At 44.8% G+C, this 288,358-nt stretch overlaps 1 protein-coding gene across 3 annotated transcripts; it reads right to left on the bottom strand.

Annotated features, from left to right (window-relative positions):
* Positions 1-22,654: 22,654 nt before the first annotated feature.
* On the bottom strand, positions 22,655-215,957 carry KERA (keratocan). Of its 3 annotated transcripts, none has more exons than XM_086919546.1 (3): positions 215,816-215,957; positions 126,107-126,998; positions 22,655-29,712 (listed from the first exon to the last, which is right to left on the bottom strand). In XM_086919546.1, the coding sequence occupies exons 2-3, from the start codon at positions 126,990-126,992 to the stop codon at positions 29,537-29,539; spliced, it is 1,062 nt and encodes a 353-aa protein (XP_086775672.1). In that variant the 5' UTR covers positions 126,993-126,998; positions 215,816-215,957; the 3' UTR covers positions 22,655-29,536. The 3 variants fall into 3 exon arrangements, with proteins under 3 accessions (XP_086775672.1, XP_086775675.1, XP_086775678.1); XM_086919549.1 differs by lacking the exon at positions 215,816-215,957 and adding an exon at positions 215,590-215,706; XM_086919552.1 differs by lacking the exon at positions 215,816-215,957 and adding an exon at positions 215,062-215,330.
* Positions 215,958-288,358: the final 72,401 nt, after the last annotated feature.

Genomic DNA, 288,358 nt, shown 5'->3' on the forward strand with positions numbered 1-288,358 from the left:
ATTTATTTTTAGACTCTGCATTGGTACCTACATGTTGGTACTTAAATTAAAAAAAAAAAAATACAACAAAAAGAGCAATCAATAAACATACAATATTTGAACATTCTTTCATTCTTTTTTCCTTATATTACGCTCCCCGGACCGCTTCCCGGTGCGCTTACCGGGCGCTCCCCCCGCAAAAAAAAAACGATAATAAAAATTTATTTTTTTTGCCCTGCGGGGCACTTTTAAAGCCCCCTCATCAAACCTAGGGGGTCAGGGAGGATGTACTCTGCCCACTTATGCTCATTTCCCCCTTTGTTTTTGCCACCTCTTGTGTCTCGATCCACCGAGACACAAGATGGCGGCTGCTCCGGACTGTTTAGAATGTTCACAGTCACCGGGGAGCCAATCCGCTTCTCCTCGCGAAGTTCCGTTACGCGTCAGGTACGTGAACCGGGGCGCTAACCGGGACGCTGTCACAGATATATCTGTTTTTTAAAACGTTAATTTCTCAAAATCCACTGGAGCACATATATTGAGACATAGCAAAGGCACGTCGGGCAAACCATATCTACAATTTTGGCAAGTTTCGTATAAATCCATTCAGCCGTTCAAGCTAAAAGTGATTCCAACCGCCCTATGGAAAAAGTGAATGGGAAAAATGTGTTTTGGGACCCCCCTTTTTTCTCGGCCCCCCCTTGACGAAACCCCCCCAAATTTTAAGGGGCTGCTCAGAAACAAAATGTGCCATTTTCCTGAAAATTTCAGCCAATTACATCCACAAACGCCAAAGTTATTCGACATAGCATTTTCAGAAATCCCATAGGAAAAAAATCCTAACTATATATACCTACTGGCGACCGCCAGTAGGTAATATATATATATATATATATATATATTACCCACGATGTCTCCTCCAACAGAAAGAAACAGGCAGCACACGAGGCTTGTGGAGCATCCACCTTTAATCTTTCATCAGACCATGGGCATGACGCGTTTCGGGGGTTTTTCCTTTCTCAAATGCCCCCCTGGTCGAGTTGTGTCTCTTGCTTCCAGTCCCAGAGTAAAGATCTATATATATATATATATATATATATATATATATATATATATATATATATATATAGATATAAAAGTAAATAAAAACATCCAGGCATGTTGCCAGGAACTTGGTTAGTGCCCGTGAATATTAGGTATATATATATATCTATATATATCTATATCTATATATCTATATATATATATCTATATATATATATATATCTACCACTTGGCTCCCTTCCTCTCCGTAAGGCGCTGCTTTTCCCTTGGTCGCGTTACTCCTGCGGTTGAGCCAACCGCTAAAAATTTCAACAGGTTTTCCCCAGTCCTGGGGAAGGATTTGGAGTCGCAGAAAAAACGGACTGTCACTCGCTTGCTTTCATGAGAATTTTGTATTTATTTCATAAATCCATTTGGGGGTTCAAAAGCAAAAAACAACCAACGCGTTTCGACAGCGTCCGCTGTCTTGATCACGGTCAGTTTAGTGACTGGTGCTCACAAGTTTTAAGGATCAAACAACAATACAGGTTACACCCCTTGTGTCACATGGTTCGTTACACGTTAGTTAGCATTCTGGGACTGGTAGTTTTGGCAATACATTGCTTTACAGTTACCAATTTCACAATTTTATCAAGAAAATCATAGGGGGGTGATTATATTTACATAATATGTTGTTGATTATCCAAAACCAAGATTCCGTTTTGAAACAATAGAGGTGCTGCCCTCCGGTGGGCAAGACAATGGTAAATAAACAATTATTTACAGATGTTTCCTATTTGACAGTAAAGCCCTCTGGTGGGCGTTGAAAGGTCTACTGACACTTAGGTTACCAGACATATACATTCATTTTGTGAGCATTATGCAAAAGTGAGAAAACGTGGGGAAATGTAAAGCAAAGGGGAACAATAATGTTAAAATTAAGCATGGAAGGCATGAATGTCTTGGGAAGTAATTTAGTTCATTATCACAGGTGTATGTACAGTTCTTCAGATTGGTTGAGCCCAAACGGTATCATACTTCTGAAACTTAGGATATGCTTTGACTCTTTGCGTCGCAAGAGTTTTTCATTGTGGCCACCCCTTGCTGAGAGGCTCATGGTTTCAACGCCCCAGAAGCGCAATTGTTTCCAGTCTCCGTTGTGATTTGATTCCATGTGCTTGGCAACTGCATTGCCCCTGTCTTTATGCACAGTAGCGCGCACATGCTCCAGAATGCGCTTTTTTAATTCGCAGATGATGCTGCCTATGTACCTTAGCTTACAAGGGCATTCGATCATATATATAGTATATTTACTGTTGCATGTTATGCATTCCTTGATTTGCCAGATCTTGTTGTTTGGCATAGCTATTTCTTGTGTTGGCTTTGCAATTTCGCAGACTTTGCAGTTGTAGCATTTTACGAACCCCTTGGTTTGCAACCAGTTTTTCTTTTTCGTGGTCGGTTGGAAATGACTGTGAATTAATTGGTCCTGGAGGTTTTTAGCCCTTCTATATGTTACCGTGGGGTGTTTACCCATCTTTTTACCTATAACGGGATCCAGCTGCAAAATCTTCCAATTTCTTTTCAGAATTTGGTTTAGTTGGTTGGTTTCTCTACTGTAATTTGTAATGAGTCGGATCGGTTCATCCTCCGTTGGAATTTGGGTTTCTTTTGGTTTTAAGCAATCTGATCTCGTGGTTTGATTGGCTCTTTCCCAACATTGTCTCTTACGGTGTGCTGGTTGTATTGCCTGTTCTTGAAGCGTGTCGCGGAACTTTTGCTTTGTTTTTGCCATTCCTGTTCCTCACTGCAGATTCTTCTTAGTCGAAGGTATTCCCCGTAGGGGATACTAGATATGAGGGATTGCTGGTGGAAGCTTGTAGCTTCTAATGTTGCATTGGTTGCAGTGCTTTTTCGGAGGAGCGTCGTTTCCACATGATTATTTTTTATATACACCTATATATAGGTGCAGCTAAGACTAATCAGGAAGTTCTGCCCACAATATGGATGTAAACCTAAGGTTGTCCTGTGCTACCTTCCAAGCCACCATCTTCCACAATTTCTAATGTTGGCTCCTACTGATCTTAAACAAGGCGGTAAAGTTAGACACTGGTCTATCTCTTTGGTGACCTTTTAGGAACTTTTGCTCCTAATCTGATTATGCAGTCCATTTCAATGTCTATAACAACTGAAGAAGATTAATCTCATTTCAGGTAGTCACAAGAAAAATAAAGATAGGACTGTGGTTCCAATTCACTTCCTCTGTCCCCATACATTTCAAGAGAGTGCATTTCAGAATTGAGAGGTGCAACAAATCGCAAGCATTGAATGTAAAAGTAAAAACGTTTGTTGCTACTGGCTGGTATTTTATTTAGTCACCTATTGTTTCTACAAGTTTACAGATTTTGGACCTAGTTTATGTATAGGCGGGTGGCCTGTTTCTCTGTCAGGGAGATTTAGTAAATTGTTTCCCTGATGGAAGAGCCACCCACCGAATTTAGAAATGACCAACAAGCTGGTAATAATTTTTAAAGATTTGAAACGGCATCATGACAGTTCCTGTCAGTGCTGTTAATAGTTTGATGCAGGGCTCTGTTGACATGACGGAGCACTGCACCAAAATCTTTTTTTTCTTTTCATAAAGAAAATCCAGAAGCAGGGTTTTCTTTTTGAAAATAAAATGCCTCCCAGCGCCCATGAGAATCCTCTCACATTGTGAGGGAGCATTTTAACAGTTGTCACTGCCCCTTATGTCAGGGTTTTCCTGGAGGTGATAGGCAGCGAAAATTGACCTCTAATTCTGCCCATATAATAAGGTGAGCAGAATTAGAGATCGGCCTTTGATTGCCTATACTCCGCTGTGATTAAAATTAAGGCCTGTCCATAATAATTTTGGCGGGTATACCTTTATCTTAGCAGTATGTATCCACGGTAGCCATTGAGATGGAGTACAGATAAGCAGCGACCCTTGACCCCACCAGATAGGTCGCTCCCCCACCACACAGCACCGCCTGTGTGTTCCTGCCCGAGCTGCCACTGCTGAGGAGGTTTAAGGCCCTCCACCACCCGCAGGCTACCACCTGTGCCTCATCCATGGCGGCCAGTGGTAGGCCGTAGGTTTGTTCATCTTCCGCTTTATTGTTTTATTGTATTGCCTGTATTTCATTGTTGTGTCTGTGAATTCTGTTGTTCTGTCTTCCCCGCTGCCTGTTCGTGGTCCATGCCCGTTTTCCTCCCTCTGTTCCCCTCGCTGTCCCCGTGTCTCTCAGCCCGGTTTTTACTTCTGTACCCCTTGCTGCCCCCGTGTCTCTCCCCGGTTTTTACTTCTGTACCCCTCGCTGCCCCCGTGTTTCCGCCCGGTTTTTCCTTCTGTACCCCTCGCTGTCCCTGTTTCTCTCCGTCCACCTTCCCCTTCTGTTCCCCTCACTGCCCCTGTGTCTCTCTGCCCGTTTTTGCCTTCTGTTTCTCACCTGCCCCTGTATTTCTGTACCCTCTTGCCTCTGTGATACTCGTTTTTCCTGTATTGCTGTGCCCTTTTTGCCTTCTGTGCCACAAGTTTTTTCCCTATATTTCTGTGCCCTCTTGCCTTCTGTGACACTAATTTTTCCTGTATTTCTGTGCCCTTTTTGCCTTCTGTGCCACTCGTTATTTTCTTGCCCTCTGTGACACTTGTTTTTCCTGTATTTCTGTGGCCTTTTTGCCTTATGTGCCACTCATTTTTGCCCTGTATTTCTGTGCCCTCTTGCCTCTGTGACACTCATTTTTCCTGTATTTCTGTGCCCTTTTTGCCTTCTGTGCCACTCTTTTTATTCCCTGTATTTCTGTGCCCTCTTGCCTTCTGTGACAATCGTTTGTCCTGTATTTCTGTGCCCTGCTTGCCTTCTGTGCCACTCGTTTTTTCCCTGTATTTCTGTGCCCTCTTGCCTTCTGTGACACTCGTTTTTCCTGTATTTCTGTGCCCTTTTTGCCTTCTGTGCCACTCGTTTTTTCCCTGTATTTTTGTGCCCTCATGCCTCTGTGACACTCATTTTTCCTGTAATTCTGTGCACTTCCTGCCTCTGTGCCACTCGATTTCCCTCGTTTTTTGTACTTCTTTGCCTTCTGTCCCCTTCATCGTCCCTCGCCGCCCCCGCCACTGCGTCCCATGCTGCCCCTTCCCCCTGACTGCCTACTTGCTGCCCTCACCTCCCAGCTGCTCCTCCCTCCCACCTCCCCATATATGCTGGCAGCTGCACGGCTGCGCGGCTTCACTCAGCGGACGCGCCGCTGGCGCGCTGATGGCACCCCTAAGGCAAGCCCATCTGTGCCCATTCACGCCTTGACAGTGCCAAGAGCCAGAACCCCTGTCGCCCGCACCCACCACGACAACCGCGGCAATTATGACGCCAGCAATCAGCATGCTCTCAACTCCAGTCGGACCCACACCTGCTTCAAGGCCTCCCTGAAACGCACACACGGTCCCTTCACCTGCCGGAACTGCAAATACACCAGCCTCAGAGTGGACGAACCACCTCAGATACATACTACTGAACACCCACTCCACACACAAACACGAGCTCTGGGACCTGCTCAACACAGCATCCCTAGACGTCGCCTTCCTGACAGAGACCTGGTTGAACGACTCCTCCGCACCCAACATTGCCATAGCCATCCCAGACAGCTACAAGATCACCTGCAGAGACCGCACCAACGGAGTCGGAGGAGGAATCACCTTCATCCACAAGAACAGCATCAGGGTCTCGACTAGCAGCGACGACGCGCTCAGCTCCGCCTAACACATGAACTTCCAGATCCACACAGACCATAACTTCACCTTCAGAGGCACCCTCATCTACTGACCCCTGGACCCTATCCCCAGTTCAGCGACTCCATCGCCGACTTCATCAGCACGCACACCCTGATCTCCACCGACTACATCCTCCTCTGAGACCTGAACTTTCACCTTGAGAACAACAACAACAACAACTCCACAACCCTGATCGATAACCTCACCAACCTTGGACTGAAGCAGCTCATCACAACGCCCACCCAATCCGCCGGCCACACGCTCAAACCGGTCTCCTCCTCAAGCCCTCACGTCTCCGTCAGCCACACCACGAACTCCTCAGGACCGAGGAGCACTTCATTCACTTTGCCTTCCAGAAACCCACCACACACCACCGCACCCAACAGATCCCCCTCCGCTGCTGGAGCAAAATCACCGAAGACCAACTACATGCAAACCACGCTCTCAGCCCACCCACCGAACCCTCCAACATCAACGACGCTGCACACAGCCTCAGACGCTGGATCGAGGAGTGCGCCAAACACCCTCACCCCGCTGAAGAAACCCCCCCACAAAGACACCAGCAAGAGGGCCAGCCGGTTCACCCCAGAACTCCTTGCCTCCAAGCAAACCTGCCGGAAACTAGAGAAGGAATGGCACAGTGAACATACTCGGTAAAGCCACGCAGCACACAAGGATGCCATCCACAACCACCACCACCTCATCAGGGCGGTCAAGAGGACCTCCTTCAAAGACCGCCTCGACAACAATGCACACAATAGCAAGGAGCTCTTCAACATCATGTAGGAACTTTCCAACCCAGCTCCAACACCAACGACATCCCGCCGTCGCAAGCCCTGTGCGACTCCCTCGCCACCTTCTTCCACCGCAAGACAGCAGACATCCACGACAGCTTCAACACCCAGACAGCCCCAACAGACAAACACACAACAGACCCTCCGCACACCATCGACCACGACCCCCTGCTAGCCTGGGCCAGCGTGAGCGTCGATGACACCATCAAGACCATGAGCACAATCCACTCCGGCTCACGGTCAGACCCATTCCCACACCACGTCTTCAACAGAGCAAGCAGCTCCATCGCACCCCACCTGCACAACGTCATCAATCTCTCCCTCAAAAACAGAACCTTCCCAGAGAGCTGGAAACACGCAGAGATCAACCCCCTACTCAAAAAACCTAAGGCAGACCCAAGAGACCTCAAGAACTTCCTGCCCATCTCTCTCCTCCCCTTCCCGGCCAAGGTCATCAAGAAAATAGTCAACAGACAGCTAACTTGATACCTCAAAGAAAACAGAATCCTGGACCCTTCCCAGTCAGGGTTCCCCAGCAACCACAGCACTGAGACTGCCCTCATTGCCGCTACCGTTGACATCAGGACCCTGCTGGACAATGGTTAGACCACAGCACTCAACCTCCTAGACCTCTCCGCCGCCTTCTACACCGTCTGCAACCGCACTCTACGTGCACGCCTCCATGCCACAGGGATCCGAGACAAGGCTCTGGAATGGACCACCTCCTTCCTCTCCGGCAGAAACCAGAGCGTCCGCCTCCCCCATTCAGTTCCAAAGTCACCGAGATCATCTGCGGCGTACCCCAGGGATCCTCCCTCACCCCGACACTGTTCAACATTTACATGTCCCCGCTCACACACGTCGCCCGACAGCACAACCTCAACATAATCTCTGACGCCGACGACACTCAACTCAACTGATCCTCTCCCTCACCAAGGACCCCATCACCACCAAAGCCAACCTCCACGAAGGAATAAAGGCCATCGCCGACTGGATGAATATCAGCCGTCTGAAGCTAAACTCGGACAGGACAGAAGTCCTTATCCTTGGCTCCAACCATACAGCCTGGGATGACTCCTGGTGGCCGATGGCACTGGGGGCAGCCCTGACACCCACTGACCACACACGCAACCTGGGAATTCTCCTCGACTCAACACTCTCAATGACCAAGCAAGTTAACGCCGTCTCCTCCTCCTGCTTCAACACCCTCTGCATGTTCCGCAAGATCTACAGATGGATCCCGACAAATACAAGAAAGACAGTCACTCAGGCCGTCGTCAGCAGCAGACTCGACTACGGAAATGCCTTCTACGCGGGAGCCCCGAACAAGCTCATCAAACGACTACAACGCATCCAAAATGCCTCGGCACGACTGACCCTCGACGTACCATGACACGGCCACATCACCTCCCACTTGAAAAACTTGCACTGACTCCCCGTCAACAAGAGGATATCCTTCAAGCTCCTCATCCACGCACACAAAGCACTCCACAAGACCGCTCCAGCCTACCTCAACAGACGGCTCTCCTTCTACATCCCCAACCGCCAGCTACGCTCCGCCGCCCTCTCACTCACCACCGTCCTGCGCATCCAAAGAACAACCACCGGCGGGAGATCCTTCTCCCAACTCGCCGCCAAGACATGGAACACACTCCTACTGAGCCTACGACAGACCCAAGACCTGCTGACCTTCAGGAGGATACTCAAGACCTGGCTGTTCGATAAGTAGCCCCCCCCTACCCTCCCCAGCCCCTTGAGACCCTCACAGGTATGTAGTGCTCTTTACAAATGATTGGCTGATTGATTGATTAAACCAAGATTTAAATAGGCCCCTAATAATTGATGCTGAGATTGTCAATACAGCCTGCGTGCAGAAATATTGGTCGCTCTGTGCCTTTAAAAAAGATTTTATCTCTGTATGTTATGACAATGTGTACATTGTTACTTTGAAAAAAATGCATGAGACGTATATTTCATAAGCCCAAATCTTTTTTAATGTGACAGCAAAGAAACGTGTATGTTGAATTTCTTTTTTCTCACACCACATGTAGGTGTAAAGTAGGCATCGTATTTGTATTGGTCGTAAAAGACTACTAGTCATGTACTACATTTCTTCAAACTAATACACCTTTACATTCTACAAGCTAAACGCAGTCTTGCATATACACAATTAAAATATGTTAATTTTTCTAAACAAAATGTTCTACACATATATTGATTGTTAGTCATAAACCTCGGCTAAATGTGAAATCATATGTATGCACACAATCTACGCTACACCATTAATTGAACCTGTAATAGCATTATAAAGCAGCTTGTCTTTCATATATATTCCCCTGCAAAAAACTAAACATAAAATACAGCCTTTTGTGTTATCATGCCCAATTTATAAAATGTTGTACATACATTTGATCAAGGCTAGTAATTAATTAACCCCTTTTTATCAAGATAACATTGAAAATGAAAACATATCAATACGTTTTCTTTTTATGGTAATTCTATTTGGTGAAATAATGTAAATGTTTCAAAAGTTAAGATGCTCCTCAGCAATGTTTAAGGTACCAATGTTCATTTGATGTATGACTGCCCAATAATCAAAGCAATGTTATGAAAAAAAAATATGAAAACATGTATTGAGAACAATCAAAGCAGCCATTTCGAAGGTCGTAGTTGAAATATACATTTTTTTAAGACTGAAGAATCGATAATTTTGGAGGAAATATAAACACTGAAATTTACTGATGGCAGTAATGAAAAATACAACGTTGTTTTTTAAACAGGGAACATTTTCTAAATGTTGTATAGACTATTTGACATGAACCAGCACCGAATCCCCACAACAGAAATGATTCTTGTGCAGAAAGAAAGAACCTTAGAGCTAAGGGTTCTGCCTAAAGAAACATTCTTGTAATTTAATTTAATTTAGTGCCTGCCAAACTAGGAGAAAAGTACTATTTAACATTTCAATTTGAATGCTCTTGTTGTCAAAATGTATACAAGATACTAAACTAAGGGCCTTATTTATAACATTTTGGCCTAGGGCAAAACAGCAAGGCACCTTGCTGCACTGCCCCATTCCATAGTGAAAAGGCTGGAATGGACCGTATCTAAGAAATGTTGTACATTCCAGTCCTTTCGGCCTGAAATGGTGCAGTTTTGGCAGCCCAGCACCAACATAGGCACCCTTCCACCATGGTGCAGCGGTGCCTCCGTTGCATGCATGGTTGTTTTTGTGCAGGAAAGGGCACCTTCCTGCACAACAACAATCCTACCAGGCATTTTCCTCAATCTGAATGCAAATACAAATACTAGAAAAGTCGAGAAGTATTAATCTTCAAAACTGAAATTAACTAATTTGTAAAATTTAGTGGGCCTAAAATGTGGATTTTCCTGAATAATTCATACAAAGTCATAAGGAAGAGTTCGTTTTCATGTACATATTTTTTGGGAAATACCAGTTGTAAAAAACATTGGAACATATGACAGTTAGGAGTATTTTTGGTTCTCCCATTTGAACAAATGCTGCGCCAAAGTAATCACCAACCAGTGCAGCATACACCACGTATAGCTTATCCAATTTGACTTCATCAGAAGCTGAATCATTAAGCCATTCTAAAAATGACCAGAAATCTATTATGCAGTTCATGGTTGGTCTCCCAAAATGGATAGTCTCTCGATTTCGTACCAAGAGGTGCATTGGCTTCCGATAAAAGACAGAATATATTTCAAGATGTCTGGTACAGAAGGTGTCCATGGGCCTGTCCGTGAGTATCTGTGAAGAAGACTTCCGGTTTATGGGTTTATGACACTCTCCACCTACACTTAAAGAGCAAAACAAGAGAACAGAATAATCCAGACATCAAAACCGAAGGCAGTAATTTGTTTTCACTCTAATGCAAAAGTCATTGTGGATGCCTGGTAGCATGAATTTCATCACCATCTCATTAGCCCCACAGGTCTTGATGCCCGCTGGTTTTGTGCATGTTAGAAATATAGATGCGTACATAGCTCACCAATCTTAATGACTGCAGAAATCTAGTACCAATATAAAAAATGGCAAGAAGCATTAGAAAACACTGCATCTAGGATGTTCACATATAAAGTGTATCAGCTGAGTGATAAAAATACCCCTTGTAAAAAGTCTCGGACAAATAACCTAATCAACCTTCATTAAGCAACACACATAAACGCTCACTTTGTTGATTCAAACTGTCTCTCTCCCATTCTGAAATACCTACATGAGCAGATAAGTTCCATCTTAGATTCCTTCCAGTCACAGAAAAATCTAGAGCAGTTTAAATTTCAGGTAAATGGGAAGAATGTGATCTGCTCTGAGTATTATATTTATGTATTAAAGCCATGATATATATTTCATGAACTAGATCACTTTCTGTAATATTGGCATGGTGTATTCATCCTGAGTCAACCTTACTGTACCGTTTCAGAAGTATGACTTAATGAGATCGAATTTACTCCTCTGTAATAAAAGAAAGAACAACACAATATAATGTTGCAGTTCCATCATCTTCACTTACAATTTGTTTCCCTTTTTTGTTTCCATCAAAGGTCTCCCCAACTACACAGGACAGGTATCTGACCATAGGTGGACAAGGATACTAAGTTAAACTCATTCCAAAAGCATACGCGCTACCAATACTCTACTCGTATCTATTTTCAACATCTCAGCAGCATAACAATTCAATATAAGATCAACTAAGGGTGGGATACCTGTCCTGTTTACGGGAGACCTTTATTAGAAACAAAAAAAGGATACACATTTGTTTAATAGAAGTTTAAAAAAAACTGTATATAGGCACAATCACACTGGATAATGATGAAAAGATGTTTTCATGCGGCAATCCTGGGTTTGTTTCTACATAGGAGCAACCTGATTTTAATATATGTCTGCAGAAAAAATCCATTTGTCCTGAAGAAGGAGGGTCTAAGTGTTTGGCACCCACTGAAACACGTCGATGCACAAGTGGAATTAAATCTAGCAGGCTTTGAGACACTGCAGATGTTGGCTATTTGGAAATACTGTAGACCTAATTAGGATGTCGGTCAGAGTTTCCTCCGACCGACATCCCTGGGGTTTCGAGACTCATTGAAGTCTGGTTGGCAGTACGAATCCGCAATTACAATGCAACTGCACAAGTCGAAAAGTCCCATAACCCAATTCCAGCTTGTGAGGCAGTTGGAAACCGGCCGCAGCACAAGCTCCATTGAGAAATGGGAGTCCCTGTAAATCCCTGCACCGCGTGGCAGGCACCATGAGAGATTTACAGGGGGCTCCTCAGTCCCCAACTAGAGGCCGAAGAGAGCAGGCACCCTGCTAGGTGCCCTAAAGTCTCTTTGCAATGACTTTCCATGTTGGACAGCCCAACATGGAAAGTCTGTCAGAAACCGACATGATAATCCCGATGGCGGAATGCTGTCCGCATGGGATTATGTTTCGTTTCTAACTGGCCGACTGGCTCTATGAGCCTGTCAGAAGCCAGCTGGAATGATCACCGGTTTGACTTCTGGCCGCCGTAATCCTAATAGGACTGTCGGAATTCAAATCAAGGGATGTCGGTCGGAAGGAAAGCCTCTGAACTGCGGTCAGAGGCTTTCCAACAGACATTCTAATTAGGCCCTAAGACATATCTGTTTGTCTTATATGTTCACCCTATTTGTGAATATCTGTGATTCATGGTGTATGACTGTTGTTTTTTTTAAAAAAAGGAGATTTGTTTGTTTTTTAATACATTTATTTTACATTTGTTTAATTGCTGCTACAGTTTAAAAACAACCTGGCGCAATTACTTTGTAATGCTTAGATGAATTTTTATAACTGTTTTTATATTGGATGTGACTTATGTTAAATGGAGCACTAAAGATCCTGTCAATTGCGCATAGGTGTGGTCTATAACTTCAGTGGAGTTGGGGGTCGAAACAAAGTGCTATATGAGGTTGAGAAGTCAAGAGGTGTGAGAATTTGAAACAGGTGGTGTATTAGTGGTTGAATCCCAAGGGGAGATTTCTCTTTGAATTAATAGTCTGGTACAGTGCTCTGGATTGAGGGGTCCCTCTCAATTTACATAGTTTTATTGGAATGCAACTATAGTGTTCGACCGAAATTCTTTCACACATACAATACCAGAAAGGGGATGACACAAATTTCCAGAGGTTAAGCCTTCCATGAGGGACAGCTTACAATTCATGAATGTGGCTGCAGGCACTAAGAAGAGCACACATGGTGCAGGGTCTGCTATAAAAAAGGCTGTTGATAATTGTGATAGGATTTGTTTTGGTGTCTGCTGTCCATCACAGGTCTCCATTTCTGCTTTCACAAATCTTTCAAAAGGATTCACAAAGAGACCTCTGCTTCTTTTATATTATTGTGCAGGATCATGCGAATCCTAACACAAGTATATTGAGGTGGAAAATGAGCTCTGGGTTACAAACCAGTTGCTCTGCAAAAGGTCTGAATGCTTTGTGTTCTGGGGCTTAGTACACTAGGCCTATCACCACTTAGCTCTAACAGCAGCACTCTCTTAAAAGGAACTTTAATATTGAAACTAATAGTGGTGGGAAAAAATATATATATTATATATATATTCCTTGACTCTCTTCCACCAACCCCTGCTCCGCTTCACCACGGGTGCCTCTTACCGCACGGTTGAGTGCGTATTATTTTCCAAACACTCAGTCCCCACTTCTCGGACCGTTCCCAATAAAGAGCACTCAAAGTTATTTAGCGCAGTTCACATGCCATATTTATTCATAGCACTGCAGTTTCCAAAGAGGTTTAACAAATGCATTTTGGCGTTGCTGCCTTCGTCATATATATATATATAGAGAGAGAGAGAGAGAGAGAGATTGCGCTTTACCTAGCGCTAGACACTCAGTAAGTCACTCTTATTTACACCTATTTATTGAATGAGTTTGTGGAAATATATATATATATTGTATATAAAATCCTATACCACCGAATAAAGACTATGCTTTGAAATGAGGACGGATATACAAGACTCGTTTTGAGACATAGAATTTGGCAAGTTTTTTGTTGAATAAACTACAGTCTCATTCTCCATGCCGGGGTTGGGTTCAGAAACCTTTTAGTGCAATGTCTATTGAACCTCATACTGGTTTTATCTGAGCCTAATTATAACGTTTGCAGCAAAAAATGGAGAATGACATGCCAAAACAGTCTTAACAATATATTGCGCACAGATTATTTGAAAAATCAGAACGAATAAATTTAAATTTTAAAAGTTAAAATAGTTTGAGACATTATTCTTTTTAATATGAAAATTATGAAATAGTACCCTAAAAGATAAACTATAAACTGAGACTTAAAATATACTGTGCAATTTTTTTGTGTTACATAGTAAGTTTGCTCATAGTTACTTCCTTTCTCCCACTATATTATCTCCAATGTGTATTTAACATCTCTTTATCATCTCCCGCCTCCATGTTCTTTCTGCTTTCCTCACAGACTATGCTATGAATTCCATATACCACAATAACTTCTGAAACAACATGCAAGATATCTACAAAGAAAACGGTGTATATTTATTTTTAGACTCTGCATTGGTACCTACATGTTGGTACTTAAATTAAAAAAAAAAAAATACAACAAAAAGAGCAATCAATAAACATACAATATTTGAACATTCTTTCATTCTTTTTTCCTTATATTACGCTCCCCGGACCGCTTCCCGGTGCGCTTACCGGGCGCTCCCCCCGCAAAAAAAAAACGATAATAAAAATTTATTTTTTTGCCCTGCGGGGCACTTTTAAAGCCCCCTCATCAAACCTAGGGGGTCAGGGAGGATGTACTCTGCCCACTTATGCTCATTTCCCCCTTTGTTTTTGCCACCTCTTGTGTCTCGATCCTACCGAGACACAAGATGGCGGCTGCTCCGGACTGTTTAGAATGTTCACAGTCACCGGGGAGCCAATCCGCTTCTCCTCGCGAAGTTCCGTTACGCGTCAGGTACGTGAACCGGGGCGCTAACCGGGACGCTGTCACAGATATATCTGTTTTTTAAAACGTTAATTTCTCAAAATCCACTGGAGCACATATATTGAGACATAGCAAAGGCACGTCGGGCAAACCATATCTACAATTTTGGCAAGTTTCGTATAAATCCATTCAGCCGTTCAAGCTAAAAGTGATTCCAACCGCCCTATGGAAAAAGTGAATGGGAAAAATGTGTTTTGGGACCCCCCTTTTTTCTCGGCCCCCCCTTGACGAAACCCCCCCAAATTTTAAGGGGCTGCTCAGAAACAAAATGTGCCATTTTCCTGAAAATTTCAGCCAATTACATCCACAAACGCCAAAGTTATTCGACATAGCATTTTCAGAAATCCCATAGGAAAAAAATCCTAACTATATATACCTACTGGCGACCGCCAGTAGGTAATATATATATATATATATATATATATTACCCACGATGTCTCCTCCAACAGAAAGAAACAGGCAGCACACGAGGCTTGTGGAGCATCCACCTTTAATCTTTCATCAGACCATGGGCATGACGCGTTTCGGGGGTCGAGTTGTGTCTCTTGCTTCCAGTCCCAGAGTAAAGATCTATATATATATATATATATATATATATATATATATATATATATATATATAGATATAAAAGTAAATAAAAACATCCAGGCATGTTGCCAGGAACTTGGTTAGTGCCCGTGAATATTAGGTATATATATATATCTATATATATCTATATCTATATATCTATATATATATATCTATATATATATATATATCTACCACTTGGCTCCCTTCCTCTCCGTAAGGCGCTGCTTTTCCCTTGGTCGCGTTACTCCTGCGGTTGAGCCAACCGCTAAAAATTTCAACAGGTTTTCCCCAGTCCTGGGGAAGGATTTGGAGTCGCAGAAAAAACGGACTGTCACTCGCTTGCTTTCATGAGAATTTTGTATTTATTTCATAAATCCATTTGGGGGTTCAAAAGCAAAAAACAACCAACGCGTTTCGACAGCGTCCGCTGTCTTGATCACGGTCAGTTTAGTGACTGGTGCTCACAAGTTTTAAGGATCAAACAACAATACAGGTTACACCCCTTGTGTCACATGGTTCGTTACACGTTAGTTAGCATTCTGGGACTGGTAGTTTTGGCAATACATTGCTTTACAGTTACCAATTTCACAATTTTATCAAGAAAATCATAGGGGGGTGATTATATTTACATAATATGTTGTTGATTATCCAAAACCAAGATTCCGTTTTGAAACAATAGAGGTGCTGCCCTCCGGTGGGCAAGACAATGGTAAATAAACAATTATTTACAGATGTTTCCTATTTGACAGTAAAGCCCTCTGGTGGGCGTTGAAAGGTCTACTGACACTTAGGTTACCAGACATATACATTCATTTTGTGAGCATTATGCAAAAGTGAGAAAACGTGGGGAAATGTAAAGCAAAGGGGAACAATAATGTTAAAATTAAGCATGAAAGGCAGGAATGTCTTGGGAAGTAATTTAGTTCATTATCACAGGTGTATGTACAGTTCTTCAGATTGGTTGAGCCCAAACGGTATCATACTTCTGAAACTTAGGATATGCTTTGACTCTTTGCGTCGCAAGAGTTTTTCATTGTGGCCACCCCTTGCTGAGAGGCTCATGGTTTCAACGCCCCAGAAGCGCAATTGTTTCCAGTCTCCGTTGTGATTTGATTCCATGTGCTTGGCAACTGCATTGCCCCTGTCTTTATGCACAGTAGCGCGCACATGCTCCAGAATGCGCTTTTTTAATTCGCAGATGATGCTGCCTATGTACCTTAGCTTACAAGGGCATTCGATCATATATATAGTATATTTACTGTTGCATGTTATGCATTCCTTGATTTGCCAGATCTTGTTGTTTGGCATAGCTATTTCTTGTGTTGGCTTTGCAATTTCGCAGACTTTGCAGTTGTAGCATTTTACGAACCCCTTGGTTTGCAACCAGTTTTTCTTTTTCGTGGTCGGTTGGAAATGACTGTGAATTAATTGGTCCTGGAGGTTTTTAGCCCTTCTATATGTTACCGTGGGGTGTTTACCCATCTTTTTACCTATAACGGGATCCAGCTGCAAAATCTTCCAATTTCTTTTCAGAATTTGGTTTAGTTGGTTGGTTTCTCTACTGTAATTTGTAATGAGTCGGATCGGTTCATCCTCCGTTGGAATTTGGGTTTCTTTTGGTTTTAAGCAATCTGATCTCGTGGTTTGATTGGCTCTTTCCCAACATTGTCTCTTACGGTGTGCTGGTTGTATTGCCTGTTCTTGAAGCGTGTCGCGGAACTTTTGCTTTGTTTTTGCCATTCCTGTTCCTCACTGCAGATTCTTCTTAGTCGAAGGAATTCCCCGTAGGGGATACTAGATATGAGGGATTGCTGGTGGAAGCTTGTAGCTTCTAATGTTGCATTGGTTGCAGTGCTTTTTCGGAGGAGCGTCGTTTCCACGTGATTATTTTTTATATACACCTATATATAGGTGCAGCTAAGACTAATCAGGAAGTTCTGCCCACAATATGGATGTAAACCTAAGGTTGTCCTGTGCTACCTTCCAAGCCACCATCTTCCACAATTTCTAATGTTGGCTCCTACTGATCTTAAACAAGGCGGTAAAGTTAGACACTGGTCTATCTCTTTGGTGACCTTTTAGGAACTTTTGCTCCTAATCTGATTATGCAGTCCATTTCAATGTCTATAACAACTGAAGAAGATTAATCTCATTTCAGGTAGTCACAAGAAAAATAAAGATAGGACTGTGGTTCCAATTCACTTCCTCTGTCCCCATACATTTCAAGAGAGTGCATTTCAGAATTGAGAGGTGCAACAAATCGCAAGCATTGAATGTAAAAGTAAAAACGTTTGTTGCTACTGGCTGGTATTTTATTTAGTCACCTATTGTTTCTACAAGTTTACAGATTTTGGACCTAGTTTATGTATAGGCGGGTGGCCTGTTTCTCTGTCAGGGAGATTTAGTAAATTGTTTCCCTGATGGAAGAGCCACCCACCGAATTTAGAAATGACCAACAAGCTGGTAATAATTTTTAAAGATTTGAAACGGCATCATGACAGTTCCTGTCAGTGCTGTTAATAGTTTGATGCAGGGCTCTGTTGACATGACGGAGCACTGCACCAAAATCTTTTTTTTCTTTTCATAAAGAAAATCCAGAAGCAGGGTTTTCTTTTTGAAAATAAAATGCCTCCCAGCGCCCATGAGAATCCTCTCACATTGTGAGGGAGCATTTTAACAGTTGTCACTGCCCCTTATGTCAGGGTTTTCCTGGAGGTGATAGGCAGCGAAAATTGACCTCTAATTCTGCCCATATAATAAGGTGAGCAGAATTAGAGATCGGCCTTTGATTGCCTATACTCCGCTGTGATTAAAATTAAGGCCTGTCCATAATAATTTTGGCGGGTATACCTTTATCTTAGCAGTATGTATCCACGGTTGCCATTGAGATGGAGTACAGATAAGCAGCGACCCTTGACCCCACCAGATAGGTCGCTCCCCCACCACACAGCACCGCCTGTGTGTTCCTGCCCGAGCTGCCACTGCTGAGGAGGTTTAAGGCCCTCCACCACCCGCAGGCTACCACCTGTGCCTCATCCATGGCGGCCAGTGGTAGGCCGTAGGTTTGTTCATCTTCCGCTTTATTGTTTTATTGTATTGCCTGTATTTCATTGTTGTGTCTGTGAATTCTGTTGTTCTGTCTTCCCCGCTGCCTGTTCGTGGTCCATGCCCGTTTTCCTCCCTCTGTTCCCCTCGCTGTCCCCGTGTCTCTCAGCCCGGTTTTTACTTCTGTACCCCTTGCTGCCCCCGTGTCTCTCCCCGGTTTTTACTTCTGTACCCCTCGCTGCCCCCGTGTTTCCGCCCGGTTTTTCCTTCTGTACCCCTCGCTGTCCCTGTTTCTCTCCGTCCACCTTCCCCTTCTGTTCCCCTCACTGCCCCTGTGTCTCTCTGCCCGTTTTTGCCTTCTGTTTCTCACCTGCCCCTGTATTTCTGTACCCTCTTGCCTCTGTGATACTCGTTTTTCCTGTATTGCTGTGCCCTTTTTGCCTTCTGTGCCACAAGTTTTTTCCCTATATTTCTGTGCCCTCTTGCCTTCTGTGACACTAATTTTTCCTGTATTTCTGTGCCCTTTTTGCCTTCTGTGCCACTCGTTATTTTCTTGCCCTCTGTGACACTTGTTTTTCCTGTATTTCTGTGGCCTTTTTGCCTTATGTGCCACTCATTTTTGCCCTGTATTTCTGTGCCCTCTTGCCTCTGTGACACTCATTTTTCCTGTATTTCTGTGCCCTTTTTGCCTTCTGTGCCACTCTTTTTATTCCCTGTATTTCTGTGCCCTCTTGCCTTCTGTGACAATCGTTTGTCCTGTATTTCTGTGCCCTGCTTGCCTTCTGTGCCACTCGTTTTTTCCCTGTATTTCTGTGCCCTCTTGCCTTCTGTGACACTCGTTTTTCCTGTATTTCTGTGCCCTTTTTGCCTTCTGTGCCACTCGTTTTTTCCCTGTATTTTTGTGCCCTCATGCCTCTGTGACACTCATTTTTCCTGTAATTCTGTGCACTTCCTGCCTCTGTGCCACTCGATTTCCCTCGTTTTTTGTACTTCTTTGCCTTCTGTCCCCTTCATCGTCCCTCGCCGCCCCCGCCACTGCGTCCCATGCTGCCCCTTCCCCCTGACTGCCTACTTGCTGCCCTCACCTCCCAGCTGCTCCTCCCTCCCACCTCCCCATATATGCTGGCAGCTGCACGGCTGCGCGGCTTCACTCAGCGGACGCGCCGCTGGCGCGCTGATGGCACCCCTAAGGCAAGCCCATCTGTGCCCATTCACGCCTTGACAGTGCCAAGAGCCAGAACCCCTGTCGCCCGCACCCACCACGACAACCGCGGCAATTATGAAGCCAGCAATCAGCATGCTCTCAACTCCAGTCGGACCCACACCTGCTTCAAGGCCTCCCTGAAACGCACACACGGTCCCTTCACCTGCCGGAACTGCAAATACACCAGCCTCAGAGTGGACGAACCACCTCAGATACATACTACTGAACACCCACTCCACACACAAACACGAGCTCTGGGACCTGCTCAACACAGCATCCCTAGACGTCGCCTTCCTGACAGAGACCTGGTTGAACGACTCCTCCGCACCCAACATTGCCATAGCCATCCCAGACAGCTACAAGATCACCTGCAGAGACCGCACCAACGGAGTCGGAGGAGGAATCACCTTCATCCACAAGAACAGCATCAGGGTCTCGACTAGCAGCGACGACGCGCTCAGCTCCGCCTAACACATGAACTTCCAGATCCACACAGACCATAACTTCACCTTCAGAGGCACCCTCATCTACTGACCCCTGGACCCTATCCCCAGTTCAGCGACTCCATCGCCGACTTCATCAGCACGCACACCCTGATCTCCACCGACTACATCCTCCTCTGAGACCTGAACTTTCACCTTGAGAACAACAACAACAACAACTCCACAACCCTGATCGATAACCTCACCAACCTTGGACTGAAGCAGCTCATCACAACGCCCACCCAATCCGCCGGCCACACGCTCAAACCGGTCTCCTCCTCAAGCCCTCACGTCTCCGTCAGCCACACCACGAACTCCTCAGGACCGAGGAGCACTTCATTCACTTTGCCTTCCAGAAACCCACCACACACCACCGCACCCAACAGATCCCCCTCCGCTGCTGGAGCAAAATCACCGAAGACCAACTACATGCAAACCACGCTCTCAGCCCACCCACCGAACCCTCCAACATCAACGACGCTGCACACAGCCTCAGACGCTGGATCGAGGAGTGCGCCAAACACCCTCACCCCGCTGAAGAAACCCCCCCACAAAGACACCAGCAAGAGGGCCAGCCGGTTCACCCCAGAACTCCTTGCCTCCAAGCAAACCTGCCGGAAACTAGAGAAGGAATGGCACAGTGAACATACTCGGTAAAGCCACGCAGCACACAAGGATGCCATCCACAACCACCACCACCTCATCAGGGCGGTCAAGAGGACCTCCTTCAAAGACCGCCTCGACAACAATGCACACAATAGCAAGGAGCTCTTCAACATCATGTAGGAACTTTCCAACCCAGCTCCAACACCAACGACATCCCGCCGTCGCAAGCCCTGTGCGACTCCCTCGCCACCTTCTTCCACCGCAAGACAGCAGACATCCACGACAGCTTCAACACCCAGACAGCCCCAACAGACAAACACACAACAGACCCTCCGCACACCATCGACCACGACCCCCTGCTAGCCTGGGCCAGCGTGAGCGTCGATGACACCATCAAGACCATGAGCACAATCCACTCCGGCTCACGGTCAGACCCATTCCCACACCACGTCTTCAACAGAGCAAGCAGCTCCATCGCACCCCACCTGCACAACGTCAACAATCTCTCCCTCAAAAACAGAACCTTCCCAGAGAGCTGGAAACACGCAGAGATCAACCCCCTACTCAAAAAACCTAAGGCAGACCCAAGAGACCTCAAGAACTTCCTGCCCATCTCTCTCCTCCCCTTCCCGGCCAAGGTCATCAAGAAAATAGTCAACAGACAGCTAACTTGATACCTCAAAGAAAACAGAATCCTGGACCCTTCCCAGTCAGGGTTCCCCAGCAACCACAGCACTGAGACTGCCCTCATTGCCGCTACCGTTGACATCAGGACCCTGCTGGACAATGGTTAGACCACAGCACTCAACCTCCTAGACCTCTCCGCCGCCTTCTACACCGTCTGCAACCGCACTCTACGTGCACGCCTCCATGCCACAGGGATCCGAGACAAGGCTCTGGAATGGACCACCTCCTTCCTCTCCGGCAGAAACCAGAGCGTCCGCCTCCCCCATTCAGTTCCAAAGTCACCGAGATCATCTGCGGCGTACCCCAGGGATCCTCCCTCACCCCGACACTGTTCAACATTTACATGTCCCCGCTCACACACGTCGCCCGACAGCACAACCTCAACATAATCTCTGACGCCGACGACACTCAACTGATCCTCTCCCTCACCAAGGACCCCATCACCACCAAAGCCAACCTCCACGAAGGAATAAAGGCCATCGCCGACTGGATGAATATCAGCCGTCTGAAGCTAAACTCGGACAAGACAGAAGTCCTCATCCTTGGCTCCAACCATACAGCCTGGGATGACTCCTGGTGGCCGATGGCACTGGGGGCAGCCCTGACACCCACTGACCACACACGCAACCTGGGAATTCTCCTCGACTCAACACTCTCAATGACCAAGCAAGTTAACGCCGTCTCCTCCTCCTGCTTCAACACCCTCTGCATGTTCCGCAAGATCTACAGATGGATCCCGACAAATACAAGAAAGACAGTCACTCAGGCCGTCGTCAGCAGCAGACTCGACTACGGAAATGCCTTCTACGCGGGAGCCCCGAACAAGCTCATCAAACGACTACAACGCATCCAAAATGCCTCGGCACGACTGACCCTCGACGTACCATGACACGGCCACATCACCTCCCACTTGAGAAACTTGCACTGACTCCCCGTCAACAAGAGGATATCCTTCAAGCTCCTCATCCACGCACACAAAGCACTCCACAAGACCGCTCCAGCCTACCTCAACAGACGGCTCTCCTTCTACATCCCCAACCGCCAGCTACGCTCCGCCGCCCTCTCACTCACCACCGTCCTGCGCATCCAAAGAACAACCACCGGCGGGAGATCCTTCTCCCAACTCGCCGCCAAGACATGGAACACACTCCTACTGAGCCTACGACAGACCCAAGACCTGCTGACCTTCAGGAGGATACTCAAGACCTGGCTGTTCGATAAGTAGCCCCCCCCTACCCTCCCCAGCCCCTTGAGACCCTCACAGGTATGTAGTGCTCTTTACAAATGATTGGCTGATTGATTGATTAAACCAAGATTTAAATAGGCCCCTAATAATTGATGCTGAGATTGTCAATACAGCCTGCGTGCAGAAATATTGGTCGCTCTGTGCCTTTAAAAAAGATTTTATCTCTGTATGTTATGACAATGTGTACATTGTTACTTTGAAAAAAATGCATGAGACGTATATTTCATAAGCCCAAATCTTTTTTAATGTGACAGCAAAGAAACGTGTATGTTGAATTTCTTTTTTCTCACACCACATGTAGGTGTAAAGTAGGCATCGTATTTGTATTGGTCGTAAAAGACTACTAGTCATGTACTACATTTCTTCAAACTAATACACCTTTACATTCTACAAGCTAAACGCAGTCTTGCATATACACAATTAAAATATGTTAATTTTTCTAAACAAAATGTTCTACACATATATTGATTGTTAGTCATAAACCTCGGCTAAATGTGAAATCATATGTATGCACACAATCTACGCTACACCATTAATTGAACCTGTAATAGCATTATAAAGCAGCTTGTCTTTCATATATATTCCCCTGCAAAAAACTAAACATAAAATACAGCCTTTTGTGTTATCATGCCCAATTTATAAAATGTTGTACATACATTTGATCAAGGCTAGTAATTAATTAACCCCTTTTTATCAAGATAACATTGAAAATGAAAACATATCAATACGTTTTCTTTTTATGGTAATTCTATTTGGTGAAATAATGTAAATGTTTCAAAAGTTAAGATGCTCCTCAGCAATGTTTAAGGTACCAATGTTCATTTGATGTATGACTGCCCAATAATCAAAGCAATGTTATGAAAAAAAAATATGAAAACATGTATTGAGAACAATCAAAGCAGCCATTTCGAAGGTCGTAGTTGAAATATACATTTTTTTAAGACTGAAGAATCGATAATTTTGGAGGAAATATAAACACTGAAATTTACTGATGGCAGTAATGAAAAATACAACGTTGTTTTTTAAACAGGGAACATTTTCTAAATGTTGTATAGACTATTTGACATGAACCAGCACCGAATCCCCACAACAGAAATGATTCTTGTGCAGAAAGAAAGAACCTTAGAGCTAAGGGTTCTGCCTAAAGAAACATTCTTGTAATTTAATTTAATTTAGTGCCTGCCAAACTAGGAGAAAAGTACTATTTAACATTTCAATTTGAATGCTCTTGTTGTCAAAATGTATACAAGATACTAAACTAAGGGCCTTATTTATAACATTTTGGCCTAGGGCAAAACAGCAAGGCACCTTGCTGCACTGCCCCATTCCATAGTGAAAAGGCTGGAATGGACCGTATCTAAGAAATGTTGTACATTCCAGTCCTTTCGGCCTGAAATGGTGCAGTTTTGGCAGCCCAGCACCAACATAGGCACCCTTCCACCATGGTGCAGCGGTGCCTCCGTTGCATGCATGGTTGTTTTTGTGCAGGAAAGGGCACCTTCCTGCACAACAACAATCCTACCAGGCATTTTCCTCAATCTGAATGCAAATACAAATACTAGAAAAGTCGAGAAGTATTAATCTTCAAAACTGAAATTAACTAATTTGTAAAATTTAGTGGGCCTAAAATGTGGATTTTCCTGAATAATTCATACAAAGTCATAAGGAAGAGTTCGTTTTCATGTACATATTTTTTGGGAAATACCAGTTGTAAAAAACATTGGAACATATGACAGTTAGGAGTATTTTTGGTTCTCCCATTTGAACAAATGCTGCGCCAAAGTAATCACCAACCAGTGCAGCATACACCACGTATAGCTTATCCAATTTGACTTCATCAGAAGCTGAATCATTAAGCCATTCTAAAAATGACCAGAAATCTATTATGCAGTTCATGGTTGGTCTCCCAAAATGGATAGTCTCTCGATTTCGTACCAAGAGGTGCATTGGCTTCCGATAAAAGACAGAATATATTTCAAGATGTCTGGTACAGAAGGTGTCCATGGGCCTGTCCGTGAGTATCTGTGAAGAAGACTTCCGGTTTATGGGTTTATGACACTCTCCACCTACACTTAAAGAGCAAAACAAGAGAACAGAATAATCCAGACATCAAAACCGAAGGCAGTAATTTGTTTTCACTCTAATGCAAAAGTCATTGTGGATGCCTGGTAGCATGAATTTCATCACCATCTCATTAGCCCCACAGGTCTTGATGCCCGCTGGTTTTGTGCATGTTAGAAATATAGATGCGTACATAGCTCACCAATCTTAATGACTGCAGAAATCTAGTACCAATATAAAAAATGGCAAGAAGCATTAGAAAACACTGCATCTAGGATGTTCACATATAAAGTGTATCAGCTGAGTGATAAAAATACCCCTTGTAAAAAGTCTCGGACAAATAACCTAATCAACCTTCATTAAGCAACACACATAAACGCTCACTTTGTTGATTCAAACTGTCTCTCTCCCATTCTGAAATACCTACATGAGCAGATAAGTTCCATCTTAGATTCCTTCCAGTCACAGAAAAATCTAGAGCAGTTTAAATTTCAGGTAAATGGGAAGAATGTGATCTGCTCTGAGTATTATATTTATGTATTAAAGCCATGATATATATTTCATGAACTAGATCACTTTCTGTAATATTGGCATGGTGTATTCATCCTGAGTCAACCTTACTGTACCGTTTCAGAAGTATGACTTAATGAGATCGAATTTACTCCTCTGTAATAAAAGAAAGAACAACACAATATAATGTTGCAGTTCCATCATCTTCACTTACAATTTGTTTCCCTTTCTTGTTTCCATCAAAGGTCTCCCCAACTACACAGGACAGGTATCTGACCATAGGTGGACAAGGATACTAAGTTAAACTCATTCCAAAAGCATACGCGCTACCAATACTCTACTCGTATCTATTTTCAACATCTCAGCAGCATAACAATTCAATATAAGATCAACTAAGGGTGGGATACCTGTCCTGTTTACGGGAGACCTTTATTAGAAACAAAAAAAGGATACACATTTGTTTAATAGAAGTTTAAAAAAAACTGTATATAGGCACAATCACACTGGATAATGATGAAAAGATGTTTTCATGCGGCAATCCTGGGTTTGTTTCTACATAGGAGCAACCTGATTTTAATATATGTCTGCAGAAAAAATCCATTTGTCCTGAAGAAGGAGGGTCTAAGTGTTTGGCACCCACTGAAACACGTCGATGCACAAGTGGAATTAAATCTAGCAGGCTTTGAGACACTGCAGATGTTGGCTATTTGGAAATACTGTAGACCTAATTAGGATGTCGGTCAGAGTTTCCTCCGACCGACATCCCTGGGGTTTCGAGACTCATTGAAGTCTGGTTGGCAGTACGAATCCGCAATTACAATGCAACTGCACAAGTCGAAAAGTCCCATAACCCAATTCCAGCTTGTGAGGCAGTTGGAAACCGGCCGCAGCACAAGCTCCATTGAGAAATGGGAGTCCCTGTAAATCCCTGCACCGCGTGGCAGGCACCATGAGAGATTTACAGGGGGCTCCTCAGTCCCCAACTAGAGGCCGAAGAGAGCAGGCACCCTGCTAGGTGCCCTAAAGTCTCTTTGCAATGACTTTCCATGTTGGACAGCCCAACATGGAAAGTCTGTCAGAAACCGACATGATAATCCCGATGGCGGAATGCTGTCCGCATGGGATTATGTTTCGTTTCTAACTGGCCGACTGGCTCTATGAGCCTGTCAGAAGCCAGCTGGAATGATCACCGGTTTGACTTCTGGCCGCCGTAATCCTAATAGGACTGTCGGAATTCAAATCAAGGGATGTCGGTCGGAAGGAAAGCCTCTGAACTGCGGTCAGAGGCTTTCCAACAGACATTCTAATTAGGCCCTAAGACATATCTGTTTGTCTTATATGTTCACCCTATTTGTGAATATCTGTGATTCATGGTGTATGACTGTTGTTTTTTTTAAAAAAAGGAGATTTGTTTGTTTTTTAATACATTTATTTTACATTTGTTTAATTGCTGCTACAGTTTAAAAACAACCTGGCGCAATTACTTTGTAATGCTTAGATGAATTTTTATAACTGTTTTTATATTGGATGTGACTTATGTTAAATGGAGCACTAAAGATCCTGTCAATTGCGCATAGGTGTGGTCTATAACTTCAGTGGAGTTGGGGGTCGAAACAAAGTGCTATATGAGGTTGAGAAGTCAAGAGGTGTGAGAATTTGAAACAGGTGGTGTATTAGTGGTTGAATCCCAAGGGGAGATTTCTCTTTGAATTAATAGTCTGGTACAGTGCTCTGGATTGAGGGGTCCCTCTCAATTTACATAGTTTTATTGGAATGCAACTATAGTGTTCGACCGAAATTCTTTCACACATACAATACCAGAAAGGGGATGACACAAATTTCCAGAGGTTAAGCCTTCCATGAGGGACAGCTTACAATTCATGAATGTGGCTGCAGGCACTAAGAAGAGCACACATGGTGCAGGGTCTGCTATAAAAAAGGCTGTTGATAATTGTGATAGGATTTGTTTTGGTGTCTGCTGTCCATCACAGGTCTCCATTTCTGCTTTCACAAATCTTTCAAAAGGATTCACAAAGAGACCTCTGCTTCTTTTATATTATTGTGCAGGATCATGCAAATCCTAACACAAGTATATTGAGGTGGAAAATGAGCTCTGGGTTACAAACCAGTTGCTCTGCAAAAGGTCTGAATGCTTTGTGTTCTGGGGCTTAGTACACTAGGCCTATCACCACTTAGCTCTAACAGCAGCACTCTCTTAAAAGGAACTTTAATATTGAAACTAATAGTGGTGGGAAAAAATATATATATTATATATATATTCCTTGACTCTCTTCCACCAACCCCTGCTCCGCTTCACCACGGGTGCCTCTTACCGCACGGTTGAGTGCGTATTATTTTCCAAACACTCAGTCCCCACTTCTCGGACCGTTCCCAATAAAGAGCACTCAAAGTTATTTAGCGCAGTTCACATGCCATATTTATTCATAGCACTGCAGTTTCCAAAGAGGTTTAACAAATGCATTTTGGCGTTGCTGCCTTCGTCATATATATATATATAGAGAGAGAGAGAGAGAGAGAGATTGCGCTTTACCTAGCGCTAGACACTCAGTAAGTCACTCTTATTTACACCTATTTATTGAATGAGTTTGTGGAAATATATATATATATTGTATATAAAATCCTATACCACCGAATAAAGACTATGCTTTGAAATGAGGACGGATATACAAGACTCGTTTTGAGACATAGAATTTGGCAAGTTTTTTGTTGAATAAACTACAGTCTCATTCTCCATGCCGGGGTTGGGTTCAGAAACCTTTTAGTGCAATGTCTATTGAACCTCATACTGGTTTTATCTGAGCCTAATTATAACGTTTGCAGCAAAAAATGGAGAATGACATGCCAAAACAGTCTTAACAATATATTGCGCACATATTATCACCCCCTATAACAATGTTTTGGCTACCAATGCCCTCCAAGTATTACCTGGAGATGCATTGCACATATACAAATTATCACTTGCTGGCATTTTCCACAAACCCCATAAATGTGAAAAACAAACAGAGATGTTTTGGTGTGATGTTTCCACTTTGCACTCGTATGAATGAATGAGTGTCAAATGACTTCTGACCTATCATGATGTGAATGAGGGAAGATTCTCGTTTATTTACATTTGTGAACTGTCTTATTCCCAAGAATGATTTTTTTTATTATTCAATTATATTATATAAAATATACAGTTTTTATTATTTTTTTAAATACCCAGATATTTATTTAACAAACAGATATGTTTTCCCTACTTCCAAGATTGTATGGTGAAAAGGAAGTGGTTAGAATTTTCCGTTGAGGTTGAAATTGAGGACAAACCCAGACGTTTCACTATTGTGTGAATTTCATTTGCTCATCACCAGTGATGTATGCTCATCACAAATCCTTTATGCAACTTGTAATTCTCTTTGTCTCTCAGCAGAAACTGGGGTCAGAATTAGCACTTAGGATATTATGCAATGAAATATAAATTCTGTACAACATAGCTTTCTAGCTAGTAAATATCACGACCATCCAAGGCAGCGGTGCTTAACTCACAAAAAAACATTTGTTGATCTTTTAAAGTTTTTGGGGTTTACATTTTTAGGCATGGATTCTGAAGGGGCTAAAGAAGGCTCAACTTTAGTTAATTAGTAAACATCTATGCTTCCACTTTAAGAACTCCTACAGCAATATCCGTCTTGCCAATTCCAAATAAATCACCATTATTTAAGCTAGTAGCATTACACAAGGCACGATTTGGAAATATACATATCTCATTTTCTATATTACATGGTATTCTGCAAATTATCCCACAATTTCGAATCTTGTAATAAACAGTCTAAGTAATTAGATAGCAGAGGGTTTTGTAAAGATATACTGTTATGAGACTTTGGACTAGTACTTAAGAATAGTCAGTTTGAATGAATACTTTTTGACTGAAAGTGATGCTTCCACAGATCTGAATAGGTTGATTTTTACCCTGGTATTCCCTTCTCAGCAGGTGCCTGTAAGAGTTTTGGTAGCAATTTTTCAGAGGTACTTTTTGAAGCTTGTCGTTCATATGCAGGCAAAGACATGCCAGAATTCGAACTACAGTGTAAAAGGTAAAATTATCATAAATGTAGATATAGCTGACTAAACCCGTATTATTTTAGTTTCACTAAATATACATCAGTTAAATGTGGGAAATAATGTAAACTGTAAGAACATATTTAAAGTACAATACTGTATAACAAATTCAAAATTATTGACCAGCTCCTACGTAAAAGTAATACTTTATGAACTCCTATACTTGATAAGCATTTGTACTGAGTTCTACATTGGCACATTTGTTATGACAATGCAGATGAACTTTCATTGCAGAAACACAGATGCTTTATACGTAGCATATCAATTGTGCCAGCCCTAGCTAAAGGGCTACAAAAGTGATAACAGAGAAGAGATATTGGGTAATGCGGACAAGTGTATGAAACACACTTCTTGGCTGTAAAACGCACCAACTAAACTTTTAAAAATGGAAGATCAGGATCGGGAAAATACTTTCAAATAGTAATGACATGTAGGAGTCTGAAGCAAACCAAAAGGTCAATGGGAATTGGAGGCTTGATATCATTTCCATCCAAGCGGAGGTAACGAAGGCGTGGCCCATTGTCGGAGTGTGGATCCCTTCGTTGTTCCAGCTCAGCTGGCGTTGGGCAAATTGTAGAACCATTAACACCTAGAACACAAGCAACATCAGTTTATGTAACTCCATACAGAATAGGAAAAATAAATGCATTTATCCACTGGAAGTATATATTACAAAAATAAAATAAATTTTCATTGTGTTGTTTCTCAATCGCTTCAATGTTTATTTAACCTGAAAATGAATCATGATAGCTATTCATAACATTTTTAGGATGCACATCAGAAACACAGTATCTGTAGGAGTTAGCAAAGACTGTTACAATGTGGTCAAAATTATAATTTGCACTCAATAGATCAACCTGAGATGTCAACATACAAACCTTTGTGAGCCAAAGCGCTGTCTTATGAACTTGGAGTAAAAGCTTAGTTAAATGTCTTTTTATTGTCCATAGCACAGAATAATGCAAATTCCATAATGTTCAATTATTCAAATCTATTGGACGCTTTTAGCATGCCATGGAATTGCATAGTTAAAGATTAGTACTCTTACAAACCATTGTGTTAATGTAAACTGTAGAATTGAATAATATGGCTGACATTGTCATTCAAGCCACAACGTATTAGCATTGGTGGTCTGGCAAGTAAATTATACGTAACATTTACAATTGCAATGTTCTTAAAATATTTGCAAACTTGTTTCGAGGATGGTGGCAAATTGCCTCTAAATCATGTATGTTTTTTTATATTGTACACCATAATTTTGTTAAACTTTAACTAATATGTGTAAACATTCTTTGCAGGGGAAGCATGAAACTAAGCATGGGCGAATTTTGCGAATCTCGCGTTCGCGAATTTTGCGGATTTGCGAACTCGCAATCCGCAAAATCCGCGAATTCCCGCGAATTTGCGCATTTTTTTTTTGTGTTCGCGCGTGTTTCTGCCAGTTCGCGAGGGTTTTTACAATTTCGCAATTTGCGAACTTACCTGTCGGGTCGCAAGTTTTGCGAACTTGTTGTTTCTACGTGTCCAGCCTGTTTGGGACACTCTTCCTAATCACTGCCACTCTCTGTCACCACTGCCACTCTCTGACTACTCATGCCACCCTCTGGCCCACCCATGCCACCCTCTGTTTCATCACCACACCCTCTGGTTGTCCAGTGTACATTATTTTCGGCAAAGCAAAGCACACCTTCCCTGCCTCAAGTGACCTGAATTAATTTGGGGCTGATTAATGTGTCACAGAATATTTTTTTAGCTGGCACCTGCTTCCTTAGTGCTTCCTGATTAGTGATCTTTTGCACTTGCTAAGTGCTTTCATTGTTGCAAAATTAGTTACAACACCTGCCCTGCCCCAACTGACAATAATGAATTAGGGGCTGATTAATGGATTTTAACTTCCAGCCTGGCTCCTGCTTGTCTCCCTTAGCTGTAATTCAGGACCTTTGTGGCATATGTGTAACTATTCTGAGGTTCAGAGCAGGGTCACATAATAGTTGCAACTGGCAACTGAACTCTGGAGGGGCCCCTCAGGAAGCACTACAGGAAATGGCTACTAATGATGAGCCTGAACTTTTGAACCTGGTAAGTAGTTTCAGTTTTGCTAAGATCGTATTTCTGCAATTTAGCACTTACTCGCGGGGTGCGAAGTTGTACTGGCAAGCCGCGAACTCACGCGAACAGTGCGAGCAAGCCATAAAATCCGCTGCTCGCGGATTTGCGGATTTTGCGGGAGATTCGCGGATCTCGCGGATTGCGAATTTACCGAAAATCCGCAAAATCCGCGAGCGAAACGGATTTTCCGCCCATGCTTACATGAAACAGCTATATGTGTGTGGAAGTATGTAGAGCTAAATGTATACAAAAACCCTAAAAGGATACCTGCAGACTATAAAAGAGGGGGCAGAGGCCAAGAAGAAGTTTCATTATGATATCTGTATGCAGATGACGCAGTTTTAATAGGGCGCACATCAAATTAATTACGCCTCCTTGTCGAAGATTTTAATAGTTTTATGAAAAATCTAGACTTACAAGTCAATTTAAAAAATCTTTTTTAAAGAGCAGTGGCCCAGGCAAACGGGCTATATGCCCGATTGCAATAGATGACGGCGGTAAAATCCTTTGTATATTTGGGTTTGGCCTTTGCTGCGAACAGCTCCTGGAGTGAGCACTTAGCTCGCACCAGGAGCAAGTTCTCAAAGGCCAATAACTCGATTTTAAGCATCCCTCGCCCTAAGACGATGGGTGCAGTATTAGCTGTCCAAAGGATTTATAAACATCAGTGTACCCCGGTACTCTGGTATACAGCAGGAGGAGAATAGATTCTGCAGAAAAATACTGAATGTCCCTATTTCCACCTCCAATTACATATCTCATAAAGAGCTCAATATTCATTTTATTTTTGATTTTACCAGGGCTCGCTCAGCACTTTTTTTTGAGGTCTTATATAGCGCTCGACTTACCCTTGGGCATCTCGGCGCTTGGATTGGGAACCCGTCCTGGCCTTTCCCTGTGAGATAACCCGTACTGGGCATCCCCAAGGTGAAAGCCAGGCATCCCGCCGCGGGGGGCGTTGTGGAGATTAAGCAAGCTTAATGCCCAGAGGTGCAGAGTGGGACCCATGATTAGAGTGGGCACCGAAGCGAGAATTATCGAGTCCGTGGACAATTTGGCTCAAGACCCTGCCGCGTCGGGAATTGAACCCTGGTCCCAGGTCTGACCTCTGCTTCAGGGTATGCCTCCTCTAACCAGTGAGCCACACTTCTCCACTTATGTGGATTGCAGTATGGAAGAACGAAGCAGCCACCCTGACCCAGTCAATCATTAAGGATTGCTTAGGTTGTGCTAGGGGCCTAGATATCCTGTGGTTGGGTAGAGTGTTGAGTAGTTTGAGCAGTATAAATATGGAAAGCATTTTTCGGGACCTTCATTTGGTGCTTTAGTCGCAAAAAAGGATTAGCAGAATGCTCTGTACTCCTTATATAAGACCGAGCATGAGGCAGTAGAGGTCAGTAAAACTACTGTGCGTAACTATATGGCCATTGAACATTATAGGCACCCAATCCACATCTATTTGTTACTACCGATGACTCGCTGGGAGACAAGTTTATTGTTCCATTTAAGGGCTGGCACAATTCGTTTTGTACTCTCCTTCCCACTTGGTTATTGTTCTAATTTAAACTCAATCCCGTGTCCATGCAATGGGAGGAGTGAGCAGTCTGTAAAGCATTTTATATTCTCCTGCAAATTTTATATCAAATATTTTAAACAGTTTTTTTGCTATTATTTTAATAAGAGTAGACCAATTAGTTTAGAGGCAGCATTTGATTCCATGTCAACTTTAGATGATGAGGACCTTATTTTTCGCACTTGCACTTTCCTAAAAACGGAAGTAAGGGCACGCAGATCCATGGCTGAAGACTGAGAGTAATGTAAATAGCTTTGTACTATTTGACTGGTTAAAATTTTAATATGTATGTAATGTATTTTTATATTGTGCTTTTATGGGTACTGTGGTACTAAAATAAAGAATGACTGACTGACATTATGATATCAAGGTAGCAGTTTACAGATAGGTTTTTTATATGTGCTGTGCTGTGTTTTGGACTGCATGGGCTGTTACTGAGTATGGATATGATTCTTATACCTTTAGGGATATTATTAGTTATAACCACATAAGGGCATGAATCGGGAATATCGAATTAGGGTCCACCATTTATGAGATTTTGCGGTACATGTCCACAAATTAAAATTTTTCTTAACATTTGTTTTAACATTATTTTCTATGGGGTCTATTTCTAAGTCATTACTCCCATTATTGACCATTGCTGGAGCTGAAGTTATTACAGTCTGAACTGGAGTACAGTTATGTTTGTTTTGAGTCCTTTTGGCTGTGGTAACTTTAGACGTGCAGTTTAGGACTAGGAAGGGACTTACTCATTTGTGAGAGGGTGCATGTCCCTCACTCAAAATGCCTCATCGTTAGAAGTAAATATTCCCCATTTTCTAACAACTTCCCTGTCCCTTTAAATATTTACTACTAAAACATATACCTAAAGGTATGGAGACCTCTGCATAGTAAAGGAAGGAGGAACAGAGTTGAAGATCTTCCCGTACAGGTTTGTAAATAGCATTTTTTAATTTGTCACTAGTACTATTTTGGTACTTCGAACTGCACTACAAAATGCAGTTTGAGAATAGACCGAAATGAGTTCTAGTCAGAACTTGAAACTGAAGGTGATGTGGCTTGAGATGAGCAGTTCCATGAAGGCGCGCATAGGGCAAGCTCGTCTGCGCTCGTCCGCGCCGAGTCCGGGCCCTGGGCCACCCCTCCTGCATCCCAGCCACCATTGCGCAGATGCTACACCCCGGCAACCCTCCATAGATTAAGGCCCTCCGCCAACATTTGCACTTGGCATATCCTTCAAGCCGAGGACCTGCTGTTAACCTGCCCCACTTGCTCTGTTCCTCTCAAGTCTAAACCTTGCTCGGCGCCCATACATGAATTTCACATGTTCCTACTAAATTGCCGCTCCCTGCCCAAGCATAGCGCTGAAATGGCCCTGCTGATAGAGGAACATTCCCCAGATATATTGTTCCTGACGGAAACCTGGCTCACTACTGAGTCCGATCCTGCGATAGTAGAGGCCCTCCCGGCGGGCTTCCAAATCATACGGCAAGACAGACCAAAAGGGAGAGGAGGAGGCCTGGCTATTATCCACAAGGAACAATACCACTGCCGAGTCACCTCTGAGACCATCTCGGACTGCGAGAGTATCGGTTTCAATATCGACCTCTCACCCAATAGCTGTTTTTCGGCACCCTTATCTACCGCCCGCCCGGCCCCACGAAGCAGTTCCATGAAACGCTGCCATCCAGTACCTTCTCTAACTTCACCGTGCTAGGTGACCTGAATTTTCATTTTGACTCCCCCTCTGACCACACAGCTGCCATCTTACTAGAGGATCTAGCAGCTCTACAACTCACCCAACGTGTCACTACCCCTACTCATGCCAAAGGCCACTTACTGGACCCAATTTTCACTAACTGTCCTGACATCACAGTGGACCCAGGCATTCCCCTGCCCTGAACAGACCACCTTTTGATCCCCTTCAAGTGGACCTCGCTTAAAACTCCACCACCCGCCCCCACCACAAGGCTCAGGCGAGCCTGGCCGCGCCTCGAGGTTGACAACTGGTGCATTCAACTTGCCAGCTCACAACCAGAGAAACAGGAGGATCCTGCCCTAGCAAATCAGGCTTATGTCAACTGGATCACTCACACCCTTGACACCACTCTCCCTATGAGCAAGACGATACTGAAGCGGCCCCACAAAACTGCCCCTTGGTATACACAGTCTCTTAGGGACAAGAAGCGTCTCTGTAGAAGGGTGGAAAGACGCTGGCGTTTAGATAACTCAGCAGACAACAAAACCCGCTACCGTGAAACTATTAGTAAGTATAAAACCCAAATAAAAGCAGCCCAGTCCACGTACTTTGCCGACAAAATTCTGCAGGCCAAATCTAAACCCAGAGAGATCTTCCAGATCATTAGAAAATTAACAAACCCATCCCCTGCGTTGCATGTCGAGAAATCTGTTACTCAGTGCAATAACATTGCCGAGTTTTTTTATCGGAAAGTAAACAAGATTTACTCAGCATTTCCCTCCCCAAATATTAACTCATCTAACCAACCCAACATCCCCCCTATCCTCTCCCCTCCCCCCGCTCAGCACAGCCTAACCCAATTTCCCCCACTGAATCTTTCCACCCTTGAATCACTAGCTCTCAGTGTCAAATCAGGTTCGCCGGACGACCCTGCCCCTCCTGACATCTTATTGGCAGCTTCCCGGATCACCCTGCCCGTCATCAGGGAGGTAATAAATACATCCATCTCCTCCAGCACTGTACCAACTGTCTGGAAACAAGCCATGGTCAGGTCGTTAATCAAGAAACCCAATTTGGACCCGTCTGACTTGGCCAACTATCGCCCCATCTCTCTGCTCCCATGGGTGAGCAAGGTCCTTCAGAAATATATTAACCAACAGCTAGTGAACTTTCTGGAAGATCATCACATACTAGACCCCACTCAGACGGGCTTCAGACCAAAACACGGGACTGAGACCGCTCTCCTCATGGTCACTGAGGAAACTAGAAAAATCCTGGATCAAGGAGGATCAGTGGCAGTGATCCTCCTTAATCTAAGTGCGGCATTTGACACGGTCAGTCATGACACCCTACTGAACCGCCTGTCCTGTGCAGGGATTAAGGATAAAGCCTAGGCATGGTTTAAATCCTTTTTGGAGAACAGATCCTTCAGGGTTTTTGATGGCGAATCCGTGTCCTCCAGCAGACCTCTAAAGTGTGGTGTTCCTCAGGGCTCCTCTCTAAGCCCCGCACTTTTCAATCTGTATATGAGACCGCTAGCCAATGTCGTCCGCCCATTTGGAGTTAAGATCATCTCATATGCGGACAACACGCAGCTAGTGGTATCACTGGCGCAGGAGCAAACCGAACTGCGCCAGGCGGGCTTAGAGAATGCCTGGAGGAAGTGAGGAACTGGATGTCGTCATCATCCCTGAAGTTGAACGGTGACAAAACAGAGCTGATGCTCCTAGGACCTTCAAATCTGGTCCTTCCTCCCTCTCTGTGGCCCTCCTGTCTAGCCCCCGCCCCCAACCCCCAAAAATAACATCAAAAGCCTCGGAGTGTGGCTGGACAGTTCCCTATCCTTCAATGTCCAAGCCACAAAACTTTCAGCCACCTGTTTTGGCACCATGAGGGTGCTAAATAAAATATTTCCCCTCCTTCCCATGGAAGCCAAACAGGCAGCCATTCAAGGTCTCATTCAATCACGCCTTGATTTTAATAATGTACTCTACCTTGGCGCCCCAGAATACACCCTACGCAGGCTGCAGATTGTACAGAACTGCGCAGCGCGCCTTCTGCTCAAACTCCCCCGTAGACATTCAGTGAGGGCCGGACTGACTAGCCTTCATTGGCTACCGGTTCGGCAGAGAGTTCTGTTCAAGGCATTATGCATAGCCCATCAAGCCTTCTGGGACATGGGACCCAGCATCACCCGTGACCTGGTTACCCATTATACCCCAAACCGAAGTCTTCGTTCCAGCCAGACTTTCTCGGCAGTGATGCCAAGAATAAAAAGATCTAGATCTGGCGGAAGGACGTTTGCATACAACACGTCCAAGACTTGGAACACTCTGCCACTCCATCTCAGAGCTAACCCTAACCTCACTGTGTTCCGCAAGCAATTAAAGACATTTTTATTCGCATCCGCCTACTAACTGCTGGTCTCCCCTCCTCTGCTCAGTAGGTCCTGGTTATCCTAGCGCTTGGACGCCTCCGGGCAACAATTTGTGCTCTATAAATCTGCAAGTTTACAAGTTTACAAGGAGTTCGGTGATGTCACCCCTTTGGTGAGTGTGTACTAAAATACATTAAGCTGCAGGCAGTGACTATCCCGCCGTTCAAATCCTGCAACGCTATTGTGTGCCATGGGGTGCCTCAGGGCTCAGCAATAAGCTCTATTCTTTTCAACATCTATCTGCGGCCCCTGATTCCTATCACTAAATCTTTTGGAATAAATACGGTCAACTATGTAGATGACACACAATTGGTATTCTCTATGGCAGTTAATCAAGCAGTGTTGTTAGACACGTTCAAAAAGTGCATGTCACAGACCTCCAAATGGCTCAGGACAAATTACTTACAATTTATTGGTGGAAAAACTGAGGTTATACACTGCTCCACGGCTAAAGTGTGGCGGCCTCAGCCATCTGAGTTTAGTTTTTCCCCAACGGATGCACCACTGGTTCCAGTAAAAACGGTTCGTAATCTAGCAGTTTTAATTGACGACAATCTCCAAATGGAGTCACAAGATAACAAGACAATCAGGACCTGCTTCTTCTGGTTGAGAGCCTTGCGACAGATTCTCCCACTTTTACCTGGAGCAACTAGACCTTTAGTAGTGAGAAGTATTATTTTAAGTAGACTGGACTACTGCAACTTGTTATTTTTAGGAGCACCGCAATCAGTGCTACTGAAATTGCAGAGGATCCAGTCTACAGCAGCCAAATTGTCCTTGATTAAGAAGCGTTGGTCTTCATCAAGGGCAGCTCTGAAGGATCTTCATTGGCTGCCTGTTAAGGAGAGAATACTATTTAAATCCCTCTGTACTGTGTTTAAAACAGTTCATGGTCTAGGCCCTATAGCCATGCAGGAACAATTCACCTGGTCTAAGTCTAGGTGAAATCTCCGCTCCTCCAATGCATGCCGGGTAAACTTTGCAAGGTTTAAGAAGTCCAGGTCAGGAGGAAGAGCATTTGGGATAGTGGCATCACGAATGTGGAATACTCTCCCTCTGCATTAGATTAAGCTGTTACTTCCCTTCAGAAAAAGTCTAAAGACGTGGTTCTTCCAGAGGGATGAGTAATTTTGAGCTCCTGGAAACTGTGTACAGGATATCTGTTTTACCTAGTGTTATCAGAGCAAGGTGCAGCGCCGGGATACCCCCAGGGTGACAGCCACGCTATACAAGTTCAAATAGAATACTACAATACAATACTACAATGTGCCTTTAATGGCAATAGTTAAGTAACAAGTTATAAGTATTCCAGTGACCCTCTTTCTTCGATGACATGGCCATTGCCTTTCCTCAAATTATTCCCTTTGTGTGCTGTTTACAAATTAAGCCCTCAAGTAGATATGGCTGGGTCTTTTAAGATAGTATAACAATTGAGGTAATGAATATTGTATCAGTAATCATGTTATTACAACAAATATAATTATTCATTGGGAACAAAATACATAAATGAAATCACTACTTGTTTTTCTGCATTTACAGGTACTTAGTTAGCAACAGCTTTTTGATGATGCTAACAGACATACATGTCCCTGCAGTGAAGTGGTATGACATTTAATGAAACATTTGTGTCAACTTTATTTATAAAAAAAATAAAATCACGTCAAGTGTGCTGCACTTCTAACAATTTTTACACTTCTGACAATGTCTTAATGAATGCATGCGTCGGCCATTTCATAATTAAAAATGCTATTTTAATTAAACAGCTTTTTTAAGTGTGTGAGGTGGTAGAATGTTTCTTATTGCTTGTTAAATTATATGATTATTTTGACTCAAAGACTGGTGGAATTATAACAATGCTTAATGATATAGCCTCACTAGTTATGTTAAGACTAAATGATGCATTTATATCCTTCTAAGACATTGTTTTTGTTAGATTTGTACAGTAAATATAATTGCCATTGGAAGTCTTTGAATAGATATACTTTCATGCACTTCTTCCATACAGAAAGCACTTATTTACGAGCGGTCTAGAGGGGGGAGGGGGCAGCGTCAATGGATGACCCCTTTGCTAATCAGCTGAAAAAAAGCTTCATGCCACACTCTACGCAAAGCTGACGCACGCGTTGGCAGAACACTTACTCTGCTCTTTCTCACGGTACCTTTTACTTTGAAAACCTAATGTGTCGTTAATTTTAAAATCGCCGCAATTTTTTAAACAATCCTAAATCTTAAAACTTACATGCTCTTCTACACCCTTTGACACCCGGCACCCCGCACTCTCCCCGGTCCACCACGGGAATTCTTCCCGATTGATGTAGAGGGAGGCGCGGCACATCAACCACTTCTGGGCTAGAGGGGAGGAAGGTGCAGCATCATTTGACGACCACTTTGCTAATCAGCTGCATAAAAGCTTCATTCCACACGCTACGCGCAGCGGCGCGCCAAAGGCAAGCCCGTCTGTGGCCGCCCGCAGCCAGCCGGGGCCAGGGAACACGACCCCTGCTCGTTTTTCGACTCATGTCAGGAGCTACAGCCCTAACTCTCTACTTAAACTAAGCGGAAAGGCCTCTGCCCCATGCCTTTCTACTTGGAACCCTGCAGATCAATGCACAACCTGCTTACACTGTGGCTTTCAGCTTCATCCTGACCCTCTAATTAAAAACAAACAGCAAAGCATGTACCTCCTGAACTGTAGGTCACTCCCTAAACATACTACAGGAATTTCCTTGCTTTTAGAGGAGCTAAACTCAGATATCTAATTTCTGACAGAGACCTGGCTCCTGATCGTGATCCTGATCGAAACCTGATTGTATCCAGCCTCTACCTCGAGGATATCAAATCTTACATGAAAACCACCTAACGGGTAGATGAGTTGGCTTAGCAGTCATCTACAAAGACTGCTATGGGTGCCGCAGCTCTCCAAATCCAATACCGGACAGCGAAAGTCTCTCCTTTGCCATAGACTTTTCCCCCATTAGCACATTCTCGGGGATGCTTATATATCGCCTACCCGGGACTCTGGGACAATTTCTCAACTCCCTGTCAACCACTATAGCCAAACTAGCATGTAGCCATTCTAATTTTACACTTTTATGGGATTTCAACATCCATTTTGATGATACTACAACAACACTGCCCTAGAAATGGCCACTAGCCTCTCTCTGCTACAATTTAAACAATTAGTGCTAAAACCCACCCACTCTAAAGGTCATCTTCCGGTAACTGTGCAGATCTCGTAGTGGGAACTCCATCCCCTTTCCATGGATGGACCACTTCCTGATTCTCCTTTTCTGGGTTAAGCCACACACCCACTCCTCTACCACTACAGCTACTCGGAGGGAACGCAACTGGTCAAAACTTCCCCGGCCTGAATAGGCAGCGAGTCTTGAAACCTCTAGACCACCCAATAACTCTAACCCCAATCTAGCCAATGAAAACTACAATAGATGGATTTTGAACTCACTAGACTCTGTACTTCCCATAAAACGCACCGAATCCAAGCGTAGTACCAGGACCTCTCCCTGGTATTTCCCTGGTGTACGGGAAATGAAACGCCGCTGCAAAAAACTGGAGAGGAAATGGCGATTGGGCTACTCTTCCTCCAGAAGAACTGCATATAGAGCTGCGATAAAAACCGGCCTTTTTCGAAAATAAGATTAACACAGCTGCCTCCACGCCTAAGGAAATATATTGAATTGCGAAAACTCTCCTTAAGCTCTCAGAAAAACCTCAAAACTCCCTCAACGCACAAACCGTTGTAATAACCTGGCAGAGTTCTTTTTCTAAAAAATACAAACCATTTATACCTCCTTTACCCACACTCAGACTCCCACGCCACCCACCAAACCACATAAGCTGGGGCTCCATCCCCCAGCAACCTTCCCATTCTTGGTTCCACCATGCTATAATCCATCATGCATCAGGTGAAATCCGGCTCCCCTGATGACCCCGCACCCCTGTGTACCCTGCTGCCAGTCCCCGGTCACATTCTACCCACCATCCCTGATTGGTTTAATGCCTCTCAATCCACTGGTACTGTCCCGCTCCCCTGGAAGCGGGCCATGGTTAAAGCCTTCCTTAAAAAATCCAACCTGGATCCAGACAACCCCAGTAATTACAGACCAATTTCCCTACTACCCTGGCTAAGCAAGATCCTTGAGAAACACGTCAACAACGTGTTGATGGAGTTCCTAGAGATCAACCACCTTCTCGACGCCTCCCAGACAGGATTCCGTCCCATGCATGGGACCAAAACCACCCTTGTTGCAGTGACAGAGCAGGCTAGGAAGATCATGGATCAAGGAGGCTCTGCAGCTATCATCCTCCTTGAACTAAGTGCCGCCTTCGACACTGTAAATAATAACATTCTATTGCAACGACTTACCAGCCTAGGAGTCTCAAGAAAAGCATTTGCTTGGTTTGAGTCCTTCCTGTCATATCGCTCCTTCCAGGTCTTTGAGGGCGAAACCACCTTCCCTAGCAACCGCCTTGGCTGCGATGTGCCGCAGGGCTCTTCTCTGAGCCCTACACTTTTCAATATATATATATATATATGAGCCCCCACTATGTCACTATGGAGAAAAATGGAGAAAAATACATTCCCTATAAAAAACACAAAATGTGTGTTTGTTGAGGAGATTGTAATTCCCATCTGTGAGGTTATCTATTCTATACATTTCCGATCCCTGGTGTTTTCCCATCTCCTGATGCGCTACCAAGAAGCAGCAGACCATGGGTCATTACCCCCAGATTTGGACAATGCCACTGTTATTGTAATACCTAAAACAGGCCAACCCTCTGAAGAGTGCTTTTCGTATTGGCCGATCTCCCTTATCAATGCGAATTTCAAAGTAAAAGCAAAGGTCTTGCCTATCCTATTGCCTATCAGATCAATGGGGCTACATGCCACATTGAAGTACCCGCCACTGTATTTGCAGTGTCCAACTAGCTTTATCCCAGGAACCTCCCATCAGAGGTCATAGGGCTCTGTTCCTGGTGGACCTTGACAAGGACTTTGATACTGTGGCATGGGTATTTTTGTAGGTGGTGCTACAGAGGAAAGGCTTTGGGCCCCTTTTTTGAAAACTTGTGGGTCTCCTTTATGCCAGACCGACTGCCCAGGTTCAAGTCAGCAGCAACCTCTTGTCTCCATTTCTGATCTGTAAGATTACCAGTCAGGGCAGTCTCTCTTTCCACTCCTATTCGAGGTGCTGAATGAGCCTCTGGCATGTCGAATTAGATGCAACATTTGATACATGGGTGGTCCTGGGACAGAGGGCAGGAGGAGGTTATAGCCTAATACACAGATGACCTCTTGCTGTTCCTGACATACCCTCTATCATCAGGCCCGCGCTACTTCAGATCCTCTGCCTCTATGAGGCCTTTGTATCAATGAGGCTAAATTCCTGCTGGTGCCTCATTATGGCCCCCACTGTGCTGTCTTTCCTTTAAGCAAAGTTTCATATTTTCTTGCTGCTGCCACAAATAGATTGATGGCTTTTAATGCTGAAAGTCAGATTCTTACCAAGACGAGGTGTACGCCTCTCTTGTCACCCATCCTCACCTCTGTCTGGAAATCTGGAAAGTGTCAGGTTAATCCTTTGGACCAAGCAGAGCAAGAGGGTCTTGCCACCCATCAAACAGTCCACAACAACAACCTACATCGATTTTCCATAAAGTCACATGAAAAGGAAGACAAAAACAACAGTACCTTCTAAAGTCAATACTCACCAGTGATCAAGGTATTTTTTGCCGAAATGCGTCAGGGTTTAAGTTTTCTTGCCTCCAGTCATGTTTGAATAAAAATGCTGGTGGTATATGGACTTTGGCATTTATATATATATATATATATATATACCAAACCACAGAGTGTCCTGATAGAAATGCCACATGAGAAGAGGTCAAAACACAAACCGCTCCCGGAAGCAACATTCAGCCTGCCCCACTCCAGTCTTCGTCATGCCATACACGTTTCGGGCATCGTCCTGCCCTTGATCACTGGCTTCATCATGGACGTACACAGGCTTAGTTCCACGCACCAATTTATTATAAAAGTACAAGTCCTGCCTATGTACGCGTGGCAAAGAGCATTCTGGTCATTGCGGTCCATTGCCTAACATGATGGTGCATTAAACCCAAGTGGGTGCTTTTCGTCACTCCGTGATAAACAATGTCATTGCCCCAATGGGTAGAATTAAGTGAGACCAGCGCTGTAATGTTAGCCAATATATACCAGCAGCTGGGGCTCCCCTCACTCCAGTCACTGTTGGAGTCGCTGAGCAATGCAGATCTGCTTCAACAACATCAGGGCATATCCGCGGCTGGACCAGCCGCTAAGTATTCCATACCACAGAGTGCCCTGATGGAAATGCTACACTAGAGGGGGTTAAAACACAAACCACTGCCGGTAGCAACATTTAGCCTGTCCCATTCCAGCCTCCGTCATGCCATACGTGTTTCGGGCATCGTCCCGCCCTTCATCATTGGCTACATCACGGACATAAACAGGCTTAGTCCCACGCACCAATTCATTATAAAATTACAAGTCTCACCTATGTACGTCCATGATGCAAGGCTACAGGTCGAACGGGTGAACGGAATTACCCCAAATTTGGCAGGGAGAACAGTGTTGGTCTAGAAAGCACGCTTTTGTTTATTTGGTGTAAATCCGTTCAGTCGTTTTTGAGTAATATCGAAATTTACAGATATCGATATATGGGAATTCTGCTATCTGATTGGCTGCGGCGTTACGAGCACGAGCTTGCTGCTTATTGGCTGCGAGCGTTTGCAACTAGGAAGTGTTGGCTGCTATTTTGTGATTCAGTTGAAGCGAGTAAGGGGAAAAAAGGGCAAACAAAGTAGGAAAGAGGAGGAAAGGAGCACTGTAACTTTTGTGGGGTGTTTAGGGTGTGCTATAGAGGGGGTGCAAAGCAAAGTATTCACCCCTACTGGTGTGAAAGTGCTGGGCTATGGAATTTAAGTGAGGTATTGATTAGAGTCTGATACTGGTAAGGTGAGCTGGTGCGGGACTCGGGTATTAAAGCGTGAGCCCAAATTGTGTGTCTTATGCTGTGAAGTCATGTGCCGTGGCTGCTGTACTACACCTATTGAAGTAGTGTCAGCATGTGTTTATACCTACTAAAGCGAACTACTGAGCCCTACTTGTCTGAAAGTCCTGGGTTATGGAAAATATGTGAGGTACTGTCTAGAGTCTCTTGCTGCTATGGTGATCTGCTGCCGGACTCGGGATGAAAGCGTGAATCCAAACTGTGTGTCATTTGCTGTGAAGTCATGTGTTCTAGCCGCTGTGCCACATCTGTCCAAGTAGTGTAAGCATGTAGTCATACCTACTCAGAGGAACTTTTGGTTTCAAGATGATATGGTGCTTAGGGGGTGTTATATCGGGAGTGCAAAGGTAAATTCGCACGTATCAAATGAATTCGGTATTTGTAAAGTGGAAAGCACTGACTCCTACGGGTCTGATGGTGCTGGGGGCGTAAGCTGAAGTGCTGCTGCAGTTAGGGATAAAGCTGATGAACTACTGACCCCTATTGTGAACTTTTAACCTGCACGTCCCGTTAAATGTTCGATAAAATGTTGGAAAACTATATTGTTAGATTAAAAAAAAATGGATGAACTTTTAACCTGCAAGTGTCGAAGAAAGTTCCAGAAAGTGTGGTGATAAAATAGGATGAACTTCTGACCTGTATGTGGCGGGGAATATTAAGTAGCTTTTCGTATTGAAAATTGAAAATTAACCAATGGAGATGTCAATAAAGGAATAAAGTATTCTCATTTGTTCTTTACATGTATTTATGTGTGGAGTGACAGAGAAATTGTGCCATTACTTGTTCCATTCTTGATGAAAGCGGTGCATTACATGTACTGTGTGACAAAGAAAGAATTGTATGTGTGTGTGATATTCGCAATCTGAATACCAACTACAAAGGTGCGGTAGAAGTGAACAAGGTGTGTTATGTGTTCTGTAGTAGTGTTTAAGTATTTGAGGTGATGTTTACAAGTTTGAAAGTATTTTTGATTTCAAAATAAGATAGTGTTAGGGAAGTGTGGTGTTTCATATTGGTTATAAAATATGTATACAGTTTGACCTGTTGTTAAATAAGTACTTTATATATATTTAGGAATTTTTCACTAAGAAGAAGTGTAGTTTGTCATCTTTAAAGGACTGTATGGTTTTGAAAATGAGGTACAGCATTAATTTGAGTTTGCTAATGTATCTGGGTGAGATCAACAAAATGTCTCAAGTTTACAAAATATTTTTTGGTGGAAATAGTGGGGTGGGGGGGGTAGGAGATGTATGTATTATTAAGTTAAAACCGATAAAACAAAACCAAGAACTGTTATGTGGGCAGGTTTTGGTCTCTTTTTTGACACTGAGAGGTAGATTTGAATGTAAGTCGAGGTAGGTTGCTGTACTGTGAGGCCGTCTACAGTGTTTAGAGATTACATGGAGAGGAGATGGAGATAGTAAACGTGATAAGTTCCTTTTATATGTACGCATAGTTTGAATCATTTGATCATATGTTGAGATATAATATGAACATGGTTTCTGGGTTGCATTTGGGTAGAGTTAATAGTTTTAGTAGTTTCTGACTAGTGAATAATAAAAAGGTAGATATACTAAAATATATGGTAGTAAACATATGAATGATTGTCTGTTTTTATAAAATAGAAGTGGTTGGGGAGTGCTTCGTTAGAAGAGATGTTTTATAAATGTGTGAGAGATAAAAAAAGAAATGAAAATATGCGGTATATTTTCTGTATGACTTTGTTGATATTAGTAAAGTACATGTGATTATAAATGATACTATTTGTCAGGCTGTGTCCCTGCACTGGATATACGTAGGTATTGAAGTGGTCCGAGTTTTACCGGTGCTCAGCTTCACTATCCCTTTAGAGACACTCGTCAATTATTTCATTCCATTTAATGTTTTTCATGTAGATATACTAAAGGGACAGTATATCAAAAGAGTGGGAATTGCAACTTTGTTTACTCTCCCCATCCCCTGCTATACACTTGACCGAGTGTTTAAACGACTTTAGTAACATATAGATGTCTAGCTAGTAAAGATGGTGTAGTTCCAGTGAGCTCATTTATAAACCGTGCTATGGGATGGTTTATGTTATACCCATCAATTTGCATGTTTGAATACTTTTTGCTGAAAAGTGTTTCAGCAGACACCTGTTAAAATGAACCCCATCTATGGGTATAGTGGCGCTACTGGGAATGATGGGAGTGGGGGAGGTGGGTATGTTGGTGATTAAAACACAGAATTATGCTGATTATAACACGGACATTTGTAACGTGGACAAGTGTAGCTAGTAAAGGTAATGTAGTGCCACTGGGCCTATTTATAAACCGTGCTATGGGGTGGTGTATGCTTTACCCGTCAATTTGCATGTTTGAATACTTTTTGGTGATATGTGTTCTGGCAGACACCTGTTAAAATCTACCCTGTGTATGGATATAGTGGCGCTACTAGGAATGGTGGGGGTTTCTGTTTGTACGGTTAAGCAAGGGTGGGGGTGGGTGTGGGGGAGGTGGTAATGTTGGTGATGAAAACACAAAAATTTAGTAACGTGCAGATGTTGTGGTACTAAAGGAGATGTAGTACCACTGGGAGCACTTATAAAGCGACCTATTGCATGGTACCCGCAAATTTGCAAGTTTTGATACGCTTAGCTGATGAGCGTTCCGGCAGACAGTTGTTGAAATTAGGTTCCTGTATTGCTATAGTGGCTGTGCTAGGTTTGCTGGGGCTCTTTCTTTGATTTTTTAAGGTTAAGGAAGGATGGGAAGAGGGTGGTGTAGTGGTAGTGAGCCCATTTATGAATCGCTTTATGGTATGGTATAATTTTTTTCTGGCAAATAGCTACACAAATCACACAACATTTCTGTGGAAAACAAATCTTCCTGCTGATGGACACTCTTGCACTGTGGTAGAAGGCTGCCAGTGTTGATGGCAAATTATGAAACTTAGTGCCATTGTAGATTTGCTACTATGGTATACTCAGGGTTTGAAGTGGGAAAAAATTAACTGGGGGTGCTCTAAAAGGGAGGCTAACCTCAGAGGGGTGTGGGCTATGAAAGTAGGGGCGTTGTCTAAATCAAGATAAGTAGCACTGTGTACTTTAGAAAATCCCCTCCTATTATCCTACGTTCAGAAAAAAATGATTCAAAGGATTTCCCTTCCTTGTACAAAGTGGCTCACCTAGCATTATGCCTCCAGTTCTCAGTAGTGAGCAAAATGAGCAAGCGTACATTGATGTACATGCTGTCACTGCAGTGCAATAAAAAAACAATTGACTATGTATGTTAGGGCCGAAAATAGAGCTGATACAGACCCGTTTGGAGGCTCCATAAAAATAACTGCTGGGCCTCAGATCCGGCCCGAATAAAAGCCCAGCATCCATCCATCCTAAGCACTGAGTCATCCAACCATCTTTTATTTGATGCATACATTCCTACTTATGTACATACATACATCTGTTCCTGCACTTATCTTAAGGATCTATGAGCTCAGTCGCCTGTGGTAAGCACTGTGCCATCCATGCAGCCATACGCCTACATATCCATAAATAAATCTGTCCCAGAACCAATCCCATCAGCCCACCAGTCTATCCGAAGTACTGGTCCATGCATTCATTTATCCTTCCATCCATACATTGATATATCCATCCATCTACCTATCCATTCATCCATCTGGCCATGCATCCACTCGCCCTTTATTCAACTATCCGTCCTTTTTTCCGTGCACCCTCCACTCCAATCATAAATACAGCATATTATATTCATCCACCCAGCCACTTAAGGGGTCTAAAAGGCTGGCGATAAGCATTGACAGGCAGATGTTTCTTATAAAGAACAACAAAGCTTTGCATTGCTCTTTGTGGAGCATAGTTCACCACCCTTCTCTGGTGTGTTTTAAACAAAAGTTCGTCTAGCAAAAGAAATGTAAAGGAACTTTTCAGTGTAAGACGTTAATTTAGAAACATAACGTTGTGTCCAGTTGTATATAGGAACACTACTTTAAAGTGGCCGAGACTCACAGATAGTGAATACCTGTACTTTTCACATTTGAGAGAGTATACCAGAGAGCTCATTTGGGGTGGTGAGAACCTGCGGTTCTATATTTCCATGTGAAACACAGTATAGGAGTATAATAGGAATTGCAAAGCTTTTATCTTCATATTAAAGAGGGGGGGTGAGAACTAAGTGAGCCAGGCAAAGCGTGTGTTTTCGTAGCACTAAAACAAGAGACTGTGTAAAGTCAGAGCAAGGTCGTGCTGGAGTTGCCTACTTGTGGTTGTCTGCAGAGGCACAACCAGAGGGAAATTTAGGGGGAGCCTGTCATCAGTGATGTCATTTGAGATGTCATCAGTGATGTCATCAGTGATGTCACTGACCATGTCATGAATGATGCAATATGTGATATCATCAGCAGTGGATTGCGGGTGCGCGAAATATAGTTAGTACAACTAACTATATAGGAGCAATTTCAATGGTTTTTTAAATGCTAATTCCTAACTGTATAAGGCCTGAAACCTATGTTTTTTTAAGTGAATTTGCAAGGTTTTTTAAATGCTAATTCCTAACTATATAAGGCCTGAAACCTATGGTTTTTTAAGTGAATTTGCAAGGTTTTTTAAATGCTAATTCCTAACTATATAAGGCTTGAAACCTATGTTTTTTTTAGTGAATTTGCAAGGTTTTTTAAATGCTAATTCCTAACTATATCAGGCGTGAAACCTATATTTTTTTTTAATAAATTTCAAAGGTTTTGTAAATGCTAATTCTATTAGCGGATAACGTTTATATATGTTATTATCCTTCTGGGACCACCTGAGAAGCCATCTTGTTTCTCAGGAGAAGTGAGGCACAAGAGAGCACAAAACAAGAGTGGAAAACGTGAAAAGGGGGCAGGGTTGAGACCCATTGACCCCCTAGCCCTTCTCAGGGGGTCCCAGAAGGACCACCAAGTTCAAAAACACATTTTTTTAAATGCAGGGTATGCGCACGTTACGTGTACGGTACGCGTACGGTGTGCTTACCCCGCGATTTCTTTGAATATGGTTTTTTTTTGCCCTTGGGGGTCCTTTTGGGACCCCTGAGAAGGGCTAGGGGGTTGGGGGGTCTCTACCCTGCCTCCTTTTCGTGTTTTCCACTCTTCTTTTGGGCTCTCTTGTGCCTCAGTTCTCCTGAAAAACAATATGGTGGCCAACACTTCCTGGTTTGGACAGTTTGGAATGTTGACAATCGACTGCCAGCCAATCAGAAACTCGCTCATGCACGTAAGGGTATGCGCACGTACGTGTACGGTATGGGTACGGTGCACGTACGGTGAGCGCATATAGATATATAATTTGCTCAGACTCAATTTTCTCAACAACTACTGGAGGGATTTTCACCAAATATAGAAAAGGCACTACTGCATACCTGTTCCTACCATTTTGCCAAGTTTGGTGTAATTCCGTTCAGCCGTTCGGGCTGTAGCCGTGTCTAAAGGTCCCATAGAAAATGCCATTTGGAAAATTTCAAATTACATTTTCTCAAGACCTACTGGAGGTATTTTCACCAAACATAGCAAAGGCACATCTGCATACCAGGCCCTACCATTTTGCCAAGTTTGGTGTAATTCCATTCAGCCATTCAGGCTGTAGCCGTGTCTAAAGGTCCCTATCGAAATTAACATGGGGAAAACACGTTTTGGGACCCCCTTTTGGCCCCCGCTTGACGAATCCCCCTGAAACTTTCAGGGAAGGAGCGGAGCGGAGCGAAACAATTTTAAGGAAAATTACACGCAGATTCCTCAATCGGCGCCAAAGTTATTCCCAATAGAATGTTGAGCGCATATAGATATATAATTTGCTCAAATTAAATTTTCTCAACAACTACTGGAGAGATTTTGCACCAAATATAGAATAGGCACTACTGCATACCTGTCCCTACCATTTTGCCAAGTTTGGTGTAATTCCGTTCAGCCGTTCGGGCTGTAGCTGTGTCTAAAGGTCCAGTAGAAAATGCCATTTGAAAAATTTCAAATTCAATTTTATCAAGAACTACTGGAGGGATTTTCACCAAATATAGCAATGGCACATCTGCATACCAGGCCCTACCATTTTGCCAAGTTTGGTGTAATTCCATTCAGCCGTTCGGGCTATAGCCGTGTCTAAAGGTCCCTATGGAAATTAACATGGGGAAAACACGTTTTGGGACTCCCCTTTTTTCTCAGCCCCCGCTTGACGAATCCCCCCGAAACTTTCAGGGAAGGAGCGGAGCGGAGCGAAGCAATTTTAAGGACAATTACACGCAGATTCCTAAATCGGCGCTAAAGTTATTCCCAATAGAACGTTGGGGATTTCCTACGGTAACTAGGTCCTAACTATATATATCTACTGGCGACCGCCAGTAGGTAATACATGTATGTATATATATATATATATATATATATATATATATATATATATATATATATATATATATATATATATATATATATATATATATATATATATATATATATATACATATATATATATATATATATATATATATATATATATATATGTATATATATATAAATATATATAGATATATATATACATATACATAAATATATATATCTTCACTGCTGATGATGTCACATATTACATCACTCAGACATTGTCGGTAACATCACTGATGACATCTCAAATGACATCACTGATGACATCACTGATGGCATCATCCAGTGAATGTGGTTTGTTTCGATATTTAAATAAGTGTTATATATATAGTATGATCAATTGTTTGCATAAGTGAGTAGAATGACTGCATAAGTGAATAGGATGTGTGCTGGTGTTTAATGTCAATGTAGGTGTATAAGTATATTTAACTAGCAGCCCGCCCCGACGTTGTCCGGGTATGAATTGCTGCCGGCCAGTAGTATATTGTTTCGTAGGATTTCATTTTGATAGCATTTCTTATCTGTGACTGGCCTGTGAAAAGCTCCGATTCACAGTGCACTGCTGATGCACTTAAGAGTGCGCATTCAGTAGTGTGTGAACTCGAGTTTCCCTGCTTTATTTTCCTTGCAATATTATATAGCGCAAACTCGACAATATGGCATGAGCACAATTTACATTACAGAAGAACACATTGATTTGTGGTAGGCACGGGGAGACAAAGTGATTTGCCTGGAATCACAGGATGTTGAGCTGATGCTGAGATTCTAACGTAGCTCCCCATCTCTAAAGTTCGCAATTCTAGAACTTGTGGTGGGAGGTCTGTCTAAAAGTGTATGTCGGTGTTGGGCATCAATGAGAGAGACCTGTGCATTTTTCCAATTGGTGGTGAAAAAATAAGAGTATGTTGCTGGAGATGTGGGCCGCCGTGCCACCAATGTACTTACGGGGGAGGGTAAACATCCATTATTCCGCAAATTTCTTTCCGCATACCATCACTCTGCATACTTTCATTACGAAAGTACCATGACTCCGCAATGCCATTATAACGCATGGCATTACATTTTATATGCTTTTACCAAGCATACATTTACAACAAAATTCGTTGTAAATGCATGAATGGTAAAAGCATGTTTTTTAAAAATGTTTGGATAAGGCAAGTATGGGTATAGGGGTATATGTTTTGGGGTACTGAGGTATATGTTTTCGGGTGTTTGGGTATTTTAATGGTTCAGATATAGTTTTGGGTTATGGGGTACAGGGGTATTTTTAGGGTTCAGGGCTAGGTTTGGGTTTTGGGGTATAGGGGTATTTTTAGGGTTCAGGGGTAGGTTTGGGTTTTGGGGTACAGGGGTAGTTTAAGGGATCAGGGCTAGGTTTGGGTTTTGGGATACAGGGGTATTTTAGGGTTCTGGGCTAGTTTTGGGTTTTGGGGTACAGGGGTATTTTTAGGGTTCAGGTGTAGGTTTGGGTTTTGGGGTACAGGGGTATTTTAAGGGTTATGGGCTAGGTTTGGGTTTTGGGGTACAGGGGTATTTTAGGGTTCAGGGGTAGGATTGGGTTTTGGGGTACAGGGGTCTTTTTAGGGTTCAGAGGTATGTTTGTGTTTTGAGGTACAGCGGTATTTATTGGGTTCAGGGCTAGGTTTTGGTTTTGGGGCACAGGGGTATTTTTAGGGTTTAGGGATAGGTTTGGGTTTTGGGGTACAAGGTAGATTTATAGGGTTAAGATGGGTTAGTGTTTAAGGGTGTTGGGGTATTTTATAGAGTAAGGGTGGGTTATGATTATAGGGTGCAGGGGTATTTAAAGTAGGGATGGGCGGAATTGGCGCAAACTTGGTACAATAAATCCACAATATTTCGTTCCGTCAGATTTCCAATTATTAAAACAGAAACCTCATATATTCAAGGTAAAATAACAAGTATTTCTACATGCTAAAATGCATAAATTCATTTCACAAAAGTGAAATTAGCTTCCAGCAAGCAGTGAGAGAGGTGATGATTTTGAGATCAAGCCCCTGCAAACCATTATGGGATGAGATTAGCAGTGGGAAGTGAATATTATAGTATCCAAATAATTCTAGAAAGAGCTGCAGTTCACCTTGTTCTCCCCAGTTGTCCCCAAGAGGCAAATGCAATAGCATTTAAAATATTATACATCAAGCTGCAGTTCACCTCATGGTCCCTAGATGTCCCTGATGAGGCAAATGCAATAGCATTTAAAATATTACACATCAAGCTGCAGTTCACCTCGCCGTCCCTAGATGTCCCTGATGAGGCAAATGCAATAGCATTAAAAATATTATACATCAAGCTGCAGTTCACCTCGTCATCCCAAGATGTCCCTGATGAGTAAAATTCAAAAACATTGAAACCCTTTCATGAATGCTAAAAATTATGCTAAGCTTCTCCCATAATGCTTTGCAGGGCCCTTTAGTTGTATTTTTGCCCATAACTGTGCTTGGGGTGGTTCTAAGAGAATGGGACCTCCACTGAATTACTATTTGGAGCAGGAATGTATAGAACCTGGGAAGAAAAAACAACACTCGTGACAGAATGCCCCCAGCGATTGTCACGCCCCCAGCACACACCCACAGCACAATGAAGACACGCCCACAAGGGACTACTTTGCTGGCACGGTTCTTTTACATTTTAAATGTATATGGTGGGCGTCTGCATAGCCTATGTCCTTCTGCTGCAACTGCCCTTTCCAACGCTGTATTGGGTGTTGTGATTGGTGCTGTGGTTCCCGAGTTTACCTGGCCAAAAGGTGCAAGTTCTCTCTTTATAATAGTAGTATAGATAGTGTGCTATTGATCTTTGTCAGCATGTATGAGTGAATCAATAGGTAAATTATTAGATGTGTGTAGATCTAGGAATCACTGTGTGGGTTTTTAGAAACTTGTATTGGTGTGGCAATGGATTCAAATATGGTACTCTGTATTTTACAGTGAGTGATGAAAGGTTATACTAGTGTATGATGAGGTGTATCTGATTGTCATGTGGATTATGTCATCAGTGATGTCATCAGTGATGTAATTTGAGATGCCATCAGTGATGTAATCAGCGATGCCACTGACCATGTCATGTGTGACATGATCAGCAGTGGATTACGGGCGGGAGAGTTATAGTTAGCAGTTAACTATAACACCCCTAAAACCTATGGTTTTTTCAGTGAATTTCTAAGGTTTTTTAAATGCTAATTCCTAACTATAACATATCTGAAACCTATAGTTTTTTCAGTGAACTTCAAAGGTTTTTTAAATGCTAAATCCTAACTATAACATGTCTGAAACCTATGTTTTTTTAAGTGAATTTCAAAGGTTTTGTAAATGACAATTTTTAAATGTATTAATTGTTATATTTAAATATGGTATTTTTTAAATTACATTATAATTACATTATACATTACATTACAAAATATACTTTGTCAGAATAAATTACTTCAGTTTAAATACTTTGTAAATAGGCAATAGACTTGTAAGTACAGTAGTTACAGGTGTTGCAATGGACAATACAATTTCAAACACAATGCAACATTGAGCTCAATGGGAATTTCTAGTTAAATGCAAATAGTTACTTTATGGATTACTTTTCTAACCACAGGACAGTGGTACCGCGATGAGTTCCAGGTTTGTTCCCTCGTACGCCTGCCACTTTATGGGGTGGTACGAGAGGGTGCATGCCTGGGCCCGATGTGCCTCCCCCTGGACCAATTACATCGTGTTCTGGGGGAGGTACATCGATGATGTGATTTTCCTCTGGTCGGGTACTACTGAAGATCTCGATAACTATTTCTTGTACCTCAATGACAACGCTTATAATGTTAAGTTTACCATGTCACACCATAAAAGCAACATCAACTTTTTAGATATTACATTCTATGTACAGAATGGTAGGGTTCAAAGTAAACTCTACCGCAAGGAAACTTCATGCAATTCAGTGCTGCATGCGTCTAGTGCGCATGCTAGTTCAGTCATCAAAAATATTTCTTTTGGGGAACTCACAAGGGTACGTAGGACTTGCAGTGAACAAAACACATTAAGGGAAAATGTAGATGAGACCAAACTAAGATTCCTTAAACGCGGTTACGACCAAAAAATCTTAGACAGAGCAGTATCCAGGATTGTGTCACTGGACAGGGACTCAACCCTTAAGAACAGGATTGAAAGAACCGAATTGGACAAAGGTTCAAGCAAAGTGAGATTTGTCACTCAGTATACGTCACACAGTTATAAAATATTCAATGTGTTTCATAGGAATTGGCATTTGCTAACCGGAATTGGGGGCATCAAAAATCATATAGGTGAGAAGCCATCGGTCACCTATAGGAGGGGTGTTTTTTTACTTGTGGGATGCGCATTGTTTGTGAAATGGGTAGGAACAAGACCACTATTTTCTTGTATAATGGTGACCGTAAGTTTAGGATAACTCATTTTTGTAACTGTAACACTGCCTTTACAGTTTATGTCTTCGGTTGCCCATGTGGTCGTATATATGTTGGCAGCAGCATACGACCTTTGAAATTGAGAATACAAGAACACCGCCGGGCAATCATTAATAGGGACATAAGACATCCACTAACGGAACATTACAATTTTGAACATGCCAATGATGACACCTTTTGGTTTCATGCAATTTAACACATTCCCTATAACAAGAGAGGTGGAAATAGGGAGTTAGCCTTAAGGAGGGAGGATGCTAAATGGATTTGTCGCCTTCGGCGATTAATCAAGGACAGAATTCTGACAATGAAATGCACCACTTCCAATAATTTATTCCCTGCTTTAGCATTTGGTATCATTGACTGTTTGAAGTTTTGTGATCTAGTCTCCCTAGCATGGTTCAACCCTATATTTTGACGCAATGTAACATTCTTGCTGATTGCACTTTTTAGAAATATGTGTGATGATGATAAGTACACTTTGTTTCTGACTATTGTATAATATTCTATTTCGCTTAGAAGCTCCTCCCGTCTTGCATGATCAACACTTTTTTAGTCTAATCAAGAAATTCCTGTGTATATATATAGATTTTGCTTTAGTGTATGGAACTGGACTTTTTTATTTTGTTTCCTTCTTTTTTGTTTCCTTCTTCAAACCCCTTCACCTGTTTAATTTGTTTCTACTATAGACATCAGTCTATTCATTTAGTCACTTGTGTGCCAGTGATAGCACATTTCACATTGGGCCTCAGTGGCATATGTTTTTTGTAGACTTATGCAACTTACCTGGTTCTCGAATACTACTAGGTTACTTATGAAATGTGGGCAATACATGTATTACATCTCCCGTAATGGTCATCAAATGAGGGCTCATTCCGGCATCGCTCTCTGGCATTTTTGACTGTACTTTATCACTCACTGTCGACTTTAAATGGCTCAGTTAACCTTTCCGGTTGGCTGGCCTTATTCGTCTTAATATTTAAGCCTGAAACTTAGAGGCGTTAATATGCGATTTTCTATTTTGACTCTTTGTCCTCCTACACAATTATTCTAATTGTGCCGGTGTGTTGATTCTAGTTATCTATGTTACATTTTTTAAATAACTTTGGAAAGACCATACCCGTATTGATGTATTGACTATATGGCTTTGGGTGTATTTTCCCTTGGCCTTTTAGTGAATTTCGGTCAGCTTATCATGGCCGCCGTATCGACGACTCTTACTATGTCTCTTATCGCGTATAAACATCAGGTGATTAGATCACGTGATCAGCCCGGCAGGTTTAAAAAGCCAGCCCTGTTTTTATTACTTCGTTTGTTAAAATCTGCCGGGGGTCGTCGCGCCCGTATGACTTAGTTAAGGTAAGCGCTGCCTAGGAGGGTTATATTAGGAAGCCAGACTTGTCTGGTTTCGCTTCTAACATTCTAATTGACTTTTTTGGTTTTATATCTAATTACCGAGATTCGTGATGTATGATCTAAAGTAGGACCTCTTGAATGTTAACATGACTCTGTGTAGGGGGAGAGGGGGCTTAGGGGCCCCATATTTGCAGATAATTTTTGCGGATAATTTATGTCTGCACTCTCCTGTTCAATGATGTCGGTGGGTATATGTCGGGCAGAGACGGGTTCACGTATGCGTCTCCAGCCATGTAAATTAAGCGAGCATTCTGGGGTTTCCTCATGGACTCTTAATTAAAAGACCCCTTAGACTTTTCATTTGCATTTTTGTGTTTAGGTACAGTGCACATACACTAGATGTGCTGACAATGTGTGTGACAAGATGGTATATAACAATTTACCAATTTTAATTTTGTTGCAGTACGTGTGCGATAGCAGCTTATCACGGCCCCTCTCGGTTTCACTAGGTGAGGATGTAGGAGTCTTTCATTTATTGCATATTGCTCGGAACGCTGGTCTTACAAATGTTCAGATTTCACTATTGTTGGGATTTCGGTTTATCAGGCTTCTCCTGAGTATAGCCTTTTACTGTTGTTTTTTGTCATGCTCATTGGGACTTGCAATGAGTTCAATATCTCTCTTTTTCTTTCAGTACTTGTACCATTACAGTGGTGCAACACTTTCTTCATTTTTACTGCATTGATAGAGGAAAAACATCTATTAAATCTGGTGAGAATCATATGTATTCCTCTTGGCCATTATTTTTTGGTTCTCTGATTGTTTATGACATTAGTTGTCTCCCCCCCCCTTTTTCTTTCCTTTTCATTTTACCTCATAACTTCACCCTTCCCTCCCCATTATTTCAATATGTTGTTTCTTCATGCACCCAATGTCCCTGACCTCTGGGGTGAAAAAATTAGATCTACAACTAATTAAGTTGCAACTCATCTGCTATTGTTGGTGTTATAGGTCTCCCTTACTTAAGGTCGCTAGTGCTCATGAAGTTTCTATGCTACTATATATGTATATGTGGTTCTGTTGTTTGAAGTGCCATCCTTTATGTTCCTAGGTCCTGTATAACTTGTTTTTAATTATGTATTTATTGTGATGTATTTTTTATATGTTAGTATGTGTTATTAATGTATATGTATATTTCACGTTGTTTTCAGCCCTGAGCGAAACGCATTGGCTGTCCTGTGCACTTTGAAAAAACGAAAATAAAAATAAAAATATATTTTTGCACAATTCTGGCCTCTTGCGATTCACTTTACGACTGGTGCTGCCTCCACGCTTTTAAAATTTTCTATCTGGGATTCCAGTGGGACCGAACCACAGCAGGTCTTGGAGGTTGGACAGCACAATAAAAGTGAACATTTTATGGAACTTTGGAAATTTGAGGTGCTTGCCGTTTGATCCGCTGTGGAGATTCTCTCTTTTTCTATAATTACATTATATATTACATTACAAAATATACTTTGTCAGAATAAATTACATTAGTTAAAATACTTTGCAAATGACAAGCGTGGAGAATCACGACGCGCGCACTTAGGACCCGGCCTCTCCGGACCCCGCCCTGCTCCTGGTCTCTGGTGATTGGTCGGGCGGACGGCCCAATCGGCGTACGACCGACCCATTTCCGCTCTGGCGATATCGCGTGACCCGAGGGTCAGGGGATGGAGACTTTGGGCCTATTTAGGATCATCTCCCTGTGTCTGGGGTCTCTGTTCCCGCTATCACTCCTAGATTCCTGACTGCACGCCGGCTCCTGGCCATTCTCGAGACCCAGGCCGGCTTTCCGAAATTCTAGAAGCAGAAGGATTGAGCATCGTTTGTGTAGCCAGGTAAGGGGTTGAGTGCCTCGGGGGGCCTCGTGGGCAGTCGTGAGTCACGGTGGGTGCAGGGAAGGGATTGGAGTGTCGCTGCCTTGCGGGGCTTACGGCTGTGTGCGAGGGTCTTCTTGGTGCGGGCTCCTGCCGGGCGGCGAAAACGGTGCTTAGGAGTGTGGGAACAGGAAACGCAGGGCGTGTTAGGTGCTAGAGCGAGGCAGTGCGGAGCGCGCAAGTGTTAGCATGGCGCCAAAAAAGGGTGGTCAAAAGCGAAAGGACTCTGAACCTGAGCTAGCACAGATCATGAAATTGCTGCTAAAAAAGTTGAGCAAGGAGACCCCCGATAGTGGGGACGAGAGTGATTCTTCCCGGGGGGAGCAGCCAGAAGTAGTTGAGCGGCCGCGCAGGGGTGCGCGACCGAAGGCTGCTGTCCGCCATTGAAGAAGAAGGCCAAGGCGCAGCCAAAAAGGAAAGGGTCGAAGGGTAGGCCTAGCCCTGCCGGGGGGAAACAGGACGAGGGATCAGTAGGTCCCGTCCCCACTCCTCCTTTAGATGCAGAGCGGGTCCCTCCTTCCGATCTTGAACCGGGTGTGGTCACACCAGTAGACCCAGTGGGGTCAGTCTTGTCCGAGATTAGGGAGGCGCTGAGGGCGTTGGCTCTGGGGGGCGCAGTACCATTAGTCACGGTCCCTCCGGCACCACTCCCACCGCAGCCGGTGGCCGCAGTGGCAGCCGATGGCGACCCGTTGGGTAGCTTGCTGGCGTCAGTTTCCACTCTAGTGGGCCAATTATCAGCCCCTGAAAAGGTATTAGAGAGAGGGAGCGCTGGGGCGGCAGCACCGTGGGTGCCCCCGCAGGTCACAGAACAGGGCGCATTGCAAGATGTTCAGAGGCAGTTGGCGCTGTTACTCGAGTCGCGCAAAGTATTGCCCAGCGTAGCGATTGGAGCACAGCCCCCCGCGACAGCGATAGCGGTGCCACCAACAGGAGGTAAGCCTGGTGACACCACGCTAAGGAGCAGCGAGGTGGGAACTAGTTAAGGGAACGTGTTGTCTCAGTCAGGGATGTTGGCTACGCATGTGAGCACGGAAATGCGAGAGAAGATTTGGAGAGGTGCCTACGTAGATATATTCTCCCTTATCAGGCCGAAGAGGCGAGAGGAGGATTTCAAAGACAGGGATGGGAAAGATCACTCCTTCTGAGATCGGAGACCCAGGATAGAGGAGACTATAACCAACTGGTTGTTCGGCTTTCACGTCTATGTTACGGTGTTGTTGGAAAAAAGGCCAGAGTTGGAGATTCCGCTGGTGTTTTATACTAACAAGATTGTTAAGGCGCATGCCACTCAAGGCGGTTCTGCCTGGCTGACATACGATAGGGAGTTTTGCTGGGCGAAGGAAGAAAACCCCTCCATTTGCTGGGATCAGGTTGAGGTCAATGCTTGGTTAGAGAGCATAAGCAATAGGGAACACCCGGCTAGGCAGCCCTTTTGGACTTCCCAGGGAGGGCCGGGCGAGAAGAAAGGTACATGCTGGTCATTCAATGGTAAGGGGTGCACATGGCCCCCTGGGCAATGCAAGTTCAAGCATGCCTGCGCTTACTGCGGTCACCAGTCCCATCCTGAATCTAAATGCAATAAGAAAGCCAAAGAACGGGGGGGCAACGCCCCTAAGGATATCAAGCCTCCCCAAGTCTAATCTGACTACTCCTGTCGACATTGAGAAACTAATTTTTTGGCTGGGTAGGTATCCGGATAGGGCAGCTGCCAGGATGTTGTTTGAAGGATTTTCCAGCGGTTTTCGTATACCAGCATCACATGTCCCTCCTATTACTCAGTGTAGGAACCAAGTTTCAGCAAGAACCCATCCCGCAGTAGTGGCCACAAAGGTAGAGAAAGAGCGGGCTTTAGGCCGAGTAGCTGGTTTGTTCCCGGACCCTCCCTGGGAGAACTTTGTCTGCTCCCCTTTAGGAGTGGTGCCCAAAAAAGAGCCGGGTCAGTTCAGAATGATCCATAACTTATCCGCACCAAAAGGTGCATCGGTAAACGACGCCATTGACCCGGCGGAGTGCTCAGTGAAGTACTCATCCTTTGATGCGGCTGTTCAGAAAGTGAGGGAGCTAGGCCGATGGGCGTTGCTGGCAAAAATCGATATTGAGTCAGCGTTCCGCTTGTTACCGGTACACCCTGAGGATTACCATTTGTTAGGCTTTCAGGTCCAACAGCAATTTTACTACGACAGATGTATGCCTATGGGTTGTGCGGTCTCCTGCAAATACTTTGAGACCTTTAGCTCCATGCTGCAATGGGTGTTTTCGCAAAAGTCAGGATGTACGGATGTGGTGCATTACTTAGACGATTTCATGGTAATGAGCCCGCATCGTCGGATGCCTGCGCATTGGCCCTAAGCCAGCTGGTGGCGATGTTAAAGGAATTTGGGGTGCCGCTGGCACTGAGCAAGACAGTCGGCCCTGACACGTGCATGTCCTTCCTAGGCATTGAAATTGACACAGTGGCGGGTGAATGTAGGTTGCCAATGGATAAGGTAAAGGCCTTTTCCCTAGCTATTGAGGTAGCATTGGCGTGTAAAAAGGTGACATTGCACCAGTTACAAGTGCTTGTGGGGCAGTTGAACTTTGCTTTGCGGATCATTCCCATGGGACGCCCTTTCTCGAGGTCTATAGCCAGAGCGATGGTGGGTCTTACCCAGAAGCATCACCGGGTGAGGTTGAAAGCAGGGGTGAAGGAGGACCTCAAGGTGTGGCGGGATTTCCTGGCAGATTTCAACGGGCGGGTAGTGTGGCCCGCGCCACCGGTGTCCAGTAAGGAGTTAGGATTATACACTGATTCAGCTGGTAGTGTTGGTTTTGGGGCAATCCTGGGCCCTGCCTGGTGTGGGGCGGTCTGGCCAGCGGAGTGGCACGTAGCAGGCTTGACTAAGAACTTAGCCTTTTTAGAGCTCTTTCCCATCTAGGTGGCAGTTACGGTGTGGGCAGAGCGCTTCAGGGACAGGGTCGTGACCTTCTGGTCGGATAACATGGCAGTGGTTCAGGTTATCAATCGGCAAGGGGCGACCTGCCCGCACTTGTTGAGGTTGCTGAAGTTGTTGGTGTTGGCATGCTTGAAATTGAATTTGACTTTTAAAGCTGCGCATATACCTGGTGTGGATAATCATGCTGCTGACGCTTTGTCTCGTTCCAAGTTGCAGGACTTCCGAAGGTTCCACCCGCAGGCGGAAGAGCGCATGACGACGTTCCCTACGTCACTGTGGAAAATTGGAGCCCCGCTTTAGCGGGGCTGGTAGGTGCCACTCTGAGTGATCGCACCAAACGCGCATATCAGTCGCAGTTTAATGTTTACAAAGCATTTGTTGAAAAATCGGGTGGGGAGAGGGTCTTCTCAACTGAAACGATGTACGCCTTTTTACAGGTTCTGCGGGATCAGGGCAAAACAGTGTCCTACGCTAGGGCTTCCCTGGCGGCGATAGGCTTCTTTGCAAAATTGGCGGGGGAGCGGGACCCTGGGGCTTCATTCTTGATCAGGAAGGCCTTAGCGGGATGGGCCCGATTAGACGGGACACGGCGGGACTGTCGTAGGCAATTGGATCTCCCGACCTTGGTTGATATTTTGGGGGTACTGCCTGTTGTTTGCTTGTCTCCATTCGAGGGAATCATGCTGGGGGCGGCCTTCTGCCTGGCCTTTTAGGGGGCCTTCCGCCTGGGTGAGATTGTGGGGGCTTCCAGAGTAGATCACGGGGGGGCCTGCAGCTCAAGGATATCTCCATCTCCCCGGGGGCCTAGTGGTGCGGTTGAGACGGTCCAAAACAGACCAAACAGGGAAGGGGGCCAACATTCATTTGCGGCCTGCCCCAGGGATAGCTGCCTGCCCCGTATCCCGTATGCAGGCGTACCTAGCCCGACGCCCTGCAGGGGGGGATCGGCTCTTTTCGTCCACGAAAACGGGGATTGCCTGTCTCAAAACCAATTTAAGGCAGTCTTTGGGTTGGCCCTGGGGAACCTGGGATTGGGAGCAGCGGGCTATTCTTCTCATTCCTTTAGGATTGGCGCTGCAACTTTAGCGGCTGGGGCGGGTCTGCCTCCCACCATGGTGAAAGGTGTAGGTCGCTGGACCTCTGATTGTTACAAACGATATGTAAGGCCTGAATTATTGTGATGCATATGTGTGCAGTGTCTAACGGTTCCATCTCTCTCCTTTTTGATTAGTATGCCCGCATCCGTGGTATGGGTAATCGGGCACTCTTCCGTGCGCCGCGCGGCGGTGGGCTTGCAGCGAAGAGAGGTGGTGAAACCGGCCGCATTGGGCGAGACCGAATTCGTATGGCATGGGTTGGAGGGATGCGGATCCGACACTTGAGGCGGATCGTCGAGGAGCTCAGGGCACGAGAGCATAAATCGCCGGATTGGATTATCCTGCAATTGGGAGGCAACGACATGGTCGACAGGGGGCGCTTGGCAGTCAAGGAAGCCCTACTAGCAGAGTTTGCCTGGCTGGGACATGTGTTCCCATCAACGAAACTAGTCTGGTCTGGCAAGATATCGCGCAGGGCATGGGGCCCAGGAGTGCGTCCAAGATCTTTGAACGTCTCGGTGAGGCGATTGAACGGCGAACTAGCAAGGTTGTGCTCAGTGAAGGGCCGCTTGCGCTACCTCCAGCACCGGATGATTTCCGGAGAAGCAATGTACCACCAGGATGGGGTGCATTTGTCGGATTATGGAACTGATACGTTTATCCAAGAACTCTGGTCATTTATTCTGAACGCAGGTGGGGAGGGTGTCAGACCTGTGGGCCTTGACCACCCTTGTGGCGGAGAAGAGACCTGCGATCAGTAAATAGTGGCTAAACAAGATGGATGGGAGCCCGCGTGCCGGGCTCTATTGGCCAGCTCTGAGGGGGGATATGGCAAGCTCTCCACTAGGAGGAAGTGACCACCGGCTGGGGAGGCTAGGGCGACAGATTTCGAGCCTCCCGGGTGACTCCGGGCAGCCTGGTGGTCGAGAGGTGGGCCCCGGTAATGGCGGACAAGGATAGAAGGGCGGGACCCACCACTCTAAGGGGCAGGTGCACGGCACTTGGCGTAGGATACCCAGTTGCGAGATGCGAACCAGATGGTGTTCCTCCCTTAGGGTTGGGAAGGTGATGGAGCTGATAAGCTCATGGAGCTGATATGTTCACCGAGCTGATATGTTCATAAATGTAGTTATGATATAACTTGTGATTTTGATATGCATGTTATTGCTTGTCATGTTTATACAATGTGTGAATAAACATGGCCTTTTTAACCCCACCTGAATCTCTGGTGATTTCAAATGTGGGGTCTTGCATGTCTAGGGTTGATGGGCGGCGGGGGCATATCTGGAGGGTATGGGTCCTATAGGCAATATACTTTTAAGTACAGTAGATACAGTTGTTGCAATGGACAATACAATTTCAAACACAATGCAACATTGAGCTCAATGATAATTTCTAGTTAAATGCAATTAGTTATTTTATGGATTACTTTTCTAACCACAGGACAGGATCCTATATTCAGTCCTGGAACATCTCCTGTAAACAGTTTAGTAAAAGCGTTTTGGTTACGGTAGTGATTTTAAAGGAATATTATTGTATTTTAAAAGTTGACAGAAACTTTTTCACATAGACTCACCAATGTTATCCTATGGGAGGAAATTCACTTAGCAGGTAAGTAGTGTTATCGTTAATTTTTCTTACTCAGTGGTGGATCCTGGATCCAGCACTGGTGTCTCTCCTGTAAACAGTTGAAAGCATGCGTTTAAGTTATACAGGCGATTTTTAAGGAATATTTGTAGTTTGTGAAAATCAACACTTTGAAACTTTTCTGATGAAAACCAGACAATGGTAAGTACCGTTAGAATTACTTTTCAGGGTCAGTGCTGGGCTAAAAGATGCAGCACTGAGGTCTCTCCTGATAACAGGTGAGTAAATCAGAATTCGTAGTTTGGCTGATTTTAGAGGAATTTTTTAAAGTTCCAAAACTCCACGCAGAAGAATTTACAAGTGAAACCAGTCAAAGTTAACCCATGGAAGGAAGTTCAAGTTACTGGTAAGTACGGTTAGAATTACATTTCAGGATCAGTACTGGGCTCAAAGATGCAGCACTGAGGTCTCTCCTGATAGCAGGTGAGTAAATTAGCATTTGTAGTTCGACTAATTTTAGTGGAATATTTGTACGTTTAAAAAATCGACACTTAGAAAACCTTTTCAGTAAAAAGCAGGCAATGATATCCTATGGAAGGAAATTCAAGTTACTGGTAAGAACAGTTAGAATTACTTTTCAGGATCAGTACTGGGCTCAAAGATGCAGCACTGCGGTCTCTACTGATAACAGGTGAGTAAATGGGAATTCGTAGTTCCGCTGATTTAGAGGAATATTTTAAAGTTTCAAAACTCTACACTTAGAAGAATTTCCAAGTGAAATTAGCCAATATATGCCTATGGAAGAAAATTCAAGTTATTGGTAAGTACCGTTAGAATTACTTTTCAGGATCAGTACTAGGCTCAAAGATGCAGCACTGAGGTCTCCCCTGATAACAGGTGAATAAATCGGAATTCGTACTCGGCTGATTTTACTTTGGTCCAGTATATATAGAGCCACTTTCCTACACCATCCCCTCTCTTCACCACTGTGCAAACACGCCCTGTGGCGCGTTTTAAGTTGGGGAAATAATTCCCCTTGAATCCTGAGGGTCTCTAGAGTTCAAGTAGGCCACTAGGTACATCCAGTAAGCGCCACAGAGCTGCGTAGCAGAGAGATGTAAAAAGGGGCACGGCCTAGACCACCTCTCTGCACCACAGCACAGTGGCGCTTACTGGAAGCACCTGGTGGGCTACTTGGCCCCCAGGGTACCTCAGGATGGAAGAGGAATGTTTTCCCCAACTTAAAACACGCCACAGAGCGTGTTTGCACACGTCACATCTGGCTCTGTCCCGTCCCTTCACTACAAAATGCGCCCTGTGGCTATTTTAAATTGGAAAAATTAGTCCCCTTGAATCCTGAGGGTCCCTAGGGTCAGACTAGCCCACTAGGTACTTCCAATAGGTGCCACAGAGCTGTGTTGCAGAAAGGTGTAAAAAGGGGCATGGTCTCTGAACACCTGTCTGCAACGCAGCTCTCTGGCGCACACTGGAGATACCTGTTGGGCTATTTTGCCCTCAGGGACCCTCAGTATTGAAAGAGAATTAATTCCCCAACTTAAAATGCGCCACAGGGCGCGTTTGCACAATGGTGAAGGAAGGGGGCGTAGCTTGAGGTGACATGTGCGCAAACATGCCCTGTGCTGCGTTATAGGTTAGAGAATTAAATCCTCCTCAATCCTGTGGGTCCCTGGGGGCCAACGAGCCCACCAGGTACCTCCAGTATGCCCTAGAGGGCTGCGTTGCAGAGAAGTGTTCAGAGGTCAGACCCCTTTTTACAGCACTCTTCAACGTAGCTCCATGGCGCTTACTGGATGGACCTGGTGGGTTAGTTGGCCCCCAGGGACTCTCAGGATTGATGAGGAATTAATTCCCCAACCTAAACCGCACCACAGGGTGTGTTTGCACATTTGTGAACTCAGGCCCCGCCGCCTCCCGTTACCACTATGCAACCGCGCCCCGTGGCGCATTTTAAGTTGGGGGATTAACTCCACTTGAATCCTGAGGGTCCCTGTGGTGCAACTAGCCCACCAGCTACCTCCACTAAGAGCCACAGAGCTGCATTTTAGAGATAGGTGTAAAAAGGGGCATGGCCTCAGAACACCTCTCTGCAACGCAGCCCCCTGGCGCCTACTGGAGGCTCCTGGTGGGCTAGTTGGCCCCCGGGACACCTAGTATTCAAGGGGAATTCGGTCCCCATCTGCAAACGTGCCAGGGGGTGTGTTTGCAGGGGGCTGCAAGGAGTGGGCGTGGCCTCTGGCACGATGCCGGTCTTTTATTTTAATCGTTTTTTTAACGAGGGGGGCTGTATGGCCCCACTTCTTTTTTTTATTTATTGGCCCTGGGGACCCCATCCGTCAGGGCCTGCCCCCTATTTTCTGCGTGCTGAAATGAGGGGGAGTGGCGATGCCAGTATTTCTTTTCTTTTAAGAAGGGGGCTGCTTAGCCCCCCTTCTTTTTCTCATTTTTGGGCCCTGGGCACGCAATCTCCCAGGGCTTGCCCCCTAATTAAAAAAAATATATAAAAAAATTGGGAACGGGCCGAGTGGCCCCCCTCCTGAGGCCTTAATCAGCCCCGGGGACCCCATCCCCCTGGGGCATGGCCCTTTTTTAATATAATTTTTGGGGAGGGGGGCTGCCTTGCCCCCCTTCTTATGGCCCCAGGGACCCCATCCCCCGGGGCTGACCTTTTTTGTTTATTTTTATTTATCTAATTAGTGGAGGGGTGCTGTGTCGCCCCCCTCCCGGGCCACAAGTAGCCCCGGGGACCCCGGGGCTGGACCACTCCGTTGGGAACCGTGGGGGGGTCCCCAATCAACCCCACGGTCCTGCCGGCTCCCCGCCTTCTGCGGGAGCCGGCATTGCTTGTCCACACGGACAGCTTCTAAGATGCAGCTACCCCTGTGGAAAAGCAATTCATGACATGGTCAGTGACATCACTAATGACATCTCAAATTACAACACAGATGACATCATCCTTGTGATAGAGTGGCAGACCACCTCTCACCCTAATATAGCCTTTGATACACACACTCAAAAATCGAAACTAACATTTTCAAAACAATAGACATACCAAAATCACTTACAACACACCTGTTCAGTAATTCCAAGATCTACACATATCCACTCATTTACCAACAGTCCTATACAGTCACTCATACATGTACTCACTCATCATATGTACTCAAACACCTATACATCCTGTTACACAGTGACACTCATCCATAGAGTTACTCACACACATAGTCACACATGCATCAAACATCAAATTGCATATACGGTTATACACACACACCACCACACTTACAGCTACAGAAATTTACACATGCTTACTCTCTTAAGCATTCACTTATAGAAACACATACTAATTTATACAGGAATGCTTCCAATCTCTCACTCTCACATGTACTTACTTATACACACCAATACTCACATATACTAGTTTAAAACATATGTAGTTACGCAGAAAGACAGTATTGAGACAGTCATTCACTCACTAACACACCCATACACACTCCACCCATACAGTCCTGCACACATGCTGTCTTCAACTCATACAGTGAGTTACTCATTCATGCATCTATGCACTATGTAATATCCCCCATCGAACCATACAGACACTCAGACACTCATACTGGTACTCAAAATACCAACGAATAACCTATATAGACACTAATGTAGCCAAGACCAACCCATGCAGCCACTTAGACACAAAGGGGGTCATTAGTCCACCCGCCATCTTATCAGTCTTTGGGACCGCCCACCATAAGGGCGGGGTCCCAAGGGGGGCATTAGGATGTGCCCGCCACTGTGGCGGGCGCATCCTGCATGTTTAGCATTGTGGCGGGCGAGGCTCTCAGCACCGCCCGCCACAATGCTAAACATACACGAATGCATTTGCATTAACAAAGCGGCAGGCACCGCGCGGTGCCTGCCGCTTGGTTACTGCAAATGCAGGGGGGACCCACATACCCCCCCTGCGCACCCCCACCTCTCCTTCACTCCGGGGGCCCACAGGGGCCCCCGAAGTGAAGACCGCACGGAAAGGCATCTATCCTGGGCCATCCTAATATGGCTGGCGTTGTAAATAGACACCACCACCATATTAGACCTTTTCCGCCCCGGTCGCAACGCGACTGGGGGGCAAAAGTAGTGGACGGTCTTTTAGTCCGCCGCGGTCACCCCCGCCATACTAATAGGGCTGGGGCATTTAGCTGAGGAAGGCAGACGGATTGCCCCCGCCAGGCCGGCTGTGGATACCACCAGCCTGGCGTGGGCAATCCGCCCGCCATCCTAATGACCCCCTAAGTGAGAGACTGATACAGATATTTACATATTTAAACATTACTCGCTAGCCCATGTATTCACAAGGAAACACTTAATCAGTCAGTTATACAATCAATTTTTCACAAAAAATGTATCCATTTAGACACTAATATACCCATTTATTCTTCCATTGACCTTGAGATATACATATATAAAACATATTTAATTTTCAGAAAAAGACATCACTGGATGATGTCATCAGTGATATCATCAGTGATGTCATTTGAGATGTCATCAGTGATGTCATGAGTGATGTCACTGACCATGTCATGAGTGATGTAATATGTGACGTCATCAGCAGTGCATTGCGGGCGCACGAGTTATAGTTAGCTGAACTAACTATAATGGGGAAATTTCAATGATTTTGTACGAGTGAAATGTCCAACTAACTATAACACCCTGAAACCTATGTTTTTTTTGGTGAATTTCTAAGGGTTTTTTAAATGCTAATTCCTAACTATAATGTGCCTGAAACCTATGTTTTGTTCAGTGAAAATATACACTGATGGGGGGGATTCTATTCAGCCACCGCCTAACAACACTCACCCAAGCCTACAGCATTCTGGGAGCTGTAGTTTTGGCAGAACTACAGTGGGTTGGCATACATGTGACCTGAAGGTCAACGGACTTCCACCAATGGCAGTGACTCTGGACAGTGATAAGTGGGGGTGGAGCTAACCTCGGCAACACAGCAAGCATCTGAGGAAGGCCTTAACGGCCGAAATGCATTATGCACACGCTGTACATCTTTTAATTAAAGATCCTCCAACGGTATCCCCTGAGTGGCCTCTACCTGTTCTTTACGGAGTGGGAATTCGTTTGATGTTTTCGCGCCGGCCAGAGGCGCGTGGGAGGTCCCGTTCCTTCAAGGGGCCGGAGCTTCACTGGTACCAGCTGCGTGCAGCCTTCGTTTGCTTCAAGTTATTGAAACAGACTCCAGCCCGCCTCAAAGTAAATGCCTCAACCTTGGCCTCTGTGTGATGCAGCTTGTCAGCGACATGGAGACGGGTTCACTGTAACTCCGTTTCGAGGTCCAGGAAACGGCACACGCACAACGAGGATGGAACGTCGAAGGGGACCAGAGGAGGACCGGCGATTAATCCCTTTGCCAAAGACTCATGATTTTACACCCCGCACCGTCCCAGCTCAATGCCCCACACTGATGGGGGGGATTCTATTCAGCCACCGCCTAACAACACTCACCCAAGCCTACAGCATTCTGGGAGCTGTAGTTTTGGCAGAACTACAGTGGGTTGGCATACATGTGACCTGAAGGTCAACGGACTTCCACCAATGGCAGTGACTATGGACAGTGATAAGTGGGGGTGGAGCTAACCTCAGCAACACAGCAAGCATCTGAGGAAGGCCTTAACGGCCGAAATGCATTATGCACACGCTGTACATCTTTTAATTAAAGATCCTCCAACGGTATCCCCTGAGTGGCCTCTACCTGTTCTTTACGGAGTGGGAATTCGTTTGATGTTTTCGCGCCGGCCAGAGGCGCGTGGGAGGTCCCGTTCCTTCAAGGGGCCGGAGCTTCACTGGTACCAGCTGCGTGCAGCCTTCGTTTGCTTCAAGTTATTGAAACAGACTCCAGCCCGCCTCGAAGTAAATGCCTCAACCTTGGCCTCTGTGTGATGCGGCTTGTCAGCGACATGGAGACGGGTTCACTGTAACTCCGTTTCGAGGTCCAGGAAACGGCACACGCACAACGAGGATGGAACGTCGAAGGGGACCAGAGGAGGACCGGCGATTAATCCCTTTGCCAAAGACTCATGATTTTACACCCGCACCGTCCCAGCTCAATGCCCCACACTGATGGGGGGGATTCTATTCAGCCACCGCCTAACAACACTCACCCAAGCCTACAGCATTCTGGGAGCTGTAGTTTTGGCAGAACTACAGTGGGTTGGCATACATGTGACCTGAAGGTCAACGGACTTCCACCAATGGCAGTGACTCTGGACAGTGATAAGTGGGGGTGGAGCTAACCTCGGCAACACAGCAAGCATCTGAGGAAGGCCTTAACGGCCGAAATGCATTATGCACACGCTGTACATCTTTTAATTAAAGATCCTCCAACGGTATCCCCTGAGTGGCCTCTACCTGTTCTTTACGGAGTGGGAATTCGTTTGATGTTTTCGCGCCGGCCAGAGGCGCGTGGGAGGTCCCGTTCCTTCAAGGGGCCGGAGCTTCACTGGTACCAGCTGCGTGCAGCCTTCGTTTGCTTCAAGTTATTGAAACAGACTCCAGCCTGCCTCGAAGTAAATGCCTCAACCTTGGCCTCTGTGTGATGCAGCTTGTCAGCGACATGGAGACGGGTTCACTGTAACTCCGTTTCGAGGTCCAGGAAACGGCACACGCACAACGAGGATGGAACGTCGAAGGGGACCAGAGGAGGACCGGTGATTAATCCCTTTGCCAAAGACTCATGATTTTACACCCCGCACCGTCCCAGCTCAATGCCCCACACTGATGGGGGGGATTCTATTCAGCCACCGCCTAACAACACTCACCCAAGCCTACAGCATTCTGGGAGCTGTAGTTTTGGCAGAACTACAGTGGGTTGGCATACATGTGACCTGAAGGTCAACGGACTTCCACCAATGGCAGTGACTCTGGACAGTGATAAGTGGGGGTGGAGCTAACCTCGGCAACACAGCAAGCATCTGAGGAAGGCCTTAACGGCCGAAATGCATTATGCACACGCTGTACATCTTTTAATTAAAGATCCTCCAACGGTATCCCCTGAGTGGCCTCTACCTGTTCTTTACGGAGTGGGAATTCGTTTGATGTTTTCGCGCCGGCCAGAGGCGCGTGGGAGGTCCCGTTCCTTCAAGGGGCCGGAGCTTCACTGGTACCAGCTGCGTGCAGCCTTCGTTTGCTTCAAGTTATTGAAACAGACTCCAGCCCGCCTCGAAGTAAATGCCTCAACCTTGGCCTCTGTGTGATGCAGCTTGTCAGCGACATGGAGACGGGTTCACTGTAACTCCGTTTCGAGGTCCAGGAAACGGCACACGCACAACGAGGATGGAACGTCGAAGGGGACCAGAGGAGGACCGGCGATTAATCCCTTTGCCAAAGACTCATGATTTTACACCCCGCACCATCCCAGCTCAATGCCCCACACTGATGGGGGGGATTCTATTCAGCCACCGCCTAACAACACTCACCCAAGCCTACAGCATTCTGGGAGCTGTAGTTTTGGCAGAACTACAGTGGGTTGGCATACATGTGACCTGAAGGTCAACGGACTTCCACCAATGGCAGTGACTCTGGACAGTGATAAGTGGGGGTGGAGCTAACCTCGGCAACACAGCAAGCATCTGAGGAAGGCCTTAACGGCCGAAATGCATTATGCACACGCTGTACATCTTTTAATTAAAGATCCTCCAACGGTATCCCCTGAGTGGCCTCTACCTGTTCTTTACGGAGTGGGAATTCGTTTGATGTTTTCGCGCCGGCCAGAGGCGCGTGGGAGGTCCCGTTCCTTCAAGGGGCCGGAGCTTCACTGGTACCAGCTGCGTGCAGCCTTCGTTTGCTTCAAGTTATTGAAACAGACTCCAGCCCGCCTCGAAGTAAATGCCTCAACCTTGGCCTCTGTGTGATGCAGCTTGTCAGCGACATGGAGACGGGTTCACTGTAACTCCGTTTCGAGGTCCAGGAAACGGCACACGCACAACGAAGATGGAACGTCGAAGGGGACCAGAGGAGGACCGGCGATTAATCCCTTTGCCAAAGACTCATGATTTTACACCCCGCACCGGCCCAGCTCAATGCCCCACACTGATGGGGGGGATTCTATTCAGCCACCGCCTAACAACACTCACCCAAGCCTACAGCATTCTGGGAGCTGTAGTTTTGGCAGAACTACAGTGGGTTGGCATACATGTGACCTGAAGGTCAACGGACTTCCACCAATGGCAGTGACTCTGGACAGTGATAAGTGGGGGTGGAGCTAACCTCGGCAACACAGCAAGCATCTGAGGAAGGCCTTAACGGCCGAAATGCATTATGCACATGCTGTACATCTTTTAATTAAAGATCCTCCAACGGTATCCCCTGAGTGGCCTCTACCTGTTCTTTACGGAGTGGGAATTCGTTTTATATATATATATATATATATATATATATATATATATATATATATATATATATATATATATATATATATATATATATATATATATATATATATATATATATATATATATATATATATATATATATATATATATATGCAAAAAGTTACTCTGTCGTTGAGCTGCACTCGCAGGGCGGTTCCCAGCTGCAGAGATATAAGCGCTTCTAGCCTGAACACAGTCCTTGTTACTGAATGCCTAAGCGTTTTGGGCTGGCGCCCTTCATCATGGGCTGGAGACTAAAGAAGGCGGCAAACAGACGACCAGTGCATCCCCTTGCTTTTATTCATTAACAGCGTACAGGTGAGTATTTCGTTATGATCTCCGGGACCGGTAGTCCAAATTATAAACCCCCAGTGGGTCACCACCTTTTTCAGTCTTAAAAAGTACAGTTCTTCAAAGGAAACAACCGTCTTGCTGAAATGCGCTTATTCGTGACACAGCGTCACCCTGCTTAACACATTGCTGCCTCAGTGGACAATCGTGGACCCCCTCAGGTATGGGGATGGTGCAAGCTCATGAAAGCTATTGGCGGTCGCCAGTAGATAGTTATAGTTCAGACCATGTTTCCATAGGAAAAGCATTTTTTGACCTTGCTCATATCTTTTGCGCCGGTTGACAAATCTCCACAAACTTTTGCACACAAAGTGCCCCGGTGATTCTTGAAAAGAAGTTTCAGGGCGATCCATCAAACAAGACCTGAGAAGAAGAGGGGGTTTAAAAGAAGTGTTTTTTCTAAGTTAATTCCCATACAGACTTTAGTCACATCTACAGCCCTAACTGCTGAACGGATTTACACCAAATTTAGCAGAAAGGTAGCTCTTGGTCGATAGAGAATGCTTTTTTTTAGCTGGTGTATATCCAAAAACTAATTTGTATATATAGCGACGCAAATCCTCCAAGAATCTTACAGTCCCCGTGCTGAAATCTGAGTGGTCCACATCCTGGGGCTTTTAAAAAAAAAGGAACAGGAGGGGCACCTGGGCCCCCCTACTGTGGCTCATTCTGCCCCAGGGACCACCATCTCCCCGGGGCTTTATTGATTGAAAAGGAGAAGAGTGACCAGGCCACCCTCCATGTGCTCTCTAAGCCCCAGGGACCACCTCCCCGCTGGGGATAAATAAACATTGATGAGGGATGCTTTGCCCCTGAGCCTCAGGGACCACCACCTCCCTGGGGCTACAAACACCTGATGGGGGCACATGGACACCCCCAAGACCTACGCCACATAGGTCCCTGGGTACTACCACCTCCTCGGGGTGGACCCTAAAAAGTAAAGGAGGGGAGAAATATTTGGCCATGGGGCAAAGGCTGGCTCCAGCTATGTCCCCGGGTGCCAGGTGACATAGCTGATTGCTTTCGCTTGGGGGGAGCTAACAGCTCTGATATGCGGGCAGGGAAAGAGCTAAAACAGAGTCCTCGTGCACAGAGGGAGCCGCCTTTCCAGCAGCCTCCTCTGTGCAGAAGGCGGGGAGCTGGATGGGTCTGTAGGGGCCTTGGGCTTCACCCACGGTCCTAGGGGAAAGAGAAGAAAGTGTAAAAATAAAGGGCAGAAACAAGCAGAAATAGGCAGAATAAAGGTCAGAAATGCGCAGAAAGATGCAGAATAAAGGTCAGAATCGAGCAGAATAAAAGTCAGCAATGAGCATAAAGAGACAACATAAAGGTCAGCAACAAGCAGACAGAGGCAAAATTTAGGTGAAAAACGAGCAGAAAGAAACAGATTAAAGATTAGAAACAAGCTGAAAGAGGCAAAATAGTTGCCTAGAAACGAGCAGCAAGAGGAAAACAAAAGTTGAGAAATGTGCAGAAAGAGGCATAATAATGGTGAGAAACGAGCAGAAAGAGGCAAAATAAAGGTGAGCAATGAGCCGAAAGAGGGAAAACAGAGGGCAGAAAAATTTGCAGGAAAGCCAAAACACAGCAGAAAAATGAGCAGGAAAGGCAAAACGAAGGGTGCAAAAACAAGCAGTAAAAGGCTACACTGAGCAGAAGAGGGAAAAACAGAGAGCACTCACACACTCACACACCCATTCACACACCCACTCAGACACTCTCACACCCACTCACAGACCCACTCATAGATTGACACACCTACTCACAGACTTCCTGAAACACTGATGTTCGTAGCTGCATTTAGGAAATAAAATTAGAAAGCCTACACAATTCACTTCGAAAACAGGGATGTTATAGTTTGGAAATTGTATTAAAAGACTTAGAAATTCATTGAAAAAACAAAGGTTACAGTAACCTTATAGTTAGGCTCAGGTTTCACTCGTACAAAACCATTGAAATTTGGCAGTTATATTTAGCTGAGCTAGTTATAACTTACGATCCGCAATACATTGCTTATAACCTCCCATATTACATGACTCATGACATGCTAAAATCACTGGTTTAAAAACTAAGATTTTCCAGAAGATTTGTGACTTCAGTGAACAGATACCACATGCCAACCCCTCACCCTGAAAATGTTTCCAGATTGTGTGCAGTTCACCTTTATGAGCAGATCAATATCTTAGCCACATGGTCAAGGTCATGACTTTTACAACCAATGGCTGTTAGAGAGGAACACAATACATTGTGAAGAGTATATAATTTTGGTAATTCACAGCAGGCGAGGGCCGTGCAGGTAACAGCATGAAGAGGTTGGGCAGGGTGGGGAGGATATGATGATGAGGGAATATTAATTAAATACCATCCCGCCTTACTGCTCTTACCTGCATGGGCCGCTCCTGATTCACAGGATTTCGAAAGTATGCCTACTATTATGTTAATAGATTGCCCTGCCTTCATGTCTGATAAAGTTAGATGGGCCACAAAAATGTGTTGTTCTAAAAATTGAGCTGTGGTTCCATAAGGTTTAGGAAACATTGCTCTAGACAGGCACACTTATGTCAACCTCTTTGAAAAGGTTTTGAATTTGTTTGTGTACCAGGTGCTGTGCAATCCCAGCCTTGGTGCGGCATTTGTTCAAAATGTTGAGGGCCACCAGTGCTAGACCAACCTTGACAGGAGCACATTTTCAATCATTTCCAGGGTGGAGAACGACTTAAAAGGGGTATGTTAATTGCCATATTTGTATGGATTTGTTATTAGTTCTCCTGCTAATGCGGACAACAACTCCATTGGCCAAAACCCCACTTTTACTTCCAAACTTGCTAATGCATCAATTCCTTCACACTTAGGTTCACCTTATAAACATAACATTCCATCTATGATGTTTCTATATGAATCAGAATTTGCAATTTACTTTAATAAAGTGACGCTTTTGCGCCTCCAAGTGAAACAGAGCTAAGAAAAATATGTTTTGAAACTGGCCCTTACTAAGACACTCTACCAGTCTACATATTTACTTTAGAGGTTAAGGACCTGTCCAGCCAGCTCACTAAATTAAGGGGCTTATTTATGAGAGGCTTGCACTGCCGGAGTGTCACTTTTTCAACCATACCTATAAAGCCTCTCAAAGCCACTTTGCGTGGCTTTGCATGTCCCCTTCGTTATGGAGTAAGACAAAGCACTGCAAGTCACTGCATTGCCTTGCACTGGGCCAGGGAGGCGTCAATGTGAGTTGCGTTGGGTTTTCTCATGCAACATCCATGGATTTTGAAGCTGCCCCAGATTTGCTTAAACACATAAACCTGGGGCATTGCCAAAACATTACGCCTCCCCAAAGCAGGCATAACAATGAGCAATATCTTTATTTCTCCTTGTTCTAACTTTCCATGTGTGCTGCATTGTGCAGCACACATGGAAGGAGGAAAATGCCTCTCTGGGTTGTTTTTATGCAGGAAGGTGCCCCTTCTTGCACAAAACAATCTTGCATGCAATGCAGGCACCCTACATTGGCTCTAAGAAGCAAATTGTGCACCGTTACAAGGCGAAAGGACAGGAATGTTTTCATAAATATGGTGCATTCCTGCTCATTAACTTTGGCGTAGGGCAGTCCAGCAAGAATACTTGTGTCAATGCCGTATGCCAATTCCCCATAAATGAGGCCCATAATCTGGTAATATTTACGTCAATTTCAAAGAATGACTACATCAGCTGCACACACAATGGTGCTTATTTGCAAGAAGTATATTTTGTTTATAGGTGCTAAAATAAACCATCATAAGCATTTAGTTTCAGAAGTCCCTATCAACCGTATTTAAGTGTTCTCATGTAAACTTTCTGTCCTACAGTGCATTTGTAATCCCTATTTTTGCATGGTAGTTCAATCTTGGAAGCTTCTTGAATTCGACATACTGAAGCATCATACAGTCAGAAAGTGAAATATTTTACTATTTCCTTCAGATCTTCGCTGTGTCAAATCATATATAGTGATTGATGTGTAGTGCTTACGCGGTCTTTGTTGAGTTCAAGGTAAGTACTGCGTGTTGACATGCCTCTAGGCTTTCCAAATTCCATGTCACCTGCTTTCAAGACATGACAGGATTTTGTCGACAGGGGGATGGGGGTGTGAAGGACAACAGAGCAGTGGTGGTATCTGTCTGCAGATCTATGGGCATGAAATACCTCTTTTCATGTTTGCTACTCAACTGAGCTTTAATATCTCTCATAATTCTCGTTTTACCTCTGTAGACACTGACAGGGTTGACGTTTTACAATTTATTGAAGCTTCATAACACCACACAGCTGAATTGCACTATAGTAAATTCTTTCATGACATTCAAAATTGTTCGAATTAATCTATTTCATGCATGGTGGGTCGTTTATGCGATATATGTTGTAATTGCCTTTTCGTTTAAAACACCGGAACTCAAATAAATCATCCTTTAGCTCACATACTAGACCTTCAATATGCTATCACCGTTCAACGATCTGGAAAATCATACCCCAGACATCACCTTTCTTTCATTAAAGTGTTTACAATTGTGCAGAAATTGGGGGAAGTCGTTTACCTGGTTATCTGCAGAACTCGTAATCAAGTTGCTGCAATATTAGGGTGGGTTGAGGTTCCGGGCCCAGAAGTGAAGAATATCAATCAATACCAATATCAAGGCTACCATGTGTTTATTTCTCATATTTTCTCACTAGGTTTAAACTGGTGGTAATGTATCGATCAATTACCACAATGAACCAGGGTAATATCACCACTGATTAAGATTTGTGGAGCAATGTGCACTATTGGATACTGCTGTTTTACTGCTGTTCTCAATTTGAAATAGCAGTCTTCTACATATATCGAGTGCACATTCCGGTCCATCGCCACGATGGACCTTTAGCTGGGTGCACGTGGTGCAATCTGGGACTGTGTTCTCAATTTTTTTTTAAATGTGTTAACCTCCTCCCCAGATGCACCCTCGGTGACACACGGACTGAATGCCTCATGTGTGTTGCAAAATTAGGGGCATATTGACGAGAGGAGTTGCGTTGCTCTTGCACCACGCAGTGTGGTGCAAGAGTGACGCAAGTCCAAAATCCAATATATTAAGCCATGCAAGGCAACCTTGTGTGGCCCTAAGTGGTTTCATGAATTAGGAGTAACTCAATGCAGCGCAAACAGCTGAATTGCGCTACTCTGCCATGGGAAGACGTTCCAATGGCATTGCGTGGGTGTACCCATGCAACTTCTATGGATTGCGATGCATTCCCAGATTTACCAAAAGGGGTAGACCTAGGAATGTGCCAAAAAGATACCCCTTCTCAGGGGAGGTGTAATGATGAGAATATCTTTATTTCTCCTTGGAATTTCCTCTTTCTATATGTGCTGCACAGAGGAATATTCCTCAGGGATTGTTTTTGTGCAGTAAGGTGACCCTTCATGCACCAAAAAATTCCTCCATGCAACGCAGGCACCCTTGAAACCATGGTGCATGGGTACCTGCCTTGGCGCTAGACAGCTAAAACGGCACCAGTGCAGGTACAAAGGCAGGAATGCACCATTTTCTTTTAACTATGGTGCATTCCTGCCCCTTCCCGGTCATGCAGCACAGCAAGGTAACTTGCTACACTGCGCTGCATGACTTTCTAGAAAACATGCCCCTTAGTCCGCCTCCTGACAGCTTGTTTGCCTTTGTGCTTACTCATTATAAGGCACAGACACAAGGGGGCATATTTACCAGTGCATGGCACCACTGGAGCGTACGTTTTGTCGGATGCTCGGGTGGTGCAGTGCACTGTTCCATATTTACAAGGCGGCACCAAGCCACTTATCATGGCTTAAAGCTGCCTTGTAAATATGGCCCTTCTCGAAGCATTTTTCTGCGGAAAAGGGGCGTGCAATGGGTGTTGCTTTGGGTATTCCCACGCAACACCCAAAACGCCATTAATGATTGATTGTGTGCAGAAAGGGGGCCCTTCCTGCACAAATGCAATCATCCCTGCAATGCACGCACCCTTGACTTGCCTGCGCTAGGCAGCTTTTTTTGTGCCGGTGCAGGTGAGAGCATAGTGGGGCACCATATTCTTGTTAATATGGTGCATTTTTGTGCTTTTCAAATAACACAGCTAAATTGCTTGCAGTGGTGTGTCACTTCATTATAAATATCCCTCAAGGTTCCCTCAAGCACCATTGGTATCATGCTAGCACAAAAGGTGCACTGACACAATCAACAGTATTAGAAGGGTCTATCCAATTGTCTGTATTACCAAAGTGCTCCGGGTTATAAAAAGTGGGTGTAAGCATCTGTTGTGTAATACAGCCCCTGGCATCAGAAATAATAGCTTCTCCACTAACTTCAGACTATTGCGCAAAGAAAATAAAGCATCTAGAGTACAAACACATGGCTAAGAAATGTATTAAAAAGATTGGCACATAAATTGAAAAGAGCTTCTCCAAAGCTTTTTTAAATTATATTGTTGGCTTCGTTTTACTTTCCTTGTATTATTTGGAGTGCCAGCCCATACCAGCCATTGTTGTTTTTGCTTACATTTTAATTAAATACAGCGCAAATGCTGTTTGCTGGTTTTTAAATTCTCTTCATTATATTGTCCCCCCCCCCCCCGTCTGGGGCCTGGAGAGACAAGGCCTGAACGCACAATCAACCCTTTTTGGCCATCTTGAATCAAGGATCTAGTTGCACTTTGCTCCCAGTGCAGTCTGGCAGTGCTTTACCAAACCTTTTGTAAATAGTATTCTTAGCCTCATGTTTCTTTCAGTGTATTGTTTGGGGAGCCTGGTCCTACTGGCCACTGTTATCTGTTTGAGCTTAACAGGTTAAGTAATATATTGCAGAGGCTGTTCGTTGTTATTTTAAATCTCTTTATGTTATTAGTTTCACATTGTATTTGCGTTTGTATTTTTTTCCCAGTAGCAGCCTTGCAGCAAAGAAGAATGGTGGGTTCTTGTTTTCGTCTCTAGGAAGTAGTCGTTCACTTTGCCAGCACCTTGCTCCTACGTTTTGTTTCTGGACAGACTTCCTTCTTCAACCATCTTGAATTACAGACTATTTTCTCCCCCTACTGGTGTAGACATGGAAGTGGATGTGAGCAGAGAGCACACTGATGACACACTAAATGCAAACCCATTTTCACCTATCACACCTTAACTGATACTAGGGCCAAAGATGCAGCATGCTCTTTACTTAGTCCCTCATCAGTAAACAGAGAGTACCTACTTTCTCTTTGCTTCACTCTTCCTTGTAATGCTATGCCAGACCACCTTAGTACGCTACCTCCTCACTGCGTCTTCCTTATCACTCACACTGCATCCTCTCCTATTTTATTTGAGCCCATCAGTTATCCTCCCTGTCTTCACATTTTTCCTGTACCCTTCTAAGTACATACTCTCTGGTCAAACACACCCATGAAATCACAATCTCATTGCTACCCTGATTTAGATTACATGTTTGTCACTGAGGTGTGGTAGAAGGATCACTCAGTTCTGGTCTACTTACCACCATACTTGCACACCATATTGTCTTCTATCACCACCCCAGTCACTCTGGAAGTGAGAAGCAGTTATATTTAACTTCTTCATTGATTACCTCTTCCTCCCTTCCTAATTGCCAAGATGCTGAATACATTCTCCTTAAAATCAACTTGAGTGCCACTTGCTGCATTGAAACCTTTCATCTTCATCGCCCCTGGCCCCTTAACTTACTTTGGGCCAGATGTATGAAGCTCAAATGGGTTCGCAAATGCCAAAATTCACGGAATTTCGGCGTTTGCGAACTCATTTGAGCAAAATGGTATGTATGTAGCACATTTCAGTGCAAAATAAGGAATCGCAAATTTGCGATTCCTTATTTTGCGATTGCATGTAAGGAATCGCAACATTTGCGATTCCTTAAATGCAATGTATGATGCAAAAAAAATTGCTAATTGTCCCTAAGGAATCGCAAATTGCCACCAACTTCAAGTTGGTGGTAATTTGCGAATTTCTTGAAAAATGCCCATTTTTGCATTTTTCAAAGTGCCATGTGATGCACATACATGCCGTTAGGGCATGTATGTGCACCACATGTGCATCCATGCCTATTTCAGGGGTGCAACAGGGTGTCCTTTGGACACCCTTGCAGCCTTGAAATTATTCTCAATTTGCGAATCGCAAATTGAGAATAATTTCACATTCATTCCTATGGGCCTCTTGGCCCATAGAAATGAATGGGAAATTATTCCTTGATTGCGATTAGCAATTTGCTAATCGCAATTAAGGAATTTTAAGAAATCGCTAAAAAATAGCGAATTTCTACATACATACCATTTTGCAATTCTCAAATAGCGATTCCTTAAATATCGCTATTTGAGAATCGCAAAAGTGTATCTTGATACATCTGGCCCTTTCTGTCTTTTTTATTTGCAAAATATTTACTCCCTATCTTTAAAATCTGGCAAAGTAATAGTACTTGAGATCTTTAATGCCTTGATGGATGACCTCACTTGTACCACTGCTCAGGAACCTGACTCCTCCTGCCTGACCTTGGATCTGCACAAGTTAGTATGGAATTTTACTCATTCAGCTGCTCAGATTCTAGTTCCTATTTTTACACACCCCAATCTTGCTAAATTCAATTCTATTCTTGTGCTTTTTTAGCACAACGACTGTGGGAGACTTTTAAACATTTTTGTTTTGTCTTCCAACAAAGTGGAAACCCCTGATCTCCACAGCTAAACAGTTCGTTGCTCTAAGCTCCATCTTTGTTAATTTGCCAACATCCTTAATGCTTCTGTTCCCAACGTTAGTGCTAATGTCAATCTCTGTTCTAAATCCTTTGACAACTGAATTACATCTACTCTTGACTTATTTGCACCTAAGAAACCTTGCAAATTGCACAGCAATAGCTATCTGCCCCTTAGTTGACCAATGGCCTTGCTACTGCTAAATAATCCTGTAAACGTTTTGAGCACCATTGGAGTTCCACTTACTCTGATCAATACAGAATAAGTAAGTGTTTGACACCTATAAATAGTTGCTTAAACAGGCTTGTACTACCTACTACCAGAGGCCACCTTGAGGCATCAAAGCTAAGGAAGTTTATACCATTGTCGATAGTCTTTCCCATTCTTCAATCTGTAATTTGCTATTGTGCGCTCTCAAAAACTTTGCAAAGATCTCTAGATTGTTTTCATGACACAATTAGGGCCATTGCCCAATACTTCTCTTCTACTCCCTTTTTTATTTTGTACTCAGGAATTCAGTCCTTATCTCCTCACGATCCCGTTTAGATCCTTACCCTGCATATATATTTAAATTCCCCATCCTTCCCATCTCCTCTGAGCAGATACCCATTTGCTGTGCTTCTTTAGCATCAAGAGAAGTTCCTTCTGAGTGGAAAATGGAAAGGGGCGACCACTCGGTCCCCCCGAACGTATGGCAGAGTGCCTCGATCCCCCCGGGAAGCCATTTTGGGCGGGAGGCGCGTCTCGGCTGGTATGCCCGAAGCGGCGTAGCCGGGGCGCGCTTTTTCCCGCCCTAGAGTGGGCTGGCCTAGACACTGACGCGGCTGGCCACGCCCTCGGGGCAGGCAGGGGCGGGTTTACGCCCGCCCTGAAGATGGATAAAAAGGGACGCAAGACCAGAAGACATCCTCTTGTTCCTGTGCTCTGAAGCTGCACCCCCTCGCTGCACGTGAGCTCGAGACGGAACGAAGAGCCAATTTTGAGCGTTTTAATCGTTCTTGTTTGTTTTACAGTTACTTTGTTGGAGAATGTCGAAGAAGGTGGGAAAGCGCATGACTACTGACCAGATGCTGCGCGTTCTCATGAAGGAGATGTCCGAGCTAAAGAAGCGGGTGGACAAGAATGAGGAAGGGGGTCCAAAACGTCCTTTGGCGGGAGCAGCCCCGGGAGGGAAAAACAAGAGGCCCAGGAGGGGGGCAGCGGGTGAAGACATCCCGGGTCCCAGTGCCCCGCTCGAGGCTCCAACTCCCGTGCCGAAGGAGGGGAATCCAATTCCCGTTGTGGTCACCCCCGTGTCCGAGGATGATATGCCGCCCGAGCTGGCGGAACAATTGGCAGCGTGGTTGGGTAAAGGTAACGAGGGCGCCACGGCTGTCGATGCGCAGGCGCTGATAAAGCAATTGCGTGAGAAACGGGAAGCAGCCAAGGTGCCCGTGCCGGCTGCAGTAGGGGACAAGACACCAGGGACGATTGCGACCGCAGAGGCAGCGTCAGGTGCAGGTAAGCGGCCATTGCCGATCGCGAGGGATGAGTCAACACCCTCTCGGAGAGAAAAGTTGGGGCAACATGTTCCTTTGGCAATTAAGGAAAAGATTTGGGCGGGGGAGTATGTGAACATTTTCTCACTGCTTGTTGATCATTATGAAGTAGAGCATGTGAAGAGTCAGAAGGATCTCATGCATCCGAGTGTTTGGCGCGCAAAAATGGCCGCCTTTAAAGTGAATGAGAATATCGCCAATTGGGGCAATGCTTGGGGAATCTTTACATCAATCTTGGGGGAACGTAGACCTGAGTTGCTTTCCGAGTTCCCAATCTATCAATCACGAATCATGGGGTACTCGACATCGCACCAGGGTAATCATTGGTTTTGTTACGATAATCTGTTCAGAAAGGAAAAGGAGCATAATAACAGTTTAACCTGGGATTGTTATGATTCCTTGACTTGGGATAAAATGAAGGAGTCAGGAATGTTGAAAATGCCGTTGGTGGGAAGTAATGTTGGCGAATCCTCCCGGCAATATGCGGGGACGCCCTTTCGATCAGGTACGGGTGCCGACGATTACTCGAAACCTGCCGGCAATACCGGGAAAAAGGGTTTCTGCTTTAATTACAACAGAGGTAAATGTACTAGACCCCAGGGATCGTGTAAATTCAAACATGAATGTAGTGGTTGTGGGTCGTCCCATCCTGAGTCCTTGTGCAGAGCCAAAACGGGTGATAACGGGGGGAGAGGAGGTGCCAAACAGGTCTAATATAGTCCGAGGGGCGCCTCTACCTACCCCAATTGATACCCTGGCGATGATTCCCTGGCTCAGTGAATACCCGGATCGTACTTCTGCTGGGGTGCTGCGGAACGGTTTTTCGTATGGTTTCCGCATCCCGGTAGGGGACTTTCAGGGTATGGAAAAGTGTAAAAATCAACTTTCCGTCCTGCAGCATACGACCGTAGTACAGGATAAGATCCGGAAAGAGGTGACTCGAGGTCGGGTCGCCGGCCCGTTTAGTTTACCCCCGGTCCAGAATTTTGTTTGTTCTCCCTTAGGGGTAGTCCCCAAGAAAGACCCCGGTGAGTTCCGACTGATTCATAATTTATCAGCTCCACGAGGTCTTTCCGTAAATGATGCAATCGATCCAGAAGTGTGTTCGGTGCGGTACGCATCCTTCGATGAGGCCGTAGCCATTTTAAATCGCCTGGGGCCCGGGGCGCTGATGGCGAAGTCAGATATCGAGTCAGCGTTTCGATTGCTCCCGGTACACCCAGACGACCAGCGTCTCCTAGGATTCATGTTTCAGGGTTGTTATTACATGGATAGGTGTATGCCAATGGGGTGCTCTATATCCTGTGCTTATTTCGAGAAATTCAGTAGTTTTCTACAATGGGTCTTCACAAAGAAAACAGGTTTCCAAGATGTAATGCACTACCTTGATGATTTTCTGTTTCTTGGGGCAGCCGGGGATCTTGAATGTGGCCGGGCCTTGGCCGAATTTTGTGTGTTAATGAAACAGTTCGGTGTGCCATTGGCGCCGGGTAAAACAGTGGGTCCTACGACTTGCCTCGAGTTTCTGGGGATCGAGTTGGACTCCATTGAAGGGTGTTTCCGTTTGCCAGCTGAGAAAGTGTTGAAGTTCAGGGCTGCGCTGCAAGTGTGTATAAATGCTTCAAAAGTTACGCTGCAACAATTACAGCAGTTGGTGGGACAGTTGAATTTTGCCCTGAGGGTAATACCAATGGCCCGCCCCTTTTCCCGTTCAATTGCCCAAGCGATGGTCGGCCTTAAAGAGTGCCATCATCGCACGAGGCTATCGGCCGAGATCCGCCAGGACATGCATATCTGGTTAGCATTTCTGGCGGACTTCAATGGTAGAATCGTCTGGAATGAACCAGCCGTGTCTTCTGAAGAGCTGGGGCTGTGGACAGATTCAGCAGGAAGCATAGGTTTTGGCGCCATTTTCGGCACGAAATGGTCGGCACAAAGATGGCCGACATGGTGGCATGAGAATGGTCTGACGAGTAATATTGCTTTCCTGGAACTGTTTCCCATCTTGGTGGCCTTGAGAACATGGCCCGATGGGTTCAAAGATCACTCTGTCATATTTTGGTCTGACAATATGACCGTGGTCGATTGCATCAATAGTCAGGCAGCACGTTGTAAACTGATTTTGAGACTGCTTAAGGAAATTGTTTTACTATGTATGCAATTGAACGTGCTATTCAGAGCAAAACATGTTCCGGGGGTGATGAATCAGGCGGCTGACGCACTGTCTCGTTTTCAAATGCAGGCTTTTTCGGGTTTCCTCCCCTCAGCGGACCCAGAGCCGGCACCCTTTCCCGAAGCTCTCTGGTCTCTCGGTGCCCTGAACTTCGTCACCTCGTGGGAGAGAGTCTAGCACCAAGGACGAGGAAGGCATACGAAGGGGCGTTTCGGGCCTATTTAGCCTTCTTGGGGAATGATAGAGAGCGACTTTGGGGTCACGAGGAATGGGTAGTGAATTTCCTGATGTCCTTACGTAAGGCTGGGAAATCGGTGGCTACGGCCCAGAGGCATCGTGCTGCCATTTCCTTTGTTGCCAGAGCACACGCTATCCAGGACCCAACAGCGTCTTTCGTTGTACAGAAAGCGCTGCGTGGGTGGCAACGCCTTGAGGGTCGCAGAGTAGATGAAAGGCGCCCGATAGGTTTGGATAGATTGTCCCAGTTGTTGGCCACACTCCCGGCCACATGTTCATCTCAGTTTGAGGCGGTGCTGTTCCGAGCCGCTTTCACGCTAGCATTTCACGGAGCAATGCGGGTAAGCGAACTAGTGGCAAGGAACAAACTGGATATGGCAGGGGGTTTGTGCCAGGAACACGTTCAGATCAGGGGAGAAACAATGACTGTCTCCTTTGTAAAATCCAAGACTGATCAAGATGGGATGGGTGACTGCGTCATCATACACAGGATTCCTGGGTCCTCCATATGTCCGGTAAAGTGTTTAGAGGATTACCTAGCACGAAGGGTGGCATCATGGGGGGGGACTTTGTTAAGACACGCTGACGCCACCCCACTGACGAAATTTCAGTTTCAGCGGGTGCTTGCGATGTCAATTGCCGCTGCGGGCTTGAACCCGGGCGAATTTGGGACCCATTCCTTTCGGATAGGGGCTGCTACGGAAGCTACAGCCAGGGGTCTTAATGTTGAGCAAGTGAAACGAGTGGGGCGTTGGTCCTCCAATTGTTACAAAAGATACGTGCGGTTGCACATGTTGTGAAGCTGTAATAATGTACTCACGCTTCTTGTTTTTGTTTACTTTTTCAGTTACGCAAGCCTACGAGGCGGGGCGGACTATGCAGTCGACCCTACACCGGGCCAGCGGTCTGACATCACCGGCTGTGAAAAAGGAGGTGTGGGTCGTGGGCCACTCATACGTGAGGCGTGCCGCAGACGTATTCAAAGCAGGTGACATGATTCACGTAGCTGGGGAATACGGGTACAGGATGTCCTTCTACGGAAGGGGCGGTCTCTGTATTGACCAGTTTCAAACATTTTTCGAGGGTTTGTTAGGGCGGACAAGGTCACCGCCATCTATAGTTATAGTGCATGTTGGGGGTAATGATTTAGTCACCATCGGTAGACGACTACTCCTGGAGGCAATGCTTTCCACCGTAAGTTGGTTGGCGAGGAGAGTTCCGGGGTGCACGATTGCATGGTCCCATTTGATTCCACGAAAGGTGTGGCGGGGGGCTATCTCTATTCCTGCTTTGAACCATTCTGTTAGAAAGCTTAACAATAAAGTGAGTAGGTTGTTCCGTTCCCGGACATTGCATTCTATTTCTCATAGCTGTATTAATGATGACAGTATGTATTTGGGGGATGGTGTGCATTTGTCTTGGGTGGGGAATGAGTTACTCTTAGGTGACTTCTTAGCATGGTTGAAATCGTTGAAGCATGACCTTTAGGTAGGAGTTGTGTGGGGGGTCCGGATAGCCGGTCAACTATCCGGCCTGTGGCGGTAAGGTCATGATCGGTGAGCACTAATTGGAAGATCCCTATGAGTGGGCGTCACCCAACACGGATGGGAGCGCTCGGGGGAGGTGGCCTTTGGCCCCTCAACGGGGAGGCGGTCCCTTCTAAGGATGGGTCGCCGAAAGAAGAGGAAAGGCGGTCAAGGCCCCTTCCTGTGTAGGAGGGGTTACAGCCCCCTCCTGGGGAATTTCCCGGGGCCAGTGACATCTGCGACGGCAGATGCGGTAAGTTGTGTGGGGTTGGGGGGAGGTCTACGATACCTTCTAGATACCTCACACGAGTCTTCGAACGACCTTTAACTGGCGTCGAGGTGATAAGTGCCCCCGTCAAGTCAAGGGAAATTGGTAGTAGTTGCACTTGAGTACGCCTCAGTGCTGTCGCCCCTCCAAGTGGGGGGGGTATGTCTGGTTAGGGATCTTGACACCGGTTACGACCTTGCCGTTGGCCCTTAAACGTTAGGATGTACAATTTCAATATTTCAAGTAAATGTTTTGTAGGATGTTAGTTCGGCTAGGAGAACCTCTGTATTAGAGAATCTGTTAAGGTTAGCCAAACATCGCAATGTGGTATGAAATTGTACATTAATGTTTAAATGTTTTTAATTTTTGTTTTAATAAATACGGCCGGGAGGGTCACTCCCTCCCACTTCCAAAAACTTCAAGAACCGTTTCCAGTTTCCCTTCTTTGGGGATTGTGTTGAGAGGGGGTGGCGGGTATCTCAGCCATATGGAAAGGGGCGACCACTCGGTCCCCCCGAACGTATGGCAGAGTGCCTCGATCCCCCCGGGAAGCCATTTTGGGCGGGAGGCGCGTCTCGGCTGGTATGCCCGAAGCGGCGTAGCCGGGGCGCGCTTTTTCCCGCCCTAGAGTGGGCTGGCCTAGACACTGACGCGGCTGGCCACGCCCTCGGGGCAGGCAGGGGCGGGTTTACGCCCGCCCTGAAGATGGATAAAAAGGGACGCAAGACCAGAAGACATCCTCTTGTTCCTGTGCTCTGAAGCTGCACCCCCTCGCTGCACGTGAGCTCGAGACGGAACGAAGAGCCAATTTTGACCCACCCACCAGCCCCTGAGGACAGCTAGTTGTTTTAATAAATTTGATCAATGATTCTATTTCGTTTTCAGGTTATTGTAGTGTTGTGTTGACATTGAATGTGTAATAAAGATTGGTCTAATTTTACAAGTTTGTGATTAAAGAACTTCGGTTGTAAGGTCCATTTATAAACAGGTTTTTTTTCGGTCATAGTGGCCAATGTAGTTTCGTTAGTTATCATTTGTCGTATTTATTTTTGGTCGGGCGGTAAGGTCATGATCGGTGAGCACTAATTGGAAGATCCCTATGAGTGGGCGTCACCCAACACGGATGGGAGCGCTCGGGGGAGGTGGCCTTTGGCCCCTCAACGGGGAGGCGGTCCCTTCTAAGGATGGGTCGCCGAAAGAAGAGGAAAGGCGGTCAAGGCCCCTTCCTGTGTAGGAGGGGTTACAGCCCCCTCCTGGGGAATTTCCCGGGGCCAGTGACATCTGCGACGGCAGATGCGGTAAGTTGTGTGGGGTTGGGGGGAGGTCTACGATACCTTCTAGATACCTCACACGAGTCTTCGAACGACCTTTAACTGGCGTCGAGGTGATAAGTGCCCCCGTCAAGTCAAGGGAAATTGGTAGTAGTTGCACTTGAGTACGCCTCAGTGCTGTCGCCCCTCCAAGTGGGGGGGGTATGTCTGGTTAGGGATCTTGACACCGGTTACGACCTTGCCGTTGGCCCTTAAACGTTAGGATGTACAATTTCAATATTTCAAGTAAATGTTTTGTAGGATGTTAGTTCGGCTAGGAGAACCTCTGTATTAGAGAATCTGTTAAGGTTAGCCAAACATCGCAATGTGGTATGAAATTGTACATTAATGTTTAAATGTTTTTAATTTTTGTTTTAATAAATACGGCCGGGAGGGTCACTCCCTCCCACTTCCAAAAACTTCAAGAACCGTTTCCAGTTTCCCTTCTTTGGGGATTGTGTTGAGAGGGGGTGGCGGGTATCTCAGCCATATGACTTTAGACATACCCCTACTAAAACAAGGTCCTGGTGCATCTGAACTCACTGGTCAATTATCGACTCATGTTTCTGACTCCATTTAATACCAAAATGACAGAATTCAATAGCCATTCTTCAACTATCTGCACATGTTGAAGTAAATAATATTTTTCTCCCTCACCAATCAAGCTTTTGACCTAGCTTTAGTACTGAAACTGTTCTTGCCATCAATGATATCTGTAAAAATAACAATTGATTACAGAATACTGAACAATACCAATCATTCACTCCAGTACAGAGATCTGGGCCTAAATCCATAGTTGTTTTGCTCCCCATGCCATTTCAGTATAAACCCAGCCTTATGCAAATAAGTCTTGACCCTGCTTAACATGGGAACAGTCCAGTCTGAACTACCAGGCCAGGTCCACCGTAGACCAGAAACAAGCATCCTGGTACCGGTTTCGGGGTAGCAGTCCTCATCAGCCAGGCTAGCTTGACTCGGGAGGCATGGAGAGCACGGGACTCACATCTGGGCATACACGTCCCACTCGGGGTAACAAACGCAAAACGTACAATCGATGGACAGAATGCTGAACAATATCAAACATTCACCCAAGTACAGACATCTGGGCCTAAATCTGACACTGATGGCGAAGCTGCACTCATTTCGTTAGATTTAGCCGCAGCTTTCAGTATGTCGCTCCACTACATTTTCTTCAATCATCTTGCTCACATTGGCATCAAAGTCCTTGCCCTTCAATGGCATTCCTTGTTCTTAACAGAGCACTTAAAGGTAGTTATCTGCCCCCATTCCAATCTGCATTGAAGTGCAATCCTGGTAGTCTTCCCTAGGGCTCTTCTTTGATCCCTGCACTCTTTAATATTACTGATGCTCCACTGAGTGTTTTCATTCACCCTTACAGTTGAGTTTTCAGACATACACAAATGATCCACGTTAAATTTTTTTGTCTCAATGGTCGACAAAACATTCTTCAGTCTCAGTCAAAAGAATGTATGTAAATTGAATCCCACTGTAACGACTCTAATACATTGCACCTCTAAACAGACAAGAAAGAAGTCTGCATCTTTCGCAGCTGCACTGTCTTATCCCGTGCTTGTTGGTGTGAAGGCTATGCTCTGCCCCAACCCCTTCTAACTTGGTACTTAATCTTGTTGTCTTTCTTGGCACTCACTTTTTATTTGCACTCCATATTGACAAGCTCTTTATTACCTGCTTCTTCCTCCTTACAAATATCTGGAAGATTCTACCTCTTCTTCCTAAACATTACCACAAAACTAAGTTCGGGCTCTGATGTTATCACACCTGGCCTATTGTAATGTACTTCTCCTGAGTCTCCAAGCGTGTAACTCCTGAACAATGTTGCAACCTTCCTGATTCCAGGGATCAATTGCTGTTAGAAATTGGGTTGTTGATTAACTGGGGTGTAAACAGTTCCTTGCAGGATGAACCACAAAAAGTCACAAAGTTAACCTGTGCTTAGCCCTGGGTAGCTTGGCACCAAAAAGCTGTCAGCCTTAACTTAGTGGCAATGTGTAATGTATTTATGCAGCACACAAACAGTAATAAAGTGAAAGCACAATGTAAGAAAAATCCCAATGTGAAAAAAATCCCAACCCAATTTAGGCAAATAGAATCAATTGTAATAAATTATTTAACACCAAAACAACAAAAATGCAATCAGTAGAACCGGAGTTATGAATTTTTTAAGTTTTTTGTAAACACTAGCTGCTAATAGATCAAAGCTCCAACCGCAGATATCTAATAATCGGAGGCCAAGTCAAAGTCCTAAAAATATGGCAGACCACGATGGAGCACAGTTCGGATACAAAATATGGATTGGCCAACTCAGAGCTGAACATTTGACTAAGAAAAATTCTTGAGAAAATGAAAGTAAAGTTTAGTGGAGCAAGGCTTCAGAAGGTGGCTGATGAGGGTACGTTGTCCCCGGAAATCCTTGAGTCAAACACTTACAGATATCTACGTTGGACTAAGTTAAGTCAGCGATGCAGCAAGCGTAAGGTAAGTCATTTTATTTATTTATTTATTTTACATTCCCCATCCCGCCGTTTGCCACTACGCTTACCTGCACGGGCCACTACTACTCCTTAGCATTGTTATGTTAAAGCCACTGACAGAACGATTAATGTGAGAAATCATCAGAGTGTATGGTAAGCAGTTAAAATGATAACGTCCAACATATAGTACCAGTGCTAGCGGTGAAGCTAAAAGATTTGAGTATAGTTGTTCGGAATAGAAATATTGGGCTAAGTAAAATGAAGTGATGCATGCCAAATAAAATGATGTGAAGCAAGAGTGGCCAAAGTGTATATATACAACCTCAGTTAGCCTTGGGAAGAGCCACTGATGAACTGGAAACCGGAGGGCAGAAGATGGTGAATCTAAATGGCAGATGAACAATGTATACTTGTTACATCATCGTTACATTATAGTTTTCACAGATAATATAACCTCGAAACTCAGGTTAGTCAGTGTCATTAATTTAGGTGGTTAGCTTGAGAAGGGCATCACAAGACCAAATTTTTTCAGTGAGTTCACATATTCAGGATGCTCTATCAGTAGGGAAATCTAGGGAAATGCTTTTTCTTGATAAATGACTTTATGTATGCTGCTGAGCTCTGGGGAAACTCTTCAGCACTAGTTACCAGTTGACCACTAATGTTGGTATATCAAAGGAACCAGTCTCTACCAAGCCATAACAGGGGGCTGCGGAAGAGATCCACCGTTAAGATTTTGGCCTAAAATGTCCCCAATGGGGTTCATACATTTAAACATACTGTACAATGGAACACAACCATAGTTGCTTGTTTATCAGTCTATGACATAATGAGGTGCAATCTTTTCAGAAATGATGCTGAGATTATTACTAAAGCAGCAGATAAGTGTAGCACTATTGTTCTGTTATAAACAATAGATTATATACAGGAGTGCTTGATTATCGATATAACACTAAACTTCAAGTAGAAATCAAGGGACCTGTTGAAGAAGCCGTCATTAGATCATGGCTAGCAGAAGAAGCTGAATTCTGACATCCTACCTCCCCGAGTACTCCTTCCTTCCATAACCTCCCAAAATCTCCTCTGGGGAGACCTATTATTTTTCATTGGTTGTATTTTTGAATCTCTCTCTCAATTTACAGACTGGTTTCAGAGGCCACCAGCATGATGGCTGCCCTAGTACCTTAAAGAAACCCAGTATGTACTCAATCTACTTTGGAATCTTGAATTTTACTTTGATAAACATCACTCAATAGGACGTAATGTCATCCTTATACTCATTCACTCTACAGGACGAGCCACTGAGTAACATAAAGGCCTTCCTACGTTCCTTATCTCATTAACTTTTTGATTAAAGGTGCCTCACTCACAATGAATGAGAATTTTGTCATGAATGAAAACCAGCTTTAGCTACAAACACTGGACTTTAAAGTGCAGTATCTTTGCCCCCAGTTTGACGAATCTCTACATGCACCAGTTTGAGGTGTCTTGCATCTACTCAGACCTCAACTCTTACCTTCACTGGAATAAACTTTGGAAACATTGCATCAATGGCATTCCAATCATATGAGAAGAAGACACCCACACCATCCTGGAGTTTGTCCAGTGCTTCAATTCTTGTAATTCACATCCAGTTTAGCAAAGAAAGACTTCCCTTCTTAGACATTTTCTTCTCTGAGAGAGGTTGGTTAGACACAATACTATATAGGACGTCCACACATCAGAAGTCACTTTTACATTAAATTTTCCAACCCAAAGTCCTTGAGCATAATGTTATTTTTAAACGATCCCTCTTACTCAGGAGAAATTGTTCCACGTTCCAGGCCTTTAATGCTCAGGCTACAATGATTATCCTCCAACCCCGGCTGGTTCCAATCGACCCCATGGGCCACTCCTAAGATCATAGGACATTACCCTTTCAGTAATTGTGTTGTTTACGAATTCACAGAGCACAAAAAACGATTTGAACTGGGTTTGATCACAGCATGGGAACTTGGCCAGCTCTCTAATTGCAGTTGCTACAGAATGATGTATTGGAATGACTACAAGTAAGGTCAAAACCCATCGCATGGAAAATAAGAGCGATATAACATTAAAATGTTCTACAACTATAAGGATGGCAGAGTTTCTACACTTTGGCCACCATAATTAAATTCTAAAGTGTATAATTATTGAGAGGCTAGGATACTTGTCTCATTCTCATGACCTAAATCACTAAAATCCCTAAAAAAGAACAGTGGTGGGTGTTCAGATGAGATGCATGTATTAAGAGCCTTAACTACGACATTCCTTAGGTTTCCTTAATGAATAAATGAAATACTGTTTTCCTGCTCCCAAGACTTACTCCCTGTTGTCATCATGTTCGTTACTACTGTGCTCACCTATCTTTAGCTTCTTGTACTTTACATTAAACAACCTCTGTCTGAGCGTTTATGGTTTGCCGCATTACTTACAATGCCCAGACTACAAACATAAGATTACTTTTTGGTAATTTCTCCATAATGTCCTAAATGCAACACCATTTTTTCCTGTGAGACTTCTTGTTCATGTTATTTAGTTAGATGCAGTCCAAATAGACAAAACGGTGGCATTTGAAGTGATGTTTTGCTTTTTATTTGACATTTCTGTCCCTTGTGTACACTCCGAGCTTTGATACTGCACTGCATTTCCCATGAGAACAGCTCCCTCCGCTGATTATCTTAAATTTTACCCTAAACTGCTCTCGCCAGAGAACTCATGGTCTGGACAGTTTTTTCATAAACCCCTTTTCAAACTATTCTGAGTGCCTTTTATTAATGTCTTGGCCATATTGCTTAATAGGCACTATTTCTTTTTATGACACTCTGTTTATCGGCTGAACTGTTAGGTGCACCACTAGTGTATACTGCTCCGAAAGTCGGCATTAGATCTCTTTTTCTTCTACTCGGTATTCCCTTCCAAAAAATGTATGTGGAACTGCATGTATGAAAGGACTATAATGCCCATAATCGCTATGCACTCTGGCGCTCTGGTGCTCTGCACCCATTGACAGGGGTGCATGTGAGAGCCAGAACTGAACCCTCAGGGCAGCAGTGGCGTGGCAGACAAAGGAAGGTCAATTTTATATATTCTAACTCAAGCCCTAGAATATTTGAGACAGAGCAACTTTGCCCCAAATACTCCAGGAGGGCTATTAGCTATACTAACTGCAGTCCTGGAGTATTGTGGGGAAACTTGTAAATTCTTCAAGTATATTAACCCCTTCCATGCTGGTGACGAACCCCAGCCGTCATGCACTACGGTGCTCGTGTGCTGATGACGGCTGGGGTTCGTCATGGCCCGCCCCTGTTCGTTTGTTTACCGCACGGGGGCGGAAACCGGCCAGCAGGGAAGGGGTTAAGGAAGAGTTGAAAAGTTGCAATTCTGAATTTTAGAAAGTGATACCCTGAGGGTGCAGCTCACGGTAAAACGTTAGGAATCCCATTTAGCATCTCGGCACACAGCTCCGAAAACAGAGGTATACCTCTCTCACTAAGGTTACAACAGTTCTAAGCACTCTTATATTCCTCTACAACCAGGTGCGGCCACTACATTCTCTCTAGGTCTTGTCATTACATACTGTTATTGGATGGAAAACTGTATCTGCCCATCTCTACTTTTTTTTTTACAACAAACTTGGGGTTGCTTGACTTTTGTCAACTCTTTATAACACCACCTTACATGGAACCTACTCTATTTTCAATCAATCAATAAATTAGTCTGCATTTGCAAAGCACATCATTGTCACCCCTAAGGATTTTTGGGTGAGGAGGGTGCCAAGTCTCTGTAAAAAATCTGGGTCTTGAGTTTCTTTCTGAAGTCTGCCAGGGAGGGTGCTGATTGAAGGTGGAGGGGCATGCTGTTCCAGGTCTTGACAGCGATGTAAGAGAAGGAGAGGCTCCCGCTGCGTTGGATGCAGGGGGTGTGCAAGAGAGAGGAAGGCATGTGTTTTGTGGGCAGATGAAAGTTCAGTCGGTGGTAGATGTAGGATGGTCCTTGGTCGTGAAGATCTTAGTAGGCATGTCTGAGGGTCTTGAAATAGCATCTTTCTGGGTGTTGAGCTAGTGAAGGTTTCTGAGTTGAGGGGTGATGATCATGTGAGCCCATTTGGGAAGGTCCAGGATGTGTCTGGCTGCAGAGTTCTGTATGGTCTGGAGTCTTCTGAGGATCTGGTGGATATTACAGCATAGAGCGTGTCGCCATATTCTAGGTGGCTGGGAATGAAGACCTGCATGGCTGTCTTTCTGGTGTTGTTTGGGATACAACTGAAGATTCTGTGGAGCATGTAGACGGTGTGGAGGCAGGAGGAAGCCACTATGTTAAATTGCCATTTCATGGACAGTTGGCTGTCTAGGATGATGTGAGGTTGCTTGCATAGTCTGTTGGTGTGAGTGTTGGTCTGAGTTCTGCTGGCCACCAGCTGTGGTCCAAAATGGAAATGTTCTTCCTGAAGATCAGTACTTCTGTTTTGTCGGAGTTGAGTTTGAGGCAGTTGACTCTCATCCATTTGCCGATGTTGGTCATGGGATTGCAGATGGTGGTTTTGGCTTTGGAGTGATCCTCAGTGAGTGAGAGGATGAGTTGAGTATCATCTACGTAGGCAATTATGTTGAGTCCATGGCATCTGATGGCATCTGTGAAATGGGTCATGTAGATGTTGAACAGGGTGGGACTGAGGGATGATCCTTGTGGTACATGGCATATGATGTCCTTGGTTGCAGAGGTGAAGGGAGACTGTTGGATTATTATTATTAAGGGTAGCTTATAAAGCGCATGGTTACGCCAAAGCGTGTCCCCGCGCTGCAACTGAAGAACTCTGACCGAGGTGGAGACCAGTGATCCGTTATCTGACGAAAAGGTGTGTTTTTAGGTTCTTGCGGAAGCTGGATTCGGAAGGATCCAGACGGAGATGGAGAGGGAGGGAATTCCAGCTTTTTGCTGCCAGATAGCGGAAGGAGCGTCCGCCCATACGGGCTCTTTTGACCCTAGGAACCTTAAGTAGGCCCTCATATGAGGAGCGCAGCTCGCGTGCAGGTGTATACCTTGTCACTAAGTTCTGGAGTGGAATAGGGGATTTCTTAGCCAGGATGCGGTGGCATGTACAGAGGGCTTTGAATTCCACTCTGCTTCTTACTGGCAACCAGTGGAGGGTTTTGAGAGCGGCTTTGGTGTCTGAACGTTTAGGGATTTTTAGGATGAGACGGGCTGCCGCGTTCTGTATTACCTGAAGGCGATTCATGGCTTTGCAGGTGGTACCCAGGTAAAGTAGGTTGCCGTAGTCTAGGCCTGATGTCACAAGGGCGTGTACCAGTGTTTTCCGTGCTGACATAGGAAGGAGGTCAAGAACCTTCCTTATGGTTTTTAGGATACCAAAACAGACGCCTGCAACTCGGTCTATTTGGGGTCCAAAAGATAGGTCAGCGTCGAGCCATACGCCTAGGTTTTTTACTCCCTGGCGTGGTATGGGAGCTTCATCCAGACATGGAGGCCACCACGCCGATGACCAAACAGATGGGTTCCCCCCCACAACGAGCACCTCGGTCTTGTTGCCGTTTAGCTTAAGGCAGTTGGTGGACATCCAGGCTGCAAGTTCTTGCATGCAGTTCCTGAAACTGTCCATCGCAAGACCGGGTGCACGCGATAGGGAGATAGCCAGCTGCGTGTCATCGGCGTATGACACGATGCTCAATCCGTGACTCACGGCAATTGAAGCCACTGGAGAGACATAGAGATTAAACAAGGTTGGGCTCAGGGACGAACCCTGAGGGACGCCCTGGCCCAAACCTATGTCTCTCGAGTAGTGGTCGCCCTGGCGAACCTGGAAGCTTCTCCCTGTCAGGAAGGATTGTAACCATTGGAGTGCAGCTTCGGATATACCTCCGTTGTTCAGACACTGTAGCAAGTTGTCGTGCGCCACAGTGTCGAACGCTGCACTCAGGTCCAGTAGGATGAGGGCCATGGTGTGTCCCTCATCTACCCCCTGCCGTAGGGTCTCAACTGCAGTGAGCAGTGCGGACTCTGTAGAGTGGCGGGGGCGGAATCCGAATTGGGTGTCGTGCAATAAGGCAGCCTTTTCCACGAAGTCCATTAGTTGTTTATTGACCGTTTTTCAGCCACTTTGGCTCGGTAGGGCAGGAGTGAAATTGGGCGGAGATTGTCAAGTTTCTCAAAACTGATGGTAGGTTTCTTCCTGAGGGGCAGAACAACCGCCTTTTTCCACTCCCTAGGTACTGTCTTGGTGGTAAAAGATACATCGAGTACATGTCTAATGTATGGTTCTAGTACCCTTAGACTATCCGTCATGCGTTTGGGTGTGGTAGGGTCTCTCGGAGAGCCCGACTTCACCGACCTGCAGATTTTTAGAAGATCTTCTGTGGGAGGGGTAGTAAAGTTGGTAAGTCTAGGTTTATCTCCCCACTCCCTTGGGCTTTCAACGAAGTCTGCCCCGGTTTTGGACTGCGTAGGGAATGCTGAGTAGATCTTTGTTATTTTATCTGAGAAAAAATCTGCAATTTTGTCACACAATTCTGGCGAACAGTCATCGGGGGCAATAGCTGGGTTTCCGCTTGAAAGAGTTTTGTAGAGAGAAAACAGCTCTTTCGTCGAGTTACCAGCCTCACTGATCCTAATCGTAAAGTATGCTGTCTTTGTCTTTCTGATTAGTCCATGGTAGGTTCGTCTCTCGGTTAGATAATTCTTTCTGGTTTCTTCAGAGAGAGTCTTGCGCCATTCTCTTTCGGTTCTTTTCAGTGCGGTTTTCTGAACTCTTAGTTCAGCGTTGAACCACGGGGCAGTTTTGTTTATGCGTCCCCCAGATTTGGTTTTTAGCAAAGGGGCTGTGCAGTCTAGTGCCTGATTAATGCGTGTGCAGAGGTTAGCATTTGCTGTGTCAGCATCCTTCCCTCCTGGGCTTCCTCCTTTCGTCAATTCTGCACAGAATTTGGACTGAGAGAATGTAGCCCATTTCCGTTTGAGGTGGTACATAGCTGGTGGCTGTGGGGGTCTGCTTCCAGGGATTCGTATGGAAAAAGGGACCAAATAGTGGTCCGACCATGGGATGGGAATAGGGGTCATAGCTTCAGCTTCCCCCCAGTTGACAAATATCGGGTCCAGCAGATGACCCTGTTGATGGGTAGGGCCTCTAACAATTTGGGTGAGTTGGAGGGCTTTCAGTGCCTGGCCAAAATTCTTACTGACGTGGTCTGAGGGGTTATCAAGATGAAGATTGAGATCCCCGAGTACCAGAAACTTGTCAGTGCACTGTATGGTTTCCATGATTCCTTCAACCAAACTCTCCTCGAACCTGGCTATGGGGCCTGGGGGTCTGTAAATTAGTATGCCCTTTAGCGTGTAGTTATTATTCACTTTGATAGTGAAGCTCCCTGCTTCACTGTCCAGGATGGGAGAGCTATCTAGCTGGCATCGTAGGTTTTCACGGGCTATAATTGCGATTCCGCCTCCTCTGCCTGTGGGTCTATCCAGTCTATGTATTGTATACCCTCCTGGAATTGCCTCAAGGGCGTAGGGTGTAGACTCATTGTCTAACCATGTCTCTGTTAGAAACACAAGATCCCACTGGCTCTCAGTAATTAGATCAAATAGGTCTAGCCTGTGTTTCCTCAGTGAGCGTACGTTAAGCAGTCCGCATTGTATGGTATAGTTCGTGTTGGTTGTTTTCTTACCATGATCGAATGAGAAGTGACAGTGTTCGCAACCCATATCGTTTTCCACGCATAGGCTATGTTTGCAGGAATCGTCGATTTTGTGGCAAGCGTTCAGTAGATCCTGCTTGCTCCACCGTATGTGACCATCTGTAGGATGCTCTGTCTATATCCTGTAAGGAAGGAGGCAATCCACATGAGGGCGTTTTGCTGTATGATGATGTTGTTGAGTCTGTCAACGAGTGTGTGGTAGGAGACAGTGTTGAATGCAGCATGGAGGTCGAAGAGGATCAGGGCCACAGGTGCTCCACTGTTGAGGAGAGTTCTGATGTCTTCTGTGGCAGCGATCAGCATGGAATCCTCATTGCGAGGCATTGAGGAGGTGGTTGTGTTTTAGGTATTCGGTGAGCTGTCGGTTGATGGCCTTCTTGAGGACTTTAGCTGGGTAGGGAAGCAGGGAGATTGGTAGGTTTAATTGCCTATAGTTAGCTTTCACAGGTCTGTTCAAGCACTGACTGTCTAGCTGAGTTAAGGCACAATCCTAACGGGAAGTGAGTAAGCATTGCCCCTTTTTTCCTTGTTTGTTGTGAGATACAAGGATTGTTCGATGAACAAGCAGTACTCACTCGTTTCTATCACTGTGTAGAAAAGTTTTATATAGCGCTGGCTAGACCCGGAGGTATCAGTGCGCTTTACATGAGGAAGAGCATTGTTTCAGAGCATAGTTACCAGTTACATAGTTACAAATTACACAGTTTCAGAGCATAGTTACAAATTGCTGGAGCGTAGTTACATGCGTTAGAAACATACACGTAAGGGAAAAAGAAGCCAAGGGGAGAGATTTAAGGGACAGGATAGGAGCAGGGGAGGAAGACAAAGAATGAAGGAGGGAAAGTGGTGGAGGAGGGTGAAAGAAACATAACCGGGAGAGGGCAAAAAAACGTGGAAATGGTGTCATTCCCACACCTCTGCTGTGTGTGGCTCCCTTTACGCAGTGGATTCTCTCAGAGGGGTCTCTGAGACTCCAGGGCATAAATACTGTACCCCTCCCCAATAAGGGGAGAGGGAGTGCTTTGGAAAGGGGCGCCATTCCCACACCTTTGCTGTGCGTGGCTCCCTTGACGCTGTTGAATCTCTCTCAGGGGGTCTCTGAGACTCTAGGGTATAAATGCTGGATCCCTCCCCAACAAGGGGAGAAGGAGTGCTTTGGTAAATGGCACACACCATGGTGGTAACTTTAGAGATAATGGTGTATTGCTTGGTAAAACAGTTTTAGAATCCGCCCATGGAGCATAGTCAGAGGTCAATCAGAAGATTCCATCCTTGTGGGGGAAGGTTATTTTATTGTGTGCTCTAAGTTGATTCCGCCTCCAACACCAGATCACATAGAGGACTTTGTGTCAAGGTTAAAACACAAGGGTGGTGGCCATCTTGAGGACATAATTTCTCCTGCATCTGGGCTTCAGAGGTAAATGTTGTGCACTGCAAGCATTAACTCTCAGAGTTACAGGTCACAATTTCCCACTTTGACTTCTTGTGCCTTTGGACGTTATCCTCTAGCAGCTGACATTGAACCAGTTATTGCACCAAATGACCAAACACCAAAATCAGCTAGAAATATTCTCCAGTCTGTGCTTGTTAAACTTATTCAAGTGTGTTGTGTTTATAAGTTTTATCACTCATCCCTGTAGTTAGCTGAAAATCCTTCCCACAACACTTCCAAATCCTCTACAAAGGTATGGTTTCTCCCTCCCCTGTTTTCCTGTGTAGAGGTCTCTGGGTGGGTTCCCTGAGGTGGAGCTCTGACCTTATTTTGCTTTGCCCTAAGTACCTTAAGTGGTGGCATCTACAATGCAGCGAAGGCATTTCTGATACCATATTTTCTATGTGCAGAAGCTGAATGCTGACAGAGTTAGAAACAACAAGAATATACAGCATCGCAAGAAGGTGAGAACTGTTAATGAAGCCACAGTCAAGTTATTTACTATTGCTCTAGCCCAGGTTTCATGGTGAGTATTCACTTCTATTTTCACACAGGAGGTGGTATGAGGAGTTCCCAAATAAAGTCACGTACCTTTACTGAAGGATGTATTGCATTACTTTGAGTAATTTATCTTTGTCAGGTTCTACACCCACTCATGGCTCATCCCCTTGTTTCTTGTTGTCATCGGCATATTTCTTCCAGCAATTTTGTTCTCTTTGCTGACAACTCTCAAATTATTGCAAACTTCAAAGAGGGTGATATTAGAGCAACAACAGATCTACAGGATTGCTTATTGTAAGTACAACATTGGATGAAGTCCAGTTATCCTAAATTGGATGAATTGAAGATGGAGGTTTTGGGTTCTTCGAGGCCCATTGCACAAGCTCTGTGCAGCCTATGCGACCCCTCCCCCCCAGCCCCCAGTTTGGACATTCTACATCAATGGGACAAGTAGAGAATCTGGCATTAAAATGGATACAGCATAAACCCTATCAGAATAAGTGGCAGCTGTGGCTAAGACCTGCTTGTTTCAAATACACTATATTAAGCGAGTATTATATTTATTCACACCAACTCGAAAGATTATAATTTTAAATGACGTCATAACATCTTGTTTGCACTACTGTAACTTCAATTGGTCCAAAAATGTTCTGCACAGCTTTCCAAACTCTCCCATTTTGGCCAAATTGCACAGGTTGACTGGAAGGAAAATAATTACATAAAAGTCATTGTGTCTGCTGCCCAACGCAATTCACTCACCTAGCTACACCCCCTCGCCCCCTTAGATCTTGTTTTGCATTAGAGCTCCTTACTCATAACCTGAGATCAGCTGGTCATCTCGTTTTGCGTTATAATGCTTTACTCGTAACCTGAGATCAGCTGGTCATCTGAACATTGTAATAAATAAGTTTCACTAATAGGCAGTAGGTGAAAGGATTTTTTTAGGCATTGCCGTTCAAAATTTAGAACAAACTCCCAGATGTACTCAAAAAGAAAAGGCAATCTTAGTTTCAGGAAGAAACTTAAGAACTGGCATTTTCATTATGGATAGCTATAGTTGGAAACACGTTGATGTCCTGTTATTAACACTTTGACACCCGTTGGGTAGCAGTTAGCTCTTACAAAACAAGTAAAAACATAAACATATTCAATCTTGTGTTTGATTGTTATTTTAGTATTTATCTTCTGTATTACTTTTGTTTTAAGATACACTTTTTAAGCTTTCATTACTTTTTCTATTAGGTGCTTGATTATTCTTGCCTTCATTTTGCTGTTTCATGAAGCCTTGTTGGAGACTCATATTTTATTTTACTAGCTTTGGCTAGTCTCACTTATCTGACTCCCTTGGCTTATGTGGAGTCTACATAGTGATATCTGTTGCCCTGAATGCTGTATTGCCATGGGAGGGAGCACCCTTGCTGTATCCACGTGAGGATTACTTCGCCATCCATAAATCCTTACTCCACTGCCTTAAAGAGTTGTATTTGGTGTATTGTAAGACTCTTCCCAGTTAGGCTCAAGTCACCCAATGGTACAAGAAGGCTTGTAGGTCAGACAGAATTGCATTGATGGCTGTTATAAAAGTTTGGGACTAGAGACCTAATTCACAAAGCCAGGGTTATGTATAAGGCCCCAATAGCCAAGGCTGAGAAAGATCACAGCTGCTTCTGGAAAGTGGCCAATAGAGCCCAGCCCTTCGCGCCACACTGTCTAGCAAAATATGCTGGGTCGACCATTTTTCAGGCCTCTATAAGTACGAGCAGGGGAGAATGCGACAAACAACTCGTTAGTGAAGGGGCCTCCAGTATGCCCTGCTAGAGGAGTTCTCGGTGCAGTACTCTTGTCAAGTTAGCCAGGTGGCATGGCTGGTTCAGCTAATGAGTAGAGGACAAGCTCGCTAACATCCCCACCCTTAGATTGATGTCATCTAGTCTGTTTGCCAATACTTTCACCGCCATCATTGCAAGTGAAGTGGACCTTGCTAATGATAGGTTTACCACTGGGAAAGCCCCATGGCTGAACAAGTTTCCAGGTGAATATCGAGAAGGAGATCTGGCCCCCCTATTTTACCCTGTAGTATACCATATAAAAGGGCTCAAGATCCTTTCTATCTATTTATCGGCCAATCAGCCTTATTGATAGCTCGCAGAAGCTCTTCAGAAGAATCCTGTTGAGCAGACTACAAGATTGAAAGGAGGACACAGCAGTGCTGATGCCCCTGTGGGATGGGTTTAGAGTGGGGCCAGCACAATTAAACAAGTACTCCAATTACAGGTATTGCTTTGGAAATGTGTCCCTTTGGGTGGGTGTCATCTCTACAACATTTGTGTCAACCTCTGGTCAGCCTTTGATCTTGTCTCAACGGAGGCCTGTGGAAAGTATTGACTGAACTGGGGGTCCCGAAACAGCTAGTTGACATCTTCAGCCGGCTTCATCTAAAGAATTACACCCAAGCCAGATGTGGTCCTCTTGGGCGTTCACAGATCCCATTGCAGTGTCCAGGGGTGTTAGGCAGGGGTACATCTTAGCATCAACCCTGTTCCTGTTATTTATTAATGACCTGGTGGTGCACTTGGAGCAATGTATTGATGATGCCCGATCCCTGGCCAAGAGGAAGGTGCCTGCACTGCTGTTTGAGCATGACATGCTGCTGGTCTTGAAGTCCCTTATGGGCACTTAGTAAAACAAAGTACATGGTCATGAATCCCTGCCAATCGACTCGAGCACCCCAAACCCTTAATTGTATTCCTCTGGAGAGGGTTCCAACATTTGATTAACTAGGCTTCACCACTTTGGTTGGTCCCCCGCAATCCAGATGTACAAACCTAGGCTGGAGCACTATTCAGGTGGTATCCTGAGGGCCCTCCAGGGATCAAGCTTTTGTCCCATATGCCCTGCGCTGCAAATATATAGCTTGGAAGCTCTGGGAGTTGTTTATATGGAGGGAAACTCTTGGGGCATGAGAACCTTAGCAATCTGGAGCTGGTAGAGAATCTTTTTCTGCAAGTCCCTATTAATCTAGTTCCCAGCACACCACTCGTCCGCCTCAGTTTAGACCTTGGTCTCGGATCGCTCCCTCACAGAGTGAGAATCAGACCACTGTTGTACTGGAAGAAAATCAGGGCCTCTGAGGCATTGGTGCCCTTTTGCTTGGGCCTTGACGAAATCTTCAAGAACCCGGGGGCATGTGGGATTCTATGGTTGGGCTATATCAAATGCTAACAGAAATTGGTTGTGTGAAGTTTTGGGATAATCATGAGTCTGCATGCAATGTCTCCAAGCTTGCACTCAAGAGAATGTACTTGAACTTTGTGGATGGAGGGCTCCACAGATCTGGGAGGGCGGGTACCCTGAGTGTAGCTTTTTTGAAATTCAAGGATTTTTACTGCTTGGAAGCCTACATGGGTCTCATTAAGCCCCCGTTCGCCAGGTTTCTATTCATCAAATTTTGGATTTGGACATTGCCACTCTGCACTTTTACTGCAAAGTGGTGTCACCGCTTTCCCGAAGCCGATATGAATTGACCATTTTGTCCTGAAGCCAGGGAATCTATTGATCATGTACTATTCTTCTGTCCGCAATATCATGCCTATAGGAGGGCATGGATCTTGACCTGGTGTCGCAACTTGGGCGTTCAGGACTTCAGAATTATTTTAAGGATACTTAAATCTAATTCCTCCCAACTGTTTGCTTTCGCTGTCTCCCACTTCTTACTCTCAATGTGGAGATGTTGACTGAAAAGTACTGCCCTTGGTACCCCTACCCTCCAAACCTAAGGGAATTGTTTTTAACCCATTGTATGCCTCCTCTACAGCTGCTTTTGTATGTACCTTGCCTGGTTTTAAATATGGACTCATTATTAGCACTATCAATCAATCAATCAATCAATCAATCAAAGACATTTATAGAGCGCACTACTTACCCGGAGGGTCTCAAGGCTATGAAGGAAGTTAAACTGTTTTTAACTTTGTATTGCATTTGTATGTTTGTTTTATCCTTGTCTTTTTTGTCCTACTTTTATTCATTTTAGACCAACACTAGTGTGGATTTTAAAGGTCTTATTGTATACATATACTGTATCGCATGTGCTTTTCTGGAAATCGCCGAAGTAACGTTTTTGCTTGCTTGCATTGTGGTATCTATATCCTTTATTTTCCATCCAATCATCAGTAGACTCAGTTGTTATGGCTCTAACTGTTAAAAAAGAAAGAAATAGACCACACGCAGGATCTTTTAGCAGCAATGTAAAACTTAAGTCCAGACTCTTACCGATGAGATCACAGCCTTGTTTAAGGCAGTTGCTAAATGTTATTATATCTCTTCAAATTCATCATTAATTGGGTTTGGGAACAAAAAGTTTGATGGGAATTCTAGGAACCAATTCCTAAATTCCTTCATTCTGCAATTTGGAATTTTGACTAACAATTACTAACAACAGGGCAAAGTGGAGCAGTAGTATATTCGTAGCAATCTTTGAGGTAATGCATTGACTTGGGCATCTCCCTTGGTTACTGGCATTATTGCCATGCTGGGTTGTTATCTCACCATTTATTCGCTTCTAAGTCCATGTTTGATTAACACAATCAGTTTTATGCTATTGAGGAAGCCTTACTCAATTTTCATTGAGAGACTATGCAACCATGTTCCCCAAGATGGACTTGGCCTGCAGCTGGCATTAGATTATGCAATTCATTCTTTTAAGAAAGGGCTTGCATGGTGAGATAAAGATTGAGCTAGGAAGGTTAGCATGCTCTGATACTTTTCAACAGTTAATTGGTATACCTCTGCAAATTGATTATCTATTACAACAATGAAAGGCGGAACTTACGCAATACACTGTCTCTTGCCTATGTGTCCCTTATTTTGCATCTGCCTCCTATTTCCTCCATGAAAGAGTCAAAGGAACTTATGAATTTTGGAACAGGTTGTGATTCCCTTTTCTTGGATGAAATAAATCCATGCAGAACTCATGGGCACTGCATCTACTTTTATAAAAGAGGGTCACCAGCTGAGTCTTCAAAATAGAAAGGAGAGAGTGGGTGCATCTGTTTCTTTCCTCTCTTTACATAATTACAATCAAAGTTGGACAACTACTTCTCTGTTTAAAGTTGTGTTGTCGGGAGTGTGGCCAGGATGGTGACCGAGTGAGACGCCCTTTCCCATCTCTCCGCCGCCACCGATTCATGCCACCATACACCGCACCAATGCCCTGGTACAGCTATCTCCGGGATAATAGAGGATCAGGGACCAACGTGCTGGGCTTTTGCCCATAAAATATACCCAGGCGAGAGCCAGGACAGCCTTACTGGCTGTGCATCAGTATCCCGAAGTCAGAGTCCGCTCCTAGGGGAGAGGCCCAGGCTGAAAGGGACCTGCACCCTGGGGCTATAGTTCCAGGGCTCTGTGTACCTTTAGTGGGGGAGGCATGAATTGGCCGGGCACCACCCTTCGCTATGTGGCTGAAATGAATGACCCACCACAAAAGCCATGCAACGAAATTGAATCAGTGCTCCCCCACCTCGACAGATCTAGTTTTGCCTATGGACTCCCCATTGTGTGTGTACACCAGATTTAACACACAGGGGGAGGCCTAAAATGAGGGTGGCACTTGGCGGGGGACCCAGCTTTGGACCTGCCTGACCACAACTCTATGTGCAGTGCCCCCGACCCCCGGATAGAGGGGCGGGAGTTGCTACTGCTCTGGTACCCCTCAACCCCCACAAACAGCTGGACTCCCCGCGGCCATAAACATATCAAGCTCTAAGCATGCCAAAAGCTTACACATTCTATGGCCTTGAGGGATGCCTGCGTAGTTAATCCAGAATGGCAGTTTTAAAGTGCTATTTTGACCTGACAAAATAATCCTTTTGGGTTGAATCCATCACCGTTCTTTAGCTCACTGTGCCACCCAGTTCAGGCCTAGCTATATGCAAATCAGTCTTGACCCTGTGCCTCATGGGAACAATCCAGCCCGAACTGCCAAGCAAGGTTTTCCCTGGACCGGAAACAAGCATCCTGGGACTGATTTTAGGGTAACACCCCTCATCAGCCAGGCTAGCTTGAATCCAGTGGGAAGGTGAGCAAGAGACCGACGTCTGGGCATACCCTGCTAACTTAGGGCAAACAAAGAAAACACAAGGGGATGATGGGCAGAGCACTCAAACTTTACAGACAGGTTGGCAAAGTGAGCTAAAGGACGAGGGTGGATTCAACCCAGATCTGTGACTGGGGGTGAGTGTCTGAAAAGTTTAACATTTTTCATCTTTTCAGCTTATGACTGCAACCTAACCTGCTCAGCCCCCAGTGGTTGCTGGGTGGGGCTGAGCTTGATTACTTTCAACAGCTGGGCCGCGCACTCGCGGCCAGCCAGCCCTTGGTGTTGGAGGTCCCCCACCAATGTGGGCAGTGTGGGGCCCTCCCCTCCCTGTTGCAGACATACCAGAGGCATTGTTGCAGGATTGTTGGGACAGGGTGGCCCCTCAACGGAGGTCCCCAATTCCCTGAGAGAATTCGGCCCATTCCAGGTATGTGTTGAGGGCACTGCAGATGTGGATTGAGCAAGGCGACCGGAGAAGGTCTCTCATGTGGTTTCGAAGTGTGTTTGGGGACAGTAGACCGCCCGTGCCAGCCTAAGGCAGAGAGCCATTAAATCACATTATTGCCCCTAATAGGAGGGTAGGTTTTCCTGCACTCTCCATTTCTTTCACCTGTGGCTGCCCGACAGTACTGCAATCACTGTTGAAGGTGGGAAAGTGGATCTGTAACCTGCGCTTGGGGGGCAACCTTATTGTAGAGGGTGTTGCATCTCATATTCATGGTGAGATGTTGGTTTATGTCCTGCACTGCCAGGATAACGAGTAACATAGATGGTGACTGTATATTATGCACAGCAAACAAATTGCTTTTAATAACGTGTGCCATATATCAATATTTACCCTATTGCACTATCTATACTGTTATGACAAGTGCCTAGTGACACAGTGATTTATGTGATTATGGCCTAAAGTGTTTAAGGGTATTTTATATCACCTTGTGTGGAGACTCTTTTTGTGATGTGTCTAGTGTGTCACTGGTGTGTGTGTGTGTTGCGCAAATATTTTACACATTGCTTCATGGATAAGCCTGACTGTTATTCCAAGTTACCAAGGGGGTTAGCAGGGGTTAGCTTATGTGTGTAACCCCCTTACTCAACTAGAGTGGTGGGTTCGGCCAGGGTTATGTGCATACCATAGCCAACCGGAAACCCCATTTCTAACAGTGTCCACTATACAAAGGCAGGCACCATGTATAAACAGTGGACCGTCAGAGCCACTCATCAGAACTCTCCTGGACCTGTGGGGGCAACAGAAGAAGGACTGCCCTGCTGCCAAAGGACTGCACTGCTGTTTGAAAGACTCCCCTGCTGCCAAAGGACTGCCTTGCTGTTTGAATGACTGCCTTGCTGTATGAAAAGGAAGAATGGGCCTGCTTGCCTTCATCCCAGGTTCACCAGAGTAAATCCAAGGGTCAGTTGGCTGACTTTCTGTGTGAGCTACAGGAACACAAACACCTTCAGAAGCCTCCCTACAACTACCTAACTAACCTACTACAACTGGACCTCCCTGAGTCTTGCTGGCCTCTGCTGGAGTAAGTACTAATCGTCAAGCCATGCCTCCCCAGGTCTGGGACATTTGGCTGGCAGCAGAGCTTACTCTTTATAAATAAGGGGCACAAATCCTGAAGGTTGGGCTCATGATAACTGTGAGCCCACTTGCTCAAGCCAAAGGTCAGACACTCCTGATAACCAAAAATGCGAAGATCTGGTGAATCTTGCTCTTGGCACGACAATGAAAGTCAGCGGGGATGAGCAATGCTTGTCTTGCGGTTTGCTCTACAGTGTTGACTGTTCACGCTGCTCAGCCTCCTCCTCATGGGCCTCCTCTAATGCAAATACAACTCTTCGCATTGAATTAACTTTTCAGTCAGACTATACTGATCTCTGTATTTGACCCGTGCTTCATCATGGTTGGCATGCATTCGGGACTTTTCTCCACATTAGAGTGACCAGATGACTGTGAGTGGAACTCTTTGCTTTTAGGCGCTGTTTTAACTGAAAACTTTAAAACTGGATATCTCTGGTTTTACTTTGTTCTGGTATGATTTCATTTATCAAAATTTACTCTATCTTTCTAGTTTGGTTTGGTATTTTTCTTGTGTTGTGTTTTCACTTTATTACTGTTTGTGTGCTGCATAAATACTTTACACATTGCCTTTAAGTTAGGCTGGACTGCTTTTGTGTCAAGCTACCAGAGGGTTAAATAAGTGATTTTTGTGGTTGACCTTGACAAGGATTGTGGTTGCTGCTTGAGTGTGTATTCCACTCCCCCCAATTAATAACTTAATAACTCAACTTTTACAGCAGATCTTCGCACAAGTCCTAAATTAGTTTCATTTTCCTAAAAGCAATACTAACTGAAATGTTCTTTTCACATAAATTGCACATCTATGATGTATAATTCTAAAAAAAGTACATCTTTTTAGAACTGTTAAAGTACTCCGCCGAATATTATGCTTTAGTGAAATCCATTTGATGTTAGGAGAAATGATTAAATACAATAAACTAACTTTGTCGCCCCCTGAAACGCTCTCCAAAGTGAGCGAGAAGGAATTCTTCTTGACGTAGCTCGTTCCCTGAAATCCAGAAATCGCCCCCCTCCACGCAACCCCCAGTGGGCCCTGACAAACAGAGCCCCTCATCCCTTTCAATATACTACCTTAATACCCGCTCCCTTGTCAAGCATCAGCTTGATATCTTCATCCTCTTGGCCAATGACAAACCTGACATCCTTCTTCTGACAGAAATCTGGCTGGCACTTGATTCTTCCCCTGACATGCTGGCGGCATTACACTCTGACTCCTACATTATCCATGACAACCCCTGCCTGGCAAACCAGGGAGGGGGGGGGCTGCAGCCATCATCAACTCTAAACTACAATGTACTGCCTTGACCTGTCTATGCCTCCCAGAGGCGGAGAACATAGTTATTAAACTGGAATCTGCCTCCGACACTCTCATCTGTGTGTTACTCTATAGGCCCACGCACCAGATGCCTCTATTTGCCCTATCGCTAAGTGAACAGATTGCTAACCTTGTCATCAACCATGCCAAAATCCTTCTCATGGGCGACATTAACTACTGGTATAATGACCCTCACGAAGGACCACAGGCTGAACTGACCGATCTCCTCACTAACCTGAACTTCACCCAAAAGTTTTCCTCACCCACTCATCTAAAAGGGCACATTCTGAACCAAGTCTGGACGAACTTCCTGATAACACTTGCACCCACAACTCTCCCCTGTATATGGTCTGACCACCATTTATTAAAATTTACGTTAGGTAACCTCACCTTTGAGAAATCCCCACAGTCGCTGGTGGGTTGGCTAGGAAATGGAACTCCACAGACAAAAAGGAATTTCTCGACACCTTGGTTAGCATAGCCCTGACACCTGACCTCAATATCAATATAGCTGAAGCAAATCTCTCAGGCTGGCTACTCACAACTAGCGATATGCATGCACCCCTTAAAAAAGTTAAATTGGCCCGTCGCGCCGACGCCCAGATATGGTTATTCACTGGAACCGAAATCTCAAAAACTGGCCCTGCGCCAACTGGAAAGGCAGTGGCGACAGAATTACTCTTCTGACAAGAAACTATTGTACACTATAGCACAGAAAGAATATATTGAGGCCATCCTCTCGACCAAAGCTGCCCACTTCTCCTCATGTATCCTTAATTCTAATAAGAGTTTCAAATAATTTTTGCAATCTTGAACTAGTTGTCCAACCCAGACAAAATCCTTCCCCAGGCCACTCCTACCCAAGATCTGTGCGACTCACTGAACAACTATTTTATTGAAAAGATCACTACCATTAAAGCTAGCATCTCTAAACCCCCCCACCATGACCTTCTCTGTTATGTGCAGCAACAACTGCATGCTTAGCTGTTTCCGAACCATCAGCACAGAGACCTTTCAGGACCTTCTGGCTAAAGTCAAATCAGGAGCCCCTACAGACTGCTGCCCAGCTCACATACTTAAAGACTGCCTCTCAACATTCCCCGGCCCAGCCCTTGCCTTGCTGAACGAGTCCCTTTCATCTGAGCACGTTCCAACAGCATTTAAAAAAGCCATTGTGGTTCTTCTACTGAAAAAATCTGAAGCTGACCATATGAATTTGTCTAACTACCGCCCCATCTCCCTGCTCCCATTTTTGACGAAAGTACTAGAAACCTATGTAGCAAAATGCCTGTCCAACTTCTTGGAAGAATCAAAATACCTCGACTCTCACCAGGCGGGCTTCCGCCCACACACTCCACAGAATCTGTGACATTAGCTGTCCTGGATACTCTCTGTAATAACGTTGACAGAAGCTCCCCTCAGGCACTAGAACTACTGGGTCTTTCCGCCGCCTTTGAGATGGTTGACCACACTATATTGGCAGACCGTCTCAGGCAAGCTGGCATCCAGGTCACAGCCACTAGATGGCTTAGCTCGGTCCTGGAGGACCTGTCCCAGGCTGTTTGCTCAGGCCACTTCACTGTCCCAAAAAGAAGAACTGCGAGTGGTGTTCCGCAAGGCTCCTCACTCTCCCGCCACCTGTTCAATCTCTACAACCTTACCCTGATTCAGTCCCTCAAAGACAGAAAGGTGACTGTCTTCAATTATGCGGACAAGCTGCAACCGGTTTTCACGGTCGACAATTCACACAGCTCAGTCACCGAATTTCAGGCAACCATGCTGCACTTTCAACTATTGATGGATCACGACCACCTTAAGCTAATTCCTGGCAAGACACAGCTAGTCGTCACAAGAGACAGCCATAACTTCTGGGACCCACACTATTGGCCGACAGAGCTAGGACCTCCGCCCATTCCCTCCTCCTCGGCTAAAACACTCGGTTTCACTCTAAAAAGGGATCTTACACTCAAAACCCAGGTTGGGTCTGTTATATCTAAATGCTTCTTTTAACTGCGAAAGATACGGAAGATCCGAGTTTACTCACGTAGAAAGCCCTGACCCAGGTTGTAATAACCACCGTTCTGGACTATGCAAACTCTGTTTACCTGGAAATGCCACTCTACCTGTTCAAACGGCTGCAGATAGTCTAGAATCAGGCAGCCAGAATGATTCTTCAACAACCTAGGTGGCAAACGGCGCACCTCGAATGAGGAAATTGCACTGGCTCCCCATCCCTCAACGCTGCGTATTTAAACTGGTTTCTTGATCTTCAAATCCTTGCATAGTCAAAATCCCAAATTCATAAACAACCTGATAATCAGGTACACCCCCTCTCACAATCTGCGACCAGCCCACCTCCTGCTCCTCTCTAACCCCACATTCAAGCGGAAACATTTGGGAGGCTGCAGATTAGCAACCCTCGCCACTAGACTGTGGTACTCCTTCACCCTGGAGATCCGGTCATGCACTGACCTTTTGAAATTCAGGAGGTCACTCAAAACGTGGTTATTAGCACAAGCCTGCAACTGGCTCCTCCTCAAGCAACGGACAAGGCCTACTACAGCGCCATGAAACCAATCAGTGTACATGCGCTCTACAAATTATTCTTAACATTAACATTACTGCTGCACCCCCATTGAAGATGAAGCATATTGTAATCCCAAGGATGTGCTCCATGACACCCCAGTTCCTTCAGCCCTGGGCACGAAAGTTCGCAATGGGTGTAAAACTATCAGCGAGATCACAAAATCATGCAATTTTCTATCATCCATATGCACAGGAAGTGACATCAATTCCTGCCTTCACCCTACTTCAGTAAATTCTTCAAGCTGTTCCATCATCTGGACATTACGTGATAATGGCAGATGCAAACAAGGGCCTGTTAGGGACAGATAGGGTATTGGGAAAGAACCCCTGTTCCAGTGAAACTAAGAAAGTAAGGTGAGATCATGTGCATCACATAGTACCCCGTATTGCCAGTCCTCAAAATCACACATAGATGTACACAATACAGAAACTCACATAGCATTCACACAAAACATGCACACAGCCTCGTACACTTCCCGCTATCTACCATGCACACTCAAACTACCCTCATCCCTTATTCTCTGCACACTCCGAGCAGCATTGCCGGAGATATGGAGGTCTAAACCTGACGAGTTGGGTAATTGATAGGCTGGACCAGGTCTCTCAATGAAACACGCTTTTGGATTAGTGCACTAAGGATTAATTGCTGATTCTCCAAGCCTGTGAGCTGCAGATTTTGCATGAGCGCCTGAGCCGCCAAATACTTGAATTATCCTTGGATGCTTGCAGTATATTTCTTACATTTTGGGACAAATTTGAATACTTTTTATCTAATGGACAGTGCAATCCATTGATACAGTCTACAAAGGCATACACAACAGTTTATTGTCCTGAAGAAGACCCCATTGTGATTTTTATGAAAAACACACATTAGTAGGGGTCAAAACGGCGACATTCAAGAACTAGCATGTTTTCAGCCCAGCAAGATCTATATAATTGAAGTAATCTTGCTAGGGTTTTTTGTGATTGCCAGTAATATAATGAAATAGATGTTTCATGTTGATGTTTTGTCTCTTTGTAAATATTTGTGGAGTATTTTGATGTGTATTGTCACAATATGTCACCAATTCATGTCACTATTGTAAATATTTATGTGTATTTTGTTGTGTATGTTGCATATTGTCATTTAGTTATTTTGTCTAACCTACTAATTGTTCAAATACAAAAAAGATGTGTTGAATCAAAATTGTTGCTTTTTCAGTCGTGTGCTGCTAACACATATGTTGTAAATCCCATCTGTAAAGGAGAACAGAAAATTCATCTCTCATTCAACCAACCACCTGCTGGACTTGCCTATTCCTCACTCCTCAGAAAAGCACAATGCCATCAACCACTTCTTAACTGAAAACATTCAGAAGATCTCACAGCATGTTGATGTCATCAAGCCTGCTTCAATTCATACACCCCTTTCCATATAATCTTGCAACGGTAAGCCTTCAAAGCCTTATCTCTCCCAGATCTGGCTGACATACTCAACTCTCACAAAATAACTACTAATGAAGTTAATATTTTACCATTTTCCTCCATCAAAGCTCTCTCTGGGGACACTCTTTTGTACCTGATTGCCATAATGAATGCTTCCCCACTCAAGGCATCTTCCCAGAAGTTCTTAAACAGGCCAGATCCTCCCACTCTTAAAGAAACCTTCAGTAGTACCCTGATGATCTTGCCAAATAATATCCCATTACTAACCTACCATTCATTGGCAAGATCATTGAAACAACAGTATGTATTCTGCTTCAAGATCACAGTAATGCTAACCATCTGCTTCATGACTCCCAATCTGGCTTCAGCTCACACTGTAGCATGGAGACTACTGCCTTATATGTGGTCCTCTTGATCACAGATGAACATGAACCCTGTCTTCTAATATTGATGGACCTCTCAGCTGCCTTCATCACTGTTGACATTTCAACCCTCATATGCACCATGGATTCTCAAATTATATATATATTTTTTTAATTAAGTTTTGTACAGCGCGAACTTGACCCGAATCGAGTATCAGAGCGCTTTACATAGCACCATTTGCGTTACATGAGAACACATTCACTTTTTTGTTAGACACTGGGAGATTATTTGATTTGCCCAGAATCACAGGATGATCAGCGTCATTGCTGAGACTCTAACCTAGTTCCCCAGATTCGAGGACGACCGCCCTAGCCATTAGTCCAACTCCTCTCACTTAGTCGGCAATGTCCCACACAGGTTCTCCTCCTACGTTTCCAAGCAAGACCAGTTTTTCCACATTGGCAATTCCAGGTTACAAAATATCCATATCACTTGTGGAGTCCCCCAAGGCTTAATACTGTCATATTTCATCTTCCTACCTTTACACAGAGCTACTTGGTGGTCTACTCACAGATAACAAACATCTTGACGATTTTCTAGTGTACCGATGATATGCGACTCTACTTGTAAGTTTCATGTTATATGCTCAAACTCTGCTTGCGCATCATCAAGACCTGGATGGCTAATTGCCTAGAGCAATAAGCAAGCTATAGTACAAAACTGGCTCCCCAATGAATCATGGCTTTGAACCCAAACTTTCACCGAATGCCAAGTCATTTGAATTCCCCCTAGACACAAACCACACTCTCAGGGAGACATTGCCAAAAACACAAAGACAACATGGCTGTATTCTCTTCCGAAGAAAATCAAACCATTTCTTCCAGAAAGTGGTTTCAGAACTGTGGTTCAAGCCCACATTCTCTTGCATCTGAATGGTGGTAATGCCCTTCTCTGTGACCTCCAAGGTGCTGCACTTAGGACCATTCTACATGCTGCAGCACATCTCAATTCACGTCTACAGGGATCACAGCCCCTATGCTGAGTGGCCCAAAAAGCGATTGAACCAGCATCTATGGCTTCATGCTCCTAAGTCCCTAACAACCCATCCTCTCCTTTAGGCCGGCCTTCCATTTTGGCAACTAGCAAAATGAAACCAGCCTCTTCGCCGACTTCTAACAGAACCGCCTCGATTGTGCAACAAATGACCTACAGAACTAGAGACTCTCGGCCATTGGCAAGGCTAGTCCTGCTACTATGCTAAAAATGCACTGGTGCGATTCACCTCTGATTAGCATTGTGTTTTTAGAGAGGGTGTTGATTCTAAGTAGAGAAGCAGAAGAAGACAGAAGCAGGTGCACCAAACCACAATTCAGACTTGACTCCCAGAGAGTTTTGACAGTGCACATGAAATGTCTGCCCAATCAAATCCTGTATAAATCAGATCCTGTATTCACATCCACCAATATGGGGGCTGAAGGACTCTTGAAAGCTCTTTCTTACATTGATCACATAAAGGCTGGTGACAGCTCCACTGTCACCTACACCTACTCATTCTGTAAGCAAAGTCCTTCAGCCTGCCCTTTTAATCTTTCCACTTTTATTTTCCTAATGATAACGCTTTATTTTTGCCCACGCTCGCCATTCACCAAGGAAAGTCTAATAATGTGCAAAACATGTTTAGTAAACAGATATCTGAGGCAGTTGAGTGGATTGTGACACATTGGTTTCAATGTACAAGCCATCTGACTTTTTATGCCTGGTTCACCACATAAACTGTATTCTCACATTAATATCTAATAATCTAGGGGAATCCACTGACGACAACAAATTCATGTTACTCTACTATCCAACTTTACCAATAGTAAAAACACAGTACCTTCCCACTACTGAGTAAGCAGGACAGGAAGAAGTTACATTGTTGCCATTTTGGGAAGACAAATTACTATTCAGGGAAATTGAGGAAGGCTAGGAAATTGTATAAAGTATGTATTGTAGGAAATGTAGTATTGTTTTAAGGCCATGTAAAATCCAGTGTACTGTATTGCTTCCCTCCTCCTGATTATTTGAATTAAGGGATATCATTTTCACACATGCTCATCTAAATTTCTACTGACCTATTGAGGCAACCGCATTTGGCAAATCATGGAAAATTTCCCTATCTGCATGTAAGTTCACCAGAGATTTCTGCACCAGCGGTGGTTCCCCAAAAGAGGATTTTCCACCTAAGTCTTGATTATGAGTTTGGTGGTGAAGAGCCCGAATCATGCACATGGGTAAATACAGATTCTGTATTGTTCAGTAAACAAAATGTGCCTAAAACACTGATTATGTGGGTTTATTGTGTACTGTGGAATTGTTATTTACTGCATGCGCTAAATACCGAAAGTGTGTTATTTAGCTCATGTATTAAATGCCCCACCCGATATATAGCACTTGCACAAAATATAAGGAAGTTGCTATTGTCAGACACTGAAAGTTTTCCAGAGTGAAAAAATGAATCCCTACAGAATAGAAACAGTCAGAGCAACACACAAAAGCACCTTAGAACTGCCCAAGAGTACAAATCTTTCTAGTGCGGGAGTGTGCAGGCATTCATTTTGTGTGGGCAAAGCATCTTGAAACAAGAAAAACAAAACCCGCTGCAATCCTCTGATCACTCAGTCATCACAAACAGACACCCGCCAAAGTTTTCCATCATGAACCGAGGCAGATAAAGGAAGTACAAGTTTACCAAACCTGAGCTGGAGATACTGGCCAAGGAAGTGTTAAGACACCATGGCCATCTAATGTGCCATCTCATGCTGAAGATGCCATCATAAATAAACAAAAAATGATGTCTGTGGAAGGAGATAATGGACAAAACTAATGATGAATCAACACATCCACAAGATATTGAAAACATTGAAAGCAGGTTCAAACCCTTGACATTCTAGGTACCCAAGTGAGTTGCCAAGCACAAGAACTAAAGCATGGAAACTGGTGGTAGTTCCCCACCTCAGCTCTACTGCAAGCTGTAGGAAGAAACAATTATGACCATCCTTAAGATGTCTGGTGTCGAAGATATGAAAGCAGGCCTCCAGTTTGGAGAAATCTATGGTAAGAGACATGAGAATTGTAATGGAAGTATGAGATTATAAGAAATTTACTTGGGGGAGAATCAACATCATTGTAAAGAGTGACTGATATAATTATTTACAAATAGTCACATTGATCCCAATATGTGATTGTATTAGGGTCTAAGAACTCTCTAATGGCGCTGTTGAAATATATTAAGATTGGACTACAACAATCATAATTAATTTTATTCTTGATGATAAAGGGTTGATTTGGGTGCTGAATACCCAGTAACCACAGTGTGACAAATGCTGGTTCTTTTCAGGATCATGACGTTGGGGATTTGTCCAGAGCACCTAACACAGCAGTTCAGTATACACTGATTCATATCTCACAGCATTTGCACATAAATAGTGTGGTTCAAGTTACAATTTTTCAGTACACTTGTTCCTGTCCACGAGTGGCCACCAGGTGTACATGATTGCAGTCAATTGGCACTAGTCAAGTCAAGTCAAGTCATAGAATTTATATAGTGCACTACATACCCAGAGGGTTTCAAGGCGCTTAGGAAGGGGAGGAGGATTACTTGTCAAATATCCACGTTTTAAGTTGCTTTCTGAATGCTAGGTGGTTCTGGGTAAGGCGAAGGTAAGCGGGGAGTGAGTTCCATGTTTTAGCAGCCAGGTAAGAAAAGGATCTGCCTCCCATGGTGGTCTTGTTGATGCGAGGTACAGTGGCGAGGGCTTGGCTGGAAGAACGTAGTTGGCGGGAGGGGGTGTAGAAGGACAGTCGTGAGTTGAGGCATTCTGGACCGATGTCGTAGAGTGATTTGTGTGCGTGGGTAAGCAGTCGGAAAGTGATCCTCTTGTTGACGGGTAGCCAGTGGAGGTCTTTAAGGTGACCAGAGATGTGTTCGTTGCGTGGGATGTCTAATATGAGTCTGGCTGAGGCGTTTTGGATTCGTTGGAGTTTCTTCTGGAGTTTTGCGGTAGTACCTGCGGATGTCAGGAAATCCTGCTACAATAGAGTATTTGCTTTCCTGGCATTAACTGTGTGAGTATCCAAGGGGAACTGTATATGCTGCTCATTCTCTGTCTGCAAAGTATCCATCACTTAGCAGAGTGTTTTGTTAAAGGTTGACTGAGAAATGCAATGCACCATCCTACCGTTTGATGTGGGTGCCTGTTAAAAGGAATTCTGGTGCTGCTTGCATTTTCAGCAGGGGAGAATAGGATTAGCAGTGGATCCCTGTGTTGGGCTCCAGGGTACATATTTTGATATGGTGCCCGTCCTTTCAACCTCAAGCTGACTCCCGCTGATGGGTTCCAGCTTCACTCAGTCAATCCTGGCTCTCATTCTGTGCCGCTCATAGGCTTCCGCAGGAGGGGACATGGAGGGGCGCTTGCCCTCCCCTGGGGCACCCCTCCTAGCCCCCCTGCCAGGGCCGGCTCTAGGGTGGTGTGACCAGTGCCATCCCACCGGGTGCTGGCTTCCTGGGGGCGTCATGTTTACAACTTAATTATGATTTTAAAAGCACCTGCTGCACGTTCCTTTCCTCTTGCAATTACAGGGCCTCACAAAAATGTCAAGATAACTCCTGTGATTAATGTTCTTCCTGGCCAGAGATCAGAGTTTTGTGTAGTTGATCTTTTTGACATGTGAAAGTAGTAGGGTTAATATGTCTGCTGCAAAGAACGTATACCAAGTAGATTAAAGAGTGCATTTAATGAAAATAGATCAGCATGTTACTGCTTTTAAAAGAGCCATATTTTTCTTACTTTAATTTATAACTTAAAGTCCTAATATAGAATAGTGAGGTATTAACTTTCATCATAGAAGTGCATACACTCTGCTAAGTATAGAACATTGATTAATGTTGCAAAAGGGGTTAATTTGGGTAGAAATGGAGTTTTATTATTAAAGAAAACTCCTAACTATGCTGTTTCTTTTTCGACTCTGAGTTTGTGCTTCTCCACACCAAGCACTCCTAAACTATACTGCCTACGAGTATGGATGACATGTGACTCCTACACTTTTAGGGGCATATAATCAACGGCAGGCGATAATTATGGCTGGCTGTGTGTAGCGTTCAAAAAATGAATGCCTCATTTCGCCGGATTCTATCGCCTGGTGAGCGCACGACGTGACGGAAAGAATCGAATTCGCCGGAATTCCAGCGATAGGAAACCGCATTAGGGAAAAACTAATCTATAATGGGAGACGTAGACTCAGCATTACAGTCCATCTCCCAATATAGATATGGCTTAGTAAGGAAAATAGCAGGCATTACAATTCAGCGAAAAACACGGTTAGCGCTGATTATAATATCGCTATGTGTGTTAGCGATACACTTGAAAATAGAGAGAATCAGGGTTAGTGATGATATCCCATGTTGTTTCACGGGACACGCCTCCCTTGCATCTCATTAGTGTTTCAATGCAATGCGATGTTGAAACCAGCGCTAATCCCATTGAACACGCGTTAGCGTGCTCTTGTAAATAAAGCAATATTTTTACTGTTGCATTTCGTCCGAAAACGGACGCAAACGTAGCGATACAAATATCGCTAGGCCTTGATCATATGCCCCTTTGTCCTTTGACTTATGTAACATTTCCTATACACTGATTTACACAAGTATTATTGATTGTCTGTGTAATGTGTGTGTGAGATGCAAAGGGCTCTGACATACTTTAATGGTATGAGTAGCGCTATATAACGAATTCAATGCATCTGAGAGAGAGTGGTTATGGAGTCTTGGTCACTGTTAACGGGTGCTAGTGAGAGAATCCGTGGTGGAGGGGATCATTGGGGGCGCCAACTAACATTGTCGCACTGGGTGCCACCAGCGCTAAAGCTGGCCCTGCCCTCTGCGGACGCCCATGCCACTATGCATTACACATGGTGCTCCAGCCACGGTTCCTCTCCAGCTCGCACTCTCTGTTCTGTTCTGAAACTCCTCTGCGTTTCAGGGCTCAGTAGGACAAGTCGCGGGCTTCATTTTCCTGCACCACCCCTTTGGCACTCTCTTCTAGGTGAACTCCTGTGCATCTCATTGCACGTCACATCTAGACAACACCTGGCGACTCTGCTCTTCTCTAGTACCCTCTGCCCCCCTCTCCCTTCCATCTTATAATTTAGTCAGAAGCGCCAGGAGACCTCAGACTTTATAGCGCGCTCTGACACCATAACAAGATTGAGGCAAAGTCTTTTCAAATAATTATTGGATTATAGTGGGGAGGAAGGAAGATGAGAAAGCAAGTGGAGGGGGCAGAGGGGGTTCTGGGTGAGGGAGAGCAGCTTCAGAGAAGTGAGACCTGTGTTCTGACTCCGCCAGTGAAGACAGCAGGTCTAAAGGAGAAAGAACCAGGCCAGACAGAGTAGGTCCAGGCAGTGTGCACGGAGGCAGGCTCGGTGGGCCCGGAAGAGGGACAGGGCAGGCAGAACAGCTCCAGGGAAGGGTGAGCAGAACCGGACCAGGGCTAGCCGATCCGGATCAGCAGATCCTCCCTGAGCAGGGAGATGGTGCGATACACAATCAGAATGTACTGTTCAGCTTTTGTGGTGCCAGGGGGTAGCTTGAGAGTTCAGGGTGGGTGTGGGTTTTAAGGTGCTAGGGAGCAATTTTAAGGTTCACGTGGGTTAGGGATTAGGGTGCCAGGTGGATCATTTTAAGGTTCATGGTGGGTACGAGTTTTGGGGTACCAGGGGGGGGGGGGGTAATTTTAGGGTTCAGGGCGGGTACGAGTTTTGGGGTGCAAGGGGTGACATTTTTGGGTTCAAGGCGGGTATGGGTGTTGGGGTGCCAGGGGGACAATTTTAGGGGTCAAGACAGTATGGGATATGAGGTGCCAGGGGTTAATTTTGGGTCAGTGGATATGAGTTTTGGGGTGCCAGGGGGACAATTTTAAGGGTCAGGGTGGGTATGGGTTATGGGTGCCAGGGGGGGTAATTTTAGGGTTCAGGGCAGGTATGAATTTTGGGGGGCAGGGGTAATGTTAAGGTTCAGGGTGGGTATGGGTTTTGGGGTGTTAGGGGTAATTTTAGGGTTCAGGGTAGGTATGGGTTTTGGGGTGCCAGGGGCGTTATTTTAGGATTCAGGGAGGGTATTAGTTTTGGTGGGGTGGGGTGGGGTAATTTTAGGGTTCAGGGTGGGTATAGGTTTTGAGGTGCTAGGGGGTAATTTTAGGGACCAGGGCAGGTATGGATTTTGGGGTGCCACAAAAAAAGAGATGACTGTGGCACAACAACCGTATGGTGTATGAGATCATATGCGGCCTGCTTCCTGCCCCCCATGGCTCCTCCTGCGCCCCAGTGTTTCTTGTGCCCCACCTGGAACACATCATGTCGGAGCATGGTGATGACGTTAACATTTTACCCCCCCCCCTCCCCGCCCCCAGGAAAAATTTCTGCGGACGCCCATGATGTGCCATTTGAGGCCATTGGTGGCCTAGTTTCCATCCTCACACTGCAGGGCTTGTTTTAGCAGAAGATGGATTTGGCACAGCATGATGTAATGGCCCAGCAGTGCTGCCTCCATGGTGATGGAATGTGTGCAGGTCTGATTTCATTGTTTTCAGCTCAAAGTCTGCGTGTACAGTATGTTTTTCAGATTATTGTGTTGGCCTACAGCGTTTATTTAATTCCATACACGTTAAGGATTTTTTACCAACTGCTTTTGACTAAAAGAATTTTATGATGGCATTTTCCACGATTTTGTGTGACCCCCTCATGCTTGTAATTTACCATTCCACCTCACTCATAATCAGGGCCTACAAATTAGAGCATTTTCCTTTACCAACACATTCTAAATCTAGCCGGAAGTTCTGTAGGACCACGCAGCCTGAGCTTCCCGTTTCCAAATTTGCAATTTATTTGGTACTAAAGATCTGCACAATTTATAGAATACTGTTTACCAGTAAGTCGCGCTTTAATAAAGCTCACCACCAAGCATAATGTATTCGCCTTCTGTATTGGACTTTTCAACGCCTAGAAATGCAGTTTATCTGGTGCTCCTGCTGACGAGCAGCTGACATAAACTACAGTGAACGAATGCTTTGTACGATACACCAAGTGCATGTTTCGTCCTCATGATTCGATTTATCTTGTTTATTTAAATTACCACATTCAAAGTTCATTTTCAATGTTCCACAGGCAACAGTCTAAAATTTTGGAATGTGTTTATTCAAAAAATTCGTTTTCTCCGATCAGCCTTTGTGTGGGGAAAGTCAAACAAGGAAAATATGGATAAAGGAAATAAAAAAAAATGCACTATATAGTGTGCTATTTTTAATTTCAATAGTTGCTTGGAATGCAAAAACACTTATTGAGCAAAGCTTTCTCATTTTTTTCCGAGTTTTGGAATGTATTTACTGCCTTTATTGTTAAGATAGATCCAGAGATAAATGGGTGTAAATGTTTCATTTTAATAACTATTGCTGGAAGGCAAGAGATCAAATTGCAGTTCAGTACAACAGATATGCGTTCTGGATTAGTTTTAAGATGACCTTGGGATCAAGGAGCAATAAGCAATGGAATGTAGTTATATTTGTCTAAAAGACAGGGACTGGCATTAAAGCCTGTCTCATTAATCAATGACAGCTAGGAGGGACATAGACAGTCTGGGGAAATCAGCAGGGCAGCAAAGCAGCGAAAAATAGTTTATAAATAAACTAGAGTAAATTTATGAGCAAACACTACCTTTTTTTTTTTACATATTTTTATTTTCATCAAAGAGGGCATATTTATACAATAAACATAAATGGGACGTTTTGTAGTTAATACATCAAGCAAAAAAAGAGAAAGAGAAAATGCAAAAAAAAGAAACCCTTGAAATCATAATAAGAAATGCGGGGGGGTTAAAGGAGACACATCTTATTTCATATTAAACAAATGTTAGCTATATTATTCCATTCAAAGCCAGTGGTCCCCATAGCACTTCTAACTTAACTAACGAGCGCATACCCCTTGCCTTTGCCAAGGCTGCCTCTAAGCCATAGGTATCTCTAACGATCGCCCACCAATACTCTGCCATAGGTGGTGCACCAAAGACCCATACCCTGGCGATGGCCAACATAGCAGCAGCCATTAAGATTGAAAAAAGGCATGCTACTGCTGGATTATCATACTTGTATCCCAACATAATTTCAAGATCCGTGAGTGGATGATCCAATCTTAATTTAGAGTGAAGTATTTGTTCAATACCCCCTCAATTCTGGGCATTCAATTAACATATGTTTCAAATTAGCAGCATATAGCCCACATTTAGGGCAATTTACCGTGTCCCCCATCTTTTTTCCCTGGGCCCATTTAGCTATTCTAGCCGGGGTTTAAAAAACATGCACGTAATACGTAGTTGCTGGAGTTGCAAACTAACAGAGTGAACCGAATCCTTAACATAACCTAAAACATGTTTAATCATTCTAGGCAAAACCATTATCCCCAATGTTTGACTCCAGCGTTCCGCTAGTTCCTCACTGCCTTCTGGTCTAAAACTTCCCCCATATATACAATCCCATACAATTGAATGTATTATTTCTTTTGCCTCCAAATTGGAGACCAGATATTGTCTGATCTGCAGGTATTAACTCCTTGGACGGTCATGACGAGCTCAGCTCGTCATGATGTACACCTCCATACACTCATGACGAGCTGAGCTCGTCATGAACAATGGGAATCAAGAAAAGTCAGCATCCTGGAGGATTACCTTTAGCATTCATGTGGTTAAAAAAGAAAATGGGCCGGACGTTTATCAGCTAAGCGTAAATTTTCAAATGATTTGATTACTCTGTCACTGTACATAGTGTGGCTCAATGATTAGAGCATTATAGTCAACAGTTGGTCCTAGACATTGATTCGAACATGCAACACAGTTCCTATAATAATATGTTTCGAATGATTTCTTTTTGGTCACCTTTGGATTAAATCACTATGGTTGATGTAAAACAGAACATGATAGATATAGTAGCCCAGAATGTCAATTAGTACATGATAAACACACCTGAAACAAATAAGTCTCAATAAAGTCCAAGAAACTTTCTTATTTAATATACATTTTGAAAATAGCAATTATAAAATACAATTATTTACAAAAAAAGGGGTTCTAATATCAATGAAGTGCACAGAAAAGAGTGAGAGTAAGTGCTCATGTGATTGATCAAGAGGATCAATGAAAAAGAGTGAAAATGATTTATGTACAAGAATGAGCCTGCCCTAACTTTAATTGCTCGCAAAAAATGTAATTCTTTCTCGCTGGCACGTGATTTAGAAGTCCTCCATATTCCTTGATTTGCAACACTAGCAAGAGGATTGGAAGGGGGGGCGGGACAGGAAAATGTAGGTGCAGGCTCCAAAGGAAATTGTCGACGTTTCGACCCAAAAAAAGAAAACCGGGTAACTGAGTTCCTCAAGGACGGGACTTCATCAGGATGGGGCGAGGGAGAAGGGGGGGGGCGAAGGGTTACTCAATGTGCACGTAGGTTAAAATAACCACAATGTCAGTGGGCACCCATAAATGGTGTGCCACTTGTGCGATGTTAATCCGCACCCAAATTTTTATTTTTCACTGTGCCGAGTTTAGCACCACGAGTTGTATCACGATGGCGTTCCGCCGTTAGTGTAGGTTTTTTATTGCTCAAGTCGATGAAACTACGGAGGAACAAATCTTCTCCTATTTTCACAGCCGATAGCTCCGTACTTCCTCTCTGTAAACGCGTGACTTGATTTTTACAATTGTTTTTAATATGTACATTGTTTGTGCTAGCTTACAGCAAGACATCTTTTTAATGACTTTTTAAGATCATACAAAAATAAATACTTTTCTTATGGGAAATAATTTCTGACTATATGTTGACTTTCTGGTGTTGTGAGTATTGACCCAATGAATGATGTGGAGTGTTGTTGATTATTGAGAAATACTGTATGACAAGAGAATATCCCAAAGGGAATTTTTCATAGACTGAAGTGCTTTTTGGAGAAATGATAAGAAGGAAGCTACCTGGGCCAGATATAGGTATCCAAATACCGGTCGGTAATGGCCGAAAATACCGATTTTCGGCCGTTACCGACCAGTTTTTGGATACTGAGAGGTAGGGCATCTCAAAATACAGATTCGGTAATTTTACCGAATCAGTAAAATTACCGATTCGGTAAAATTACCGAATCGGTAAAAATACAGAATCTGTATTTTGAGATGTAGGTGGCACTGTAAACAGTGCCACAGGACTTTAAGGATCCGTTATTTACCACCACTATTAGTTGGTGGTAAATAACGAATACCTGTGTATATGTAAATCTGTGCATGTACACCTGTGCCATGTGGCACACATACATGCCCTTAGGCCCTAATCAGGGGTGCAACAGGGTGTCAAAGTGACACCCAGTCACCCTTGAATTATTCGGTATTTACCGAATCGGTAATTACCAATTCGGTATTTTATACCGAATAATTACCTACATTGGATTTACCGATTCATAAATACCAAATCGGTAAAATTCAGTATTTATGAACCGGTAAATCCTAATTACCTACATCTAGCCCCTAGTGACCACCTTGCGCATTGTTTCTGTATGTTTATTTAATTATGTACAAGTTTCGGTCTCAGCTTGAGCAAGTTTCATTTATGCAAAAAGAAACTGTAGCTAGGTGTTAATGCAGCTCAGCCCATCTCTCAATGAGCACCCAAACTCACACAATCAGAACACTCTTCAGCACGCATTCCATCTTGCAGGCAGCCTACTCATACATGTTAGCTTTTAGCCAATGTACCCACCTATACAGAACACCAATGACCAATGGGAGGAAGTTACAAATAAATTTGCATTAACATTTTGAAAACATTATTACCCAGGTGTGATTTTCTTTCACTTTGTTAAAAGAAATCCCTTTATAAGGTGAAAATAAACAAGAATTGACAAAGCCAATAGGTCTAGCCTATGCATGATCTTAACTTTCTCAATGCTTTTCAGCATGTTACAATGCAGCATCGCTGCTTTACAGCATGGCTTACAGTTTTTCTTTTAAAAAAATGTTATGATGCAACAAAATGCCCCACAAGCAATAATGCATGAGCTGTCTCAGATGAGAGCTAAAACACGCCATGGTGAATTACTGAGCGCACATTTCACTATACATTTTTCCAGTTTGTATTAGCGGATGTTATGTTGTAAGATTTACTTACTTATTATTTTGTTGTGATCAAGATAAAGGTGCTCGAGGTGAGCATTGATTGGAGGAACAGTAGTTAGCTGGTTGTAGGATAGCTGCAAGTCAAGAAGGGAGGAAACATTGAACACATTTTCAGGTATCCCAGCATCAGACAGCTTGTTATAGTTCAATCTAATGAAAGCCACTTTTGGAACTGAGTTAAAGTAGTTCTTGGGTATTTCCTCAATTAAATTGTTGTCAAGAAACAACTGCATTGTGTTGCTTGGGAGGCTGGGTGGCATTTTCTTGAGGGAATTCTTGGCTACATTGAGCTGCATAAGATTCGTCAGTCCTTGAAAAGTGCCACTTTCGAACGCACTGTCTGACAGCTTGTTATGTTGCAGATCCAACATAGTAAGGTTTTCTAAATTACTGAACACTCCTTCCGGTATCAGGGAAATCTTATTTCGAGCCAGGCGTAACTGCTCTAAGCTTGATGGCAAAGGAGCTGGCACCTCTTCCAGCTTATTATCTTCCAGAAGCAAAAAAAGAAGATTATTCATACTTCGGAGCACATTTTTTTCTATCCCTCGATTAGTTATATTATTTTTGTTTAGGTTTATCCATTTTATGCCAGTGGCATTAGCAAATGATTTCTTAGAAATCGTTTCGATCTGGTTGTTTTGCAGATATAGGTACCATATTCTTGATGGAATTGTTGGAATTTCTTTCAGTCCTTTATTGTCACAGTAGAGAGCGCGCGGGAAACTGTAGGGACAGACACATTTGCTGGGACACTCATTGGACATCATTGAAAAGGCCTGAACATCCAGGTCATCATAGTATTGCATTTGAATTTCAGTCCATAAGAAAGAGCTCATGAATAACACCAGGAAGCTCGGAATCATTCTCGCATCCATATTTATCTATAAAGAGAAAAAAAACATCATGTTTACATATGTCGATATTTCTAACAAGAATCTTAGGTCCAGATGTATCTAAGGGTTTAACCCATTTTGTGTCATGGGGAAAATGTGTTCTTACATTTGGGCCTTGGATCCTGTATTGAATACACTTAATTGACTGCCTGTTCAATAGTGAATCAATTTTAAATTTCTCTTTAAAGTTAACAAAGCCTACAGTTGGTACATGCACCCCATCTACGAATCTAGCTTCAGCAGCATTACATAGGATTATCCATCAGGCATTCAAACTAAAATATGGCCTTACCTGTTGAATGCTTTGAAACTGGCCATGAGGGCAGAACCTACAAATCTATACTTCAGGAAACTCCTAAAGACTAAGGGTCTGATTTAGACGTTGACAGAAGGGGTACTCATCACAAACACAGAGAATATCCTCTCCACCACATTACAAGTGCTGTACGCTATAATACAGTTTGGATGTGCCAGACAGGGCAACCACAACGTTGGTTTTACAGTATCCCATTGGTCAAACCTTCAATAAGGCCCAAACTGAGTCAGACTGGCTATTCACGTCATTACACCAACATATTGGTGAGCGCGACTGGAGAATATCAGATATGGGCATTTTCTGCAGATGTTTGGACTCCTGCTACATCTGATTTGTAATTCGTCCTGTAAAGATCTCTGAAGCAATGATTAAGCTACACAGAGTACCAGGTAAAATACCAAATAAATAAATGCTTAAAAAAGCTCTCACATTTGTCAGAAAAACAGTAATTTGTGCACGTTTCATTTTTTTTCTAAATAAGAGAAGATTTGCTATGACATTTGACAACCTTATATCACACATAAGTATACTTTTTGATTATTTGCTGTTAGAAGTATCCAGTTACGATAATCATCAGGCAGAGAGAAAGTAAATACTTCAGATGAGGTTTATTCAAAGAAATTCCTTAAAGTTTATTCGTAGGTTACAATTAGAATGAATCCAACGGTAAACTCTCGTACCTCCTAACCTTGCACATATAATCAAAACATAACATGTTTACTCAGAGCGAGACAGTCACGAGCCGTGGCAAGAATGTCACACTTGTGACAGCCACGCTACATGCATACGACACACCTTCCCCCCTTTAAAAAAAATAATGAAAAAAACTAAAATAAAAAAACCAATATGGCCGGGATGCCCGCCACCCCCTCCCAACACCAATTCCCAATGGGAGAAGACAGACACAGGTTTGAACTTTTGGAAGGCGGGGGGGAGTTACCCCCCCCGGCCGTATTTATTAAAATATGAAACAAAATTTAAAACATTAAATAAAAGTTTCATGAATTATGTACAATTTTACTTTTATTACATTTCGATGAAGACATGTTCTTTGGCTAACCTTAACAGATCTCTAAATCAAAAGTTTCCTAGCCGAGTCTAGCATCCTGAAAATGCATACATTCTAAATTAAAATTGTACATCCTAGCATTAAGGGCCAACGGCAAGGTCTTAACCGGTGTCAGATCCCTACTACCAAAATCCCGCCCTCACGGTGTTAGTGGCGCATGCGCAGAGGACTTTACCCTCATTGACAACTGTAACTTCCCTTCTCGTGGGGGCCCCCTTTCACTCGACGCCATCTTAAAGGTCGTCCGAGTTCCCGTGTAAGGTATCTGTAGGAAGGACAGCGTGGACTCCCCCCCATCCCCACACTCTCTTCTGCCGTCGCGGATATCCGGCCCCCGGGAAATTCGTAGGAGGGGCATCTAGCCGCCTCCCCCCTGGGAGGGGCCTATGGCCGTCTCCCCCTAGGCGACCCATCCTTAGTGGGTGCCGCCTCCCCGTGGAAGGGGCCAATGGCCGCCTCCCCCCGGGCGCTCCCATCCATTCTGGGTGGCGCCCCCCTCTAGGGACCTTGAAATTACTGCTCACCGATCATGACCTTACCGCCGACCAAAAAATAAATACGACAGTTGTTTTACCTACTAAGGGAAGAAAAATTCTGACATAGCCTAGATGAGTCATCAACTTTACCTTTCTACAAAGGGAAAAATTGTCCTAAAAGCAGAAGCCACATCATTATATGAAACATTCTCTTACTTCTCTACAAAGGAAAAAAGTCCTATACATTTCTTTCTAATCGAACTTTATTTAAACAAACATTGCCATAGGGGCTGGTGGGTGGGTCAAAATTGCCGCTTGTTCCGTAGAGGGCTCACGAGCAACGAGTTGGTGCAGCCTTCAGAGCACAGGAACAAGAGGACGCTTCTTCGGATTCCCGCTCTATTTATCCGTCTGCGGGAGGGCGTGGACCCTCCTCAGGTACGCCTACTGGGCGTGGTCTTCCGTGCGGGTGTCTAGGACAACCCCTCCTGGGCGGGAAAGGGCGCGCCCCGGCTACGCCGCCGAGCCACACCCCCACCCAAAATGGTTTCCCGGGGGGATCGGGGCACCCATCCATACGTTCGGGGGGACCGAGTGGTCGCCCCTTTCCAGTTACTTCATTACAAAATCCTTGAACCTCACAGGAGGACGATGAACTCACACACTCCTGGTTGGTAAACTGTCATGGTTAAAGAAAGGAAAGTCATGGTTTACTGGATCATTACTGTGTCCAACATCTGGAAATACATTGCTGCTGGAATCTTCTCATGGGTTTACAACACCTTTAAACAAAGAAATTCTATTTAGATTCCAGACACTGCCACCCTCGACTCTGACAGCAATTCTGAAAACTTCAATGACTCTTTTGGGGAATGACCAAACAGGAAACCCTTGGCAACACCCTCTTTTTTATGCAAATTAGATCACCAATCACAATTCTTTGTCTACTTGCAGTACTTGGTTTTCTTTCCAAGACTTGTTTCATTTTTTTTGTAAGCTTCAACCCTATGTTGAACTAATTCATAATCTACGTTATTGAACTTTTTATCTTCACCTAAATTTTTGTTTAACCACCAAGGAGCTAGTTTCGTACTTGGTTTATGTCCTCTTAGAAGTTCAAATGGGCTGACTAAAGTAACAGAATTTGGCGAAGTTCTGTATGCCAACAACATGGATTGCAAAGCAATCCACCAGTTCAGACCACCTTTAATAGATAATTGGATAGCTTCCTTCACCACGTGGTGAAAACGCTCAACTTGGTCATTGGCCTCAGGATGGAAAACAGCTATTCGCCTATGGGTAATTCCTCACTTCTCAAAAAACATTCCATTTCCTTACTAACAAATTTTGGTCCGTTGTCTGACAATTTCTGGGGAATGCCTTCTCTACAAAAGATATCATCAAGAAATTCTATGACATTTTGTGAAGTAACCTCCCTAACCATCTTGACTTCTGGCCATTTCGAATAGTAGTCAATAAGAACAATACCAAAACTTTCATGTTTTGGTAAAACATGAAATGGACCAATAATGTCCAAAACCAGTTTCTGCCATGGACCAGAAGGAAAATCCACAGGATGAGGCTCAGGATGCAAAACAACAGCCGAGTTTTCACTGAGCATTTTGCACATGTGCGCACGAAATGCTCAACACATACATCAATACTAGGCCACCAAAAACATCTCTCTAATGCGTCTCCTGGTGAAAGAAAAGCCTAAATGTCCTTTATTGGCAATTTCCACAATAGATTTCTCAGAGAAAAAGGAGGAATCATTTTGTCACCTCTCATAACTAAACCGTTCTCAAATGCCAACTCATCATGAACTTTAAAATAACTCATCATATCACCTGATAGTTTTCTTTGTTCAGGCCATCCTTGTACTATGTGCTTTTTGACCTTATTTAATTCAACGTCTTTTTCCATTTTTAGAAGCCAAACATCTTCATGAAGATTAGTTTGTACGCCATGCAATAAATTAACATCATGCGTAGTGAACGCTACTTCACAGTCATACTCATGACTCTCTTCCTCACTTGCTACAGGTAATCTGGACATGCAATCTGCATGCACATTGGCCTTCCCTCTACACACTCTATCTGGTACTGGAAAGATTGCAACCTGGAAGATAACCTAGCAAGGCATGCAGACATAGAACGTCCTCCACCTGGCCACATCGCGAGTGTTAGAAAGTATCTGCTTACGATAATCATCAAGCAGAGAGAAAGTAAATACTTCAGATGAGGTTTATTCAAAGAAAGTCCTTGTGGTTCATTCGTAGGTTACAAGTAGAATGAATCCAACGGTAAACTCTCATACCTTCCAACCTTCCACATATAATCAAAACATAACATGTTTACGCAGAGCGAGACATTCACGAGATGTTACAAGAATGCCATGCTTGTGACAGCCATGCTCCATGCACACCACATTTGCTGTATGCCTAATTGCTGTGTGCAGTCATTCCTGAAAACACACCAATTGTGGTTTGTTATAATGTATGTAAACAGGCTGCTCAGCAATTGTTGCCACGGGGATTGAAATTATGTGTTAGATAATGGAATTGATAATATGGAAATCAATGCGTTCATCGATAAAAATGAAATCTCATCCGTATTAAAAGAATCGTCTATTCTGAACTCCACATCTACCTCAACTCATAAATATGTAGTCCAACAGTCCCTGACACCTAGGCCTGGGATTTCTGATTGATGGGACACAGGTGGGAGGGTGTGTAGCTGACAGGCATACACTGAAGCAGGATACACTTGATCAATCCCACAGATAAGTTCAGCGACATTATCATGGTCAGGGGAGATTGCCCCAATAAAGCACATATGGCCGGGGGGAATATACGCACTCTGAAAAACACCATAAAGTAAGATGCCACATGAATTAGGAACATATAGCCAATCAGGCCCTAGCACAGGTAGTGATACCTTGCTCCCCATGCAGGACATCTGGACACGTTCACCACTGGCCACACTGTGTCCACACGAGGTCGAGACCCACCTGTAGTTCACAACTGACCATTAATTTATGGCTCCAAAGGCAGCAACCAACATTCCTCACAATATATGCTACTCCGGAAACTTTTATGACCTGTTGTGATTTTGAATATGAGAAGTACATCTACCAAATGCAAATTGAGACAGTCCTCAGGGGAAACATCCATTACGACGCAGTCATTACATCGCACTACTTGTACAATTCAACTGTTACATCGCAACTGCCTTTACATCGCATGCCATTACAACCCATGCCATTATAATGCACGTCACTACAACGCAGGCAGTTACAACGGATACCCCTACATTGCAGTCCGTTACAATGCATTATAAGGTAAGTAATAGAGAATTTTGAGTTTTAGGGTGGGTATGAGTTTTGGGGTAAATGGGAATAGTATTTTTTACCGCTACACTATCCAACAATTTCCCTACTGTTGCACTCACTGGAGTGTGATTAGTAATCTTTACCCCTACACTATCCAACACTTACCCTACTTTTACCCTAAAAGTATTATGCATTGTAATGGTATGCGTTGTAAAGAAATACATTTTAATGAAATGCGTTGTAATGGTAGGTTTTAAAAATGCGTTGTAAAATCATACAATGTAATGGAAGTTGCAATGTAAAAACTGAGTTGTAAAAGCTTGCATTGTAATTTTTTGTGTTGTAACTTCATATATTCGTCCTCAGATCTCTTGCCTGTAACTGTTCTCCCAGCTGTAATGTTTAATTGAACAAACTGTTCCGGTTTTGCCAAACGCCTCTTGTCTTCTATTTTTTTTAAGGATTTCAAACTCAAGTAATATTATCTTCACTCCGTGGTGGTGGCAGTTACAGATGAGCAGGTGAGGGAGCTCCATGTACATGGCTGGGTAGTAAATAAACTTAATTTCCACCTCAAATGGGGAAACAGCATTTACAATGTGGTATTAGCCATGCATGCCATTTCCACGGAAGAGTAACAAAACTTGCATTAACGACACATATGCCTTGACCACCATATGCATGGTAAAGGCAGTTAGCTGTCTAGCATTGCAGCAAGTGGGCGGAGACTTCCTACTGTCAAAAGATAGAATGGCGGCTTGGTGAATACTTTTTCAACCTTTTTGTTTAGGTTTCAGGGCGGGGGAAGGGAAAGGGGCAGTTTTTGGGATCAGGGCAGGGGGAGCTGGTGAGTCGCGTTAGTTATTACGGCAGGGGCCTGGTTAAGGGCTCAGGGCAGGGGCAATGGGCAGCTTTTAGGGCTGGGGGCAAGTGTAGTTTTTAGAGCAAGGGCCGGGTTTTAGGGTTCAAGCCATGGGGTAGGGGTAGTTTTCAGTGCTGGGGGAGTTTCAAAGTGCTCAGGGAGGAGGGGTTGAAGTTGGGGTAGTTTTTTAGGGTGGGGGCTGGGTTTAATGCTCAAAGGGGAGACTGGGGTAGTTTTAGAACTGGGGCGCGTAAATTTCAGGGATGAGGTTGGGTTTTAGGGCTCAGGGAGGTCGGGCTGGGGTGTGATATTTAGTACGAATGTACCTTTAACAATCATGCCTTTCCAGCGAAATTCATTGTAAAGGCATGCATGTTAAAGTCATGTGTGGTAAAGAAATCTGTGGGTAAGATGCATTCGTTGTTGGGACCGCATTGTTGAGGCATGCATGGTTTAGCCATGCATTCTTCTGTCATACAACCCCTCACACCATCTCAGGAGTTTACTTCAATTGGGTGACGAGGATGGGATACGGGGAGACCAGCTACATAGGTGCTGTACCCAGTTAAGAATAATTTCCTATGATGATGCTTCCAGGAGTTTAAAGAGCCAGTCGGCAACGGCAGTACATCTTGTCCCAGCTTTCACTGGGCAGCTGCTTGGCATTTTCACCGTATATACTTACGGTGTGGGTGCCTGCAGCCAAAATGACGTCAGGAGTTGGCACAAAGCGAACTGGCATTACAGGCAGCGCTGAGGAGAACTGCATTTTTTACAGATCACTCTGAGAGTGAAGCATGGACAATTTAGAGTGCACTGTGAGAAAGTGCATTTCTTTACAGCAACTGTTGCGGGACACTAAGTAAGGTATCATTAAAGGGACACTTTAGGGGACCAAGGGCCCGATGTAGGTCGGTCGGTAACTGCCGAAAATCGGTATTTGCGGCCGTTACCGATCAGTAAATAGGTGATAGGCATGTAGGGGGCATTATTTTACCGAATCCTTAAAATTACCGATTCGGTAATTTTACTGATTCGGTAAAATAAAAAATCGGTAAATTTACCGATTCTGAGCCACCTATATGTAGGTGGGACTCTTCAGAGTCCCAGGAGCCTTACCGAATCTGTATTTTACCATCAAATCCAATTTGATGGTAAAATACCGATTCCGGTGTGCAGGCACATGTGTGCATGCACACCTATGCCATGTGACAGGCAGACCTGCCCTTAGGGCATGTATGCCTGCCACATGGCACCCGAGCCTGTTTTGGGGTGCCAGAGGGTGTCAAAGTGACACCCCCTGCACCCTTGTGAAAATCGGTATTTACCGATTCGGCATGGGCATGGGCATTACCGATTAGGGGGCAGATTTATGAGGCGCTTGCGCCTCCTTGCGCCGCAATTGCGTCACTTAATGTGACACAACGGCGGCGCAAACAATGCGCCCTATTTACAACGTGACGCATCTAGGCGCATGTTAACTGGCGCATCCCTGGGGATGCGTCAGTTAACATAAATCTGCCCCTCAGTATTTACCGAATCGGTAAATACCGAAATCATCCGATTCGATATTCCAGCACATTTGGAATACCTACATGTCGACACTATAGATGTACCGATTTTCAATTACCGAATCGGTACAATTTGGTAATTTAAAATCGGTAAATCTATTCTACCTACATCTAGCCCCAAGAGACGTGTTGCATCCGGGAACTGCATATTGGATGGATCTTAGTTTTCCTGACGACCGGTTCAGTAACAATACAGACAAAGGACCAAACATTGTGTAAACAGTGAAAAGGGACCAACATTTTCTACATCTGCATTATCCATAAAGAAGCGTTTTAATAACTTGATCTAGAGTGAATGACACGTTTTACAGTGCGTATCCCTCTGGCATTTTTTGGGTTTTCCATTTAAGGATGAACACTCAATCATTTACAAAGAGTAGCTCTACCTCCAATGTTCCTGGCAGAAGCGGGTACACCTCCAATTGAATGTAAGGAGTGGATTGGATATTTTGAAAACTATGTAGAAGCCATCGATAGGTTGAATATATGAGTATCATGGAAAAGAGCATTTTGGTGAATGCATTGGGAAAAGAAGGTCAACACCATTTCAAGTGTCTCCCTGGAGCTACAGGAGCAGAAAATGAAGACATTGCAGATCCTTATGTGGAAGCAAAAAAAAGACTGAAGGTGTATTTTGGAAAACAAGGGAACATAACTATGCAACAATCAATGAGCAGCATGTCTACATACATTATAACGTTTCTCCTTGATAGTGGAGACCAATCACTGAGTAGCAAGGGCTCACTTTGTGATTTTAATTTCAGTTCTCTTATGGTTGGTGCCACGGGTTATTGTTGTGGTGTATAGACATGAGACATGTTATAATGTATGTATACATGTTTCTCAGTGATAGTTGCCACAGATATTGGAATTATGTGTGAGGTAATGGAATCTACACGCAGCGGGGTGACAGTCACAGATGAGCAGTAGAGGGAGCAGCGTGTACTTGTCTGGCTAGGAAATAAACCTAATTTCCTCCTCACAGCGTCTCAGATCACAAAACAGATGTGTTATACAGTGAAATGCTGAGGTGCACACAATCGTTCGGTTGCTCGTATTAACAAGTGTTATTCGAGAATAGCGTAGAAGTTACACACGCTTAGGATATTAAGATCAAGTTACGTTCCAAGGAAGCCATGTGTTTTTATTTTTCATTCCTGCATAAGGGCGGCATGTGGAGCATATTTCTTCCCTCTTCATAAATCCGAGCAAGAGCTTTATGCAACTGGGTTCTAGGGCATGAGAGGGAGAGCCTAGGGGAGGCTTCGTGGCATCACTATGGGATTACCCACCAACAGTGGGAGCTCAAACGACGAGCACCGCTGAAGACATTTGCTCAAATTGCTGTGCATCTGAAAGTGGCTATTTATGTGGTAAACTCACCCTGTACCTTAAGTAGCTGATCACTAGCCAATCAATTGCATGCATTTCCTAGCAATGGTGCATTAGTAACTGAAGATGGAAATTGGTCAGCCTGCAATCAGAATGATCTGTGTCAACTGCCTTGGCAATCTATTGTATCTGAGTTAAATCGCATAAACAAATGAAATCCTGTCGGAATTTCTGACTCTTTCTTGCGCCTCTTTTCATGTTTTCGTTTTTTTCCTTTCTTTCTTCCCTACCATTCTCCCTCGTTGCATTGCAAGTTGCATCATTATCGTGGTCACACTCATTATTCAATCTGATGCAAAAATAGGACACTACTAAATTTAGGATGCTCAGAATACGAACTCAGACATGTGTTTAGTGCCAAGTGGCTGTATTTTGTTTTGTTCCAAACATCCATGTTAGGAAGGCTCCACAGGGAAGGACAAATATTGCATTAGAGTATTCATGTCTCAACTGTTAGAAGTACCCAAGCACAAGAAGTAGCTGCTTTTCGGAGGTACAGGAATACAGTAAGAGAACAAGTGCACTTTACTAGGTACCCACTAGTAAGACAAATATGCCAATCATGGATAGCCAATTACAATAACAATTTACACAGGGAGCACTTGAACTTTGGCACTGAATAGCAGTGGCAAAGTGCCCAAAGCATCTAAACCAGCAAAAACAAAATCCAGCACAGTGTCAAAAATACAGGAGGCAGAGGCAAAAAGTCAGGGGAAATCACACCAAGGATGCCAGGTCTAACATGTGTCCTCTTCAGCTGAAAAGTGGGGAGAGCTATCCACCCTCTTGGGAGTTCTCATAACTAAGGCAGGAGTACCTGGACAGAGCATCAGCATTGGCGTGTTTTGTACCAGGGCGGTATTTCACAGTAAAGTCTTCTTCAGCACCCAGACAGATACAGAAGTCAGTAGTTTTCTGGCAGACCTGGCAGCCTGTCAACTAACTCAATTAGTTGCAGGTCCCACCCATACCGCAGGCCACTTTCCTGACCCTGTTTTTTTCCAACCTCCTCTCCCTTACTGTGAATACACCTAGCCCGATATGCTGGACTGACCATTTTATGATCTCTGTGTCCCTTCTAACCTCTGAAACCTTGCACAGAGCCGCTCAGAAGTCTTGCCAAAAACTTAATCTTGAGCAATTTCACGCCTTGCTTGCCCTAGAAACTCCTAAACTGCCTAATGATCCAGATGTGGCATATAAAACACTTTGTGACTGGATTGTTCAAGCTTTGGACTCTCTTTTTTTCGGCCACATGGTCAAAATGCCACAATTCCAGCCCCATCCTTGGTTTTCTGGCCACATTGCGTACAACCTGCAAAAAACTGGAGCGGGATTTGAGGATGGATTACGATCTGGCAGCTAAGAGTATCAGTCCTCCATTAAGAGCTACCATCGGGCCATACAATCTGAGGGGGCTGCCTACTATGCTAATGAAATTAAGTCCAGCAGCAACCCTGCCAATTGTATTTTTAAAATATTCAACGATCTTAAACTAAGGAAAATCCTAGCGTCGTCCATAATTGCATCTAACCAACACTGTGAGGAACTTGCTACTACTTTTTTTGTTATGAAAGTAGAAACCATCTATAGATCTTTCCCATTGGGCTTTGCCCACCCTAGTCCTATACACACCCCCTACTACCCATATTCTCACGGCCTTTCCCTCGTTTTCTCAGGATGAGCTCCGTCTGCTATGCAACAAAGTTAAATCTGGCTCTCCTGCAGACCCTCTTAAGCCTAACTAGTTCATGAACTCACTGCCTGTGCTCTTGGCACCTCTGTGCCAGGTGGTTATTACCTCGCTCTCCACCGCTGTGGTCCCTAGTCCGTGGAAACAGGCTATGGTGGTCCTCCTTCCTAAAAAACCTTCACTGGATCCAGCCAAATTGGAAAACTTCCTTTCGATTTCTCTTCTATCTTGGGCGGCTAAGATTACAGAGGCACATATTAATTCCACTCTAACGGCCTTTCTGGACAGTCATAGTATCCTGGATCTCATGCAGAACGGTTTCCGCCCAGGTCATAGCACTGAGACTGCTCTCCTTGTTGTGTCCGAACATCTACGGACCGTCCTGGATGCTGAGAACACCGCGGCACTGATTATGTTGGATCTCAGTGCTGCATTTGATACAGTCTCCCACCAGATTCTGCTACAGCGTCTGGAATAGGCCGGTATCATTGGTTCAGCTCTAGAGTGGTTTAGATCTTCCCTCTCTGAGAGAACATTTCAAGTGACCGCTCTGCCTTTTTTCTCTTGTGTCCATTCTATCGGACATGGTGTGCCGCAGGGCTCTGCTTTGAGTCCTGTACTGATCAATCTGTATGTTCAACCTTTGGCTGTGGTGGCCAGGGATTGGGGTCTCTCCATTGTCTCCTACACTGATGACACGCAGTTGGTGGTGGCCCTCTCCGGCAACACTATTCGCTATGCACCCAAGTTTAAGAACAGTTTGGCGGCAGTCGCAGAGTGGATGACCTCCAACTGCCTCCAGCTCAACACCAACAAATCTGACATGTTGCTGGTGGGGAGTGACCCCGATCTCTGGAGTACTGGTGGCCGATAGTGTTGGGTGCACACCAACCCCTAGGCTGGTGGTGAAAAATCTAGGGGTGTGGATGGACTCGACCCTCAGTTTGTTTTCAGGATCACACCAAGAAAGTAGCTGGCATGTGTTTTGGCCTACTTCGGGGATTGAAACCCCTGTTGGGGTATTTTGACCCGCCCCCCCAACAAACAATTGTCCAAGCGGGTATCTTGTCAAGGCTGGACTACGCCAGTTCACTCTACTTGGGGGCTAATAAGGCTGAAGTTACACGTCTGCAAAGAGTCCAAAATGCGGCAGCCAGAGCCCTACTTCGGCTCCCTAGAAGCTGCCCGACAACCGGCGCCATTCGACGGTTACATTTGCTACCTATGGCCAAGCATATCGAGTTCAAGGCCCTTAGCTTGGCCTTTAAAATTCTGAAGACCTCCTCCCCGGGGATCTTGGCCAATCTGTTAGTGCCTTATCACCTCTGCCCCCCTTGTACTCTGCGGGGCAATGCATGGTCACCGTTTCTTGGGTGAAACGTATACGTGCCAGTGGATGGTCGTTTCACGGCCTAGCGACTAAAATTTGGAACTCTATTTCTTCCCAGATTCGCTGTTTGGACAACTATCTGATGTTTGGGAAGGCTATCAAAACCTATCTCTTCCCCCCGGCTTAGGTCTTTGCCTCTGTGTCTTGCTGCTTGCAGCGCAGGGATGCCTCTTTGCTGAGGCAGCTGTTGTGCTATATAAGGTGGGTTAACATAACATAACATAACCACAGCAAAAGCTTCCCTTTCAATTGCACTCCACCTCTGTTCCCTGTGAAGTAGTCTCCTACTAATGAAAGCTACGGGTTGGTCCAAGCCCTCGGCATTCAATTGTGAGAGTACTGCTCCCACCCCATGCTCTTAAGCATCTGTCTCCCTTGAAGTCAGTTCTGTCAAGGGGGCAACAATGGTGCCATACCACTTGACAAACCCTTTGTAATACCCGGTGAGACCTAGGAAGGCTCTCATCTCTTCCTGAGTCTTGGGGGCTCCCAAGCCAGAATGGAATCAATCTTTGCTTGTAGGGGCGCCACCTGGCCTCTCCCTACTTGGTGTCTCAAGTACACCACAGATCCCTGCCCTATCTGGCACCTTTATAGTGAAGCCTGTGCTTTGCAGAACTTCAACACTTCACAGAGGTGTTGCAGATGTTCCTCCCAAGTGGAACTGAACACAGCAATGTCATCTAGGTAAGTGGAACTGAATTCATCCATCCCGGACAGTACTCGGTTGACCAGTCTCTGGAAGGTGGCAGGGGCGTTTTTGAACCCAAATGGCATAACACAGAACTGGAAGTGCCCTTCAGGTGTTGAAAACGCTGTCCTCTCTTTGTCCCACTCTTAAATCAAACGTACTGTGGTACTGGGCAGCGTCCAACCGATCCACTAGCTCATCAGCTCTGTGGATAGGGTGTGCATCAGTCTTGGTGACCGTATTGAGCCCACGTTGGTCCACACAAAACCGGAGTTCTGGGGTGGCACCGGGTGCAGCAGCTTTTGGTACTAAGACCACTGGACTAGCCCAGGGGCTGCTGGAGGGCTCAATTACCCCTAGTGCCAACATCTTGGAAACCTCTTCCTTGATGCTAGCTCTGACCTTGTCAGCTACTCTGTAAAATTTCTGTTTCAAAGGCAGACTGTCCTGAGTGTCCACATCATGGACGCACCAACTGGTGACTCCTGGTGTCAGGGAGAACCGGGAGGGGAACTGACCCAACACATGGCGACAGTCCCTCTGCTGTTATGGGGTCAGGGTAGGTGAGAGGTTCGCCCGATCCACTGACCCATCCTGCTCCTTTGCTGACAGGAGGTCATGAAGAGGGTCACTCTCCTCTACCATCCCATCATCTGTAGCAAGGAGCATTGTCACATCAGGCCTCTCAAAGTGTGACTTGAAGCGGTTCACATGTAGAACCCTCAAAGGGTTCCTGGGAGACTGAAAGTCAACCAGATAGGTTGTTTCGCTCTTGCGCTCCACCACCTCATATGTACCAGTCCACTTGTCAATGAGCGCACAGGGCTCCACTGGTGCCATCACCCACACCTTCTGCCCAGGTTGAAATTTGACCAGAGTGTCATTTTGGTCATACCATCTTTTAATTTCTTCCTGGCTAGCTTCCAGTTTTGCCTGAGCGAGTTTCCTGAAGCGTTCAGTCTGGTTCCTGAAGGCCAGAACATAGCTGAACACAACCTATGGGTCTTATCAGGGGACATTTCCCTACCCTCTTTCACCAGACTCAGAGATCCTCTCATAGGTTGACCGTACAGGAGATCAAAGGGACTGAATCCTAAGGACTTCTGGGGTACCTCCCTGTAGGCAAACAACAGACATGTCAAAAAGGCATCACACTTCCGTCTGATGGGTTCCGCAAGGCCCCTGATCATACCTTTCAGGGTTTGGTTGAACCTCTAAACCAGCCCATTCCCTTGAGGATGGTAAGGAGTGGTGAACTTGTAAGTTACCCAAACCCAACGGGGATGATGGACGGAGTGTTGAACAATGCAAGCATTCACCCCCAGTCAACTGATCTGGCTTTAATTCATCATCATTCATTAGCTCACTCGGCCACCCCAGTTCAGACATGGCCATATGCAAATCAGTCTACCCTGTGCCTCATGGGAACAGTCCATCCCGAACTGCCAAGCCATGTCTTCCCTGGACCACAAACAAGCATCCTGGGACCGCTTTCTGGCTAATCAGCCATCATCTGCCAGGCTAGCTTGAATCCAGTGGCAACGTGAGCAAGGGACCCACGTCTGGGCATACCCTGCTAACTTAGGGCGAATAAAGCAAAACCAAAGGGGATGATGGACAGAGTGTTGAACAATGCAAGACCTCACACCCAGTCAACTGATCTGGGTTTAATCCATCATCATTCTTTAGAATCAGACTCTACTGTGCTCCTGAGGCGGAAGCCGGGAGATACACTGTATACTGTTTAATTTTACTTGTTCAGAACTTGTGTAATTTTGTTTTATTCGCCGTATTTTAATCCTGCTCACCCGCAGTATCCTGCACCCAGCACAGCCCGCAGACACCTTTCATCCAGCCGAGATAGGCGCTGAGGTAGAAGGAGACTAAGGCGCTGAATTGAAGAGCGGCCATCTTAGGGGAGTAAATTGACAGCGCTCTAGCGCTCCAGGTGACAGTATAAAGGCAGGGAGTTGTGGGGCATCGCGGGACTCTACTGTCTCCTGAGGCAGAAGCCGGGAGATACACTGTATTCTGTTTAATTTTACTTGTTCAGTACTTCTGTAATTTTGTTTTATTCGCCGTATTTTAATCCAGCTCACCCGTAGTATCCTGCACCCAGCACACCCCGCAGACACCTTTCACCCAGCCGAGATAGGCGCAGAGGTAGAAGGAGACTAAGGCGCTGAATTGAATAGCGGCCATCTTAGGGGAGTAAATTGACAGCGCTCTAGCGCTCCAGGCGACAGTATAAAGGCAGGGAGTTGTGGGGCATCGCGAGACTCTACTGTGCTCCTGAAGCAGAAGCCAGGAGATACACTGTAGTCTGTTTAATTTTACTTGTTCAGTACTTCTGTAATTTTGTTCTGTTCGCCATATTTTAATCCTGCTCACCCGCAGTATCCTGCACCCTGCACACCCCACAGACACCTTTCACCATGCCGAGATAGGCGCTGAGGTAGAAGGAGACTAAGGCGCTGAATTGAAGAGCGGCCATCTTAGGGGAGTAAATTGACAGCGCTCTAGCGCTCCAGGCGACAGTATAAAGGCAGACGGATATGCCTCCGTGCAGCGGACGCGATCAGCGGGCGCACCTCTGTCGCGCCGAAGCCAAGCCAAAGTCTAGCCCGTCTGCGCCCGTCCGCACTGAGGACGGGCCAAGGGCAGGATACACTGCTCAGGCAACTTCCAATATCCAAATGCCCAGAGACCTTATAGTGTCACTGAACAAGCAGCCCAATCTTTGTCACAAGGCTCTCAATGTAGATACCTGGATAGGTCCCATCTGCTGTTATGGCTGTAAACAGATACTAGAACCATATCAAAGACCTAAGGGGAAAAGGGTATCGAAGATTATAATCGGAGGACTTATAAACGCGAGATCTATATGTAAAAATGCACTACAAGTTCATGACTTAATAGTAGAGAGGGAACTGGACTGTCTGTTCATTACCGAGACATGGTTAAGAGAATGGTCCAATCCCGACAATCCCAGGCTTTTTAATCCAAAGGTTGGATAGACCAGTGCATCGTGGCGGAGGCCTGGCGATTATTTATCAAGATTCTTTAACATGCACAATCACTGAACTAGCGGATAGTAAGGGAGCAGAAATCATTTGTTTCTGCCTCCAGGCCCATGACTCCTTCACTTTCGCTGGGGCTCTAGTATATCGCCCACCGGGTCAGCCAACTCAGTTTTTGGAAAGCATTGGGGAATTACTGAGCAATCTGACACTCAAGTTCTCAAATTTCACATTATTGGGAGACATGAATCTTCACTTGGATGATACCACTGATCCAAGTGTAATCTGCTTTAGAGATATTATAAATGTCCTCGGGCTAACCCTTCGAACTTTAGACCCCACCCACAAGGCGGGCCACATATTGGACTGTATCAGCTCCAACTTAGATGCGATTAAAGTAGAGCCCCCCCTGACACAAATCTGGTCAGATCATAAATTCATTGCGTTCAGCTTTGTAGCTAATAGCAGCGTGGTAATAAAAAAGGATGCACAAAGCAGTGGGAAGAACACACCTTGTTGCAGTAAAATCATAGAACACCCTGATTTTAAAGGAGAGTAAACCCATCCTGACAGGGAATACTATCATAGACAATCAGCGGCTTGGGGAATGAATCCCTTAGGTTCAGATCCTAAACCCCGCCCTAAGAGGAAATCTGCGCCCTGGTTCTTGACGACCTTAAAAGAAGCACGAGGTGAAGTTAGAACACTCGAACGCAGATGGCGGCGTAATTATGATAGCAAAGAACATGATGTGTATAAGACAGCCAGGAGGCATTATCATGTTCTTATTAAACGTGCTAAGGCAGATTTCTATCCAGCTGCTATTGAATCTACAAAAAACAAGCAGAAGGAAATTTTTAGAATTGTTAATATCTTCAGAAACCCCAAATTTCTGAATTTCTGACACAGGAAATTCCACCATCCCAGACTCTGTGCGACTCCTTACCCTACTATTTTGAGAAAAAAATACAGAATCTTACTAAAGATTTTTCTCCTTATGAGCCAGCTGATTCGGATGAAACTATCAAGGCCGGTACAAATATGGCCTGCTTGAGGGCCTTTATCCTGATTAGTTTGGAGGATACTCGTCAAGCTATATCCTTAATTAGGTCAGGTTCTCCTTTCGACCCATTTCCCCCTGTGTTGTTAAAAGCCATGATAGAGGAGGCAAACCCTGTTATAAATTAGATTATTAATTCGTCACTCCTATCAGCCGAGATTCCATCACAATGGAAACTCGCAGCTGTAAAACCGCTCCAGAAGAAGCAAATACAAGACTCCACTACTCTGTCCAACCTGCACCCTATATCACTCCTTCCAGTACTTTGCAAACTGGCGGAAACATTTGTAAACAGGCAGCTCACTGCATTCTTGGAAGGGAACAACATATTTAATATGAATCAAGCAGGCTTTAGAGCCCAGCATTCCACTGAGTCGGCCCTTTTGTTTACAACTGAAACTATACGAGCCGATATGGATCAGGGCAAGAAGGCTGTCCTGATCCTTTTAGATTTATCCGCAGTCTTTGATACGGTGTCCCATGCTATCCTTTTAGATCGCCTGGCTAAAGCTGGCATAGCAGGAACCGTATTGGATTGGCTTAAGAACTTTCTGACGCAGAGACGTCAAATAACCACTTTAGGACATTTCTGTTCAGGAGAAAAGGTATTGAAGACAGTGGTTCCCACAGGGCTCAAGCTTGAGATCAACGCTCTTCAATCTTTATATGGCCCCCCTGATCAAGCTAATCTCCTCCTTTGACATCAGCACGATTGCATATGCCGATGATACACAGCTGGTCCTAGTCCTTGATAAGGATATGGTGAAAGCAGAACAAAACCTTAAAAACTGTCTATCAGCGACATTTGCATGGATGAAAGATAACCACCTGAAGTGTAATTCCGGTAAAACGGAAATTCTACCTTTCGGACTTAATAATTCATTCTCCCATCAGAAATGGTGGCCAGAAGATGCGGAAGCCCCTCCAAGCATAATTACGGCAGCACAAAACTTATGGATCACGTTTGATCATACCCTATCATTTAAACTGGAAGCAGGAGTGGTAGCAGGCACCTGTTTTAACATCATAAAGGGCCTGAGGACATTTTTCGATCCGCTTCCCCTGGCAGCCAGGCGCACGGTGACGGTAGCGTTGATTACATCAAGACTGGACTACTGTAACAGCTTGTATGCAGGGTTGAACAAAGCGGCCCTTCACAGGCTTTAGATGGTCCAGCATGCTACCGCCCGCCTGGTACTTAGATGGCCCAGGAAGTCTTCTACCACGGCTTCCTTAGATGCCCATCATTGGCTTCCCATTCACAAACTCATTTTGTTTAAGGTCCTAATTATTACTTTTAGGGCCTTTCATATGCAGGGCCCGATATACATCCGGAAAATCTTTGCACGATACCATCCCTCCCGAAACCTTGGATCCGCCACTGCCAATCTACTTATTGGTCCTAAATTTAGACTCTCCTCGAAGGGAGGTAAATCCCTGGCAGTGATTGGCGCTAGGGTATGGAACAAACTCCCCTATCATTTGCGGCAGATTACATCAGAACAAGCTTTTAGGAAATCCCTCAAGACCTGGATATACTGTCTCTCGGATCCAGCTTGCAAAGCATTAGTGTGAAGATCATTACCTCGGTGGACAGTACAGCTGCGGGCCATCTTGCAGCTGGTTTGAGCCAATGCGCCAAGATGCTCCTTGGAGTGATAGTGCGCTATACAAATATCACGTCACATCACATCACAGCTCACTCCGCTACCCCAGTTCAGACATGGCCATATGCAAATCAGTCTGACCCTGTGCCTCATGGGAACAGTCTAGCCCAAACTGCCAAGCCATGTCTTCCCTGGACTAGAAACAAGCATCCTGGGACTGGTTTCTGGCTAATCAGCCAGGCTAGCTTGAATCTAGTGGCAAAGTGGACAAGGGACCCACGTCTGGGCATACCCTGCCAACTTAGGGCGAACAAAGCAAAACCAGAGGGGATGATGGACGGAGTGTTGAACAATGCAAGCACTCCCCCCGAGTCAACTGATCTGGGTTTCATCCATCATCATTCTTTAGCTCACTTCGCCACCCCAGTTCAGACATGGCCATATGCAAATCAGTCTGACCCTGTGCCTCATCGGAACAGTCCAGCCCGAACTACCATGCCATGTCTTTCCTGGACCAGAAACAAGCATCCTGGGACCGGTTTTTGGCTATTCAGCAGTCATCAGCCAGGCTAGCTTGAATCCAGTGGCAAAGTGAGCAAGGGACCCACGTCTGGGCATACACTGCCAACTTAGGGTGAACAAAGCAGAACCAAAGGGGATGATGGACGGAGTGTTGAACAATGCAAGCACTCACCCCCAGTCAACTGATCTGGGTTTAATCCATCATCATTCTTTAGCTCACTCCGCCACCCCAGTTCAGACATGGCCATGTGCAAATCAGTCTAACCCTGTGCCTCATGGGAACAGTCCAGCCTGAACTCCAAGCCATGTCTTCCCTGGACCAGAAACAAGCATCTTGGGACCGGTTTCTGGCTATTCAGCAGTCATCAGCCAGGCTAGCTTGAATCCAGTGGCAAAGTGAGCAAGGGACCCACGCCTGGGCATACCCTGCCAACTTAGGGCAAACAAAGCAAAAACAAAGGGGATGATGGACGGAGTGTTGAACAATGCAAGACCTCACCCCCAGTCAACTGATCTGGGTTTAATCCATCATCATTCTTTATCTCACTCCGCCACCCCAGTTCAGAAATGGCCATATTCAAATCAGTCTGACCCTGTGCCTCATCAAAACAGTCCAGCCCGAACTGCCAAGCCATGTCTTCCCTGGACCGGAAACAAGCATCCTGGGACTGGTTTCTGGGGAATCAGCCATCATCAGCCAGGCCAGCTTGAATCCAGAGGCAAAGTGAGCAAGGGACCCACGTCTGGGCATACCCTGCCAACTTAGGGCGAACAAAGCAAAACCAGAGGGAATGATAGACGGAGTGTTGAACAATGTAAGCACTCACCACCAGTCAACTGATCTGGGTTTAATCCATCATCATTCTTTAGCTCACTCCGCCACCCAAGTTCAGACATGGCCATATGCAAATCAGTCTGACCCTGTGCCTCATCGGATCAGTCCAACCCGAACTGACAAGCCATGTCTTCCCTGGACTGGAAACAAGCATCCTGGACCGGATTCTGGCTAATCAGCCATCATCAGCCAGGCTAGCTTGAATCCAGTGGCAAAGTGAGCAAGGGACCCACCCTGGGCATACCCTGCCAACTTAGGGCAAGCAAAGCAAAACCAAAGGAGATGATGGACGGAGTGTTGAACAATGCAAGCACTCACCCTCAGTCAACTGATCTGGGTTTAATCCATCATCATTCTTTAGCTCACTCCACCACCTGACTTCAGACATGGCTATATGCAAATCAGTCTGACCCTGTGACTCATGGGAACAGTCCAGCCCGAACTGCCAAGACCTCTATTCCCTGGACTGGAAACAAGCATCCTGGGACCGGTTTCTGGCTAATCAGCGGTCATCAACTAGGCTAGCTTGAATCCAGTGGCAAAGTGAGCAAGGGACCCACGTCTGGGCATACCCTGCCAACTTAGGGCGAACAAAGCAAAACCAAAGGGGATGATGGGCTGAGTGCTTTGTTCGCCCTAAGTTGGCAGGGTATGCCAAGACGTAGGTCCCATGCTCACTTTGCCACATGACGCGCATTGATGGTTACCTGTAATAGGGTAATTCCCAGAGACATATTTCTGACACCAAGGATTGGGTTCAGAACTCTTAGCTCTAACCAGGAAGTTGCTCAGATTCTTATTTTTTTTAAATGCAAACAACGATTTTGGCAATTTTTGTTCAGTGTTGTCAATGTTAAGAAAATGCATTGCGAGTTGACAATCTGTCTCACTTTGTGATTGAAATTAGAATGTTTAGTAACCCACACAAGTTTGTCATTTCTTTCAGTGTGTTTGGGGCTGAACATGGTGTCACAATCAGAGTATTTAGCTCATTTTAGAGAGTCTTTGATAAGTCGGGTGGGCTCCCCCTTCTTGAGAAGTTTCTCTTTTAAGATCTCAGCTTGTTTTAAGAAATCAGCCAAGTTGGTTGAGTTATTCCAAATACGGAGAAACTGACTGAATGGTATGCCATCTTTTTGGCAATTTGGTTGGAAGCTACGGTATTTCTGGCAGTGGGTTTCGTGAACAAAGAGACTATTAGGTATGAATCTTGATGTTCGATCCAGAAGTCCAAGAATTCCATAACTAATTTCATCGAGCAACTCAATGTCCACAAATTGCTTTCTCAAGTGAAAGTCTTTTATTCTTGGTAAATTTCAATTTGCATCTTCATTGAAATTATCCTTCAAATACATCTCCAAACCACGTACAGCCAACACGTGTTTCGTCTGGTCTCAATCGACCATCGACTTCATCAGGGCTGCAACCCAAACAAAACATGATATCTATTACAATCTTATTTCTTCACTTAGACTCTAGTGTAAAAGGAATTAGGTTTACATTAAGTGTTTCTTTGGGAAACATCCCACTGACACAAATGTGCTCAAAAGTAAAAAGAGGAAAAAATAGTAGTGTGATTTTTACCAAGTCATAGCGAGAATCACCAAAGTGTAATATTAGTTTATAGGTGGAATAGGTAGCCTTCACCTTTATGATTGGTACTCATTCAGTAGATGGATTAGTATACATTATAGTTCACGGCCTTGTTATAGGATTTCATACCTATATTCCTCAGCGATGCTTAACTCTAAATTCCAATCAAATCTCCAAACTATCAGGGTTCTTAAAATATTGCAATCTACAAGAATAGCATGTTGTTATTATTTTTGTAAGGGAGTAGTTAGGTTTACTCTGAGTTAGTGTTGCAGGAGTGGACCATGAACTTGAGGTTGGGGTCCGCTGAGTTGATCCAAATGGTAAATTAATTTAATGTCTCCTGGTCACCCTTCCAAATGAAGAAGATGTCATCTATAAATCGTGACCAGGCCCGGACATTTTCAAAGAAATGGGCCATCTCACTATAGATGTTACAGGCCTCAAAATGTCCCATATATAGAAAAGCAATGCATGGGGCGCAGGCCGTGCACATGCTTACCTCTGGATCTGTTGGTAGTAGGAGTCGTTGAATTCAAAAAAGTTTTCTCAGAGTACAACTACCAGACACTGGAGGATAAAGGAGAAGTTGGATATAGAGAGATCAGCTTCAAGTATTTCTTCCAAAACCTTTCTTGCCTCAACTTCGGAGATTTTGGTATACAAGGACCACAAGTCCATAGTGACCAATAGTTCACTCTTGATGTTGTAAGGGAGGTTCTCAATCTTGGATATGAAATCACCAGTATCCTTGATAAAGGAAGTAAGGTTGCTTACCAGGGGTTTGAGGAACCGGTGGATGTATTTTGACAAAGGTTCTGTGACTTCTCCAATTGTGGAGACGTTGGGTCTAAGAGGCGGATTTACCACATCTTTGTGGGTCTTAGGGACCCCATATATGATGGGCATGCGGGTGCAAGATGGAGTTAGAAATTCTGCCTCCTTGGTGCAGATGTCCCCATTTTCCACAGCAGTCTCCACCAGACAAAGGATTTTGTGTTTTAATTTGGGTGCAGGATTAATAACATTCTTTTTATAATGTTCTGAGTCTCCAAGTAGGGCATTCATCTTTTCCACATAGTTGGTAGTGTCAAAGATGAATATATAGCCTCCCTTATCACAGGGTTTATTGGTAAGGTTCCTGTTAGTTTTGAGGGTTATCAGGGCGGTGTTTTCTTCTCTTGAGATTTTAGGTTGAGTTTTGGGTACGTTCCTGATAGATTTCTGCATTTTAGTTATTACGGCCTTTTCGAAGATTTCTACTTTGCTACCTAGCATATCAAGTCCTGGCGTAAAATCAGAAGGAGGTGTCAAGCCGGATTGGTTGTTTTCGAATTCATTAGAGGGTCTGTTCATAAAGAATTTCTTTAGTCTTATTCTCTGAAAGAACTGATGTAAGCCTTTCATAAGTTTGAATTTGTCAAGGTTTATAGTCAGTATAAAGGACAAGCCACTAGATATCAGGGCCTCCTCATTGGGGTCCATGGTATCAGAGGACAGTTTGGACACCTGAATGGTTTTTAGGTCCTCCAATATTGTTGGTTGCAGGTTTGGATGTACTTTTGTGCTTCCTGGTCTTGGTAGAAGCCCCTCTACTGATGGGTCTGAAATCTTGGGCGAAAGTTGCCCTGTTGGTTCCCTAAAAAACGGTTCCGTGCAGGGGTCTCTCAAAATGGTCCTGAGGTTGTAGCTACTTGGGGTTGTAGTGAGAAGGACCCTAACTGTCAGAATCTGTAGTGTCTGAAAAAGTCATAACATGTCTGTTGCCACAGTTAGAGGTGGATCCACTAGTAGTGGGCTCACTGTTGTAGTTGTATAATTTCGAGTTCCCGTTGTGAGAACGGTGCCCACCTGGAGGAGTCTTTGGACCTGGATCCATCCTGTAAGGTATGGTTACCCCTTTTAAACGTGTGTGCAATTTGTTTGTCAGCTTTTTGGGGTCCATATTGCTCACACTACTGGGCATCTTGATATGGCTCCTCCTCCTTTAATATTCCTGGCCTGCATGGTGGCTAGCATATGCCCCTTCAGTTTTTATCTATTGAATTGCGGGAAAACATCCTAACAGCCGGGTTTTTTGGGGTATCATAAACAAGCTTAACCAAGGGGCAAAACTCCAACAAGAAGCTGGGGTCGGAGCAGAAACCTGGATCAGACACGTGCAAAATCTATACAGCTACAAAGATACAGGTCATGTTAAAGATTCAGGGGCGGCGAAGGTTAACATGGAGCAACCAAAAGGAGTTATGAACAGGGAATGTAGGGAACCCGAGCAGGAACTTCCTCAGAAGGGGCCTACAGACCTAGTTGACCTAACCACCAAAAACAAATTGAGGTAAATAATTTCAAGATTAAAGTCCGAGGGTGCAGCAGGACCAAACGGGCTGCCGAATGCGATCTTCAAGTACGACCCGGACCTGTGGGCAGAGACCCTAACGCCCCTGTTCAACCAAATTTACAACCAAGCAGAATTACCAGCCTCCTGGAAAGGAAGCATTATACACCCAATTTTTAAGCATGGCGATCACCGCAACCCCTCAAATTTTAGACTGATATCACTAATAGACGTAGAGGCCAAACTCTACGGCTCCTGCATCCTATCCAAATTACAAGCCTGGATATCAGAAATAAAGATTATGCCAAAATTCCAAACAGGATTCAGGCAAGGAATGGGAACAACAACCAACCTAACTTGCCTGTCTATCCTAACGGACCAAGCAATAGCAAAGGGCAACAGATTGTATGCATGTTTCATAGACATCAAGTCCGCATTCGATCGGGTGAACAGAGAGCGCTTGTGGAGCAAATTAGAGAGCTGGGGGATGCCATACCAACTTTTAAGTGCCGTCAAAGCCCTACACCACTGTACTTGGGTAAGAGTGAAGCTGGGAAATGGTGGCAGTACAACCAGCAGCATCCAAACGCACCAAGGCCTAAAGCAAGGCTGCGTATTGGCCCCCACCCTTTTTAAGCTTTTTCTCTCCGACCTAACAAATGCGATCGAATCTGCAGACAGCCATCCACCATCATTGGCAAATAATCCAATACATTACCTACAATATGCGGATGATATTGTATTATTGAGCAAGACTCCAATCGGCTTACAAAGAGCCATTAATAAATTAACCTTGTATTTAGAACGGGAAAGCTTAGAACTCAACAAGGAGAAAACCAAAGTGGTCCGCCTAGTTGAGCGGCAAAATCTAAAGTACAAATGGATGGCCCAAGGGGCACAAGTGAAAGAACAAAAGCACTATAAGTACTTGGGAATTACAATAACAAGAGGAGCAAACAACAAGGACCACAAAACAGCACTAAAAGCAAAAGCACAATCTTTAATCTTTGCGTATCGCTCCCTGAAAGAAAAAATGGATTGCCCTAACCATAACCATCTTTTCAAAGCGATGGCAGCGAAGATTATGCCTACTTTATCTTACGGCCTAGTCACGTGGTGTGGCAAGGAGGTGGAACTTTTAAATGATTTACAGATCAAAATTTATAAAGCGGTTTTCAACCTGCCAAAATCCGCCTCAGCCTCTCAAGTAAGGCTAGAATTTGGTTTGCAAAACCAGAAGTTCCGGAGCATGAGCGGTTTCGTGAAATTCTGTTGCAAACTTAGATCTGCAGACCCAGATACATTGGACTGGCTAATCTGGGAGGAAATTAAAAAACGGGGGGAATCTGAATCTGTGAACAATTGGGGAAAGTATCTGACACTCTGCGTGGAAAAGTTAGAACTGGAAGCTGTCTGGAAATCTGGGACCGGTAAGGCAAGTCTAAAAAAATTAGTTAACTCGATAGCAAAATGGAAATCCTTTTTGGAAGACAAAGAGTTATTGTCAAAACGTCGGCATGCTTGGACCATCATGAACTCTTTTACAACCCCAAAAATAAACTCATATTTGACATCCCACTTCAGTGGTCATCTAAAAAAAGGCTTTTATAGATTATCGGATGGGGATGCATGTTACAAAGGATTTACTACCGGCGTAGAAAGCAACACACCAGACGACCCAATGTCGCCTTTGCGGGTATAAAAACGAAACCCTTGTCCACCTTTTCTGTATATGTCCGGCCCTGACAAGCCAGAGACGACTGTTATTGAAATCCATCTTCAATGTGTTAAACATTCGATCTTGCAGACACGCAGTCACAAGCTGGCTCGGAGGTACCTCCATAATTCTGGCATGCCGTGGAGTTAAATTCTTGGCAGAAGCAAGAAAACTTTTAGAACTAACAGAACAGGAGGACTCCCAGTTGGCGGGCAAAAAGGGTAATTCCAACCCTCGGATTTCATGAACGCTGCCACAAACAAAACAGAGGCCAAGAGACAATCATTTTAGCATTTTAATAATAAAATTGTACTGTTATTTATTATGCGAATTTTGTAACAATTTTAACAAATTATGCAAATAAAACCTTTTGAACTATTTTTGAACAGTTTTTATCTGGAGAATGCGTTCCTCTTGTTTCGCCGCATGTACCCATGATTTATTTACCAAGTGGTGCTTAGTTCCATTATTTGCGGTTTTACCTTATTGCTACCCTTCCTTGTTTTAGCTTTGCAGCGCCGTACTTAATAGAAGTCTGGTTCGCTCTAATTACTGTAAATTGTAAGGATCCTTTTAGTAGATCCTCCGCCTTAGCACGCCATAAATTTGGGTAACTGGAGGTCCTTGGCAGTTCGGTCTGGACTGTTCCCATGAGGCACAGGGTCAAGACTGATTTGCATATGGCCATGTCTGAACTGGGGTGGCTTGGTGAGCAAAATAACTATGGATTAAACACAGATCTGTGACTGGGGGTGAATGTTTTGTCATTATGCAACATTCCGTCCATCATATTGTGTGTTTTGTTGTTCAACCTATGTGGGAAGGGTATGCCCAGACGTGGGTCCCGTGCTCACTACGCCACTGCAGTCAAGCTATCCCGGCTGATGAAGGCTGATAGCCAGAAACCAGTCCTAGGATGCTTGATTCCGGTCCAGGGAAGACATGGCTTGACAGTTCGGTCTGGACTGTTCCCATGAGGCACAGTATCAAGACTGATTTGCATATGGCCATGTCTGAACTGGGGTGGCTTGGTGAGCAAAATAACGATGGATTAAACCCAGATCTGTGAGTGGGGGTGAATGTTTTACCGTTGTGCAACATTCCGTCCATCATCTTGTGTGTTTTGCGGTCCTTGATATACCTCATGTTTTAATCTCCATAGGGCTGGGGTACTTCTCGTTATTGTATCTCTCATAGCATACCTTACTTTTGCTACCTATTTATGTGCCAAATTGTTTGGTGCCATTTGCTTATTGTTAGGCCTCATCAGCGGATGCCTGCCTCAGTTCATTTTTATCCTATTTTCACTTTTTTCTTCAGCCCCCACTTCTTCAGCTACTGACCCTGGGGCATTGATATCCAGTTCTGTATTGTTTTCAAGATGTCCCCCACGGGGAGGTTTTGATAATCTGAAAATTCATCTAGGTCCTTCATCCTTTGGGTATGCTGGTAATATCATGTGCCTCCTCAGTCATCCTTTTGCACGCTGGCTTTCCTCTTTTTCACTTCACACTTTAATATACTTATGGTTTTTTTTTCTATGTAACGCTCACCTCTGTATCAGTCTTGAACTTTACACAGCTATTTACTGCGGTGGTGTCCCACCCCTGTTGGGATTTATGTTTCAGATTTATTAACAGTATGTCCTTATTGAGGTCATCTTCAGTCTAAGTATTTTACCTCACCTTTCCTTCATTTTTGATTCTTTAGTGTGCGTCTTCTATTGCTCTTCCTGGTGCTTTGTTCTTTAATAAGCTATCCTTGTGTCTTAGTCCGTTTGATGGGTAACCTTCAGCTATCCTTTGAGAATATATAGGGTTGTTTTATTAAATAAAGTTTTGCACCCTTATTTCTCCTGAGTTTATATATTTTATATATGCCTATGTTTATATCATAGATTTGTCTTTGTAGGCTTTTCTCCTTTTGACGTGCACACAACATTGTCGCCCTGATAAAGGTGCAACCCTGATTCTGGGTCTGACACCGAAACGCTCGTCGGTGCTGGAGTTATCTTACTCTCCTTTTCTGTGATCATTTGTTTGGAGAAGCAATCTATATATGGACTGTACTATTGTTGTACTATGAAGATTAACAAACCTTGGAGTTCTTGTATCAACATACCCTGTTTGATGCTCCCTTGCTGACATTATCTTTGTGTTTGTTCCATAAGAGTTAAAACGGCACATATTTATGTATTATTTACATGATGGAATGTGTGAGTATGTATGAGTCAGTGTTTGCTTGTCTGTTTGAAAGAGTGTGCGGGTGTAGCTTATGATGTTTGCAACTATTGTAAGTTATTTTGTCTGATATGTCTTTTTCACTATGTTAAAAAAATATTTAATAAAAATGTGATATTCCCTATTCAAATGTTTACATGATTTCTATGTGAAGGGTTCCCATCTGGGACTGTCTTTGTACATATCAGTGACGTTTTGCACGAATAAAGATATTTTTTGCAGAGTTATTCGCTTTTGTTCTCCAAGGGTTAGAGGGGAGCCTTACACTTTCCTTCACTTTTGCCACTTCCCTGGCAAGTCTGGCAAGTCCAACAATGTGTACTGACGCGCTTCCTGACTTGGGGCCAGTAAAAGTGGGTGAAAAGACTCTGATAGGTATAGTCACACTCCAAATGTCATGCAAGAGGCAAGTCATGAGCCAGACCCACTATGAAGGTCAAGAAGCGCTGGGATACCACCAGCATACAGGCTGTACCGGGCTCAGCGACCTTACACTCACTATAGAGAAATCCTTATTCACAGTAAATGAGATGTGTTCTGGCCACGCCACCTGCTGCCTGGTTTGCAGCCTGTTGCCGCATACTAACAAGAGAAGGCCATTCTATCTGCACCTTGCAGAACTCCTCCCTGGAGGGACCTCCTTCCTGCTGCCAATGGGTCATGCTCGGGCAGGTCTCCCAGTTTGGCTACCTGTTTCCCTGTAGGTTCCAGGGCATCTCCCTGAACTGTGGGAACGGCTGGGGCTGGTTTCCCATGCGCTCTGCCCCTTCACTTCCTGGCAGGCACCCGGGCCACTGTTAAGGGCTCCAGGTCCTCTTGATTACCCCTACTGGTTGCCATTGGCTATGTAGTCACACAGGCCCACTCAGGCAGTCCCAATGAGGGCTAAAAGTTAGATTTCCCCTACACAAGAAGTATCAGACATATATATTGTGTTAGCATGATGTATCTATATATCCTCTATGCTTAAATATGCACACTGCAGAACCTCTATTTGCTTTAGTTAGTAGAAAAAGGTTTATTCTGTCCGTTTGTTCTATACTAATAACGTAGACCGAGGAACCGTACAGACGCCATCTTTTCCCTGCTTGTGTCAGGCCCTGAGCTGTGATCAAGTGTGCTCTGCATTAGTTGTAGGTTCCCAGCCCATTACTGAGAGCAGCTGAAGGTAAACTGTTCTTACTCTGTCCTGGGACTCAAGATCGCATCTGGCTTTGGGTGTGATAAGCGCATTCATGGAGGCGCCGTGCCTATACTGCCGGGCACCAGGACGAAAGGGAGTCACCCCTCATGACCTTCCTAGTAATAACTTAGTAAAGCTTTGAACCAATCATGTGTGCCATATATGGTGCTTCCTAGGAGCCCAAGAGCCAAGTGGTGCTTTTCCATTTACAGTGACTTCACGTGATGTACTGAAAGTATATATGTGCGGTTTTGAATGTAAGCCAGCAGTCTTCTCCGCACACCTGATGGGTGAGGGTTGGAGAGGCTCCTCTATAGAATATTTTGCATAATGAACAATTGAACTTTCTTCACTGCCAACTGACTGGTTATTTGGTAATTGGTATTGGGGCTATTGGTAGGTATAGCTCCTTATGTTATTTTTATGGTACGTCAGTTGGCGACTCTGGTGGGACCCCGCGTTAGGGTCGTCCTCCCGTAATCGGTTAGAAAAGGACAAAAAGGTCGAGTGGGTGGACTGACCGGAAATTCTTTTTTTTTTGTCCTCATAAATGTCACCAGAAATATCAACTCTAGATGGGCTTTCTCCAGGCCACTAGCACAAACCAACTGTTCCTGCCCTGGAGTCTGTGGATAGCCAACGGAGGTCACCCAGAGGTAGGTCGTTTCCTAATCCAACTCCCGATCACGATGTAGCTTGCCTCTTTGGGAGGACAGGACCACTAAACCTCTGGCATAATCATTGGACTCATTGAGTATTATCTCTCAGACCATGCATTAAGTGAAGACCAGATCTTGATAGCACTTTCCCCGCCACACAACATGTCTAAACGACTAAAAGCCATGATGTTTCTTAAACAGTCTACGAATCTGGGGGGGTTTACGGACTTCCACTCCCTACAAATCTCCCTCCTAGCAATAACAATAACGTAGAAACTGAACTGTGAGGTACTATTTCTAATGTCATAGTCCTGGGGAAGACCGAACAGGATCAATCTAGGACTGCAAGTGATTGGTGCTAACACAACCTCCTCTAGGTACCCACACACCTGTCTCCAGTAGCTAGTGATTTCAGGGCAGTCAACAAACATATGCCTGTCATCTGCAGCTGGAAAACTGCATCTTGGACAAAAATATACTTCTGCTGAGATCTTAGAAAGTTTTGCTGGAGTCCAATAGACCCTATATAAAGTGAACAGGTGGTTTCTTCTGAGGTTAGATGGTTTTATAATTTTTTGAGAAAGTGTAAAAGAGTCTGTCCAAACCTTCAGTATCTCCCCAGGGTCCGGGACAGGGGAATTGTCCCATAGCTTGATGGTTTCGTCTCCTAGATTGCCTTTTGCTCCCACCAATGTGTTGTACCATTGTGCAACCTCCCCCTTCCTTCCTCTCCCCGTGCTTATAGATTCCAAAATTGGGATCTCCTCTTCGTTACCCCAACACTGCCTCCTCACCAGGAAAACAACTGATAGAATTTAAATCTTGTGATGGAGCCCTCTGTTAGGTTTGATAGGGATTCCCAACTTAATAGTACCGAACTGTTACCCAATTCCCCATTTCATAAGACCTGCTGTTCTCAGTGGGAGGGCCAACCGATCTAATAAGCAGTCTGGTGTACCTGGGGAATCCCATATTGGGGCCTGAGAGTGATAGTAGGGAATATCCAGAATTCTACGTATTGATTGCCAAATATTAAGTGCTGTCCGTAGGAGCTTCAGACGAACCTTTTTAAAAAACTTCTGATCTCCAAATTTGTAGAGAAAGAAATCTAAGCCATGTGGCAAGTCTGATAGCATAGTCTGAAAAAGTCTACCATGAGAAGAGGAGTCCAACTTATTTGCCAGAAGTCTGAAGTTTTTGAACTGAAATGCATGACAATAAAAAAGTAGATCAGGGAGAGCCAGCCCGCCCAATTTTAGTCCCCTTCTCAATTTCCTCCAAGCTACCCTTGGGGACTTAGTGGCCCAGATAAAAGAACCAATCCTCCCTTGATGGTTGGAGATATCCTTTTTATTAAAGTTTAAGGGGATGGAATTGAATAAGAAGGTTATTTTTGGCAAAATTATCATCTTGACTAGGTTCACTCTACCATAGATGTTAAGAGGTAGAGAGTTCCATCTAGTCAAGAACTTCCTTACTTCCTTTACCACCGTTTGCCAGCTAGTTTTCAAGACTTCCTCTAGGTTATGAGTAAGGTAGATTCCCAGGTATCTGATTTAAGTTTAGCTTCTGGTATCGGGGTTGAGTTATTCCAGCTCATTATGTATGTTTTGTCTTTATTAATTCTGTACCCCGACACTGTGCCAAAATCTTCAGCCAATTCAAATAGCCTGGGGATAGCCTCAACGGGGTTAGACGTGTAGAGGAGAAGGTCATCGGCATATAATGTCATCTTAAGCACCAAGTCTCCCATTTTAAACGGTGTGATTACTGGATCAGATCTCAAGGAGCAGACAAAAGGCTCGATATAAATATCGAAGAGGAGGGGAGACAGGGGACAACCCTGCCTCGTTCCCCTTGAGATGTTCAACCATTCAGTCAAACTACCATTGACCAATACTTTGGCCCGGGGACCCCTGTATAGTGTCCCAATCCCATTGATAAATATATCTGGGAAGGGAACCCAAACTTTGCCATAGTCTTCCTTAAGAATAACCAGTTAACTTGATCGAATGCTTTTGCTGCGTCAATCGCCACAATAGCAAGTGGCAGCCCTCTCTCTGTTGCTATGTCTATTGCTCCTATGACTTGGAACGTAAGTTCGTTTAGTTGACGCCCTGGTATAAACCCCCTCTGGTCAGGGTGGATTATGGACTTAATTATTTTCGCCAGTCTAGATGTAAATATGCCGGAGTAGACTGACCGGAAATTCTGACTTACTCCACTCTCGCGATCAGGGAGCCCCAGCTGCTAGTGACCCTTCGTCCGATTCCTTCAGGCGTACCCCGGGAGCTGACTGCGTTGGTCTTCAGGAGTTGGCAGTGGAGAATACGCAATTGCACCTGTGTGCACCAGGTAAGTGAACTGAATTTGGTGTTTTTGGAACGCGCTGTTGAGCGGCGCTTTGAAGCAGTTAACTGTATTAGATTTGGTGGTCGGTGTACTACAGAGGACTTTGGAGGTCTGACGGAGCAGCATTGTGGCTGCACGGGTAGATGCTCCACGGACTTGTTAAGTGAATAATAGAGACTTTGATCAGACGCCCTGATGTGGCACGTGTGGTCCGAACCCGGCCGGACTGCTCTCGGAAGGACCCGTGGTTGTACCTGGGTAGTGTCGGGACACATCTGAAGCAATGCTAAGGCAGCAGGCTTAGTCAGAATAGTCCTGAGGGTGAACCAGGAAGGCTTCGGGATGGTCTGTAGGATGGTCTGTGGTTGATACCTGTCCGACGGTCTCTTGGTAGTCTTTGGACTGCTTGATTTTGGTATCTGTTGATCTGGAATCTGAATTGGTTAAGTTCTCCATGAAAGGGAGCTGACGCGCTCCGTTCCCTTGTTTGGAAAAAGACATGTTGTTTTGAAAATTCTTTCTTGGTGTATCTATGTATGTATTGTTCTGTCCACGTTTTGATCTTGAGAGTGAATGGAAATGTTGAGAATGTATGAAAATGGCCATGTTTGAAAGACTGTTTTTCTAAACGAGATTTAACTGTCAATAATAAGAATGCCGTGCTTTAGCAAATTTGTTTTGGATGTTGTTGTCGCCGAAAAGGCACACGTTTGGATGAAAGTCAGACTGCCCCGCCTGAGGGCAGCCCAAGTTATGATATGTATGTAAAACATGGTATTTCACCTATTCTGTTTAATGCGCTATGGCATAAATATACCAAAGACAATGTGGAACTACAATGGCCCTTAACCGGGTCCTTTGATGAGAAAAAGATACATTTCTTACAAGATCGAATATTTTCCAAACAAATTCGGCAGGCTATGTTTGATTCTTTAAATATGTGGCAGAAAGAAGCAAAGCGTAGACGCATCAGGGAGGAGAAGTTATGTAAAATGAAAGAAGGTCAGACGATTACACAGAAGGCTGTAGCTTATGATAAAGCTCAAACTGAGAAGGGAATTGATTGTACAGATAGACAATTCAGATTACAAGTGGATAAAAGCTACGTAACTAGGACTGAGCCAGAGGATGAGATAGAGGATTTATTGGACGCGCGTCCACCTCCCCCTTATGCTCCACAACATATATAACCTGCGGTCCCTTTAACTCCTGCTTTGGATTCAACTGCTTCTGCTCCTCTCCTGTACTTAACCACTAAAGATGTGCATGAACCTCTACCTTAGACTGATGAGTGTCAGAAAGCCTTTGACTCTTTAAAATTTGCGCTTTGCTCGGCACCCATCTTGGGTACTCCTGACTAATGTAAACCTTTTGTGCTTTATGTACACAAGGTGGACGGTTGCTCCCTTTCTGTGTTAACACAAGGATGTGGTGGTATGCAAAGATCTTGTGCCTACTTTTCGGCGGTTTTGGATAACGTCGCCAGAGCGCTTCCTAGCTGTTTAAGGGCAACTGCTGCAGTCGCGGTGGCCAGTCAAAAGGGCTCGTTGTGAACACTGATCTCACAGTGATGGTACCGCAAGCTGTGGATACATTATTGAACAAAACGAAGACCCAGCACCTTACGAGTGCGCGTCTTACTGTATACAAATTGACTTTGTTTGCTCCCCATATTACAATTAACCCATGTGCCACTCTGAATCCACCATGTTACTACCCCTCCCTTCGAACGAGAAAAGCAATGATGTACATGGTTGTATATTTCAGACAGAGGAAGAGACCAAGGGGCGGGTAGATCTCACAGACATTACTCTATCTGACCTCCATGGGGAATTGTATGTGGATGGCTCTTGTTTCAATTTACCAGATGGCACGAAATAATGCTGCATATGCGATAACTACTCTTCACACTGTAGTTGAGGCTTCTCGAGTACCCTATCAGTCAGCACAGGCAGCTGAGGTAGTGGCATTGCTCCGGGCCTGTGAGTTAAGTGAAGGTTTGAGAGTAAATATTTACACAGATAGCAAATACGCCTTCGGCGTGGCTCATAGCTTTGGCCGACTGTGGGTGGAGAGGGGTTTTCTCACTTCCCATGGTCAGAGAATACAACATGGCCCTTTGATCCTATGATTACTGACCACATTGACATTACCAGAAAAGGTGGCTGTAGTTAAATGCAGCGCACATAAGACAGTGGTGGATGCTGTAGCTGAAGATAATGCTTTTGCCGATCAGATAGCTAAAGAAACTGTCAAATCTAAAATGTCCTCAATGTTCGTGACTACTTCTGCTAGGTGGGTGACTGAGACAGAAATGTTTGATAACACTATGGAAAGTGTCCGAGAGATACAGAAGGAAACTACGTCTGCTAAACCGGCTCACTTGGAAAAGGAAGTGGGGAGATTAGATGAAAACGATTGCTGGGTTGATTTAACCGAGAAACAGAGATGGTTGTTGCCCAATGCATTAGTGAATGCTGTAGTGACCATGGCACATGGCTCAGCACACATTGGGGCAAAGGGCATTTGTGCACTTTTGGACCCTGTGTGGAATAATTCTAATATCCCAAGGACTGCTGCTCATCTAGTTCAATACTGCATGGTTTGTTTACGACATAATCCTGGAGGAAAGGAACCTGTTCTCAGCGGGAATTTTGCACCACCATCTTTGCCATCTGAGGTGCTCCAAATAGATTATATCCAGCTGGAGCACGTAAATAATTTGAAATATGTTCTGGTCGTGGTGTGCGCCTTCAGTAAATGGGTGGAGGCCTACCCGACTAAAGAAAACACTGCTCTGGCAACAGCAAAGGCTCTGATAAAGGAGTACTTCCCACGCTATGGATTGCCTTGGGTGATCTGGAGTGATAACGGGGGGTTCTTTAATGCAGATCTTATCAGTCATGTTTGTAATGGGTTGCAAATTAAGCAGAAATTCCATGCGGCTCGACACCCTCAGTCTGCTGGACTGGTCGAGAAGTATAATGGAATACTGAAATTAAAGCTGGCAAAAATTCAAGACAGTACTGGGTTAAAGTGGCACGATGCCTTACCATTAGCATTGATGTCAATACGGGTTACCCCACATTCTCAATCTGGCTTGTCACCTTATGAAGTTATCTTTGGGCACCAGGCCAACGTTTAGGGTGTCCCAAGACCCAGAACATTTCTTGATATTGAATATCCTATGATGACGTATGCTTTGACTAAAGATCTTCGTTCCATTCATCAACAGGTTCAGCAGTGTTGCAGCCCCTACCGGAGGATCCTGGACATCGTTTGGAGCCAGGACAGTGTGGGTCTTGGTCCGCAACTATCAGCGGAAATCCAGCTTGGACCCTTGTTGGTCCGAGCCTCATCAGATTCTACTGGCCACGCAGACGGCGGTGAAGGTGAACGTCAAGAGACATTGGATCCACATGTCTCATGTCAAGAAATTCCCCCTCCCGCTTCCTTAAGATCAGCGAAACCAGGAAGGAATTTGACCCAAGAGAGTGAACGAGCCCCTTGCTTTCACTCTTTTTCTGATGCCCGGGAAGTTGGAGAAGGGCAAGGAGAAGGAGCACCAGGCTTGGAAGGGGTCTTGTCATCTGCACCAGTGGTTGCCTCAGATTCTGTTGCCCCCTGCAGTTGAGAGAAAGGCTTGTGACAATCTGTGGCCCAGAAAACGACACAGTACCCCAGGTGAAGATGGTAGGAGATAGGGAAAGACTCGAGTAATAGGGTTTGTCAGAAACATTTCTGGGGTACTGAGCGAGACACTGGACTGAACACGTTCAGAGCCTGGAACATTTTGTTTGCTCTGTTCAGAAAGAAAGACTGAATCTCCTGTTTGAAAGAAGCCCAGATTGTGATTTCTTCAAGGGTTGTGTGAGAACATAACTCCAACGTGAAAGCCTGCTTTGGTTTTTCTTTGTGATGAACGAAAGGAGCCTGCCTGTGAGGCTCTAGGCGGACACAGGAAAGAAGCACGCTCTGGCAGGTTGGACTGCATTGCCCGAGTTTATTTTTGGACTCTTAGCTAACTGGAGAAGTGTGGCTCAATGGTAAGAGCGGCAGACCCTGATGCAGAGGTATGGTCCGGGACCAGGGTTCAATTCCCCGCCTCGGCGGGTCTTGGGCTCAAAAATTCCACGGACCTGATAATTCTCGCCTCTGTGCCTATTCCAATCATGGAGTCCCACTCTGCAACTCTGGGCAATAGCTTGTTTAATCTCCACAGCGGCCCCCACAACGCTAAGGATGCCTGGCCTCCACCTTGGGGGTGCCCAGGACTGGACGCCTCACAGGGAAAGCCAGGATGGGTTCCACAGCGGTATTCATACAAGCGCCTTGAAACCCTTGCGGGAGAGTAGTGCGCTGTACAAGTATCAATTTACATGTACCCTATTGCCCGTTTAGTTCCCGAGGAGGAACGTCCTCTTGCACCACACTATCACCCTGTATATATGCCTGTCTTTTTGAGTTGGACACAGCGTGTTAAAGTTGCATTTGTGGTCACAATAGGGATTTTGTTAATTATATTAATGAGTGTGTTTATATATTTAGAATGTTGTCATCCTATGCATACTGTTTTAGGAACTACTGCCCCGCCTCCGGAACATATATTCTACACCTTGGCCCAGCATAAGGAAAGGCACCGTCAGACTAATACGAAAAATGTTTTGTCGAAATGCTACATCAAACACACAGTGCTACGAATACTACGAACTGTTGGGTTTGCGGCCTTTTACCCTCTGTTATGCACAAGCATGATTTATTCTTCTCATTGCCCCTGTCCTATTTAGGAAGTTGTGAAGCTTGGTTTAAGTTGCTCTCCATGATGAACATGCATTATACTGTAGATACTCAAAGATATTCAGAGAAAGACTATGAGATGATTTTTGCATATATAGAAATTCATCAAGGTTTTGACCCAAAAGGAAATGACGGGGAGGGGTTTTTAGATCCAAATGCATGTATGAATTTGTATATGGAACATGAAAACGTCACCTGGTTAAAAAACGAAATTCTGGATTTTGAAGAATTCAGTTTCACCCAGTATTTCCAACAATTTAAGGAAATAAATGTTACAGATGATAGAGCAATTCCAATGCCTATATTAAACAGTACTTCTGCATTTTGTGTTCAGGGAGCAGGGTACATATTGGTAGGAGAAAGTCGATGCAATTATACGTATCGGTTACGTACTTTCAGTAGCCCTCCATTTTGACTCCCCCAAATGTATATTTTGTCTGTGGAGAAAATGCTTATACCTGGCTTCCCTGCGGCTGGACTGGCCACTGTTATTTGTCTTTCTTGTACCCTCCAGTTTATATAGCCCCTTCTAATTATCTTAATAAACGGAGTCTGCCCCCCTTCAGGAATAAGAGAGAGATAGATACCACCGACATAGACCAAACAGATACCCCTGAGCAGCACTTTATTGATATTGTAAAGGGAGTATTTCCTATTTGGAGACCCATCATCATTAGTAAGGAAGTACAGCGTCTGTCCAGAGTAGTCGAAAGGGTGATCAATACTACCGCAGGTATATTGACCAATTTGACTGTAGAGCTGCACGCGACGAGACTCGTCTCGCTTCAGAATCGATTGGTTTTAGATGTCATTCTGGCTAACCGAGGAGGAGCATGCCGCGTGATCGTCAATTCCTGTTGTGTCTATATCCCTGACTCTGCCCCCTCTGTTCATTTGGGCATTCAAAAGTTACATCGCTTGGCCTCTGAAGTATGCGCAGAAACTGATACCTGGTCCCTATCTGGTTGGTTTTGGGGACTATTGTCCACCTAGGGATGGAAAATGTTGATGGTACTGGCAGGTAAAGCCGGTATCATACTCACCTGTTGCCTTTGTATACAATGTGGGTCTGCATGCTGCTCTTATTGTGCTACTAAACTCACCACTGGTAACTACAGCAGTGGTAAAAGCCCAATTAGTTCAGCTGGAAATAAAGGATATGATGCAGATTGACGAAGGGATCTTTGAGGGATCTTTGAAGACTGAAACCATTTTAAGTTAGCTACATCATGCTAAAAGGGCCGTTCTGAGGGATAAAAGTTAGATTTCCCCTACACGAGAAGTATCAGACATATATATTGTGTTAGCATGATGTATCTATAAATACTCTATACATAAATATGCACACTGCATAACCTCTATTTGCTTTAGTTAGTAGGAAAAGGTTTATTCTGTCTGTTTGTTTTAAACTAATAAAGTAGGCAGAGAAACCGTACAGACGCCATCTTTTCCCTGCTTGTGTCAGACCCGAACTGTGATCAAGTGTGCTCTGCATTAGTTGTCAGTTCCCAGTCCATTTGAATTTCTGAGAGCAGCTGAAGGTAAACTGTTCTCCCTTTGTCCTGGGACTCAAAGTCGCATCTGGCTTTCGGTGCGATAAGCGCATTCCTGGAGATGCCGTGCCTATACTCTTGGGCACCAGGATTAAAGGGAGTCACCCCTCCTGACCTTCCCAGTAATAACTTAGTAAAGCTTTGAACCAATCCTGTGTGCCATATATGGTCCTTCCTACGGGTCCAAGAGCCAAGTGGTGTTTTTTCATTTGCGGTGACTTCACATGACGAACTGAAAGTATATATGTGCGGTTCTGAATGTAAGCCAGCAGTCTTCTCCGTGCACCAGATGAGTATTTTTCATAATAAACTATTGAACTTTCTTCACTGCCAACTATTTGGCAACTGGTATTGGGGCGTCACCAACATCTCCAAATGAGCCTGGCGTTCCACCTCCTCCCATGGGGAACCCTCCAGTTCATTTCCAAGCAGACAGTCTACAGGCATGGATGGACTAACAATGACCTTCAAGGAACCTGAGACACCCCCACTCAAAGGGAACTAGTGCTGCCTTGCATAGGCTCACAGAGTTGTCTGCTGAAACTACAGGGTGAAGTGTATTGGGCATAACCTCTTCCTCAGACACCCATTGACACCTGACAGATGTCACACTGGCTCTTGTGTCTCTCAGAGCCTCCACCCTCCTCCTATTGATGGTCCCCCAGTGCCTGTACTTTTTAGTGTTCTCAGGCAGGTAGGACTACTGGACCAACTTTCTGTCTCCTAAGGAGGCAAGGGTCATCACTGCTTGCTCCTCCACTTCACTGGAAACTAATTCCTCCCCCAACGCTACACTCACTAAACCCGGTGTCTGAGCACCAGTGGGTGCTTGGAATTTCTTGGGGCACTTAGGGGCAATGTGGCCCTACTCACCACACGAGTAACAGATGTGGGGACCCCGTTGGTCACACCTGCCCTTAGGGGGGTGTGACGTCTTAGGCTGGGGGGGCTGGGACTCCTTTCCCTCTGAACTGTTTTGGGGCCCTTGAGAGAACTTATTTGGGTTACCTTTGTCCCCCCCACTCTTCTGCTGGGAACCCTGCACAACCTCTGCTGTGGGACACACAATCCCCTTGTGGACCCTGGTGCTAGTCCAGCGGTCCGCCTCCTTAGCAAGTTCACAGGGATTAGTTAGCTTACTGTCAAAAAGATGCTGGTGCAGATCTGGAACACACAGACTACTCAAGTGCTCCCAACTAATTAAATGGCACAACCCCTGATAATCAGTTACTTTGCTGCCCTTCATCCAACCTTCCAGTGCATGTGTGTACAACCTCACACATTCAATCCAAGTGTCTGAATCATACTTCTTGAAATTCCTGAACTTCACTTTGTACTGTTCTGGGGTAAGCCCATACTTGAGGCAGAAGGCCTCCTTCATATTGGCGTAGGTCAGGGTACCCGCCTTCTCTATGGGTGGTCTGACATCCCTTCCAGAAGCCTCAAAGTGTTTCCATAGGCCCACCCCCAGTTCTTCTCAGGCACCTCATTCATCTTCAATGCAAGCTCATATGACTCACACCATGACTAGATATCATCCCCCTTCTGGAAATTCTGTACTAAATCCTTGGGTATATACACCTTACCCCATGCATTGGCTGTGCGTTGCCACCATTTGAACTGGACTCCAGTTGCTTGGCCTTGATGTCCAGTTCTCTCATGCTCAACTCATGAGCCAAAAGCAATTTCCTCTCTTCCATTTTGGCCTTGAGACTCAGAACTTCCAAAGCTTGCTCTCTTATTCTTTGGTTCTCTTCCCACTCCTCTGGGGGAATACTTCCAGCGGAATGTACGCTGCCAGCCCCTGAGGCTCCTCTTGGCACAGGTAAATCCTATTACCTGAACCCATCCCCTTGTGCATCCTCATCCTCCGCCACCTCTGCATTCTCTCTCTCCTCAGCTTCATTAGTCTCCCACCAAGCTTTTAAAGCCTTCTGTAGCTCCTCCTTCTTAGAGCTAATCCTCATGGGACATCCCAACTCCTTGCAAAATTGCTTGAGTTGATATACTCTGTAGGAAGACAAATCCACAATGCAAAACTCCAATTCTCCCTCCTCACTGGCTGCTTTACCATTTAGAGACATGATGCGTGGATGACTGAGGGATCAGATAAACAAAAAGAACCAAAACTAAACCACAATATGTGGGCTGCATATTGGTCCGCACTAGTCCGGTGATGTACACCAATCACTGTGGTTCAAGTACAAATGCAAGTTCAAGTCCTTCCAGCTGACCACCAATGTTAGAACTGGGGGTCTCTAGTTGGCAGAGGTAGGTACCTTTGTCCAAATAGGGACCCTTGTTTCTAGTAAGGGTAAGGGGGATAGACACTCTAGATAACCCCTGCTCACCACGTTGGTAGCTTGGCACAAGCAGACAGGTTTATCCCAAAGGCAATGTGGAAAGAATTTGTACCAGCACTCACAGTAACACAGTAAAAACACCACCAATGGCCACCACTCCAGTTTAGAAAAATAAAATATCTTTATCTAAACTAAACAAGACCAAAACGACAAAAATCCAGCATACAGATACTCAGTAGAATGTCTTTAAAAAGGGTTGTTGCAAAAATAAACTTGTAGATTGTAAATGCAACACTTTTCCCTCAAAGTACCTTAGATGCGTAACGCAGAACAAACAAAAGGGTCGCAGAGAAGGGGATGTGTCGATTCTTCCTGCTCTCCAGTTGCGATGCGACAAGATGGCGCTTTGATGCGTTGCGACGATCCGGTGCAATGCAATAAAATGGCATCTTTGGTGCGATGCATCAACGTGGATGTGATGCGTGCTCGCCCGACGGCCGTGCTTCGAAATCAGTGGTTTCTTGAGCTGTGGCAGTCCCTGCGACACACTTCTCTGGTGATGCAATGGCGATCGTTGGCACGGTAACACGCTTCCTTAGTGATTAAACGGTCTGGTGACACGTTCTCTGGTGATGTGACGGCGAACAGCGGCAGCGTCGATATGCTTCCTCGGTGATGCGATAGCGGCTGCTGCTTCTCCCTCGTTGCGTCGCGCTTCCAGCTTCCAGCAGCAAAGACCTCACACACAGTTACTGGCATCTCAGGGCAGGTCAGAACTTCCAGCAAGGAAGTCAGGGAAGCTCGGGGTGAAGTCCTTTTGTGCCTGGGACTTCAAAAACAGGAGGCTAGCACTTCTCAGGCTCTTGGGGACTTCTCTTCAGATGTGCACAACACACAGCAAAGTCCTTCTTCAAGCAGGGTACACAGCACACAACAAAGTCCCTTGATCCTCTCCTCAGCAGAAACAGCAAACTGCAGGCCATCCCCAGACACACAGCAAGGATAGTACTTCTCCTCAATCTCTTCTCCTGTCCTCTTTGGCAACAGGTTCCTCTTGATCACAAAGTAGTCTACAATTCAGGGGTTTCAGCTCTCATATTTATACCCCAAAAAGTATTTATTCTCTATGTGTGAGGGGTCCTGGATCCAGTCCAAACCAGTACTGGGTGCACTCTGCCAGTGCAACACTTCTTCCTTTGTCAGTGTGGGCCAGGGTCATCAGACGCACCATTGGAGGTGGAGCCAGCATTGTGGAAGGCAGGCACAGCCCTATTTAGGTCCAGGTGCTACTCCTCCCACCACTCCAAATACATATAGGTATGTCCAGCCTAGTGCTGACTCACCCAGACTCCTGGAGCCATCCCAGCCCATGTCACTCTCAAAATAAACAGTCAGAGAGGCCAAGAGAGTGTCCCTCTGGGCCCGCATCCCACCCCAGGTGATGATCCACATTACTTGGGGGAGGGCGACCCCACTCTCCTCTCCTGCCGCAGCGGCTTGGCCTCACTCCTGAACCATATCACCATGGGCAAGGCGCGCTCGGGATGGTAGTTCAGCTCCTGCGGGGCAGCCGGTCCAGGCTGCCAACTTTCAGCACAAACTCCTTCTACAAAGCCTTTCACACGACACTGGTTCTACCTCACGTTGCCGTCGAGCGTCCGATCACTGGGCCCTCCTCTCCAGCGCTGTTAGGACTTCTTCGTTCCCTGGTGCTCATTACTCCCCAGTACTCCTCACCAGCACCTTCGGTGGCACCTTTAACACGCACCCCCAGCTCGTCCAAGACTCACTCTGTCTCCTGGTGCACACGGCCTTCCGGCGCACTCCACTAACACCCAGGTCGCAACACGACACGCACACAGCTTGTCTGGGTCTCACCTCTCCACCACACGCCGATCCGCATGTCAGAGATGATGAATGATACATTACCAGGTGGCCTCCACTGACGTGCCTACCCGGCCCCCGTGGAAGAATATATCGCTTTGCGGAGCCCCTATCTCTGTAGTGGGTCCCGTCGACCGCCCATAGGTCGGTATCTGTGGTAAGACAATTAAAGGGTGTGAGTCACATTGTAAATTTACCCCCTTACCCTTGCCTATAGTCACATTGTACATTTACCCACTTACCCTTGCCTATAGGCAGTAACCAGTCGCCAGTAACCAGAAGCACATCTACTACTTTTTAACCTGCACCGTAAATGGTGCTGCCTGTTGAGACATGACTGATGTATGATATATATATATACATATGTGTGTTGTTTGTCCTATATCCAACTACAGGTACAATAAGGGAGGAATTTAAAACTTGCAAATCATATGCTGACCCGAAACCCTGAAGAAATCACGGGTAAAGTAAAATACAGTTATGAAACATGTCGGTTGACTTTTAATAGCGTGAGCTAACAGCACAGAATAAAGATATAGTTGCCAGTTTGCTTTGCTCTTTTTAAAGGGTGATTTATCTGTATTCCATTCTAGTAGGGATATGGGAACATCACAATGGGTTATATAACACGTGTAACACATGATGGTTGTTTGGTTTGATTGCACAATCTTTTTCTCCCATTTTATTTTCAGGTTGACAGTAGCTAATGATGAGAAGTGAGGAATCAGGCAAGTACCAGCCTGTCAGAATCCTCCCCCTGGTGTTGCTTCCGTGAGGCACTGTCAACCTTCCCTCCCCTTTTTTCACAGTTGGATGATAGAGGGAATAGGGGCATAGTCGGTGGGCCACGCAGACACACATATATAGGTGAATAGCACCGCTCTAGATTGTAACAAAGTGCAATTCACACAGACAGAAGACATATGTAGACCCTCTGTTTGATTAAAATAAAATATAAACAAAAAACTTCCTTTAGCCATAGAGCGCACAAGGGGTAGGCCATCATTGTTGATTGTGTATTTCCCCCCCAGGGTCATCAACCTCTCTTTGACACTGGGGGCCTGGATCTTTAATCACTCAGAGGGAGATGGGTTTATTGTTTAATGGCTCTGAACCAGGTCTCTTCACCTCACAAAGCCTCTCCTTCTCCCTGTTCCAGGTGCAGGGCAGCCTGGCGCCGTCTCCACCCCTCCCCTGGGGCACGACCTCCCTCAGCCTTTCTCACCTCTCCCAGCTCCAGGCAGGCAATTCACATTCTGCTGAGACATGCAAAAAGGTTTAAAGCACAAACTTGGCTATTTTTTCAAACAGCGGTTTCTGGACACACAGCAACCAAACCATCTACCCAAAAAGATGCATTATGATGCTGTGAGTTCAGACATACCAAACATCACTGTTCCATTTCCAATTCTTGGGAAACTAGGCTAACAATACTACACCCAGGCTTCCCCATTATGTCCTATGGGCAGGATGGCCTTTCACAAGGGAAAATGAAATTAAGTATTTTCCACTGTCAGGGCCTAGCACCCACACTGGCACAGGTCCTGCCTTTTACTTACACTGCACCCTGACTAGGGGTTACCCAGGAAGTCCTACAGGGGTGCCCCAAGTGTATGCAAAAGGGAAAGTAAGGCCTGACAAGTGGTAGCACTTTTCAGGACAACATGCTAATTTAGCATAATGCGCGCAGGCCCTACACTGAAGACCTGTGTTCCCTCTCAGCGCATTTCTTTAGTACTAGCTCTGGCACACACAGTGCACATCACTTAGGGATCTTGCTATAAGGCAAACATACCAATCAGAGACAACCAAACATCACTACACAATGTATACAGGTATCATCTGTACTTGCACACTGATTAGCAGTGGCAATTACCTACAGCATCTATCTTCACAGCTCTCTGTCAGGAATGCAAAAGGTTTAAGTGAACTTTAGCTAACAAGGCCCAGTCCAACAATCTCTCACCTGGGTGTGCATTGATCCAGGGAATGACAAAAAGCAGAGGCAGCCAGGGGGTGGGTCTGTGGACTTGGCGGCCCATACTTCAGAGAGGGATGGAGCTCTACTACTGTTGTCAGTTTATAACCACTTCTCCTTTGCAAGGTGTGTGATGTTCCATCCATCTTCTTGGCAGCTGTGGTCGCGCATACTGCACGTGGAAAAGGAGGATGCAGGGGGTGCAGGTGCCCATATTCAAGCAGCTACTCTAGTTCTCTTATCATCTGGGCGAGGAGGCCAGGGGCTGCACAATGGCACCTTGTGACAGCCATCATCCGTGGTTGTACTGTGTAATGGGGCTCACCTGGATACCATCATGGGTTTGGAGAGCCGAGCAAAACAGGACATACCATGAAGCTGGGTGGCACAGAGTACTGAAGAAGGCCTCAGGCGCTGGTCCTCTATACCTCTCTATGTATGAGGGGAAGTACAGAGCCTGGGGGCCTAGCTGACATATGCCCAGTGTATAACAAACGAAAAGCAGCAGAAAGAGGGAGACACCAGTGCTAGCTTGTCTGTTGCACCGTTTATTGTAGCAGACTCAAGCACACGATGGAAGGATGCATTTTCACCACAGACAGCATGCTCCTGTGCTGCTGGACCACTGACTTATAAATCAATAAGGTAGGTTCTTTTGGTGCTTCTGGCAGGGCACCATGTCGTGCTTGGCAAAATATGTTGTTTTTCCAGCTACAAATGAATGTCTGGCTGCTTTCAGTGCATTTAAATTGCACAACGTTTCTTCAGCTCCTGCGTGTGTAGTATGACAAAGCATTATTTTTGTAGGTGCGTGTGTGTGGGTGTGTCGGTATAAGACAAGCAAGTGGCCTTATGTGTAGCTGCTTGTTGTACCCATCACCAGGCAAAATCATAAAATGAGGGCATCCGTGAAATGTCCTGGGTTTATGCAAATTATGATGGGCAGCCCATCCCGCCAATGCTTGAAGAGGGCTCACCAAAACCAGGCGATGACTGCCGCGGGCGACCAACAAATGCCCCATGCTGTGAATATGTCAAACAGGATGTGTGTGCATGGTGTATGGTTGTGTTGTGTTGTGGGGTTATGTAGTTAAAAAACAGTTCATAACGCTGTCTGTATCTAGACCCAAAGCGTCTGTGGTGCGGCTACATTTTACTGCATAGTATTTAACAAGATGCATATTTTTCAAATAAGCAACAACTAGTTATGTTTTCATTCATCTGAGTGCTAGAGAGCGAGTATATAATTAAAAAGATTTATCTTGTACTATTCCCGCTGTAAAAAATAAAAATAAAAATAAGATCGCAAAACAAAGAGAAACGGGATACTTTGTTGTTTTAACCTATATAATCCCGTTGCACCCAGGTGTGGCTAGGCAGGTCCTGACAGCTACAACATGGAGCCCTGCGGTTGAGATTTCATTCCCTGACAAATGCAGTGAGCAGAGGTCTGATTGCGAGCTGGGGTCGGGTCGCAAGATGAGAATTTCTTGTGAGAAAAGTAAAGGAGACAGAACAAATGTGCTTTGTTTATGAAAATTACATAATTTAAGAGGAACTGTGCAGGGGTCTAGAATCTTTGATAATAGATTTGATACAGGTGGCATTGGCGGAGATTACAGCATGCGTCTTTTTCATTAATGCAAAACAATTTACAGAATCATTCTAACGACCTCTCTTTTTAAGTGAAATTATTTAGGTGTTACTCGTTAAGCGAGTACATATTTTTACCTGGACTGCTTCAGAATGTTCTGCTTTTTTGTACATCTGTGCTCCTCCTACAAATAGAGCAGGGGAGAGAGAGAGGAGCAGGAGGAAGGCAAAAAAGACAGAGACTGGGAGAGAACAAAGAAGAATTCGGCGAAGGAGAGGACCGGCGGGTGTGATTTGGGATGTTTATTAGTACTATCAGCACCCGAACCTGGGAATCGAGGCTTGTACTTCATGAGGCTATTTTGTGAATATTTTTTATAGGAGATGGTTTAGCAATGCATAACAGTAAGTATCATCATTTATTCCCGGGAAGTAAAATAGCATATTTTATTATACCTCATTAATTAAGGATTTGATATATGGTACAGTAATGGGGAAAATACGTTTTTGGAAATATCAATATATTTTTTACAAGTAGTAATTCATCGAGAACGTAAGGAAACACGGGAACGTGTAAATATAACATCTTGGAGTATCAGAAAGAGAAATAACGAGAGAAGACCGCTAATTCTGAATATCCAGGCTTTAGCGGCCCACTGTGTTATCACCTCGCTAATACATCCTGAAGCACATAGGGGCAGATTTACAAGCCCCTTGCGCCACTTTTGCGTCAATTTTCCCATGTTAAAATTGACGCAAAAGTGGCGCAAGGCACTTGTAAATCTTCCCCAACGTATTTAGTTGAAGCTGAGAGACCTAAAATTAGATGGCAGGTCTGGATCACATGCGTCAAACAGGGCAGTAATGCACCTATTACTATCTATAGTTAAACTCATGCATTACCAGCTACAAGTGTGCATACTTGCTTTTATGAACACAGGGCCCCATGGATCAACCTAAAAACTAGTCGCAAACGGGCAGATACGCAGAATCTGCCCCTTTGCGACCGGTATTTTTGCATTTGGGATATATCATCTTATGTAACATTTTCTATACACTGATTTACACACATATGATTCATTGTTTCTGTATTTGTGTGTGATGTAAAGTGCTATGGCAACTACACTAGTATGAGAGGCGCTATAAAACAAATGAAATACATGTGGGAGAGGGGCTATGGAGGGATGAGGGGCACTGTTGGAGGATAATAGTGAGCAAATCACTGAAGAGCCCCAACAAAGATTGTTGAATCGTAGTGAACTCTAAGGTCATCATTTAATTTACTTTTAAAGTTGAATCCAATTGAACATATAATTAAAAATGTGTTGTAGAATGCACCACTTTACCCATATTTTCTTGTGCGCAGAAGTCCGTAAGCCTTCTTTGTAGTGGTTAGGCTTGCACGCTGCACTCATTACGCACCATACAGGGGCTGGTCTGATACAATTTGCCAGGGCTGCTTTTGGTTCCCAGTCCGACCCTGCTCAAGGAATGAGTAATAAAGCTTTCCTCTGACACACCCTTGGAAGGTTCCAAAGCAGGATCATATTCCACCTGGGCTTCAGGATTGCAAGCTTACACCGCACATTGGAACAATTACTGCATATGTATCAACAGTGCAAAATCCCCTTGCATGTGTAAAGAACAAGAACCACATCAGCGTCAGAAGTGCGCGTTTCAATTAAATACACACAACATGAACACTATGGCCATCAGCAGTGGATAATTCTCTTGTACATAGATAGGTACCATAGGGGCATTGGTAGTGCCAGCTTCCATCAGACACACCAAGTATGTACCACATGGGTATCTGAAGTGCAAGCTACCTATACATGCAGAGAAGAGGTACTACATGAGCATCAGTAGGGCAGGTGTCACACAAAGAACATTCATCACTTCAGAATCAGGAATGGGAGCTTCCACTGCACACACAGGAAAGATACTACATGTGAATCAGCAGGCCAAGCTTCCCCTGAACATGCAATGAACAGGAGTCATATGAATAGCAGCAGTTCAAACTTCAGTTACCCACACACATAATAGCTCAACATATCCATCAGTTTCAGACCAGTTAACACTTAGGTATCTTGAGTTCTAGGACCCCTCATGCACCTAACAACTACCACAAGCTTCTTTCCCCCACACAGAAAGGAGGTATTGTATGAGCATCATCAGGGCATTCTTTGCTCGCCCACAGAACAGGCACCACATACACATCATTAATGCAAGCTTCTTTGCAAGCGCAGTACAGGAACCTCAAGTTCAATGACAATGCAAGCTATCATGCACACACGGAACACATATTTATCTGTAGTACAATATTTCTTTGACAACAAATAAATCGGAATGACATGGGCATCAGGCATGCAAACGTCTACATGCACATACACCAAATAGATACCACATGAGAACCACCCATGCAAGCTGCCCTCTCACAAGTAAAATGTAGCACATTTGCATTAATAATGCAAGCTTCACTTGCACTCAAAAGACGTAAGATATGCATAGTAGGAGTACAATCTTCCGTCAGACAGAGCAGTTATCGCCTAGATATTAGAAACAACAGCAGTAGTTCAAGCTTCCTCCTGATATATTACAGTACACACACAACGGCATTATGGAGATAGCTGGAATAGAGGTTTTCCTCACACAGAACAGGCAGAACATGAGCCTCAAGAATATAAACTTCATTCACACACACAAAATAGGTACCATGTGGACATCAGCAGTGCAAGCTACCCTTGTATAGGCAGCAATGGTGTCAGCTTCCCTAGCATACAAACCAAGAATGGTACATGTATCAATACTGCAAATGTGCCCTGCTTATCAAACTGGCACAACGCCGGCAACATCAGTTAAAGATCCTACAGACAAGCATACCGTTATTGTTGCTACTCCCTCTGCACTGGTCCATTTTCTTCTACTAGGCTACTTAGCCCATCTGTTTTTTCAGTTAAGTCCTCCAGCTGCCCTTGGGCGAGTTGCACCTCATTCCTATGTACCCTCCAAATGTGATAGCTTCCATGCTATTCACCAAATGGCCCTGAGGTGCTGCATCTCCTGTGTGGCCTCCTGCACCAGCATCATCTGGCTCTCCAGGTCATACACTGCAGCCACAACTGCTATTGCAGCCACCTTTTTGTACCAGAAGATAATGGAAATCCAGTGTACTACAATGTGATCTAAAAATGAGGGCACATATTCCCAATGATTTCGAATTTCATTTAAAAATGCTCTTACATAGCTGGTCAATTAACACCCAATCACCTCACCTCAGCCCTGCTCAAGGCAATGTAAATGACAGGGAAACAAACTGCATCCCTCAACAGTGGTGTGTATGGAAACCATAAATATCCAACCCCATCGGGAGGTGTGAAATGTTTCGAGGCCATGAGCAACCAAGTCCAGTCCCCAATTTGTGGTGGGTGTTAAGCTCATGGGCTACTAAGAGCAATCCCCAAGGTCTAGTACACATGGAACCTGTGAGCCCCAGAGCTGCCCTTCCAAGGTGAGGTTGGTATGGATCCCTTCAACAATTGATCTGCACCCTTGAAGTTTGGCGCCCATGCTGAACAAAGCTTTAACCCAAATTATGGTGAGGCGGCAGCCCATGGGCAACCAAGCTCATTGCTTTTCGTGGTGGTTGGTGGACCTCTTGGCAGCCCAGTCCAGAAAAAATGTGGGGACAACCCAGGCCATGAGAGGGGTTGAGCACTTGAATACATCAGCTTACATGTGTAGCCAGGAGCAGCACAGGCCAGAGAGTGGTGAGTGAGGAGCCCAAGCAAAGGCCAGTCTGTCCCCAAAAGCAGAAAGTGAGGAAGAGTTGGAATAGAGTGGGGTAGCAGGAATGGAGAGGATGGTCCTGAAAAGGATGCATTAACTGGTCAGTGTATGATATTGTGAGCACTGTATGATAGCAGTAATAGATTGTTGAAGTGTACTCGAAATGTAACATGTCTTGGTGAAAGGTAGGCGGGAGTTTCACTCCATTGTCAGGCTATGTGTTTGCCTGTTTGCCATGTGCCCTAAAGAGTCATTCATCTAATGACTTGGACATTAGAATGTAATACATGTCAGTAGAAACATAAAGGAAAATACAAGGGTCTCACATGCTCACCCTGGACAGTGGAAATCAGCAGTCACTCTCAAGGCAGAAACAGAGGCTGGATGGTTACCAGGGGAACCACCTGCGTCTTGGAAGGAAAAGACTCTCATGTGGTTCTCAGGTTATGGAGTGTTTTGGTTGCTAGGGACGTCAAAGGTTGTTTCTTCAATACTATTAGACGAATAACACACTGGCTTTCCTAGCAACAACCTCACATTGTAGTGGTTGGCAGCAGCAACATCTGTAAAAGTGTTCAGAGGGGCTCTGAAGTGCATGGATGGAAATAAGCTGCACAATATATTTTGAATTTACACCACGAACTAAAATAAATTGAACAGTGTTTAGATACAAAGTGTACACTGCAGTTTATGACAGTGAAGAGCACTTTTAATAAGGCCATTGTTTGTAGGCTTATGAGGTCATTTAGAAAGTGGGACACAGCCCCCTTGGCAACCATAATGGAGAAGGACCATCTGGCCTTTTGAAGGATTGCCAACTGCCTGGAAGACTTCTCTGCAGTGTCAAGGGAGCCACCACTGTTGTATTACTTACCGGTAATCTTCATGACTCCGGTTCCCGTTGTCCTCTTCACCTTTCATAACTAATGAGATAGTCCCATCTCGCACAAAGAAAAAAGAACGAAGGAATGCTGGACCTACACCTCCCCCTCCCTCTGGGAGTACATAACCGTACAGGTCCCAGCATTCCTCCTGACAATACCAAGCCCAGATGAAGGCCGGCAAGTCAGGGAGGGAGGGAAGCCATGAAGGGGACGAGGACAACAGGACCCAGAGTAATGAAGATTACCGGTAAGTAATAGGCCACTCACTGGAGCTTAGAACTGCTGCTGATCTTTTGTACCTTATTCTGCTGTGCAAGAAAATCTCTTTCACCGTTTACAACCTGTGCTGGCTGTTTGGAGCTGACGCTTATTGTTCACCGTATCGTGGCGCTGCCTCCCCCTGACTCGCTGGTGTGAGCGTGAGCTGCACTCGGCACGCTCTGCCTGTCGCTCCCAGCTGGAGTCAGAGGGGTTGAGGCCAGGGTGCATACAGCGAGTGCACCTAGCCTGGGGGACTGCGAGGACCAGAAACCTTAGCGGAGATCAGCTGGTTCCTCTTCCCCCAGGTGAACCGCCCACGGACACGCCCCCAACGAGCTGGTTATAGCTTCGTGACACCCGCTTCGCGGGCGCCACTCACTGGAGCTTAGAACTGCTGCTGATCTTTTGTACCTTATTCTGCTGTGCAAGAAAATCTCTTTCACCGTTTATAACCTGTGCTGGCTGTTTGGAGCTGACGCTTATTGTTCACCGTATCGTGGCGCTGCCTCCCCCTGACTCGCTGGTGTGAGCGTGAGCTGCACTCGGCACGCTCTGCCTGTCGCTCCCAGCTGGAGTCAGAGGGGTTGAGGCCAGGGTGCATACAGCGAGTGCACCTAGCCTGGGGGACTGCGAGGACCAGAAACCTTAGCGGAGATCAGCTGGTTCCTCTTCCCCCAGGTGAACCGCCCACGGACACGCCCCCAACGAGCTGGTTATAGCTTCGTGACACCCGCTTCGCGGGCGCCACTCACTGGAGCTTAGAACTGCTGCTGATCTTTTGTACCTTATTCTGCTGTGCAAGAAAATCTCTTTCACCGTTTACAACCTGTGCTGGCTGTTTGGAGCTGACGCTTATTGTTCACCGTATCGTGGCGCTGCCTCCTCCTGACTCGCTGGTGTGAGCGTGAGCTGCACTCGGCACGCTCTGCCTGTCGCTCCCAGCTGGAGTCAGAGGGGTTGAGGCCAGGGTGCATACAGCGAGTGCACCTAGCCTGGGGGACTGCGAGGACCAGAAACCTTAGCGGAGATCAGCTGGTTCCTCTTCCCCCAGGCGAACCGCCCACGGACACGCCCCCAACGACCTGGTTATAGCTTCGTGACACCCGCTTCGCGGGCGCCACTCACTGGAGCTTAGAACTGCTGCTGATCTTTTGTATCTTATTCTGCTGTGCAAGAAAATCTCTTTCACCGTTTACAACCTGTGCTGGCTGTTTGGAGCTGACGCTTATTGTTCACCGTATCGTGGCGCTGCCTCCCCCTGACTCGCTGGTGTGAGCGTGAGCTGCACTCGGCACGCTCTGCCTGTCGCTCCCAGCTGGAGTCAGAGGGGTTGAGGCCAGGGTGCATACAGCGAGTGCACCTAGCCTGGGGGACTGCGAGGACCAGAAACCTTAGCGGAGATCAGCTGGTTCCTCTTCCCCCAGGCGAACCGCCCACGGACACGCCCCCAACGAGCTGGTTATAGCTTCGTTACACCCGCTTCGCGGGCGCCACTCACTGGAGCTTAGAACTGCTGCTGATCTTTTGTACCTTATTCTGCTGTGCAAGAAAATCTCTTTCACCGTTTACAACCTGTGCTGGCTGTTTGGAGCTGACGCTTATTGTTCACCGTATCGTGGCGCTGCCTCCTCCTGACTCGCTGGTGTGAGCGTGAGCTGCACTCGGCACGCTCTGCCTGTCGCTCCCAGCTGGAGTCAGAGGGGTTGAGGCCAGGGTGCATACAGCGAGTGCACCTAGCCTGGGGGACTGCGAGGACCAGAAACCTTAGCGGAGATCAGCTGGTTCCTCTTCCCCCAGGCGAACCGCCCACGGACACGCCCCCAACGAGCTGGTTATAGCTTCGTGACACCCGCTTCGCGGGCGCCACTCACTGGAGCTTAGAACTGCTGCTGATCTTTTGTACCTTATTCTGCCGTGCAAGAAAATCTCTTTCACCGTTTACAACCTGTGCTGGCTGTTTGGAGCTGACGCTTATTGTTCACCGTATCGTGGCGCTGCCTCCCCCTGACTCGCTGGTGTGAGCGTGAGCTGCACTCGGCACGCTCTGCCTGTCGCTCCCAGCTGGAGTCAGAGGGGTTGAGGCCAGGGTGCATACAGCGAGTGCACCTAGCCTGGGGGACTGCGAGGACCAAAAACCTTAGCGGAGATCAGCTGGTTCCTCTTCCCCCTGGCGAACCGCCCACGGACACGCCCCCAACGAGCTGGTTATAGCTTCGTGGCACCCGCTTCGCGGGCGCCACTCACTGGAGCTTAGAACTGCTGCTGATCTTTTGTACCTTATTCTGCTGTGCAAGAAAATCTCTTTCACCGTTTACAACCTGTGCTGGCTGTTTGGAGCTGACGCTTATTGTTCACCGTATCGTGGCGCTGCCTCCCCCTGACTCGCTGGTGTGAGCGTGAGCTGCACTCGGCACGCTCTGCCTGTCGCTCCCAGCTGGAGTCAGAGGGGTTGAGGCCAGGGTGCATACAGCGAGTGCACCTAGCCTGGGGGACTGCGAGGACCAGAAACCTTAGCGGAGATCAGCTGGTTCCTCTTCCCCCAGGCGAACCGCCCACGGACACGCCCCCAACGAGCTGGTTATAGCTTCGTGACACCCGCTTCGCGGGCGCCACTCACTGGAGCTTAGAACTGCTGCTGATCTTTTGTACCTTATTCTGCTGTGCAAGAAAATCTCTTTCACCGTTTACAACCTGTGCTGGCTGTTTGGAGCTGACGCTTATTGTTCACCGTATCGTGGCGCTGCCTCCCCCTGACTCGCTGGTGTGAGCGTGAGCTGCACTCGGCACGCTCTGCCTGTCGCTCCCAGCTGGAGTCAGAGGGGTTGAGGCCAGGGTGCATACAGCGAGTGCACCTAGCCTGGGGGACTGCGAGGACCAGAAACCTTAGCGGAGATCAGCTGGTTCCTCTTCCCCCAGGCGAACCGCCCACGGACACGCCCCCAACGAGCTGGTTATAGCTTCGTGACACCCGCTTCGCGGGCGCCACTCACTGGAGCTTAGAACTGCTGCTAATCTTTTGTACCTTATTCTGCTGTGCAAGAAAATCTCTTTCACCGTTTACAACCTGTGCTGGCTGTTTGGAGCTGACGCTTATTGTTCACCGTATCGTGGCGCTGCCTCCTCCTGACTCGCTGGTGTGAGCGTGAGCTGCACTCGGCACGCTCTGCCTGTCGCTCCCAGCTGGAGTCAGAGGGGTTGAGGCCAGGGTGCATACAGCGAGTGCACCTAGCCTGGGGGACTGCGAGGACCAGAAACCTTAGCGGAGATCAGCTGGTTCCTCTTCCCCCAGGCGAACCGCCCACGGACACGCCCCCAACGAGCTGGTTATAGCTTCGTGACACCCGCTTCGCGGGCGCCACTCACTGGAGCTTAGAACTGCTGCTGATCTTTTGTACCTTATTCTGCCGTGCAAGAAAATCTCTTTCACCGTTTACAACCTGTGCTGGCTGTTTGGAGCTGACGCTTATTGTTCACCGTATCGTGGTGCTGCCTCCCCCTGACTCGCTGGTGTGAGCGTGAGCTGCACTCGGCACGCTCTGCCTGTCGCTCCCAGCTGGAGTCAGAGGGGTTGAGGCCAGGGTGCATACAGCGAGTGCACCTAGCCTGGGGGACTGCGAGGACCAGAAACCTTAGCGGAGATCAGCTGGTTCCTCTTCCCCCTGGCGAACCGCCCACGGACACGCCCCCAACGAGCTGGTTATAGCTTCGTGACACCCGCTTCGCGGGCGCCACTCACTGGAGCTTAGAACTGCTGCTGATCTTTTGTACCTTATTCTGCTGTGCAAGAAAATCTCTTTCACCGTTTACAACCTGTGCTGGCTGTTTGGAGCTGACGCTTATTGTTCACCGTATCGTGGCGCTGCCTCCCCCTGACTCGCTGGTGTGAGCGTGAGCTGCACTCGGCACGCTCTGCCTGTCGCTCCCAGCTGGAGTCAGAGGGGTTGAGGCCAGGGTGCATACAGCGAGTGCACCTAGCCTGGGGGACTGCGAGGACCAGAAACCTTAGCGGAGATCAGCTGGTTCCTCTTCCCCCAGGCGAACCGCCCACGGACACGCCCCCAACGAGCTGGTTATAGCTTCGTGACACCCGCTTCGCGGGCGCCACTCACTGGAGCTTAGAACTGCTGCTGATCTTTTGTACCTTATTCTGCTGTGCAAGAAAATCTCTTTCACCGTTTACAACCTGTGCTGGCTGTTTGGAGCTGACGCTTATTGTTCACCGTATCGTGGCGCTGCCTCCCCCTGACTCGCTGGTGTGAGCGTGAGCTGCACTCGGCACGCTCTGCCTGTCGCTCCCAGCTGGAGTCAGAGGGGTTGAGGCCAGGGTGCATACAGCGAGTGCACCTAGCTTGGGGGACTGCGAGGACCAGAAACCTTAGCGGAGATCAGCTGGTTCCTCTTCCCCCAGGCGAACCGCCCACGGACACGCCCCCAACGAGCTGGTTATAGCTTCGTGACACCCGCTTCGCGGGCGCCACTCACTGGAGCTTAGAACTGCTGCTAATCTTTTGTACCTTATTCTGCTGTGCAAGAAAATCTCTTTCACCGTTTACAACCTGTGCTGGCTGTTTGGAGCTGACGCTTATTGTTCACCGTATCGTGGCGCTGCCTCCTCCTGACTCGCTGGTGTGAGCGTGAGCTGCACTCGGCACGCTCTGCCTGTCGCTCCCAGCTGGAGTCAGAGGGGTTGAGGCCAGGGTGCATACAGCGAGTGCACCTAGCCTGGGGGACTGCGAGGACCAGAAACCTTAGCGGAGATCAGCTGGTTCCTCTTCCCCCAGGCGAACCGCCCACGGACACGCCCCCAACGAGCTGGTTATAGCTTCGTGACACCCGCTTCGCGGGCGCCACTCACTGGAGCTTAGAACTGCTGCTGATCTTTTGTACCTTATTCTGCCGTGCAAGAAAATCTCTTTCACCGTTTACAACCTGTGCTGGCTGTTTGGAGCTGACGCTTATTGTTCACCGTATCGTGGCGCTGCCTCCCCCTGACTCGCTGGTGTGAGCGTGAGCTGCACTCGGCACGCTCTGCCTGTCGCTCCCAGCTGGAGTCAGAGGGGTTGAGGCCAGGGTGCATACAGCGAGTGCACCTAGCCTGGGGGACTGCGAGGACCAGAAACCTTAGCGGAGATCAGCTGGTTCCTCTTCCCCCTGGCGAACCGCCCACGGACACTCCCCCAACGAGCTGGTTATAGCTTCGTGACACCCGCTTCGCGGGCGCCACTCACTGGAGCTTAGAACTGCTGCTGATCTTTTGTACCTTATTCTGCTGTGCAAGAAAATCTCTTTCACCGTTTACAACCTGTGCTGGCTGTTTGGAGCTGACGCTTATTGTTCACCGTATCGTGGCGCTGCCTCCCCCTGACTCGCTGGTGTGAGCGTGAGCTGCACTCGGCACGCTCTGCCTGTCGCTCCCAGCTGGAGTCAGAGGGGTTGAGGCCAGGGTGCATACAGCGAGTGCACCTAGCCTGGGGGACTGCGAGGACCAGAAACCTTAGCGGAGATCAGCTGGTTCCTCTTCCCCCAGGCGAACCGCCCACGGACACGCCCCCAACGAGCTGGTTATAGCTTCGTGACACCCGCTTCGCGGGCGCCACTCACTGGAGCTTAGAACTGCTGCTGATCTTTTGTACCTTATTCTGCTGTGCAAGAAAATCTCTTTCACCGTTTACAACCTGTGCTGGCTGTTTGGAGCTGACGCTTATTGTTCACCGTATCGTGGCGCTGCCTCCCCCTGACTCGCTGGTGTGAGCGTGAGCTGCACTCGGCACGCTCTGCCTGTCGCTCCCAGCTGGAGTCAGAGGGGTTGAGGCCAGGGTGCATACAGCGAGTGCACCTAGCCTGGGGGACTGCGAGGACCAGAAACCTTAGCGGAGATCAGCTGGTTCCTCTTCCCCCAGGCGAACCGCCCACGGACACGCCCCCAACGAAACGTATAAAAATAACATCTCGCTCCCCGCAACGCGGGACGCGCGCGGGACCAAGCGCGGAGATAAGCCCGGGCAAAGGGCGGGCCGTCTGTGGCCGTCCGGGGACGTCTGAGGACGGGCCGGGCCCCCCCCCTTTCATCCCGACTATTACTACAGAGAACACCGCACTCGGTAAGTCAACTTGCAGCTTACATCAGAGCTTACATCGGTGTTATTGTCTGAGAACCCATAACCCACAACAATCTAAAGTATATAGGTAAATAAATGGGCTTCAAAAAATTACGTTCCCGTACGATATTTATGAAAAGAATGGGGGCAGAAAATGCTGTTCGGAAATCTACCGACAAGGCAATTAAACCTGGTCGGATAACGTTAACACCGGCAATTAGCACATACTTTACTACACTTACAGCTAAAGACACTCAAGAATTGAATACATCTGCCAGAGAAACCTCTCCCAACGTTTCCGTAATCTTAAGGGAATTAGAAAGCACTCCAACGATACCTAACCAACAATCAAAACTGTGTCTTCTGGCCACCGATCTAAGTAGTAAATCACCTTGCACTCCAGTTGATTTACTAAACCCTCAACAAGAACAGACTACTCTAAAAACTTCTACTCCTATCAAAAATGGAGGGAGTTCAGCGCTATTTGTCAACTCAAATGTCAATAAATCAGTTCTAGGACTGCAAAACTTGGAACATGCAACAAGCCAGAACAATAAGGATAAAACATCTCTTCCAATCACCTTAATCGATCTCTCATCCGATCCTTTCAATATCAACTTCAAAACAAATAATAACATTATTAACACGACATCACCCATATCAAAAGCCCTGTTTTCACTGCAAGAGATTCTAGAATCTGTCCTCTCTTTTCTGGGAAATATTCTTGATAATTCTGATCAAACCCTGGACGTTCAAATAGGGATACTAAAACATCTAGTTAATAAGAAAAAGAAAAAAGACCTCCTCTTAGTAGAGGCAAACAATTTACCAACGAAAACAAAATCTGAGCAAAATGATATATCGAAAGAACATAATAATGAACAGAAGAAAAGTACACGTGATTTCGGTACCCAAACTTTTAAGACTCAAACACAACAAAAACAAAAGATGGAACATCCAAATGATTCAACAACATACTCCTTAAAAAAACTTTTCAAAGAAAAACATCAGCAAAAAATTAACAATTTCCCAATATTCAAAAAAAGAAGCGAAACAACTACACTGGTAAATAATTCTGTATCAGATAACCAGGAAATACACACGTCTAATATATCAGTACAAGATAACGGAAAACCTACAGATAAAAAGAATCTGGAAAGTAACATAGAAGGAAGGAAAAAAAGGAGAAAAAAACCAATAAGGAGGATTCAAAAAAAGAAAGCTCCCAAACTAAAATTTCGACAGTCAGCTATAAAACAAAACCTTGAAGAGGAAAAAGTTGGAAAAATAATAGCATCTGAAAGTATTGCAAAATCAGCAACTAGGAAAAACCTTGAAGAGAAGTCGCCACAACTAGACCCAAGAGCGCAAGAATTTGTCTCTTTCAGACTTCTAGAGGAACCAACTCAAATTAATAATAATAAAATCATGGAACATCTAGACAGGAACAAACAAAGAGAAAAAGAGTCTTCTCCTAAAATTATACAATTCGAAGAACTTTTTCCTAGTGACTCATCCCCACTCAACAGAAGAAGGATAATACATCTACTACGCCATATTAAGCCTCTACAATCACTGAGTAGTAACGAACTTGATTTAGTAACTTTTCCCATTAAAGACAACACTAAATTAGCAAGGGTAACATTTTGGTCGTCTGTTATCCCAGAAATCATCCTGAATGATAAGGAGATACTATACAAACAAGGCTATGATGTTGTGGAAAGAAAAGAATCAATGGTCAGTACAGTTCCAATTGGGTATGATGCCCAAATCAGTGCACTCTCCAATTCATACAGGAAACAATTTCCAAGAGATTATGAAGCGTTGGAAGACCAAGCAATCATGCACTCAGATACTTATTCTGTAGGGCAAGAAAAACTAAAAATTCTGGTGAACAAAGGTCAACGGGCCATTTGGTATCAAGCTCCTAAGATACCTGTGAACGATAATAGCACATAATCTTGGGCTTGGGTTTCAGAGACTCTAAATAGCAACAAACCCAAGAGATCTCAACAACAATCTGTTTAGCACTGGCATAAAAATAACCTCCTGGAACATCGCAGGTGGAATTAAGAACAAACTGTCCACGGCCACCAGAAATCGGCCGGATATCTTGATTTTACAAGAAACATGGGCAACCGAACCTATCACTGTTCAAAACTATTATGTTTACGAAATTCCAGCAATAAACACTCATCGAGGTCATGCTAAAGGCGGTTTAGCTATTCTATTAAGTGAAGAATATCTGTGGGCCCAGGAACTATTAGATACCAACTTAGAAAACCTACAGTGCATCAAAATCTCCGCTAAAACATACAGTACAGCTCACCCTAAAACAATTCTCCTCTTTAATGTATACGCTCCTCCAGGTAAAAAGCATGATATAATACTCTTAAATATCATGGAAAGGATTGAGAGCATAACAGAAAACCATCTTCACTCATCCTTTTTAATTGTCGGCGACTTCAATAGTAAAATTTCTAATTTTGAAATTAATAAATGGGCAAAACAACACTCAGAAGAAGGTCTGGACATCATATCTCCACAATTCCCGGAGGGCATACTGACTGACAAAAGAGGGAAACTGTTATTATTATCAACACTGACAAACATCAATGGAGTAATATTGAATGGAAGCATGGAAGGGGATATCCCTGCAAATTACACCAGACGGGGAAATGGGACTTCATCTATAATTGATTATATAATCACAAGTAATGATTTGCTAGAAACAGTCTCATATCTGCTCAACCAGTTCTGTCAAGAAAGCGATCATACCCTAATGCACCTGACAACAGATTGGGTACCTAAATCTTCTGCAGCCTGTCACATAATATATCAAAAAAGCAATGTAGTGGTGAACAATGAAAAGAGACGCATATTCTGGAACTCTCATACCATCGACAAAATTACATCTCTGATTGATCATTCACAACTCTTAACGAGAATATTCTCAGAAAATCCCATCGAAAATGTTGAATCCATTATAAAAGAGTTCAGATCTCTTATCCTTAATATGACAGCAAAGGATTCAGCTGGCAACAGTAAGAATAAAGATAAAAATAAGCGCACCTTTAAGAACTCTGAAGTAAAGAAAAAATTAAACAAATACATACGCGCCCAATATATGAATCCCACTCCAGAAATAAAAAAGGAAATAAATAAAACCAAAAATCAATTAAGACGCGAGAATCTGAGACATAAAAAAACCTTACAAGATCGTAACTGGGTAGATATCCAGATAGCGGCAAACAAGAACGACCAGCGCAAATATTGGTACCTAATAGGAAAACTTACTGGATCCAAAAAGAAATTACAATCAATACCGGTCCCTCCGGATGCCTGGGAAAGTTTTCTGACAGACCTTTACAGACCAAACTTAATAGTTCCATCGGAAAGCAGTGGGGTCTACAATAAAGAAAAAGTTAAACTTCCACTAAATAAAATCACCGCAACATCTGTCGAACTAAACATACGTAAAGCAAGATCAACAGGAGCGTCTGGCCCTGATCAGATTCCGATCAAAGCACTAAAAATCGCCCCAAAGGAATGGAGTCAGTTGCTACATCCCCTTTTCAATTATATCTTAGATACTGGCCAAGTTCCAAAATCATGGCAGGGAAGTATAATCATCCCGATCCATAAAAAGGGAAGCAAAACCCGGGCAAGCAATTTCCGTCAAATAGCACTTATGGACTCCGTGGGCAAGGTATTTGCAGCAGAAATCTTACATCGTCTAAAAGAATGGGCCTTCACGACTGGCCAGATACCGATGTTTCAAGCAGGTTTCAGACCTAAACATTCGGTAACTGACAACATCGCAGTTATCCAAACCATCATCGACAAATATATAACACAAAAAAGTCAGGTTGTATACGCTGCCTTCATAGATTATTCTACAGCATTTGACCGGGTAGACCGACCAACATTGTGGGAAAAATTGAGGAAACTTGGCATAAACGAACAACTACTACAGTCTATAATTAGCTTACACACCAATACTTGGTGTCAAGTTCAAATGGGGGGAGAAAGAGGTTACACGGAAAGAATTAAAACTGAAAACGGACTAAAGCAAGGGTGCCTCCTAGCCCCAATATTATTCTCCCTCTACCTAAGCGACCTGTGCCATTACCTGCAATTGGGCTCCAACCTACCTCCAAAAATTGCTGATAAAAAAATAATTGCTTTACTGTATGCTGACGACATAGTGTTGTTGGATCTTACCCCCTTTGGACTACAAACGTCACTTGACATTCTGCACAAATACTCTAAAGAAAACTATCTAGTCCCAAACATTCAAAAAACAAAAGTGCTGGCCTTCTCGGGGAGGAAACAAAGCGCAAAATATACCTGGAGATTAGGAGGGGAAAAAATAGAAGAAGTTAAGGACTATCCCTACCTCGGCAGGATCCTTTCAAAAAACTTATCTAACACCACGCAACTGAATAATTTGTCAAGGAAATCAGATATACATGTCGCGGCCCTCCTGAGACTCTATAGCGCAACAGGGAATAGACATTTTTCCTCTCTGATAAACCTCTATAAAGTAAAAATATCTCCTGTACTTTCTTACGCGACGGAGTACATTCCCATAAAACAATGGGCTTTTATGGATCGAAAAGAGGGGAAGATTTTAAGAAAAATTATGAAACTGTCAGATGCAGTTCCTGTCCAAGCACTGAGACTGGAACTATCAGTGACAAGTTCCTATGCAGTAGCAATTGCAAATGTAATAAGGTGGGCCTACAACTTATTGCACGCAAAAGAGAACACACTAAGGTCACTGTTGAAAAAAGAAACCTTTGAGTCTGATGCTAAAAAGCAAGTCTTCAGAGAGAACATGGCTGAAGCATTTCGTGTAGCAAATATTACCGTTGAAATGCTGCTAAATTGGTCACCAGCACAACTAAAACTGTTCTTAAAATGCTTCTCCCCAAAGCTCAGCTACGAAGTGGACTCTCGACACTGCACCAAATTACCTACCTATAAACCATTTGTTGATTCCTTAGAATTTAAACAAAGTCGGCCTTATATTGGGCTAACCTTAACACATGGTGCAAGGAGAACAATTGCTATGCTTCGACTGGGCATCCTTCCCTTACTTTCATTTACCTCAAGATGGTCCCCGGGGGAATCTGCTTTATGTACATTGTGCGCTGGGGGTGATCAGACTCTGGAACACGTTCTATTTGTATGTTCGAACCAGATCGTAATTTCTGCCCGCACTAGATTTTTAGCACCAATATATTGCTCATGTAGAATCACGACAGTGAGAGAACTTATCGCTCTTTGCAAGCAACCTCCGAATGAATTTGTTTGTTTTAACTTGTATAAATTTCTAAAATCGTTTTTATCACTGTATTGATAATATTGAATCTCTTTTTATATGTAACTTGTATATTATATTTTGTGGTCCTCTGTTGAGTACCAGTACAAATAAACTTTTTGACTTTGACTTTGACTTTGGTAAGTAATAGGACATTACCCCCAGGTCCCTCTGGTCCTTGTCCCCTTCATAACTAATGAGAATACCCAAGCAGCAACTGGCCTTCAACAACAATAAATCACCAGAACCAACCCAAATGGAAAAAGGTCAGGGATTTATTGAACAACAGACGCAAAGAAATTCAGGAGCACCCAGCATTCAGTAAACCCAAACCAAAATTAACATAATCCCCCAACAAATTCTGAAGATGATAATGCCGAATAAAGATATTAGAGGACACCCAAGTGGCCGCCCAACTGATCTCAGGAAGAGGAACACCACCAACCTCAGCCCAGGAAGCAGCCATCCCATGGGTAGACCTCCCCTGAACCCCCGCAGGAGGAGGAGACCCAGAAAGAGAATAAGCCAAAGCAAAGACCTGCTTCAGCCAGCGACCAATGGAGGCAGAAGAAGCCTCCCCCCCACGAGAAGAAACCCCAAAGGAAACAAAAAGGGAGTCAGACTTCCGAAAACCTGCAGTGCGGTCCAAGGAGACACGCAACGTCCTGCACACATCCAAAGTCCAAGGAGAATCCCCCGGAGAGTCCAGGTCAGACCCCAAGGCAGGCAACACCAACTCCTGAGAATGATGAAACTGGGAGAAAACCTTCAGAACAAAGGCAGAATCTAAACAGAGAACCACCCCATCCTCTGAAAAGGACAAAAAAGGTTCCCGGGCCATCAAGGTCCCCAATTCCCCCAGGCGATGGGCAGACGTGATAGCCACGGGAAAGACCACCTTGAGAGTCACAAACTTAACATCCACCTCAGACAGAGGCTCAAACGGAGGGGACACCAGTGCACGAAGAACCAAAGGCAGATCCCACAAAGGAAAGGAAGGGCGCACCACCGGACGAGAAAAACTCAGAAGAAGATGCGAAGCTAGAAATCCTTGACATCAGACAAATTCCACCAAGGGGAATGGAAATCCCGAACAGCAGCCCACTGAGCAAGCAAAGTGGAAACAGCCAAACCCTTCTCAAAACCCTCCCAAGGGAATTGCAGCACCACTTGCAGAGGGCACACCAAAGGGGATAAATTCAGAGCCAAACACTAACGACGAAAATTACCCCAATGACGGTCATAAGACTTGAGAGTAGACGGGAGACGGGACCCCTAAAGAGCCACCGCTAAATGCTCAGGGAAACCCCGCAGACGGCAACCTTGCCTCTCAACATCCACACCGACAGACGCAACCTCAGAAGAGACAGCGATGGAGCAGACTGCAGGGGGGAAGGAGAAAGAGGAAGAAACAAGTTACCCCGAACAGCCAACAACTGCAGAGTCTGAAAGCAAGACCTCCGCAGCCAAAATGGAACCACAACAATCACCACCTGATCCTCCCGACACAGGCGTGCCAAAAACCGGGGAATCAGAGCCAGAGGAAGGAAAGCATAGAGGAGCCTGGACGGACAAGGAACGGTCAGGGCATCCACTCCCCACCAACCCTCCTGAGGATCACGGGAGCAGATTCGGGGCAGCTGGGCATTGATCCGGGAAGCAAAGAGGTCAAGAAATGGAAGACCAAACCTCCTGCACACAAGCCGAAAAGCCACCGGAGTCAGAGACATCTCCAGAGAGGCGGCGAAACAACGGCTGAGGGCATCCGCCGCCCCGTTGTCCACACCCCGAATGTGAACCGCGACAGAGACAACAGATGACCCTCCACCCAACAGAACAGGGGGATCACTGCGTTCAGGGAGGAGGAGCGGACACCCCCTGATGCCAGCCCTCATCGCCAAATGGGAACCAGAATACACCCTTTTGAGGGAGGAATCAACCTTCTTGTCAACAGGATCCTTCATCACTGCATCCTCCGCCAAGGAAGTGCGACCCACCAGACTGGCCACAAAGGAGTCAATAGGTATGGAGTCCGGCAGTTCCGTAGCCATATCCTACAAAGGGTAAAGTTCTGAAACTGGCGTAACAAGGGACCACCAGAGGTGCTTGGAGCCTCATCAACCGGAAACCCCATGTTCGATTTGACACGCTTCAGCAGCCCAGCCAACATGTCCTCATCAACAGACTTCCCTTTGTGTTCAGAGTCCCCCAACCACTCAGATTTGCCATCAGAGGAACTAGAAGAAACCGGACCAGTGCCTTTTGACCGAGCACCATCACCTCCCATCTCACAAAGAGTCTCCCTTATGAGACGCTTAAGCCTGGCATCACTGCACTCCCTGCAACGCCAAGACCTGGCTGGGCATTGAGCCAGGAAGCAAAGAGGTCGAGAAATGGAAGACCAAACCTCCTGCACACAAGCCAAAAAGCCACCAGAGTCAGAGACAACTCCAGAGAGGCGGGGAAACAATGGCTGAGGGCATCCGCCGCCCCGTTGTCCACACCCTGAATGTGAACCGCCGACAGAGAGAACAGATGACCCTCCGCGCAACAGAACTGGGGGATCACCGCGTTCAGGGAGGAAGAGCGGACACCCCTCTGATGATTGAGGTAGGCAACCGTCACCGTGTTGTCTGACCTCACCACAACAAGGCGATCGAGCAATTGAACCCAAAAACCCATCACCGCCCGGTGCACTGCTGACAGTTCCTTCCAATTGGATGAACAATGACTCTCCAGAAGGGACATACGACCCTGAAGGGACAGGGAACCCAAGGTCGCACCCCACCCTAAAGAACTGGCATCCGTAGTCAGGACCACTGGAGAGGACAGCAGCAGAGGTAGCCCCTGCAACAAATGGGCCGACACTGTCCACCATAGAAGGGCAGGGAGGACCGAAGGGGACACAGGAAGAAGACAATCCAGGTTGCGAGACACAGGATCCCAATGAGACAGAAGGTACTACCAGAGAAGACGGAGGTGAAAATTAGCCCAGGTCACAGTAAACACCGTCGCCACCATGAGCCCCAGAAGTCTCAACCAGAGGCGAACCGGAAAGGAACACCCTGCCAAGAACCACCGAGCCAGAGACAACAACATCAATACCCGAGGCACGGGCAGGAACACCCTGCCGAGATCGATCCGAAACCGGGCTCCGATGAAAACCAACTCCTGGGAGGGAGACCACTGACACTTGGGGAGATTCAGAAGAAACCCATGATCAATCAATCAATCAATCACGGCATTTGTAAAGCGCGCTACTCACCCGGAAGGGTCTCAAGGCGCTGGGGGAGAGGGGTATGTTACTGCTCGAACAGGCAGGTCTTGAGCTGCTTCCTGAAGGAGAGATGGTCTTGGGTTCGCCGAAGGTGGGTGGGGAGGGAGTTCCAAGTCTTGACTGCTAGGTAGGAGAAGGATCTTCCTCCGGCGGTGGCTCTGAGAATGCGTGGTACGGTGGTGAGGGCGTGGCTGGTCGATCGTAGCTGGCGGGTGGGCGTGTAGAAGGTCATGCGGTCGTTGAGGTACTTGGGGCCCATGTCGTGGAGAGCCTTGTGTGCGTGGGTGAGGAGTCTGAACGTGATTCTCTTGCTGACGGGGAGCCAGTGCAGGTCTCTCAGGTGTCCGGTGATGTGGCTTTGTCTGGGGATGTCCAGGATGAGTCGTGCGGAGGCGTTCTGGATGCGTTGGAGTCTTTTTTGAAGTTTGGCTGTGGTTCAGGCATAGAGGGTGTTCCCGTAGTCCAGTCGGCTGGTGACGAGTGCCTGGGTAACGGTTTTCCTGGTTTCTGTGGGGATCCATCTGAAGATCTTGCAGAGCATGCGCAGGGTGTTGAAGCATGATGAGGAAACAGCGTTGACTTGTCTAGTCACCGAGAGGGAGGAGTCCAGGATGAATTCCAGGTTGTGTGCTTGGTCCGTTGGCTTGGGAGCGGTGCCCAGGGCAGGGGGCCACCTGGAGTCATGATCCCTCAACACAGAACATACCACCCCTTGAGCCTCCAACAACAGGGAAAGAGATGGAGCATGGATCAACCAGTTGTCGAGGTAAGGGTACACCAGGAGACCCCGAAGATGCAAAACAGCCACCACCGGTGCCACCACCTTGGTAAATACTAGAGGAGAAGACATCAGGCCGAATGGCAGGACCTGAAACTGAAAGTGACGCCCCTGAACACGAAACCTCAGGAAGCGACGGGACAGGGGATGAATCGGGACATGAAAGTACGCGTCCTGAAGATCAAGGGTGCACATGAAATGGCCTGGAATCACCAACGGGATCACCCTCTGAAGAGTCTCCATATGAAAAGGCAGATGAACCACCCAAGTGTTCAGGGTTTTCAAATCCAGAACCAGGCAGAACCCCCCTGTCACCTTGGGAATCAGGAAAATCCGAGAGTAATACCCCAGCCCCACCTCCAGAGGAGGAACCTCCTGAATTGCACCCTTCCTGAGAAGAGCATCGATCCCCAGAGACAGCTCGGACCATTTGGACAGACAGGACGACCAAGGAGTTGTACGTATCCCCGAGTCCGGAGGAGGACTGGAGAACTCTATGATATGACCCTTGCGAATGATGTCCAACACCCAAGTGTCTGAACAAGACCGCAGCCATGCCGGCAGGAAGAAGCGCAGCCGGCCTCCTACCAATGATCCGGTATCCCCAGCCATATCATCAGGAACGCGGCTTGGGAGGGGGGGACTTAGCCTTCCTATCCCGGTCATGCCTGGAACAAAACCTCTCCCGACCCCCAGAAAACTGTCCACAAGAGGAAGGATGAAAAAAGGGTTTAGTCCTAGAGGAAACAGAAACAGGAGAGGCCTGCTTAAAGGAATAAGAATGCTTCTTCTCCTTAAACAATTTATGTATTTATCCTCCAACTCCCCCTCAAACATCATTGTCCCCTTGAAAGGCAGATGCAAAGCGCAAGCCTTCTGGGCAGAGTCAGTATTCCAGTCCCGCAAGACAAGATTGCGACGGCCAGCCACACATGCCCCACTGGAAAGGGCAGAGGCTCGCACCATATCGAAGGACACATCCGAGAGGAACTCCACTTGTCTCTCAATATGCTCCGGAAGACTGGAACAGTCAGTAGAGTCATCCATTGACTGGTAAAGGGACTTGAGATCCGAAAGCAAGGACTGAGAAACATAAGTCCCATAGATGCCAGCCCTGAACGCCAAATGGGAACATGAATACACATTTTTGAGGGAGGAATCAACCTTCTTGTCAACAGGATCCTTCATCACCGCATCCTCCGCCAAGGAAGTGCGACCCACCAGACTGGCCACCAAGGAGTCAATAGGTATGGAGCCTGGCAGTTCCGTAGCCCTATCCTACAAAGGGTAAAGTTCTGAAACTGGCGTAATAAGGGACCACCAGACGTGCTTGGAGCCTCATTATCCGGAAACCCCATGTTCGATTTGACATGCTTCAGCAGCTCAGCCAACATGTCCTTATCAACTTACTTCCCTTTGTGTTCAGAGTCCCCCAACCACTCAGATTTGCCATTAGAGGAACCAGAAGACACCGAACCAGTGCCTTTTGACTGAGCACCATCACCTCCCATCTCACAAAGAGTCTCCCTTATGAGACACTTAAGCCTGGCATCACAGCACTCCCTGCAACGCCAAGACCTGGCAGGAGAAGGGGGGGAGGATGAGGATTCAGAGGAAGATGTGCACTCCCAATGGCGGCTCTTCCGCGTATGCTTCCCCATGTCGACAGAGCCACAGCATCTCAGCCAACAAGGAAACCAAGAGCCCACCAGGAACAGACCGAGTACCAAAGAAGCGAGGAAAGTACCAGCGCCGTCTACAAGCACAGAAAACAACACACAGGCAGGAGAAATGAGGCCACAGACGCTATGCGGTACTCACCCCCGCTGGCTCCTAAATCCTCCAAAGCAAAGATGCCCACCACGTAACGCCTGACGTCCGCCGCACCTCCGATCCAGGAAGACAGGCAACATGACCCAGAAGGCGGAACCACGGCAAACCGCCTTCCACCGGCCGCACACCGCCGAGCCCCCCTCGGCAAGGCCCGGCAAGCTAGGAGGGGCGGCCAGAAGACCCCAGCAACACCATGCAGCAACGGGGCCCGAATCACACCCCCCAATCCCGGCAGGGGGGGGTGAGGACACTGAAGACTCAAGGACACTAGCCCAGCAGTATCCACATGAGCATACCAGCAAAGATAGGAGCGTCATCGCTCCTGCAACATTATCAAATCGTAGGTTAGAGACAGAAAATGAACAGGAGGAATGCTGGGACCTGTACGCTTATCTACTCCCAGAGGGAGGGGGAGGTGAAGGTCCAGCATTCCTTCGTTCTTTTTTCTGTGTGCGAGATGGGACTATCTCATTAGTTATGAAGGGGACGAGGACTAGAGGGACCTGGGGGTAATGGGACAACTCCTTTGACTGTACTAAAGGTTTACCAAATGGATGCCATGTTTAAAACACCCACTTCTACAAACATTAGTATATTGTGAAAATAAGCCCTCAAAGCAGGTGTCAATACAAAATGTGGATGGATCAATGCTCAGGAAGATTTCTCCCTGCGTGTGGAGGTCATTCTATGTTTTTCCTCTCTTTTTTCTATGCCTCACATGGTAGACACAGGCAGAAACCATTATTGACAGTCAACCCACCTTCAATAAGGCGGGCTGACTGTCACTGTGACTTGGGGGTCATTTGAAAGACTTATCACAGGTTAGAACTTAAGACAGGCGTACCCAACAGAGGCTCAGCTGGTGTAAACCTGGTGCTTTCCCCTACACTGACTAGAGCAGGGAAATCATACCTTTCGCAGGTGCAGCATCAGCCACTTTTTCGGCAAATGCCTAACATCTCCCTAAATCTAAATCAACCTTTTAGTATTAGAACAGATATATGCACAACACATACTTTCTGTTATTTTTAGTTGTAAAACCCTTACTCTTCAGGAGACTGGGAAAACACAATTACACTTTATTTTAAACAACAATAACTATTTCACATATCTCTATGAAACTATGCTGTTATTCCTTTTTAGGACAGACCTTTTAAAAGAGTGTAATTTTATGTTTCATCTTACATACAGTGAAGTATCAGAACATACAATGTGAGATCATATGAGATTCATACAACAAAGCGTGACAGAAGCATTCTTTTAAAATTATGGGCCAAAATCACAACGTTTTTACTGGTAGTAGGATCTAATTTCCAAAGTGCAAAGTTTTAGACCGGACATCCTTCGTGTGATCTCCCTTCAAAATCTTTGCCTTCACCCCTCCTGTTTTCTGAAATGTGTCTTTTTTTAGTTGTTAGGAATCTGTGGACTTTATCACTGCTGACCACTGCTAATGTGTTTTTGCTCTCCTTAAAACATCGTAAAATTGGCCTACAGCTGAATGGCACATTTAATTTACTTGTGGTACTGCATGGAAATTAAACTACTACTAGTGGGCCTGCAGCACTCATTGTGGCTCCACTTCAGTTACACTTTAAAACATGTCTTAGACTTGCCATTGCAGCCTGTAGGGCAGTTGAAAACTACAGATCTGACCTGGCAAATAAATCTTTTGCCAGGCCTAAACCTTCCTTTTTAATACATATAGGTTACCCCTAAGCTAGTCCCTAAAAAGCCAATGAGGCATGGTGCCTTGTAATGAAAGCTAGGACATGTGTATTTTGTTTGACCAGCAGCACTGCCCCTCCTGCCTGGCTCAGAGCCAGCAAATGAAAAATAAAATGATGTTCGAGCATAGTTTTATTTCCTCTTCCAGGCGCTCCTCTCTCCCCCGCGTGTTCCCCCTTCCGCTTTGCCTCCAGCCCCCCACCGGCTGTTTTTTTGTGGTGGCCACCACTGTTTTTAACATGTCTTGGTACTGAAAAACTCCGAAATTCATTTTTCACTACTGTAAGGCCCCCCACTCACATAGCATTACATTGTGTTACCATATTACATTCAAGAAGTGGTAGCATTTGATTAGGAGCAGGTAAAAATTTCATATTTTTCTCAAATGAATTGTAATTTAAAATCCTCTTAAATGGCAAAGTTGGATTTTAAGTCACAATGCTGAAAAGGTCCCTTTTAGAAAGTTGAGATAGACTAGGGCCTGGCTGTCCTAGACAAATTGTGCACAACCACTGACACTCAACCTTGAGTGTGTTCACAATATACTACAATTGTTATGCAATGTTAATCAGTTTTTGAAACAGTAATCAATATAAACACAAAAATATCGGTGAATCCAAATCCAACTTCTATTCCATCCGCTGTCGTTCAATGCTTCTTTTTATTCTAAAGCAAAATCCATAAATGTTGTGCAACTTCAATGTTCATAGTGCTTTCTTGTCAAACATGAAGAAGACCATTCCCAATGCATTTCGGGTGTGTCATGCACCCTTCTTCAGGGCAAATCTACAACAAACATATACATGATGATTACATAGATTTAGCTTCTCAATTATATACAATAGCTATACCGGCCTCTCATTATCCAGAAGAGAAAAAACAGAATACAAAATAAGTAAGTAAAACTGTACCTAATGTTACTAAAGAAAAGAGCTAGTTTTATACATAATGCATTTAGTTGGTGAAACCATCCAAGTGGTATAGTTAGAGATGAACCTTTAATCTCCATGTGAGTAAGTCAGAGGGGATAGAAGTAACCACGCCACCTTTTCAGTGAGCCGAGTGGCTGCAAGTGCCAGTGTGATTAGTATTGGATTTATCCGGCCCTATTATAGTGTGAACCACATTAGTTAAATGCTCACTAATTATAATGCTATGTTGTATACCTCCGCGTATCTCAAAATTTCAAACATCGCCCACTGGTTTCTAATGGTGTCCAAACCGGCAAATATAATGCCACTCCAGAAAATGTCCCTTGTACGTTCTGAAATGTAAGAAACCAAATAACTCTATCCGCATTTCTGTGATAAAGAGAAATAGGTCTCCTGCCTTCCGTAAAAAATTGTATGTTCTCACCTGCCTCTTGAGTGTCAGTAGTATACGACAGTCAATGCTTCCAAACAAAGTGAAAATGCTGTAAATGTGAACTCCTAGGTCCAACCTGCCCAAAAATGTAAACGAAAATTGTGCTCAGTAATGTAACATTTTATTGTTGGAATAACGTATACCCCAAGACACCGCAGTGACCCTACAGAGCGGATCTCAACTTCCATCCAACCAACTGTATATTCATTATGTAAACAGCTAAGAACAACAATCAATCCCGTGGCTTGCCTGTGCAGGTAAAAAAGCGAATTCAAATACCGATGACCCCATCTTTTAGTTAGTTGGCATTTTCTTGTCTAAATATTTGAAGCCTGTGTCCTGGGTCACATTACTAAGTGTAGTTTTCGTGGGGGGTGTTTCTCCGTAGTTTTATATAGCGCAAAGTTGACCCGAAGGTATCGGGTATCAGAGCACCAGTTGCGTTACACAAGGACACATTCATCTTTTTTGTGGGCAGATTAAGTAATTTGCCCAGAATCACAGGATGTTGAGCGTCATTGCCGAGGCTCGAACCCGGTTCCCCAGATTAGGGATTGACTGCTCTAGCTGTTAGGCTACATCCTCTCCCCAAGTTAGCAATTGGCCTTTGTGTATTACTCCCAGACAGTGAGGGAAAGGGGGCCAGATGTTGGTAGTATGGGCAATCCTGCCAAAATGGAGGAGCTGAGCTGTTTCCTGCCTCACTTACATTTTAGTGGGGCTGATACAGGATAACTAAGCTTTTGTCACCCCAGACATCTTGGACTTTGGGCAGGATAACGAAAGCAATTGCAGAACAAGATATGAGAGAGTTCTAGAAGTTTCTTTCACTTCAATACTGGCACCAGGTGTAAATATTGGACCCGCAGACCAAGTCTTCAGTGCACACCTAGACCTGTGGACACTACTGAAGGAGAACTGCTCTGCTGCTTTAGGCCTACCTTCTGTCTGAGAAGAAAGAAGGGACCTACTCCTTTCATACCAGGCAAAATGGCTCCAAGGGTTAAGGAGGCAAGTTATTGAAACCGCCAGATAAGACGAAGACGTGGTTGGCAAATAAAAGTGGTTGGCAAATAAAGAAATGGCAGAGGACTTCAAAATGGCGGTGCTTTAAACACGCTGTGTCGGGTGTCTCCCTGCACTACCCGTGCAGCAAAATGTCCATTAGCAGTGCCAGGCAATAGGTCGTCAAAGCAACGTCATAGATGTAGCCACGAGCATTCGGCACGTCTTCAAAAAACAGGTAATTCGCGCGCTGACAATAGCTTGTGCGATGTTACGTTTAAATGTAAACGTGGCGATAGAGAAACACTGCAAGCACCAAGTCTCAGCGTAGGCCAAGAATCAAAGTTGAAATTAATCTCACCTGACACCCCTCATTGTGGTACTGAATTTGAGAGAGCGTAATTCCCTGTAGTTCATCAATGAAACCCAGCTCCCCATGGTGTGAAATCTCAATGTGTAAAACGTCCACAGCAAACTGTCCAATCTTGTGCAGAACCAAGTGCAAAGTTGTGTGCTCCTGTAGCAAACGCTTGTAACACATGAAATCACCATGTAGACACATCAGAGGCAGTGCACAAATGTTATAGATGTGGCCACAAACACATCCTTTCCGCAGATTCAGATAGAGAAGTCTATTTAAAAATATATGTGCACCTTCATGCGTAACTCTGTGGAAGTTCCAGTATGTAGGGACGAGTGGTCCAGTGCCTTCAGGTCTCAGACACACACAAGCAAAGTCAGACAGTCTTTACCTTGTAAAAATGTAAATGCAAGTCATACTGTGCACTGCAACCTTGAAGTAAAAGAAAAGGCTTACTGTGTGTGAAAGCTTACTCTGCGCGTCGTACATGAAGTCTCTTGTTGAAGTTGACTCTGGAGACGGGGTAAAGCACGTTTGTGTGGGGTCTGTCCGGTGTGATGGACACCGGTGGAACTGCACACTGCGCTGTCCTTGTGCTTGTTTCTTTTGTTTCCATTGCAAAATATTCTTAGGTTGAATTTCTCTTGTGGCTTCCTGTGACTCATTTGTGTGGCTTTTTGTTCCTGTTCTTTTCACTTGTTGTCTCCTGGTAGTTAAATCTTCTTCGCAAAACATTGTAGAGGTTGTTTTGAGGAAATTTAAGTCCACTATTACAACTGTAGAGTGTGGGGACGTCTTTACTTCGTCGCCAAAAATAAGTGTAGTAATTTGGACAACGCTGGTGTGATGAAGTCAATGTAGGTTTATTACAATGGCAGATAAACAAGTATAAATCTTCAACAACAGGTATATATCAGTAGTCCTAAATATCCATCAACAGTCCCACCGGGAGCAGCCTGCTAGCTGCTCATGCCCCATCCATCCAACTGTCATTCTTCTCCAGTCAACCAAGCATTCCACACATAGCCCACACACTAAATGTTCCACTCAGAACACTCACACAGGCTGAGCAGCTACGAGCATGTTATCATAAGAGACAGATAGTAACAGAGAATACTACAGTGGCTGACCTCCTTTTCTGGGCTACAGGGACATAACAATCTCCAGAGGTCTCCCTGCAACTGCCCATCTGACTTGCTGCATAGGACCTGCCTACACCGGCAACTGAACCTGCCTGAGCCCTGCTGGCCTCTGCTGAAGTGAGTTCCCAATCCCCAAGAGATGCCCCTGCAGGTCTGGACCCTTAGGTGCCATCAGATGGGCTCCTCCTGTGATGAAAAGAAAAAATCCTGAAGTTTAGAGCTCTTCGTGACTTTGAATGGCCCGTTAACGCAGAGACCATGCCTCTCGATCAGCATCACAAGTTTTGCAGCTTGCTCTGCAGCCCATGGTGAACCTCGAGCAATGACTGTCTGAGACACCCAACAGGATATTTGGGCTACAGCAATGACCATACGTGAGGCCCAGTCTGCTCTTTGCACCACAGTGCAAACCTCAACTCTCTCCTAGCTCCTTGTGGAATCCTTCCACTTTGAACTGGACTTTTCATGTAGGAGTTTGAGATAGTAACTTTTTCAGCAGGACTGACCCAGTGTCTGTATCGGCCCGACCTGAACTTGTGACTTTCCTCTGGTCTAGCATGACCAGATAACTGCAACCGGCGCTTTGTGCTTTTAGGAAAAATACTTGCTTTTTTAAATAAATTGCATATCTCCAGTTCTACTAATGAATTATTGTCCTTTTGGTCTCAAATTATGGACTTCATTTTACTACATATTTTCTTTAATTGGTGTCAGATTTTTCATGTATGGTGTTTTCACTTTATTACTGTTTATGTGCTGTACCATACCTGTGAGTCAAGGAGGTCAAGGCGGGATACAGTGGAAAGAACGTAACAGTGGGTCTTTGGCAGGGGAGGCATATATCTTAATATAACAATCTCCTTTTCTCAATTACCTTCCTTATCAATTCCCAATTAGAGTGTATTCACTATCTCCCTTTCAATATCGCCCTGTTCTAGTGTCAGTGTAATTGTCACTCTGATGTGTTTTTTCATTTTCCAATATGGGTATGTTCTTGTCCCAGAGATGCATGTCTTGCTGCCCCTAAGACTCTATTACTCATTGTACTCCTGTGCAATACAATTGGTTTTCTTGTCTAAAGGCTAGACGCTCCCACATTTTCATATCTTCTTTAACCACTGTATATTGATTTACAATCCTAATGTGAGTATATTTTCTGCTGTGTGATTGCTCTAATGCCCCAGTGAAAGTTCTCCATGTTTCATTGGAATTTCTGTGCCAGGATCACTTCTCAATGCAAGTGTCTCACTTTTCCAATTGCCATACAAGTTAGCAAGGTTCTGTTGCAAGTTCTAAGGCTCTGTCTCAATGCAATTATCTCCCTTTTCCAATTGCTATACAAGTTAGCTGGGGTCAGTTTGTGTGCTGTATACATACTTTACACCTTTCCTCTAAGTTAAGCCTGACTGCTTTTATGCCAAGCTACTAGAGGGTTAAGCACAGGTTAATTTAGTGACTTTTGTGGAGCACCGTGACAGAGATTGTGGTTTTTGCTTTAAAGGATGCTCACTCCCCTCAACCAAAAACCAAATTTATTACATGAATCAAATTTGAAATATTTATTATTTTCAGATATTTTCCTTAACATTATATTATATTTTGAACAGTTTTAGGTTAATTCAACATTATTTGGTAAGGAGTTTTATTTTAAGTCTTTATCTCCATTATGGGGGGTGTTGCCTTACCAGCAGTTGGTCATGTGTGTGCTGGACTTCATCTCTGAGCTGGAGTATTTAACTACAGTTTTGTGTCTCATTTTGACTGTAGTAACTTTAGAAGTGTAGTTTGTGAATAGCAATAAGATTACTCTTTTGTGGGTGGGCATATCTCTCCCTAAACCCCTCCTTTTGCTCCCCTCATTTCATCCTAAACTCCACCAATTTTCGAGTAAGTGTGCATCATTTTTCAACCACTCCCCTTGGTTCTGAAATATTTATTTCTAAGTAGCAAACCTATATGTGTCAGGAGGTTCCCTCAGCAAATATAGTGGAGGTGGATATTGTCACTTCTAGGTTTGTGAATAACATTTTGTAGTACTGTAGTAGTACTATTGGAGAACATCTAAACATACTACTAAATGCAGTTTTTGAATTGGCCCCTCAGCTTTTTGATGGAGGGTGGAAGTAGCTTCCAGACCTGAATCTAGATGAAGCACATGGTGGTTTGTGTCAATCCAGAAATTTCTGATTGTCAGGTTGTAGGCAATAGGCTAGTTTATACCAAGCAGTATGATAGACAAATAGTCAGAGGACTAGTCCTGTTTTAAATAGAGATCCATCCAGCTTGATGGTGACAGAATGAGGTGGGAATTTGCCTAGGGAGATTGTGAAGAACTGTTGTGGTGAAGCATAGGCCATATCCATTGTAGCAAGAGAGTTTTCTTCAAAAGAATATTGAGGTAACCAAGTTTACTGACTACAATGAATTTTATCAGCACATTGACTTTATGGTTGCAGATTGAAGAGCACATCTTTCGGACATTTGAAGAATGACAACAAGCTGCCCTAGGAGTGGCAGTGAGGAATGAAAGGCCATGTGCTTCATAGGACAAAAGAAAACATTGATATTTCTGGCTAAGGGAACAATAGCCATGGTGTTAGAAAGGGAGTGGATTAGATATGATAAACAGTCAAGTGCATTAGATGAAATATTGTACAAGATCTCTATCTTTGATGAGTTTAGCACGAAAGATTATCATGTCATACCTACTACAGACTCTGACACGTGTGAATCGAAAAATGTATGAAAAATAGTGAAAGGGGAAACAATTTTACATCATCAGCATAACATTCGTAGAAGAATTCAAATGAATTGTTTAAAACAGGACCTGTGTTCTGACTATTTTTTCTACTATATTGCCAAACACAATCTTTATATTCTTGAGAGAGCGGAAGAAACTATCTAACCATGTTTAGGTTATGCCTCCGCTGTAGTTTGCCCTCATTTATTTTACATGCTGGTTTCTTACTTATTTTTAGAGCCAGTGTTAGTGGGTCCTTGACCCATCTATCAGTGTGATTTCCTGCCAATGTATTCTTCTGTTTCTTGCCCTAATGTTGGTAGTGTATTTTCTGTCCTGGTTTAATACACTCTCTTTACTTCAGCTTGTGTTCTCTGAGACCAGCTTAACAAATCTACCTCCCCCTTTGTTGGCATTCAAGAGGTTCAAGAGGAAGGCTAAGAGGAGTGAGTCCTGCAACTGTGTTTTGGAAGGGATGGCAGGGAAAAGATAGATGTAGATAGGATACAGCAAAAAGTTTCATAATGAAGGTTGCTGCTAGGAAGTGAGTAAATCATCAAGCGTCATGTGACCCTCCACTAGCCAAGCCCCAAATTCCCTTTCTGATTATCTTGATCCATTGGGAGAAATGGAGGCTAGAAAGGATGTGGAATGGCTACCATACCCTATGAGTCAAGGAGGTCAAGGTGGGATACAGTGGAAAGAACGCAACAGTGGGTGTTTGGCAGGGGAGGAATATTTCTTAATACAAGAATCTCCTGATCTCAATTACCTTCCTTATCAATTCCCAATTAAAGTGTATTCACTGTCTTCCTTTCAATGTCTCCCTGTTCTAGTGTCAGTGTAATTGCTACTCTGATGTGTTTTTTGGGAAATACCCATTCTCTTAGAGATGTATGTCTCCCTGCCCCTAAGACCCTATTACCCACTGTACTCCTGTGCAATACAATGGGTTTTCTTGTCCTAAGGCTAGAGGTTCCCACATTTTCATGTCTTCTTTAACCACTGTATATTGATGTACAGTCCCAATGTGAGTTTATTTTCTGCTGTGTGATTGCTCTAATGCCCCAGTGAAAGTTCTCCATGTTTCATTAGAATTCCTGTGCTAGGGTCACTTCTCAATGCAAGTGTCTCACTTTTCCAATTGCCGTACAAATTAGCTAGGTTTTGTTGCAAGTGCTAAGGCTCTGTCTCAATGCAAGTATCTGCCTTTTCCAATTACTATACAAGTTAGCTGGGGTCAGTGTGAAGGATAGTAATGTACTGATGTTGATCTCTTATTGTAAAGCATCCTCTGAGCGAATACCCATGCATTCCTCTGCCAGTACATTGCCTTTTTCCAATGATGTGATCTGCCTTCCTAGTGCAGATGTACTTCTTGCCTCAAAGTGGTTATTTCGTTCCAAATCTAACCTTCTTCCTGCCCTAGTGTTTTCTCTCTTCAAGTTAAATTGTAGTCCCTGTTTAATAAAAAAGGAATGATATCCTGGTGGCATCCCTTTGTACATGAAATCATGCCCCAGAATGTATATCTTCATTCCAGCAATAGTGTATTGAATGTCTCAGTGTACATGTCTGTAGCAAATCTGCTTTTTTGCATGGTCCCTAATGTATGGACCCTATTGTTGCAGTCATTAGAGCTCTGTGTACATTGTCACCACTCCTAACCATGATAAAGTGCCAGTACCTTCCCTCTAAAACACATTGGTATACACTCAAACTCTGTAATTAGCCTATTTAACTTCCATTTCAGTCTATTGTAAATGATGCCCGATGCACACCTATGGTTTGGAAAGATAAATAGCATATGTGGGCTGCAGTGTATATTTCCAACACCCACATATTTGACAAAAATATGCTTTTGCCAGGATCACCAATTTGAGCAGGCTAGGCTACAGTTTTATTGCACTGCAGTGATACAAAAGCTGGTAAAATGCCTTGGCCACATAGTAAAAGTCAGTTTACATATATTCCTAATTCAGTCCTAAAGTGGGCCTTTTAAGCCCACAGGACAGTCTGTGAATATATACAAGGCAACTATATTTTGGAGTTAGTGTTCCCTCAAAATTAAATAAAACCCAACGTCTATTTCAGTGTGTAGGCCTGACCAGATTCTTTTCCTAATAGGCCTAGGTAGAAATACCATCTTTATTTTCTACCTCTGGTTAGAAATAAGCTAGAAGAAGTTTCCTCCAAAGTTATTTCCTTCTTAGTTTTAAAAGTCTATCTTAATCTTGAAATCATATTTCTGCTAATTTAGGCAGCAAATTAAAATGGCAAAACTGTACATTAAGCTGCCTGATGCACACCTAGGTTTAAAACCTGTTCTGGGAGAGTTAACAACGTTGGTTCAGTGAGCAATGGTCTGTCTCTTGGCCCAGGACAAACCGACAGGTATTGAATGTGGACCACTTAGGTGGTATTAGCTATCTGGGAGTGGGCAAGAGCAGTTGGCACAACAAAGGACAGTTGTGGCACTAACTCATGCATTACCTCTTTTGACTTGAACATGTCAAGTATTCCCTCTTTTCACTAGGTCATGCCACAGACTGATTCTCCAATTCTTCCACGGGAACCCCTAGACAATCAGGCTCCAGTCATAGTAAGAAGGAAACATGTTTTTGACCTTGTGTCAGTCAGGAGAGAGGCCAGGAAGCCAAAGACAGCCTTGCCCGGTGGCGGCTGGTCTGCCATTTTGAAACAGGACCATGGGTTATATATAGTAAGGCAAACTGGAAATGCTGCACACCAGGGTAGGGGACGGTGAGAAAATAGTTAGGATTGGGTGGTAGATTTTGTCCAAACTCTCTCTGGATAAATATGACATCCCAACCACCACTTCCTGATAATATTCCTGGTTCTGGAAATACTCCACGTGAGGACGAAGGCCTTGCTAGAAGAAGAATCCTGACTTCAGGCTCCTTACTCCTGACTTGTGATTCCTTCTGGAAGAACACTCACACGAGGACTCCTGAATTTTGCTGGCACCCAGGAACTGGAAACTGCTCTCCATGTATCAAGTGATTAGCCTCTTGTTTAACAGCATCAGGGACAGAAAAAGCAGAAGGTTTCCTGACTCAAGGAGGGCCCCGGAAGGCTAATGAGGACTAGACACTGCAGGAGACATAGCTAGTCAGGGCAGTTCCCAATAGCCTGCCCTTAGTTGTGAGGGGCTACAATATTGACCAGGAGAAGATTTAGCTTTCCCAGCAGCTTGAATCTCCATCCAGTGATGGCTACCCTGTCTACCATAGTATAAATGACATTGAACATAATGCACATGTAATAATGCAGATAGGCTATCCTTTACCTTGGTGAAGAAGGAACCTGCCAGACAAATTTTTATTAATTCCAATTAGGCTCACAGTTTGAAGGTATAACCTGCACGGTATATTCAAACTCTGCACTATCACAGTCAATCTGAAACTGCCTCTAAGACCCAATCTGCTGTGAACTGTTGTTATTCCTGTGGGCTTGAGTCTTTCTAGGTGCTTTTTGTCTTAAAACCTTAGAAAACTGAGTCTCAGGTTCCCCTAAGTCTATACTGATGATTTTAGGATTGTGGGGTTGTTGTGCTCATTGTTCTTTAACCTGGTTTTCAAATTTTAATTGGGATTTTTATTGTTTTGTGTTCTTTACTTTAAAATTATTGGTATCGCTTGAAGACACCATGCACTTCTCTGGGGATTGCTTCTCCATTTCAGTGTATTCCTTGTCAGTCTTCCTACCCCAATTTCAGTGTCCTCCTATCTCAGTTTATGGGTCACCTTTTACCTGTGTCTATATGTGACAGTGTCTTAGTTATCATGATGTTTATTTAAGGCTGGAGATTTGTTCCTCTTGTGTCAGTGCTTCTCAGGCCCCCAGCTCAGTGTAACTGTGATCTAGTCCCAGCATTATTTTCCATGTGTGTGAGTGTACGCATGTGCATATGTGTGTGTGTAGATTTGTGTGTGTGCCCTAATTCCAGAATCAGTATATTGCTTACAAGACTTAGTGGGAGGTTCAATTTCCAACATACTCAGCAGAGGTGAGGTGACATTGTTTACCCTCCGATTTCTCCCTGTCACAATGTGTGACTCTACAACCCATGGCAGGGGTGCTTTCAGTCTCAAGCGGAATCTAATTAAGTGTATTTCTGGTCTCAGTGTATGCTTACTTATACCTCACTATAAATATTTGTTTGCAGCTGCCCTTTTCCCAGCATCTTTTCACTTTTATTTTATTGTTTATTGTCTCTCAGTGAGTCAATGTTGCTTTCAATTGTTTTGTTATGTACATGTGAATGAAGCTGCTGGTGCAGCTATCAATGAGTCTAATAGTATACAACGCATGCCCCACAGTGCTGGCAATGTATGAGGGGAATATTGAGACAATGTAAGTGACATAATCTAACAAATAATCTGCTTCCTGTCATCTTGCTTAAGGTCCCTCCAAACATTTACTAATAAACTATTCCTATTGCCCAGCATTGATGTAGGAAAGTAGGATCTGATTTTATGGTTACCCATCCACCTTTAGCTTGATGCTATGCTGTTTCTGACTAGTCTGACTGGCATCCTGCTAATCAAGACCCCAGTCTCTCAGCTTTCTCCCCTAAATTGATATGGTAAGTACTGAGGTACATCCCTGATTGGATACTGAGGTACCCTTATAAATCTCTAGACTATGGTACTAAGGTAACCATGGCATAGGTACCCCAGAGGTACCCCATAGGCTGAAGCATGTATTATGCCACCTATGGGAGACCATTCAAACTATCACTACAGGCCTGCCATTGCAGCCTATGAAAGCTGGTACTAGCACCACTTCCAAAAGATATAGGTTTCCCTATATCTAAGGTCTCTGCAGTTAACACCTATAAATCACCCCTACAGCAGTCCTTATTAATCCTGAAGGCTGGGGGCTTGGTTCTAAGTGTGAGGGTGCCCCTGCATGAGCAGGACACCCCTGCAGCCTTCGGAGTCCATTCTCCTGAGTTTTAAGTGAGACAGCCATATAACATATAGAGGGCCACCGCGTCATTACGTGATGAGCATCTCAAAACTAGCTGTAACAAACCCTGTCGTGTTTGGTAAACGGTGTGGGAGGTATGAGCCCAACCACTGTAAAGGCCCTCTGTTAGGCCCTCAGTGCGCCCAGTACCAGTCTTCTAGACCCTGACAGCACAACATAGCTGCTGCCAACCAGAGACACGATTCTGCCCTACTGCTGCTGAGCCAAGCTCGAGCAGGGGAAGGCAGAACAATAGGGAGCCTGTCACAGGGAGATGTGACCATCTCCATCAACAGGGTTTAGTGTATTGGGGCAGAGTGGGAATGCTTGCCAGCGCCATATAGTCTGCGTGCACGGCACATTTGGTGCCCTTCATGCATAGTCAAGTTCAAACCAGTTCAGGGAGCCATTGGCTCTCGCTCTGATGCGAAACTGAACAAAGGACGGGAGAGTATCCTCCCCATTGTCCAGCCCATTCTTAGGGAGGGACCCTTGATTCATCCCAACCCTTTCCTTAGGGTACTTAAGGGCTTACCTGAGGGTGGGTTCCTAGATTCCTCATGAGACATGATTAAATTCAGACACCACTTCAACTTTGACCGTCAGGGCTCTCTGGGTCCTCTTGTGACTCCAGTGCCTCTGGTCTGTGGGTCCTGTCGAGTGTCACATTTTAATTCTTTGAGCTCCTCTGATTGCTTGGAGCCTACCCTGACTCCCCTGCTTCTGGTGAGTCTCCTGGACCTTTCTGGTCCTGACATTGCACCTTCTTCAATTTCTTTGTTGGTTGCAGTTGCCAAGGCTTGTTGGTGCTCCCGCCGGACACTGACCCATCAACTCTTGACACCAGATGTGGGACAGCTTGTGTATGGCTCCTGGTCTTCCACAGCATCCCCTGGTCCACACAGCTGGAGTTTCAAGGTCACCACCAGCACTCCTACAGCACCTGACATCGGTGGCCATTTGTAATCCATGCCTCCTGGTCACTCCTGAGTGGCATAGGCTCCGTACCCTCTCCTTGCCGGTTCTTCACATCTTGAATCCACCTTTGGGTTCCATCGGACACTTTCACCTACCCCAGCAGTGGCATCTTCCTGAAGTCCTCCAATGGGTTCAACTGCAGTTTCAAACACCGCTTCACACCTATGCACCCAGCTTCCCTGATGCAGGTAACCTGGTTCCTAGGGTATCTATGGGTTGGGTAGCTCTCTATCCTCTTGTTCTCTACAGTGTTTTATCGGGGTCCACTTGGAAGGGGTGTCTTTCTTAAAAAATTGCAACTGTGACTTACACATTGATTTGAACGGAGAATGCGATTGTGTTCCTACACTGCACACGACCTCCGTGGGGCTCCTAGATACTCACCTTGGGTGGTTCCTTGGGTCCCCATCACTTTTTCATCCTCTGACTATTGTCATTCCTCATGTCGTGGTTCGTATACCAATATTTTAGTTTAATGGTTTGGTCTCCCCCTGGGGACACTGTGTATTCTGTGCTTCTAACCTGTTTCTATTACAACGTATTGTGTACATTGTGTATATATCCGGCTAGGAGAAGTCTGTATATGTTAGTGAATGCGTATCTTATAATAAATACATAGTTTTATAAATACGCTGTGTGGTTCTTTTTCACTTAAGCATACCTATATTATTATGTTCTGTTAAAACAAGCTGCATTACACTCCTTCTGGACTAAGCCTGAAGGCTGTTCTCCACAGCTACCACTTAGGGAGTTTTCTAAGATTGTCTAAGACCACTAAAATCATCATAAGGGTTCTCTGGATCTGTGCAAGGTGTCTACTTACATATGTGTACATCATATACTGAGGCAACCTTTCTCAATTGCCTAAACGAAGCACACCACTTCACTTTAACTTCAAATTGCATACCATGAGCAGGAGAGAGCCTTCCCCTCTGGCATCTACCATAATTCTGCAACTTATGGAGCCCACAAGGCACTAAATGCTGAACGGATAAGTGTAAGTTAGTTTTGTGATCAAGTCAAGATGTTTATGGGAAGAACAAATCGTTACTTTGTGCATAAATACAGATGAGGAATGCAGTATGATTGTAAATTATAATGTATGGTCAACTATTGGTGTCATGACAGCTTTTGTGCTCATGGTTTATGGCTATCTATTAATCTGTCTTTGGGTTATGTAGTGAATTATGTGGTATTATGCCATTTTCCCCAGGCACTTGAATTCCAATTAAATCTCAAAGCAGATATAAATCATCATGTTTTAGTGGAATGCTGTAAAAATAAAACGGGTACAAAAAGAGACCCTGTGACTTTTCCTGCTGCTCTTATCTTTAAGTACATAGCTGTATTAATTACTTTGTAGTGCAATTTAACTTAGTGATCATCAGTATATTCATTGTGAAGCCAAAATGATGGCAGGAGCCCATGACTGTCTCTATTCTCAGTGCTGAAGTGCATAACATGTAATACCTGACTTGCCTTATGTCATAAGACAAAACAACTACCGGCTTTAAAAATCTATATCAAAGTACTGTAACCATGAAATGAGTCAGAGATGGAGATTTGGGGGGTTCTGGTGATATCTTAAACCGTCAGGCCAAAGGCCACCCAATTTGTAAATGGCACCAAAAAGCTGCTCAGTTGAGGTTGACATTTTCAACTCTACTCCAACCTTTTTTATAACACGAACATCTCAAAGTCTATTGAACAGATTAACACAAAACCATGACAAGCATGCTATCCGAGGAAAGTTCTACTTTTCTGACATTTTATATTGAATCAGTTCAGAGTTTTCTTGCTGTTCCAATTGCAAAACATGGCAGGTGGCATGAGGTATGGTTTGCTTTGTGCATTGCATTCCATAGTTTGCAAATGTCAGGGCTTTTCAGGTTTGAGCTCACTGAAGCATAGTTAATATGTAGCCGTATTTTCAGTAAATATGTATATTTTCAGATGATAAATCATGTGTCACCATGAGGCCATGGTGACATCCCTGAATGTCGGGCACTTCATTAGGTTCTCATGGAAGTGAGACTCCAAGGTAAATCACAGAGAGTTTAAAAAGAGAATTTTAATCATTCATCAATCGATTTTTTAAAGTTCATCAATCGGTTTTTTCACAGTAAATGCATCCAAAGGAAATTATCTCAATGCTCCAATGCATTTCGGGCTAAGGCAAGCCCTTCATCGGGGAGCCTCTAGTGCCCTGAAGCGTACGTCTGACCCCTCCTCTGGTTCACCTTCCACAATGTACACCGCGGACAGCAGCATCAGGGATGTCACCATGGCCTCATGGTGACACATGATTTATTGTTAAATAGACGTGTTAAGGACGGACACGTTACCTGTTGGGAGCACCCAATCCTTTAAATAACATTGAAGAACTCTATATTCCTATAACTTTGTGTTAACTAGCTGTGCGCTTCCTACTCTTGAACATTCTGTATTTTCAGATGATGCCATTGGAAATAAATGTGACCCATTAATACATGTCATTCAGACCACTACTGTACTAAAACATAGATTCTAAGACTTGTTACTAGAAAATAAAGTTTGAGTCAGTTAAAATCATGACCTGCTTGATTCTATGCCACACACATACACACAAATTCACACTCGTGCTCAAGCTACCATTTTAATTTTCATGCACACCCTGTCTCCCAGTAGGCCCTCCACATAACCCCAAAGCACTGAAAATACCCATCAAATATTTAAAACGACTTTTTGCTAAAAGTCTCCAGATTGTGAGCCATAGTAAGTAAATCAATATGAGACTAGCCTATTACACATAGGATGGCCTATAAGACTTCTTGACAACTACATACGTTGATTTGAATCCCAGACCTATACATATAAAAAAAATTACAAGTAAAAAGACGGGAGTATTGAGAACAAGGCATAACCAAAGGCAATGTGATCAATACCTGCTGTGAACTTTGCATGGTCCCCAAGCCATCTTTAAGAAGTACTCAGGACAATGGTCCTGTGTAAAGGGCAGGACCACACTCTTGGTTATTCCACATAGACTATTTCCACAGTTTAAACTCTGCAATGATCATGGGAACCGCATGCTCTTTGAAATATGGTGGAAACCTTAGGTAGGCTCCCTGTGTGCACGTAGCATGGCCAAAGGTCAAGCGTGTGGGCAGTTCCTGTTGGTATGGCCTTGGCAGGCAAAGCCCAGCTTACTTTGAAATGACGGGGGTTCCTCTTATGTGTATACAACAAAAAAAGCTCAATGAGGTGGAAGCCAAAAACTAGCTTTATAATGGATTTATCCATATGCCTAGTACCTCTATGAGTAAAATGCATTAGGACTTATTAGCAAACAGTCCATTCTAAGGTATGACATCACTTATTGAATTTATTTTGAAGAGTGATGGAAAAGCATCTGTTATTCTGTAGCAATCACAGACAATACCTGGTCTGCGACATGTAATGTTGAATATCTCTAGGTCAAATGAGGATCAGAGACATACTATCAATGAGCTTTCAAGTACCTTTAGTAAAGATTGCTTCTTGAATGATTTGTGCCATAACATTTGCGCTGATTCCAAGTTATATCTCCTCTGGCTGTCAATCTATCTATATCTGTCTGTTCTCAGTGTGCCTGCCAGTGTGTCCACCATCTTTCTTATTTGGTTAACTAGTGCTCCATCTCTTCGACTGCTCATCCAAACACGAATTAATCCAAATATCTATCTTTCTTCAGGCCTTTCTGTTTGTCTGCCTATATATTTCCCTCATATATGCTTAAATGTAGACCAGCAGTTCTTTACATTTTGACTTCTGTGGAACCCCACTAAATCATTACTGCAATAGGGAGACCCTCGCTGAGCCATTGTTGAAAGCTGAGCCCCTGGACCTAAGCAGTTTCTATGATTTGAACTTCAAAACAACGTACAAAAAGAAAGACAGAAGTATACACCAAACAAATGCAAACATATTGAAATATTTAGTTTCATTCACATTCAAATATAGGCAAGGTTTTCACATTTTAAATGTTGCCTATTTATTGCTTTATTAGTATTAATTATTTAATTTTATACGACTGTTGTTGCCCCCCTGAGTAGGCCTCCTGGAACCCCGGGGGTCCTCGGTCCACAGGTTAAGAACGATTGATCTAAACTATGGAGGTAGAGGGGCAGAAACAGCAACTAATTCCCTGTGAAATGTCTACTACTTATTTTAAATGTGGCAAAAAGACCAGCCGCTCCTCAAAGAGTGGTGAGTGTATAAGATATGTTTCAAGCCGTGGTATGCCCAAGGAATGTATGTTTTGCCAGAGAGTTCAATTATATTAAAACCTTGTCAACATTCCTATAAATGCTGCTAGCTTCTTACAGGCCAGTAGCCATTCAATTCTATCTCCGTATTGCATAAGGGTGTTCTCTTACACCACCATTGTAAATATATGATAATAGCAAATCGATTCAGATCACAGTGCAATACAATCATATTGTCAAAATCAGCATAATTTATTGTTCGTAGCAAAATATTAAACAGATCAGAAGTTATGTATGATTTTCTTTACAAATAATTTTTTAACCATTCTAATTTTTATTTTTTGCAAAACTTACCATGTAGAAACACCTTTAGCTACTACTACATGAGTGCATGTTTGTGTCAAATAGACAAAGGTGCAACTGTTTTGTCTTACTGAAAAGTAAAGCATGACTTTGAGCTTAACAGAAACGATGACAATTTGGAAAACATGAACCCTCTTGGTGAACATAGAATTTTTAGAGATAGCATGTGCCTTAGCAAAATTGTAAAAAAATATGTCTGGGCTAACACTGCAATGATTTCAGTTTTAGTTGGGGTCATTTTTAATGAATTATTTTAACCGTTTTGTGAGGTGTATGATATGTAATGCCAATTAATTAGGACAATTTAACAAGAATATGATCGATGTTATTTGAGGTGCATATGAGTTTCTCGTGATTATTATACCGTGGCTGCCGCCAAACACCAATGTAAATAAACCAAGCTTTTTCCAGAGAGCGCTGCCTTTGACTATATCAAGATGACATGTATAGGAAGCAGTCTGGGAGACAATCTATCAATGGATACACCAACTCTGTAAAAATGCTTTAGGTGCAAATGTGAATAAAATTAAGTACACTTAATATGCTCCTTTAGCTGCTGAGTGTCGAATTCACTAGGTAAACGATTTTCTGTGCTAACTTCAACAAAGACGACACAACTCAGGCTGCGCCTAATAGTATGTTAGAAAACAATGCCTAGTATAACACCATTGTCACTTTTGAAGTCGAACAATAATATCCCATGTCTACAAATATAATCAGGGCAAGAAATAATGTATTTTATTATCAAAATTATCAATATGGTTCAAACCTATAAATATCTTGAAACAAAAATGTGCTAGCAATGTGCAATTCTTAGAAGTGGTTCATACAATGGCAGCGAGAATTCTGTGTGGATTTGCATCTGGTACTGCAATAAACCTTACCTGGCTTTGGACACACAGGGGATGCTTTCTCCAAACTCCCTGCCAAATTACATCAAAGTAAAGGGTGAACAGAGCCAAGTGTCAGATCCTGGCACTGGAATCAATATGTCTGGTCCCTAGTGTTACACACCAAAGCAGCTCCTCCTGCCCGATCATTAGCGCTGCATTTATGGTCCTAGTCACAGTGCACCTCCAACAGAAATTCACGATTTACACTCACAAGCATGAAAGAAAGTCTGACTTTCTGCCAATATTTCTGTTTATGGAGTAAAGCTGAGTATATTAACCCGGCAAGTGCTCACTCGTTTACTGCCTAGTTCTCTTATACTCTATTGCAGGCAAGCTGTCAATTAAATATGTCAATCTCGAACATCTGAAAACATCTGTGTCTGGGGCACATCTGGATCTATACACAGGAGAAGAACATGACAGGTAATGGGAAGTCTTCGATAGAAATAGCATTAAACAATTTCCGGCATCAGCAGTCAAAATAACAAAAGTGAAAATAAAAAAAAAAAAACAATATACCTTGTTTTCCAGGAAAGCAAGCACTGGCTTTAGAGGTTATCTTCTGCCTGTTAGGAGCTCACCTAATGTGGAAAACCTTGGCTGCAGGCTGAATGTTTTTATGCGTGCCTCTGAAACATTTACGCTCATAAAGAGAAAACTGCCCCCAGCGCCCTTCTTTCACGCTCCCTTGATAGTAGATATAACGCTTGGCTGCAAACATTCAGCTCTTTCCCATAAAGCTTACCTGGCTTTGTGTGCACCCTTTCTTCTTTCCTGCGACCGATGCAATTTCTCTGTAACTGTTTACCCAGGCTCCTTATCTTGTTTAAGGAATACAGCGTCATATATATGCACCGGTGACTACATAAGTTAACCCTTAGAACAGCGAAGGACAGCTCATTACCAAAGCAGCAGAAAGCAGAGGATGTTTCTCGCGTTAACATGAAGTTGTTCCTTAAGGGCACGTTCCATCAAAGTGAATTTCATGTGTAAAATGTACCTAGGTGGAGTGTAATTAAGGTAACTGGCAAAAAAAATGAAATGCTTTGTTTTTCGGCTAGAGAAATGTGACTTTTTGCTAAACTATAAACGCTAACTTTCGGCAAAAACCCTTCTCCAAAATGTTGACCTTAGAAAACAAACGAAAAAAAAGTAAAGCCATCTGCGTTTACGGAAATCTTTTATTTGATTTCAATGACAAACAGATGTAAAAATGTGACTTAAAAGGAGTACCCATCTTTTGATTATTGAAAAAGAGATAGAGAAGTAGATTGCTTGTTGGTAGACATATTTTAGAAAAGAACCTGATCATTCCACTTTTGTTTTTGGAAGAATACGTTATCAAGCTTGGATGAACATATTGAATGTAGATGTTTCTGTAACTAGTCACTTACAACTTTGAGCAAGTTAATGGCCACTTATGAATGATCACTAAAAATTCACAATTTATCAAACTTCTGCAAAAATTGGTGATTTTCCAAAGTTTAGAAATGTTTAATGTTAAATAGTACATTGCATGTGATAGCCATGTAACAGTTATTGGCAAGAACAAGAGGCCAGATGTAGTACAGTTTTTAGCAGTCGCTACAGAGAATCGGGCCATTAACAACTGCTAAAATGGCTTCTGGCATGTACTAACCCTATTTTGCGAGTCAGTAACCTATTATCGTCTCCCAAAATAGGGTTTGCGAGTCACTATTAGGAAGGGACATGCTAATTGTGCTAGCGAGTCGGTAACCTATTATCGTCTCCCAAAAAGGGTTTGAGAGTCACTATGAGGAAGAGGCGTGTTACAAGGGCATGTATGACTGTTTTACAACCGAAATGCGGTCATTAAATATTCATACATTACCAGCTCTGTGAAGGAGGTGCTAACTCATTCACAACCGGGAAGGGGTCCCTTTTGTGAATGTGGACGCCTAACATTTTTAAGAGCAGGCAATAGTCCCCCAAAATATAAAAAGAAAACTTTTCATTTTTCTTTTTTAAATGCATCCAGTTTTCCTTTAAGGTAAACGGGCTGCATAAAAAAAATGCTTTATTTAAAAAAGCAATCACAGACATGGTGGTCTGCTGACCCAAGAGGGCCACCATCCCTGTGATTGCAAGCTGTTCCCAATGGGTCACAAATTGTGACCTGCTTCATGAATGTTAACGAGGCAGGTCATTTGCATCTCCACTGGGAATCGCTAAATGTTAATCGCCAAAAATCACAATTAGCGACTCGCAAAATTAAACGGTCGTACATCTGGTCCATGGTATTTACAAGGGGTGTGCAACATTGTAAAATTCTTCTTTTGCTAATTTCCTGTTGTGGAAAAATCAGTCAACACATACGTATCTGCATTTGTAGACACCTCCTTTACTATTCTCAGACAGGGTTCAGGAGTGCACACCTGACTGAATGCGCACTGCTTGGAGTCACTGTGGACTGTATCAAGGCACTACTGCCCACCTGATATTTCTTGATATTTCTGTGGTGTTTAACAGCATTTCTACTTCCAATCTCCTCAAACCTTTTCATGAATCTGACATTTGCCTGGATGCCCAAAAAAAGGACTCATCTTTTCTCTCAGACAGATCCCAAATTGTCTGGTTGCCTCCTTTTCAATCTGCCAAGACTCATGTTGAATCTGGGCCTCCTCAGGATTCCTCTGGCAGAATTTATCAGATCTTTCAGATTTGAAATTGTCTCCTATGCGGATGACATCCAGATGATAATTTCCATCTCTAAAAACATCCTAGACACCAGTTGTCATCTGGATGACTCCCTTAACCTTATTAGCTATAAATCACATGTGGTCTTACTTGTTAAATCTTTATACTATTGGCCTAATGGCAAGTGGCCTAGTGATCTTGGAGACATTCTGCAGCCAATCATGTCCACCAGAAACGTAGGCATCATATTCAACAACCACCTTACTATGGCGGATCAGGTCATCTCAGTGTCTACCTCCTGTTTTCTTAAAGATCATTTTAGAAATGGGGGTCTCGAGTTGGCAGAGGTAGGTACCTTAGTCCAAATAGGGACCCTTCTTCCGAGTCAGGATAAGGGAGTTACACTCCTAAAATAACCCCTGCTCATCTCCTTGGTAGCTTGGCACGAGCAGTCAGGCTTATCTTAGAGGCAGTGTGTAAAGTATTTGCACATAACCAACAGTAACACATTGCAAGCACTACAAAAGGACATCACCAGTTTAGAAAACTATCCAATATTTTCATATACTTAAGACACGACCAAAAAACATAAAAATCCACAATATAGTATTAAGAAATCTTCAGTTATCACAATAACCTTGAAAAACAGTTCGTTGAAGTCGATAGCTCCCACTGGGGCTATCACGGCGTCGTGAACAAACAAATCCAAACAGTTCTGGCTGACCGCAGTATCGCAGGTCAGTTACGGTGTTGGGAAGACCTGCAAAAAAGCACCTTCAGAAATGCAGGGCATAGACAACCTCTCATTGGCTTCCGATGGCGCCGGCATCAGTAGACCAAGGCTGCGGTGCGGGAGGAGGGCGGTGCGTCGTGTACCCTTACGAGCGATGCCTTTGAACCATGGTGCAAGCAGTGGCGTCACTTTTGCAGTGGAGTGTCGTCGTCGGGATACCAAGGCGTCGTGGTGAAGTGAGGCGGTGTGGAGTACGGTGCCCACAGGTCACGGTGCGAGCAGCGGCTCGGTGTTGCATAAGCAGGCGTCGTCGGTGAGACCAGGGTTGCGGTGAGGCGGTGCGGCATTGCGGCGGTGCGCTCTGCCCTCTGTGGTGCCTTCAGGACAGGGAGTTGGTAGCGGCATCGTAGACAGCGTTGGGTTGCTTTTTCTTCTGTTGCAGCACAAAGCACACAGATCACAGTGTTGAGAACAGAAGAACTTGTAGTCTTTGCTGTTCCTGAGACTTCTTGAACAGGGGGCAAGCTCTACCTCAAGCCCTTGGAGAAACTCAGAAAAACAGATGGCAGGAAGTTCAGTCATTCTTTTCACTGTCCAAGACAGAAGCAGTCACTGCAGGCAAACACAGCTTCTTCTTGGCAGTCTTCTTGGTCCAAAAGAGTTCTAAAGTTCAGGGGATTAGGCTCCACTTTTTATAGCCCAAAATCCTTTGTTGTCTCAGGCAGAGAGTGTCTGTGCGCAGCCAGAACAAGTTCTGCCCACTCTGGTGTGTCTTCCTGGCAGGGGGTGGAGACAGCATTGTTAGAGGCAGACCAGGCCCATTCAGATGCAAGGAAATCTCCTCCCCCTACTCTAAATGCAGCCCAGGTCTATTCAGCCCTTTCCTGACCCACCCAGACAAGAGCGACTCCTGCTCCCCAGCCTCTGTCATCCAAAACCCAGACAGTCAATCCACAAACCCAGCAGAGGCCTGCTGGATGGCTGAGCACGAAAATACCTGCTGTCTAAAAGTGGTATTTTTAAACACAGAATGTAAAAATCACCTTCACTAAAAGATGCATCTTTAGATTCTGAGTTCAGGCATACTAAAATGTATTTTCCTACCTAGTTCCCAGGGTCAGGTATGTTTATAAGATGTTATAAACAAACTCCCCGTTCTGTCCTATGGGGTACAGGTAGCCTTGCAATAGTGAAAAAAACTTAGCAGTAATTCACTATCAGGACACACCACACACACCAGCACATGTCCTACATTTCATACACTCTCTTCCTGCCCACAGGGGCCCCTTGGGCCTACCGTAGGGGTGGCTGACATGTATTAAAAGGGAAGGTTAGGGCCTGGCAAGTGGGTGCCCTTGCAAAGCCAACATGGCAGTACCAGACTGCACACACACTCTGCAATGGCAGGCCAGAGTTACATTTACAGGCTGTTTGTGTGGGTGGCACAATCCAGTGCTGAAGCCCACTAACAGAATTAGATTTTTTAGGCCCTGGCACACTGATTGCACTTTACTAGGGACTGACACATAATTCAAATAGGCCAATCATGGAAACACCAATCCATAACACATTTTACCAAAGGAGCACTTGCACTTTACCACTGATGAGCAGTGAGAAAAGTGTGAAGAAACTAAGCCAGCACAAACAGAGTCAAAACCTCGAGGTCAGAGAGCAAAAACTCAGGGGAAACAGGCAAAAAGATGCTAAGTCTAACAAATGTCCCATCCAGCTGAAGGTAGGGAGAACTACCCAACCTCCTGGAAGTTCTCTTCACTAAGGCAGAAGAACCTGGACAGACCTTCTGCTTTGTTGTGTTCTGTGCCAGTACGGTGTTCCACCGTAAAATCCATTCCCTGTAGGGAGATGGACCACCTCTGTTCCCTGGGGAGTATTCTCCTGCTAAGGAAGACTACAGACTGATATAGGCCCTCTTCATTCAGTTGTGAGAGCACTGCTCCCACACCATGCTCTGAAGCGTCAGTCTGTACGACAACTTCCTTGAAGAAGCCTAGTGCCTTGAGCACAGGCGCCATGCACATGGCGGCCTTCAGGGCATCAAAAGCCTTCAGGCAGGACTCAGTCCAGATCACCTTCTTGGGCTGCATCCTGGAAGTCAGCTCTGTTCAGGGGGCAACAATGGTGCTATACCCCTTAACAAACCTCCTGTAGTACACAGTGAGGCCTAAAAAAGGCTCTCACCTCTGTCTGGGTCTTGGGGGCTCCCAAGCCAGAATGGTGTCAATCTTGGCACCAATCATGGCACCACCTCGCTGCTTCCTACCTGGTGTCCCAACTACACCTCAGATCCCTGCCGATCTGGCACTTACTGGCCTTTATGGTGAGGCCTGCCCTCTGCAGCACCCTCAACACTTTCCCAAGGTGCTGAATGTGTTCTTCCCAGCTGGAACTTAACACTGCAAGGTCATCCAGGTAGGTGGCACTGAAATACTCCAGTCCAGCCAACACCTGGTTGACCAACCTCTGGAAGGTGGCAGGGGCATTCTTCAACCCAAAGGGCATCACCCAGAACTGATAATGTCCTTCTGGTGTTGAGAATGCTGACCTCTTCTGGCCCCATCCGTTAAGGCAATCTGCCAGTACCCAGACGTTAAATCAAATGTTCCGAGGAACTTGGCAGCTCCCAACTGATCAATGAGCTAATCAGCTCTGGTGATGGGGTGCGCGTCAGTCCTGGTGACAGCACTGAGCCCATGGTAGTCCACAAAAAACCACAGTTCTGAAGTGGTACTGGGTGCAGCAGCCTCGAGGACCAAGACCACTGGACTAGCCCAAGAACTGTGAAGGGCTTGATCACCCCTAACAGCAACATTTTAGAGACCTTCTCTTTGATGCTGGCCCTGACCTGGTCAGTCAACCTGTAAATTTTGTGCTTCACAGGAGGGCTGTCACCAGTGTCCATGTCATGGGTACACCAGTGAGTAACACCTGGGGTCAGAGAGAACAGTGGGGCAAACTGTCCCAACAACTGGTGACATTCGCTCTTCTGCTCTGGGATCAGTATAGGTAAGAGGATCACGCCTTCCACTGACCCATCGTTTTCCTTGGTAGACAGGAGGTTAGGGAGAGGTTCACTCTCCTCTTCCACCCCATCATCTGTTGCCAAGAGCATGCTAAATTGGGACCTCTTGAAATGGGCTTTGAGTAAGTTCACATGCAGGACCCTCAAGAGGTTCCTTGGAGTCCACAAATCCAGCAGGTTGGTGACATCACTTTTGCACTCCACCACCTCAAATGGCCCAGTCCTATAGTCCTGCAAGGCACAAGGTTTTACCTGGGACCATGACCCACAATTTTTGCCGAGGTTGAAATTTGACCAGAGTGGCATTCTGGCTATACCACTACTTCATTTCTTCCTGGCTTGCTTCTAGGTTTGCCTGAGCGAGTTTCCTAAAGCAGGCAGTGTGGTTTCAGAAGGCATGCATGTAACTAAACACATTCTGGTGAGATTTCCTGGGAGCTGCCTCCCAGCATTCCTTTACTAAACGCAGAGGTCCTCTCACAGGGTGACCATACAGAATCTCAAGGGGACTAAACCCAAGAGACGTCTGTGGCACCTTCCTGTATGCAAAGAGAAAGCATAGCAAGAGGACATCCCACTTACACCTCATGGGTTCTGTTAGACCCTTAATCATGCCCTTCAAGGTCTGGTTGCATCTCTACACCAGACTGTTACCTTGTGGGTGGTAAGGGGTGGTGAACTTGTAGGTTACACCACACTCCTTCCACAGGGATTTCATATACTTGGATATGAAATTGGTTTCCCTTTCGGAAACCACCTCTCTGGGTAACTCTATGCAGGAATAGATACCCATTAACGCTCGGCCTACCATTGGCGCCATCGTTGGCCTGAGAGGGATTGCCTTCGGGTACCGGGTGGCATGGTCTACCAAGACCAGGAGGTACCTGTTGCCCATTGCTGTCTTGGGATCCAGTGGCCCCACAATGTCCATCCCTACCCTTTCAAAGGGTGTTCCAACAAATGGAAAAGGTTGGAGCAGAGCTTTGACCTTCCTCCCACTCTTACCACTTGCCTGCCTTGTCCATCTGACTGCCTTTGTATTTGGGGCCTGAAGAAGTGGGTGACAAGCCTGTCAAAGGTCTTGTCCTGCCCCAAATGTCCTGCCACAGGCACGTCATGAGCCAGACACAGTAGAAAGGTCCTGAAGCGCTCGGGTACCACCACCACACAGGCTGAACCAGGCTCAGCGACCTTAGGCTCACTATACAGGAGACCATTCTCCCAGTAGATCCAATGTGATCCAGACTGATCACCAGCTGCCTGGTCTACAGCCTGCCGCCGCAGACCCTCCAGAGAGGGCACTCTTTCTGCTCCCTGCAGAATATCTCCCTTGTGGGACCTCCTTCTTGATGCCAATGGTTCAGCTCAGAGATGTTTCCCAGTTCAGCTACCTGCTCCCCTGTAGGTACCGGGGCATGCCCCCGAAGGTCCAACTCCCCCGTTCCGTGGAACTTCAGGGGCTGTTTTCCTGTGCCCCTTGCCCTTTCTCTTGGCAGGGGCTTGGGCCACTTTTTCAGGCTCTAAGTCCTTCTGATCACCCTTTCTGTCTGCCATTGACTGAGTAGACATGCATGCCCACTCTAACAACCCAAGCATTTCCAAGTGAAACCTGACCAAAACATCCTTCCATAAGGACTGCTCCAGTTCGTTACGTAGCACACAAACTACAGGCATGGTAGGGCTCACAACCACCCTCAGGGGACCTGAGACCCACCTCCCCATTCAAAGGGAACCTGTGCCACCATACACTAGCGCTCTAAGTTGTCCACAGCAATTACTTGGTGGAATACCCCTGGGACTACCTGCTCCTCAGAGACCAGGTGAACACGGACTGAGGTAACACTGGCTCCAGTATCTCTGAGAGCCTCTACCCTTTCCCATTGAAGGTCACCCAGGTGCTATATTTCTTTGTGTTAGGGGCACCTGGTTTCCTGGGACCCTCTCCCTGTACCCTAGTGAGATGAGGGTCATTTTTTGCGGGATCCCCACCATATTGTGGGTACACCTCCTCCCCAAGAGCTACACTACCCAACACCTTGGACTGCCCACCGGTGAGTGGCTGTGCCCCCTTGTGGCACTTGGGGTCCCCCTTTATGTGAACCTGGTTACATGCAAAACACTTGTGGGGACCAGTCTCTGCAGGCTTTCCTGAATAGACCAATGCTTTCTTGTCTCCTGGGGGATGGGAACCATTACACTGGGTATTAGTTTGGGGCCCTTTAGAGAACTACTGCGTTTTACCCTTGTCCCCCCACTCTTCTGCTGGAGACCCTGCCCACCTTTAGCTAAGTCTCCCCCAAACACGTTCTTGTGGACCCTGGTACTCACCCAGCAGTCTGCCTCCATAGCAAGCTTCCTGGGGCCAGTCAGCTTACTATCAACTAGGTGCTGGCATAGACTTCCAAAAGGTAGACTAGACAAGTGCTTCCATGCAATCAAACTGTAGAGCCCCTGAAAATCTGTCACATTACTGCCCATCACCCAGCCAACCAGTGAACTGCAAAATGAATCTACACACTCCAACCAAGTGTTGGCATCAGACTTCTTACTGAACCTGAATTGATCCCTGTACCTTTCAGGTGAAAGACCATACTTCTTGAGAAGGGCACCCTTCATGTCAGCATAGGTGAGGTTATACCCCTTACCCAAAGCTATTAAAGTATCCCTTGCTTCTTCTGGAAAGAGAGGCAACAATCCTGCTCCCCAATTATTCTCAGGGACCTTATTCATGTGTATCGCTGCCTCATAACCCTGAATCCACCTTTGTATGTCAATCTCCTTCTTGGATTTCTTGCCTACATTCTTAGGGATGTGTACACTTCTGTCTGCTTGTCCTGACGGGTTGCTGCCACCATATGAGCTGCTCCTACTCATCTGATGTAGCTCCTTTATCCTGATATCATGATCTAACATCATCCTTTTCTCCTCAATGGCTAACTTAAGCTTCTCTAGTTCTACTGCAACTCTCCTTGCTTCCCGCCTGTCCTCCAGCTTCTCTGGGGACAAACTGCTGCTGCCTGTTTTAGAGGGTGCCCCCCTCCGACTAGCACATCCACCCTTGGAATAGGCTCCTCTGCCTCCAAGCCAAGATCCCCAGACTGCTCACTAGCATGTCTGGCCGCTACCCAGGCCCTCAGGGCCTTTTGTAGCTCCTCTTTTCTGGTGAACCCCCTGATTTGGACTTTGAGGTTCTTGCAGATAGCCTTCAACTCCTTAACATTGGTTCAGGGTTCGAATAGGTAATGGCTTGCGGCTATCAAGAAGAATCAATACATCAAAGGGCCTCAAGTAAGGATGTTTTTAGCACCATATTTATTTAATTAATTTGTATCTGACCTAATGGAAATACTAGACAATGAGTTGGCTTAGTCACTGAAATTGGCAGATAAATACATTTCAAATCTATTATATGCCTGTTAGATCTGGGGGTCTCTAGTTGGCAATGGTTATCACCTTTGTCCATATAGGGACCCTTTCTTCTGAGTCAGGATAAGGGGATTACACTCCTTAATAACCCCTGCTCACCCCCTTGGTAGCTTGGCAGGAGCAGACAGGCTTATCTCAGAGGCAGTGTGATTAAGCATTTGTGATTATACACAGTAATACAGTGATAACACTACAGATGGACACAACACAGGTTTTATACAAATAAGAATTCTTTATATAGACTTAAACACAAGACCACAAATGACAAAAATCCACAATACTACACTTAAGATTGCTTAAAAGATGATTCAAGTTGCTTAGTTCAAGTTGATGATAAATGCGGCAAAGTTCTCAACAAAGTACCTGGATGCATGAAGCAAGGTAACAAAAGGCTCACAAAAGGGGAGGTGCGTCGGTTCTTTGATCCGGGGAAGATGATGCGTTGTGCCTCAATGCTCTTGCAGAGTAGGGGATGCATCGTGATTATTACCAGTATGGAGGTGATGCGTAGATTCTCGGCCTGCGGGCCCGTTGCGGTGCGCAAGATGGCGCCTTGATGCGATGCGACGATCCAGTTGCGATGTGAGAAGATTGCGCCCTTGATGCGGCAGTGCGATGATGATGCGATGACGCCCTGGCAGCCTTGCGGCGACTCTGTACTGTGGAGCCACGACAGGCCCTGCGACGCGCTTCTCCGGTGATGCGATGACGGCTCTCTCGATGCGTCGTGCTTCTTCGGCGATGCGACAGCAGGAAGCTTCGATGGACACACGCTTCCAGGGAGATGCGGCGAAGGTTCGCTTCTCCGGCGTTGCGACGATGTCAGCTGCGGCGGCGACACGCTTCTTCTCGATGCGTCGCGCTTCCAGCTCCCAGCGGCACGCAAGTGACTGGAGTCAGAATTCCCAGCAAGGAAATTCAGGAGGGAGCTGGAGGTGAAGTCCTTTGGCCCTGAGACTTCAGTAGGAGGCAAGCACTGTTCAAGCCCTTGGAGAATATTCTGTAGATAAATGAAAGTCTTTAAAAGTTCCTTCTCCTTTCCCTTGGCAATGAAGCAACCACTGAAGGCCAACCCAGCAAACAGCACACTGGGAGAGGGGCAGTCCTAACTCCTGCAGCTTCCTTGGTTCTTCTCCTTGGCAGAAAGGTTTCTTGTTCCAGAAGTGATCTAAAGTCTGTGGGACTCGGTGCCAATATTTATACCCCCAAATCCTTTGTTCTCTGAAGGCAGAGAGGCCTCTGCCTAGTTCAAACCAGTTCCTGAGCACTGTGTTTACAGGACTCTTCACTTCCTTTCACTGTGCAGGGCAGAAACATCAGACGCCCCACAGGAGGTGGAACAAACGCAGGGGAGGGAAGATACAGCTCTGGAGCACTCTGTTGACATGATTCCCCTTCTCTTTTCACAGTGCAGGGCAGAGAAATCAGAGATGCCACAGGAGGTGGAGCCAGCATTGTGGAGGGAAGGCCTAACTCTATTCAGGTCCCAGATACACTCTCCCCCTTCCATCTGGATTTAAATTTCCCTATTTACCACTGGGTTATCCCAGACTGTCTCCTGGAATTTCCCCAGCCCTGTCACACACAAACCCAGACAAGGAATACACAAGTCAGCTGAGGCGGGCTCAAATGATTAGGCAAGCAAATACCTACTTTCTAAAAGTGGTATTTGCAACCACAGGATATTAAAATAAAGTTTACTACAGATGTATTTTATTATTCTAAGTTCAGGCATTCTAAATTCAAATTTCTACCATGTTCCCTGAGTCAGTTAGGATTGTAGGAATGTAACAATCTTAACTACCCATTCTGGCCTATGAGAACAGGTAGCCTTCAATAGTAAAAAACGAAAATGGCTGTAATTCAATATTAGGATATGCTACACACATCAGAGCATGTCCTACCTTAAACTTACAATGCACCCTGCCCTTTGGCCTAATATAGGGGTTGCTAATATGAAGCAAAGGGAAGGTTTAGGGACTGGCAAGGGGGTGCCCCTGGCCAAGTCAACATGGTAGTCACAGACTACACACAGACCTTGCAATGGCAGGCCTGAGACACACTTTGCAAGCTGCTTCTGTGGGTGGCACAAACAGTGCTGCAAGCCCACCAGCAGCATCTTATCTAGAAGCCCTGGACACACATGGTACACTCTAATAGGGGCTGACAGTAAATCAAATAAGCCAATCATGGCATTCAATCAGTATGAATTTAACATAGGGAGCACTTGCACTGTGGCACTGATTAGCAGTGGCACAGTGCCCAAAGCATAAATTCAGCAAAAACATATCAAAACAGATGAGGCAATCCGTCAAAAAATGAAAGGGAGAATCACACCAATGATGTCAGGTCTAACAATGCCAATGATGTTGTTTTGCTCAGTCAAACAAAGATAGGTTTGCAGCAACTTATAAACAAAATATCAAAATGGTCAATTAAGAGCAAGATGGTAATAAATGAAACAAAAACAAAAGTAATGGAAGTTAACAACAGTGTATCAATCCACAGTAAATATAAATGATATTTGTAAAATCGTCAGCTAGAACAAGTGAAAGCTTGTAAATACCTTGGTGTACTATTTGATGACAAGGGCACATTTTTACAACATAAAACAGAGCTGACAAAAATAAGTTATTCCTTATTTATGGCCTTTCAAGTTCTTCCTTATTTATGGCCTTTCTATCATTACATAGCTCCTGGGTGGGCCAACCTTTCTTCCACTACTAAAGGTTATAAAACCAAAACTGCTGCCCAGCCTTACCTATGGAAGTGAAGTTCGCTGCGGTATGGACTCTATGCAATTAAATATTAATGCCTTAACCAAAAAATGTTAATATGTGATTCAACTTCCGTCTAATGCATCACTGGCACAGATTTGATTGGGATTTGGATTCTGCAACCAGTAGATTGCAAGGATGGTTCAGTATATAAAGGTATGGAAATAAATAAAAATCAACCCTTTTAATTTGATGAGTTGTCTACTCTGGCAAGAAATGCAACGGTACCAAACCACCCATTTTTATAAATATCTTCAAACATTACTGAAAGAGTTATCAGTACACTAGATTTGGGAAATTACCCTAACACTACTATTTAAAAAAAATAAAAAAACATAATAGAACAACAAAACACCTATCCCTTCTGAAAGATAAAGAGTTATTAACTAAGCGAACACATGCTTGGATGATAGTGAATGAATATGCGATCCTTAAAACTCAGCCATATCTAGAAATACCTTGGACAGTACTAACAAAAATATATTTTTTAAAGCAAGATTTGGCTACCTTCCAGGACTAATGCATCCAATGCCATGGCTGAGACCAACCATGCCGACTCACTGCAGATTATGCAACACAATGGGTAGAAAATATCATACATTTGGTTTGAATATTTACATTAACGAAGGAAGTAAGAATGAGATATTTAAAAAATTGTTTTATTGATAGAGGTGTACGATCATATAGACAAGCCCTGGTAGTTTGTTTTACGCCTAAAGATATAATAATGAATGCACATTTTACCAAATCTTTGATTCTAGTGAAAAAGAAATTAGAGTCACTGATTTGAGCATAGAAAACTTGAAAGTTACTAATAGCTAGAATATAATTCTGAAATGCATATGTGAATTTGCACATAAGTAATGAATTTATTAACTGTAATTTATTCCCATTTTAAGATTTGCCTTGTTGACTTGCAAAAATAATTAACTAAATTAGTGCATATGATGTATTCTCTAGTATTCGCAGTGGATACTTGCTTGTCCATGGTTTAAGATGGATCTTGGATTTATAGTTATGTTTTAATATGGCTGTTTATTGATGATTTTCTATTTGTAAGATTTTAATTAATCATTCAATAACGTTATAATTTTTTTATTTATTCGTTCCTTAACATTGTACGTCTCTAACCTCTCCTCCTCAAAGGCCACTTCCAAAGATGCAACAGATGATGCAATTGATTCAGGCATGTTGTACTAGAAAGTTCATTTTCAAGACCAATGGAAAGGCAAAAATAGACCCCAAAAAATAGTTTGTGATATATAATGTCTGCAATTGGTAGTAGTGCACACCAATCACTGTAAGTAAAGTGCAAACGCAAGTTTTATCCCAACGCTGCCAACAATGTTGGAAATGGGGGTCTCTAGTTGTCAGAGGTAGGTACCTTTGGGTTAGCAACTGAGTTAAGGGTTTTAGTATATAGGAAGTCTTGGCGCTCAGCAAATTTATGTTTGTGTTGTCTGGGTAAACTAGTGAGTATGGTGCTGACCAGGAAGGGGAGTCCCTTGTAACCCCTCAATGAGTGTATGGGAGACCCTACAGCAAAACAGTATAGCTAGATCCTGTACACACATACATAATAAAACAGGTAGATACAAGTGTTAAGGTAAGCAATATGTACAGAGTTCTTGAGTGATGCTGTTTATTCTTTATTCTGATGAAAAACGCAACCAGCCGACACGTGGAAACCCTAATAAACATAACCAAAACTTAGGTGATTGAAGTGAGCATGTGAAAGTTGTGCATCCTTATATAGGTGTTATCAAGTGACAGTCAGAGTAAATATTCTACATCAATTTCAGTTTAACAATACCAAGACATAATAATATTTAAAAAAAGACTGGTAGTATGGCGCAAGTTAAAAGAGGTGGTACAACTAAAAGTGGCTATATGGTGAAGCTCAAACAGAAAGGTTTTCATAAGAAAAGCTCAAATGAAGAGAGAAAGGGGAGAACTAAAAGGAGGGTAGCGGGATTAAGTAAAAAAATCCATGGGGCATATTACCAAGCAATAGCGATAATTATCGCTATTGCTTGGTTAGAGACAAAAATTTACCGCAGCGCTGCGGCGATTTTTACCGCAAATAAACCTTGGTATTACCAAGGTTTAACGCAAATGCGGTAAAAATCGCCGCAAATCATGAATATCGCTGAAAAGTCAGCGATATTCATGCATTAGCGAGCTAATGCTCTTAGCCATGTTATCCACCTCCCATTGGATAACATGGCTAAGAACTGCTCAGGGCAGGTGTTAGCTTTTGGAGATATTCCTGCTTAGCGCGAATATCTCCAAAAGTTGGTAATAGGAGATAGCGATGTTAGCGACTGTTTTCAGTCTCTAACAACTTGGCACGCCCACTTTGCATCTCATTAGTGATAAATATCACTGACATGCAAAGTGGGGCCCAAGATGGTCTCTATCTCCTACTAGCTGTTGCTAACTGGTGTTAGCAACAGCTAGGTAATAGGGAGATAATTTTATCTCCGCTTTCTTGGCTTTTAAAGCCAAAAAAGAGGAGATAAACCCCCTTGATAATATGCCCCCATGTTCGCCGTGAGCATATAAGGGACAAAATACAGTTCATACAGGTACCTGTAGAGAGTTGCATGAACTCAGTGAAGTTTAAAGTAGTAAAGGGGCAAAACAAACATGTACTGGTGTAAGTCATTAAAATTATATGGAAAGGGGGCATACCAATCAAGACAACATGGTTGGGTATAGTCAGTACAGATTCGTACCCCACAGCTGGTGATAATTCCAATCTGGCTGGGCACAAATATGGAAAGTAGGAATTCAAGACGGCAAAATTTGAGGTGTCTATAGTAATAGTAAAGAAAATACCAGTTACAACGGGGATCATAATACAGTGTTGTAGTGGGCAAATACAACTAAGAAACACAATGAAAAGCACTACCTGCAAGAATTCTTGGTAGTGTATCATATTCTGTGGACAAATGAGGAGGGATAGAATTAGGATGGTGCTGAGAAAAAAATAGATAAAGAGTAAAGGGCAGATCTGTTTGAAACAATAATTGGTTGCTTCTCACTGGAAAGACGGTGATAATTCCAACCCGGCAGTTCTCAGACATAATCAGTGGTGAAATGCGAGTCTCATGTGGTGATCTATGGGGAAGGAAAATGGTGCCTGTAACTAGCTTACCAGACTCAAGGTCTGGGATAGACTGTTTAGACCAACCTGGCTGGTGGAAACTATGCCAAAGTCTCACCTTAGATTAAATGTTCCAATCGAAAGGGGCCGCGGGTAGGGGATGAAAAGAGTCTAACTGAATATCAATCTGAAATTGAGTTTATGCAAAGTTGCGTCAGAGAGCAACTTACTATAATCATAGGGAGTAAATGTCTACCGGCGTAGGAAGTATAGGTCAAAATGATGCTGAAGTTGGGGCAGAACACGTGTGTGTGTTCCTAATGTCTTCCTGAAATAAAGACAAAACAAAAGAAACCCATATCTGGGTTAGTAGCCGGAGTCAGCCCCCATAAAATAGGCCACAAATATAAAATCCATAACTATGGTGGCATGCCTGGCTTACACAGCAGTCGTCACACTTACTTGAGCAGAAATAAATAGTGCTTCTTGGCGTCACCAAATCTGTTGTCGGTGTGTATTAAGTTCAAAAACCAAAAGTGATTAAATAGCCACTTCTCTTGAAAACAATTAGACCGCAATACTGTACAATGCTCGAAACCGGAAGTAATTAAATAGTCACTTTCCTTGGAGACAACTTAAATACAATACTGAAGTGATGGGTATTCAAGCAAAGTGTATACTGGCGCAAGAGTTCACACGGGAAAGTAATCTAATTGAAATTGAGTGGTGCAGAAAGACACACAACACGGTCCAACCCTACGGGGACTACGAATCTGGTGGTGCAGTTGATGTTGGATCTAATCTCATATGGTCTGTTATCATGGCTATGGAATGTCTTGGTTTGGTGTTTCGCCCATTTGCAAACACCACAGAAACCACATTTGTGGAAAACAACAGTATGTGGAGTTAGCCATGACTGTGTACTGTGTGATGTTGGTACAGTGGGACTTAACCTGGTACGTAATGTATTGCCCCGTCTGAAGGTGATTTGTGGGCGTTTGGTTATGAAACCCGTTAAGAAACCATCTGTCTGTAAGATGCCCCAATGCTTATTGAGACTTTTTCTGAGGGTGTGGCTAAGATCATTGAAGTCTGTGATCATGTGAACCATTTGGTTCTCAGTGGGTGTTTTGTTCTTGGGTGTTTTGTTCTTGGGTTGTAAGGTATCCTCTCGCTTAACGTGGGAAATTCTATTTTCTGCTTGTTTAAGGTTTTGAGTGGAATAAACTCTCTTCTCAAATCTATGTTTTGTGTCTCTTACACCAACAGGATGTGAGATATCCTGTAGCAATACATGCAGCTATGTGCCCTACGCAAGGCCCACGTAAGGGCTTCTTATTTTTTGGAATTGAAACAATTGACCCTAGTCTACGCGGGGTAGTAGAGAATTAAGACTTAGGAGAACAGAGGCTACCTGGATCATGCATCTTCGCCCAGTGGAACATGGCCTAAATTGGGATTCAGAGATGCAATACTTCCTGGAACAATGACTCGCTTGCTTTGTCTGCTTGGTGAATACCTACATAGACACGTATTCTCGTGCTGACTGCATTTAGCTTCACTCTGTTGATAAAGGCACACTTCAACCTTAATACAATACTTTGAATAGGAGTGTGTGTGGCCCAAGATTTTATGTGATGATCATTCAAGTATTTAACATGTAACATTGGAAGCTGTGTTTCTTTTTATGTATGAAACCTCGAAACGATGAATGTGCCATTTTTAATGTATGGCGGTCCATGTCGCAAGGTGTGTCGCAAGAATGAAGCAACTCCAGCAATGCATGGGGTAGGCCTGTGCCTATGGCACTGCATCATCCTTACGCCTGCCATGAGGCAAGTATAAGGCTTTGATGCAGTGGCGTCCTAGAAGTGTCACAGTGAAATCTCATAGATTTCACAGTGACACTTCTACAAGACTTTTTTGTGCAGGAATGCCCACTTCATACAATATACCTGATGCAGGTATAATGTAGCGCAGGGCTTTATAAAGTGATGCATTTGCTTAGATGATTCACTTTGTAAATGAGCACAATGTGGCACAATGTTTACCCCATTGCTACATCACGAATAAGGATGCAATAGCGGTGCAAGAGTGTTGCAAGCAAAAATTGCGCGGACCAAAACCCCGGAACGGCAGGTGCAAACAGATAAGTGTAGATTTACTATTTTTAACTCCACATCTATGTACCTTGAAGATATATATATCAAGGTACATAGATGTGGAGCTTTGCTTATCTATAGATACTTACCTTCACTGGGTCCGATTCGCAAAGGTAAACTGAGATAAAAGTCTAACTTTATGACTTTTAGTATTTACAAAGGTCTTTTGTCTGAGTTTAGATTACATTTTGGTCTTAAGTCTGAGACCAAAACTTACTTGTCGTAAATGCCCTTTGTGATTACCGAAAGTTAGACTTGTGTTTCAGTTAACCTTTGTGAATTGGGCCCACAGTATTTTTGTTTTTGATATTCTTGGCATGATATTTTATTGCAAGATATTTCTGTTTCTGCCATTCTATGTAAACCCCATACCACTTGTACCTGGTGTGGAATGGCGTGTCTGTGTCCTGGCTGTCAGATTTAGTTGTGTTTTTTAGCTGTGGCTTCCAGCCAGCAAGTGCAGACCCATACAAATGATTTCCATGGGCTTTTGGAATCCTTGGTATTTGATTAGTGTTTGACGAAGATCCTCTTTAAAATTTTTGTTTATAACATCACAAAGATGCACATGTATGTTTAAATCGTATTTGCCATGTGTGTATGCTCATTCAGTCAAACTATATTGTATCGTAAGCATATGATGAATACCAATGTGACATGTCCTGCAATCCATTATTATAATGCTTTTTAACAAATGCCCATCTTCATCTATTAAGCATCAGTGTCAGTGCCTTCAAATGACACTGTATTGTACCTGCTAAATCTCCAATATTGTGCCTTTGCAACCAAATAACACCTGCATGTTAAATCCTTTGCATTCAGCAATTGTACGTTTTTTTTAGTGAATGTTTAATTTCACCCACAAATCAGACTGGACCCAAACAGGTTGAACTGTAGGTACATGATGAAGTTTTAGTGCTGCATGATTTGTGTCCTGTTAATGTCAAGCATTTGAATAATTGTACAGCTGTCTTAATTACTCCCACACCAAAAGTAATCAGCACCCCACTAGCTCACACTCACACTCACACAAACCAACCACCTGCTCACACACACCAAACACCATCCACACAATACATCACACTTGAATGCATACTCCTCAACACCCACTTGCTCACCAAAAAGGCCAAGAAGATATGGGACATATAGCACGACCATGATATGGACCTTCTTTTCCTCACTGAAAAATGGCTAATCCCAACCTCTGCACAGGACCGCAATACAGCAACCACTGCCGGCTTCAATATTGCCTGGCAAGACCATCAGCACAAGCCCACAGGTTGAGATGCCATCATATCTAAAGATCAGCTGTACCACGTACATGGACAGCCCCACCAGCTACATAGTATGTCTCACATTCAAGACACTACTTCACAGTCACTTCTTAGTGGACGAAACCCTTGTAACAGACCATCATGACCATGTACCAGTTCTGTCAGTGACCTCACAGATTTCAATGCGTCCCTCATCATCAGCTTGCACCTTCATCCTCTTCAGAGACTTTAACTTTTACCTATAATCCCTCATTGACCCAAACAGCCCTTCTGGAAAATATCAGAAACCTTGCCCTCACCCAGCATGTTGCCCAACACCCATCAAGCATTTATTAGCCCTTATTTCTCCCCAATCAGCAACATCGCAGTCGACAAGCTAGTAACTATTGTAGTGTAGTTCCTATATTCCCAATAGGCTCTGCGCATTGGAATAATATATCCTATAGATGTGACATAGGACTTATGTCTACTAGGTCTCTATCAAGTATATTAGACTTAATTGTGAGTGCCAGCTAGCTCAGAGGTCACTGGAAACCTCTTGAGGTCACAAGAAGGGATTTAGTTTCTGACAACCGCATAAACAAGACAACTTTATTTCCCCAAGATAAAACTGATCTTCAGAGTCGTGGAAACAATAGTAGATATTTCACTCAGTCAATCGTGCATGCTTCGTTTCACCAGAAGTGCAGAGCAGTAGAGACACGGGTGTTTTCAATAAAAGGATTTATTGAACAGTATTCTTTCTCAAGCATAAGAAATGAACTGCTACAATCGTAAAACTGGTTGCAAAATATAATACATACAGTAAAAAGAGTAGGATAAAACAATACTGTAAGAGCATTGTATGGTTCCAAAACCATAGATAAATACATACAGAAATATTAGAGGCTAAAGGTACTTAACTGGTGCTTCTAAAATACGCCTACCCCAATGTACCTAAGCTAAGCTTAGTACAAGGGAAGAAGTAAGTGAGGTGTAGCATAGATGTAGTATTCTTTCCCAAGAATCTGTCCAAGATTTCTCTTAGGGTATAATCAGCTCCGTACCTTGATTTGGAATGAAGAAGGTCAGGCTCAGGACTCGATTTCCCAACAATCCATAAGGGTAGCTTGGAAACACTGGAGCTGGATTTCTCGGCAGGAGAAAAGACAGCTTCTCTCTCAGTGCGTCTGCTGGAGGGTCGGCTTCCTTCGGGCACTTGCAATAGCAGGGCGCGTCGGGCAAGTCGAAGTGCTCCAACCACTGTGTGTTTGCTATGGCAAGTGTGGGCATATTTATACCTTGAAGGTACAGAGTTTGACGTAAAGGTGGACATAATAACCTCATCAAAGAGATTCAGGGCCAGATGTAGGTCGCCAATTACCGGGCGGTAACGGCCGATTTCGGCCATTACCGACCGGTAATTGGGTTTTGAGATGTAGGGGCCATTTTTTTACAGAATAGGTAAATTTACCGATTTGGTAAATTTACCGATTCTGTAAAATACCGAATCAGTAATTTTACTGATTCGGTAAAACCCAGATGTAGGTAGCACTGTTTACAGTGCTACAGGCCTTCAGAATTCGGTATTTTACCACCCAATCAAATTGGGTGGTAAAAAACCGAAATCAGGTGTACATGCCCATCTGTGCATGTACACCCGTGCCATGTGACACACAAACATGCCCTTAGGGCATGTATGTGTGCCACATGTCACACAAGCCTGTACTTGGGGTGCTAGAGGGTGTCAAAGTGACACCCCCTGCACCCTTGTAGGATTCGGTATTTACCGATTCGGTAAATACCGAATCGGTATTTCCCACAGATTCCTATGGGCTTCATGGCCCATAGGAATCAATGGGCAAAACCGATTCGGTATTTACCAAATTGGTAAATACCGAATCATACCGATTCGGTAATTCTAAAATTAAAATTCCCTACATCTGCCCCCTTCCTATTTACCGACTCTTAAATACCGAATCGGTAAAATTCAGTATTTAAGAGTCGGTAAATAGGAATTACCTACATCCTCGGTCAGTGATTTGCGCTATATAAATACATGTACATTTACATCTGGCCCTTTGTTCTTTGAAAACCCCATGAGTTCTTGGACAAGTCAGTTTTCGAGCAAGGGGAAGTCCCTAGCTGCTGAAGCCGAGTTTTCCAAAAAATCATTGTAGATTTTCTGAACTAGTGGAAGTAGCTCTGCCGTATTTAGACTGCATGAGCTATGTCTATGTATGGTTATGATTCTTATGGCTATATAAGGATATGGTGATTTATTCCTATATAAGGGCATGTATCGGAAAAATTACAATAGGGTCCTAAAATATTATATAACACCCACTCCACGTTATCATGTCCAACTAAGTTCAAGATCTAAAAATATAATCTAGAGAAGGTGTTTACAATCCCACCCAAAAATACATAAAATGCATTTGAAAATGGTTGTAGCATTTGTACAGTACGCATTTAAAAGCAATGATTTAATTATAAGAATATGATATGATATTAGCAATGCTAACTGAATGAATCACGAAAATTACATTTATGAAATGGCTCTTAGTTACAGAAGAAAAAGACGAGACCATCCCATAGCAGAATATACAAACTGTTTTGGTTTTGGTATTTGTATTAGGTCGATATTGTTCCTAGGAAGTATTCAAAGAATTCTTGTTCTCTAAGAATAGTTATACTTTAAGCAGATTGCTTTGTGCCAAAGTTCACTGTGTTTTGGAAAAAAAGTCCAATCAAATAGTGGAGAAAAAAAAATAGAGTCCCAAAGTTAGAAGTTTTTTTGTTTTGAAAAAAGTAAAGGTTGAACATCATATTTCAAAGAACGCTATGTGCTAACTTCAAAAGTTATTCTCGATGTCAGGCGAAAACATTTAGGTCATCTAGGCAGGCAAAGAAATCGTCCACCACAGTAGATGAGAGTTGAACGACTTCAGTAAGAAGGTCAATTGTACACAGATGTGAAACATCGCTTTCGGCGTCAGTCGCATTAGCAATGTTCGCAGCAGATGGTACCTGTGTGCCTGTTGGTCCGTTTATCTCACCTTCAGCTGGAATTGCCAGTGAGATCTCAATGAATGCCGTCATCAGGATTGGTAGCCGTTGGGGGCAACACAATACATGAGCCGTTACCGGACCCAGTAAAGCGTCAACATCCGTTTGCAGTGCTGATGGAAGTGTTAGACAGATATCCAACACGCATTCCTCTCCACAAAGCTAGCATCGTAGAACAGGTAAGATGCAATCTTGCCAGATCGGTCTAAATGACAGGAACCATGTGGTATTCAGATCTCTCAAACGAGCAAAGCCAAGGATCTGTGTTGTGCGTTCACGACACTGCATGGCCAGAAGAGCATTCTCCATGGTAATTTGGGTATCGCTGGTGGCCATACTTGCCATAACGGAGCAGGAGGGATAAAAATAGGATCCCTGCTACGCGTCCCAAGATGAAAAGCAGGCTGCCGAACACAGAGTGCCTGATGTTAGGAAAAATACCCAGGACTGCTTCAAAGGGTGGTAACAGTACCGAAAAAATTGTCTTAAGTACATGTTCAATACCGCTGGTATCAGACATGTTTAAGATACGACCTAACATTTCTGCTAAATGTACGGAGCAGTTTGTTGATAATAATGCATGTATCTCTACAGAGGACCTTGCAACTTGCAGATCATACGTCTCTCTGGACGAGGTCAGTGGCAGTTTTTTGTAAAAGAATGGCTTTAATTCTGCTTAAAGTATCAATTCGTATAGAAGAGATGTTCAGTGAAGGTCATAGCGGCGACTCCACATCTGTCTTAGTTTTTAGAAACAATTCTTGCATACAACAAGTGACCCTGGCTGACACACTAACCAGATAGGCTGTCCCTGGCATCATTCCACAACAGCTGTGATCGATCAGCATTATGTAGCTTCTATTGGAAAGCAGCCTAAAAATTGGATCTATCACTGCTGCCGGGGAATCCTGCAGTTGGCACGATAAGTTGTTTGAAGAACCTCGAAGGCTCCATGTAAATTAATGCCTTGACATAGAAGTGTACCGCTTAATGTGGCTTTACAGTTTCTACCACTAAGAAATACCTCCTTTTCCCCACTCCAACATTTGTGTGTGTATGGTAAATCCCAGGCCGACTTTTTGCTTTCCTTACCCAACCTTTCATACAGGCCTGCTGGTATGTGTTTTCAGCAATATTGAAACTGGAAAATCATCACTGGTATCGTGATGGTGCCATGTATTATCCATTCAACTGATGGTTTCTCCGAAACGGTCAATGGTAATCTCTTCAGTTTTTCTATGCTCAGCACCGTATAGTCCGCTCCCTACTGTGCCAAAGAGATTTGTTTATCTGTAAGGTTAAATACAGAAAATAATGACGTAGTGTTGATTAGACGCCAAGGCACATAGCAAGAATGAAGGTTTTGAAACGTCCAGCCTAACAGCATTATAGAATGTAATTGACACTGGCTATGTTGTAACATTGGCAAGTCCTGTTTCATTTTGTCAATGGCAGAGGATACGATGCTGACCAAGGAATACATTCTGGACAACAGAGTTGTTAACCCATTGTCAATCACAGAGAGAGCTTTCTCTAAATTTATATGATCAATTTCTCGTATTCGTTCAGCTGTTTCCATTTGCGTGGCTTTCCAAGCTTCATTGTAAGCAGCGTATATACCGGCGTATATGAAACGTTTATGACGTGGTTTGCGAGGTCCAAGTCAGAATTCTCGTAAGTCAACACCATCTTTAAGTAAAGTTAAGTGTTTTATATCTGGGAGTGTGGATTTTTGTAGCCATTCAAGGCACAGTGTTCCTACACTATAGGTTGTTATTATCCCTGGATGTTGTCTCTGGACATATCTTGGATCTGGCCGAGTTACTGTAAACCCTTGTGTCTTGTTCAGGAATCTATCTTGACAGTTTTTTGTGTCTGTTGGCCAGATTAACCATTTTTTCCAATCAGGATTAGTTCTGTTTTGAAGTAAAATATAATTTACGTCAAACTCTCATCCAAAGTTATATTACTTTCAGGTGTGGACTTAGGTATGGACGGTTTGTTTAAATCTTTTATCTTAGCCAGGCCAAGACAAGATGTCTGTTGAACAGTTTAATTTAAGAACAGTATTTGTTCTTGGATGATGCAGGCTCTGAACAACGCTTCTAAACCTTGTACCTGCCAGTCTTTTGTGCCCCAAACAGTTTTTGTCTCAATGTTGTCTTTCCAAAAGTCAAAGCCTAATGTCAGGCTTTCACACACGAGGTTCCTGTTGTTTCCTTCTTGGCGATGCACGCTCCCAACTCCTCTGCAAACTAACCAGTCAGCAAGGAAGCAACAATTGCCCTACTGATTAATTAACAAGGGAAAGGGGAAGTGGAATTGAGAAACAAGACAAACAACACTGGATATCTTCTGATATGACAGTACCTGTCTCTCTTCGAGTGTTCAGGACTTCTATATTCATATACACCTTGTAAATAAATAATACCTTATCAACTTTTAAACAATACCTTACTTTGTTACCAGAATTTATGCCTTTAACATAATTACATACCAATGTTCAAGAAGTCCTCTCTATCACTCTTTTAGTCAAGCATTGGCTTTTCTGGGTGTATGCCTTAAAAGTAATACACAAGCATTAAACACTTATTACATCCTGTACTAAAATGGCACAAAAAATATCTACATTGAATGAATACCAATAAGTTTGGTTAAAGGGTTAGTTTGTATTAATCTCACACTTTACACTTTCCTACCTGATGTATGCTTGAAGTTTTCCGCAAAAAAAAAGATTCTGAAAAATAAAGAAAGAAAGAAAAGAAACCACCAGCAGCTCTCCACCCTTTGAGAGTCGTGTAACTGTTGCTATTTTTATAACAAAACACTACTTGTTGTTATCACACAATTATATCCTTGAAAACAATTCACTTTTAACTTTTACGTTTTTTCCTCGATGATTCAGCAATATACAACCTTCCTACTAGAGTTTGTAGTTATGTCCGTAGTATTTCCAAACTCAAGATATTTTAATGTACCTTTTAACAAAGATTAATTGTTCAAACAATGATTTCTTGATGACCGACAATTGTCTCTATCAATGTCTAACGATCGCGCTTTCTATTGCTTTTAGTTAGCTGTTCTTTTCCTGAAAATCAAGTACATTTCTATTGGTTTTCCCAATGCTTGTTTGTTTCCTTGGTTGCCCTAGAAACTAGGTATTTCTTACTTTGTTCACAGGAGCCGGTTTACCAGATGACGTCATCACCGGAACTGGAAAAGAAAGGGAACTCCAGAAGACGTGGACTGAAGAACGGAAGCGCTGGAAAATGAAGGTGAGGCTTGAGTTGCACCAAAACACGCACTGAAGGGAAGGTGCACCGAAGAGGTGGGAGGAATTCCAAGCAGAGGCCAACAGGAAGGATCCAAAGGCGGGGAATCAAGGCAGCAGGTCAGGAACGCTCGTCGTGAAAATAGACACTAAGCGAAGCATCTCTCTGAGCAGAAGCAGGGTATTTATAGACTGCGTCTTGCTCACTCACGTGTATTCCTTTGACAGTTCTAAACGTGAGCGCAAGAAGATTCTCTACTGAAATGTCATCACGTGTAGATAATCCTTCACGAGTCTTTGTTAGCTAAAAAGTCTGCAGGGTCTAACAAACATTGCCAAATGCACATGTTCTAGGTCTTTGATATTTACCAAACAAGCATTGCTACTACCAAACAAGCATTGCTACATGAAAATCACAATATGTACTATTCATAGAAAAAGTATAAAACTATATTTAAGCGAAAGGGAATCCATGGCACCTAATGTGGACCATTGAGCATAAAAGGCCACAGATTAAATCTGCTTAGTATTTGTCAACATGCTTTTCATGCCTGTCTTATTAACATTTGTAAAGTAAAAGCTTTCTGGGTTTGTGACATTAAAACCTGTAAAGTATGGAAATTTTCATAGAATGTTTTAGAGCTACCTTTTGGAGGTGTCGGACAATGTTCCCATTGATTATAAGTTAAAACATTTCTAGGGTTTGCAGATTTATGCAAATAATGATGACTAACATGATTAAAACAATACATTTCTTCATAATTTGAATTAACCTTCTAAGTATTCATGTTTTACAAATTTTGCTGACATTTCTAAGTCTGCCATCATGTTATTAACAGTCTCAAAGTCCCAATCACCAGAAACTGTACTGGGTGAAACAAAATCACTCAAGGAAACCTTAAATTTATGTAGAATCTTCAGCAGCTCAACAGGGCCATAAATGTCATAATCAGTTCTATCCCAATCTATACCACCAGGAAGAGGAACGGCTGTGATGTTCACTGATGACAGGTTTCGTTATTCATGATGAGATGATTTGTGTGGTTTCAGGAGCAAGGTTATGTTCTTACTTTCTGTGTCCATTTTAATATGTTTTCCATCTATCAGCTTTCCCAAACTTAAAACAAGAATGAGCCATAGTAGGAGATAAAATACACCTAACCTAATCCAAAATTCAACCCATGGTGAAACCACATATGTATTTGCAAGCTGGTGACCAAGTTCCAATAATCGTTCCTTGAAAGTTTTATTTGTTGGCATTGTTTCAGGTTCACTGGGATCCTCAGAAAAGGTATTGAAGTTGATGAAATAGCCTGAGGCAGTTCTGTCAATAGTTGGTATTGCATCCGGATTATTTGAAATCACTGGAGCTGCTTGTTCCCTTGACATGTTTGTATCGTCAGATGCAACATCATTGTAAACTTGATGAACTGTTATTTGGGTTTCAAGAGGCACAAGATCCATGGCTTTATTGCCTAGTCCTTCTTTTCTCACTTCAGAATCTTCAAAGGTGATGAGTCTTTCAGTTTGAACCTCTTGGATAATAGCAAGATTTGGTCATCTGCTACATCTTGGGAGTCCACTGGACCTACTACTTATTTTCGGCCACATGATTTGGTTTTACCGGGTCAATTGATACAGACCGGTTCTCCTTTCTTCCAGCAAGGGGCGGCAGTAACACTGTTCTTGATCCGTGGACTGCTAGTACAGGTACTGGTTTTCTGTAAGAAGGCCCAAATTCCTTCTTATCTGCTATTTTCTCTCTGACCAGATCCCAATCTTTGGAATCCAGACAGGTCTTGCTGGGACAGGTGGTTTTTCTTCAGTGGTCGTTGGCTTTTGTATGGTGTTGCTTAGACTTCCTCTTGTTTCATTTAATTCCTGTAAAACAGCCAAATGATATTTGATATCAAAGGGTTTTTGTTCCACCACTGAAGTATGACGCTCGAGGTCTTCGACCGTCATTCTAGTACCAAAAAGGATTTCATATGGAGTGATTCCACTCAGAGAATTTTTTGGCAGGTTATTAAGACTACATTGGACACTTATTAGATGTTTGACCCACCCATCACCCGAGCCAAATACCCTAGCTGTTATAGATTGCTTTATGTCATGTTTTTTTCTTTCCACAACTGAATTTCCCTCAGGATGGAATGGACTTGAGTACAGCAATGCAACGCTCAAGCTGGCCATGGCCTCCTTGTAAGCCCTAGAGCTAAAAGCACGACCCTGGTAAGAATGTAGAGTGCCGATTGCGTATGTGCCGATTAAGACTTGAAAATCTTTTATAACAGTTCGGGCGTCACCCGAGTGCTGAGGCCACATCCAAATGAATCTGAAGCTTGAATCCACTGCAACCATGATGTATTTATAGTTACCATCTCTTTGTAAGTGACCACAGTGGTCCAGATAAACACATGCTAATGGTTTATCAGATATTAACAGGGGCGTCTGGCAGGATAGGTATTTTCAAGTGCCATCTTGAAAGCCTGTGGTTCAGCTTGCTGAGCTGTACTATCTCAGGGAGATTACGTTTTTGTGACCATAGGTCTGAATTTATCATCGCCCCAGTGACCTTTAACAGTCGCGCACACAGTACTATAAGCTTGTTTACCCCAAATTGCGGGCTGTGCTGCTCCGTCTGTATATATTATACAGCCATAATGTTCTAGAGGCAGAATTTCAGTGGGCAGAGGACATTCTTGTTCGTATTGGAGAAATTCTTGTGTCTTCAAGTAGGGGTCAAAAACGTATTCAACGGCATGTAGCAGCAAGATAATTAACCCATTGTATCCATCTTGGTTGTGGGGCTTTTGCATTTGGAATGCTTGCCTTTGTCACTGCCTCTAAGGCAGGTACAGGTGTAACCACTTTTATGCATTTTCCCTGCGCGAGGCCTCTATCTTTTCGAACTGCAGTTTGAACCGCTGTCAGAATTCTTTCTGTTGAAGTGAATTTATTTCAGTTTGTGTCTACAAGTGTGATTTGTAAGCTATTGGTACCTTTTCACCTTCAGTAAAGGTTAGGTATGTGAATCTGCATCTCCCTGGGATAATTCGGATTACAAGATTGCATTCATTTACGCGTGTCTGTAAATGTGTTGTTGCTAACATGTCAGTTTGCACCAAACGCAACATTTCTGTGTGTTTTTGAGTCCAATTAGTAGGTTTCAAATTAGGTTTGATTAGTTTGTAGAGAGGTTTAACCCTTTCTGTGTAGTTTAGAATGTAAGTTTCTTCCGAAATTCAGAAATAACTGACTGCAAGTTTTTCAGTGTTTTTGGAGGTTGGAGCAGCGCACATTTTTCTAAAAGGTTTGCTGCCAGGCTTTTGCTTTCACTTGAGAGTTCATATCCTAAGAATAGGATGTTGAGGTGGGCAATTCTTGATTTTTTAAAGTTACATTTATACCCTTCAGAGGCGAAAGCAAGTATTGTGGTGTTTACCCTGTTCAAGTGCCTGTCCAAGTCATCATCCGTAAGATAGATGTCATCAACATAAGATAATGCCTCATCATCGTACGTTTGTAGTAACTATGTTACTCTGGCTGAACATAACCCAGGACTGTTCTTGAATCCCTGGGGGAGACGACAAAAGTGTCATTATGTCCTCATTATTGAGAAAGCGGTCAAATACCTGCTTTTAGGTGCTATGTTTTGACAGAAGAAACTGTTTGAAATATCTAATGTTGTTTTATATTTTTGCGCACAATGTTATTCATCAGTGCTGCACTGTGTGCATTTTGTACTGCAAATGTTTTACAACAGGAATTTAAATGTCTGTAGTCCAAAACTAGACGATATGTATTGTCTGGTTTGGAGACTGGAAACAAAGGATTGTTCATGGACGAGGTGCAGGTTTCAAATACCCCTTGGTATTCAAGTTGTTCTAGGATCTCCCTGACCTGTTTCTTTGATTCTTGTTTAACTGGATACTGCTTCTGAGCAGTTGGTTGATTTTTTATCTGGATTTTGTGGTGAGGAGAATCCTCATCCCATCCCACATGATTTTCATATAATGCTGGAGCCTGGGCCACAGCCCATTTTCTGGCATAGGTGTATTTTTTATGAACAGGAAATAAAGATATTAAAAAAAAGGAATATGATTTGAGAAGGCTGGCATAATGATCTCTTCGCCATGTCGGCACTCCCTGACAAATTCAGATGGCCATTTTTTTCAACCAGAAGGATGTCATAACCTAGATAGTTTTTCCCAAAAGAGTGCTTTTATTTTCCTAGTTATGTCCCCCTCAATTCGGAGTGTTACTTCATATAACTTATGTGGTACACTAACCCTGGTATCTACAGTTTCAACCTAAATGCATTCATTCAGGTCCACTGTCTCCAGGAGATCCTTCAGGATCTTGCAGCTATGGTAACATTTGCTGCGCTTTCCAGCATTGTCTGGGCCCACTTCCCGTTCTTGAGTTGTGTCCTCAAGATCCTCGGCATGTCTGATTTTAAGACTTGCTACCTTCTTTTTGGCGAATTGAGTTTTCTTATTTCTCGGAACGTGTTGATCGTCTTTGGACTTCACGCGTTCTTCCTTGTGTTCTGATCGTCCTCTTCTTTCGGATTTCTGCGAGAAAATCGGAAAGGTACATGAGGAACGTTCATCAGTATCTTGATATCTATCAAGTTTTCTCAAATTATCCCTGTTTCTGAGGTTATACCTCTTTTCAGAGGGTTCCTTTTGAGGAGCCCTACCTCTGGATTGAGAACGCTTCTCTTTTGGAAGTGTTTGTCTAGTATTTTCCCACTTCTTTTTAGGAGTGGTGAGAGTGTTTTTAATGAAAACTTTTCCAGGAATTTCTGTTAGCTCAAGTTTTACTGGTTTCCCTCCCAAACTATCTCCTCCTAGTTCTTCATAGGATTTTTATATTATTCTAGCAAGTTCATATGGTTGCTCAGTAACATCAAGTTCTTTTAGTTTTTGTCTGATTGCCATGGATGCTGCTTCACCTTTAATATTAGCTAATATTATAGTAGAGACCTGTTTGAAATCTTTCAGCAATTTCATACCCAGATTTAAAGCAGGCTCTGCCCTGTATACATTTTGAATCTGTTTCAGGACGCCCGGTATTATCGCCATGGACGGTACACCATGTGTTTTTATGTAGATTGCAGCAAAGACTGTACCCCAAGTGTCACAGTCCTCCAGGTGTGGTGCGATCCCCATGGGCAAACAGATTGTAAGAATCCTGTGTTTCTCATGAGGTGTACTATCGGGAAATACTGCCTCTATCTGAGTCATTTTTTGAGCTAACCAGAATGTAATTTGTTCCCTTTTTGTGGGTAATTTCTAGATGACTGATTGTATAGTCTGTGGCGTGATTTTGTTTGTGTACCCTTGATGAGGGGTGTGCTATGGAATTCTTACAGCAGATTGGACTGTTAGAGTCCGCATGACATATTGTACCAATTGTCTATGGATTTTAATTAATTGTTTAAGCTGAGCTAACTGTTCTACATCTGTCATTCTTTCAATGTCAGGATGTGGTGTATAGCTGGCTAGAACCGGCCATGTTGCTCCTGGTCTACCTAGTGGACCGAGCCTGGTAATGTGATTTTGATTTTGTTGGGCACCTTTAAACCAGAGCTGATGCTCTTGGTAAGTTAGTGGTAAGAAGCGTATTCCACTGAGGTTCCTCTATCTTGTAGAAGTGGAACACATGTGTTGTTGGATTCGTTTGCGGGAAGAGAATCCATGAATGGAATACCACTGTCTGACGATATTTGTGTGCCTCTATGATGAAAATTACCCTACCCCCTCTCGGTGATAGGCCATTTTCTTTAAGCTTTATAGCTATTGTTTTTCTTACATGTTCCGGGATGAATATAGCATCCACGTCGTCTTCATTAAACCCTGTGGTGTCAAAACCTGGTCGAGCAGTTCCAGCTCCACCGGCTTCGGTGTTGTCGTTATTCGACTTTGTTTAATGAAAGTTTCCAGAGCAAGTTTCAAGGAAACAAAGATTAGGTGCACAATATTTTGGAACACTGTATCCTTCAACGTTGAACAAACCAAAAACTAATACATAGGATTTTTCGTCCTGCTCAGTTTAAGGCAGATATTTTCATCCTTTAACCCACTCCAGACGTCTATTGGAGTATTTTACGGGATAAAGGGGTCTCTGTGAAAAGCACAACTGAGTTACTCTAGTATCTAGCGTTAAATTAGTGCCTTACCAAACAATGGGCGCCATGTAGTGTAGTTTCTATATTCCCAATAGGCTCTGCGCATTGGAATAATACATCCTATAGATGTGACGTAGGACTTATGTCTGCTAGGTCTCTATCGAATATATTAGACTTAATTGTGGGTGCCAGCTAGCTCAGAGGTCACTAGAAACTTTCTTGAGTTCACAAGAAGGGATTTAGTTTCTGACAACTGCATAAACATGGCAACTTTGTTTCCCCAAGATAAAACTGATCTTCAGAGTCGTGGAAACAAATAGATAGATATTTCACTCAGTCAATCGTGCATGCTTCGTTTCACCAGAGGTGCAGAGACAGGCGTTTTCAATAAAAGGATTTATTGAACAGTCTTCTTTCTCAAGCATAAGAAATGAACTTCTACAATCGTAAAACTGGTTGCAAAATGTAATGCATACAGTAAAAAGAGTAGGATAAAATAATACTGTAAGAGCATTGTATGGTTCCTAAACCATAGATAAATACATACATAAATAATAGAGGCTAAAAGTACTCAACCTTGCTTCTAAAATACGCCTACCCTGATGTACCTAACCTAAACTTAGTACGAGGGAAGAAAGGGTGAGATGTAGCATAGATGTAGTATTCCTTGCCGAGAATCTGCCCAAGATTTTTCTTAGGGTCTAATCAGCTCCGTACCTTGATTTGGAATGAAGAAGGTCACTTGCAGTAGCAGGGCGCGTCGGGCAAGGAGATAGTCAAACTGCTCCAAACCACTGTGTGTTTGCTATGGCAAGTGTGGGCATATTTATACCTTGAAGGTACTGAGTTTGACGTAAAGGTGGACATAATAACATCATCAAAAGAGACTCAGTACTTTGAAAACTCCATGAGTTCTGGACAAGTCAGTTTTCCAGCAATGGGAAGTCCCTAGCTGCTGAAGCCGAGTTTTACAAGAAATCGTTGTAGATTTTCGGAACTAGTGGAAGTAGCCCTCAGCCAACTCCAACGACATCACCCCCTCCCAAGCCCTCTGCGACTCCCTAGCTTCGTTCTTCCACAACAAAATCGCAGACATCCACAACAGCTTCGACAACCGACCCGGAGACCAACCCACCCAACCCTCTGCAGGACCTTCACCCCCCTTGAACATCCTTAATAACTGGAACCCAATCTCCATTGATGACACCATCCGCCTGATGAACTCCATCCACTCAGGATCCCCCACAGACCCTTGCCCTCACCACATCTTCAACAAAGCAGACTCCATCATAGCACCGCACCTCCGAGACGTCATCAACTGCTCCCTCAACTCCGCCACCTTCCCGGAAAGCTGGAAACACGCAGAACTTAGCGCCCTTCTGAAAAAACCCACAGCGGACCCCACCGAACTCAAAAACTACCGCCCCATCTCGCTCCTGCCATTCCCGGCCAAAGTCATCGAGAAAGCCGTCAACAACCAGCTCGCCGCCTTCCTCGAATCCAACAAATCCCTCGACTCCTCACAGTCCGGCTTCCGAGCCAAACACAGCACGGAGACCGCCCTCATCGCAGCAACAGACGACATTCGAACCCTACTGGACAATGGAGAAACAGTCGCCCTCATCCTCCTCGACCTCTCCACAGTCAAGTCAAGTCAAGTCAAAGAATTTATATAGCGCACTACATACCCAGAGGGTCTCAAGGCGCTTAGGGAGGGGAGGAGGATTACTTGTCAAATATCCACGTTTTAAGTTGCTTTCTGAATGCTAGGTGGTTCTGGGTAAGGCGAAGGTAAGTGGGGAGTGAGTTCCATGTTTTAGCTGCCAGGTATGAGAAGGATCTACCTCCCATGGTGGTCTTGTTGATGCGAGGTACAGTGGCGAGGGCTTGGCTGGAAGAACGTAGTTGGCGGGAGGGGGTGTAGAAGGACAGTCGTGAGTTGAGGCATTCTGGTCCGATATCGTAGAGTGATTTGTGTGCGTGGGTTAGAAGTCGGAAAGTGATCCTCTTATTGACGGGTAGCCAGTGGAGGTTTCTCAGGTGACCGGAGATGTGTTCGTTACGCGGGATGTCTAATATGATCCTGGCTGAGGCGTTTTGGATTTGTTGGAGTTTTTTCTGGAGTTTAGCGGTAGTACCCGCGTAGAGGGTGTTTCCGTAGTCCAGTCGGCTCGTGACCAGAGCATGGGTGACTGTTTTTCTGGTTTCGGTGGGGATCCAGCGAAATGTTTTTTTGAGCATGCGAAGAATGTTGAAGCAGGATGAGGAGACGGCGCTGACTTGTCTGTTCATTGAAAGTGAAGAATCCAGGATAACGCCTAGGTTCCGTGCGTGGTCTGTCGGGATGGGTGCTTTTCCAAGGGCTTCCGGCCACCAAGAGTCGTCCCATGCAGAGGGGGATGTACCTAAGATGAGGACTTCTGTTTTATCTGAGTTCAGTTTCAGATGGCTGTGTTTCATCCATTCGGCAACTTCTTTCATTCCTTCGTGTAGGTTAGTTTTGGCGGTGCTGGGGTCATTGGTGAGAGAAAGGATCAGTTGAGTGTCATCCGCGTAAGAGATGATGTTGAGGTTGTGTTGGCGGGCGATGGCCACGAGGGGGCTCATGTATACGTTGAAGAGGGTGGGACTGAGTGAGGATCCTTGTGGTACGCCACAGATGACTTCAGTGGCCTCGGACTTGAATGGTGGAAGGCGGACTCTCTGGGTTCTTCCGGTGAGGAACGAGGTGATCCATTCAAGTGCTTTTCCTTGTATTCTGATGTTTCTGAGGCGTTGTAAAAGGGTGCTGTGGCAGACTGTGTCGAAGGCTGCAGAGAGGTCGAGGAGGATGAGGGCGACTGTGTCTCCATTGTCCAGTAGAGTTCGAATGTCGTCTGTTGCTGCGATGAGGGCGGTCTCAGTGCTGTGTTTTGCTCGGAAGCCAGACTGTGAGGAGTCGAGGGATTTGTTGGCTTCGAGGAAGGCGGCGAGCTGGTTGTTGACAGCTTTCTCGATGACTTTGGCCGGGAAAGGAAGGAGCGAGATGGGGCGGTAATTTTTGAGTTCGGTGGGGTCCGCTGTGGGTTTTTTCAGAAGGGCGGTGAGTTCAGCGTGTTTCCAGCTTTCCGGGAAGGTGGCGGAGTTAAGGGAGCAGTTGATGACGTCTCGGAGGTGCGGTGCTATGACAGAGTCTGCTTTGTTGAAGATGTGGTGAGGACATGGGTCTGTGGGGGATCCTGAGTGGATGGAGTTCATCAGGCAGATGGTGTCCTCAGTGGAGATTGGGTTCCAGTCGTTAAGGGTGTTCAAGGGGGGAGAATGTTCAGCATGTGGTTGGGTGGGTTGGTCTCCGGGTTGGTTGTCGAAGCTGTTGTGGATGTCTGCAATTTTGTTGTGGAAGAATAAAGCCAGGGAGTCGCAGAGGGCTTGAGAGGGGGTGATGTCATTGGAGTTGGCCGAGGGATTGGTAAATTCCTTGACGATGTTGAAAAGTTCCTTGCTGTTGTGGGCGTTGTTGTCTAGTCGATCCGTGAATGCTGTTTTCTTGGCCTTTCGGATTAGTTGGTGGTGTGTGCGGGTGGCGTTTTTGAAGGCGTCCTTGGTGCTAGTGGTTGGGTCTTTTTTCCAGGCCTTTTCAAGGGAGCGGCAGAGTTTCTTGGACTTCTTAAGATCATCGTTGAACCATGAGGCCTTCTTGCTGCCAGGTTTGCTTTGACGTTTTTTCAGTGGTGCTAGGATGTCGGCGCTGTTGGATAACCATAGGGTGAAGTTGGTGGCGGCTTGGTCTGGGTTAGAAGAGTGGGCTGGGGTGTTTAGAAGGAGCGATGAGGAGATCTGGTCGATGGTGATTTTGTTCCAGTTTCTTTGCAGAGTTGGTTGGGGGTGGTTGATGGGTTTCGGCTTGTTGTAGGTGAAGTGAACGCAGCTGTGGTCAGTCCAGAGGAGATCCGTAGTGTGGCTGAAGGAGATGTGATTGCTGGAGGTGAAGATAGGGTCGAGTGTGTGACCTGCGATGTGGGTGGGGGAAGTGACCAGTTGTTTAAGTCCGAGGTTGGCGAGGTTGTCCAAGAGGGTGGTGGTGTTGCAGTCGTTGTTCTTTTCAAGGTGAAAGTTGAGGTCTCCCAGAAGGATGTAATCTTTGGAGGGGAGCGCGTGTGGAGTGATGAAGTCCGTGATGTCTTCACTGAATTTTGCGCGGGGTCCTGGTGGTCTGTAGAGGAGGGTGCCTCTGAGTGTGGTCTTGGGGTCGATGTGGATCTGGAAGTGAAGGTGTTCAGAGTTGGCGAGATTGACGTCAGAGCTGGTTGAGATGTGGATTGATTTTTTATGGACGATAGCGATTCCTCCTCCTGTGTGGCCGGTACGGTCCTTGCGTGTGCTCTTATATTTTTCAGGGATGGCAATGGTGATGTCTGGGGTGGAGGAAGCGTTCATCCATGTTTCTGTTAGGAAGGCGACGTCTGGAGAGATGGTGTCTAGTAGATTCCATAGGTCAATGGCGTGCCTGTGGACCGATCGGGTGTTGAGAACGATGCATTGTAGGTGGTTGGTGTCGGGAATCTGAGGTGTGATCGTAGCGGAGTTGGTGACGGTACCGATGAATTTGCAGGAGTAGCATGAGAAAGGTCCATGGGTGTGTCCAGGAGCGGCTTGGACGCAGTTGGGGGAACGGCCGGGGTTGAGGGCTAGGAGGGTGGTGGCATCGTAGGTAATGCGGGAGGGCTGGGCAGCGCGAGGGGCAGGGGGTCTGGCGCTGGGCGCAGTCCAGGCGCGGACGGGCGTAGACGGGCTTACCTTTGGCGCACCTTCGGCGCGGGTTGGGCGCGGTCGCTGCGAGTGAACGCTGCGCGCGGGAAGAACTGTCATATATGGATAGTGGAGGGGGAGGGGCGAGGGCGGCTCAGGTGGGAGGCGGGGCGGGCTCACGAGGACGACAACAACAATCAAAATGGAGGCGGAGGGGGGAGCACAGCGGAGCGCTAGAGGCAGACGCGCGACCAAAGTGAATACAGCAGTATTAATTAACCAAAGTGCAAATCAAGCAAAGCCGCAGTCAGGCAGACAGCAGGCAATATCAATTGGCAATATCTGAAGCAAAGCAGCGCTACGATACCAAATGTCAGCAGGGGACACTGGGCGCGACCACTCAGCTCGAAGAGAGGAGCGAGTCACGGCGCTCTCAGGTAGGGGAGCGCTATTTCTGGTCAGTGGGAGGGCGGCTCAGCTGGGAGGTGGGGCGGGCACACGAGGACGACAACAACAATCAAAATGGAGGCGGAGGGGGGAGCACAGCGGAGCGCTAGAGGCAGACGTGCGATCAAAGTGAATACAGCAGTATTAATTAACCAAAGTGCAAATCAAGCAAAGCGGGGAAGAACCCAGAGAGTTCGCCTCCCACCATTCAAGTCAGAGGCCACTGAAGTCATCTGCGGCGTACCACAAGGATCCTCACTCAGCCCCACCCTCTTCAACATATACATGAGCCCCCTCGCGACCATCGCACGCCAACGCAACCTCAACATCATCTCCTACGCCGACGACACTCAACTGATCCTCTCCCTTACCAAAGACCCTAACACCGTCAAAACCAACCTACATGAAGGAATGAAAGAAGTAGCCAAGTGGATGAAGCACAGCCGTCTGAAACTGAACTCAGACAAAACAGAAGTCCTTATCTTAGGTACCTCCCCCTCCGCCTGGGATGACTCTTGGTGGCCAGAGGCCCTTGGAAAAGCACCCATCCCGACGGACCACGCACGGAACTTGGGCATCATCCTGGACTCCTCACTCTCCATGAACAGACAAGTCAACGCCGTTTCATCATCCTGCTTCAACATTCTTCGCATGCTCAAAAAAACATTTCGCTGGATCCCCACCGAAACCAGAAAAACGGTCACCCATGCACTGGTTACAAGCCGCCTGGACTATGGAAACACCCTATACGCTGGTATCACCGCAAAACTCCAGAAAAAACTCCAACGCATCCAGAACGCATCAGCCAGACTCATACTAGACATCCCGCGTAAAGACCACATCTCTAGTCACCTGAAAAACCTCCACTGGCTCCCCGTCAACAAGAGGATTACTTTCCGCCTCCTAACCCACGCACACAAAGCACTGTACGAACTTGGACCCGAATGCCTCAACACACGACTTTCCTTCTACACCCCCTCTCGCCAGCTACGATCCTCCAACCAAGCCCTTGCTACCGTACCCCGCATTAACAAAACCACCATGGGAGGTAGATCCTTCTCCTACCTCGCAGCTAAAACCTGGAACTCACTCCCCACTCACCTTCGTCTCACTCAGAACCACCTAGCATTCAGAAAGCAACTCAAAACTTGGATCTTCAACAAGTAATTCCCCAGAAGAGGAGTGGGCTCCTGCCCTCTCCATGCACCAGCTGAGCACACAAGCAACTTGATGAAAGCTCAAGAACCTCAACAGCTGGTTCACCGTTTGCCTCAAATCAGTGGCTCCCCTCAAACAGAACCCAATGGTACCAGCCCTACCACAGGCCAGCTGGTACATGGAGGGGTTCAGGACCAGGCTGATAAAAAAATGTCTACAACCAACTGAGACACAAATGGAGAACAAGTAAAGACACCACAGATGAGGACATCTTCATATTAGCTGGAGGCCGCTACCCTGTTTAAGTTTGTGAGATCATTTGGAATTGAGAATCTACTGTATGCTGCAGACTTCCAGCTTGCTTTGTTATTAGGTCAGGAGATAGAACTTGCTAAAATCAGATTTGGGGAATACATGCATGCCATGGCAACTTGGATGAGACAGAGTTTTCTTCAATAGAATGGAGCAAAGACTGAAATAATTCTCTTTGGAAAAGCCACTCAGACTTGGTCAGAAGCCTCAGGGCATCAAGAACTTGGAGCTCCTCCCTGCCCCAAACAGGCATTTAAAAATCTGGCTTTAGAATGGATGACAAGCTTTCAGTGAAAAGTCACGTCATGGTCACATGCACTAAATGTTTTGGCATATTATGCCTTCTTGGGAAGGTGATTTCATGGCTGCCTTTAGATTGAAGGAAGATTGTGACACTGGCATTCACAAGCAGTTGGTTGGATTATGGTAACGATTTGCTGGTAGGCATGAATTCTTCCTTGATGACTTACCTTCATTGTCCAAAACTTGGCGGCCTGGTTGTTATACCACCTACCTAAAGGCACCAGAATAAAGCCAATACTTAACTCTTTATAATGGCTCATAGTTACGGGAAGGTGCATTTTCAAGTTACTTTACCTTTCTCACAAGGCCCTATATGGATTGGTCTGTTTTATCTCTGCTCCTTTATCAGTTTTTACCATTCATCTAAAGCTATGAGATCTTTTGACATCGCTCCGGATGCTCGTTGCAGAATTCGGACCACTTGGAGTGGCAGTCATTCCATCTTATTTCTTGCCCCTCTCATTTTCTAAAGATCAATACTCAAAATATGGACTGTACAAAACAATCTCCTATATGAAATAGAAGTTGCTTTTTGGTGAACTGATTTTTTTTAATGAATATGCAATATATACAACTTTGAAGAGAAACAAATATTTCTTTAGATATTGTTTCAATAAAGAGTATATAAATGAAAATGTGTGTGTTGCTTTATTAACAGTGAGCTAATACGTAACGAAAAGTTGTCTCCCTGCTAATAAAATAAAATTCTCAACTTATATGTCAGAGGGGTTTCAGAAGGCAGGTGGTAGCCAGCACAGAGTCAATTGCATCTGTAACCTATACTGTAAGCACCTGTAGAGCGCATCAAGGTTGATCATTCAGCCAACTATCTTAAATGCGTACATGATCCTTCTGCCTAATGTCATCTGCGTACACCACATCAATATCCATTCCTATGGCAACAACATGGAATTCATACACTCCCTCTTAGACAAGACCCCTGATATAATTAACTATTTCACTGCATGCATGACCAAAGTCTTTAACTGCATGAAAGCCAACTGTCTCATGCTAATGACTTACAAGATGAAACTAGCGATCTTCAGCAAGAACACCTGACAATGGGACTCCAACTGGTGGCCGGCCGACCTCTTAACCACACCCACTAACCTTTGCCAGGATTCTCAGAATAAATATTGAATGCAAACTGGACCGGACCACACAAGTTAACACCATCACTGCATCCTGCTTTCACAACCTGAAGATGCTGAGGACAATCTTCAAACAGCTCTCCAGAAACACTAGAAAATCTCTCACTCGTCCTAATCACCAGTAAGTTGGACTCTGAGAATACCCCCTCCACCTGGATCATCCTCAACCTTCCAGACAGAACCCACAACACACTTCACCTCAGGTTCTCTACTAGCTCCCAATACATAAATGTCCTTATTTGAAACTACTCACACACATTGCAGTTGCTACACCATTTAGGCCCTACCTACCTGAACAGTCTCATCTTCTTCCACCAAGCACCCAGACACCTCTGCTCCGCAGGACTCCTATTTGTACGCATCATAAGTGTTAGACCTGGCACCATGGACGTGGGTCTCCCCTGCATTTTTTGCTGCCTTTGCGTCCTGTGTTTTTGCTGTGTGTTGAACTCCGTTTTTGCTGTTCAGTGCCAAAGTGCAAGTGCTCCCTTTGTAAATTGTTGTTATAGATTGGTGTTTCCTTGATTGGCTGATTTGATTTACTAGTCAGTCCCTAGTACAGGGCACTGCATTAATGGGTTGCAGCACTGTTTGTGCCACCCACATTAGCAACCTGTAAATGTATCTCTGGCCTGCCATTGCAGAGCCTGTGTGCAGTCTGGTACTGCCATGTCGACCTGGCAAGTGCTGCCACTTGCCAGGCCCCACCCATTTCCTTTTATTACATAATAGTCACCCTTAAGGTAGGCCCAAGTTACCCCTGTGGGCATGGTGCAGTGTATGTGAAAGGTAGGGCATGCCCTTGTGTGTGTGGCATGTCCTGAAAGTGAAATACTGCCAATTTCATTTTTCACTATTGCAAGGCTACCTGTTCCCTGATGATAGAATGGGGAGTTTGCTTATAACATCTTATAGACATAACTACCCCTGGGAACAAGGTAGGAAAATAAGGATTAGTATGCATGAACTCAGAATGTTAAAATGCATCTTTTAGTGAGGGTAATTTTTACATTCTGTGTTTGAAAATACCACGTTTAAGAAAGTATGTATATTCTTCCCATCCTATGTGCCTCTGCTAGGTTTGTGTATTGCATGCCTGGCTTTGGATGACAGGGGCTGGGTAGGAGCAGTGGCTCCAGAGGGCCTGATGAGTCAGGGCTGGGCTGAAGAGACCTGTGTTGCATTCAAGTAGGGGGAAGAGATTGTTTTTCATCTTAATGGGCCTGGTCTACCTTCCACAATTCTGTCTCCACCTCCTGCCAGGAAGCTGCACCAGAGAGTACAAAACCAGTTTTGACCAAGCACAGTGCTTCACTGCCACCAGAGAACAAAGGATTTGGTAGTATAAATATTAGGGCTTAGACCCCAGAACTTGAGATCCCTTCTGATAATCAAGAGGAACCTTTGTCAAGGAGAAGAGCAGTAGCAGCTATGGAGGAATACTGCCCCTGTACTGTTTGCTGTCTGGGGTTGGCGTGCAGTGGCTACTTGCTGCAAAGGAAAGGAAAAAGGCTGTTTGCTGAGTCCCCTGCCTGAGGAAGATCTCCAAGGACTTAACACTGAGCTTGCCTCCTGTTCTGAAGTTTCAGGGACACAAAGACTTGACCACCAGCTCCCCTGAACTTCCTTGCAGGGAATTCTGACCTTCAAAGAGATGCCTGCTGTAGTTTTGGACCTCTAGAGACTGTTTTCTGCTGGGAGCTGGAAAATCAATGTAACACCGCGAAGTATGACACATCCGCACGTGTTTCTGATGCAACACCAAAGAAACCGTCGTAGTGCCTACCGCAGCTTGAGAAATTTCTGCAGTCGCATTGAGTGCATCGATCTCCGAAGTCCGAGATCACCGCACCGGTTTGGGCCTGCTGTGTGGCTGCAAGAATCCACGCATCGTTCCAGATTGTTACGTCGCATTGAAGCGCAAAGTCTGTTGCATCGTTGGGGGATGCAGTAAGAAACCAACGCATCACTTCCCCACGCAGTAAGAACCTGACCCCCTTTTGTACCGCTTTCGGCCGCCATAAGTGTGGCAGGGTATGCTCAGACGTGAGTCCCTTGCTCACTTTGCCACTGGATTCAAGCAAGCTGGGCTGAAGACGGCTGGATTGCCAGAAACCGGTCCTCGGATGCTTGTTTCCGGTCCAGGGAAGGCATGGCTTGGCAGTTCGGGCTGGACTGTTCCCATGAGGCACAGGGTCAGACTGATTTGCATATAGCCATGTCTGAACTGGGGTGGCAGAGTGGGCTAAAGAACGGTGATGGATCAAACCCAGATCTTTTGACTGGGTGTGAGTGTTTGATTGGTTCAGATGCTCCGTCCATCACCACCCCCTTTTGTACCGCTTTTGGCCGCCATAAGTTTGGCAGGGTATGCTCAGACGTGAGTCCCTTAATCACTTTGCCACTGGATTCAAGCAAGCCAGGCTGAAGACGGCTGGAATGCCAGAAACCAGTCCTCGGAAGCTTGTTTCCGGACCAGGGAAGGCATGGCTTGGCAGTTCGGGCTGGACTGTTCCCATGAGGCACAGGGTCAGACTGATTTGCATATAGCCATGTCTGAACTGGGTTGGCAGAGTGGGCTAAAGAACGGTGATGGATCAAACCCAGATCTTTTGACTGGGTGTGAGTGTTTGATTGGTTCAGATGCTCCGTCCATCACCCCTCCTTTTGTACCGCTTTTGGCCGCCATAGGTTTGGAAGGGTATGCTCAGACATGAGTCCCTTACTCACTTTGCCACTGGATTCAAGCAAGCCAGGCTGAAGACGGCTGGAATGCCAGAAACCGGTCCTCAGAAGCTTGTTTCCGGTCCAGGGAAGGCATGGCTTGGCAGTTCGGGCTGGACTGTTTCCATGAGGCACAGGGTCAGACTGATTTGTATATAGCCATGTCTGAACTGGGGTGGCAGAGTGGGCTAAAGAACGGTGATGGATAAAACCCAGATCTTTTGACTGGGTGTGAGTGTTTGATTGGTTCAGATGCTCCGTCGTCACCACCCCCTTTTGTACCGCTTTTGGCCGCCATAAGTGTGGCAGGGTATGCTCAGACATGAGTCCCTTGCTCACTTTGCCACTGGATTCAAGCAAGCCGGGCTGAAGACGGCTGGAATGACAGAAACCGTTTCTCGGAAGCTTGTTTCCGGTCCAGGGAAGGCATGGCTTGGCAGTTCGGGCTAGACTGTTCCCATGAGACACAGGGTCAGACTGATTTGCATACAGCCATGTCTGAACTGGGGTGGCAGAGTGGGCTAAAGAACGGTGATGGATCAAACCCAGATGTTTTGACTGGGTGTGAGTGTTTGATTGGTTCAGATGCTCCGTTCAATCACCACCCCCTTTTGTACCGCTTTTGACCGCTATAAGTGTGGCAGGGTATGCTCAGACGTAAGTCCCTTGCTCACTTTGCCACTGGATTCAAGCAAGCCGGGCTGAAGATGGCTGGAATGCCAGAAACCGGTCCTCGGAAGCTTGTTTCCGGTCCAGAGAAGGCATGGCTTGGCAGTTCGGGCTGGACTGTTCCCATGAGGCACAGGGTCAGACTGATTTGCATATAGCCATGTCTGAACTGGGGTGGCAGAGTGGGCTAAAGAACGGTGATGGATCAAACCCAGATCTTTTGACTGGGTGTGAGTGTTTGATTGGTTCAGATGCTCCGTCCATCACCACCCCCTTTTGTACCGCTTTTGGCCGCCATAAGTGTGGCAGGGTATGCTCAGACTTGAGTCCCTTGCTCACTTTGCCACTGGATTCAAGCAAGCTGGGCTGAAGACGGCTGGAATGCCAGAAACTGGTCCTCGGAAGCTTGTTTCCGGTCCAGGGAAGGCATGGCTTGACAGTTCGGGCTGGACTGTTCCCATGAGGCACAGGGTCAGACTGATTTGCATATAGCCATGTCTGAACTGGGGTGGCAGAGTGGGCTAAAGAACGGTGATGGATCAAACCCAGATCTTTTGACTGGGTGTGAGTATTTGATTGGTTCAGATGCTCCGTCCATCACCACCCCCTTTTGTACAGTAAGAACCTGACACTTCACCTCCTCTCAGGTAAGAATCCAACGCATCACCTCCCCTGCGCAGCAGTAAGAAACTGACACATCACCTCCCTCTGAGCAAGGAGCCGACGCATCACCTTCCCTGAGTGTAAGGAACCAACGCATCATCATGGGGGTGAGCAGGGGCTATTTTAGAAGTGTATCCCCCTTACCCTGACTAGAAGCAAGGGCCCCTATTTGGACAAAGGTACCTGCCTCTGCCAACAATAGACCCAGGTTTCGAACAACAAGCATACATAGAATCAGATTTAAAAAATGGGCATTCTTTGACATCTATCAGAACTTCCTCCTGTGTTCTTCAATCCAGCAAATATCTGAAGACTCGTTCAGTTACTCAATCTACCATAGGCAGGGTTAGACAAGGCCTAATTACGATGTCAGTCGGAGTTACCTTAGATCAGCGATTCTGAAAACCCCATTAGGATGCATCAGCGCATGTTATGGTGGCAAACTTCCATTTTTCGATGGGAAACTTCAATTTTTAAATGGGAACTTGTGCTGCGGGCTCAATCCGTAAACATCCCTGCACCTTGGTGCCTGCCACAAAGTGCAGGGAATTTGTGCAAAGGGCAAGGGTTTTAGGGGGCCATGCTGAGGCCCCCAAAGTAAGTTTCCAACAGCCAATCCATGTTGGAAATGTCGACATGGATTGGCTGTCCGAAACCGACATCATAATTCCGATGGCGGAAACCACATCCTTAAGGGATTATGGTGCAGTTCAACTGACCGATGGGCTATTTGACCCCTTCGGAACCGAGTCGGATTCCCCCCGCTGGTTTAAACTATGACTGCCATAATCATAATTTATAATTTATACATAAAATGTGCATAGCTCAATCTGTAATAACAAAGAATATAATGATAATAATGAGACTGACATAAAAAAACACAACAGCATTATTTTGTTAATTCGGCATGCCACTGTATTTGCCCTATAACACCTCTCTTCTTGACTCTAGCTAAATTATTTTAGCACAAAAGGGAACCACAAGGAATTACCAAATGGAGTTGAACCCAAATACATTAATGGAGCAGTGAACATGTTGTTTTGTACAAAAGGAGTAACTGTCTCTACCTTTACAAAACGCTGATAAGACTGGCTTTGACATGGGGACAGCCAGTATTTAAAGAAGAAACTATTTGAAGCTTGTGAGCCAAACCTTGATCTCATTGTTTCTCGTAGGTCACTTCTCATTACCGCTCATTTGCATAGGGCCTGTTCACTTGTTAGTGATCTTCTATCGTATGTTTGTAATAATACCATTCAATATATTCCTTTTTATTAAATGTTACTGAGAGCAGCACTCCTTTGGACCTTTTCACTACTTACCTACTGGCCCAGGGACACATTGTTGATATAATAAACATTTTCACAAGTCAGCATTAAATAATATGAAGCACTGGTGAAAACTTATATGCGCATGGAAAATATTTGCTGAACTATTAAATCTTATGGAATTGAACATAACCTGACATATTTAGACAAACCAAATGAAGTTATATGCAACATGTGTTTATATTTGTAAAATATGCAATCAAAAGAAAACAAATGTTAAAATGCAGTGGAAGATATTACAAAGCATGAAACAAGTGAACATTACCTAATCCCCAAATTGATAATGAAGCAATTATGAATACTTATTTATTTAGCTAACATATGTGCATTGATAGTTAAAAAATGTAGATAATCATGATTTTTTGTCTAATTCAGCTATATTTCTTTGTACAGTAACCGAAAAGCAACCAAAAAGAAATAAATTCAAAAATGTGTCTTCAGACAGTTGTAAAGAAAAACAATTGCAAGTGTTGGTTATCTTTCTGTTTATAATGCCGTTATCATAACAGGTGAGAACCTTTAAACCTGCAACCTCAAAGAAGGATTTACAGATTTGGATGACGATGCTTCCAAATTCTCTCTACAACAGAGGGGATCAAAGAATTTGGATTAACTCAGAGGATACTGGTTCTCACCAAGGGGCCCATTAGGATCTCCGGCGGATAGCCACCGCCTGCATGGCTGTAGCGATCTGCCGGAGATCCGACCCCGCCCGCCACCCATTTCCCCCGCCATATTACTATGGCGGGGGGACCACGGCAGGCAGAAAGACCGTCCGCCGCTTTTCCGCCCGGTCAACAAGTCGAACGGGCAGAATAGAGTTTAGGTGGCAGTGTCTGTTAGACACCGCCAGCCATATTACTATGGGGGCGGGAACATGCCTTTCCAAGGTGGTAGGTGGGAATTGCTTGCGGGGGCCTGTTGCAGGCCCCCAGGGACTCTGGGGGGGGTGTCGGGGGTGCACGGTACCCCCCTGCCGTTCCATGCACAACATGGAAGGCACCGCACAGTGCCTGCCATGTTGTGCATGAAAGTGCACGACATGCCTTCCTGGCATTGTGGCAGGCGTAGCTGAGTGCACCGCCCGCCACAATGTCAGGAATGCAGGATGCGCCCACCACTGTGGAGGGCGCATCCTAATGGCCCCCACAGGACTCCCGCCCTTATGGAGGGCGGTCCCATTTCACGATAGGATGGCGGGCAGACAAAGTCTTGATTCAGATGAAGCCATGACCAAATCAAGGAATTCTATCGCCCCAAGCAGGAAAGTCCATCAAGGGAATTGATTTGTCTACCCTGGGTTTAGTCTGGGAGGGGGTTGTGTTTGACTTGGCCCTTTTTGGCTAAAGTTCACTAAACTTTTTGCCTCCCCCCTCGACCTTTTTTCTGACATGGTGTTGCCACTTCTGGTCAGTGCCAAAGTGCAAGTGTTCCCTGTATAAAGTGTAATGGTAATTGGTTGTCCATAATTGGTATATTTGTTTTACTAGTACAGTCCACTATGTGTGCAAGGGCTGGTAACACAAATGCTACAAGTTGCCCTGCATCACTAATTGTGCCACCAACACCAGTAGCCTTAAAAAGAGAACTCAGGCCTTCCACTGCAGTGCTTGCATGCAGTTTGTTAAACAGCCTTGTTGTCCTGACAAGTGCACCCACTCGCCAGGCCTTACCCTTCCCTTTTTATGCACATCAGACCACCCCTATGGTAGGTCCCGGGTACTCCCCTGGCAGGGTGCAGTGTGTGTGAAGGGTAGGACATGTGCTGATGGGTGTATCATGTCTTGACAATTATATACTCTCAATTTTGTTTTTCGCTGTTAAAAGGCCATCATACCCATCGGACAGAATGGGGAGCCTGTGTAATATGTTTCCAGCCTATCTTCCCATAGGCTTAAGATGGAGAGGGCAAGTTTAGTATGCCTTAAGTCACAATTTACCAACACATCTTTTTGTGAATGTGGTTTTTGCATTGTGTGTGTAGATACCACACTTTTAGAAGTATTGTTTTTTTTGTGTTCTAAGATTTCTGTGTGTCTCTGCCTGGTTATGGAATGACTGTCTGGATTTGAATGCGATAGGATCTGGGGAATGTCTTGACACAGGGGAAGAGGTGAGACAGTAACAAGCTGACCTGCATCTGCAGTGTAGGGGGGAGGATTAGCCCCTGGAGGTGAAGAGGCCTGGGCTGCCGCCATAAAACAATGGCTCCATCTCCTTCTGAGTGATTAAGGATCCAGACTCCCATTATCAAAGGAAGAAGGTGTAACTGGCAGGGGGACACCCAGAACTGGTTTGGACTGGGGTCAGTGTCCCCTGAACACAAAGAATTCAAAGACATCTAGGGGTATAACTATGAGAGCTGAAACCCCTGAACGTTGGATTGATCAAGACTGAAAAGGATTGAAACTACTTTGTGGTCGAGAGGAACCTCTGCCAAGGAAGAAACAGCTGAAGAGACTGAAGGAAAGTACTGACCCTTGCTGTGTGTTCTGGGTCTGGCCTGCAGTTTGCTGATTTAACTCAGGAGAGGCTAAGGGACTTTGCTGTGTCCCCCTGCTTGAAAGGACCTTGCTGTGTGCTGTGTCCTGAAGTAACTTGCCCCCAAGGGCCCCAGGAGAGCTGGCTCCCTGTTGTGGAAACTCAGGAACATAAACGTTTCCAGAGGTGTCTCAGTGACGCTGTCTGCATGTGTTTTTTGCAGCCTGAGACCTTCGTAAGAACTGCCCCATGATCGTGTGCACCCGGAATTCAAATTAGTCTGAGCGGTGCTGTGTGCGTGTGCTTTGTGCAGCCTGAGACCTTTGTGAGGAATGTCCTGTGATCGTGTGTAGCCAGAGTCCAAGTGAGTCTCAGTGACGCTATGTGCTTTTGCTTCTTGCAGCCTGGGACCTTCGTGAGGATTGCCCTGTGATCTTGGGCACCTGGAATCCAAGTGAGTCTCAGCAGCGCTGTGTGTGTGGGCTTTGTGCAGCCTGAGACCTTCCTGAGAATTGTCCTGTGATCATGTGCCCCCGGAGTCCAAGTGAGTCTCAGCGACACCGTGTGCTTGTGCTTTGTGCAGCCTGAGACCTTTGTGAGGATTGCCCTCTGATTGTGGGCACCTGGAATTAAAGTGAGTCTTAGCATCGCTGTGTGCGTGTGCTTTGTGCAGCCTGAAACCTTTGGTAGGATTGCCCTGTGATCGCGGACACCTGGAATCCAAGTGAGTCTCAACGACACTGTGTCCATGTGCTTTGTGCAGCCTGAGACCTTCATGAGAATTGTCCTGTCATCATGTGCACCCGGAGTCCAAGTGAGTCTCAGCGACGCTTTGTGCGTGTGCTTCGTGCTGCCTGAGACCTTCATGAGGATTGCCCTGTGATCATCGGCAAATGGAACCCAAGTGAGTCTCAGCGAAGCTGTGCGCATGTGCTTTGTGCAGCCTGAGACCTTCGTGAGGATTTTCCTTGGATCGTGTACACTCGAAGTTCAAGTGAGTCTCATTGTCGATGTGTGCATGTGCTTTGTGCAGCCTGAGACCGTCGTGAGGATTGCCCTGTGATCTTGGGCACCCGGAGCTGAAGTGAGTCTCAGCGATGCTGTGTGCGTGTGCCCTGTTGCAGACTGAGACCTTCGTCATTGCCATCGGCCCGGACCGACATCCCCAGAGGAGCTGTGCTGCTGGTCCGAGCCTGTCTTTGCCAAGGAGGGAACTCGAACCATCCCCATCAGGGGTGGGGCCCGTGTTCCACCGCCCAAGGTCAACCAAGTCACATCAGAGGCTGAAGTCATGAGGAGAGGAGAGGATAGTGAGATCGCAACCCCCAGGTAAATCTCAGCGAGCGTGTGTGTGTCGCGCCTAGGTGGGGTGTGAGAGAAACGCTCTGGGACTTTCCTCACTTTGCAGCACAAGCCTCCGCTAAAATCCGTATTGCGCCCCGTACTTGCCGAGGAGTGGCAGTCCAAGGGCTGGAGTGTGGAGCTACACTTTGATTTACACCATACCCGTGTTGGGGGCATATATTGACAGTATTTGACCGTGAGTCCGCCGGAGTGGTATAGAGAATGTACAGAGCACTGAGATTGGTGCCAGAGTACATTATTTTGTCATTAGGAACTGCCTGATTGTTGCATTACGCATTACATGATTTTGGTATTACGAACTGCCTGATTGGTGCATTACGCATTGCATTATCTCTGCATAATGAACTGCCTGATTGTAGCATTACACATTGCATTATCTCCGCATAACGAACTACCTGATTGTTGCATTACGCATTGCATTATTTTTGCATAACAAACTGCCTGATTGTTGCATTCCCAATTGCATTATTTTTTTATTACGAACTGCCTGATTGTAGCATAACTAACTGCATTATTTTTACATTGCGAAGTACCTGATTCTTGCATTACGAACTGCTTAGCACAGCATTGCATTAGGACTGCATTGGATCATCTAGAACTGCTCATTAATACTGCAAGAACCAACAAGGGCTTGCTGGCCTAATAACCGGCCAGGTGAAATATTACAAATACGCATATGTTGGATTTTTATGGTGTGTGGTCTCATTGTATATCTTTTTATATAAACATATACTTGTTTTTTTATGAAACTCATGTGGAGTCCAATTATGGTGTCATCATTGGGTTACTGAAAGCGGGGTTGCACAGACTTTACACATTTGCCTTGGCAATAAGTCCGGCTGCTCGTGCCAAGCTACAGAGGGGGTGAGCAGGGGCTATCTGAGAAGGTGTCCTTCCTTTCTATGACTTAGTAGCAAGGGTCCCTATTTGGCCTAATTGGCCTAAGGTACCTACGTCAGCCCACTAGAGAGCCCAGTTCTAACAGTGCGTATGTCTTCTACCCCAGGATTTGAAAGAGGTGGTCTGCAAGAAGGTCAAAATACTTTCTTTTCAGGCATGCATTCCTGAACTAACTCTTCCATTTTAGGGAGCCACCTATCAAGAACTTTATCAATAGTGATGGTAGAGTCCTTTATGTTGGATAACATTTTCCTAATGTATTGAATGTTGTGCAACTAATCCAATTGTGAGAAAGAGTCAGAAGAAATATTCTTCAACTTTGCCACCCCTCCAGGAAGATCAAGATCAGGTACATACATAGTTACTCTAAAAATAATTTAATTTATAGTGCAGTCACCTAATACTACACTAGGCACATTATTTTAGTTCTTGCGTGTATCCTGTGCCCCAGTGATCAAGGCTTGTGTAAGCATACCATTGGCTCACTCTACAATACCATTTGATTTAAGATGGAAAGGGTGCAATTATAGCCTTTGATGTCCTAGAGCACTTAAAGCATCAATGAATGCCCTTGTGACAAACAGCGGACCACTTCAAGGCTTTTATGACTGCTTGAGCAAGGAAAGTCTCTTGTGGGCAAACCCAAAAGAATCTATAGCATGAATCCATATGAACCAATATGAATTGATATCGATTGACATCAGGTAGTGGTCATGGAAAATTACAACAAACCATTTCTCAGTTATTGTAAGGAGAGTTGGGGCTGGTCTTATAAGTTGTTCCGTTTACAAATTTTACATTGCTGTGCATATTTTTTGCATTATTTAGTAAATAGGGCCACCAGTATTGTTGTATTGTGTTAATAATATAGCACAGTTACCGGCATGAGCCACAGCTATATCTGGATGAGCTGCCTTGATCAAATCTAATCTATCTCTCTCATTAGGTATATTCCTATTTTCAGTCCCAGATAAAAAATAAATATCCTTTGGTGAAACTATAGGAATGTTTAGGCGGGACACCACAAGGAGGTTTTTGACTTTCAATGATGGCTTAATTGCCACTCCAACTCCTGCATTGACTTTGCTTTTTAACATCTACGTGGCCCCCTTGGCAGCGGTTGAGGAATCTTTTGGTGCCCAGATCATAACCAAAGCGGATGACACCCAGCTGCTCTTCACATTTGATAAGGGCAAGGACTTCGACGGTCAGCGGATTAGAGACTGTTTGGGAGCTGTCTTTGCCTGGTTCCAGCGTCACGGCTTAAAATGCAATTCTGATAAATCGGAATTGCTTTTTTTTGGATGTCCTCCTGTTCCTGGCTGGAAGGTCTGGTGGCCTTCAGACATGTTTTCACCGGATGCTGCCTCTTCTAAAGCCAAAAACATAGGCGTTGTGGTAGATGATGGCCTCACCTTTGGCCCCCAGATCATTGGACTGACTGGCAAATGCTTCGGCCTCTTGAAGATGCTGCGGAAATTTCTTCCGCTGCTCTCGCTGAAGCATAGACAGATTATCGTGCAGGCCTTGATAGGTTCGCGCCTGGATTACGTGAACGTTCTCTTTCTTGGCCTGCCAAAATATCTTTTGGCCCGACTGCAGATTGTGCAGAACTCTGTGGCTAAAACCATTTTTGGCCTCTAGCGCAGAGCTGGAGCCACAGAGCTGTTAAAGAAATTGCACTGGCTTCCAGTCGCTAAAAGGATCGCTTTCAAGGCGCTTATTTTTGCCTTCAAGTCCCTTCATCGTATAGGCCGCAAATATCTTCAGAAACGCTTGGCTTTTTATGTGTCTAGCAGTACGCTACGATCTGCGTCTTTATCCAAAGCCTTGATTCCCCCTATCCGCCTGACTAGAATCGGAGGACGCTTCTTTCGATTTCTAGCGCCTCAAGGCTGGAACGACCTGCCTGTTTTGCTCAGGAAAGCTGATGACTTGCTCTCCTTTAGAAAAGGACTCAAAACCTGGCTTTTCACTCAGTAATGGTTTCGCTTCCTTTCTTTTTATGCCTGTTGTGCTATGTTTCTCTCTATTCTTTAGGCTCTTTGCCAAAGCGCCGGGACACTCCTCGGAGTAGCCGTGTGCTATAAAAGAGCATTTTTAACATAACATAACATTGCTTTTTTAGATCGAGTTACAACAGCTACCTTAAAGGTGTGTACTGCTGTCTTTGCAGCAATATCCACTGCGCAGTTTCCTCTACCTTGAATTCCTTCACTTTTATGAGACAAGTTGGGTGGCACATGGGTCAAAGAAGCTATTCCCATGGAAAGGTTACCTTTCTACAATATTGTTCACTTTTTATTGAGTTAGCTTTGGAATCTTTAAGGCGTCAATGTGGTAAATTGTAAGCCTATACACAGAATGCTGAATTCAACACAATGAGTGTTGGAACTGACGATCAGCTTTCTGAGGAGCAAGTAACTGGCTTGTGTTCCTGTTATCTGTGCAGTGGAGTCACTTAAAACACTAGTGTGTGTGTGCAGCGCCTTGATGCAGCTACCTTAAAAACTCCCTGCACTGCAATGCAAGCTGCAGAATATCGTTGCTCATTTCCAACTGCAGCTGAAAAGAGTCATCTATGTAGATCATGCTCTTGCCCCAATGTATGGGTACATTTTTTGGAGTTTATAGAATATTTGGTGTGTACTGTAGAAATTCATGAATTCTAATTGTAGAAACAAATTCACATTTTATCTTCAGTAGCATTCATAGACAAGGCCCACTGCACCCAACCAAGGTGTAGAATACCTTTGTTGGGGGTATCAGTCCTTGGATGCTGTTCTGCTTCAATATTGTGAACGGGAGCTTCCTAAAATTATACCAGAAACACACACCTCTTTGTGAAACCTTTGTATTTTCCCACTTTATCTTTTCAAACCCCTTTAAATTCACTCTGCATCATCTGGACCTACTCGTTGATTGCATCAGCATAACTGTGTATACTCCTATGGCACCCAAATTCATGATGATCACCATTGACAGTTTAGACAGATGTATTTGCTCTGAGGTCTAGTCTGATACCCATCTACTCTTGGTGTGACCATCCAAAATTGCTTCCTCTTTGTTGGCTACACACAGTTCCTTGGAATTCATGTTACACCAAAAGTAAACAGTAGAATTTCCGGGGCGCAAGTGTGTAGTGAGTAGTTTTCCACCCTTCGACAAATCCTACCAAATTCATCCATCGGATGCTATGCTAGGTGCATCCATCAACCATGACTTGTTCCTGAACCTTATCTAGTAAAATTGTACATTTGAGCAACCCCATGTCTTTCTCACCATCTCTATGCCTAGCAATGAATTAGGAAGATTTAGGCTAGATTCATCATCACTGTCAATTGAAACTAAGCTGAGCTTTCTGAACTGGGGTGGCAGAATGGGCTAAAGAACGGTGATGGATTAAACTGTGTGTGAGTGTTTGATTGATTCAGATGCTCCGTCCATCACCACCCCCTTTTGTACGAGCTTTCTAGCACTGCACACCTGACCAAAGTGGGCTTTCCTTTAGCCCTAGCACCTTTTACAAATTGCCTACATTGTTGCTAGTATCGCACCTATAACATTTGAAAGGACCTTTCAAGTCAGTGTTTATTTCCTTTATCTTTTTGTTTCATCTATATTAACACTCATACTGACGACACTCACCTCCAAGTTCGTGCCTCTTGGCTCTCTAATTCTTCTACAAACTTTTCTAACTGTTCTATCCCTGTTCATTCGTCTACTGCCTCCATAATAGTGAGATAAGGCACAGCCAGAAGTGACTCCTGTATTTTCTTGTTTTTAGTACACATCGAAATGAGGTCCTATAGCACTTCAGCAGAGTCAATCATTTCAAACTCACAACTCACTGCCTTCGTGTCCTTGGAGCAGCAGTATAGTCCTCGATCCTCTCCTCTGCACCGTTTTCCAGAATACAATGTTTACTGTTAACTCATAACTGAGAATGGTGGTAATCTTGCAAATGGTCATCTATATATATAAAAACAAATGTATGTCTGTCTGTTTGTCCTTTATGCATTACTACACCATTCATCCGATCGACATGAAACTTTGGGAAGTTGTTGAGTACACTCCCGCGACGGTTTCTGGCAAAAAAATAAATGATTTTTTTTAAAATTTGTTAAAAGTTATTGATTACACTTCCGCGAAGGCTTCTGGCAAAAAAAATATATCAATATTAAATATCGGCCCCCCAGGGCCCACATAATCTTTCCAATACTGAACGTTTACAGTTTCCGGAGCGACTCGCTTTTGCAATGACCATCAACAAAGCACAAGGACAATCGCTGCAAGTGTGTGGACTAGATTTGGAGAATCCGTGCTTCTCACATGGACAACTGTATGTGGCCAGCTCACATGCCGGAAAACCTTCTGATTTATTCGTGTTCCCACCAGACGGAAAAACAAAAAAACTGTGCATCCACAAGCACTCGAATATATAAACAGAATTAAAACAACACTTTAAAATGCTTTCCATAGTAAAATAAATAAGTTTCAATAAAAATGACACAATGTAAATTGAATGTTATCATAACAAGTTTCCTTAAATTTACTTTCTTCTGAGATCACAGCAACGCGTGACGGGTAAGCTAGTAGTAGTATAATAAAAAAAATCAGATTAGTAGGATTATTGAAAGCAGATAACTCATTATAATACTTCAAATCATCACCTCTGGTGCAGTTTATTAAACGTTACATTTTTTTTGGGTGAGTGCATTCTTAACCTTTGAGAACCTCAACATACGAAAACAAACACTGAGTACCAAACATCCCCTTACATTTCAGGTTTGCCCATAGTTGGTTGCAAAAAGGGGGGAATACAATGCTAGAAATTATACAACAATAAGCCCAAGATACAGATTATTACAATAATGAATAAAGAAGGTAATTTACTCACCAGGGGGTGAAAGGCAATGCACCTTGTAGAGATACCAAAGAATTAAATATTTGATGAAAAAGTTACCACCACAAAACTAAAGAAAACATAATAAAGTTTTTGGTTTTTTTTACGTTTATTTATAACATTTTCACATACATAGTCAATGGGCAATCAATAAGGCATTTCAATTCTTCAATACATAGTCGATCAATCAAGACATTCAGGTAGTGAGTGAAGGGTCTATTTCATACATACGGATTCAAGAAAACATAATAAAGTTAAAATAAAGAACATAATCACCGTTATGGTAAAGTCGAAACACTGAATGGTTGTCACACACAAATGTTAAGGACAGCATTGATGGTGAAAATTAAGAGGTTCTTCTATTTTTAAACTTGTGCCAGTCATCTCAGACTGGCTGCTTCAAAAATAGATGTCATGTGTCAGGTGAAACCTCAGTCTCAGGTGTACATATTGCCTCAGTGAATATACAGGGCTTCAATCACCATGGATTGGCTGCCTGCTGCAGCAAGACTTCATAATTGCAGCACAGAAGTAGTCTTCCAAACTTCGAAGATACTGCTACATCCATCCACGGCACAACACTACTGACACCCTTTTCTTATGCCAGTGGTGCTTGTAGTATACATAGATTCCCAAAGGGATGGATCTGTGCCTTTGTTTGCTCAAGGTAGCTCCTTTGTTTGCTCAAGGTAGCTCAATGTAGAACACAGGAGGATGTGTTGCATGCCATTGCCAAAGATGCTATGATAAGGTCCACAGCAGAGTTACAGAAACTGTAGCAGGACCATAAATTTGCTTAAAAACAATGTTGGGATGCTGTATTCCCACCACAAGAAATCTTTCAGTTACCTCAGAGGCCCTCTGAAAAAGTTGGGGCACAATATATTAGCTAACTAACAAAAAGGTCTTAAGCAGGGGGGTCCGAGGGTAATTTTAAAGACCTACAAAGGATTATATCCCCAATAATTGCAAACAAAAAACAATGTGAAATCCTTGGGTCTAATCTGAGGAAAAGTGAAGTAATGGTGTTGTGAGCCACTACTGAATAACTACTGAAATAACTGCTACAGAGCAACCGACTATAGCGCACAGACCTAGCTGTGGGCGATTCCCTTTACAGGACGAAATCCCTCAGTCACCAAAGGTGACATGCTTCATCATATGGGATTCTCCTATCAAAGGAAACAACTAGTTCCTTTGAGGGCTACAACCCCCTATCTGAGAGGGAGAAGGTCAGGGATGTTTTAGGTGTCTACTATAATAGGATATTCTAAATCTACATATGATGAGAAATTGTGTGAACGTTCAAAAACCTCAACATTCCTAGAATCACTATCTGATGTATAAAATCCTAGGATTCTAAGAAGAAACAGTCTGAGCACAATATCAAAAAACAGCAATTCAGGCCCTCTTAATCTGGATGTTGGCAGCACCCTCCTACGCTGTCCTACAGACTCCACATTGGCTCCCCTGCACATCGCAGCTGCTTCATTAAGATGCTAAAGGAATTTGATCACATCATGCTCACCCCAATGGAACCCCACCAGCCACATCCGGCCCATTGGGGCTGAGGGGCCATGCCCCTCCCCCTTTTGCCTCTCACGAACATTGTCTGTCAGGCTGAACAAAGGTCAGCCTCACTGACACTTTTCATTTTAAGGTCAGTCAGCCAGGAGTCAGACATGCGCTAATGCGCAGGCTCCTGGCTGCCTGAATTGAACTTTGCTGTGCTGAGGAAGTCAAAGTTCCTGTGGGTGTGACGTCCTTAGCTCAGTAAAGGTCCCTGAGGCCCTCTCCTCAGTGACGAGGGGTAGCATCACTGATTGCCTCACACATGGGCCCTTCAGTTTTAAGCCCGGAGGCGCCCAGAGTCGAGTGTTAATCAGTGAAACTTCATCACAGAATGGGGTGGGGTCAGCCCCACTCTGTGATGATGTTGGTACTGCTGCCTTTCCTTAAGGTCAGCCAATGAAGGAAGGCAGCAGCCCCAAGCCTCCTGGAACCTCTGAGACAGAGCTGGCTGCATATAAGTGTATGTTTTTCTTTTACATTAATGTTTGGTGCGGCCGTACGTGTACGTATGAATGCTTGTTGACAAGTGTTGTGAATGGATATGTTTGTGTGTGTGTATGCATTACTGTGAGCGTTATGAGTATGTATGAGTGTGTGCTGTCCAACCCCCTCCTTCCCAAACTTACCGACCGCCTCTGAACCCCACTGTCTCTCCTTGCCTGTCTGCACCTTCTTCGAAACCAGCAGCATCATCTTCAAAGACACCACAGCCCGTCTCAATTGCTGACAGGCAACCAACCTTTGGAGGCTATCTGCACCCCCAGAGCCAAGTCACCATCTGACTGAAGTCCTTCTAAATTGATTCGCTCAGTATATGGAACAACATTGGGAAAGGGCTGGAAACACATAACATCTCAATGAAGTAGCAGTCCTCTTCTATTCTCACAACCCAGCTTACCATCCGAACACTAATTGATTGTATCTTCGCCTTTGGCCCTGTATGGGGCTCTTCTGTGTTTCGTGTAATTTTGTACTGTACTAATGCCATGTACATGCATAGATAGATACATCATCAGGCTGCAATGGAACTTACCTGAAATAACGTTATTCAGCAAAAGGATTCCTTGTAGACGGAGATGTAATGTTACTTGAGGTGTGTCTTTAACCCACATGGAGGAAAGGTAATTCAGAGTCAAAGCTGTTGTAAGCCCGCAAAGAACACTGGCACTGTCACAAAGAATTTTTTGGGGGGGAAAACTGGAAACGTGGGTGTAGTCGGCTGTAGAAGCTTCCTCTGAATATGAGTCTCGAGTTTCATCCAGGAAGCGAGAGCAGTATAGCCATCTGGAGGGGGAATTGAAGCAGTTCTCCTAGGAAGTAACGGGCACATGCATCATTGTCAATTGCATTCGCAAACGGTGCGAATCACAATTTTTGGTCATTTGCAAATGCAATTGACAAAATTGGGATGCATCATGTTTTTCGCATTTTTAGAAATCGCAATCATGTTGCGATTTCTAAAATTGCGATTGCAATTAAGAAATCGCAATTTGAGATTTCTTAAATGCAATGCATGAACATTTTAAATTTGCGAATTCGCAAATAGGGAGAGGTAAATTACCATGAAGTTGACCTTCATGGTAATTTGCGAAAACTTTCAAAAATGCACAAAAGTGCATTTTTGAAAGTTTCATTTTACACACACACATACCCTTGGGGCATGTGTGTGTGAAAAATGCACTTAAAGTTATATTTCAGGGGTGCAGGGGGGGATCCTTTGGACCCCCCTGCACCCTTGAAATTGCATTTTGAATTTGCGATTCGCAAATTGCTAATCACAAATTGAAAATTACTTCCCATTGATTCCTATGGGCCTCTAGGCCCATAGGAACCAATGGGAAGGGATTCCTTAATTGCGATTCGCAAATTGTGAATCGTAATTAGTGAAATTTAAGAAATCACAAAAAAAATGTGATTTATTGCATAGCCGTTTGCGATTTCTTAATTGCGATTCCTTAATTTTTGCAATTAAGAAATCGCAAACGGCAACAATGATGCATGTGGCCGTAAATTGTTTGAGAATCGGGCCATATTATTTATTGTATTTTTCGGGCATTTTTCCTGAACACATTGTCTGTTTCAGAAGCAGTTCTGTGGAGAACGTCATGGACAAACAATTCCAATACTTCAGAACAAGGAGAAGTATTTTCCTGCGAGAACTTACAGATCACCCAACCTTGGTAGCAGTCCACTGTGCTCCCCCATACTGGATTAATTCCTGATGTCCTGGACAGCTAGTTCTATCCAAACTCGCACCACATGCCCAGAGTAGGCACTTCTTCAAGGAGGTGGAAAAGTGTGGAGGGACAGTTTAGCACATTTCTCTTTGATTGTTGTATTTAGACCACAGAAGCAACCTTTTGTACACTAAACTTTCCAAGGAACTGGTCAACAATGTCTCCCTCTACACTACTTATCTCTTCACGCTGACTTAGTAGACATGATTCTCTTATAAATTATTGGCACTTCTGAAAGTGGGATACAGCAAAATACAAAAGAGGACAGCAGGTGTGGGTAATCATAAACTCTATGGCAATCTGCCACTTATTTTATGTAACAAACTACAAATGTAAGCTTAAACAACTGCTAGAAATTGAGGTTAAAAGGCAATATTAGCACCTGCTAAATACCTTAGAAAATAATACCATCTGTAAATTTATATCGTTATAATATCTCAGACACCCACGTTGGCAAAGTACCTTAAATGTTTTTTTTTATACTTTTACTATATTTTGATATGTGGTCCTTCTAATTAATGTAAGTCTCATCATATTTCAGCTTCATAACTTTGTGCTTGGGGATTGCTATCCTGTCAATCACACAAAATACATGTGCATTGTTAAAACAGTGACAGAAAACTATAAAACACTTCACCCCTCGAAAGAATCAGCTATGATATACTGCAATTGTAAATATTTTAGATCCCTTTCAATATAATGTTCAAAGAACCTGCCAAAATAAAATACATTCATTTTTTCACTAGCTGCAGAATTCCAACTAAGTGCCAAAGCTGTCAAAAACAAGTAGGCACATACATTCCTAGCATGTTCAGAATGCTTTCTTTAAGCTACCTTGTAAATTAGCATTACATGGAATTCACATTAGAAACGAAATGGATGTTAGAGTTGGCTTTACAGCGTTCCTCCTCCTGCTGCTAAATAAAACATTAGCAAATAGGTCTGGCTTTAACATTCTAACATACGTAAAAACAGGTATGCGCAGATAGGCACTGATTATTTGTGTAGTTACTCTATGTAACCATCATCTTATAGTGCTTATTTTGTACCTGCTGTGTCTTTCCCTGTTGTTTTATTTCCAACATTTGCTGGGCTTCAGGCTTCTTGGAGACATTGCACAAATGGTGTTAGGCAGAACAATAAAACTAGACGAATTGGTGTTGCTATTGCTTATGATGAGTAATTTTTTGTTTCATTGCTTCCGTATTACAGCCATTAACAGGTGACTTGTAACAAGCCTTTAGAAGAAAAGGATATTTCCACACTAAAAGTAGGACTTTTGATCTCAGTTAAACTGAACACCAAATCTCAAGTTTAACTGAGACAAAAGTCTAACTTTACGACTTGTAAATGTCCTTTATGAATACCGAAAGTTGTAAGGATAGGCTTTGCTCTCAGTTTACCTTTGTGAATCATGGCCCAATATGTTTATAGACAGGTACTGCTGCTGGCAAATAAATTACCAAAGTGTTGTGTGTTAAGAGACACCCTACACACAGATGCACATTATGCTGCCTTGTCATTGCCTTTGAAGTGTTTACTGGGAACAAAATTGGGAATGAGGATTAGTGGTGGATTTGTTATGGTACTTTATGTTATGTTATGTGTATTTTTACAGTGCACTATAACTTGCGAGGTTATCATGGTGCAGAGCAGGTGTATGTGCCTAACACTGTCTATGGTAGGTTGGTTAATTGTTAAAGCCATGTTTTTACAATTTTTCAGAATTTAAGGAGGATGTTCTGATGGGGAGTGGAGGGCTGTTCCTTGCTTCAAGACCAATGTATGAGAATGCCTGTCCTGATCAGGTTTTCTGTATGCGTGTGATGTGGGTGAGGAGGAGTGCTGCTGAGCAGGGGTGTTGAGGTGGTTGGTGGAAAGAGATGAAACTGTTCTGGTGGGAGGGGCATAGGTTTTGTAGAGCCTTGAATGTGTATGTGAAGAGATTGAAATGAGTGTGTTTGTATATCGGGAACCATCGGAGCTCACTGTGGTGTGGTATGAAGTGATTGAGTTCTGTGTGGGAGGTTGAGGATGAGTCTGGCTGCTGTGTTCTTAATGGTTTGTATTCTTCTAGTGAGTTGCTGGTGATCCCAACATAGAGGGTTTTCACGTAGGTCAAACCACTGGGGACTAGGGCATTTCTAGTGTTGCTTGGAAGCCATTTGAAGATTGCTCTTAGAATCTTCAACATGGGCTGGATGCAGTTAAGGCATTGACTTGTGCAGTCATGTTTAGTTTGCTGCTGATGATTATTCCAAGGTTCCTGGCATAGGTGCTGAGTATAGGTGTGTGTCTGAGTTCAACCGGCCCCAGTTGGTGTCCAATGATGAGGTGTTCTTCTGACGATCACTCGTTCTGTCTTGTTAGTTTTGAGCTTAAGACCATTGGCTTTCATAGAATAAGCAACTTAGGGTATGCAGGCAGTGAACTTGTCTCTTGTGTTGGGGAAGAGTATGAGTTACTTGTTGTTGGCGAATTAGAGGATGTTGATGTCATGTGCACAAAGGACGCTGGACGATACCTGGCTCTGTGAATCGTCCTTGACGGATATTGCCCTGGCAGTCCCAGAACAATATAGAATTTCAAGGTTAGATCGTAGTGTTGGGTGAGGAGGTGGTATTGCCATTAATTATTAATCTTGCTCGACATGTTTCACTGACCTATACACACTTTTCACTGTGAAGGCCTAATGATTTCTCTCAGACTAACAGTTGAAACTCACTATGTCAGAAGCATTACAAAACAGCCTCCTGGTCATGCTAGCCATTGGATTGGTGCACATCAATAGTGGAAACCATTGGACCCTCTATCATGCATTTTGCTAATTTTTCTGTTTTAGGTGATCTTAATATCCATTTCTTGAATTCAAGAATGTTTTGGGTTCAGTCCTTCTGGAGGATTTTCACATTTTAGGCCTCTTGCCTTTAGTAAATTCTCCTACCCACTCAGCCATACATATTCTAAAACCGGTCTTCTCCAATTTAGATTCTCTCTCAGTGGTGGATTTCTATTCCCCTATGGTAGATGGACCACTATGCAATCCACATAACCCTTCATATCAATTGGACAACGCTGCCAGTAACAAACCCAATCAGAAACTATAGCCTGCGGGCAAAATTAGATGCGGAGAGGCTTAGCTCTTATTTCCAGGAGACAGGTCCTAATCTCACGAGCATCCTAGGAAAGGTTATAGCTGCTGTTGACACTTGGATCCATGCCTCCCTTTATAGAAACCTGCTACGTAAGGCTGGATCAATCAAAAGTATTTGCGCGCCTGCACCCTGGTTCAGTGATTCTCTGCTACTGCTCACGGGAACATGTAAGCCGCTAGAATGAGTATAACATAAGACCTGTGGGTAGGAGGTCACATCTAAATTGAAGGCAGCTACCATGGAGTGCATGAAAGCCTGTCATAGAGCATTGGCAGACTATTATTCTAATGCAATTTAAAATACTAACAACTCCTCCAAGGAGCTCTTTTGGACTGTTAAATCACTGCTTGAGCTCGAGCAAGTTTCCTTGCATATTTCTCTTTCTCAATCGAATTGTGAGGATATTGCCAAATTCTTTTACAATAAGATTGGTGACATTTATAGACGGCTACCCCTAGCCTCCCTGAGGAGCCACCTTTACTAACCCCATACAATACTATGCTTCAAACCGACAGTTCATCACATACGGTCTCAACACTACAGAAGTGAACTCACATCACAAACGGTTACTAACGACAAAGCCAGATGGAATAAGAAGGCCAGTTGGGACACACTCTATAAGATGCACAGCAGTCATGCTGCTGTCAGCAGACTGCACTGATAAGGGCTTGCAGCAAAATGAGGATTATCCATGTCAAATTCCTACACATGATGTACTACTCCCCCCACGGCTACAGCGGCATAAACTAAAAGCCACTGATAGCTGTGATAGGTGCGGGGAAGGAGGGGCAGACTCTCCACCTGGCCTGGATGTGCAGGGCTTTCTACCAATACTGGAGGAAGGTGGGAGAGGTCCTGTCCAAGATGATGGTCATGAAGATAGTCCTCTCCCCAGTTATCAGGCTGCTAGGGTATACGGAAGAATTAGAAATAGCGAAAAAATTATTTGTGGCACTTAAGGTGCTCAGGGCTAAGGGCTGGTGGCATGTAGATGGGGAAGGGGCAGAGCTTCTATATGTAAGTATTGGATGCATGATCTGGGGCACAGACGTTAGACTGCCCTAGCAGAGAAACACTGACACATGGGTGCACATCTTTAATTCGAAATGTGCGTAAGTTTGAAGATGCTATGTGTAACATGATACTGCTCTTGAACCTTATCATGTATTTGCTACTTAGCATGTAATTTATGTTAATAAGGTGTTATTGTGGAAACGCCAATACAAAAAAAAAATAGATTGCTGACATTTATTTGACCCTGGCTGTGTCTGAAGAGCTGGGTCAGAGAGCTACGAGTAGCACTCATACATTTACCTTTACAAAATTCTATTCTCTTAATTCAAACATTTGTGAGGTCATGTATCAGACCCTTGACTTTGAGGGGTTGTTGATACAATACCTTGACGATAATGTACATTAAAAATTACAAGTAGAATTCATTATTAAAAATAAAAAAGAAGACAGAATGAGAAATATAACAAGAAGTAAAACACAACGTTCAATGCAGAAAGTGAAGAAAACAATGTAGACGTTTAGCACTCCATTCATCTGAAGTTTGATTTGTGTGAAAAAAGGAGCATATAAACATTCCAAAGCACTATGCCTGTGGATTTTCTGCGATGTAAAAAGAAAAAAAATACTTGTAAATGAAATTATGGCAAACAAATATTGCTTTGGCATGTACATTGACAATGCATGACTGCCTATTCACATACGTATGTATGTGTATTTATATAATTATGTGGTATTTGAATAATGTGAACCTAGCTAAGGGAGTGCTGAATAGTTGTGGTTCATAACTGTGAAATCCCTATGAAGTACTAAGGAAAGTTGGGGACCCCTGCACAATTTCAATAGTTTGAACCTAAAAACAGTACACACAAAAACTGAAAAATGAACTGAACAAAAAAATACACAAATTCTACTTACAAGTGGGGTAGAGAGAGTTTTCAGAGTACACCTAAACCAAGCATACAATGATCACTTAAATGCAATAGTCCAGTGAATACAAAGTTGAATGTGGGTGCTCAGCTTGTCCGAAGAACAGCCACTCCCACGCTTTCCTAGGAAGTAAACAGTTTCCAATAAAAAATTGAAATTGAGGCGTGCGCGCCTCTGTATAGAAAAGTACATTGTAACTGTATTTATATAATTCTTAATACCCCTGACAAGGAGTTGAATCACGTTTCGGCAAGTAGCACACCACTACAGAACCAGTGGTAGATTAGTAGATGGAAATATAAGTTGTTACTGGAACTGGTGGACATGTGAGCCTGTTATTTGGATGAATAGGATAAAGGATGGATAGAGAAGAGAAGACTTTGGAAAGGGTTGTTTTGGAGTTCATGGAAGTAAAAGAGGTTTGGTATCATTCAGAGAGTGGAGGCGGGGATATTTTAAAAGAGGAATAGGGTGCGTCATACAGTAGTGGTTTGGGGAGGTTTGGGAAGAATAGTTACTATTTTTCTTCTCTGCAGTTGGAGGAAAGTATATAAATATGTAGATACATAACCACAAATCAAAAATATACATTTTAGATGTTAACAAGATACGTTCATGCAAAATAATCAGGAGTCCCATATGTACATGCTTCGATAAATAGGTTTTCAATTGTGCCGTAACCTTTTTTTAATTTTTTTTTTATTTTTTCATAGTTTTGATGAATTTTTTCAAATTCATATTTGTACACCGATATTTTAATAGTGAAGCACTTGTAGATACATAACTATAATCATTCGCACATTGTGACAGATGTGTTATTATGGGGAAGCAAACCCATAAGCATACACTCATCACCTTATATTTTATTTACGTATTGATCTACTTCTATATGGATATAATGATAAAGATATCTATACACATTTTTTTATTTGTTGACGTATTTTTAAAGGTATGCATTTATTTTTCATTCCTCTAGTAGAAATATATATATATACATGTATATATAAGGATTTATGTGTGTGTGTGTGTGTGTGTGTGTGTGTGTGTGCGTATGTGTATATATATATATATATATATATATATATATATATATATATATATATATATATATATATATATATATATATATATATATATATATATATATATATATATATATATATATATATATATATATCAAACACACAAGGTTAGCCCCAAGGAGAGATACCACAGGCAGAATGGATAGTTCGTTTTCTTTATTACCATTCAGCAACTTGCAACAGGGCTTCAGCATTGACCAGCAACACCTCAGTACATCGCCAAACGCGTTTCAGGAACACTTTTTCCCTTCGTCAGTGGCGGGTGCAGTGAGCAGCAAGCAGATTTGTAACGCACACGATGTTTTAAAAGAACCTGCCCTTTCTGGGCGTGGCCATCTTCACGGCCTCTTGGTCCCTGTAGTCCGTTAAAGTTTTACCCATGTGGGTCCGCTTCGTGCACACTCGCTTATGCGAATTAAAATACCCCTGTGGGTTGGTGACAGTCATTATGTTGAAGAATTCTGTTCTGCTTTGTAGTTGCCAAACATCGAACAACCTGCCTCCCAAACGCCGACATCCAAGTAGAAATCGGCAGGGCCCGCAACCAGCAGTGGGCGTCTCTCCGCGGCTGGCAAAGCCGCTAATATCAAACACACAAGGTTAGCCCCAAGGAGAGATACCACAGGCAGAAAGGATAGTTTGTTTTCTTTATTACCATTCAGCAACTTGCAACAGGGCTTCAGCATTGACCAGCAACACCTCAGTACATCGCCAAACGCGTTTCAGGAACACTTTTTCCCTTCGTCAGTGGCGGGTGCAGTGAGCAGCAAGCAGATTTGTAACGCACACGATGTTTTAAAAGAACCTGCCCTTTCTGGACGTGGCCATCTTCACGGCCTCTTGGTCCCTGTAGTCCGTTAAAGTTTTACCCATGTGGGTCCGCTTCGTGCACACTCGCTTATGCGAATTAAAATACCCCTGTGGGTTGGTGACAGTCATTATGTTGAAGAATTCTGTTCCGCTGGTTGCGGGCCCTGCCGATTTCTACTTGGATGTCGGCGTTTGGGAGGCAGGTTGTTCGATGTTTGGCAACTACAAAGCAGAACAGAATTCTTCAACATAATGACTGTCACCAACCCACAGGGGTATTTTAATTCGCATAAGCGAGTGTGCACGAAGCGGACCCACATGGGTAAAACTTTAACGGACTACAGGGACCAAGAGGCCGTGAAGATGGCCACGCCCAGAAAGGGCAGGTTCTTTTAAAACATTGTGTGCGTTACAAATCTGCTTGCTGCTCACTGCACCCGCCACTGACGAAGGTAAAAAGTGTTCCTGAAACGCGTTTGGCGATGTACTGAGGTGTTGCTGGTCAATGCTGAAGCCCTGTTGCAAGTTGCTGAATGGTAATAAAGAAAACGAACTATCCATTCTGCCTGTGGTATCTCTCCTTGGGGCTAACCTTGTGTGTTTGATATTAGCGGCTTTGCCAGCCGCGGAGAGACGCCCATTGCTGGTTGCGGGCCCTGCCGATTTCTACTTGGATGTCGGCGTTTGGGAGGCAGGTTGTTCGATGTTTGGCAACTACAAAGCAGAACAGAATTCTTCAACATAATGACTGTCACCAACCCACAGGGGTATTTTAATTCGCATAAGCGAGTGTGCACGAAGCGGACCCACATGGGTAAAACTTTAACGGACTACAGGGACCAAGAGGCCGTGAAGATGGCCACGCCCAGAAAGGGCAGGTTCTTTTAAAACATCGTGTGCATTACAAATCTGCTTGCTGCTCACTGCACCCGCCACTGACGAAGGGAAAAAGTGTTCCTGAAACGCGTTTGGCGATGTACTGAGGTGTTGCTGGTCAATGCTGAAGCCCTGTTGCAAGTTGCTGAATGGTAATAAAGAAAACAAACTATCCATTCTGCCTGTGGTATCTCTCCTTGGGGCTAACCTTGTGTGTTTGATATTAGCGGCTTTGCCAGCCACGGAGAGACGCCCACTGCTGGTTGCGGGCCCTGCCAATTTCTACTTGGATGTCGGCGTTTGGGAGGCAGGTTGTTCGATGTTTGGCAACTACAAAGCAGAACAGAATTCTTCAACATAATGACTGTCACCAACCCACAGGGGTATTTTAATTCGCATAAGCGAGTGTGCACGAAGCGGACCCACATGGGTAAAACTTTAACGGACTACAGGGACCAAGAGGCCGTGAAGATGGCCACGCCCAGAAAGGGCAGGTTCTTTTAAAACATTGTGTGCGTTACAAATCTGCTTGCTGCTCACTGCACCCGCCACTGACGAAGGGAAAAAGTGTTCCTGAAACGCGTTTGGCGATGTACTGAGGTGTTGCTGGTCAATGCTGAAGCCCTGTTGCAAGTTGGTGAATGGTAATAAAGAAAACGAACTATCCATTCTGCCTGTGGTATCTCTCCTTGGGGCTAACCTTGTGTGTTTGATATTAGCGGCTTTGCCAGCCGCGGAGAGATGCCCACTGCTGGTTGCGGGCCCTGCCGATTTCTACTTGGATGTCGGCGTTTGGGAGGCAGGTTGTTCGATGTTTGGCAACTACAAAGCAGAACAGAATTCTTCAACATAATGACTGTCACCAACCCACAGGGGTATTTTAATTCGCATAAGCGAGTGTGCACGAAGCGGACCCACATGGGTAAAACTTTAACGGACTACAGGGACCAAGAGGCCGTGAAGATGGCCACGCCCAGAAAGGGCGGTTCTTTTAAAACATCGTGTGCGTTACAAATCTGCTTGCTGCTCACTGCACCCGCCACTGACGAAGGGAAAAAGTGTTCCTGAAACGCGTTTGTCGATGTACTGAGGTGTTGCTGGTCAATGCTGAAGCCCTGTTGCAAGTTGCTGAATGGTAATAAAGAAAACGAACTATCCATTCTGCCTGTGGTATCTCTCCTTGGGGCTAACCTTGTGTGTTTGATATTAGAGGCTTTGCCAGCCGCGGAGAGACGCCCACTGCTGGTTGCGGGCCCTGCCGATTTCTACTTGGATGTCGGCGTTTGGGAGGCAGGTTGTTCGATGTTTGGCAACTACAAAGCAGAACAGAATTCTTCAACATAATGACTGTCACCAACCCACAGGGGTATTTTAATTCGCATAAGCGAGTGTGCACGAAGCGGAACCACATGGGTAAAACTTTAACGGACTACAGGGACCAAGAGGCCGTGAAGATGGCCACGCCCAGAAAGGGCAGGTTCTTTTAAAACATTGTGTGCGTTACAAATCTGCTTGCTGCTCACTGCACCCGCCACTGACGAAGGTAAAAAGTGTTCCTGAAACGCGTTTGGCGATGTACTGAGGTGTTGCTGGTCAATGCTGAAGCCCTGTTGCAAGTTGCTGAATGGTAATAAAGAAAACGAACTATCCATTCTGCCTGTGGTATCTCTCCTTGGGGCTAACCTTGTGTGTTTGATATTAGCGGCTTTGCCAGCCGCGGAGAGACGCCCATTGCTGGTTGCGGGCCCTGCCGATTTCTACTTGGATGTCGGCGTTTGGGAGGCAGGTTGTTCGATGTTTGGCAACTACAAAGCAGAACAGAATTCTTCAACATAATGACTGTCACCAACCCACAGGGGTATTTTAATTCGCATAAGCGAGTGTGCACGAAGCGGACCCACATGGGTAAAACTTTAACGGACTACAGGGACCAAGAGGCCGTGAAGATGGCCACGCCCAGAAAGGGCAGGTTCTTTTAAAACATCGTGTGCATTACAAATCTGCTTGCTGCTCACTGCAGCCGCCACTGACGAAGGGAAAAAGTGTTCCTGAAACGCGTTTGGCGATGTACTGAGGTGTTGCTGGTCAATGCTGAAGCCCTGTTGCAAGTTGCTGAATGGTAATAAAGAAAACGAACTATCCATTCTGCCTGTGGTATCTCTCCTTGGGGCTAACCTTGTGTGTTTGATATTAGCGGCTTTGCCAGCCACGGAGAGACGCCCACTGCTGGTTGCGGGCCCTGCCAATTTCTACTTGGATGTCGGCGTTTGGGAGGCAGGTTGTTCGATGTTTGGCAACTACAAAGCAGAACAGAATTCTTCAACATAATGACTGTCACCAACCCACAGGGGTATTTTAATTCGCATAAGCGAGTGTGCACGAAGCGGACCCACATGGGTAAAACTTTAACGGACTACAGGGACCAAGAGGCCGTGAAGATGGCCACGCCCAGAAAGGGCAGGTTCTTTTAAAACATTGTGTGCATTACAAATCTGCTTGCTGCTCACTGCACCCGCCACTGACGAAGGGAAAAAGTGTTCCTGAAACGCGTTTGGCGATGTACTGAGGTGTTGCTGGTCAATGCTGAAGCCCTGTTGCAAGTTGCTGAATGGTAATAAAGAAAACGAACTATCCATTCTGCCTGTGGTATCTCTCCTTTGGGCTAACCTTGTGTGTTTGATATTAGCGGCTTTGCCAGCCGCGGAGAGATGCCCACTGCTGGTTGCGGGCCCTGCCGATTTCTACTTGGATGTCGGCGTTTGGGAGGCAGGTTGTTCGATGTTTGGCAACTACAAAGCAGAACAGAATTCTACAACATAATGACTGTCACCAACCCACAGGGGTATTTTAATTTGCATAAGCGAGTGTGCACGAAGCGGACCCACATGGGTAAAACTTTAACGGACTACAGGGACCAAGAGGCCGTGAAGATGGCCACGCCCAGAAAGGGCAGGTTCTTTTAAAACATTGTGTGCGTTACAAATCTGCTTGCTGCTCACTGCACCCGCCACTGACGAAGGGAAAAAGTGTTCCTGAAACGCGTTTGGCGATGTACTGAGGTGTTGCTGGTCAATGCTGAAGCCCTGTTGCAAGTTGCTGAATGGTAATAAAGAAAACGAACTATCCATTCTGCCTGTGGTATCTCTCCTTGGGGCTAACCTTGTGTGTTTGATATTAGCGGCTTTGCCAGCCGCGGAGAGACGCCCACTGCTGGTTGCGGGCCCTGCCGATTTCTACTTGGATGTCGGCGTTTGGGAGGCAGGTTGTTCGATGTTTGGCAACTACAAAGCAGAACAGAATTCTTCAACATAATGACTGTCACCAACCCACAGGGGTATTTTAATTCGCATAAGGGAGTGTGCACAAAGCGGACCCACATGGGTAAAACTTTAACGGACTACAGGGACCAAGAGGCCGTGAAGATGGCCACGCCCAGAAAGGGCAGGTCCTTTAAAACATCGTGTGCGTTACAAATCTGCTTGCTGCTCACTGCACCCGCCACTGACGAAGGGAAAAAGTGTTCCTGAAACGCGTTTGGCGATGTACTGAGGTGTTGCTGGTCAATGCTGAAGCCCTGTTGCAAGTTGCTGAATGGTAATAAAGAAAACGAACTATCCATTCGGCCTGTGGTATCTCTCCTTGGGGCTAACCTTGTGTGTTTGATATATATATATATATATATATATATATATATATATATATATATATATATATATATATATATATATATATATATATATATATATAATTAACCTGCTGGAATTAATAGTTATAGATAGGACCATCGGAAAAACATTTTTGACTGGCCTATATCTTTTGCGCAGTTTGACAAATCTTCACGAGATTTCCCCCCAAAAGTTTGCAAGTGACTCTAGTTGTGCATGGAAAGTTTTTAGGTGATTCGTTAAGTTGGGGGTGAGAAAAAGAGGGGAGTCAAAAAAGTGCATTTCTATTGTTAATTCCCATAGGGATTGTAAACACGACTACAGCCTGAACCGCTGGATTGAATTACACCAAATTTGGCAGAAAGCTAGCTCTTGGTCCAGGAAGAGTTATTTTTGTTATCTGATGTAAATCCATCCAGTACGTTTAGCAGAAATCCAAATTTACATATATAGGGACATGAAAGCTCCACAAACCCTCCCGATCTTGTTCTGAGATCTGATTGGTTGCCAACACTTCAACCAGGAAGTGTTGGCAATCATCTTGGGAATCAGTTAAAACTAAGTCCCAAACAAACACAGTAAACAAATAGAAAAGGGAGCCCACCAGCGCAAAATCCCAAATTGTTTTTGAAGTTTCACTGAAAATCGTGGCAGATCCATGACAGGCGAAACAAAAAAAATAAAAAAGCATGGGCGAGATGTGGAAAACAGGAGCCACCACCTTACCGGGGCCAGCTCATGAACACAGAAGGAGGGGGGCTGCGCTGCCTTCCTCCTAGAGTCATTTATGGTCGTGGGGTCCACCAATCCACCCCAGGACATAGATGTTTGCTCTGCCTTGGTGGGAGCTTTGAAAAAAATTAGGAGATGATGGACGGAGCTCTGAAACTTTTCAGACACTCACCACCAGTCAGAGATCTGGGTTGGAGCCATCATCCTTCTTTAGCTCCCTTTGCCACCTCAGTTCACACATAGCCATATACAAATCAATCTTGGCCCTGTGTCTCATTGGAACAGGCCAGACTGAACTGCCAAGCAAGGCCTGCCCTTGACCAGAAACAAGCATCTTGGTACCAGTTTCGGGGTAACACCCCTCATCCACCAGGCGAGCTTGAATCTAGTGGCAAAGTGGCCACGCTTTGACAGGTCCCGTCAAGTCAGAGCAACAGTATCTCCGCTCCTAGCAAGCAGGAACTGTCAAACTGCTTCTGCTTGCTGGCAGCGCAATTCTAATCTCTTTCCCTGCCTACTGTCATGCGGGCAGGTACACTGACACAAGTATTGCTCCTACACAGTGGGAGCTGCATGTTTAGCAGCTTCTTGTTTGTGGGAGCAAAGCCGGCTCCCGCTGGAGGCGAGGAGCCAGAATGGACTGTAGGGGCATTCAGCCCCCCGCAGTCCCCAATTGATCAGATTGGGTACCCTGGGTGGGGTCCGGGGCACCCAGCATAACATGTCCAGGGATCGGGTCCCCAGGGCTGAAACTAACCTGGGTAGGGGCCTGCATGATCCCTATCCACCATTTGATTGTGGCCGGGCCCGGGGGGATGGATCCCTGGGGCGAAATCAGCTCAGGGAGGGGAGCTTTACGGTCCCTCTCCCCAATTTAATTGTGGCCATGCATTGGGGGATGTATGACCTCACAACGCATGACATTAGAATGCATGCCATTACAACACATATCCATTCCATTACCCCGACAGCTGGAAGTGGGAATAGTATAATTTACTGTTCCAACTCCAGTGTGTGCAACAGTAGGGAGGGTGCTGGACTTAACTCCAACTCCTTCTACCCACTGTAACAAACCTTTCATGTTCTAACAGCATACAGTGTAATGGCATACATTGTAACACTTCCATTGTAAAGGCTGATTCCTGGCCTCAGGGATGGGGTCCCTGGGGCTGAAATTGGCCGGGGCAGGGTGGTGTGCGGCTTCACCCTCCTTTTTCCTCAATTGTATGCAAAGGTCTTCCCCCTTTTCTCACATTGATGGACAGCTTATTAAAAGGCCCGAGTGCGTGTCCAACTGATTCTGGTGACGAGGTATTGATGCAGAGGAATACAAGGACACCTCAACCAAACAAATAATCACTTACTTTATTTAGGCAAGAGGAAGTGCCCCTGTTTGTTGGAGATTTACCTCTTTGTATTCTCGTCTTCTTCTCAGGATGAAGATTGACAATAACACAGATGTGTAAATGAAAGCACTAGAGGAACAATCATGTTGCAGAAATAAGATGCACACAAGGTAACAGGAAGTAATAATGAATGCTCCTTTACACAGTTGCAGGGCAGAATATGCACAAGACATTTACCCAACGAGGTAGCACTTACTAATTACCAAGATGAAAGTACTCCAGTTGGGTAGGTGTTTTCGGTGTAACTGGGAAAAAATTATGTTCCATTCTGGCTCTGCTGTGCATTTCTTAGAAATGAAAGCTCAACAGGAAGCACTTGCACATTTAAACATAGCAGGTGTGCCAGTTGAAGCTCCCTTTAATAAAGTACAAAAGTTAATAACTTCTTGAATGTGGAAAAGGCAAATTGAATGTGTTTCCCCTCTTGTTCCATGTTGAGATAAACAATCTGAAATCCATTATGGATATAAATGCATTGTTGATCTAACCTGTGCCTGTGTATTGACTGTGATGAGTGATTGCTTTCTTGATTTCTCCTGGTGAGAGCAGAGCCCATGGTTCTCTCTTTTAAATACCCTAAGTATGCGAATTCCCAAATTCTATTGTGCCACTCACACACCCACTCACAGACCCACACAGGCACTCACAAACCCTGTCACATACCCTCACAGGCACTCACACACCTACTCACAGACCCACACAGGCACTCATGCACCCACTAAGAAACCCACAAAACCACTCACACACCCATAGTGCAGCTCACAGCCCACACAGGCACTAATACACTCACTCATAGACCCAAACAGGCACTCACACATACACACACACACACCCATAGCACTGCTCACACACCCATTGACAAACACATAAAGGCACTGATACACCCACTGAAAGACCCACATAGCCACTCACAAATCCACTCACAGACCGATTGTGCAACTCATAGACCCAGTCACAGACCCACAAAGGTACTCACATATCTGCTCACAGGCCGACACAGGCCCTCATATAACTACAGGTTATAGTTAGGAAAAATAATTTTA

This window comes from Lissotriton vulgaris, chromosome 1_1 (assembly GCF_964263255.1).
Source record: "Lissotriton vulgaris chromosome 1_1, aLisVul1.2, whole genome shotgun sequence".
Taxonomy (NCBI): domain Eukaryota; kingdom Metazoa; phylum Chordata; class Amphibia; order Caudata; family Salamandridae; genus Lissotriton; species Lissotriton vulgaris.

Bases quoted from the DNA above. Each gene is read 5' to 3' on its own strand.
- KERA (XM_086919546.1), bottom strand. From the start codon at position 126,992: ATGGATGCGAGAATGATTCCGAGCTTCCTGGTGTTATTCATGAGCTCT. The intron at 29,713-126,106 runs GTAAGTAAATCT...CTTGTGTTCTAG, and splicing joins TGATCACAACAAAATAATAA to GTGTTAATGGTTCTACAATT.